At 39.7% G+C, this 210,738-nt stretch overlaps 4 protein-coding genes, 2 long non-coding RNA genes and 4 pseudogenes across 9 annotated transcripts; 6 read left to right on the forward strand and 4 right to left on the reverse strand.

The window, feature by feature from the left end:
- Positions 1 to 14,568: 14,568 nt before the first annotated feature.
- Positions 14,569 to 15,526, forward strand: LOC145545662 (olfactory receptor 5BS1-like; annotated as a pseudogene).
- A 34,607-nt stretch (positions 15,527 to 50,133) lies between these two features.
- Positions 50,134 to 50,937, forward strand: LOC145545186 (olfactory receptor 5BS1-like). Its single transcript, XM_081589092.1, has one exon. It carries the CDS (start codon positions 50,134 to 50,136, stop codon positions 50,935 to 50,937), a length of 804 nt encoding a protein of 267 aa, XP_081445218.1.
- Positions 50,938 to 68,596: 17,659 nt separating this feature from the next.
- Positions 68,597 to 83,985, forward strand: ZNF641 (zinc finger protein 641). Of its 3 annotated transcripts, none has more exons than XM_081589073.1 (6): positions 68,597 to 68,731; positions 74,505 to 74,713; positions 75,335 to 75,426; positions 77,146 to 77,275; positions 77,900 to 78,013; positions 80,258 to 83,985. In XM_081589073.1, exons 1-6 carry the CDS (start codon positions 68,697 to 68,699, stop codon positions 81,010 to 81,012), a joined length of 1,335 nt encoding a protein of 444 aa, XP_081445199.1. In that variant the 5' UTR covers positions 68,597 to 68,696; the 3' UTR covers positions 81,013 to 83,985. The 3 variants fall into 3 exon arrangements, with proteins under 3 accessions (XP_081445199.1, XP_081445201.1, XP_081445200.1); XM_081589075.1 differs by lacking the exon at positions 68,597 to 68,731 and adding an exon at positions 71,736 to 71,865; XM_081589074.1 differs by lacking the exon at positions 68,597 to 68,731 and adding an exon at positions 72,591 to 72,607.
- A 686-nt stretch (positions 83,986 to 84,671) lies between these two features.
- Positions 84,672 to 118,640, reverse strand: LOC145545195 (uncharacterized). Its single transcript, XR_014081939.1, has 3 exons — positions 118,466 to 118,640; positions 117,722 to 117,825; positions 84,672 to 84,829 (listed from the first exon to the last, which is right to left on the reverse strand). It is a non-coding gene; the product is annotated as an uncharacterized LOC145545195 (long non-coding RNA).
- Positions 91,172 to 92,080, reverse strand: H1-7 (H1.7 linker histone). The gene has a single exon (XM_081589094.1). It carries the CDS (start codon positions 92,050 to 92,052, stop codon positions 91,285 to 91,287), a length of 768 nt encoding a protein of 255 aa, XP_081445220.1. The 5' UTR covers positions 92,053 to 92,080; the 3' UTR covers positions 91,172 to 91,284.
- On the forward strand, positions 118,242 to 165,312 carry LOC145545177 (olfactory receptor 10AD1-like; annotated as a pseudogene). The gene is made up of 2 exons (XR_014081929.1): positions 118,242 to 118,538; positions 164,367 to 165,312. The product of XR_014081929.1 is annotated as an olfactory receptor 10AD1-like (transcript).
- LOC145545190 (bifunctional arginine demethylase and lysyl-hydroxylase JMJD6 pseudogene) lies at positions 131,743 to 132,612 on the forward strand (annotated as a pseudogene).
- LOC145544557 (DNA repair endonuclease XPF-like) lies at positions 147,240 to 148,698 on the reverse strand (annotated as a pseudogene).
- Positions 165,313 to 170,020: 4,708 nt separating the features above from the next.
- LOC145545192 (uncharacterized) lies at positions 170,021 to 200,964 on the reverse strand. Its single transcript, XR_014081936.1, has 3 exons — positions 200,776 to 200,964; positions 182,392 to 182,686; positions 170,021 to 170,316 (listed from the first exon to the last, which is right to left on the reverse strand). It is a non-coding gene; the product is annotated as an uncharacterized LOC145545192 (long non-coding RNA).
- OR10AD1 (olfactory receptor family 10 subfamily AD member 1) lies at positions 195,449 to 200,708 on the forward strand. Its single transcript, XM_081589076.1, is given in 1 exon segment — positions 195,449 to 200,708. A coding segment is annotated over 1 exon segment (957 nt). The 5' UTR covers positions 195,449 to 196,959; the 3' UTR covers positions 197,917 to 200,708.
- Positions 200,965 to 210,738: the final 9,774 nt, after the last annotated feature.

Here is a 210,738-nt window from a genome sequence, read left to right on the forward strand (position 1 = left end):
ATATTGGATCATATGGTAATTCTATTTTCAGTTTTTCAAGAAACCTCCATACTGTTCTGCATAGTAGCTATACCAATTTACATTATCACCAACAATGTAGGAGAGTTCATTTTTCTCAACATACTCTCCAGCATTTATTGCTTTTAGATTTTTTGATGATGGACATCCTGACTGATGTTAGGTGGTATCACATTATAGTTTTGATTTGCATCTCTAGTAATTAGCAGTGTTGAGCATCTTTTCATGTACCTGTTGCTTATCTGTATACCTTCTTTGGAGAAATGTCTATTTAGGTCTCCTGCTCATTTTTTGATTAGGTTTTCTATTTTGGGGATATTGAGCTGCATGAGCTGTTTATAAATTTTGGAGACTAATTGCTTGTCAATCACATTATTTGAGAATATTTTCTCCCATACTGTGGGTTGTCTTTTTGTTTTGTTTGCGGTTTCCTTTCTTGCCTACCTTTCTGTGATTGTAGTTTCTGTTTTGCGGGCTACAGGGTTATAGTTCTTCTTGCTTCTGCTCTCTGCCCCTTGGTGGATGATGTCAGTTTATACAGGCTTCCTGGTAGAGGGGACTGGTTCCTGCCCACTGTTGGATGGAGCTGCAACTTATCCCTGTGACAGGGCAGAGCTATGTCAAGGAGTGCATTTAATGTGAAGCTATGGGCTTAGAAGACTTTAGGCAGCCTGTCTGCTGATGGCTGGTGCTAAGTTCTCACCCTGTTAGTTGTTTGACCTGAGGTGTCCCAGAACTAGAGCCTACAGGTTGTTCAATGTAGCCAGAACTTGGTAAGAAAATGGCAGCCTCCAAAAGGGCTGACACCAACGAGTACTCCCTAGAACTACTGCCACCAGTGTGTGTGTCCTTGCAGTGAACCATAACCTCCCCCAACCTCTGCAGGAGACTCTCCAGTACCAGCAGGTAAGTCTGGCCCATGCTCCTATGAGGTCACTGGTTTTTTCCCCTTGGTCCTGCTCTCAGGAGACCTTGCATGCACCCTCCAAGAGTGGAGTTTTGTTTCCCTCATTCCTGTGCAATTTCTGTAATCAAATCCCACTGACCAAATGCTCTGGAGGCTCCTCCTTCCAATGCCAGACCCCCAGGCTGGGAAGCCTGATGTGGGGCTCAAGACTTTCACTCCTACGGGAAAGCATCTGTGATATAATTATTTTCCAGTTTGTGGGTTGCCCACCTAACAGGTATGGGATTTTATATTTTTGCAGTTGTGCCCCTGCTACCATCTCATTGTGGTTTCTTTGTTGTCTTTGGATGCAGAATATCTTTTTTGTTAAGTTCCAGTATCTTTTGTTGATTGTTGTTCAGCAGTTAGTTGTGACTGGTGTTTTCATATGTCCTTCTACTCCACCATCTTATCTCCACCTTACTGTTTCTAAGATCTTTATATATATTAACTAATTTAATGCTCTGAACAACCCTATGAGATAGTTATATTATTATCTTTATTTTATAGATGAAGAAACTGATGCACAGGGAGATAAAGTGCCTTTCCCAAGGTCATTGGAAGAGCTGAGATTTCAACCCAGGCAGTTTGGACCCAGTATACATGCTCTTAAATGCTAGGCTATAATGCTTCTGGGATTTGTTCCAGTGAATATGTATCATTCTCACTGTTGGAGGTCTTCTATTAGGATCATTTCTATTAGAATTCTCCTGTTAGACTCAACTAGCCTAGATGGTCCCTAGGTTCTATCTCCTGGCCCTGCATCCCCCTGTAATGCAATTTCCATAAACCAGAATCTAGCTGGTTTGAGTATTTTCTTAACTTTCAAGATTTCTGCTTTCACTTTATTTATGAGCTCTGAAGAGCTAAAAATATCTTGGCAATCCATTAATTTTTAAAATTCAGCTTGTTAGTTACTGAAACAAAAAACATTGTTTGAGGCAATTAATATACTACATTGTGAGAAGTAGAAGTCATCTCCTCAGTCAAGAATTCTTGATACTTTCTATGCCTACCAACCCAGTTTCTGGCACAGGTGTCTTCTGACTTCCAAACCTGTCACCATCACTTTTAGTATTTTATACTTTATTAAGATGTATCAGAACCTTGTTTTCAATAAATCAATTTAATAAAGCATAGGAGTCAATAACTGCGTTATATTGAGTTATGATACTCATACTACTTTTTTTCAAAAACAGAAAACTATCCTTTGTTGTCAGGTCCTTATTTATTTTGGAGGTAACAAATGGACTTCTTCAGAGATCCAGTGTCTTGGTAAAGAATATAACCCACCTCATATCTCATTTAGAATATCTGATTTCTCTAGAATTTTATTTTTAAGAAGTCAAAATCTGAGAAATATTTAGAAAGTAGAATAAAGACAATTTGGTAACACATTAGATCTAATAAATGAGGGAAGAGCAAGCATCTGGCATGATTTAATTTGATTTAATATGAACTCTTCTGCAATTATGGAACAATTAGACTTCTTGTCAGGTTTTTCTGTTACAGGTAATATTGTTCTTGACATCTTTCTGCCTAAATACTGGTCTGTATTTCAGGTTCTTTAAATTAAAAAGAGTTCCAGAAGTAGAATCACCAGTTCAAATTGTTTAACATGGCATCAATTTGCTCCTGGCCATACCAGGGCATGAAAGATTGAGTCACATAACTATTTGGAAGGATTTGGCAGAATGATGCTTCCCTTCATCGGCTACTATTAGATATGTATTCCCTCCCTTAGGACCTGCCTTCATTTACAAGAAACCTCAGTGGTGTTGGGGCTTCCTAGGTGGTACTAGTGGTAAAGAACCCACCTGCCAGTGAAGGAGAGGACACCCCACTGACCAATTCTCTGACACCAGCTGGCTGGCTGACCTACATACAATTCAGTTCAATTCTGATACTATCTACCTGAGGTTAGCACAGACCCCAAAGTTTAAGAGCTCAGTCCCACAAGACTTCCCTTCACCCCAATTTCAGGTGTCAGTCACAATCCAGGTCCTCACCTGTGCTTGTGATCAACCAGCTATAAATCAGAGATTCCCACGACCCCCCCCCACTTTGGATCTGATAATTTGCACTCAGGAAAACATTTTGTTTACTAGATTATTTATTCATTTTTATAAAAGAATACAACCCAGAAACAAGCAGATGAAATAGGGCATTGGGCATTGGGCAAAGTATGTGGGAAGTGGCACTGAGCTTCCCTGCCGCCCTCCAGGCATCTGCACAAGTTTAGTTAGCTGTAAACTCTCTAAACTCCATACTTTAGGGATTTTTATGGAGGTTGCATCATGTAGGCATGACCAGTTAACTCATTTTCCAGATACTCCACCTTCTCCAGAGGATGGGGTAGGTAAGGCTGAAAGTTAACAGCTTCTAATCATAGTTTGGTCTAATGACCAACCCTCATCCAGGAGCCCACCAAGAGTTGACACTTCTATGAGTCAGGAAATTTTAAAGGATTTAGAAGCTCTGTATCAGAGATTCTTATTGCTCAAGAAATTACAGTAGTCCTCCCTTATCCATGGTTTCACTCTCCATGGTTTCAGTGACCCATGTTAAACTGTGGTCCAAAAATACTGCATGGAAAGTTCTAGAAATAAATGACTCATAAGTTTTTAACTGTACACCTTTCTGAGTAACATCATGAAATCTCATGCCATTCTGCTCTGTCCTGGCCAGGACATGAATCATGCCTTTGTCAAGCTTGTCCATGGTGTATATGCTACCAGTCCATTAGTATAGGAAAAGTCATAGTACAGCTTACCCTTGAACAATCCAGAGGCTCGGGACATGGAGTCCACACAATAAAAAATCTGCAACAACTTTCCATATCTGCAGTACCACATCCATGAATTCAACCAACCAACTGCAGATTTTGTAGTACTATAGTATGTATTTATTGAAAAATAATTCTTGTCTAAGTGGACCAGCACAGTTCAGACCCATATTGTTCAAGAGTCAGCTGTTTAGGATTTGCTACTATCTGGGTTTGCAGACGTCCACTGGAAGTACTGGAATTTATTCCCCATGAATAAAGGTTTAATAGCTTTATGTCAGTAATTGTGTGTCAAAGATAAAACTTTGTAGAAAGGCGGGGTCAGACCAATACATATATATTTGTTATTTCAAAAGTATTTATCACACACACACACACACACAGCCATTTTCAGTGTTGCTTCTCTAATTCAAAATGTACATACCCATTTAAATAAAAAACTTTTAATATTGTCAATATTTTTCTACATTACTTTGACATTTTAAAATATGTTCAAACAACAGAAAATATAACTCCCTTATGTTTGTAACATATAATACACTGTGAAACCAAACTAAACATGCACAATATTATAAAACTCAAACTCCAATTAACTACATTAATGGGATGGATGCTACCATTTGCTGTATTTGCTTGCTTTCTATTTGGCTAGCTTTATTCATTTGGCTCTGAGCATAATGGATTATCATTTGAGTCACTCTAATTATCATTATTTATTTTTCTTTTTAACAAGTGACTTTTTTATCTCCAATATGCTGTTTTGATGAAATAGTCAATTTAATGTTATTTCAGTGAAATATTGAAAAACAACATTGTTTAATTAAAAGACTTTCATTCATATTTAATAATGCATTTACTGCTAATTACCTTTATTTTTCACTGCACTTTAATGTCTTTCACCCCTCACTTCACCCAAGAAATGATTAGTCACCAGTACTTTCTCTCATTCGTCTATAACAATTTAACTATCCCTTCACTGTGGAAAAGTCTTTTAAATGTAAATTATCACTGTAGCAGAGAAACACTTTCTAACTAGTAATCAGGAAAATAATTAATCATGAATAAAACAGTTGGAAGAGGATAATTGTAGGGTTTTCTACATTTTTTTTTCCCCTGCCTATTGGCTGCCAGACTGTTTAACAAATCAAATTAACTTCCATTGTTACTTCATCTCTGATCTGTGGGTCGAATGAAATTATGTTGCTTTTCCCCAAAACATTTAAGAGTTTTCTAGCTATATTTTCGGAGAAGGCAATGGCACCCCACTCCAGTACTCTTGCCTGGAAAATCCCACTGACAGAGGAGCCTGGGAGGCTGCAGTCCATGGGGTCGCCAAGAGTCGGACATGACTGAGTGACTTCACTTTCACTTTTCCCTTTCATGCACTGGAGAAGGAAATGGCAACCCACTCCAGTATTCTTGCCTGGAGAATCCCAGGGACGGCGGAGCCTGGTGGGCTGCCGTCTATGGGGTCGCACAGAGTCGGACACGACTGAAGCGACTTAGCAGCAGCAGCAGCAGCAGAAGCGACTTAGCAGCAGCAGCAGCTATATTTTATTGATTTCTACTTAGAGAACATCAAGCTCTGTATGATTTCAATCCCTTAGAAATGTATTTCAATTTTTAAATTTTATATTGGAGTATAGTTGGTTAACGATGTTCTATCAGTTGCAGGTGTACAGAAGAGTGATTCAGTTATACATTTACATGTGTCGATTCTTTTTCAAATTCTTTTCTCATTTAGGTTATTACAGAGTATTGAGCAGAGTTAACAATGCTATACAGTAGGCTCTTGTTGGTTATCTATTTTAAATATAGCAGTGCCCTGGAATATGATGAACGTTAGAAAATGTTTCCTGTGAAAATGAAAACAGTGAGCATTCTGCAGTTGTGAGCCACAATGATTTATGTATGTCAATGAGATCAGAATGCTACTCTTCTTTTCCAATCTTTCACATACTGGGTTTTGGTCTACTTTTCTATCAGATGGCAATTAAGGGTGGGATTGGCCTATTTCTTCTTTTAGTTACATTTTTTACTTTATAGATATATATTGAAGTTTTGTTATTAGGCGATCTATCAGTCATCTCTTGTTGCACAATAAGCATTCACAGAATTTTAGTGGCACATGGCAATGTCAGTTCTACTAAGTTCTCACTCATGGGTTTGCAGGTCAGCTGAGGTAGCACAGCTGCAGATGGCTGGACTTGGTTCCTAGCCATAATCTATTCTGAATGTCTCATTCTGGGGCTTAGTCTGAAGGGGCAGTGTCTACCTGGGGCTGTTATTTTCATCATGGAGGTTAGAAACTTTCAGAAATACAAATGGAAACACGCATTACCTCTTAAAGCGTGTGCTCAGAGCTGGCAGTCTGGCACTTCTGTTTACATTCTGTTGGCCAAGCAACTCATCCCCATGGACTAGAACATCTTCAATGGGATATAGAAACGTATTTCTCTATGGAGGTGGTTGGGAAGGGTTAAGTAGATATTTGCTGAACAAATAGCTAATCTATATGTGCTTACAATTAAAAAATTTATATAATCTTGTTGGATTGACTCTTCTATCATTTTTAAATGTCTTATTATTGCCAGTAATTTCTTTGATTCAATTCTACTTTGTGGGAGCTGAACCATAAAGAAGGCAAAACGCCAAAGAATTCATGCCTTCAAACTGTGGTGCTGGAGAAGACTCCTGAAAGTCCCTTGGACAGCAAGGAGATCAAACCAGTCAATCTTAAGGGAAATCAACCTTGAATATTCACTGAAAAGGACTGATGCTGAAGCTGAAACTCCAGTGTTTTGGTTATCTGATGCGAACAGGTGACTCATTGGAAAAGTCCCTGATATTAGGAAAGATTGAGGGCAGAAGAAGAGGGTGTCAGAGAATGAGATGGCTGGACATCACTGATGCAATGAACATGAACTTGGGCAAACTCCAGGAGATGGTGCGGGACAGAGAGGCCTGACGTGCTTCAGTCTATGGGGTCACTGTGTTGGACATGACTGGACAAGTGAACAACAACAACTACTTTGATTTTAACATAAATTCACCAAATTCCTTTAGCTAGAATTGCTTGATATATCATTTTCCATACTTTTAATGTCATCCTAAGTGTCTTCATATTTCAAACATGTCCTTTATAAGTATCATATACTGGAGTTTGTTTTTTAATCTGATATGATCATCTTTATCTTTTAATTGGAGTGTTCAGTTGATTTACACTTAATATAATTATTCATACATTCTGGTTTAAATCTATCGGACTGTTTTCTATAAGTCCCACATGTTCTACATTCCTTTTACTGTTATTGCCTTCCTTTCAATTTACTAAGAATTTTTATTAGTCTGTTTTTCCCCTTTACTAACTTGTTATAATTTTTTCACTGTTTTTAGGAGTGGCCCTAGAAATAACATATTCTTGTTTTATAAAAGTCTAATGTAAAGTAGTACTTTTGCTACTTTCTAAATAGCACAAGGACCCTAGAGCCTTTTAACTTCATTTCTTTTTTTTTTTGCCTCCTATTCTATGGCTTTGTTGTCTGCTAAGTCATGTCTAACTCTTTGCAACCACATGGACTGAAGAATGCCAGCCTTCCCCATCCTTCACCATCAACCAGAGTTTGCGTTTTGCTCAAACCCATGTCCATTGAGTCAGTGACACCATCCAACCATCTCATCCTCTGTTGTCCCCTTCTCCTCCTGCCCTCAAATCTTTCCCAGCATCAGAGTCTTTTCCAATGCTGGCTCTTTGCATCAGGTAGCCAAAACATTGGCGCTTCAGCTTCAGCATCAGTCCTTCCAATGAATATTCAGGATTGAGTTCCTTTAGAATTGACTGGTTGATCTCCTTGTTGCCTTTCTTTGGGATTGGGATGAAAACTGACCTTTTCCAGTCCTGTGGCCACTGCTGAGTTTTCCAAATTTGCTGGCATATTGAGTGCAGCAGTTTCACAGCATCATCTTTTAGGATTTGAAATAGCTCAGCTCAAATTCCATCACTTCCACTGGCCTTGTTCATAGTAATGCTTCCTAAGGCCCACTTGATTCACATTCCAGGATGACTGGTCCTAGGTTAGTGACCACACCATCATGGTTATCCAGCTCATTAAGACCTTTTTTGGACAGTTCATCTGTGTGTTCCTTGCACCTCTTCTTAATCTCTTCTGCTTCTGTTAGGTGCTTGCTGTTTCTGTTCTTTATTGTGGCCATCTTTGCATGAAATGTCCCCTTGGTATCCACAATTTTACTGAAGAGATCTCTAGTCTTTCCCATTCTGTTGTTTTCCTTTATTTCTTTGCACTGTTCCCTTAAGAAGTCTTTCTTATATCTCCTGCTATTATCCTTTGGAACTCTACATTCAGTAGGCATATATTTTTCTCCTTTGCCTTTTGCTTCTCTTATTTTCTCAGCTATTTTTAAGCCCTCCTCAGACAACCATTTTGCCTTCTGGCATTTCTTTTTCTTTAGGATGGTTTTGGTCACCACCCCCTGTACAATCTTATGAACCTCCATCCATAGGACTTCAGGCACTCTATCAGATATAATCCCTTGAATCTATCTGTCACTTCCACTGTGTAGTCATAAGGGATTTGATTTAGGTCATGTGTATTTTGATTATATATTTTATTTATTTACAGTTGAACCTTGAACAACAAGGGTTTGAACTGTGTATGTTCACTTACACATGGATTTTTTTCAGTAGGAAATTCTAGAGTCCTAAGTGATCTGTAGTTGGTTGATACAGAGAGGTAGGACAGCAGATATGGAGGAAACCAACTGCATATAAGTAGGGATAACTATAAGTTATACACGGAATTTCCACTCCATAGAAGGCTGGCATCCCAACCCTCCACTCATCCCAACTCATATTTATGTATATTATATATCTCAACTATATATATATATATATATATATATATATAACTTCTGTATGTATATTAGTATATAACTGTGTACATATATTTAACTGTGTACAAGATGTTGTTATTTTATGCAGTCAATATTATTTACCTATATTGGTTATGGAGTCCTTATTGTTTACCTATTTTTTATATAGAAAGTGTATGTCAATCCCAAAGTCCTGATTTATAATTCCCTGCCCCCCATTCCCACTATTACCTTTGGTAACCATTAAGATTGTTTTTTATATCTTTAGATCTGTTTTGTAAATAAGTTCACTTGCTTCATATTTTAATTACACATACAAGTGATATATGATATTTGTCTTTCTCTAACTTACTTCACTCAAAATGATACTCTCTAGGTCCAACCATGTTGCTACAAATGGGCGATATTCCATTCTTTTTTATGGCTGAGTAATATTCCATTGTATATATGTACAACAACTTCATCCATTCATCTGTCAATGGATATTTAGATTCTTTTCATGTCTTGGCTATTGTAGATAGTGCTGCTATGAACATTGAGGTGCATGTATTTTTTTAATGTGCCCAGGAGTAGGATTGCAGGATCAAATGGTAACTCTATTTTCAGTTTTTTTAAGGAACATCCATACTGTTTTCCATGATGGTTGCACCAAATTACATTGCCACCAACAGTGTAGGGGGGTTCCTTATTCTCCACACCCTTTGCAGCATTTATTACTGGTAGAATTTTTAATGATGGCTAATCTGACTGGTATGAGTGACACCTCATTGTAGTTTTGATTTGCATTTCTCTAATAATTAGCAATATTGAGCATATTTTCATGTGCCTATTGGCCATATGTCATCTTTGGAGAAATATCTGTTGTGGTCTTCTGGCAATCTTTAGATTGAGTTGTTTGTTTTCTGATACTTAAGCTGTATGAGCTGTTTGTACATCTTGGAAATTAATCCCTTGTTGGTCACTTCATTTGCAAATGTTTCCTCCCAATCTGTCAGTTGTCTTTTTATTTTGGCTACAGTTTCTTTGCTGTACAAAGGCTTCTAAGTTCATATTTGCTTGTTTTTGTTTTTATATCCATTACTCTAGGAGACAGATCCAAAAAAACATTTCTACAATTTATGTGAAAGTGAAGTCACTCAGTCGTGTCCGACTCTTTGTGACTCCATGGACTGTAGCCTACCAGGCTCCTCTGTCCATAGGATTTTCCAGGCAAGAGTACTGGAGTGGGTTGCCATTTTATGTAAAAGAGTATTATTCCTGTTTTCATCTAGGAGTTTTATAGTGTCTGGTCTTATATTTATATATCTAATTCAGGTTTTTTTGCAGAAAAAAGGTAAATTTTTTATTTTTAATTTACTGAATTATACCATAAAATAACTTACATGCATATATAATTTTTTCAGTAATTACCAGTATTCTTGAACAAACATTGCCTTGACACATTTGAATTTAGGTTTTGTTCCTTTCTATATATTTATGTGAAATAAATTACATTTATAAATTGGACTCATGGAGTTTGAACTGAACATTATTTAATGTGAGATAGTTAATATTATTATAAAATTAATATAAAATGTAAGTTAGCTTTGATATTTACATATTCATATTGAATATAATTATACTAATGAAATATTCTTCCTTCAGCAAAGTAGTTCTCATGAACTTATGTTGAGAGTTAACTGGTTTCATAAAGGTATTAAAAAGTTTCTTAACGAGCCTAGACGCACACCATATGCAAAAATTAACTTGAATGATAGGTCTGATTGTAAACCTACATCTATAAAACAGCTGGAAGAAAGCACAGGAGATAATCTTTGTGACCCTGAGTTAGCCATAATTTCTTACAAAGAAACAAAAAGCACGAAAAATAAAGGAAAAATTCTAAATTGAACATCAAAAATTATTAACTTCTGTCGTTCAACACTTAAGAAAATGAAGATAGACTACAGACCAGTAAATATTACTTACAAATGCATAACTGATAAAGGACTTATGTTCAAAAATCTATAAAGAACTTAATTCAGTAATAATAAGTCAAACAACTCAATGAGGAAATGGACAAAATATTTGAACAGAAATATTATATATAGATGAGAATAAACACATGAAAACACATTCAACATAATTGAGGTAGTAGAGAAATACAAATTAAAACTGCAATGAGATACCACATTGCACCTTCTGTTGTTGCTCAGTCATGTCCAGCTCTTTGCGACCCCATGGACTCAAAACTTCAATACCAACTGTTGGTGAGGATGTGGAGCAATTAGAATTCTCATAGGTTACCAGTGGGACTATAAAATTACACAACCACTTTAGAAAAGAGTTTTGCAATTTCTTTGGGTTCTCTGAGAAGCTGATGCCTAGATAGAATTAGACATTCGAGAGATTTGTAAAGGAAAACACTTGTGAGGGTAGATAGGCAGGGAACTGGGGGAGACTGGGTTAGCTGTTACAGGTCTAACCGCTGTGAAGAAGGGAAGGAAGAAAGATGTGCTGAGCAGGAGAAGCCAGTCTGTGACACATTTATAAGAAAAAAGTCAGCAAAGTTGGGCCGAAGTTGCCCATCAACCAAGTTCTGCAACTCTCAGGAACAAATCTGCCTTAGTATCCCTGCCAAGTTCAGTCAGTGGCTAGGAGCAGCTCCTGGGAATCATGACCTCAGCTTAAACATGGTCATGAAAACAATGAGTCAGTTACATTCCCTGAAGCTGGAGATCTGAAAGATGCCTTTTCATGGCTATGACAGTCCCCTCCTTATGCTACATGTACCTCCTTCTCCATAGGAGTTCCGGCAGCAGGTTCTCTAAGCTTCCTGTGGACATTTCTTCCTCAGGAGAAACCTAGAAGAGGGATTGTTGAAGTGTTCTTCCTCCTAGGGACCTAACTGTGTATTTTCAGCTAGCAGGTTCTAGACCAAAACCTTGGTTCAGGTTAAGAAACCAAGCAAAGAATAATTTTTAACAGGGCCATGTACCCTCAGCCTCCTGTTCCTCCATTCTTATTTCTTTTGTACTACGTGTTAAGCAGCATTGACTGCTCATCTGTTAACTAACTCTACAATTCTCAAAAACACCCCTTTGGCTGCTCTTTGACCTTCCTTGTCATTATGATAATTGTGGCTTCCTGGCTTCTGGCAGTTAAGCACCATCAACTGGCTTCTATAACTTGGTGGGGAAAGGGGGACACCATTGGTTTCCTCCCAATCTGTCAGTTGTCTTTTTATTTTGTCTACAGTTTCATTGCTGTACAAAGGCTTTTAAGTTTACCTTTACTTTTTTTTTGTTTTTATATCCATTACTCTAAGAGACAGCTCCAAAAAAACATTTCTATAATTTATGTAAAAGAGTATTATTACTATGTTTTCATCTAGGAGTTTTATAATATCTGGTCTTATATTTATATGTTTAATTCATTTTGAGTTTATTTTTGTATGGGGTATTAGAGAATATTCTAATTTCATTCTGTTACATGTAGCTGTCCAGTTTTCCCAGCACCAGTTATTGAAGCTGTTTTTACTGTATATTCTTGCCTCCTTTGTTGTAGATTCAGTTCAGTTCAGTTCAGTCGCTCAGTCGTGTCCAACTCTTTGCGACCCCATGAACCACAGCACACCAGGCCTCCCTGTCCATCACCAACTCCCGGAGTCCACCCAAATCCATGTCCATTGAGTCGGTGATGCCATCCAACTATCTCATCCTCTGTTGTCCCCTTCTCTTCCTGACTTCAGTCTTTCCCAGCATCAGGTTCTTTTCAAATGAGTCAGCTCTTCGCATCAGGTGGCCAAAGTATTGGAGTTTCAGCTTCAACATCAGTCCTTCCAATGAACACCCAGGACTGATCGGCTTTAGGATGGACTGGCTGGATCTCCTTGCAGTCCAAGGGACTCTCAAGAGTCTTCTCCACCACCACAGTTCAAAAGCATCAATTCTTCAGCACTCAGCTTTCTTTACCATCCATCTCTCACATCCATACATGACTACTGGAAAAACCATAGCCTGACTAGAGGGACCTTTCTTGGCAAAGTAATGTCTCTGCTTTTTAATATGCTGTCTAGGTTGGTCATAACTTTCCTTCCAAGGAGTAAGTGTGCAGTTTCCATCTGCAGTGATTTTGGAGCCCCAAAAAACGAAGTCAGCCACTGTTTCCCTATCTATTTGCCATGAAGTGATGGGACCGGATGCCATGATCTTAGTTTTCTGAATGTTGAGCTTTAAGCCAACTTTTTCACTTTCCTCTTTCACCTTCATCAAGAGGCTCTTTAGTTCTTCTTCACTTTCTGCCATAAGGGTGGTGTCATCTGCATATCTGAGGTTATTGATATTTCTCCTGGCAATCCTGATTCCAGCTTGTGCTTCCTCCAGCCCAGCATTTCTCATGATGTACTCTGTATATAAGTTAAATAAGCAGGGTGACAATATACAGCCTTGATGTACTCCTTTTCCTATTTGGAACCAGTCTGTTGTTCCATGTCCAGTTCTAACTGTTGCTTTGTGACCTGCACACAGGTTTCTCAAGAGGCAGGTCAGATGGTCTGGTATTCCCATCTCTTTCAGAATTTTCCACAGTTTATTGTGATCCATACAGTCAAAGGTTTTGGCATAGTCAATAAAGCAGAAATAGATGTTTTTCTGGAACTCTCTTGCTTTTTCGATGATCCAGTGTATGTTGGCAATTTGATCTCTGGTTCCTCTGCCTTTTCTAAAACCAGCTTGAACATCTGGAAGTTCATGGTTCACATATTGCTGGAGCCTGGCTTGGAGAATTTTGAGCATTACTTTACTAGCATGTGAGATGAGTGCAATTGTGAGGTAGTTTGAGCATTCTTTGGCATTGCCTTTCTTTGGGATTGGAATGAAAACTGCCCTTTTCCAGTCCTGTGGCCACTGCTGAGTTTTCCAGATTTGCTGGCATATTGAGTGCAGCACTTTCACAGCATCATCTTTTAGGATTTGAAATAGCTCAACTGGAATTCCATCACCTCCACTAGCTTTGTTTGTAGTGATACTTCCTAAGGCCCACTTGACTTCACATTCCAGAATGTCTGGCTTTAGGTGAGTGATCACACCACCGTGATTATCTGGGTCATGAAGATCCTTTCTGTCCAGTTCTTCTGTGTATTCTTGCCACCTCTTCTTAATATCTTCTGCTTCTGTTAGATCCATACCATTTCTGCCCTTTATTACGCCCATCTTTGCATGAAATGGCCCCTTGGTATCTCTGGTTTTCTTGAAGAGATCTCTAGTTTTTCCCATTCTATTGTTTTCCTCTATTTCTTTGCATTGATTGCTGAGGAAGGTTTTCTTATCTCTCCTTGCTATTCTTTGGAACTCTGCATTCAAATGGGTATATCTTTTCTTTTCTCCTTTGCTTTTCACTTCTCTTCTTTTCACAGCTATTTGTAAGGCCTCCTCAGACAGCCATTTTGCTTTTTTGCATTTCTTTTCCATGGGGATGGTCTTGATCCCTGTCTCCTGTACAATGTCACGAACCTCCGTTCATAGTTCATCAGGCCCTTTGTCTATCAGATCTAGTCCCTTAAATCTATTTCTCACTTCCACTGTATAATCATAAGGGATTTGATTTAGGTCATACCTGAATGGTCTAGTGGTTTTCCCCACTTTCTTCAATTTAAGTCTGAATTTGGCAATAAGGAGTTCATGATCTGAGCCACAGTCAGCTCCTGGTCTTGTTTTTGCTGACTGTATAGAGCTTCTCCATCTTTGGCTGCAAAGAATATAATCAATCTGATTTTGGTGTTGACCATCTGGATTGTCAGATATTTATACACAGATTCACTTTCTGACTTAAAGCTAAAAAGCAGATCTTTTAGATTAAAAAATCCTATTCCCAGAGAATGACTCAGATCATTATCCCACCAAATGAGTAAATATTTCTTTCCTTTTAGGGATGGAATATCTAAGAAATCATGAAAAATCTTAGCATTATTGATGAATTTGTGCTGTCGGGGTTGTCTACTGACCTGGATATCCAGACCATCCTGTTTGTTCTCTTCTTGGGGATTTACCTCCTGACCCTGATGGGGAACCTGACGATGATCCTGGTGATCAGGGCTGATCCTCACCTGCACACACCCATGTACTTCTTCCTTGGTCATTTGTCTTTCCTAGACACATGCTACTCTTCAGTCACTGTGCCCAAGATGCTACAGAATTTCATGTCTCAGAAGAAAACCATTTCAGTGTGGGGATGCATTACCCAGAGTTTCTTTTTCATTTTCTCTGGAGGCACTGAGGGCTGCTTGCTCTCTGTATGGCCTATGACCACTATGCTGCCATCTGTCACCCTCTGCTCTACACTGTGATCATGAATGGGCCTCTGTGCACTGCAATGGTCAGTGCAGCATGGGTGATGGGGTTTCTGAACTCACTCGTGAATAATCTTTGTACCCAGAACTTACAGTTGTGTGGTCCCTTATCATCTCCCACTTCAGTTGTGAACTGCCTTCACTCTTCCCTCTCTCCTGCAGTGATGCCATGCCTAACACTATCCTGTTGACTGGATCGTCTGCATTTCTAGGATTTGTGACACTTCCCCTGATCCTCTTCTCTTACTCTAAAATCATTCTTGCCATTCTAAGTATCTCCTCCTCTCAAGGCCAAGGCAAAGCCTTCTCCACCTGCTCCTCCCACCTCACTGTGGTGCTCTTGTTCTATGGGACAGCTCTATTCAGGTACATCAGCCCCTCTTCAGGATCAGTCCTGGAGCGAGTTGTCTCTGTACAGTATGGTGTGATCACATCCTTGATAAACCCTCTCATTTACAGCTTCAAGAACCAGGAGGTGAAGGCAGCTCTGCAGAGGATGCTAAGGCACCAGATATGTGTCTCAGGGTTTAAAAAAATGGCAATAGGGTGCTTGTTCTAATAGAGGACCAATCTACACAGGAAGATAACTTTGTAAGCTTAGAGCCTGTGTGGTTCTTGATTTTTAATTAAATTCAAGTGTATTTATTTCTTATTCAAAATTAAGTGACTTCCAAAAGCTAAGAAATATAGTCAGAGAACTATTTTGTCCATCCTGGGTATGAAGGGAAACATTTAGAGACATCAGCTCCTACCACAGCCTCTGGAAACTAGTCCAGAAGCAGTGACTTCACTACAGTTGAGGAGCCAGAACCAGAATAAAGACCCCGACAAGAACAAAGATCCTGAGCCTAGGACCTTTACCTGTGGAGTTACACAAAGGACTCTATTAGTATAAAGGCAAAGAACAAGTAACTTATACACATTTAATTTTCCAAAATGAGTGAGTTCAGCATCCCCCATTCATCTGACCTGATGGCACCACAGACATGAAATGGCATGTGTGCCTGCAAATAGTCAAAGAATAGTGAAAACAAAGGATGAACACGTTACATATCTATGAGCAGATGAATGGATAAAGAAAATGTGGCATATGCATACAATGGAGTATTATTCAGCTTTAAAACAAGATGGAAAATCTACAATGTGTGACAATATGGACGAACTTGAGGACATTGTGTTAAGGAGATAAGCCAATCAGAGGAGAAAAACCATTTTGTAGTTTTACTTATATGAGATATCTAAAGCAAGATCATAGAAGCAGAATGTGGAATGGTGGTTGCCAGGGGCTGGGGGAAGAGGGAAGTTGCTATTCAGTGGGTACAGAGTTTCAGTCAAACAAGATAAAAAAGTTTTGAAGATCTCTACACATCAATATACATATAGTTAACAATAATATATGCTTAAAATTTGTGAAGAGGGTAAATTTTATGTTACATGTTTTTTACCACAATAAAAATATATAAGAAGACTGAACATACTGTTACACTAAAAACTGATTTTGCATTTTGCTATGCCCTTGGCAAAAGGCATACATTATAAAATGCAGCATTTGTATTTGATGTATATACCCATTGTAAACAAGAAAAAAAACAGAAATAAAAGCAAATTAAAACATCAAGAGAGCATTATTTTTGTCTTTTATCTTAACAAACATAAGGAAATATCAAGGAATACTGTGATAAAATGGGCACACAGATATGTGTATACATTGTTGAGGACATTTTATATTAACTAAACTTTCATAAATCGATCTAGTTATATGCATCAAAATTAAAAGTCATAACATGACCATTTTAAAATGCCATTCTTATTATAAGTGAAAAAGTTCTCACACCTTCTCCTAAATGAAGATGCACACTGCCTTAATACTTAATGTATCCACCCGGGCTAAATTCATCACTACACATATTCCACCACAGTCCCACTGAATAGCCTGTTCTTTAAACTACAAGTGAGATCAGCAAAATGGAGGAATAGTAAGGCTCAATCCTTCTTCCCCCATAGAAACAACAATGTAAAAATGATAATATGAACCAAAATGTCTTTAGAAGAATTACAGATGTTTCAGCATCCCAGGGAAGCACAATAACCAAGAACAGCCACATTGAAATAGGTAAGAAGAGCACTTTCATTTTTCCTGCATTAACCTCCCCGCTAAACTGCACAGCCCAGAGCCAAGGCAGATCTGCTCAGCCAATGACTTCTGCCATGGTGGGGAGAAGAGAATGGAGTGTGCGTGCACTCAGCCTCCCAGCCTTTCGGTGCACCCACTCCCCAAGAAGCCACGTCCTATCTCTCCTCATACCAAGTGTTGAAGAAACAGCATAGTCCAGATGCCTGAAGCAGCTAAGAACCAAGGAAAAGCAGAGGGTGTCTTCCTACAGCTAGCAAGGATCTTCAAGATTGGGAAAACATGCGGAACCGAGGCTTCTCCCTCAGAAGGGAGTAAGAGGAGTGGGGCATGCCTCCAGTGTCCTCGTGCTTTCGGTGCAGTAGCTCAGGGACCAGTTCCTGTGTAGCCTCACATCAAGTGCTAACAGAACCAGCAAAGCTACACACCAGAGCGAATAAGAGATTACAGCCTCCATTAAAAAAAAATAATAAAAGACTGGTCATTTGGATAATTTAGGAACATAGGCCAATAATCTCTGGACAGACATATTGATGAAAGTCTTTTCCTGTCAGTCATCATATACACTGGGAGAGGTATTTGTGACTTGAAAAATGCAGACATCACCACAAAGCTACAAGGGACTTGAATGATCAGGAAAACTATAACATAATCAAAGGAATAAAATAAATCTGTAGTAACTGACCCTAAAGAAGTGGAGATCTATGAATTTGCTGACAAAAGTCAAAACAATCTTCTGAAAGAAGCTCAGTGAATTACAATACAACTCAATTAAATGAATTCAGGAAAATGATACAAAACAAAATGAGAATATCAATAAGAGACAGAAACAATAAAAAAAAAAAATAGAACAAATCAGAAATACTGGCTGCTGCTGCTGCTGCTAAGTCACTTCAGTCGTGTCCGACTCTGTGCGACCCCATAGACGGCAGCCCACTAGGCTCCCCCGTCCCTGGGATTCTCCAGGCAAGAACACTGGAGCGGGTTGCCATGTCCTTCTCCAATGCATGAAAGTGAAAAGTGAAAGTGAAGTTGCTCAGTCATGTCTGACTCTTAGCGACCCCCTGGACTGCAGCCCACCAGGCCCCTCTGTCCATGGGATTTTCCAGGCAAGAGTACTGGAGTGGGAGAGGAGAGGAAACTAGTGGTTGCTATAGGTGGAGGAGTTAGGTAAAATGGGCAGTGGTGGTCAAAAGGTATAAACTTGCAGTTACAAGACAAACAAGTCCATGGGATGTAATGTACAGCATGAAAATATGTTAACAATGCTCTATAGTATATTTCAAATTGCTAAGAGAGTAGACCTTGAAAGTTCTCATCACAAGAAAAAAAAATGTAACTATGTGTGGTGATCATTTTGCAGCATATATTAAAACATATATCAAACACTATGTTGTGCACCTAAAATGAATACAAGGTTATGCATCAATATCTCAAAAAAAAAAAAAAAAACCTCAACCATTTAAAAAATGACCATAAAGATATAGAAAAGGATAAAAGTTGGCAATGACAGTATGGATTTAAAATGAGAGAAGGGACTTCCCTGGTGGTCCAGTGGTTAAGAATCTGCCTGCCAATGCAGAGGACACAGGTTTGATCCCTGGTTGGGGAAGATTCCACATGAGGTGGGGCATCCGTGCATCACAACTACTGAAGCCCATATATACCCTAGAGCCCATGCTCAGCAACAAGAGAAGTCACCACAATAAAAAGCCTGTGCACTGCAACTAGAGAGTAGCCCCCACTCATTTTAACTAGAGAAAGCGTGCACAAGCAGTGAAGACCCAGTGTGGTCAAATAAATAAATAAAAATTTTAAAAAGAAGAAAGACTTTAAAAGATAAATAAAATGAGACAGGAATAGTTGCTAAAGTCCATGTGAAATTTCAACAAACTGCTCTATTGATGATGGACTAAAAAACAGACTTTTAAATTAGTTTCCATGAGCCCCTACCTCAGAAACATGACAGATGTTCTCAAAATCCAGGAAAATTTTGGCATCTCCCACCCATACTATCTGCATTTAACTCCAGTATACAGGTGATTGGCTGAAACCATAAACACCTACTGAGCCAGAGAGAACTAAAGTCCTATCACTTATCTTCTCTTTCCCCTACCTAATCTCATTAGCCTCTATCTCTCCATCCATTCAGAAACAAGTCCCAGAAACAATACAGCAGTAAGAGGGGTTCTGTGGGTCAGAAATTGGAAAGGGCACAGCAAGGATGATTTGTATGTGCTTCACCCCATCTGGGCTTCAGCTAGGAGGAGTCAAAGGCTTAGGGTGACTCAAAGGATAGGGAATGAAGTCATCTAAATGCTCATTCAGTCACAGTATCTGACACATAGGCTGGGAGGGCTTGAAGACAAGAATTTTCCATCAGAGCATCTAAAGAAGGCCTTACCATGTGGTTTGGCTTCAACAATGCATAGTATCCTTAGGATAGTCAGACTGATGCATGGCATCCCAGAGCTCTGAGTATGGGAGGTCAAGAAAATGGTAAAGAGAGAATAGCATTGAAACATGTATATTATCATATATGAAACAGAACACCATTTCAGGTTCGATGCATGAGACAAATGCTCAGGGCTGGGACAATGGGATGACCCAGAGGGATGGGATGGGGAGGGAGGTGGGAGGGGGGTTCAGAATGGGGAACACATGTAAACCCATGTCTGATTCATGTCAATGTATGGCAAAAACCACTACAATATTGTAAAGTAATTAGCCCCAACTAAAATAAATAAATTTATTAAAAAAAAAAAAAAGAAGAAAAAGAAAATGGTAAAAGTATCATAGCCTTTTCTGACCTTACCTTGGAAGTCATCCAGCATCACTTCTACTTAACTCTTATTACAAGAGAGTCTAAGCCCACTCAGATTTGTAGTTAAGAGCATACCCACTAACCAATGAGAATGTCAAAGGAAATATCATCTTTAGAAAATTAAATCTGCCATACCCTGTAAAAGAAATTAATAAAAAATACTGGAGATGAAGAATGCAATGATTGCAATGAAAAATTCACTAGTAGACTTGATAAAACAGAAGAAGGAATCAATGAACTCAGAGATGGAGAATGTAAATTACACAGTCATAGAATCAAAGAAAAAGAATGAAAACAGTGAAGAAAGTCTAAAGGACTCAGGGAACTCTTATCAGTTGAACTAATATACACATCTTAGGAGTCCTAGAAAGAGAAGAGATGGTGAAGGGGGCAGAAAGCTTATTTAAATAAATAATAGCTGAAAAGTTCCCAGATATAAGGAGACTAATTGGCATCCATATTCAGGATGCCAAATGATGTCAGATAGAAGAAACCAAGTCTATACTGATACATTATAATTACATTTTCAAAGATAAAGAATTTTGAAAGCATCAAGAGAAAAGCAACTCATCACATATTAGGGAACCTCATAACGCTATCAGTGAATTTCTCAGCAGAAACCTCTCATGCCAGGAAAGATTGAGATGATATATTCAAAATGCTGAAAAAAAAATTAACAACCAAGAATACTGTAGCCAGCAAAACTCTTCCTTAGAAATAAAGACAAGGGGGGAAGAAAAGTGGGGAGAGATAGGGAGTTTTGGATCAACATATACACTCTGCTATATTTAAATGGATAACCCATAAGGACCTACTGTATAGCACAGAGAACTCTGCTCAATGTTACATGACAGCCTGGATGGCAGGGGATTCTGGGAGAGAATAGATACATATATATGTATGGCTCAGTCCCTTTGCTATTCACCTGAAACTATTACAGCATTGTTAATTGGCTATACTCCAATATAAAATAAAAAGTTAAAAAAAAAAGAAATAAAGGTAAGATTAAATTCTTCCCAGAAAAACAAAAGAAGAAATAGAAAACCTTAACAGACCAATATAAATAAAGAGATTAGCAGAAAGAGCAAATAACCAAATTTAAAAATGTGTGACAGAAGTGAATAGAAATTTCCCATAGAGAACATACAAATGGTCAACAGGCATATGAAAAAGTGCTAAAAATAGGTAATCAGGGAAATGCAAACTAAAAACAATTACATACCACCTCAAACCTATTAAAATGGCTATTATAAAAGCAAACAAAAGATAGAGTGTCATCAAGGATCTGGAGAAATTAGAAGCTTCTACTGTTGGTGGAAATGTAAATTCGTATAGCAGCTATGGGAAACATTCCTCTAAAAACTAGAAATAGAACTGCCATATCATTCAACAATCCCACTTCTGGGTATACACCCAAAAGAACTGAATGCAGGGTCTCAAAGAAATATTTGTACACCCATGTTCACTGCACCATTATTCACAATAGCTAAAATGTGAAAGCAACCAAAGTGCTGACTGATAGATGAAAGGGTAAGCAAAATGTGGTAAGTACATATAATGGAATACTACTGAGTCTTTAAAAAGAAGGAGTTCACGTCATATGCAACAACATGGATAAACCTGGAGGACATTATACAAAGATAAGCTTCACAGCAGAATAAATATTGCATGGTTCCACTTATATGAGCTATCTAAAATAGTCAACCTTATAGAAACAGGTAGAATGATGGTTTCCAGAAGCTGGGAGAAGGAGGATATGGAGGGTGGATATTAAACAGATATACAGTTTCAGTTTTGTAAGATGATGAAGTTCTGGAGATCTTCCATACAAAATTGTGCTGTTACTCAACAACATTGTATTGTACAATTAAAATTTTGTTAAAGTACATATTATTTGTATTCTTAACATAATAAAAAAATAATTTAAAAAACAGAGTTTAATTAATTTAAATTTAAATCTATTAAATTTGAAATTTAATGATTTCAAAAAGATTATAGTAAATTTGGACTCTATCAACTTATATATACAAAATAAAAAGTGGAAGAAGAGATGGATTTCCCTGGCAGTCCAGTGGTCAAGACTCCACACTTCCACTGCTGGCAGCATGGATTCTATCCCCAGGTGGGAAACTAAGATCCCGCATGCCTTTCAATGCAACCAAAAAAAAAAAAAAGGAAAGAGAGATAAAACAGTTGAAAGTTAAAGTATTACTTGCTCAGCCATGTCTGACTCTTTGCAACCCCACAGACCATAGTCTGAGAGGCTCCTGTGTCCATGGAATTCTCCAGGCAAGAATACTGAAGTGGGTTGCCATTTCCTTCTCCAGGGGATCTTCCCAACCCAGGGATTGAACTTGAGTCTCCTGCATTGTGGGCAGATTCTTTACCATCTGAGCCACCAGGAAAGCCTGTTGGCATGTATAAATAATAAATAAATATATACATCTGAAAAAATAAAAGAGAAAATATCCAAACCTATTACAGTCCTTATTTCTCTACTTGATCATATAGACAAAATTTATATCTATGGCTTCCTTCTCCACTGTTTCATTACTCCTCTGTCCTCAGCCAGAACCTAATTAGAGTTCTTAACCTAGTAAAGTTACTATTTATGAAAAGCCCAAGTTCTCAATATTCTGCCACCTTTTTTTTTTTGTTTTTGGTGGTAGTAGTGTGCCATTGTTTTCTATTAACTTAATCTACTATTTGGCATTGCAAGACTAAGAGAATACCCAGAGGCTACTCTGTGTTCCAGATCTAGTCTTCCTTGATCCCATTTGGTAGCAGCCATCCAATTTCCCCTTCATAATCAGGATCAATCACTCCAGCCAGTTAAGTAAGCTCTTTTTTGTCTACTGGCTCAGAGGCAAAAGAAGCCCAAAATGGACAGGTAGCTATCTTATCTTCCCCTTCATAGGAACCATTGTTTTTAACTTGCTTTAAGCATTTCTCCTAAAGAATTAAGATATGAAAACCAGGAGAGTATATACATACAATAACCCATGGGTTATTGTATGTAATAATGAGAGGAACACTCATACTTCCACCCTTTTATTCCCAGTCTTCTTTATGGGGGAGATAGCACCATATTAATGATCTCTGATTCAAGAAAAATATTGCATCTGATAATACAAAATTCCATCCTTTCAGGATGTTACCTCTCAATTGTGCCATAACTGACCCTTCAGTAAGCCTGTTCCATCTTTCAGATAGCCAAGTCACTTCTGGTTGGTGGGGTACATGATAAGCATAATTGAATTCATGGGCATGAGTTTGCTTATTTGTTTGTTTTAGGGAGACCATGTAAGATCTACTCTCTCACTAACTTTTATACAGTATTGCTGACTACTGTTGACATATTCTGTTGACAACATACTGTCAATATGTTGCACATTATATTTCCAGAACTTACTTATCTTACAATGGGAAGTTTGTACCCTTTGATCAATATCTCATTTCTCCTACCACCTGGCACCTGGAAATCACCATTCAACTCTATTTCTATAAATTCAGTTTTTTTATATCTCAAATATAAGTGAATTAATACAGTATTTGTCTTTTCTTGTCTGACTTATTTCACTTAGAGTAATGCTGTCATGGTTCATCCATGTTGTTGCAAAAGGTAGGATTTCCTTTTCCTCTATGGCTGAGTAATAGTCTATTATATATCATATATAACAGACTATTCTATACACACACATACACATATATACCACTGTTTCATAATCTTTTCATCTACCAATGGACACTTAGGTTGCAACCATGTCTTGGTTTTGTAAGTAATGCTGCAAAGAACATTTCTTTGAACTATCTCCTCAATATATCTCTTCTACATAGCAATTTAATTTCCTTTGGGTATTATCCAGATGTGGGATTATCCAGAGGTGGGATTACCCAGAGGAGGGATTATTAGGTTCTAATTTATGGTACTTGTATTTTTAGTTTTTAGAAGCACATATATACTGTTTTCCATAGTGGCTGTACCAATTTACATTCCCAAGAACAGTGCATAAGTATTACCTTTCTCCGCATCCTCACCAGCTCTAATTATTTTTTACTTAAGTATAGTTAATTTACAATGTTTCAGAGGAACAGCAAAGTGATGCATGTATATATACATACACATACATGGGCTGCACCCCTTGTTCTGGGCAGACATAGCCCAGCCTTTAAGTTGGGCTTCCCTGGTGACTCAGATGGTAAAGAACCCACCTGCAATGCAGGAGACGTGGGTTCAACCTCTGGGTCAGGAAGATCCCTGGAGAAGGAAATGGCTACCTATTCCAGTATTCTTGCCTAGAAAATTCTGTAGACAGAAGAGCCTGGCAGGCTATAGTCCATGGGGTCACAAAGAGTAGGACATGACTGAGTGACTGCCACATATATACACACATATGGGCTTTCCTGGTGGTGCAGTGGTAAAGAATCCACCTGCCAATGCAGAAGACACAAGAGATAATGGATCTGATCCTGGGTTGAGAAGATTCCCTGGAGAAGAAAATGGCAATCCACTGTAGTATTCTTGCCTAGAGAAGAGACAGAGGAGGCTGGAGGGCTACAGTCCATAGAGTTGCGAGGGTTGCAAAGAGTCAGACATGACTGAAGTGACTGAGCACGCATGCATCGTACTACTACTTACTATAGCAGTATTGTATCTGTTATATCCCAAATTCTCACTTTAACACTCCCTCTCACTTTTCTCTCTGGCAACCATAAGTTTGTTTTCTACATTTGTGAGTCTATTTCTGTCTTTTTTTTAAATTACTTAATCTATTTATTTTAATTGGAGGCTAATTACTTTACAATATTGTGGTGGTTTTTGCCATACAGTGACATGAATCAGCTACAGGTGCACGTGTGTTCCCCATCCCGAACCCCCCTCCCACCTCCCTCCCCATCCCGTCCCTCAGGGTTGTCCCAGTGCACCGGCTTTGGGTGCCCTGTTTCATGTGTCAAACTTGGACTAGTGATCTGTTTCACATATGGTAATATACACGTTTCAATGCTGTTCTCTCAAATTATCTCACCTCCCACAGAGTCCAAAAGACTGTTCTTTACATCTGTGTCTATTTTGCTGTCTTGTATACGGGTCATCGTTACCATCTTTCTAAATTCCATATATATGCATTAATATACTGTATTGGTATTTTTCTTTCAGACTTACTTCACTCTGTATAATAGGCTCCAGTTTCATCTACCTCATTAGAACTGATTCAAATGTGTTCTTTTTAATAACTGAGTAATATTCCATTGTGTATATGTATCACAGCTTTCTTATCCATTCATCTGCTGATGGACATCTAGGTTGCTTCCATGTCCTAGCTGTTGTAAACAGTGCTGTGATGAACATTGGGGTACATGTGTCTCTTTCAATTCTGGTTTCCTCAGTGTGCATAATTTGTATCACTTTTCTTAGATTCCACATATAAGCGATATCATATGATAGTTGTATGTCGCTGTCTGACTTACTTCACTTATGATAATCTCCAGATCCATCCGTGTGCTGTAATGGCATTGTTTCATTCTTTTTTATGACTAATATTCCACTGTATGTTTGTATGTATGTTATTTACTTACGTAAGTAAGTAAGGAAAGGACTGGGCTCAGTCATGTCCCATTCTTTGCAGCCCCATGGACTGTAGCCCACACAGGCTCCTCTGCCCATGGAATTTTCCAGGGAGGAATACTGGAATGGGTTGCCATTTCCTACTCTAGGGAATCTTCCCAACCTAGCAATCAAACCTGCATCTCTCACTCCTCTTGCAGGTGGATTCTTTACCACTAGCACCACCTGGGAAGCCTATACATACAGATTTAGGTATATATATATACACACAGATATATAGATATATATCAGTTCAGTTCAGTTCAGTCGCTCCGTCATGTCCAACTCTTTGCGACCTCATGAATAGCAGCACGCCAGGCCTCCCTGTCCATCACCAACTCCCGGAGTTTACCCAAACCCATGTCCATCGAGTCGGTGATGCCATCCAACCATCTCATCCTCTGTCGTCCCCTTCTCCTCCTGCCCCCAATCTTTCCCAGCATTAAGGTCTTTTCCAATGTGTCAACTCTTCGCATCAGGTGGCCAAAGTATAGGAGTTTCAGCTTCAACATCAGTCCTTCCAATGAACACCCAGGACTGATCTCCTTTAGGATGGACTTGTTGGATCTCCTTGCAGTCCAAGGGACTCTCAAGAGTCTTCTTCAACACCACAGTTCAAAAGCATCAATTCTTCAGCGCTCAGCTTTATATCACATATTTACCCGTTCATCTGTTGATGGACATCTATGTTGCTTCCATGTCTTGGCTATTATAAATACTGCTGCTGCTGTGAACACTGAGGTGCATCAGTTCAGTTCAGTTCAGTTCAGTTGTGTCCGACTCTTTGTGACCCCATGAATTGCAGCACGCCAGGCCTCTCTGTCCATCACCAACTCCCGGAGTCTACCCAAACCCACGTCCATCGAGTCGGTGATGCCATCCAACCATCTCATCCTCTGTCGTCCCCTTCTCCTCCTGCCCCCAATCCTACCCAGCATTAGGGTCTTTTCCAATGAGTCAACTCTTCGCAGGAGGTGGCCAAAGTATTGGAGTTTCAGCTTCAACATCAGTCCTTCCAATGAACACCCAGGATTGATCTCTTTTAGGATGGATTGATTGGATCTCCTTGCAGTCCAAGGGACTCTCAAGAGTCTTCTCCAACACCACAGTTCAAAAGCATCAATTCTGTGGCGCGCAGCTTTCTTCACTGTCCAACTCTCACATCCATACATGACCACTGGAAAAACCATAGCCTTGACTAGACGGACTTTTGTTGGCAAAGTAATGTCTCTGCTTTTAAATATGCTGTCTAGGTTGGCCATAACCTTCCTTCCAAGGAGTAAGCGTCTTTTAATTTCATGGCTGCAATCACCATCAGCAGTGATTTTGGAGCCCCAAAAAATAAAGTCTGACACTGTTTCCACTGTTTCCCCATCTATTTCCCATGAAGTGATGGGACCAGATGCCATGATCTTAGTTTTCTGAACGTTGAGCTTTAAACTGAGGTGCATATCTTTTCGAATTAGAGTTTTCATATTTTCTGGATGTATGCCTGGGAGTGGGACTGCAGGATCATATGGTAGCTCTATTTTTAATTTTTTAAGGAGACTCCATACTGTTCTGTATAGTGGCTGTACCAATTTACATTCCCATCAACAGTATAGGAGGGTTCCCTTTTCTCCACACCCTCCCCAGAATTTATTATTTGCAGACATTTTAATGATGGCCATTCTGACCAGTGTGGGGTGATATCTCTGCAAGGTCACCTGAGTGATTGCCAGAAGAAGCCATCCAAAGGGTGATGTCAGACCAGTAGCACCCTATTACAGACATGCAAGGGATGCCAAGGAAGCCATTCATGAGACGTGCTGAGCTGAACACTGCTGAAACCAGGCACTACGTAAGCCATTCGAGTTAGTGAAGCAGACCCTGTATAAGTTATATGCACTGAATGAGCCTGGCATTTCAGAAGTCATGAGAGCTGCAGGAGCCCAGTGATGCAGAAGACACGTACTACAGGAGCCTGCCTAGGGGAGTACTCCAGAACCGGAAGAGAACCTCTTTCTTTGCCACTATCCCTCTACTGCCCTCTACTGACAAAGTTAAAATCATGTCAGCTAGCAAGGGAAAAATATTCAGATTCCAGCTCTCTTATCACAGATCAGGCAATGAAAGGTAGATTCGGAGGTAAAAAGCAATAAATTGACAGCTGACACAGTCAGTTTGGGAAAGATTGACATCCTTACATTGTTGTGCTTTCCAACACATGAACATGAATAACATACCCTTCATCTACCTTAATTTCTCTAATAATGTGTTATAGTGTTCTGTGTAGAGATAGTGAAGATCTTTTTATTAGATCCATATTTAGGTATTCAGTGTTTGTTGATGCTATTATAACTGAATTTTTATTTCATTTTCCAATGGTTTCTTATTCATAAAAATACAATTTCAGTTCAGTCAGTTCAGTCACTCAGTCGTGTCCAACTCTTTGTGACCCCATGGACTGCAGCATGCCAGGCTTCCCTGTCCATCACCAACTCCTGGAGTTTGCTCAAACTCATTTCTGTCAAGTTGGTGACGACGTCCAACCATCTCATTCTCTGTCATCCCCTTCTCCTCCTGCCTTCAATCTTTCCCAGCATCAGGGTCTTTCCCAAGGAGTCAGTTCTTTGCATCAGGTGACCAAAATATTGATGTTTCATCTTCAGCATCAGTTTTTCCAACGACTATTCAGGACTGATTTCCCTTAGGATTGACTGGTTTGATCTCCTTGCAGTCCAGGGGACTCTCAAGAGTCTTCTCCAATACCACAGTTTAAAATTATCAAGTCTTTGGTGCTCAGCGTTCTTTATGGTCCAACTCTCACATCCATACATGACTACTAGAAAAACCATAGCTTTAGCTATACAGGCCTTTGTTGGCGAAGTAATGTCTCTGTTTTTTAATATGTTGTCTAGGTTTGCCGTAGTTTTTCTTCCAAGGTTTCTTATTTATAAAAGTACAATTTAATTTTCATATATTGACCCTGTATGTGGTAAATTTCCTAAATTCACTTGTTAATTCTAATAGTTTATCTGTAGATTCTTTTGATTTTTGCATAGAATATCATATAATTTTCAAATAATGGCAGTTTATCTTATTATTTCCAATCCTTACAACTTTTATTCTTTTTCTTGCCTATTGCATTAGCTTGTGTCTCTGGTGTAAAGTTTAAGCTGTGTAGTGGGTGTTCATGTCTCATTTCAAGCCTATGGGGAAAAGTTTTTAATATTTTACCATTAAGTATGTTTGTTGCAAGTTTTGTGAACACTGTATCAGGGTGAAAAAGTTCCCTTCTCCCTTTTATGTTTAGTTTTCTGACAAGTTTTAAACATGAAAGGATGATGAATCTGATCAAACAATTTTTCTATATCTATTGAAATTCATATGATTTGTTTTCATTTATCCTGTTAAGTAGTGAATTTATGTTGATCAATTTTTCAGTTGTTAAAGCAATGATACATACTATAAATAAATTCAAGTTGTTCAGGTTGAATTATAATTTTTCTACATTTACTGAATTATGTTTGTTAATACTTTGTTTAGGAATTTTACATCTAGGATCATGAAAGAGATTGGCCTGTAACATTCCTTTATTGCAATGATTTTGTCAGTTTCAGGGTCAAGGTTATATTAGGCTTGTAAAACAAGTTGGGAAGTGTTTTTTTCAGTCTCTAAAAGAGTTTGTATAACATTGGTGTCACTGTTTCTTTAATGTTTAGAATATATACTGGTAAAGCAATTGGACCTGGAGCTTTCATTATGCAAAGATATTTAACTTTAACAATTTTTGATTAGGTATAAGAAATGATTCTGATACAGAAAGTATAATGAGTTTTAGAAAAATACAAATCTATGCCCTTTTGTATTATAGTGAAATTCAGATCATCAAAAACAAAAAGACTTTAAAATTAGCCTGAAAGAAAAGGTTTATATTCTACAAAGAAGCAACAGTTTGACTCTCATCACAACAGTGAAGCCAAAAAAAGTGGAGTACTACCCTCAAAATGCTGAGAAAAAAATAACTGTGACTTATAATTGCATAATCAGTAAAATCTTAATTCAACAATAAGATTAGCTTTTTCAGACAAATAAATGCTATAAAAGTTCACTCTCACTGTTAAAGGTTGAATTTTGCCTCCAAAATAGGTGTGTTGAAGTTCTAACACCCAGCACCTCAGACCTTCTTTGGAAACAGGATCTTTACAGAGATAATCAAGTTAAAATGAGTTCATTAGGATGGGTTCTAGTCCTATATGACTGATATTTTATAAAAGAGTGCAATTTGGACACAGAAACAGACATATAGAAAGGAAAAATGACAAGACACACAGGGAGTAAATGACCACGTGACTGGATTAATGTACCTACAAGGAACGCCAAGGATTGCCCCCTCCAAAAAAAAAAACAACAACACCTAGAAGCTAGAAGAAGCAAGAAAGAATTCTTGTCTAGAACTGTCAGAGAACACAGCCCACCTGACATCCAGCCTCCAGAACCATGGGACTAAATTTCTGTGTTTTAAGCCGCCTGATTTTCGGTAATTTGTTACAGAAATTCTTGAAAACTAATACACTGAAGTAGCTTCTAAGGGATTTCATCAGTTTTTCATTCATTTACAAAATAGTTATTAAGTTATTAAATCCCAGGCACTGCTGTAAGTGCTACGGATACAGTCATGAATAAAATAGATAAAATCTGTCTTCATAGATTAATACTCAAATGAGAGGAGACAGACAACAAACAAGCAAATAACATCATATAACATGTGACACAATATTGAATGCTATGGAGAAATCTAGAGCAGGACAAATATGACAGCATGCTAAAACTTTGATATTTTTCACAGGTGATCATAGAAATCCTCACCAATAAGGCGACATTTGAGCAGAAGTAAGGGGAAAAAAAAGGAGTTAGTGAACCATATGGCTATCTGGGAAAAGAGCACTATGCACAGAGCAAACACCAAGCACAGTCATAAAATGGAATGTGTTTTGTATATCCAAAGAGCAGCAGTAAGACTAGAGCTACTGGAGAGAAATTAGAATGGGGAGTGTGGGAAAAGATGAGGTCATAGAGATATCTAGGCCACATCACATAGATCTTGAGGCCACACCAGGCATTTGGCTTTTATGCTGAGTGATAAGGAATATCTGCAAAAAAGAAGGAAAATAACTCTAAAAGGAAGATCTAAAGTACAATTAGGAATAATAAGTAAAGAAGTTAATAAAGATGTGGGTAAGGCAAGGTTCTATTTTTTTACCCCAATCCATTTTTCCCTTGTCCCATGGTTCTATAGTTTTAGCTGGACACATGGCTACCCAGCTAGAAACTAAATTCTGTAGTCCTCCTTATAACTAGGTATGTTGGAGGTTCTCAACATCACTCCCAAGGTTTAGTGATTTACTAAGAGGACTCAACAGAACTCAGCACACAGTTGTATTAAGATACAAAATAAAATCATCAGCAAAAGAAAAAGGTACATGGGGAAATGTCCAGAGGAAATGAAATACCAGCTTCCAAAATTCCTCTCCCAGTAGAGGTTCACATGTGTACATGCTAAGCCACTTACAGGACACACTTATTCCCCAAGCAAGGAGTTGTGACTGCATATGTGAAATGTTGCCAACCAGAAGACCTCATTAGAGACTCAGTGCCCTCAGTTTTAAATTGGAAGCTGGTCATGTGGGCACCCCTAGTATAACATACACATAATTCTACACTCCAAAACAGAAAGCAGCTGTTGAACATAAACCACATTATTTGTAGAAACAATTAAGGCACAATGAAACACTCTTATCAGTTGTAGAATGGTAGGAACCATCTTTAAATCATCAGCCAGAGCCAATGTTACAAGTGGGCTTTTCCAAAGATAGCAGTTGTCTTACATCATACACAAAAATTAACTCAAAATGCCTTGAATATATGACCAGAAGCCATACAACTCCTAGAAGGAAGCAGGAAATAAGCTCATTGACATCACTCTTGGCAATGTTTTCTTGGACTTGACTCCAAAGGCAATGGCAACAAAAGCAAAAATAAACCAATGAAACAACATAAAATGAAAACATTTATGCACAGTGAAGAAACAACCAACAAAATACAAAGATGACCTACTCAATGAGGGAGATATTTGCAAACCATATTGCTCATAAGGGGTTAAAATTCAAATATATAAAGAACTTATACAGCTCAATAACAAAAAAACAACTTTTAAAAATATGGACAGAGGATCTGAATAGATATCTTCCCAAAGAAGACATAAAGATGGCCAATAGGCATATGAAAAGATCTCAACATCATTAATCATAAGGGAAATTAAAATCAAAACCAAAGATCTATCACTTCACACCTGTCAGAATGGCTATTTTCAAAAGGACAAGAAATGCCAAGTGCTGGCAAGGATATGGAGAAAAGGGAACCCTCATGCACTATTGAAATGTAAACTGGTACAGCCACTAAAGAAAACACTATGAAGATTCCAAAAAGAATTAAATATAGAACTACCATAAGACCCAGAAATTCTACTTCTGAGTATTTATGTAAAGGAAAAAACCACTAATTCAAAAAGAAATATGCATCTTTATGCTCATTGCAGCATTATTTACAATAGCCAAGATATGGAAGTACCCTAAATGTCCACTGATAGATAGAGAAGATGTGAGATTAGATAGAAAGATAATGGAATATTACTCAGATATTAAAAAATGAAATTTTGCCAGTTGGGACAATTTAGATGGGTGTTGGGGGTATTAAGTGAAGTGAAATGCCCCAATCATCCAACATCACTGTGATACCAAAACCAGACAAAAAAAATCACAAAAAAAGAAAAATATAGGCTAATATAACTAATGAACATAGATATAATAATCATCAACAAGTATAAGCAAACTGAATTCAACATCATTAAAAGGATCATACATCATGATCAACTGAGATTCATTTCAGAGAAAAAGATGGTTCAATATTTGCAATCAGTGTTACATAGCACATCAACAAATTGAAGAATAAAAATCATATGATCATCTCAATTGACACAGAAGAAGCTTTGACAAAATTCAACATCCATTTATGATTAAAAACTTACAACAACTAAGAAAGTTAGACATGCAGTATATCAACATAATAAAGGCCATATATGACAAGCCTACAACTTATATTACAATAAATAGTAAAAAGCTGAAAGCTTCCCTCTACAATCAGGAACAAGACAAGGATACCCACTCTTACTACTTTTATTTAACACAGTACTGGAAATCCTAGCCACAACAGTCAGACAAGAGAAAGAAATAAAAGGAACCCAAATTGGAAAGGAAGAAGTAAAACTGTCACTGTTTGTGGATGGCATGATACAATAATGAGAAAATCCTAAAGATACCACCAAAAAATACTAGAACTCATAAATGGATTCAGTAAAGTTGCAAGATACAAAATTAACATACAGAAATCTATTGCATTTCTGTACACTAACGATCAACTATCAGAAAGAGAAATTAAGAAAACATTTCCATTCATAATCATATCAAAAAGAATAAAATGCCTGAGAATAAATCTATCTAAGCAGGTAAAAGACCTGTAAAGAGAAAATATGACACTGATAAAAGTAACTGAAGATGACACAAACAAATGGAAAGTTATACCATGCTCATGGACTGTAAGAATTAATATTGTTTAGATAGCTGTACTATCCAAGGCAATCTACAAATTCAGTGCAATCCTTATCAAAATACCACTGGCATTTTTCACAGAACTAGCACAAATAATCCTAAAATTTGTATCAAAACACAAGAGAATAGCCAAAATAATGTTATTAACAAAATAAAATGGTAAGTATCATGCTCCTTGATTTCAAACTATACCACAAAGCTACAGTAATCAAAACAGTATGGTACTGGCACAAAAACAGACATATAGTTCAATGAACACAATAGAGGGCCCAGAAATGAACCTTTAGTTATAACGGTAATTAATTTACAACAAAGAAGACAAGAATATACAATGGAGAAAAGGCAGCCTCTTCAATAAATCCTGTTAGGAAACCTGGGCAGCTACATGTAAAAGAATCAAATTGGACTATTTTTATTATAACATATACAAAAATAAATTCAAAATGGATTAAAGACTTCAGAGTAAGACTTGACACCATAAAACTCCTAGAATAAAACATAGGCTGTATGTTCTACGACATAGTTCTTAGCAATGCAATTTTTTAATTTGTCTCCTCAGGCAAGGGAAACAAAAGCTAAAATAAATGGGACACTACATCAAATTAAAAAGCTATTTCACACCAAGGAAACTACCAACAAATGAAAAGGCTGTTTTTGAACAGGAGAAGATATTTGCAAATGATATCTGATGAGGGGTTAATATCCAAAACATGAAAAGAACTCGTACACTGAACATTAAAAAAACTCTGAGTTTTTAAAAGGAGAGAGGGACTGAATATTCATTTTCAAAAAAAAAAAAATACACACGACTAAAAGGCACATAAAAATTCTCAATATCACTAATCATCAGGGAAGTGCAAATCAAAACCAAAATGAGATATCATACCTGTCAGAATGGCTATTTTCAAAAAGACAAGAAATCAGTTCAGTTCAGTCGCTCAGTCGTGTCCGACTCTTTGCGACCCCATGAATTGCAGCACGCCAGGCGTCTCTGTCCATCACCAACTCCCGGAGTCTACCCAAAACCATGTCCATCGAGTTGGTGATGCCATCCAACCATCTCATCCTCTGTCGTCCCCTTCTCCTCCCGCCCCCAATCCTACCCAGCATTAGGGTCTTTTCCAATGAGTCAACTCTTCGCATGAGGTGGCCAAAGTATTGGAGTTTCAGCTTCAACATCAGACCTTCCAATGAACACCCAGGATTGATCTCTTTTAGGATGGATTGATTGGATCTCCTTGCAGTCCAAGGGACTCTCAAGAGTCTTCTCCAACACCACAGTTCAAAAGCATCAATTCTTCGGCGCTCAGCTTTCTTCACTGTCCAACTCTCACATCCATACATGACCACTGGAAAAACCATAGCCTTGACTAGATGGACTTTTGTTGGCAAAGTAATGTCTCTGCTTTTAAATATCTAGGTTGGCTATCTAGGTTGCTATCTAGGTTGGCCATAACCTTCCTTCCAAGGAGTAAGCGTCTTTTAATTTCATGGCTGCAGTCACCATCAGCAGTGATTCTGGAGCCCCAAAAAATAAAGTCTGACACTGTTTCCACTGTTTCCCCATCTATTTCCCATGGAGTGATGGGACCAGATGCCATGATCTTAGTTTTCTGAATGTTGAGCTTTAAGCCAACTTTTTCACTCTCCTCCTTCACCTTCATCAAGAGGCTCTTTAGTTCTTCTTCACTCTCTGCCATAAGGGTAGAAATAAGTGTTGGTAAAGTTGTGGAGAAAAGGAAACTCTTGTGTACTGTTGGTGGGAATGTAAATTGGTATAGCTACTATGAAAACTGTATGGAGATTCCCCCAAAATGAAAAATAGAAATGCCATACAATCTAGCAATTCTACTTCTAGGTATTTATTGGGAGAAAATGAAAATACTAATTCAAAAGTATATGCACCTATATGTTGATTACAACATTATTTACAATAGTCAAAATATGGAAGCGACCTAAGTGCCCATCAATAGATGAATAAAGAAGATATATGTCAAACACAATGGAATATTACTCATCCATAAAATAGAATGAAATCTGTCATATGTAGCAACAGAGATGGACTTAGAAAGTACATGTTTTTTCCAAATGGATACCAATTGTTCCATTTACTTAAAAGCTCCTTCCTTTCCTACTGATTTGACATCTACATCCTGTCAAATATTGTTTTCATCTCATAAACATAATTTTGAGAGAATAAAACATGTCACTGCATAATGCATATTATTATTTCCTTTATGTAGGGTTAAAAAATATACAAAACTAAACATACAGCTTAGGAATACATACATTTGAGGTAAAATCATGAAATCAAAAGGAAAAAACAATAAACTCAAATTTTAGGATAATGGTTATAAGAGGGAGGAGTGTACAGGAATCTTTCAAAGTGTTATCAGGTTCTTACCCTTCAGTTGAGTGTACACAGAGGTCCATTTATTATAATTTTTACCACACATAGACAAAATATTTAGCCTTTTTCATGTCTGATATACTTCATGAGAATTCAGAGTACCAAGCTGGATAGATAATTTTTTAAAAACACAATGTAATCACTTAATATACAGTGAAACTTGAGAACTTCAAAGATGAGTAAGACATTCTTAAAAGTTTCTAAAGTATTTCTAGAGATAAAGAATTCCCTACTAAGCAAAAAGATCAGATTAACACTTAAAAGTAACAAAAGATACAGAGAGAGAGTGAAGTAAGACTTTTAAAGCATTGAAGGAAAGAAATTTTAAGATTAAGAATATCTGTCCAGTGATACTTTCTCTTAGAAGTTAAGGCCCAATAATATTTTACGATAGAAAGCCTTGGAAAATTTACCCAATGTCCACCTTCTTTGAAAACAGTTTTTGATAAAGTATACTAATAAGACAATAAATCAAGCAGGATGCTATATTTCTTGCTGAGGATTGTACCACCCAGAGTATGTCATCCTTCTCAGGGTACCCTGAAGCCTGAGTACTTTCTGCCATGGCCTATGATGGGTAATCTGTCTACTGTCACTCTTGTTCTATTCCTCAATCAAGAACAATAGAGGCAAGAATAAACAATGTGGAGAAGACAGTCTCTTCAATACATAAACAGCTCATACAACTCTATATGAAAAAGAAAAGTTTAAAATATCAGCAGAAGACCTGAATAGATATTTTCCAAAGAAGATGTACAGATGGCCAACAAGCACTTGAAAAAATGCTCAATGTTGCTAATCATCAAAGAAATGCAAATCAAAACTACAAAGAGATATCCCTTTACTTCTGTCAGAAAAACTATCATCAAAAAGGCCACAAATAGGGCTTCCCCAGTGGTCCACTGCTTAAGAATCCACCTTGCAATGCAGGGGACACCAGTTTGACCACTGGTCCAGGAGGATCCCACACACTGGAGAGCAACTAAGCCTGTGAGCCACAACTACTGAGCCCATATGCCTAGAGCCTGTGCTTGACAATGAGAAGCCACCACAATGAACAGCCTATGCACCACAACTAGAGAGGAGCTTCCACTCACAGCAACTAGAGAAAGCCTGTGTGCAGTGACAAAGACCCAGCAAAGCCAAAAATAAAAATAAATAAATCGTTAAAAAAAAACACACAAATAACAAATTTTGGTGAGGAAGTGGAGTAAAGGGAACCCTTTATACTGTTTTTGGGAGTGTAAATTGGTGTAGCCACTGTGGAAAACAGAATAGAGGTTCCTCATAAAACTAAAAATAGACCTACCATATGATCCAGCAATTCCACTCCTGGTTACATATTGAAAGAAGATAAAACACTAATTTCAAAAGATACATGCACCCCAATGTTCACAGCAGCATTATTTACAATAGCAAGATACAGAAGCAACCAACAGAAGAATGGATAAAGATGTGGCATGTATATGTGTGTGTGTGTGTGTACACACACACACACATACATATATATATATATATATATATATATATACACAACGGAGTACTATTCAGCCATAAAAATGAAATTTTGCCATTTGGAACAATTTGGATGGACCTGGAGAGTATTATGTTTGGTGAAATAAATTAAAGACAAATACAGTATGTTAGCACTTATATGTGGAATCTAAAAAAAATAAAACAAATGAATCAGTATAATAAAACAGAAACAGGCTCATGGATACAGAGAAGAAACTAGGGTTACCAGGTTACCTGGAGGGGAGAAGAAAAGAGAGATGGGCAAGATAGGGATAGGAGATTAAGGACTACAAACTACTATGTATAAAATTAATGTTACAAGGATAGACTGTTACAGCAAAGGAATATAGCCAATATTTTACAATAACTAGATGGAGTATAATCTATAAAAATTTGAATCACTGTGTTGTATATCTGAAACTGATAAAATACTATAAATCAACTATGCCTAAATAAAAAAATACAAACAAACTCAACTATTTGCATTTATATAGACTGAGAAGAGAAAGTGGTGAAAGCAGGTTTTGACCTCCTTGCTGACCATTAATTCCTTTCCCAACATGGTTTTGTATCATTGTTCAAATTACTTGCTAACCCCTCCTGGGGAAGAGTCATAATTTCTCCCCAGCCCATGCACCTCAGGTTTTACCTGTGCCTCCTGGTAGGAGGATGATACACCTCTGCCCTACCGAAGTCAAGGGTGGCCATATGACTTGCTTTGGCTAGTGAAGTGTGGTCCAAAGTCCCATATGGCTTCTGAGCAGAAGCTTCAAGAACCAGCTCACCGTTCATCATTGTACTCTTTTCTAACAGCCCAAACAATAGCCATACCCCAGTTTAAAGGCTGCTCCAAAAGTCTAGGTCCTGAAGAAAACTGTGTAATGACAAAGTCACAACTATCCTAACAGACACATAGAATGAGAAGTGAATCTTTACTGTTGTTAAGCTGCTGAAATTTTGAGTCACTTATCACAGGATAACTTGGCCTAAGCTGTCTGATACATTCAACTTACCCTTCTGTAAGTCCAGTAACTCCTCCTCAAACCTGAGCTGCCTCCACTATTCTTTCATCAAACACAGATGTTACTGTCAATGGCAATTTCTGTGAGTTCATTTATATTCCTAGAACTCATGAAGTATCCCGAATCCTTTCTCCCTAGTTCAGAATCATCTTGGGCATCCAGTCTCGTGGGACCAAGGCAAAAGCCTTTTCCACCTGAGTCCACCAATGCTTACCCATCGACAACAGCCTTTATGTCTCTCTTGGGCTTCGCTCCGCCAAAACAAAATTAGCTAGAAAGAGAAGGAAAGACAAGGAAGCAGCTGGCAGATCAAGCAGCCTGGAGTCTGATATGCTTTCTTACATACTTTTTATGGTTAGCTTTTCTCCCTGTTACAGAGGAGTAACTTCTACTAAGTTCTGTCTCTAGTACCTTCTAAAATTTCAGAGACAGACCAAACATTAGGTTTCACACTTTCTTGGGTCTGGGTTCACCATACGTTTCCTTAACATAGGAGGTCCTTCCCTACAATCCCAGGACAACCAAGTCTGGTCCTAGGGAAGCCAACTACCTCTGGAGGAGGAAGGGCTACTAATTCTGCTCACTGAATTTTTTTATTTTTACTTTTAATTAGAGGATAATTATTTTACAATATTGTGATGGTTTCTACCATCCATCAACATGAATCAGCCATAGTATACATATGTCTCCTCCCTTTCATCTCCCCATCCCTCCCCTCTTGGTTGTCACAAAGCACTGACTTTGGGCTCACTGCATCATACAGCAAATTCCCACAAGCTATCTATTTTACATATGGTAATGTATATGTTTCAAGGGTACTCTCTCAAATCATTCCACCTTCTCCTTCACCACTAGGTCCAAAAGTCTATTCTTTACATCTGCGTCTCCTTTGCTGCCCTGCATGTATTATCAGAACTATTTTTCTAGATTCCATATATATGTGTTAATATATAATGTTTGTTTTTCTCTTTCTGACTTACTTCAGTCTCTAGGTTCATCCACCTCATTAGATCTGACTCAAATGTGTTCTTTTTTATTTTTTCTTTTTCTTTTTTTATTGAAGGATAATTGCTTTACAGAATCTTGTTTTCTGTCAAATCTCAACATGAATCAGCCATAGGTATATATATATCCCCTCCATTTTGAACCTCCCTCCCATCTTCCTCCCCATCCCACTCCTCTAGATTGATACACAGTCCGTTTGAGTTTCCTGATCCATACAGCAAATTCCCATTGGCTATGTAATTTACATATGTTAATGTAAGTTTCCATGTTATTCTTTCCATATATCTCACCCTCTCCTCCCCTCTCCCCATGTCCATAAGTCTGTTCTCTATGTCTGTTTCTCCACTGCTGCCCTGTAAATAAGCTCTTCAGTACCATTCTTCTAGATTCTGTATATATGTGTTACAATACAATATTTATCTTTTTCTGACTCACTTCACTCTGTATAATAGGTTCTAGGTTCATCCACCTCATCAGAACTGACTCAAATGCATACCTTTTTATGGCTGAGTAACATTCCATTGTGTATATGTACCATGACTTCTTTATCCATTCATGTGTCGATGGACATCTAGGTTGCTTCCATGTTCTAGCTATTGTAAATAGTGCTGCAATGAACAATGGAATATATGTGTATTTTTCAATTTTAGTTTCCTCAGGGTATATGCCTAGGAGTGGGATTGCTGGGTCACATGGTGGTTTTATTCCTAGTTTTTTAAGGAATCTCCATACCATCTTCCATAGTGGCTGTATCAACTTACATTCCCACCAACAGTGCAAGAGAGTTCCCTTTTCTCCATACCCTCTCCAGCATGTATTGTTTGTAGATTTTTTGATGATGGCCATTCTGACCAGTGTGAGGTGATATCTCATTGTAGTTTTGATTTGCATTTCTCTAATAATGAGCAATGTTGAGTATCTTTTCATGTGTTTGTTAGCCATCTATATGTCTTCTTTAGAGAAATGTCTGTTTAGGTCTTTTTCTCACTTTTTGATTGGGTTGTTTGTTTTTCTGGCATTGAGCTGTATGAGCTGCTTGTATATTTTGGAAACTAATCCTTTGTCAGTTGTTTCATTTGCTATTACCTCTCCCATTCTGAGGGTTGTCTTTTCACCTTGCTTATAGTTTCCTTTGCTGTGCAAAAGCTTTTAAGTTTAATGAGGTCCCACTTGTTTACTTTTGTTTTTATTTCCATTACTCCAGGAAGTGGGTCACAGAGGATCTTGCTTTGATTTATGTCAAATGTCCTGCCTATGTTTTCCTCTAAGAGTTTTATAGTTTCTGATCTTACATTTAGGTCTTTAATCCATTTTGAGTTTATCTTTGTGTATGGTGTTAGGAAGTATTCTAATTTCATTCTTTTACATGTAGCTGTCCACTCTTCCCAGAAACATTTATTGAAAAGGCTGTCTTTGCCCCATTGTATATTCTTGACTCCTTTGTCAAAAATAAGGTACCCATAGGTGCGTGGGTTTATTTCTGGGCTTTCTATATTGTCCCATTGGTCTATATTTCTGCTTTTGTACCAGTACCATACTGTCTTGATGACTGTAGCTTTGTAGTATAATCTGAAGCCAGGAAGGTTGATTCCTCCAGCTTCATTCTTCTTTCTCAAGACTGCTTTGGCTATTCAGGGTCTTTTGTGTTTCCATATGAATTGTGAAATGTTTTGTTCTAGTTCTGTGAAAAATGCCATTGGTAACTTGATAGGGGTCATATTGAATCTGTACATTGCATTTGGTAGTACAGTCATTTTCACAATATTGATTCTTCCAACACAGGAACATGGAATATCTCTCCATCTGTTTATGTCATCTTCGATTTCTTTCCTTAGTGTCTTATAATTTTCTGTGTACAGTTCTTTTGTCTCCTTAGGTTAAGTTTATTCCTAGATATTTAATTCTTTTTGTTGCAATGATGAATGGGATTCATTCCTTAATTTTTCTTTCTGATTTTTCATTGTTAGTATATAGAAATGCAAATGATTTCTGTGTATTGATTTTGTATCCTGCAACTTTGCTAAATTTACTGATTAGCTCTAGTAATTTTTTGATACTATCTTTAGGGTTTTCTATGTACAGTATCATGTCATGTGCAAACAGTGAGAGCTTTACTTCTTTTCTGATCTGGATTCCTTTTATTTCTCTTTCTTCTCTGATTGCTGTAGCTAGGACTCTTCCAAAACTATGTTGAATAATACTAGTAAAAGTGGACACCCTTGTCTTGTTCCTGATCTTAGGGGGAATGTTTTCAGTTTTTCACCATTGAGAATAATGTTTGCTGTAGGCTTATTATATATGGCCTTTAATATGTTGAGGTAAGTTCCTTCTATGCCCATTTTTTGAAGTTTTAATCATAAATGGATGTTGAATTTTGTCAAAGGCTTTTTATGCATCTGTTGAGATGATATAATTTTTATCTTTCAATTTGTTAATATGGTGTATCCCATTTATTGATTTGCATTTATTGAAGAATTCTTGCATTCCTGACATAAACCCAGCTTGATCATGGTGTATGAGCTTTTTAACATGTTGCTGAATTCTGTTTGCTAAAATTTTGTTGAGGATTTTTGCATCTATGTTCATCAGTGATATTGGCCTGTAGTTTTCTTTTTTGTGTTGTCTTTGTCTGGTTTTGGTATCAGGGTGATTAGTGGCCTCATAGAATGAGATTGGAAGTGTTCCTTCCTCTGCAATTTTTTGAAAGAATTTTAGAAGAATGGGTATTAGCTCTTCTCTAAATGTTTGATAGAATTCTCCTGTGAAGCCATCTGGTCCTGGGCTTTTGTTTTTTGGGAGATTTTTTTTTTTTTTATCACAGCTTCAATTTATTTATTTATCTATCTATTTTTTACTTTACAATATTATATTAGTTTTGCCATACATTGACATGAATCCACCATGGGTGTACATGTGTTCCCCTTCCAGAACCCCTCTCCCACCTCCCTCCCCACCCCATCCTTCTGGGTCATCCCAGTGCACCAGCCCCAAGCACCCTGTATCATGCATCGAACCTGGACTGATGATTCGTTTTCCATGCTTGTAATTGGGTTGTTCATAGTTCCTATTTCTTCCTGGTTTAGTCTTGGAAGATTGAACTTTTCTAAGAATCTGTCCATTTCTTCCAGGTTATCCATTTTATTGCCATATAGTTGTTGATAATAGTGTCTTATAATCCTTTGTATTTCTGCATTGTCTGTTGTAACCTCTCCTTTTTCATATCTAATTTTGCTGATTTGATTCTTCTCTCTTTTTTTCTTGATGAGTCTGGCTGAAGGTTTGTCAATTTTGTTCATCTTCTCAAAGAACCAGCTTTTAGTTTTATTAATCTTTACTAGTGATTCTTTATTTCTTTTTCATTTATTTCTGCTCAGATCTTTATGGTTTCTTTCCTTCTCCTAATTTTGGGGTTGTTTTGTTCTTCTTTTTCCAGTTGTTTTAGGTGTAAAGTTAGGTTGTCTATTCAATGTTTTTCTTGTTTCTTGAGGTAGGATTGTATTGCTATAAACTTCCCTCTTAGAATTGCTTTTGCTGCATCCCATAGGTTTTGAGTTGTCATGTTTTTATTGTCATTTGTTTCTAGAAATTTTTTTATTTCCCTTTTGATTTCTTCAGTAACCTGTTGGTTATTTAGAAAGGTGCTGTTTAATCTCCATGTGTTTGTGTTTCTTACAGTTATTTTCTTGTGATTGATATCTAGTCTCATAGCGTTGTGGTCAGGGAAGATGCTTGGTATGATTTCAATTCTCTTAAATTTACTGAGGTTTGATTTGTGACCCAAGATGTGGTCTATCCTGGAGAATGTTCCATGTGCACTTGAGAAGAAGGTGCATTTTTCTGCATTTGGATGGAATGTCCTGAAGATATCAATGAGATCCATCTCATTCAATGTATCATTTAAGACTTATGTTTCCTTATTAATTTGCTGTTTTGATGATCTGTCCATTGATGTGAGTGGGGTGTTAAAGTCTCCTACTATTATTGTGTTAGTGTCCATTCCTCCTTTTATGTCCTTTAGTGTTTGTCTTATGTATTGAGGTCCTCCTATGTTGGGTGCATAGATATTTACAGTTGTTATGTCTTCCTCTTGGATTGATCCCTTGATCATTATGTAGTGTCCTTCCTTATCGCATAATCTTTATTTTAAGGTCTATTTTGTCTGATATAAGGATTGCTACTCCAGCTTTCTTTTGCTTCCCATTTGCGTGGAATACATTTTTCCATACTCTCACTTTCAGTCTATATGTGTCTTTAGATCTGAAGTGGGTTTATTGTAGACAGCATATATATGGGTCTTGTTTTTGCATCCATTCAGCCAGTCTGTGTCTTTGGGTTGGAGCAGTTAGTCCATTTACATTTAAAGTAATTATTGATATATATGTTCCTATTGCCATTTTCTTAATTGTTTGGGTTTGATTTTGTAGATCTTTCTTCTTCTATGTATTTCTTGACTATATAAGTCCCTTAAACATTTGTTGTAAAGCTGGTTTGGTGGTACTGAATTCTCTTAACTTTTGCTTGTCTGAAAAGTTTTTATTTCTCCATCAATTTTGAATTAGATCTTTGCAGGGTACAGTAATCTTGGTTGTAGATTTTCCCTTTTGATACTTTAAATATATCCTGCCATTCCCTCTGGCCTGCAGAATTTCTGCTGAAAGATCAGCTGTTAAATGTATGGGGTTTCCCTTGTATGTTACTTGTTGCTTCTCCCTTGCTACTTTTAATATTCTTTCTTTGTGTTTAGTCTTTGTTAGTTGGATTAGTATGTGTCTTGGTGTGTTTCTCCTTGGGTTTATCCTGTATGGGACTCTTTGTGCCTCTCGGACTTGATTGACTATTTCCTTTTCCATGTTGGGGACATTTTCAACTATAATCTCTTCAAAATTTTTCTCATAGCCTTTCTTTATCTCTTCTTCTTCTGGGACCCCTATAATTTGAATGTTGGTGCATTTGATATTGTCCCAGAGGTCTCTGAGACTATTCTCAGTTCTTTTTATTCTTTTTACTTTATTCTGCTCTTTAGAAGTTATTTCCATCATTTTATCTTCCAACTCACTGATTTGTTCTTCTGCTTCACATATTCTGCTATTGATTCCTTCTAGAGTATTTTTAATTTCAGTAATTGTGCTGTTTGTCTCTGTATGTTTATTTTTTAATTCTTCTAATTCTTTGTTAATTGATTCTTGCATTTTCTCCATTTTGTTTTCAAGGTTTTTTATCTTTACTATCATTATTCTGAATTCTTTTTCAGGTAGTTTGCCTATTTCCTCTTCATTTATTTGGACTTCTGTGTTTCTAGCTTGTTCCTTCATTTGTGTAGTATTTCTCTGCCTTTTCTTTCTTTTTTTTTTTTTTTTAACTTTTTGTATCTTAGGTCTCCTTTTCCCAGGCTTCAGGGCTGAATTCTTTCTTCCTTTTGGTTTCTGCCCTCCTAAGTTTACTCCAGGGGTTTGTGTAAGCTTCCTATGCTGCTGCTAAGTCGCTTCAGTCATGTCTGACTCTGTGCGACCCCACAGACGGCAGCCCACCAGGCTCCCCCGTCCCTGGGATTCTCCAGGCAAGAATACTGGAGTGGGTTGCCATTTCCTTCTCCAATGCATGAAAGTGAAAAGTAAAAGTGAAGTCGCTCAGTCATGCCTGACTCTTAGTGACCCCATGGACTGTAGCCTACCAGGCTCCTCCGTCCATGGGATTTTCCAGGCAAGAGTACTGGAGTGGGTTGCCATTGCCTTCTCCGAAGCTTCCTATAGGGTGAGATTTATGCTGAGTTTATGTTTGTTTGTTTGTTTTTCCTCTGATGGGCAAGGCTGAGTGAGGTGGTAATCTTGTCTGCTGATGATTGGGTTTGTATTTTTTGTTTGTTTGTTGTTTAGATGAGGCATCCTGCACAGGGTGCTACTGGTGGTTGGGTGATGCCAGGTCTTGTATTCAAGTGGTTTCCTTTGTGTGAATTCTCACTATTTGATACTCCCTAGGGTTAGTTCTCTGGTAGTCTAGGGTTTTGGAGTCAGTGTTCCCACTCCAAAGGCTCAGGGCTTGATCTCTGGTCAGGAACAAAGATTCCACAAGTGGTTTGTTAAGGCATTGTGGAGAAGGGAAGGGAAGGGAAGTCGCTCAGTCGTGTCCGGCTCTTTGCGACCCCGTGGACTGTAGCCTACCAGGCTCCTTCGTCCATGGGATTCTCCAGGCAAGAATACTGGAGTGGTTTGCCATTTCCTTCTCCAAGGGATCTTCCCGACCCAGGGATCGAACCCAGGTCTCCCGCATTGGAGGCAGACGCTTTAACCTCTGAGCCACCAGGGAAGTCCGTTAAGGCATTAAGTGAGATTAAAACAAATATCCAAAAACGAGAAATCAAAGATGAGTCCAAGACAAATGGCAGCCACAAAATCAGCAAATAATAATTAAAATAATGGAATATACACATATACATATGTGTATGTGTGAGCAAAGTCAAAAGAGTCCAAAAATTTAAGTACAGTAGATTGACTTGGTGAACAAAGGAAGTCAAAAATTATATTTACCAGTTAAGAACAAAACTAACTGAAGCACAAACTGGAAAACAAAACTAAAGCAAGGTGCCAAGTGGGGAATAAAGCAATGAAAACAAAACTAACAGTTATGTTGAGAGGAAAGAAAATAAAGAAAGAATAGATATGCAAAGTTAAACAGAAATAGATGAAGAAGATTTACATACATTAAAGATTAAGTTCAAGGGGAAAAGAACAGTAGGAAAGGCAAACAAAGGAATAAATGTAGAAAAAAATATAATAGGTTTAAAAATAATAAATTAAAATTATAAAAAAGAAAAAAGGGAAAAAAAAAGGAAAACTCCACAGAACTGCAAAAGCCCAGTGTAGAGGCAGAGGTTTATAACAACAATAAAAAGTGTGACAATATACACATATACATATACACCCATAAGCAAAATCAAAATAGTCCAACAAAAATAAAGTACAATAGATTGACCCAGCAAACAAAGGAAACCAAAAATTATATCTACCAGAACAAAACTAACTAAAGCACAAACTTGAAAACAAAACTAAAGCAAGGTGCCAACCAGGGAATAAAGCAATGGAAATAAAACTAACAAATATGTTAAGAGGAAAGGAAAGAAAGAAAGAATAGACATGCAAAGTTAAATAGAGGTAGATAAAGAAGATTTATATACATTGAAGATTAACTGCAAGGGAAAAGAACAGTAGGAAAAGCAAACAAAGGAATAAATGTAGAAAAATAATAATAGGTTTAAAAATTAAAATTAAAAAAAGAGAAAACAAATAAAAAGGAAAACTCCACAGAACTGCAAAAGCCCAACATAGAGGCAGAGATTTATAACACAATAAAAAATGTGACCAAGAGAAAAAAAAAAGCTCAAAAGCTTAATTGGATTTCATAGTGCCTATAAAATCGACAACTACAACAGAGGGGGAGAAAAAGGGGGGAAAAAAGAAAATAAATTCAAAAGAATCTACAGAACAAGTCAAAACATAAGAATAATAAATGTTTTTCTTGAGTCACTGCTGTCACAGTCCTTTCCCTCGCTGGGAGTCACAGTCCACCTCATCTCCCTAGGATGCCCTCCAACACTGTACTGATATCTCTGGACCTGCTGTGAGGGCAGCTCAGATTCTAATCTGGTCCTTCTCCAGTGTATCCTTGCTTCCAATGTCCACAGCTATCAGAACTAGTCCATTTTCTTTTGTGGGAGGTCTCAATGTCCAAATTTTATATATTCCATAGACACAGAGCCTGCCTAGTTGATCATGTGGATTTAATCTGCAGCTTGTACAGCTGGTGGGAAGGTTTTGGGTCTTCCTCCTTAGCCACACTGCCCCTGGGTTTCAATTGTGGTTTTATTTCCACCTCTGCATGTGGGTTGTCCACTGGCCTTTTCTCCACTGTATATTTTTGCCTCATTTGTCAAAAAGATAAGGTGCCCATAGATGCGTAGATTTATCTCTGGGCTTTCTATCTTGTTCCATTGGTCTATATTTCTGTTTTTGTTCTCACTACATTTTTAAAAATGAAAAACATGAGCAATAACCAGTACTAAAGCCTCACAGAGGAAGAGATACAACAAAATTAAAATAAGCATAGAAACATTTCCTCCATGAAGTAGGAGGCAAGAGCTTAAGCTGATTGCTAGAGAAACAAGGGTTTAGAAAGGAGCAAATGGCTTCATAAGAGTAATACACTTTCAAATTGTATAGACCTTGGTATATGTGTTTGTGTGCATGCACATATTCATGCTCAAAATCCAAGAGAGCTGTCAGAGACAAGAGGAATCCTTTATAGAACTTCTGGATCCTCTGCTTCTTAATTAGTAGAGCAATTTGTGGCCAGGAGCTTTCTAAACTCCTGTGTCCTCACCAGATACTCTTGGAAACAGCCATGTCAGTAACCACTCAGTCCCAGGACCAGTGGCCCCTCTGGCTCTAGCTAATGCTACCTCTCCCATGGGCAGTGGACAATTCCTGACTCTGGAGCGTTTTTTCACCATTCTTCGCCAGGGCCCACCTGGCACAAGATCCCAGGACTCTGATGAAAGAGGAAATACGAGTCACACAAACTATCCAGGAACTCTCCCTGGGACTGAGGGAGTACAAGGAGAAAACAAGAGAAAAATCTAAGTCTTAAGAGAGCCCTCTCCAAAGAGACTCACACCCGAACACTTTGGCTCCTAACCACTGCATGTCTCTGACCATATTATTGGCTGGGAAACAAAGTCTACCTTTCCTGGGACCTGACTGAAGCTTCTCATCTCTAACTGCTAGAGTCAAGTCTCCTTCCAGCAACAGTGTTCTGTGCCAAGCAGCCTGGCTGGAAATTTGAAAGACGCAGCAAACCCTGAGTGCTTAGTAAGGCAGGTGATAGACTTAAAGGTGCATAGTTATATGTAACTAGTGAGAGGTGTACAGGTATCTGGTCCAAGCCCCTCCTGTTTCCACAGAAGGAAATTAGATCCAGATTAGGGAAGTATCTTTCTCAAATCAGACACTGCTACCTCCATTCAGGTAATGGCTGAGCTGGAAGATTGAGCCTTCTGCTCTTTGTCCATTTGGAGTCTTCCTGTTTGTTCCTATATGTATCAAGTTCTGGGACCCCTCCCTCCCCCAGAATTTAGGCTTTTCTTTTAAATGCAAAGCCAGATGAAGAGTAAGGAGGAGATTTCCTGGAGGACTGAAAATGAGAAGGGTGGAGAATATAGTGAGAAAGACAACTTTATTCTGGCCAAGGAATCCCTAGTTTGCAGGGTTTTCGAAAGTTTGTACTAATGCGACACTTTGCTTTGATGAAATCCTACCACCAAAATCCTACCATCAAGTATGATTAAATAGATGAATGGAGAGATGGGGTGATTGAGATGGATGTGAGAACCCCAAACACCCTGTAACTCCTCAGCCTCGTGATACTTAGGGTGTCTCCCTAAAGCACTATGACAAACTGTTTTCACACTTTGAAAATAGTGCCCTGAAGTATTCTGAGATCCTGGGCCTGGAATATTTTTAAATGGCACCAGGTTCAGTCCCACGTACCCAAGTAGGACTTGGGACATGTACTGAGTAGTATCAAACTACTGAGATGCCCAATGGCAATGGGGAAGAAATCACAAAATAATTTGCCCTTTAGAGGTTCAGCTTCCTTTGCCCAGGAGCTTTCTCTCACTGCGATTCAGTATTTCTCTCTGAAGAAAACAGAGCTAAGCTGAGGGTTTCCTGAAAGTCTCCAAATCTTTTCTTTATATATAAAAAAAGAAATGTTCAATGGAAAAATAATTTTACAGCATTAGAGAAACTGTTCAAAAGAAATGAATGCCCATAAGCCTACTAAGCAATAGAGAAATCACTTCTATTTTTCAATATTCTGTGTCAATCTTTGTTCATACACACATTTGATGTTTTTTTAATTAGTTTATTTATCTATTTTTTAACTTTACAATATTGTGTTGGTTTTGCTATACATTGACATGAATCCGCCATGGGTGTACATGTGTTCCCCTTCCAGAACCCCCCTCCCACCTCCCTCCCCACCCCATCCCTCCGGTTTTTGTGCAGTGTGTCATGGGCTAGACAGTTTGCAAAAGCATGTTTCATTTGCCCAGTTTCATAAATGAATAAGGGAAGGTTTCAAGAAACTGAGTAACTTTTCTCAGATGATACCATTAGAATATTTGAGCCAAGACTCAAACTAAGGTTAGTACTCCAAAACTAGCACTCTTTCCACTTTAATAGCTGCTGTCCAGAACTGTAGCGAGCACTATATCAGCCAAGGAATACCTGGACATAATTTAGGTGAACTCCCTACTAATGAAGTTGTTCATGACCCCAAAACCACACAAAACTCATCTTAACAATCAGTTTAAAACCAGTAAGTGTGGTACATGAGGATGCATGCAAGACTAATTGAAACATCGGGGCTAATCCCAACCTTGACTTCACTTTGCTATGAGGCCTTAGGCATTACATTCACCTCATTTATAAAATGAAGGGGTTAAAAGCCATATGACAACATCCTAGCATACTGTGAGTATATGATCTCACTATTCTAAGAAAGAATCACTTTCCCATGGGCCTCTCAGCCCTTAACCAGGGAGGGTTTTCTGGGCTCTGCCCCTTGTTTTGAATCCAGAACCTGATTTTCCTATGCATGATACATTGTTATTATTAAATGCACATGAGTTATTATTATTATTATTATTATTATTATTATTAAGAGTGACAAAGTAGGGTGAAGGATTAAAGATCATGACAAGATAATGCTAGCAATTAGAAAACAAGGTCAAGTGAGAATATAGTATCTGAGAAGACACTCCCTTATCCTGAGTTTCCCATTTTGGTCTATAGGTAAGAAGGTATACGACTAAAGAGGCTTAGCACACAGCACAGAAGGAGGTATACTCTCTTTGAGCAGAAGTCTCTTGTTCATGGAAAATGACTCAGATTAATGCCTCACAAGTGTAGAACCATTCATTTCTTGTGAGGGACAGAATCTCTAAGCAACCATGAAAAATGTCAGTATTATTACTGAGTTTGTCCTTCTGGGATTGTCCAGTGACCCCCAGATCCAGACCGTGCTGTTTGTGCTGTTCCTAGGGATTTACCTGCTGACATTAGTGGGGAACACAGTGATGATCCTGATCATCAAGGCTGATTCTCGGCTCCACACACCCATGTATTTCTTCCTCGGACACCTGTCTTTCCTGGATCTCAGTTTCTCCGCAGTCACTGTGCCCAAAATGCTACAGAACTTCTTGTCTCAGAAGAAAAGCATCTCAGTATGGGGCTGCATCACTCAGAGTTTCTTTTTCACTCTCTCAGGGGGGACAGAAGCCTGTCTCCTCTCTGCCATGGCTTATGACCGCTGTGAGGCTATCTGCCACCCTCTGGTCTACACTGTGGTCATAAACAGACCTCTCTGCACTGGGGTTGTGAGCATAGCTTGGGCAGTGGGATTTTCTATTTCCTTGATGAATAGTCTCTTTGTTCACAAGTTACATTTCTGTGGTTCCAACATCATCCCCCTCTTCAATTGTGAGCTACCTCCACTCTTCCCTCTGTCTTGTGCTGACCCTACTGTCAACGAGATTCTTCTAGCTGTGTCATGTACATCTTTAGGGCTGCTGACACTTCCCCCTATCCTCTTTTCTTACTCAAGAATCATTTCTGCCATACTGAGTATCCACTCCTCTGAGGGCCAAGACAAGGCCTTCTCCACCTGTTCCTCCCACCTCACTGTGGTGCTCCTGTTCTATGGGATGGCTCTGTTCAGGTACATCAGCCCTGACTCAGGCTCAGTGTTGGAGTGAGTGGTCTCCATTCAGTACAGTGTGATCACATGCTTGCTAAACCCCCTTATCTACAGCCTCAAGAACCAGGAGGTAAAAACAGCTCTACAGCAAATGCTGAAGCAACAGAAGTGTGCCAGCAGGTAAGAGAAAGCTATGTGCTTCTGCTCAGGAAAGAGAAAATGTTATCTCTAAAGGAGAAATATGTTTATAGGCACAGAGCATTTGGGGAAATTGAATTTCAATTATATTTAACTATTTTTTTTGGATTTTGAAGTAAATAAACTGCCAAAAAAAAGAGAGGAGGGGGCTGAGGGGAAAAGAGCTTGATGTACAGGTTCCTCTCCAGGAGCCCTTTGCAAAATAATCTGAGAGAGACCTCCATAGCTCTCTCATAGCTTCCCTCATATGAGGGGCTTCCCTCATATGAGGGGCTTCCCTCATAGCTCAATTGGTAAAGAATCCATATGCAATGCAGGAGACCCCAGTTCAATTCCTGGGTCAGGAAGATCTGCTGGAGAAGGGAGGGGCTACCAACTCCAATATTCTTGGGCTTCCCTTGTGGCTCAGCTGGTAAAGAAACTGCCTGCAGTGAGGGAGACCTGGGTTTGATCCTTGGGCTGGGAAGATCCCCTGGAGAAGGGAAAGGCTATACACTCGAGTATCCTGGCCTGGAGAATCCCATGAACTGTATGGTCCATGGGGTCACAAAGAGTCGGACACAACTGAGCAACTTTCACTTCACACACATGTTCACAGAGACCTTGGCTCCGTGTGAAGAAATAGCAGGGATTGCTGACATACATAAAGTATATTGAAGCAGAACAGGGTCTCCGGCCAAAATGTCAACTTTTTCTTGGCATTTTCACAAAGGCACACAATAAATAAAGGAGCCTACAACAAAGAAGAAATCAGGTATAAATAATACTCCAGAATGAAAACAGCCAGAGCCATCCATTCACAAGACCTGGTGGTATTCTCTGACATCAAAAGGCCAGTGAACCTGAATAGGCTGATGTGTTGGTTAATTTTACACATCAACTTGACTGGATTAAGGGATGCCCAGATAGCTGGCAAAACATTATTTCTGGGTGTGTTTCCAGAAGAGATTAGCACTGAATCAATAGACCTAGCAAAGAAGACTGCCTGGGTATCACAATGTGCCTGGGTATCATCCAACTGCTAAGGGCTAAAATGGAACAAAACAGGGTGAGTTTGCTTTCTCTGCCCTTAGATATTGATGCTTCTATTTCTTGGACCTTCAGAAAAAAGGTGGGACTTCTTCACTAGCTCCCCTGGTCCTTAAACCTTCAGTTTAGACTAGAATTACAACATTGTCTTTCCTAGGCCTCTGTCTTGCAGATGGCAAATCTCAGCTTCCATAATTGTGTAAGCCAATGTCTCACAATAAATCTTTTCTATATATCTATATATTTATATATATAGTCTATCAGTTCTGTTTTTAGGAGAATTGTGACCAATAGAGCAGGAAAAAGTGAAAAAAATTAAATTATTCTTATGTTAGAAATCCATATATCATGCCTATCTTATTTTTCCTAATCTCTCTTGCCTAAAATCTTATGTTTAAAAAATACAATATGTGCCTTTGATCCAGGTACATATTGTATAACAGTATATGGAGTAGGGGGTAGGCATGAATAATTATAGAATTAAAATTAAAAGCTCAATAAGGTACCCCTTTGCATCTATGTAATTAATAAACAAATACATAATAGCAGCCTATTGAGAAACATTAATGAAGACCTAAACAGAAAGTAATATATCATGCTTATAAATGGTAGACTATTTTAAAAATGTCAGTTGTTCCCAAATCATTTATATATTTAGTATGTTGCTGTTGTTTTAGTTGCTATGCTGTGTTCAACTCTTTTGTAATCCCAGGGACTGCAGCCTGCCATGCTCCTCTGTCCATAGGATTTTTAAGGCAAGAATACTGGAGTGGGGTTGCCATTTGCTTCTCCAGGGGATCTTCCCGACTCAGGAATCAAACCCACATCTCCTGCACTGGCAGGCGGATTCTTTACCTCTGAGCCACCAGAGAAGCCCATATTTTTAGTATAATTTCAATTAAAATTCCAGAACAATTTTTTATTAATTTGAAAAGTTGATTCCAAAATTTATGCAAAAGTAAACAACTCAACAAAGGCCAAGCTAAGAAGAATAAGACATCAAGATTTATTATAAAACTATGTAATTAAGACTTTTTATTACTAACAAATAGACAGACAAATACACTAATGGAAAAGAGAACTCAGAAATGGACCCCAAACTCAGAAGTAAACACTGAGATGGCAAGGTAGATCAATTCATTGAGGGTGTACTTTTCAATCAATACTGCTGGGATGATTAGCTCTTTATGTAGAAAATTAATAAAATTTTATCCTCACCAAGCATAAGTGAAAAACAGTTCCTAGTTGAAGTATTAAATGTGAAAGGCAAAACTAAAAATCTTTTATAACATAATATAGGACAATATATTCATGGCAGAGAAGGATTTTTAAAAACCAGATATGAAAAGTACTATAACCTCAGATATGCAGATGACACCACCCTTATGGCAGAAAGTGAAGAAGAACTAAAGAGCTTCTTGATGAAAGTGAAAGAGGAGAGTGAAAAAGTTGGCTTAAAACTCAACATTCAGAAAACTAGATCATGGCATCTGGTCCCATCACTTCATGGCAAATACATGGGGAAACAGTGGCTGACTTTGTTTTTTGGGGCTCCAAAATCACTGCAGATGGCAACTGCACGCTTACTCCTTGGAAGGAAAGTTATGACCAACCTACACAGCATATTAAAAAGCAGAGACATTACTTTGTCCACAAAAGTTCGTCTAGTCAAGGCTATGGTTTTTCCAGTAGTCATGTATGGATGTGAGAGTTGGACTATAAAGAAAGCTGAGTGCCGAAGAACTGATGCTTTTGAACTGTGGTGTTGAAGAAGACTCTTGAGAGTCCCTTGGACTGCAAGGAGATCCAACCAGTCCATCCTAAAGGAAATCAGTCCTGAATATTCGTTGGAAGGACTGATGCTGAAGCTGAAACTCTAATACTTTGGTCACCTGATGTGAACAACTGACTTATTTGAAAAGACTTTGATGCTGGGAAAGACTGAAGGCAGGAGGAGAAGGGGATGACAGAGGATGAGATGGTTGGATGGCATCACCAACTCAATGTACATGAGTTTGAGTAAACTCCGGGAGTTGGTGATGGACAAGGAGGCCTGGTGTGCTGCAGTCCATGGGATCACAAAGAGTTGGACACGACTGAGCAACTGAACTGAACTGAACTACCAAAAGTGTTGATAAATGGAATTATATTAAGATTAGGAACTTTGATTTATCAAAAACAACCTCATTAAGAATGAAAAGATAAGCAAAAAATATATGCCATACACATGAGCAGCAGAATCCTAGTATACATTATAAAAGAAGAAATTATTCAGATAGGAAAATCAGCGAAAGTCTGTAACAGGACTTTGACAAAAGAGGAAATCCAAACCTCTTAGAGCCTCATCCTTAATAGGAATCATGCAAATAAAAACCACAGCAAAAAGTACCATTAAGCAGATGACAAAATGCGAAAATTAAGAAGCCCAATAAAACGAGGTATTGGCAATAATGTAGAACAATGAAAACTCTCATTTGGGAAAAAGTTTTTTGTTAACCATTATGTGGTAAAGTTAATTCAGCCCAAAATTCCACAATTATGGATTTATCTAGAGAAACTTATACTCATTGCACAAAAATAAATGTACAAAAATGTTCATGGTAGCAGTGTTTGTAATAACCAAAATCAGGAAATAACCCATACCATAATACCATAATCAAAGTCACTCAGTTGTGTTTGACTCTATGCGACCCCATAGGTCTCCTGCATTGCAGGCAGATTCTTTACCAGCTGAGCCCTCAGGGAAGCCCTCATGGCCATCTACAATAGAAATTAAAAGATAATTTTTGATATATCCATACTGTGAAGTGAATCGACTTCCCAGTTGGTGTAGTGGTAAAGAATCTGTCTGCCAATGCAGGAGATGCCAGAGACGCAGTTTCAACCCCTGGGTTGGGAAGATCCCCTAATCTTCCCAATGGAAATGGGAAATGGCAACCCACTCCAGTATTCCTTTCTGGAAAATTCCATGGACAGAGAAGCCTGGCGGGATTCAGTCCATGAGCTGCAAAAGTCAGACACGAATGAACAGACATGCATATGTATATATACGTGAAGTGAACACAACCAAAGAAAATGAATAAACATTTCCACACCAAGTAGCATGGATCAACCTTAGATATAATATTGTACAAAATGTTACATGAAACTATTTCATTCATATAAAGTTCAAATAAAGGCAAACAGGACTATATTATTTAGGGATGCATGTATAAATGGTAACACTATAAAGAAAGTAAGAAAATCAGTAAGAATGTTAGGGCAACCTGTGTTAGTACTAAGAGGAGAAGGGACAGGGTTCCTGTAGCAGAGTGATGTACATTCCCAGTGCTGGTAATGTACTATTTCTTAACCTTTAAATTTCTTTCTTATATAGTGATCACGTAGATCTTTGCTTTATTAAGTAATTGTTAAGTTATACACAAATGTTACATGGAATTTTCAGTAAACGTGGTAATTTTAATTTCTTGGATAAATTATAAATAGTGAAATACTGAAGTGATTTCTATTAAAACCAGAAACCAAGCAGACATGCCTGTTTTCTCCACTGTTTCCTAACATTGTTTTGAAACTTATAACTATGATAATAAAACATGAAGAGGAAATACTTAAAATAATTATAAAATACTAAATTACTTATTTTGTATGCAGATGATATGATTAATTCTTAGCCTCAATAGGCTAAGGTGAAGGGAAGAATGAGAATTAACAAGAGAGATTAAGCTGACAACACAAAAAATAAACACACAAAACATTTATTACTATCCTATCAAAAACCAATTTGAACTGAAAATGGAAAAAATATCCATTCACATTATCAACAAAATCATAAAATAACTAGTAATAAATTTAACCAAAAAATACAGAATTTATATGACTAAAACTATATTTAGTCATAAAACAAGATCTGAATAAAAGTTTCTTTAAAAAAAGTTTGTAGAATTACTATCCTTTTGTTTAAGTTTAATCAGAATCACCAGTAAAACCATCTGGACCTTAAGTTTCCTTCTGATTATGGTTACAATTCAATAGTTGATAATGCTACTGTGGTTTTTCTATATATTCTTGTAGTTTGCTAATCTGTGTCTTTCAAAGAATTTCTCCATTTAAATTGTCAAATGCATTGGCATAAAATCATTCATAACATCTTCATATTGGCTTTTAAGTCTATGAAGGATCTGTAGTGATACACTCTCTTATTCATGATCCTGATAACTTGTTCATTGGAAAAGACCCTGATGCTGGGAAAGATTGAAGGCAGGAGGAGAAAGGGACAACAGAGGATGAGATGGTTGGATGGCATCACCAACTCGATGGACATGAGTTTGAGCAAGTTTCGGGAGTTGGTGATAGACAGGGAAGCCTGGTGTGCTGCAGTCCATGGGGTCACAAAGAGTCGGACATGACTGAGGGACTGAACTGAACTGATAACTTGTTTTTTCACTTTTTCTCTTAATTTCATGAAGATTTATTGGCTTTATTAATTAAAAAACATTTTTTAAATTTTCTTTATTTTTTGTTTCTTATTTTGTTAATTTCAACTTTTCATTATTGCTTTTTTATATTAATTTCCAGTCTAAGTTGATTTGTTCTCACTTCTTGAGATCTTTATTCTTTTCTAATATAAACATTAAATTTTCCTATAAGTGTTAATTTATCTGTATCCCATAAATGTTGATATTTCATTTTCATTCAGTCAAAAAATAACTCACTGCTCCCTTTGTGGTTTCTTCTTTGACCCCTGGGTTATTTGAAAGTGTATTGTTTGCTACTTAACTATTTGTGGATTTTACAGATACTTTCAATTATTGATTTACAATTTAGTTCCATTGTGATCAATTTAGGGGTCTTCTCAATGGCTCAGCTGGTAAATAATCTGCCTGCAATGTAGGAGATGCAAGAGACATGGGTTCGATTCCTGGGTCAAGAAGATCCCCTGGAGGAGGAAATAGCAACCCATTCCTGTATTCTTGCCTGAAAAATCCCATGGACAGAGGAACCTGGTGGGCTACAGTCCAAAAGGGTTGCAAGGAGTCAGACATGACTGACCATAGACCATATATGCATAGTGATCAATTTGCTTAACGGCTCAGCATACTTTTAGCTTAAGACTGGTTTGTATGTATTATGTTGTTGCTGAATGGAGTCTATAAATGTCTATTAAAGTTTATTGATAGTGTTATTCAAGTCTTCTATATCCTTACTGATTTTCTGCCTACTTTTTCTATCAATTACTGAAAAAGGAGAGTTAAAATAACCAAGTATCATTGCAAATTTTTCCATTTCTCCTTTCAATTCTATCAGTTTTTCTTTCATTATTGTAAAGCTCTGTTGTGTCTTAGAAAATTGATTTTGTTATTATTATGAAGTGTCCTTATTTATCCCCAGTAGTGTGCCTTGTTCTGAAGCCTATTTTTCTGTATTATGGCTTGTTCTGAAGTTTGCATTGCCCTAGATTCTATAACCCCTTCTGCTTTCTTACAATTGAATATAAAGATATGTCCTTTCCCATCCCTTTACTTTTAAACTAAGGCAAAGTCCACCATTGCTAATGAGAGTGTGCCCACATAGAGGGAACAGGGCTGACTTGAACTCCATACCTGCCTCTGGCCAGGGCAGAAGCAACCATTTCCAATGTACATGTCCCTGCCCACATTTGGGAGGAATAAAACTACCTCTAGGGTGGAGACCACCAAAGCCTGTAGGAGCAAAACCAGCTCAATAGTGTGGCACCAGGCATTGTGGCCCCAAACCAGTCTAATACACTGGGGAAAAAGTGAAACCAGCATAGAAATATAGTCCTTCAGGCCACAGCCATGACCCTAACCAAGGCAAAGACTACCATCACACCAAGGAGAAATACAACTCACTCAGAGCTTCTGCTCCAACACCTTGGGCCCCAAACCTGTGTCCAACAGAGTGGTAATAGCCAATCAACACAGGAAAAGTTCTGGTTAAACTTGGCTCTGGCTCTATCCCCTTCAACTCCACCCCTACTTCCCATACCAAGGTGGTGGCTCCCTACAGAACCCAGGGTAAGATGTGGCCCATGTTCACTTCAGAACCAGCTCTCCCACCAAAGCCACTGGACACATGCAGATGACATAGGGATGCTCTCACACAAGGAAATGACTTCACGACTGAGATAGGTAACTGCTTCACCTAATTTCATAATGACAGAGAAAGTAAAAACAAAATGAGAAGACAAAACAATATGTTTCAAACAAAAAAACAAGAAAAACACCCTAATATAACAACCCAGGTCTCTCACATTGCAGGCAGATTCTTTACCAGCTGAGACAACAAGGAAACCCTAACGTAACAAAGATATGTAATTTATCTGATAAAGAATTCAAAGCAAAAATGATAAGAATGCTAACTGAACTTGGGAAAAGAATAAATAAACACAGCAAGAATTTTAATAAAGAACTAGAAAATATTTAAAAAGAGCCAGTCAGAGCTGAAGAATAGCTGAAATCAAAAAATTATGTTAGACGGAATTAACAGTAAATTAAATGAAAGAATACAGAAGTGATCTAGAAGATAGAATATTGGAAACAAAAAAAAATCAGAGCAAGAAGAAAAGCAAATTTTAAAAAATAAGGATAGTTTAAGGGACCTCTATAACAGTATCAAACATACTCCAAGAAGAAGAGAGGAAAGAGGGGTAGAAAACATATTTGATAAAATTATAGTTGAACATTTCATGAACCTAAAGAAAGAAACAGATGTCCAGTACAGGAAGTAAAGAGAGTTCCAAACAAGATGAAACCAAAAAGACTCACACTAAGACATATCATAATTAGAACAGCAAAAGCTAAAGATATAATTTTAAAGGAAGCAAGAAAAACACAAAGGGTCACATACAAAGGAACACCCTTAAGGCTATCAGTTGACTTCTACAGAAACCTTTCAGGCCAAAAGGGAGTGGAATAATATATTTAAAATGCTGAAAGAGAAAAATGTATATATAGATCATCTAGGCAGAAAATCAATATGAAAACAATGGCTTTAAATGACACATTAGACCAGTTGGACTTAATAGACATTTATGGCACATTCCAGGCTTCCCTAGAAGTTTAGCTGGTAAAAAAAAAAAAAACCCACCTGCCAGTGCAGGAGACACAGGAGATTCAGGTTCAATCCTTGGGTTGGGAAGATCCCCTGCAGAAGGATATGGCAACCCATTCCAGTATTCTCACCTGGAAAATCCCTTCGACAGAGGAGCCTGGAGTCACAAGAGTTGGACATGACTGAGCATGGGACATTCCATCCAAAAAACAGAAGAATACATATTGTTTTCAAGTGGACCTTTCTCTGGGATACCTCATATGTTAAATCACAAAACAAGTCTCAACAAATAGGATAGAAATTATATTGAGCACATTTTTCCAACTACAATTGCATGAAACTAGAAATCAACCATAGGAAGAAAAATGGAAAAAATACAAACATGTGAAGACTAAACAATATGCTACTAAAAATGCCTAGGTCAATGAAGATATCAGAGGAAATTAAAAGATACCTTGAGACAAATGAAAATAAAAACACAAATTTCCCAGTCTATAGGATGCAGTAAAAGCAGTTCTAAAAGAGAAATCTATAGTGATATGAACATACCTAAAGAAACAGGAAAATTCTCAAAAAAACAACTTAAACCACCACCTAAATAAATTAGCAAAAGAAGAAAAAACAAAGCCCAAAGTCAGGGGAAGGAAGGAATAAGGATCAGAGTGGAAATAAACAAAATAGACCAAAATAATTTTAAAAGATCGGTGAAACCAAGAATTTGTTCTTTGGAAAGATCAACAACTGATGTTAGGGAAATTAAATGGAAGTAGTCTTGTTCAGGCTTCAGAGACAAAAAAGCAGGGCAGGCCTCTGATCTTGCTTCTGACCTGCCTGGACACTGCCTTGACTACATGCCTGCTCGCAACTGCAAGCTGAGAGGTACTATAAATAAGATAGGGTGCAGGTCTTGGAATTCTGGAGCCCCCCAGAGGAAGTCGGGCCAACCACACCTAGGACTTAACAAATTCCTATGACTCACAAGATAAAACAAATAGCATTGTAAAAAGATGAATGTGAAATCAGAATTGCAGTTTGCTCACAAACTGACGATGATATCAGTTTGTAGCCAGGAATTATAAGCGGTACCCAAAAACTGCAATTTGAAGTCTCACTTTGACGTAGATGTGCTGCCCAGGACATTTTCCCAATTGGGACTCCAGATTGCTGTTATATGGGACTTCCCAGTGCTGTTTGAGTCTAGAGGCTGTTTGAGTCGATGCATTTTCTCTCCTCTATAGTTCCTATTTCTCTTTTCTTTTATTTATTGTATATTGAAAATAAGTTAGGCAATTCTCTATTAAATATTGAAATTTTTTATTTGCATGTATCTTTTGTTAATGAATCCTTCGAATCTGAAGCGAAAGTTAAAACTTTTGGCAAAACTATTGATAAGCCTTTAGCCAGGCTCATCAATAAAAAGAGAGGACCCAAATAAAATAAAAAACAAAAGAGGAGAAATTATAATCAATATCACAGAGATACAGATACTGCAAACAACATAGTATTCATAAGAGCATACAACAAACAGTTACATACCAACAAACTGGACATACTAGAATAAATGGACAGATTCTTAGAAATATACAATCTTTCAAATCTCAACCAAGAACAAATAAATAATCTGAACAGACTGAGTACTAGTACTGAAATTGAATCAGTAATGAAAAACTTCCCAAGAAACAAAAGTCCAGGACCAGACAGCTTCACAGGGCAATTCTACCAAACATGTAAAGAAGAGTTAATACTTATCTTTCTCAACTATTCAAAAGAAATTGGAGCAGACAGAACACTACCAAATTCATTCTATGAAGTCCCCATTACTCTAATACCACAATCAGACAAAGAAAATTATAGGCCAATATCCATGATTAATACATATGCAAAAATCTTCAACAATATATTAGCAAGCTGAATTCAACAATATATAGATCAAGTCGTACACCATGATGAAGTGGGATTTATTCCAAAGATGCAAGGATGGTGTAGTATTCACAAATCGACAGTGTGATACACCCATTAACAAACAAAGCATAAAAATCATATGATCATCACAACTGACACAGTAAAAGCATTTGGCAAAACTCAACATCACTCATGATAAAAAAAAGTCTATACCCTCAACAAAGTTTGTATAGAGGAAACATACCTCAACATGATAAGTCCATCTATGACAAAACCAAGGCTAACATCATACTCAATAGTGAAAAGCTGAAAGTTTTTCCTCTAAAATCAGGAAAAAGACAAGGATGCCCATTCTCACAATTTCTATTTAATGTAGAATTGGAAGCCCTAGCCAGAGCAATCAGACAAGAAAAAGAAATAAATGGCACCCAAATTAGAAGGGAAGAAATAAAACTATAACTATGTACAGATGACATGATGCTAAATATAGAAAACCTTAAAGTCTTTATCAAATTTAGAATAAATGAATTTAGTAAATTTGTAGGATATAAAATTAATATACAGAAATCCATTGCTTCTCTATACACTAATAAAGAACTATCAAAAAGAGAAAGCAAAAAAAACAATCCCATTCAAAATCACATCAAAAAGAAAAAAATATCTAGGGATAAACTTAATCAAGGAGATAAAAGACCTGTACTCTGAAAAATATAAGACATTAATGAAGGAAAGTGAAGATGATACAAATAAATGGAAAGATATCCCATGTTTGTGAATCACAATTAGAAAAAAATGATATTGTTAAAATGGCTATATGACCCCAAACAATCTACCGATTTAATATAATCCCTGCCAAAATACTCATGCCATATTCCACAGAACTATAACAATCCTAAAATTTATAGGGTACTGAAGAAGACCTCAAACAGTCAAAGTAATCTTGAGAAAGAATAACAAAACTATGGTATCACATTCCCTGGCTTTAGATTATACTATAAAGCTACAGTAATCAAAACAGTACAGTACAGGCACATGCACAGACACATAGATCAGTGGAATAGAACAGAAAGCCCAAAAATAAACCTATGCATTTATGATCAGTCAATCTATAACAAAGGTGGAAAAAATAGGGGAAAGACAGTCTCTTCAATAACTAGTGCTGGGAAAACTACACAGCCACATGTAAGAGAATAAAATTAGGACATTTTATCATACTACATACAAAAATAAATACAAAATACATTAAAGACCTAAATGTAAGACCAGAAACCATAAACATCTTAGAGGAAAACATAGGCAATACACTCTTTGACATAAGTCTTAGGAATATTTTTTTGGATCTGTCTCCTTAGGCAAGAAAAGCAAAAGCAAAAATAAATGAAGTCTGATTAAACTTAAATGCTTTTGCACAGCAAAGGAAACCACTGACAAACGAACAACCTACTGAATGAGAGGGCTTCCCCAGTGACTCAGTGGTAAAGAATCTGCCTGCAATACAGGAGACGCAGGAGACACGGGTTTGACCCCTGGGTCAGGAAGATCCCCTGAAGGGCAGCTTGGCAATCCACTCCAGTACTCTTGCCGGGAAAGTCCCATGGACTGAGGAGCCTGGCAGGCTACTGTCCATGGGGTCAGAAAGAGTCAGATACAACTGAAGCAACTGAGCACTGAATGGGAGAAAATATTTACACAGGTATGACTAATAAGGGGTAATATCCAAAACAAATAAAGAGTTCATACAACTCAATATCAAAAAACAACCCAATTAAAAATAGGCAGATTGCCTAAATAGATATTTTTCCAAAGAAGATATACAGATGGCCAATGGGCACGTGAAAAGATGCTCAACATCACTAATAATCAGCGAATGCAAATTAAAAGTACAGTGAGTTACTACCTCACATCTGTCAGAATGACTACCCTGAAAAAGATAACAAATAATAAACGTTGGTGAAAATGTGGAGAAAAGGGAGCCTTAGTACACTGCTGGTCAAAATGTACATTGATACAGTCACTGTGGAAACAGTATTATGTTTTCTCAAAAATTAAAAATAGAATGATCATAGGATCCAGCAATTCCAATCCTGGTTATATATCCAGAGAAAATGAAAAAAACACTAATCTGAAAAGATATTTGCACCCCCAATATTCATAGCAGCATTATTCACAATAGCCAAGATGCAAAAGCAACCTAAGTGTTCATCAAAAGATGAATGGACAAATAAACTGTCCATTCATATGTCCAAACTGTTCATTCAAATTAACTGTTCATCATGAACAGACAAATAAACTCACACACACACACACACACACACACACACACACACACACACGGCATATTATTCAGCCGTAAAAAAGAATTTACCATTTGTAACAACCTGGATGAACTTGAAGAGTATTATGAAAGGTGACATAAGTCAGAGAAAGACAAATACTGTATGTTTTCACTTATATGTGGAATCTTAAAAACAAGACAAATAAATGCATATAACAAAACTGAAACATACTCAGATACAGAGAACAAACTATGTTTACCAGTGGTGAGAACAGTGAGAGGAGAGACATGATGGGGAATGGGATTAAGAGGTATGAACTAGTAGGTATAAAATAAATAAGCACAGGGACACAATGGACACAGTACAGCAAAGGGAATATAACCAATATATTATAATTACTTTAAATGGGGTATAATCTATAAACATATTCAATCATTGTTGTATACCTGAAACTAATATAATATTATAAATCTAGTCTTCAATGAAAAAAGCAACAAATAACTAAATTAAGATACCATACTATGTCAATGAGTAATGTGTTTAGAATTAGGTTTTTGAACTATAAAATAATGACAATTTGAGATTACACCACTTTGAAGTTGTCTGAGTATAACATGATATTTCACAGTGCTGGAATTCCCGGCCAGTCCAGCAGTTAGGACTCCACAAGCATTTCCAGCTTACTGTTAACCTGTCCCTGGGTAAAATTCCTATGTGACCCTGTGTGACAGCTTCTCTGGTTTATAGCTATAAGTAACAAAGAGTTCTGCCTTTTACCTGTCTGTCTCTGAGTTGTGTCCTACCACCAAAAAAAACTTTAAATCTTATAAAAAAAAACATCTAGTCTTACCCTGATTGCAACACCAGCTGTCACTAACTGACAGCTGCTGGCACTTGGTTCACTATTTGCACTGACTACAAATTATTTCTGCCAAGTAACATCAATTGCCAACATCTTGCCTTTGAATAGTGTTTTTAAAGTTTTACACCATGTGCCTATATTATTACTTAATTTAGTCCTCATAACAGCTTTTAAGGAAAAGAAGAATGAATGACATTATACCAAGTTGATTGATCTGTCACCTAGAGGCAAAGCCAGAACTAAAAACAAATCTTTTGGTTCTTAGTTTAGTGCTACTTCTAGCACAATTCTGTGCTCACTATTCAATTTAGCACTGTCTTTCATATTAAAATTTTCCCATTTAAAGAGAACACAAGAGGGACTTAACTGACTGTCCAGTGGTTAAGACTACGTCTTCCAATGCAGGAGCGTGGATTCAATCCCTGGTTGGGAAGCTAAGATTCCACAAGCCTCATGGCCCAAAAAAACAAAACATAAAACAAAAGCACTATTGCAACAAATTCAATAAAGACTTTAAGAAATGACGTTGTTCTGTCGCTAAGTCATGTCTGACTCTGCGACCCCATGGACTGCAGCACATGACTTTTAAAATGGTCCACATCAAAAAACTTAAAAAAAAAATAAAGTCAACAACAACAAAAAAGAGTACACAAGAAACTGTTACCTCCTTATAAGGCTACTCCTTCTCTCCCTTCAATATCAAGGAAAGTAAGATTTAAGGTTAAGCCACAGAACTCCTTAATCCTTCACACCACCACCACTATTGCCAAGCATGATTTAAGGGACCTTGGAGCTCTGGCACTTCTGGAAAGACAGCCCCTCTGGCCTTAACTCTGTTCACAACATGATTGAAAGAGGATGTATAAGTGCAGCACACTTCTAGTGAGACTTTCATTCTATCACAGACACTTCATCTACTCATCCCAAGCCAACCCTTAAACCTCACCTCACCACTGACAAGATGACTATCATAAGAACTGACTATACACCTCCCCCTGAGAATACTAATTCCATCATGTCCTATATCCCTGCTTACAACACTGGCCACAAGAATCCTTGGCCTCCAGATCAACCCTCACCATAGAGATTCTTACCCTATTACTGTCTTCTACACTGCCTAATTTGAATCAGACTCTAAGCCCCAAAACAACTCCTAACTTCTTCCACTGTGATCTCTGGAATTCAGGATCCATCATCAATAAAATCCCATTGCCGTAGACTGAATGCTTGTGCCCTCCCAAAATTCATATATTGGAACCTAATCCCCAATGTGATGGTATCTGGATGTGGGGCCTTCAAGGAAGCGATTAGGTCTTTTGGGCAGACCCCTCATAAATGGGATTAATGCCTTTATAAAAAAGGCCTCAGAGAGCTCCCTTGCCCCTTCTGTCATGTGAAGACAGAGCAAGAAGACACCAGAAGCAGTTTTTTGCCAGAATCTGTCAGTGTCTCAATCTTAGGCTTCTCACCCTCCAGAACTGTGAAAAATAAACGTTCACTGTTTATAGGCCACCCAGTCTATGGTATTTTGTTACCACAGCCTGAACAGACTAAGACACTGCTATATCCTTCAACCTCTTTGACAGATGTTTCTTTCATCTCTTATCTAACTGAAACCTGGCTACCTCTTCAGGAAAAAGCATGCTTCTTTTGCAGTCCTCTCAAGGGGACTTTTCTCCAACAATATACATACCAATGCTTCTCAAATGGTAAATTGCAACCTATTCATGGTTTATGAAATCAATTTAATGGGTAGGAAATAAAAATCTTTAAAAATAAAGAGAAAAATATCAGCATATACTGCATGTAGGTAAGGTATTGTTCCATGAAAGTAGCTATTTTTTCCAGTACATATACGATGACTTTCAAATATATGGTTTTTTTTTTCAAATACAATATATGAAATTTGAAAGCCACTGCTTTACACCTTCTAGGGTTAGAAATAGAATAAATATGCTCTTTGCTCTTCATTACTGCCGCAAGTATCACTTTTCTCCTTTCTCCCTAAGTAATCTCCTGTTCCTTTGAGACATCAGGCCATTCCACACACTACCCTTCCTTGTTATTATCACCAACCATAGTCCTGGTCATTCTCCTTCTTTCATTAAAGACTCCCTCAATTAGCTTGCTATCTCACTCTATATAACCTCATCATCATTCATGGTAGTATCCATATGGATGACCCATCTTATGCCCTGGGTTCAACTGTGTAAGTATGATCATTAAAATACTGAAACATTTTCATTGCCACTAGTGCCTCCAGGACCCTGCACAGAACTATCATTTCAGTTCAGTCGCTCAGTCGTGTCCGACTCTTTGCAACCCCATGAATTGCAGCACACCAGGCCTCCCTGTCCATCACCAACTCTCGGAGTCCACCCAAACCCATGTCCATCGAGTCGGTGATGCCATCCAACCATCTCATCCTCTGTCGCCCCCTTCTCCTCCTGCCCCCAATCCTACCCAGCATTAGGGTCTTTTCCAATGAGTCAACTCTTCGCATGAGGTGCCCAAAGTATTGGAGTTTCAGCTTCAACATCAGACCTTCCAATGAACACCCAGGATTGATCTCTTTTAGGATGGATTGATTGGATCTCCTTGCAGTCCAAGGGACTCTCAAGAGTCTTCTCCAACACCACAGTTCAAAAGCATCAATTCTTCGGCGCTCAGCTTTCTTCACCGTCCAACTCTCACATCCATACATGACCACTGGAAAAACCATAGCCTTGACTAGACGGACTTTTGTTGGCAAAGTAATGTCTCTGCTTTTAAATATGCTATCTAGGTTGGCCATAACCTTCCTTCCAAGGAGTAAGCGCCTTTTAATTTCATGGCTGCAGTCACCATCTGCAGTGATTTTGGAGCCCAAAAAAATAAAGTCTGACACTGTTTCCACTGTTTCCCCATCCATTTCCCATGAAGTGATGGGACCAGATGCCATGATCTTAGTTTTCTGAACGTTGAGCTTTAAGCCAACTTTTTCACTCTCTTCTTTCACCTTCATCAAGAGGCTCTTTAGTTCTTCTTCACTTTCTGCCATAAGGGTGGTGTCATCTGCACAGCCGCACAGAACTATAAGCTACTTCATTTTAATGGACTCATGCCCCACACTAGTGCTGATAGTTAAATATTTTGATTACTATCCCCGCTAATACCCAGCCTCTCCATTCCTTGACTTTCTCTTACCTTAAATAATCTTGTCCAAAACCTCAGTCATTCACTTTTACAGTCATACTCTATATCTAGTTATTACCAGTAACTGCAACCCCTATCCCAAGCTCCAGTTAAAGCTCCCACTCTGCCACCTACACCTTCAGCTCCAATCAATTTGTCTACCTCACTGAGACTCAGGAATAACTTTATCTTTCATCCCATCTTTGCTCTGTCCCACCCTACTAAAGTCTTCTTTTCACCAATTATACAGCTCCATACCTAGGTCTTATCACTTACTGAATTATTCCTACGTGTTAAATTATCTATTTTGTTGACTGAAAAAAACCCACAATGTGAGAGTTGTGTGTTAAGTTTTATTCAGAGCAAAATGAGGACTATAGCCTGGGAGACACCCTCTCAGATAGCTCTGAGGAACTGCTTTAAAGAGGTAGGGGGGAGATGAGTATATACGTGATTTTGCTGAAGGGGGATACATGTAATCCAGCATATGCTTTGGCAGGTTACTGCTAGTCACAGAAGATTGCTGATAGTCACAAGGAGAAAATGTCCTCATTAATGATATTAGTGCTTACCTAGATATGAGAAGATACAAGAAACCAGGCTCATAAAACCTTTTTCTGAAAATATCTAACTATCTGAAAGCCTGTTCTGCCAGTTTTTCCCAGAGCACAGAGTGCCTCATCCTTGATCTCCACCCTGAAGTCTTTTTAAGATGTGTTGAAGGTCAGTGACAACAGCGGCTAGTGACCTAATCCTTGTAGAGGCAAACGGTGAGTGACAATTTTTAGGTGGCAATTTACATTATCTCATTTATTCTTCAGAACAACCCTACAGAGTAGGTATAATGACATTCATTTTATTGATTAGAAAACAGATATATATACATAAATCTGCCCAGAATTATAGAAATAAAAAGTGAGGTTCTACAATTTAAAATATCTGAACTGCTACTTCCTTAAATGTAAACTAGGGATTATTGTTGTTGTTGCTCAGTTGTATCACTTTGTGAAGACTAGGGATAAAAATGATTAGTCTTGTCTATCTCCCTGAGTTATGAAGATCACATGTATATAGAAGCACTTTGTAAATTTTAAAGTACTCTACATGTACCAGTTTTAATTATTAACTACTGGCTAAGGGGCCCTTACCCTTCTTTCCACAGGAGTCCTACTACAGTTTCCTCAACTTTCCTCTTTCTTTTATAGGCACAGACATAGAGGAAGCAAATAATTGCACTGCCCTGTTAGTGAAAACTCATCTCCAACATCAAGCTTCAAAAACTTTGAGTGGAAGAAAAGCAGTGTTATGAATGGTGATTGGGCTCTAATTAGCAATTGGAGGTATGTTTATTACAGTGGAACAGGTTTTTATAAGCCAAGATGATAATTTGTTACAATCAACTAATAAACTCATAACATGATCATAAACTGGTGAACACCTGCATTATACTTTTTTTATTCAAACCATGGAAGAACAAGAGTTCAGAAATGAAGGAGCTAAGGCTGACAGATAAGAGACTGAGCCTCTTAAGGGCTTTTGAAGTCCTCACAGAGAACTTGGAACCTTAAATGACTGTGATTTCTCCCTGAGCCCCAGGAAGAATACTGCTGTGTCCTGAGGAACTCTGTACTATACACACTAGAATCCAGCTTTGGGTCCAACTCATCCCATTCTGTTGTTCTGAACTCTATCAATAGGGCAGTCCTGGATAAAAGAGTCTCCTTAGAATGATATAATTAGACCCATCAGGTATATCTCTTGCCTATAACACTAAATATAGTGACTCTTTATAACTTGACATGGCAAGTTAGAAATCCTTGACCCACTATTCTAATCTTTCTATCATTTTCCCCATTTCATTTCTTCTCTAAATAGGCACAACTGCGTATGTTCTTCACCCCACAGTATGTATGTTTCTGCCTTCTGATTCTACCCAAGATGCTGTTCCTACATCTTGCCTTCAAAGCTGATCTGGTCTTGATATAAGACTTGTGATATGTTCTTCCCCCCACAGTATGTATGTTTCTGCCTTCTGATTCTACCCAAGATGCTGTTCCTACATCTTGCCTTCAAAGCTGATCTGGTCTTGATATAAGACTTAAAAAGTCTTAAAAAGATGGAATCATCTGCCTGTTACTCCCTGCATGTTTAATTATTCCACCTTACATAGGAACTTGGATTCATCCATGTATTACTGTGAAAGGTAAAGTAACACTCTGGTGACAGGTGCACCAGATTATAAGTCAAAGGCCAGAGTTCAATTCCTAATTTTGCCTTTTGGCTCACTGAATGCTCTTAAACCGTTGCTGAGATGATATCTACACCTCAAAGTTTGCTGACTGATATCTAAAGAGATGGCACATTAAAGCTAATAATAAAGACATTTTATATTTTTCCCTGTGATGTTAAAAAACAAATTTCTGGCATAAAGTAGATGTTTATTAAATATTAATGTCCTGTGATTGTGTCATCAGGCCAAAGATGACTATTTTGCCTCCTTTTTCTTTGGTTTTTTTGATATAATCTGCCACCACTCCCCAAATATCTCCTTCAGGTCAAGTCAGGTTTAGGTGCTTGATTAATTATATGTGTGACAGAAGCAATGCTAACCATTCATCAACCCCATTTCCTTCTCTGTTGGGGTACTCACATTTCACAGTCACCCCCTGCAGTTAGGTGCAGCCATGTAATCATGTACCTGAACCCTGGCTAAGGAAATGGGGTACAAATGATGTATAGCACTTCCAGGGCTGGGCCCTGATACCTCTACCAGGTCAGCCCACAGATTGGATTCCAAGGCAAGAGAGGATGGTGGAGCCACAAGATGGAAGAAACATGGTCTTTCCATAATTGCAAGGAGCACGTAACCCATCCACTGGCCCCAACAAGCCTGCTACACACTTACTTCTATGAAACATAAGCTCTTATTATGTTAAATCACTGAGATATTGGTATTGTTAAATACCCAGATTAACATACCTTGTATTTCTCACCTGTGGAAATATAAATGAAAAGGACCTCTGGATTTAGTTCCAGGAACTGAGATACAAATCCTGGCTCTACTACTTCCCCAAAATACCCTATGATCTGCTCTTGAATATGGTCTATACCCTTTTGCAACTGCATGTCTAGCACATTCTTTTTCATTAATGGAGCCCTCCCCACCCTTCTCTCCCTCAAGACTTCTGTCAGGCCTTCTCTGACCTCCCACCCATGCACATTTACTTCTTCGCTCCTAGTGCAAAGTATACTCTTCCACTTTAGCATCTGTTATATTTTTTTTGCAAATATTTGTTAACATGTGCTTCCACAGACTGAGTTTTGGAATCCACGGGCAGACAATTCCTTTGGGATCTTTGACTTCCAGGATTTAGTTACAGTGCCTGGCACATAGCAAAAATAACTAGACATTAAAGGAATGTCTATCCCCTATGATCTTAAGTGAGTCACTTGTTAAGCCTATAAAGTACAATTGTACAGAATTGTTCTGATGAGGAAGAATGCCATTTGTAGATTATAAACAGATTCTAAGAGTAGTGTGTTTATTCTGTTTTGTAGGCCCTTTCTTATCTTTTCCAGTCAAATCTATCTTACTGTTTCGAAGTAGCTTTGTCCAATAGAAATATGTAAGCCGCATATACAAACACCTTAATAGCCATATTTAAAAAGCTAAAAGAAGTAGGTGCAGTGAATTTAACCATTTTAGCTCAACATATTCAAAATATTGCTTATTAGCTATTGTACATTTCGCTAATTTTGTCTTCCAAATTATCTGGTGCATATGTTACAACACACCTCCGTCTGGACTGTGGCTGGTGGCTCTCGCAAACTGTACAATGCAGCCGCAAGGCCTATTTCAGACACACGTCTCGGGTGAAGTCAACCTCGTTCAGAATTAGTGACTCCTCAAGGCTCTCTCAGCCCCTTATCATCACCGTCATTTTCTTGAAACCTAGAAGGTGAGCTCCTTGAAGAACTCAGACCGTTGTCTCTAAAAATCAGCCTCATAGCGATGGCCGGCGTATAACCAGCGGTTGTTAAATGTCAAGGTAATTAACTAGCCCATGTGCAAAGGACCCGGCGGGGGGCCGAGTGGCCGGGAGGGAAGATGTGGCCGGGACTGGTCAGTCAGGGAGAGGGCGGGGCTGAGCGACCACTGTCAGTCGGGAGCTGGGTGCTCCGGCCAGCGGCGCCCCGGGGTGGCGGGCGCTGAAGTGCGGGGCTGGGCCGGCCGGGGGGCGCCAGAGCCGCAGCCCGTCCACCGCACCGGCCCCTCCCCTCTTAGCGCCGCCGCGGCCGCCGAGCCCCGGAAGCGGGCGGGGATTTCCTGTGCCCGCCCCACCCGCGCCCGCCGGGCCGCCGTCTCCGCCTGTCGCTGGCTCCGCGGACGCCGGCTCCGACGAAGCGAGGGCGGAGGGGAGGGGCAGGCGGCGCCCGGGAGGGAGACACCGGGCTGCAGGCCAAGCCAACCCGGGTGAGTTGGGGCCGGGCTGGCCGGAGTCACGGCTGGAGGGAGGGACACCTGGCTTCCCCGGGGGCGAGTGGGGCCGGTCACCCGTGGGGGCGGGGAGGAGGGTCGACGCGGCCTCTGGGTCGCTTGCCATTCCCAGGGTCGGCTGCACTGACATTCTGTGCCCGCCCCTCTCCTGTCTCTTCGTCCTCAGCGTCGTCGCTGTCAGGCCCCGCGGGTTCCCGCCGGTGTCACCGCGCGCAGGTTTCCCCGTGGCTCCTTTTTCTTCACTTGCTCCTGTCCCAGTTCACGGGCAACCTGTTTTCTGACCTCACTTCCCCTGCTCCAGCTCTGCCTCTCTCTCGAGTTCTCTGAAACGTGACCCTCTCCCGGGGCACGGAGACAAGGAGGGACGAAGCAACCCAACTCCGGAGTGGGCACCCGTCCCGCCCACACCCCGCCCGGGACCAGGGCCAGGCTTCTCTGACAGCGACTGTCCCTGTGCCCTTGGGCTACTACTCATTTCGGTAGCGTGGCCCTTCCTCTGTCCAACAGCACTCGCTGTTGCAGAAACCAACTTCTGCAGGTGTCATGCCCCCCTAAGATATGTGAAGCAAAAGGGTAAACGAAACTTCTAGAACCCTGACTCCAGTAGGCCTGAGATACATCCTGGAACCAGGAAAATCCAAGTTAGGGCTGACACCTTAACTGCCCAGGTGCTGGCTCCGAGAGTATGCACATCTTAGCAAATGCAGTTGGAGGACAAGTACCCGCCCTCTCCTTTGCTGAGATTTCTTCCACAGGTTTTCTGTCAGTGGTCTGGAGAGTCTCACATCTGGCCTGCGAAAGAGGCTTCCTATCAAGGGACTCTGCTGCTAGGGAGATGGAGAAATGGACCTCAGACAGGTGTCCAGATATTTACCTAGAGGTAAAGACCTGAGGGAGGACTTTCCAACGAAGCTAGAGGATGAGGAAGACTTTTGGTGAAGAGGAGGAATCCATGCTTTACATATTAGAAGTGAAGAGAACACAGGGGCTTGAATTCAGAGGAGAAATCTAAAATGGAACTCCCCCTTTATTGCTTTATTGGGAATTTTCCTTTCTCATGAGAAGTCTCTGAAAAGGAAACCTCCTAAGCTGGGAATCAGTCCAGAATGTTCCCAAGAGGCCCTGAGACATCTGAGATGAAAGGGGAATTTGTTCCCTTGCTGTTCATTGAGCTTAGGGTTCTCATTTACCTCTCTTGTCAAAGACAGATAGGCAAGAAAATAAACAACTTGACATTTGTCATTATCTGTCCTTGCAAATGTCATTAGATGAATGTGAGTGAGCCAGAACAGTTACCGAGGTTCTGACCTGTTTTTGGAACACTTTCACTGACTCTGATTGCTTGGGCATTGAATAAGAATCACAAAAATATGATGTTGCCAAGCAAAAAGTGACTCTGCACAGTCTTATAGATTATTTCTCTGCTGTAAGGCAGGGAGACTGCTATCACAACACAACCTGTCATGCTCTGAAGAGGTCCAGAGCAAAGAGCCTTCAACTCTGTGCACTGCAGGATTATTAAGAATTTTTAAATCTTACCTAAATCTATTCTCTTGCAATCAAGAGACGAGATCTACATAGAGAAAGAAAACATCTCTCTTTTTATTCATTGGCAGCAACATTCATGAGCCTTCTTCCCAAGGCAAGAGAAGACTAGGTCCATTGTTTGGAACTTTTCCCTAATGGACATATTTCCCATCCGTGTCTTCACTTTTGTTTCTTGTGATGGAATACACTCTGGCTTCACCATACCCTTCTTTAAAATTGAATATGTTTTTATAATGAGATCTGACTCGTTTTATCATGTGTCTCGGGTTCTTTGCTGTATCTTAAATCACAAGGCTATTATTCACCCCAGGGTCATGTTAGCAACACCTGTTTCCCCTTTTTCTACCTGTACGAAATTCTTTCTGTTCTTTTTTTTTTCTCTCTCTCTTTTCTTTAGACATAGCTCCTCACTGCCAACAGTTTCTCTTATCTGGTAGGGTTGCTTTAGAACATCTGCTTTCTAAGTTATTGATCTGTCCACCATATTTACTACCAGTTCTGATTTTCTACAACAGAATGATAGGTTGTAAGTCTCTTTGTTGAGATTTGTTCTAAGTAAGGCACCATTTGGTTCAGCCTTGTGAGAAATACACCCTTTGACGAGGACTTCTACCTATAGTAATCATTTCATTCTAAACTGATGAGAATGGAGTTTGTCCATGGAGAAAATCTTATGTGGGATTACCTCCATTTTTGTTGAATGCAAATCTGTTTGCATTCCCTCCTGCATGTTTCCAGATTGCTTATTTTCAGTGGTTGAGATTCCCAGATTAAGTATTTCATTGGTTGAAATTAATTGATAGCTTTTGACTTTCCAGGATTTTTTTTAATGAAGTTTTGCCAACCATGAGGTTCCAAAAATAACAATTAGTGACTTTCTATATAACACTTGCTTATTTCTGGCTCAGGTTCAGTTGATTGGAACACATCAAACTTTTAAAGTTCATCTTCCATCAAGCTCTTCTTACCCAGTTTCATCTTTTATCCCTGGACTGTTCTCCATAACTCCCTTAGCACTATCACCCCTTTCCACTGTCATGGGCATAACTGATACAAATTTGTTCCAGGTCACAATTTGGGTTTGCAGCAAAAATGCTTTCAGAACAGACAGCAGCCCTGGGGACAGGATGGGAGTCAATGAATGTCCAGCTGGATAGAGCAGAGCCCCAGGTGGAAAGGGGAAGCCAGGAAGAGGGGCCATGGAGAACAGCTCCAGGGCCATTGGAGCACCTGTGCTGTGACCTTGAAGAGGAGCCACAGTCCCTTCAGGAGAAGGGTGAGAGCCCACAGGGTGTGTGTGGGAAGCACAATGCAGAGAATAATCTTCTAATCTCTATTGAAAAAGTAGAATTAAAAATCTCCAAATTGCCATGGACTGACTGAATAGCACAGTTAGTACCAGGACTAGGCCACAGAAATAGAAAGAACTTACAGGCCCTAGTCAGAAAAATATAAGGAGCATCTGGATTCTGCAAACCATGTAACTGGGTTTCTCCCATTTCTTACATAATCACTCCCTCCACCTGTTACATGGTTAGTGGTAACAGATATGGGAGACAAAGGAAGTGACAGAAACACTGACTGCCATTGGAAAACACACCCAGTAAAATGAACTTTACAAGATGAAAATTACATTTGAATAATATAAATTCAAACCACAGCTAGTTTAGTAGAAATGAATGACATACATGCTCTACTAAAAACCACTCAGTACCCTTTCAGAACATTTGAGGGAGGGTCTCCTCTGCTACAATACATTTATGCATTTGAGTCTTAACCAGTGGACATAGATATAGGGAAAAAATATGACGCTTAAGCCCCACTAAAATAGGGCCCAGGCTCTAACTGGAAAAAGATGGATGCTCCATCTCTAATGGTTCCTCTCTCCCCTCACCAGCTCAGTCTACTCCCTGGGTTCCTGCCATTCCCCAGGAAGGGAGCACTGGAGATTGGGAGATGGCAGCTGCACTTCTTGCAGCAGGATCACAGGTGGGTTATGTTGTGGGTTATGTTCTTCTCTTGGCCTCTCTCAAGGTCTCGTCACTGCTGCCTTTCTGTAGCCTTTGTGTCATTCCATTGGGCTTCCCTGGTGGCTCAGATGGTAAAGAATCTGCAATGTGGGAGACCTGAGTTTGATCCCTGGGTTGGGAAGATCCCTTGGAGAAGGGAACAGCTACCCACTCCAGTATTTTGGCCTGGAAAATTCCATGGACAGAGGAGCCTGGCAGGCTACAGTCCATGGGTTGTAAAGAGTAGTCAGACACGACTGAGTGACTTTTACTTCACTTCACTTAATTGATTTGTCATTTCACTTGATCACTATTGATATTTAGTCTGATATCTGCACAGATTCTATCCCTTTCTAAGGGACTCATTCCCTTTGAAAAATGAATGGAGGCATGATGAGAAGAAGAAAATTCCTACAGATTAAGTTTGTTTAGTTTTTAATAGATAGCTGTGCTAGCTACAGGGAGAATTTAAGAAAAATTCGTTAATGTCCATTAAGAAATAAATCGTGGGCTTTCCTGGTTGTCCAGTGCTTAAGGATCTGCCTGCCAATGAAGGGGACACAGATTCGATCCCTGGTCTGGGAAGATTCCACATGCCATGGGCAACAAAGCCCAAGCGCCACAACTACTGAAGCCCATGCACCCTAGAGCCCAAGCTCAACAACAAGAGAAGCCACCGCAATGAGAAGCCTGTTCACCGCAACTGGAGAGTAGCCCCCTGCTCACCACAACTAGAGAAAGCCCATGCACAGTAACAAAGACGCAGCACAGCCAAAAATAAATAAATTATTTTAAATTTTAAAAAGAAAGAAATCTGGAAAGAGTAAGAAAAGAGGACCTGAAGGAAGCTTGGAAGAACATAAAGTAGACTGAATTAGGTGGATGATGGAGCATTTATGGACATAAGTAGAAGATAGAAAGATGTGAAGAGGGGCAGTACCAGAGAGAGAAAACAAGTTTAGATTCAGAAGGCAAGGGGAGAGCCATGGGACGTTAGTAATAATAGTAGTTGTAGTATCCATACTCCCAGAGTGCTTACCATGCTTGCTGTTCTCTGAGTGCTTTATGTACATTAACTCGTTTAACCCTGAGAGAAACGCTGTTATCAAGACAAGAAAATTAGACAGGAAGAGATTAAGGTACTTGTGTAAGGTCATACTGCTAATATAAGTGACAAGAGCTAGGAGTCATTTGGCTCCAGAATCTGGGCTCCTAACTGCCAGACCATGCTGCCTTAAAAGATAAGGATATGGCATAATAGGCAGAGGAGGCCAGAAAGAATATTTTATCCATATTGTGCAGATAGGAAAGGAAAGGTCAAGTAGAGAAAGGAGGAACTTGTACACAATTTCTGCAGTGAAGAAAGGCAGCGAGAATAGGCAGAAGAAAGGCAGATGAGAAGAGACTGGATAGACACTTGTAACTACACAGAGGGACCAATGAGTTTGTGGTGCCTCCAACTTCTCATGGTCCCAACTTGGGAATCTCCTCTACAGACATTATCGCTCACACCCTGACCATTATCTTTACCCCTTTCCTCTTCACCAAAACCATGTTCCCTGCCCAGGGACCTCTTGGCAGTTCTTTTTCTAGACCCTCTCTTGCCACCTCTCCTCTACTACCACCTCAGCCTTTTATACGGAGACCCCACTTTCCTTAAAGAACAGCTGCTGACAGATGATGCTGCATTTTGTTTCAGGGCCTGGTAACCATCAAGGATGTGTCGCTGTGCTTCTCACAGGAGGAGTGGCGGAGCCTGGACCCTTCTCAGACAGACTTCTATGGAGAATATGTCATGCAGGAAAACTGTGGGATAGTGGTCTCTCTGAGTAAGCATGACCTTCCCCAGCCACTCGGTGATTGTACTCTGGGAAAGTGGAGCCATCTGCTCTGGGACTGTTGCAGTGTCCATTTGGGGTTCTTTTCTTGGGCAGGGAATCTGTCTAGGTTTCCACTAGGGAAAGAGCACTAGGGTTAATCCAAAGAGAACAGAAGTGTCACTTTTTAAAAAACAACAACAAAATGCTATGAATTATTAGAGAACTTTAGGCGATTCTTGGTTGGGAATTGGGAGGTTCTTTCAGAGAGAAGGACACCTAAGAAGTGGAACTGAGTCCTTGGAAACTCAGAAACCATCTAGGGAAAGATGAGAGTGGGGGTGGGGGTGAGACAGCTGTTGTAGGGCTAATTAAGTGAAGTTATGACCAGAAAGAACAGTTGAGCTGAAAGTATTTGAAATTTGCACAAAAGATAACACTTGTTGGGAAGAGAATATGATTTTCTGAAAGAAGAGGGGACTTAACAGAAATGGGAGTGGGGAGAGGGAAAGGCTTGTTGTATCTGGCCTTCTTTATCTATAGAGTTCCAAGGAATAATCTAGGAAACAGCTTTTTTCAGAAATGAAAATTACAGTTGAACAAACTGACATCTCTGTTTTCTTTTCCCATGATCAGGATTTCCAATTCCCAAACTGGATATGCTTTCTCAACTAGAAGGAGGAGAAGAACAATGGGTCCCCGACCCCCCAGACTTAGAAGAGAGGGACATTCTGAAGGTCACATACACAGGTAATGATATATGATAGACTCAGCCACGACCTTCGCCCCTTTTGGAGGTTCATCATTACATGTCCCTCCAACCCCTCCTCTGCCTCAGACAGTTATAGCAGAATGGTTTAGAGATCTTTTTCTTCAAAAGCAAGACAGTGTAACATAATAATTTAGAGGGCAGGCTCTAGAGTCAGACTTTGTGGATCTGAATCTAGGACCATACCTGTGGAACCTTGGAAAAGTAATTAACTTCTCTTTGGGTTCCTCATCTATAAATTATTATGAGATTTAAATATGTTACCATAGTCAAACAGTACCAGGCACATAGTAATCACTCAATAAATGTTAGTTGTTGTTGTTCAACCTCCCACCCATTATGGAAATGCCTTCCACAATGTCTCCAGTGTTGCTGACAAGGTGTTACCTGGCCAGTGATTTCAGACCATTCCTCACCTCTCTTCATGGTAATGGTGATTAATAGTTTTTTTAAGTGCTAAATAAATAATAGTAATAAATAGAAACAACAATAGCATAGACTATTTAATAGTGTCTAACATATGCAGGAAAACTCAGCAGTGGCCACAGGACTGGAAAAGGTCAGTTTTCAGAAGGCAAGGGGAGAGCCATGGGAAGTTAGTAATGCAAAGAAAGGCAATGCCAAAGAATGCTCAAACAACCACACAATTGCACTCATCTCACATGCTAGTAAAGTAAATCTCAAAATTCTCCAAGCCAGGCTTCAGAAATACGTGAACCGTGAACTTCCAGATGTTCAAGCTGGTTTTAGAAAAGGCAGAGGAACCAGAGGTCAAATTGCCTACATCCGCTGGATCATCGAAAAAGCAAGAGAGTTCCAGAAAAACATCTATTTCTGCTTTATTGACTAGGCCAAAGCCTTTGACTATGTGGATCACAATAAACTGCGGAAAACTCTGAAATCTGGGAATACAAGACCATCTGACCTGTCTCTTGAGAAACCTGTATGCAGGTCAGGAAGCAACAGTTAGAACTGGCCATGGAACAACAGACTGGTTCCAAATAGGAAAAGGAGTACGTCAAGGCTGTATATTGTCACCCTGCTTATTTCACTTCTATGCAGAGTACATCATGAGAAACGCTGGGCTGGAAGAAACACAAGCTGGAATCAAGATTGCCGGGAGAAATATCAATAACCTCAGATATGCAGATGACACCACCCTTATGGCAGAAAGTGAAGAAGAACTAAAGAGCCTCTTGATGAAGGTGAAAGAGGAGAGTGAAAAAGTTGGCTTAAAGCTCAACGTTCAGAAAAGTAAGATCATGGCATCTGGTCCCATCACTTCATGGCAAATACATGGGGAAACAGTGGCTGACTTTGTTTTTTGGGGCTCCAAAATCACTGCTGATGGTGATTGCAGCCATGAAATTAAAAGATGCTTACTCCTTGGAAGGAAGGTTATGACCAACTTAGATAGCATATTTAAAAAGCAGAGACATTACTTTGCCAACAAAGGTCCGTCTAGTCAAGGCTAGGTCCCTGTATGGGATCAGGGACCACTGATCTCATACAGTGGTCATGTATGGATGTGAGAGTTGGACGGTGAAGAAAGCTGAGCGCCAAAGAATTGATGCTTTTGAACTGTGGTGTTGGAGAAGACTCTTGAGAGTCCCTTGGACTGCAAGAAGATCCAACCAGTCCATCCTAAAGGAGATCAGTCCTGGGTGTTCATTGGAAGGACTGATGTTGAAGCTGAAACTCCAATACTTTGGCCACCTCATGCGAAGAGTTGACTCATTGGAAAAGACCCTAATGCTGAGAAGGACTGGGGGCAGGAGGAGAAGGGGACGACAGAGGATGAGATGGTTGGATGGCATCACAGTTGGTAATGGACAGGGAGGCCTGGTGTGCTGCGATTCATGGGGTCGCAAAGAGTTGGACATGACTGAGCGACTGAACTGAACTGAACTGAACATATGCAGGTACTATCCTATCTGTCTTATAACATCTGCCTTATAATTATTCCCATTTTACAGAAGAAGAAATGAAGGCCCACAGAAGTATAGTGGGAAAACTGAAATTTTGTGGGTATCTGTCTCCTAAGTCTAAGCTTTAACCTCTGTATCTCTTATACTGTCTTGTACAACATTAAAATCTGTTCTCTCAGCCCTTATGGGGTGAGGTTTAGACCCTAATAGGCATCATGCAGCCTCATTTGTGATTAAGTCCTGGGCTACTCCCTTGTGACTCACCTCTTGGGGGTCTGTATTTTCCTTTTTCCACAGGAGATGGAAGTGAGCACGAGGGGGATACCCCTGAACTAGAAGCAGAGCCTCCCAGAATGTTATCTAGTGTGTCTGAAGATACTGTTCTCTGGAACCCAGAGCAGGTTGCGAACTGGGATTCCATGCCCAGAAGCTCCAGAGGCATGCTCCTGGGCCCACCTTTTCTTCAGGAAGATAGCTTCTCAAATCTTCTGTGTAGCACAGAAATGGATTCCCTGTTAAGACCACACACGTGCCCCCAGTGTGGTAAACAGTTTGTGTGGGGCTCCCACCTGGCCAGGCACCAGCAGACACACACAGGGGAGAGGCCCTACAGCTGCCTCAAGTGTGAGAAGAGCTTTGGGAGAAGACATCACCTGATCCGACACCAGAAAACCCACCTACATGACAAGCCCAGCAGGTGCCCTGAGTGTGGAAAGAATTTCCGATGCAACTCCCATCTAGCCAGCCACCAGAGAGTGCACGCAGATGGCAAATCCTGCAAGGGTCAAGAGGTTGGAGACAGCCCTGGGGCTAGGAAGCGGCAGCGCACGCCACCTGTGCCAAAGTGCCACGTGTGCACTGAGTGTGGGAAGAGCTTTGGCCGACGGCACCACCTGGTGAGACACTGGCTGACACACACCGGGGAGAAGCCCTTCCAGTGCCCACGCTGTGAGAAGAGCTTCGGCCGTAAACATCACCTGGACAGGCACCTGCTGACCCACCAGGGACAGAGTCCTCGGAGCAGCTGGGACAGAGGGACATCTGTCTTTTGAAATCTATTTCTGCTGCAGCTGTAGTCACATCTGTCAGCCGGTGCTACCAGGAGTCTCTGCCAGAGCTGCCCCTCTCCTGCACCCCCGTGGTCAGAATCATGAGTCCTGGTCCCATCCCTAGAGAGATGCAGTTCCAGCATTAGCCAGAGCCTTTCTCACCAGTTCTGTTAGATGCCACATAGAGTTCTTTGGGCAAAACTTTTGGGAAACGCTGCTTACTGAGTGGGCTGATATTCAGCCTGATCCCGTTCTCCAGGGTACAGTGGTACCAGCAGTTTGTGGCTAAGGCCCATTCTGATTGGTTGAAGCCTGTGCCATACCAGTTGTTAAATATTGAGTATCACCCTTCTATAACATAACTATTCTCTCTCTCTATATATATATATAGAGAAAACACATACTAGCTTATTAAAGGCTCAAAAATTTATGCATTAGAGCAAATGGTTAAGCCTTTCTTACCGCAGTGTTTCCTAAATTTATTTGACTTCGGTATCCTTTTTGTCTCGCATCTCACAGAACTGGTGACTCCTTGAACCACAATGGTGAACACTGGGTTACAGAGTAATAGGGAAACAGGAGAGAGAGTGATCAGGCACCCAGAGCCCCCTTTTTTATCCAAATGAAAGCTGAGGGGCAGACCTCATTCCTGTGTGGGCCCATCACCCCTACTCCAATCATCTGAATATACATCCACACCTCTTACCCCACCTGCTGAAAAACAAACAGTAACCTTATCACCCCTGTTCCTGCTCCCTTCACCCCACATATACATATATCTAGCTGAGAGATCACGCTACAGTGTTAAGAGATGGACCTTATACCCCCAGGTAACCCAGGCCCACACAGAAGAAAAATACTTTATTCCCTTGAACAGACCCCTCTCCTCTTGACAGTGTCTTTATGTGTCTGTGTATCTGTGCAGGGTCTTTGAAGAGAGCATGCAAAGTGCAAACTGTATAAGCTAGATTTTCTAGGGGCTGTGTTCTGGGGATGAGGGTAGTGGGGATTGTATAGGGGTTTTGGTTTGTTTTGTTTCAAGATAATAAGCAAGCTGAGAGATTAAGGGAGGCTTAAGTTTTGGGGGTTGAGGTATACAGCCTTCCCCAGTATCACTGAGATCAAGACAACTTGGATATGTAAGTCTAGGTCTAAATCTCTGGGCCACAGATTCTTTTTGCTTAAGTGGAGAGAGAGACATCCTCTGTGAGGTGAGCTATGTCTTATTAATTTCAAGTCAGGTGCATATAGCAGCTTTGTGCTGAGTGGGTTTTTGGGTCTTGTTTTAAGTGCTGAGAAGTTACGGCAGGAGTCACAGTGCTTGCAGGTTGTTGTCGTCACTCTTGTTTGACCTTGATTGCCTCATCAAGGGGCAGAGTTATTCTTGTGGATCTCATTCCCCTAAATAGAACTTTAGGGAAATGGCTGTGGCTTAGCCATTCGGCTGATGCAGGGTAATGAGCTTCCTGGTTGTTTCTTCTCCCAGTTCTGGGAAAATGTCTGCACTGACTCTTAACTTGCATAAGTATTCTAGCATCAGTTAATGGATTGGTCATTGTTTCTCTTTACTGATGATGTGTTAATACCAGTCTTATAATTTAAAAATTACCTTGTATGTAAGAGCAGCTTGTGGGTAGGGAGGGAGAAAAGCAAAGAGGATGGAAGTGGGATATTTTCTCTCTAATGCTTAGATTCTGGTTTTTCCTTAACACACTTGTTTCTCAACCACAGTTGGTGGAATTAACCAGACAGACAAGAGGAAGTGAGCTGCAACAGTCTAGTTCAATGGCTTTTCCACTTGCTTAGAAAAAACTGAGTGAATCATAGCTCCTCAGAGTCCTGGGCCCAAATGGAGTTGAAAATAGGGTCATTTTACTGACTGGGCTTCTTACAGTGGATATAACTTGAGAAATCCAGCCCCTACCTCCCTTCTGCTCAGGGCAGCCTTCCCATTTTGCCTAGAATGCACTTCTCTTGCTTACGTTCTTATGAATAGAGCAAAATGGCCAGCCATTTGTAAGGCATCCTTGTCCCAGGTCCTCTGAGACAGGAACATTTTAGGATCAGTATTAGGAGACACCCCAGGGCATAGGAAAATACTGGATTCCATTGGCAAAACTGAATGATGCCATTTCTTTTACCTTCCACTATGCCTCATACATTAACACAATCAGCTCTATGTGAGGATCGTCCAGAATCTGTTTTGGATCACAGACCCTTTTGAGAATCTGATAAAAAACAGAAACTCAACTTTTGAGAAGAAAAGACAGTAGTAGTTCATTCAATTTTGCATACACATTTAGCAGGGTGAGAGCCCATCCATGGAATCACTAAATTGGGGTCAAAGAGAAGGAGTTACCCTGATCCAATATGGTCATTATATATTTGTGTCAAGAATCGCATGGCAAGGATCTCTAAACATTCTAAGGACTAAGATACCAGAGGCAGTAGGATATCAGGAGAGTATTCTGTCTTTAATGATTTGAAGGGTATTGCTTACACTCGGTGCTTTCTTAAAAATTTATATGACATGCTGACAAATCCAGTTTCTCACAAACCTTATTTTAAAGATTTGCATGAGGTGACCCTCCATACGATCGGATCACACCTCTTAAAAACCAGGTGTTTTCCTCCAGCCTTTGATCTCTTGTGATTTTAAGGAGGGAAAATGAAGCCCCCAAAGTGTAGCTGCACTCAGCACCCAACTGAAAGGCATCGTGGAATCTAAGGGCATTTGGCAGAAGGGGCATCCCTTTAGGTCATTTCTACTGTACCACTGCCTTCTCTACCTCCGTCCAACACCATTCCTTTGGACAAAAAATAAAATAAGCAACAGCCATCAGCTGAGTAAAGAGATTTGAGTGATTTTTCCCTCAGGGAAAACTCCCATCTTCCTCCCAACTCCCTCTGCCACGTGTCTACCCTACCCTATGCCCTTTAAATAAAAAAATGTCTCTGTGTTCTCTCTGGACAAAATGTAAAATAGGGAAGTCTGTCTTTAGGAACCTGTCACCTTTTTTCCTCTGTGTGGTGCCTCTACCCTATTCAGAGCCCAAGTATCCCTGCCTTCCCACCCCATTAGGGTATCTCTGCAAAGAATCCCTTACAATGGAGACTATAGCCAAAGGGTTGACTTTCTCAGAGCTATCTACATTTTAAGCTGTAGCTCTGATAGTGGAAGAAGGAAAAGTTTCCTTGTTAAAATGATGTTATGCATTCAGGGAGCAAAGAGGTGATAATTTGGGATAAAATCCTCCCATTTCCAGCATTCCTACAATCAAATCACTATTTCTTGTTTCATCAAGGGCAAAGTGAGCCCTAACTCAGAACCAGAGGTTCCAGAGAACAAGTTCTTTCCAGCTCTGTTCAGTTGAGTGCTCTGGATGGGGGTGAGTGGGGCTGGGCAACAACAGAAAGTGAAATCTATTCCCTGGATCCCTTAGAGATTCTGAGATGGCAAAATTTATGGGTCTCAAATGAATCTTTGTACCAGCAACATCAACATCACCTAGAAGACGTTATCTTAGAAATGCAAATTTTCACCCTGGACAAACTGATTCAGAAACTGTGGGGATGGAATCCAGCAATTGGTCTTTAACCTGCCTTCCAGGGTATTTGATGTGGACCCAAGTGTGGGATGAAACAAATGGAACCAATGGCTAGGAGATCCAGATTCCATTTTAACCAGTGGCTCCTCACACTCTTCAAATAGGGAGAGATGGAATCTTGACACCCGTGTTCTCAGATTTATTTTCTGCAAACTCCTAGGATAGTTGCTCCTCAGTTCAATTCCTCTTGAGTCCCAAGGTATTCCACCATCCTTAAGTCGGGAAAAGAACTGGGTTAGTCACCAATTTCAAAAACTGTGGTGGGGTAACTACTAAGCTTCTATAATTGGTTGAGGCTGGAGCGTCTAAAACGGGTACTGAGGTTTCACCAGTCTAGAAATCTAAAAAGACAAAAAGGAGCAGACATCTCAAAGATGGTAAATCCAACATAAAACTGAAAAATGGACATCCAAAGAAATGATCCTCCTTATCTGGTCCTTTTCAGGCCTAATGAGTTGCCCTGGAGGCAAAGGGGTGGGCATTTACTCAGCACAGAGGCAGAGTAAGGCCATCTGTCCCAAGCCCTTAAGGACCCAAGTATTCTTACCTCACAGTTGCACTGAAGACCAATAAGGTGCCATGCAAAGGATTTCTCACCATGATTTGGCCAGCAAGGGCAGCAGGAGGATCAGAGAGACCCCCAGGACATAAGAGGAAACCAGGCTCATTTAGTAAGATATGACATGAAATCTGAACCTAGACTGTTTACTAGGTAGAGGTTGTAACTAATTAAACCACAGTGCCTATATCAAAAATGCATTCTCCTGCTTTGAAGATTATGTCTTGGCCCTGATACCTCCTTCACCCTCTGTCCTAGACATACCCATTAGGATCCTTGCAAACCTGCTACCTCTTTTGGGCTCTGCAAGGTCAAAAAGTTAGTGTGAACCCAAGTCTCTTTGGAGATGGTCAGCTCCTCTCTCCTAAGGCAGAGAAACTCTAGGCCTCAGGCTCTACCTTCTCTCCTGTCACTGCCTCCATCTGTCCAATAAACAGCTCTTCTACTCTTCACTCCCACTTCTCTTTTTCATTTGGTTTGGTTCTCTCTTTTGTTTTTCCTGGGGAATGCCATACCTTCCCAAGGGCGTTTGTTTTTCCCAATTCCTACCCTTCCATTGTAGTTTCTCTCTTCCAGTTTTTAGCCAGTTCCATCCTATTGTGAGCCTACTTGCTACCTGTACCCCTGCCTATTGTCCAGTTTCTTTTCTGTCATCTTCAGGCCTACTAAGTAGGGTCCTTTCATCACACTTCCCACTTTCTTCCCTCAGATTCTTGGCTTGGCTGTAGCAGCTCAGCTACCATCACCCTATTCTACCCCCCTCTTTCGTACATACCTTCCCACATCTGGACTTGGCCAAGGTTGCCTGTACTGCCAAACCCAGGCCCTTGACACCCTCCCTACAGACTTTTCTTCCCCTGATGCAGTTTCCAAAACTCAGTCCCCATTCTACAAGCCATTTTTGTATGCTTACTATGTGCCAGGTGTGGGCTGTCCCAGGCCTGGAGGATTGAGTACAGCCATAGTCCCTATACTCAGCATCTTCCTCAGCTGTCCCCTCCTTCACCAGCACTTTGCTGCCATCCCTCAGAACACCATGCATCAGGCAGCCTCAGGAGTGTATACCCACTGGCCATCCAGCCTAACTGCCCAGTGCCTTCCAAATTTCTAGCTATTGTCTGACTTAGTTCCCTCTGATGGACAGTGAACTTCCCATGGATCATCCAACCAGGTACCTTCATTCTGTCTATAGAGATCTCTAATCTACTCTTCATGGTCCCTGTCAGTTGAAGAAAGGATGTATTGTCTGTGTCACTGACTTCCTTGCTCCATCCTCTCCTCTCCCCTCCATTCTCAGCTCTTCTTTCCTGATAAAAAGACTACAACAAAGTGGGGAACACTAGACAGCTCTAGGGGGAGTCACAGAACCATGCAGGAGCCCCCTTGCTGCCCTTCCTGAAACAAACACTTTAAGGTACCCATGTTAGGTCTTCCCACCTCTCTCCTAGTGCCTTGGCTCCCAGATGTCACTTCGATCATCTAGGGACGCAACCCATTCTGGAGACTGAGGGAGCAGAGTGCTGGGGAGGCCAGGCCAAGGGTGAGGGAACGAGGGCCTTGCACACAAATATAAGGCCTTCCATCTTGGTCAATTAAGTGCTGACCCACTCTCGGGAGACCCTTAGAGTGCTGAGCATAAGTCTGGAACCTGAGGCGGTGACTGAATTGACCTCCCAGACAAATTCACAATTACTGGAAGTTTCGGGGGACCCAGCAGAAACCTGCACGGTTAAGTCCGCCAGATACATTCACCATTGAGGGTGAAGAGGATGGGCATCTGGTAGAGGGTATCAAGAGGACAGGGTGAGAAACAACGTGAGGAAAAATCATGCAAAGCTGGCCTAGGGGAAACCAACCAGCTTGTGACCCACTGACATGGCCTCTCACCCATGGCGCTTCACTGGGATGGGGACAGGAAACCACTCTGCAGGCACTGGGTATACCCCAAAAGCTTTGCTCTTCTCCATGGGAGTTGCCTTAAAGAGCTTCAGTCCTACTGCGTAGGGGTGATGTGTCTCTGCAGCTTTCTTAACACCAGCCAGGCTGTTTGCCACCTGCCTTGTGCTCCATGTGTTTCCTTATTTTCTTACATTCACTCTTAATTCCCCCCAGTCACTTGGAATAAAGCTTTTGACATGTCTAGCCTTCCCCTAACCAAAATGGGGAAGAGGGAAGGAACTGACAAGAGGAGGAGGCAAAGCACAACTGTGATTGTTCATCGATGGGCCTGTTCTCTCAGCCAATTCCAGTGGACTACTGACATCCTGACTTCCTTCTTCTTACCATATTAATGTCTTTCCTAGCATTGACAGGACTCATGCTAACACCCCCTCACCCAGTCTTCAGTTCCTCTATTCCAAATCCTTTGGCTTTCTTTGAGCCCCTTTCAGCATGGTGTCCCTCTATCAATTCCCCAAATGGCCTATCCTCCTGTCCTTACTAGGCACTTAGGTTTTGGCTGAATCTGCAGTCCAACCAGACAGCCTTGCCATGTTCGAGATCCCCAGAGGAGAAGGAAGAACAGGAGAAATCTATTGTTTTGAGACCACTGACAAATGGAAATAGTTTCATGATCAGAAAACACCCCCCCCACCATGTGTTGAACACCTTTCCCTACAAGAAATCACTACATTATTAAAATACTCAAGTGTATAAATGAATTCTAAACTTCTGATCTTTCCCTACATTAACTCTTGTAGAGGCTGTACTCAACTATAACTGTAGTGAAGAGAGCACTGAATTTGCAGTTAAAAATCAACTTCTAAATTCAGTTCAGTTCCTCAGTCGTGTCCGACTCTTTGCGACGCCATGAACTGCAGCACGCCAGGCCTCTCTGTCCATCACCAACTCCCGGAGTCTACCCAGACCCATGTCCATCGAGTCGGTGATGCCATCCAACCATCTCATCCTCTGTCATCCCCTTCTCCTCCTGCCCCCAATCCTACCCAGCATTAGGGTCTTTTCCAATGAGTCAACTCTTCGCATGAGGTGGCCAAAGTATTGGAGTTTCAGCTTCAACATCAGTCCTTCCAATGAACATTTTCTAACATTAGATTTTTCACTAAAAATCTAAGAGACTGTCATGAAGTAAAACAAAACAATGCATGCAAAAGTATAAACTACCGTATAAGTGAAAAGGCTATAATTGACAATTATGTGGAAATTTCTACCTCATCTTGAACAAGTTACAATTTATATGATTCTGAAAACAAATACAAGGTATGGTAGGGAGTTTTATTCCTATGTGTTTTCTACAGTTCCTATTACTTTCCCCTCACAACAGAGACAGGATTTTGTATATCCTTCCAGAGTTTCTTTATACAGTTGCAAACAGTCACATTTTCCTTCACTTTACACAAAAGGTAGAAGATATACTCAGTGTCCTGAATTTTTTTTACTTCATCTATCTTGGGGAGTTTGTCATAATACATAGAGAATCTTTATAGCTGTGTACTAGTTCACTGTATGGAAGTTTCACAGTTTAATCAATCCCTTAATGCCATTACCTTACGTCTTTTTATTGTTGTTGTTATTGCAATGCTTCAATTAAATACCTTGCACATAAGTCTTTACACAAATGCATTAATATCTAAAAAGTAAATTCCTAAAAGTGGTTCTACTGAATCAAAGTACATTTGCATTTATAATTATCAAAGCCAAGTTTCTTCTTCCACTGGGGTCTTGGAGATTTACACTCTCACTAGCATCGTATATGAGCGCCTGTTTCCCCACAGCCTCAACAACAGAGTAGGTTCTCAAACATTTTGATTAAAAATGTTATCTTATTGTTTTAATGTGCATTTCCTTTATGAGTAAAATTATATTTTTTTCCCATATTTTTAAAGGCCATTTTATTTGTTTTTTCAACAACCTCTGAATATTTGATGTTACAGGGCATTACAACTCCAAAGTCCAAAAATTTTCTGACCATATTTGCACTAGGCAGTTGAGATAAAAGGAAAGCAAAGAATTGAGGGCAGGGATGTTCTTTTTGCCCTGACCAAAGTTAAATACCCAAATATGCCACTAGAATGTGAGCACTAAAAAGTGGAGATTATGTTTTATCCATCTTTATTCTCAGCAAAACATCCAGAATCTTGCAGACATTTAGTCATCAATGAACACTAGGGATGAAGTGAGCTATTCTTGGGAGTTTCTCCACAGAAGTACCCAATTAGAATTATGACCTAAACAATCTGGATGGCCTACCTATGAGTTAAAATCATGCCTTATATTTAATCAGAGTACAGTCACCCTAAAGCTTATCAATGAAAATAATCTGAAATGACCATTGTTAGCTATGTAAATTATATAAATAATTTACTTAATTTGGTAAGTTTACTAAGTGATTAATAACGTTTGCTTAAATGAAGAAAAACATCATAATACAAACAGAAGAATGAAGATTCCTAGGAAATATAGAAAACAAGTTGTTGCCAGTGTCCTTCCCATCCTAATTTAGGGGAAAGGGATTTCTAATTTGAGACCATCTTGTTATTTAAGTAAAAACATCCTGGAACTATAAAGGGGCAGTAACATCTGGCGATCATACAGGCATTTGATTAATTTGTTCTAATTGTGTTCAGTAGACAATGTTTCTCTTTGCCTTTTTTTCAGGTGGCTATTTTCTGATTGTTTGCTTCATTCTGCCACTTACAGACAATTCAAGTGCATGGTAAAACTAATTACAGCAGGGGGAGATTTCAAAGTTCGTATCATCTATAGATGAAATACAGGGCATGCATTTTGCTGTTACATTGTATAGGCTTAAAGGAGTGACCTTCATTTAAAGGTGTAAGTGAATATTAGCATCACTTAAGTTTGTTTTAAATATAAATCCTGCGGCCCCTTATAAAAGATATCAGAATTTGCTGGGAAAAGTTTGGTCAGGTATACCCTAAAAAACTCTGATGTTGACTTCCCAAGGAACCATTTCTGTGTCCTGTCAAGGCCAATGGCATGAGAACTGTTCTCATAGTGTGCTTTATGCCTGCTTTCAGAACCAAAAGAAATCATATATTTGCTCCAATTTGGTATATAGTGCTTAGCACATGTGTTTTGAGAAGAGCAAAGATTTAGCTATTCGTTATTTAGCCTTCCTCATCTTCTTTTATTTCTGATATGCATTCTGTATATCTTAGTAGTTTCCTCACTAGGAGCTAGTACTTTCCCAGCTGATAATTCCCTTAATGAATTTTGTCAATCAAAGCATACACCATTATGTCTAAGTCCCTCTTATCATTTTACGGACACTTAAAATCACCTAAAATAATCCTACTCTAATTCCAGCATTTTTTTAAACAGAGAAGGAAACCAAGACCATGAATGATTAAATAACTTAGTTAAGGTCAGACTTGCAGCACTTGGACTAGGATCCTGGTCTCATTAAGTACTGACCCAGTATAGTTTTCTGTGGTAGCACATTATCGCTCTATCACAAATCATTTACACTCATATAAAATTCTTGTGATAAGCACCTACCATGACTCGAGCCTTGTGCTAGATGTTTTCACACACACTGTCATTCAACTGAGGATTAACATATAAGACATATTTTTCTAAGTTAAAACAATTATCAAATCAGGGCAAAAATTACAAACGCATTACAATCAATTGTGGGAGAGAGGCCTTCTTCTAAAAGGAATTTCCAGTAAGAACACTTTGGATTAGTGGGACCACTTAACCTAAAGTCTTCTATTCTCTTGCCCCAGTGATGCCCCCCACTTCTCTCCTTACTTGCCCTTCTCTCCAAAACTCAATTTACATTTGCTAGGCTGTCTAACATTAATCCAACACATCCTCTAATCCCGTGAAGTTGCTGGCTTTCTTCTACCTGTTTTCTTTCCTTTCGAAAGAAAATTTTCCTGGCTCCTGCACTAGAAACAGAATGTCATTCTCCTTGTTCTGTCTTCACCCGACAGGCTTCTGCTACAGGTCTCAGTTCAACACCTACCCTTTCCCCTTCAGGTGCAGCAAAGAGGAAACAGACACAATGTGGTGGAAAGGTCTTGTATATAGTTTTGTTCATTTCAACGAGTGTGAAGCTGCTCTCACTGGAGCCTACAGGGAAAGGCGTCTGTGCCCAGAGGAAGGGGCGTGGCTCCCACACTATGGACTCCCAGCGGCGCTGCGAGCACCTTCAGCTTTAGTGGAAGTCCTGGTGCGAGTAGCCCTCGAGTCGTTTGTGTTCGCCTGCCCATGCGAAGTCCGGTCGGTTTTAGTGGAAGCTGGCTTCTGGACGGTCCGTTTCACCGGCTTCTCCAGGTCCTGCTTCTTTTCTTCCATGGCCTTGGACCTTGGCGTCTTCTCATTTCGGGATCTGGGCCTGATGTCTTCCTTCTTGGCCGTCCCTTCCTCCTTGGTTCTGGAACTCACCTGGTCCTTGGCCCTTGACCTCACCTTCCTCGAGTCTGCCCTCGAGCGCCCCCTCCATACCTTCCTGGCCACCGTGCGGCGAGCACAGCGCCTGCCTGAGTTAGGCACCCCGAGAGGGGTCCTTGACGAGCGCAAGCTCTCCTCCAGCCTTGGGCGTCCTGGCTTTCTCTTCGGCTTCGGAACCTTCCAGATCCTGAAGTAGCCGGCGGCTTCGCTGCCGCTCACCCGGAGGAGAGTGCCCTTCCCTGCAGACCTGGACCGTTCACCCGAGAAGCGGCCGCACTTCCTGCGCACCTCGTAGCCCGCATTTCCGAGCTCCTTCTTGAGAACCGCCAGGGTCAGCCTTTTGTGCGCGGCGATGGCGCGGAGCAACAGCTGGGATACCTTGAGCACGGAGGGCGAGCCCCGCCTCAGCGGTCCCGCGAGTACTCTTTCCGTGGGCTGCTGGATCTTAACTTCAGTACCTTGGGATGCGTCCATGGGCTGAGCCCCTTCAGCCATGGCCCCGCTTCGCGGGGCCCCTGGCTCTGAACCTCACTTACCCATGTATGAGCTAATAAGACTGCGGCTGCCGGGCCACGTCACAAAGGCAGGTCCTATTACGAGGGCGGCCGACCCCATGGGTAGGGGGTCTTTCTCACTTTGAAAAACCTGTCAGACGCTTGTTTCCTTCTAGGTCTAAACCAATTCGGATTTTCAGAGCCTCTGCACACCTGAAAAATCCCCTTTATAATATCCAGGATTCGGTTTCCTGCTCTTAAAAGTTTACACTTCTCACTGATCTTAATCTCAGCCGCTTTCTGAAGGTTACTATTTTTTTCTGTGGTCCTGCACACCATCTACCCACATTCTCCTAAAAAGGAAAAGAAGTTGTTCCTAACCATCCACAAGTAATACAGTGCCTTTAAAAAGTAGCTGTGGTAGTCTGTTAAACACAACCCGGCCGAGAAACTCCCATTTTTAGGTCCCACCAGGAAAATATATGCAGTCATATCTCCCTGGCTCTCAGCACAGTGGATTTTGTGCAAGAGTTTGAAAAAAAGTAAGAAATCACTGTGGTCCCTCTACCCTAAACATAGTTCCCACACCTGCAAAGTTCAGATGCCTCGTTCAATTGGATTGGAACAATCCAGATTCCAAATAAGAATAGCCTAAGAACACTGGTCTAATCATTATTCTTTAAACAGACTCTGCTTTTCTGCTTCTTGTCCTCCTCTTAGATTGCTCATCCCATCTCTGTCCATATAAATCCTACTTACCTTTCAAAATCCTGCTAAATGCTCCTTCACTGAAGCCTCCTCAGACTCCTTCAGTAAAAGAATTTCTTTCCTCTTAATTACCACGATTACTTCTGTAACCCTATATGGTTTTTTTTCTTTACTGTAAATTAATTTGATATTAGAAGGTACAGTGTGGCACAATATTTTAAAAAAGAAAAAAACTGGAGCTGGAAGATATGAATACATATCCTAGCTCTTTAATAGCCATATGACATTAATAATCCTTAATATTTTTAAACCTGACTTCCTTATCTAAGAAAAAGGTTTGATAATCCCTTCCTACCAACATCACAGAAACATACCATACTGCAAAAATTCAGAAGATGTGATAATAGACAAAGGAGCATAAAAGTTATTTCACTCTGGATCTTTATATCTTTCCAACTAAATAAAAAGGTCCCTCAGAGTCGGACAGTCTTTGAATTTCTATTCCCCGTGCTGTACCTAATACAGCATTACTATATATAGCAAGCATTTGATTTGAGTCTGCTTAAGCTCCTTGCTGGTGAGGAGGCTTTCTCTGGATTCAGAAGGAAAGTCCCAGAAAAACATGAGAAAAGAGCAGGATGAATTTCAAATGGCTGGAAATGAAGGCAACCAAGGAAGCTAGTTGCTCAAGGACCTCTAATTTAAGACACGGTTTAGCTGGGAATAATTCAAAGAATATCTCAAGTTGCAAAGCATATCATACTTTTCCAGAGAACATTCACATATCATCAGTAGTCATAGACTGGAGTGTGGCATTGTTTCTTCCAGGAATCAAAGCTCCAGGAAGTTGCTTAGACCAGAGCGTGTTAAGTTTTAATGTGCACTTACTTCATAAAGTACAGCTTCCAATACATTAGATCTGAGATGGATCCCGAGATTTTACTAACAAGCTGCTAGGTAGTTCCTGGTTAAAACACAAGTGTTAGGTAGGCGTAGAGGAGAATAGTAGACAATGAGAAGGAAAGTGGCAGGGGATAAGACTGGAAATGTAAATGATGGTCAAGTTGTGAAGGACAGATACTATCATAATGACACAGATGTTAGAGGTCACACAGCAGTTAAGTGGTAGGGTTTGGATTTAAACCTGGGTCTAAGCCCAGTCTTAATTCTGGGCTTCCCTGGTGGCTCAGAGGGTAAAGCATCTGCCTGCAATGTGGAAAACCTGGGTTCGATCCCTGGGTCAGGAAGATCCCCTGGAGAAGGAAATGGCAACCCACTCCAGTATTCTTGCCTGGAGAATCCCATGGACGGAGGAGCCTGGTAGGCTACAGTCCCCTGGATTGCAGAGTTGGACACAACTGAGAGACTTCACTTTCACTTTCTACTTAATTCTAAGGCCTGAGTTCTTAAAAGTACTATGCTAGATTTCTTTTTCTAAGGTTGATCCTCCCCACTTCCTTCTATATCTCCATTATAGAGTAGAGGGGCTTCCCAGGTGGTCCTGGTGGTAAAGAATCTGCCTGCTAATGCAGAAGATGCAAGAGACACAGGTTTGATCCCTGGACTGGGAAGATCCCCTGGAGTAGGAAATGGCAGTCCGCTCCAATATTCCTGCCTGGAAAACTCCAGGGACAGAGGAGCCTGGTGGGCTACAGTCCATGGGGCTGCAAAGAGTTGGACATGACTGAGCAGCTGAACACGTATAGAGTAGAGGGAAGTTTATAATCACAGCTCAGAGTCAAAAGAGTATTTATAAGCAATCACTGTACTTTCTCCCAGGCTTTCGATCAGGGCAGAGTTCTGTGACCCTGAGGATCTCTAACACAGCAGCACAGGGACAATGTACCAAGGAAGAGCTGCCAGATGCAGAGGCAGAACTACATGGTGCTAGAATTTCTCCCATTTGTAGAGTCTCTTGGCCTGGCTATTCTTCCTGGTTGCATAGGCCAGTGGTCACAGGATGGGGCAACCACCAGAGAAAAAGAAAAACAGACAAAAGTGTTTGCTTTGAGAATAGGAGGAAAGTAAATGAAGCATGACCTTTGTATCAGCTGATTCCAGGTTAAAAACAGGTTGTTTTTTTATGTATGATACTGCATACAATGGTATCATCATGAAGGAAAGAACCAAATAAAAAACCATGTTTATTGATACCCCTGTGATCACAAAGGAGGCAAATTGGAAACGTTTGAGGCTGAAATCAAAGGAAAAGAAACCTATGAAAAAATATCCAAAATACCAACACCTATGACAAAAAAGAGAAAACATTTTTATATATAACCATTCATTTCACATAGATTTCTGTATAAGTATGCTGTAAATAATAGAGGAATAACTAAAAATGGGAGGTAGAAAACAAATGTCCCCACCATCACTCAGATGACTCACAGGATAAGAAAGCCAGTTGACATTTTTCATAGTAGAATAGGAAAAATAGGTAGAATAAGAAAAAGGAGTCCAAAATGGCGGTGGCTAAAAGACAAAGAAGGGAAAAGCCTGCGAAAATAGAACAAAGGAAGTTCTGAGGACCGGAGTGAGGACCTCAGGTAAAACTCCTGGCTAGCTCAATTTACATAGGGCAGGCTCAGGGAGAGGAGAAAAAAATGTGTACAAAGAGGAGCGAAAATTGAACCAGGGGCTTATCTTTCCTTCGTGTCTTTTGGGTCGGCCCACCCTCATGCCTCGAGGGTGTATTTTCCTTTGCTTGCCAATAAAACTGAGCTATAACACTAGTCCATCCGCCGCTTCAAATTTTTGCTGCGGTAAGACAGAACTGGGGAAATTACACACTCCTCCATGGCATATGGTGCCATGACTCGGGTTTAACCTGGCTGAAACAATCTCAGTTCAGCCCCCACGAGTCAGAGGCCAAGCACAGCAGAAGCCCAACTCAGTGAAAGCTCCCATGGTGGAAGCTGAATGCGAAGAAAACCCAGTGCAGGGGAAGTGACAAGAAGCCCACTGTGCTGGAAACCAGGACAGCAAAAACAAACTCAGCAGAAAGCTCACACGGTTCAGACTTAGATTCCAGGAGACCACCGATTCGGGTAGGAAGTCCTCGCTCCTGTGGCTGGAAGGATATATGGCTAACAAAATCTTAATTCCTTTACAATCTCATTTCTTGTTTCCTTGAACCCCCTGTGAACAGGCAAGCAGCAGAGGGTGCCCCAGGGTGTCCCAAAGGCTCCACTATCTGCAGTGCCCTAGTAGCTGTTGCCCAAGTGGGTGGGGGTTCTTCTGTCCTTAATCTTCTTTGTGCCAAGGATCAGGCCAATGAAAACTGTGAGCACAGGTCAGGTATTTAGCAGATTTTCTGGCAGGTTATGAAGGGGATTCCTTGGCATGTTTTTCTCACTGTTTTATCCTCCCATCCTTCAGCTCCTCTCTCCATGTATGCCAGTGCTTACAAAGTATTGGGCAGGTCATCATCTTTCCATTTCTGAAAGTTGTGTTTGAAACCATTTACCTAAGATTGGGACTCAAACCCACACAGCAAGGACTCTGTACTATGCTTAGTCACTCAGTCATATCTGACTGGGACTTGAAACTGGCCAAAACCCATGGTGCCTGGTTTTAGGACCTAATGAAGCTCAGGCTCTTGAAGCCGCATTGCAAAAAATTCAGTGAGAGACACAGCAATAAGTAAAAGGTGGACTTTTCGGATTTAGAGAGAAGCACACTCCACAGGGTGTAGGCCATTGCAGAGGGCGAGAGTGGTGTGGTTAGTTTTCCCTGAGCTGGGTGATTTCATATGTTAATGAGTAGGAGGATCATTCTGACAATTGGGGAACCACCCACTCCTTGGTCTTTTGACAATGCCTTGGAACTGTCCTGGCACCTCTGGCTGTGTCATTTAGCTTGCATATTGAGGATCAAGGTTTAGTTGAACTTGACTTGTCATCTTGGACCTATTTGATTTTAATTGGTTTATGTTATGCCCTTGGGCTATGTCATTTTTTCTAAAGTTGTGCCCTGCCCCCTTCCCTCCTGTTTCATGCTCTTTTCCTGAGCCCCATCCAGGCCCAAAATGTTGCCTTTACACTCTTCTGGAGGGACAACTAGAAAATAGTTGGCCCTTGGGAGAGACATACTGTATAATATCCAATCTCTCTAGATATTCAGGCTCTCATCTTCCATGTTTTCTACAACATGTGCAACAACAGCATCTCTCAGTGAACCCGCTAGGGCAGGTGACAGGCCCATAATGCCTGCTAGAAGTCCATCTGTTGGTGGCATCCCTTCAAGGGCAATTGGGCTTCCAGGGATAATGTTTACAACTCTGGGAGTTAGCGCTGCAGGCTGTTTGGGCTCAAACCCTTACCATCCTTCTCCTAAAGTTACAAACATACCCCTGGATCAAATCTCCACTCCACTTTTATGGAACATCTGATCTATTGTCTCATCAATGTGTTCTTAAGCCACTTACTAACTCCTACAACCAGGACCCTGCCCCCTTGTAGGCAACATCACTCCACCCCACTTATTATTATTAAAATACTCCTAACACCCCTAACAGAACCAGATAACCCACTCCTTTGTCATTACTTCTGTTATTACCTAAAGTGGGTCTATGACAATGAGATGTTTACCGTTGGAGACATCCTAAGCTGCTCTTATGAAACACTAGGGGAGGGAATCAATGACTTACTTTCCCTCAGAGCAATAAGAGGATAAGGCTTATGGCTGTTTCACCAAGTTCCCAGTCTCAGGGCACAGGCTTGGATTACTTTACATCATGGTATCTATTCTCATCCGCAGTGGACAAACCAGCAATGAGTTAAGATTACAACCCCTTAATCCTACCCAGCATGAAAAGGCAAAAAGATAAGACACTGAAAGATGAACTCCCCAGGTCAGTAGGTGCCCAATATGCTAATGGAGATCAGTGGAGAAATAACTCCAGAAAGAATGATGGGATGGAGCCAAAGCAAAAACGATACCCAGCTGTGGAGGTGACTGGTGACAGAAGCAAAGTCCGATGCTGTAAAGAGCAATATTGCATAGGAACCTGGAATGTTAGGTCCATGAATCAAGGCAAATTGGAAGTGGTCAAACAGGAAATGGCAAGAGTGAACGTCGACATTCTAGGAATCAGCGAACTAAGATGGACTGGAATGGGTGAATTTAACTCAAATGACCATTATATCTACTACTGTGGGCAAGAATCCCTTAGAAGAAATGGAGTAGCCATCATGGTCAACAAGAGTCCGAAAGGCAGTACTTGGATGCAATCTCAAAAACGACAGAATGATCTCTGTTCGTTTCCAAGGCAAACCATTCAATATCACAGTAATCCAAGTCTATGCCCTGACCAGTAATGCCGAAGAAGCTGAAGTTGAACGGTTCTATGAAGACCTACAAGACCTTCTAGAACTAACACCCAAAAAAGATGTCTTTTTCATTATAGGGGACTGGAATGCAAAAGTAGGAAGTCAAGAAACACCTGGCGTAACAGACAAATTTGGCCTTGGAGTACAGAATGAAGCAGGGCAAAGGCTAATAGAGTTTTGCCAAGAGAACACACTGGTAATAGCAAACACCCTATTCCAACAACACAAGAGAAGACTCTACACGTGGACATCACCAGATGGTCAACACCGAAATCAGATTGATTATATTCTTTGCAGCCAAAGATGGAGAAGCTCTATACAGTCAGCAAAAACAAGACCAGGAGCAGACTGTGGCTCAGATCATGAACTGCTTATTGCCAAATTCAGACTTAAATTGAAGAAACTAGGGAAAACCACTAGTCCATTCAGGTATGACCTAGGTCATATCCCTTATGAGTATACAGTAGAAGTGACAAATAGATTTAAGGGACTAGATCTAAAAGACAGAGTGCCTGATGAACTATGGACAGAGGTTCGTAACATTGTACAGGAGACAGGGATCAAGACAATCCCCATGGAAAAGAAATGCAAAAAAGCAAAATGGCTGTCTGAGGAGGCCTTACAGATAGCTGGGAAGAGAAGAGAAGCGAAAAGCAAAGGAGAAAAGGAAAGATATTCCCATCTGAATGCAGAGTTCCAAAGAACAGCAAGGAGAAATAAGAAAGCCTTCCTCAGCGATCAGTGCAAAGAAATAGAGGAAAACAACAGATTGGGGAAGACTAGAGATCTCTTCAAGAAAATTAGAGATACCAAAGGAACATTTCATGCAAAGATAGGCTCGATAAAGGACAGAAATGGTATGGACCTAACAGAAGCAGAAGATATTAAGAAGAGGTGGCAAGAATACATAGAAGAACTGTACCAAAAAGATCTTCACGACCCAGATAATCACAATGGTGTGATCACTCACCTAGAGCCAGACATCCTGGAATGTGAAGTCAAGTGGGCCTTAGAAAGCATCACTACAAACAAAGCTAGTGGAGGTGATGGAATTCCAGTTGAGCTATTTCAAATCCTCAAAGGTGATGCTGTGAAAGTGCTGCACTCGATATGCCAGCAAATTTGGAAAACTCAGCAGTGGCCACAGGACTGGAAAAGGTCAGCTTTCGTTCCAATACCAAAGAAAGGCAATGCCAAAGAATGTTCAAACTACTGCACAATTGCTCTCATCTCACATGCTAGTAAAGTGATGCTCAAAATTCTCCAAGCCAGGCTTCAGCAATACGTGAACCGTGAACTTCCAGATGTTCAAGCTGGTTTTAGAAAAGGCAGAGGAACCAGAGATCAAATTGCCAATATCCGCTGGATCATCGAAAAAGCAAGAGAGTTCCAGAAAAACATCTATTTCTGCTTTATTGACTAGGCCAAAGCCTTTGACTGTGTGGATCACAATAAACTGTGGAAAATTCTGAAAGAGATGGGAATACCAGACCATCTGACCTGTCTCTTGAGAAACCTGTATGCAGGTCAGGAAGCAACAGTTAGAACTGGACATGGAACAACAGACTGGTTCCAAATAGGAAAAGGAGTACGTCAAGGCTGTATATTGTCACCCTGCTTATTTCACTTCTATGCAGAGTACATCATGAGAAACGCTGGGCTGGAAGAAACACAAGCTGAAATCAAGATTGCCGGGAAAAATATCAATAACCTCAGATATGTGGATGACACCACTCTTATGGCAGAAAGTGAAAAAGAACTAAAGAGCCTATTGATGAAAGTGAAAGAGGAGAGTGAAAAAGTTGGCTTAAAGCTCAACGTTCAGAAAACTTAGATCATGGCATCTGGTCCTATCACTTCACAGGAAATAGATGGGGAAACAGTGGAAACAGTGTCAGACTTTATTTTGGGGGGCTCCAAAATCACTGCTGATGGTGATTGCAGCCATGAAATTAAAAGACGCTTACTCCTTGGAAGGAAGGTTATGGCCAACCTAGATAGCATATTTAAAAGCAGAGACATTACTTTGCCAACAAAAGTCCGTCTAGTCAAGGCTATGGTTTTTCCAGTGGTCATGTATGGATGTGAGAGTTGGATGGTGAAGAAAGCTGAGCGCCGAAGAATTGATGCTTTTGAACTGTGGTGTTGGAGAAGACTCTTGAGAGTCCCTTGGACTGCAAGGAGATCCAATCAATCCATCCTAAAAAAGATCAATCCTGGGTGTTCATTGGAAGGACTGATGTTGAAGCTGAAATTCCAATACTTTGGCCACCTCATGCGAAGAGTTGACTCATTGGAAAAGACCCTAATGCTGGGTAGGATTGGGGGCGGGAGGAGAAGGGGACAACAGAAGATGAGATGGTTGGATGGCATCACCAACTCGATGGACATGGGTTTGGGTAGACTCCGGGAGTTGGTGATGGACAGAGAGGCCTGGTGTGCTGCAATTCATGGGGTCGCAAAGAGTCAGACATGACTGAGTGACTGAACTGAACCGAATCCTACCCAGCACTAGTCATGTTGGAGACCTTGGAGACATCCAACTCCAGCCTGGGGTCCCAGGAGGTCAACTTGCCTTGACCTGCCTCGGGATCTGGTTCTCGGAAGGTTGTCACACCTCAACTTGCTTAGGGATCTACCAGTCTAGGGGTCCCAGGAGGTCGACATGCCTAGACCTGCCCGGGGATTCGATCTCCAGGAGGCTGTCACTCCTCAGCCTGCCTGGGGATCTGCGCCCTGTCCCGGGGACACCTGGCTCTCAGGTTGCAACAGTACTGGGTAGGATAAGCTTCAAAAAGACTCACCCCTAAGGAAGCCCACCCATGAAATTAGAAGGAAGTCTATTAGCTTCCTATGCCCAGTCTTAGCAATAACTCAGGAGTCCAACAAGAACCCCACTGCCTTTCTGGAAAGGCTAAAAGGCCCACTAAATGTTTACCAATCTGGACTTTAGACTCTTACGAGGGACAGGTGATTTTAAAAGACAAATTCCTGTACCAGTGTGCATCAGACATCAGGATAAAGTTACAACAGCTACAGCAGCAGGACCCTGCTGCCTCTTTAGATGAGATGGTCCAGACAGCCACCAATTCCTTTTATAACAGAGAACAGGAGAAGGAGGCCAAGGCCCAGGAAAGGGAGAGAAGGAAAGAGACAAGGCATGGCCAGATGCTGGCCGCCCTCCAGAGAAGCCCTATGACAAACCCCAAGTCCTTAAAGGATAAGGCACGAGCCAAATGCCTAATCTGTAGACAGGCGGGACATTGGGCCAAAGAGTGTCCAAACCGTGACAAGTCTCCTAAAACGGCTTGCTACAAATGCCATCAGTTGGGACATTGGGTAGCACTCTTTCCTCAGGACCCAAGAGCTTCTAGGTCAAGTGTCAAGCCTTCCCTCACGATGGTTCAACAGGACTGAAGTGGCCTGCTCCATCCAGCTCGCCTGTCACAGATAACCATCATGGGGCTGAAGCCAAGGGTGCAACTGGATGTGGCAAGTAGGTCCGAGAATTTCTTGGTTGACACAGGGGCTACCTACTCTGTCCTGACCTCCTACTTGGGAACCTTCTCCTCCCAAACCTGTACCATTTTGGGTGCTACAGGAAAAACAATTACAAAAAGATTCATTCACCCAAGCACTTCTCTAGTTGCTGGGATGGACAAATATCTTCCCATCAGTTTCGGGTGGTCCCTGAGGGTCCAACTCCCTTATTGGGAAGAGATCTTTCCCTGCCTTCAAAATCTTGCAGCTATTGCAGACCTGATAGAAGATGCTTTAAAACTCTCTTCTGGGGACAAACTAACACTATTTTTACCATCCACCAAGTGAAACAACTCCTAAATGGGAGAGGCCATTTATGGATGTCTGAACAAAGAATCCTCAGATATCAAGTAGTGCTGATGGAAAATCCAGGCCTGACTATATCCCCTTGTGAGGTTCTTAACCCAGCTACCCTCCTGTCTACCCCCAAGGGCTCTCTCCCCTTTCACTCGTGCCTAGAAACCTTGGACCACTGGACAAAACCCCAAGAGGGACTGTCAGAAGATCCTCTGACCAATCCTGAGGAAATCTGGTACAGTGATGGAAGCAGCTTTGTCTTGGATGGAAAAAGAAGAGCTGGATATGCAGTAGTCTCCAATTTTGAGATCATAGAGGCTAAACCTTTGCCACCAGGTACTTCAGCCCAATTAGCTGAGCTCATAGCCCTGACTTGAGCTTTAGAACTGGGACAAGGAAAAAGAGTAGCCATTTACACTGACCCCAAGTATGCCTTTCTGGTGCTACATGCATATGCTGCTATTTGGAAAGAAAGAGGCCACTTGACCACCCGAGGGTCCCCAATCAAATATGGTGATCAAATCCTTAGGCTCTTAGAGGCAGTTCATCTGCCCACTGAGGTTTTAGTTTCCCATTGTAAAGGACACCAAAAAGGGAGCACAGAAGTGGCATGAGGGAACCAAGCAGCCGATCAGGCAGCTAAGAGAGAAGCATTACAGAATAATGACCTAATAGGGGTTGCCGCCTTAGTTCCACAGACTAATTTACCAGAAACTCCTTCATATACTGAAGATGAGACTCTTAAAGCTAAGAGTGAGGCTTCCAAGAAGATCATACAGAGTGATTCCAAAAGGAGGGACTCCTTTTTCTGCCTGGGAACCTCCAATGGAAGTTGGTTAACTCCTTACATGCCACCACTCATTTAGGGGAAAAGGCCCTCCAAAGATTACTAGAAAGGTCCTTCAGAGGAACAGGCCTCCAAACGACTATAAAGCAAGTGGTCTCCTCTTGTCCCACTTGCCAGTTAAACAACCCCCAAGGAGCTCGAAGACCCCAGCTGACCCAGCCCGTCCAATGACATAGGACCTACCCAGGAAAGGACTGGCAGATGGACTTCACCCAGATGCCAGTTTCTCAAGGGTATAAATACCTACTAGTCATGATAGATACATTCACAGGATGGATTGAAGGCTTTCCCACCCAGACTGAGAAGGCTGAGGAGGTGGTAAAAAAAAAAAAAAAAAAAACTGCTCCATGAAATCATTCTGAGATTTGGTCGGCCCAGGTCATTACAAAGTGACAAAGGGACATTATTTACTTCTAAGGTCACCCAAGGGGTATCTACAGCATTGGGCATTACTTACTATCTCCATTGTGCCTGGAGATCTCAGCCTTCAGGAAAAGTAGAAAGAGCCAACCAATTCTTAAAATCAGTGATAAAAAAGGTAACCCAAGAGACCTCCCTGGGATGGAAGGAGGCTTTACCAATAGCTCTCCTCCACACCTGTATTGCCCCTAAGGAACAGATTGGTCTTAGTCCTTATGAGATGCTATATGGGAGACCTTTTGTTTATGTCAATGACCTCTTCCTAGACCCAGAGGCTCAGTCCCTCCAGTCTTATACCATGGCCACTGGGCAATTGCAACAGGAGGATATGCTCATGGGGTGTTAACCAGGACCCAAAAGATTCTAAAAAGTCACCACTATATGCTCAGGGACTCAAGTCCTAATTAAAGTCTGGAAAGATGGGTCCCCAAAGGCTCAACTCCAGCCCACATGGAAGGGCCCCTACCCTCTAATACTTTCTACCCCCACAGCAGTCAAGGTACCAGGACACGACTCCTGGATTCACTACTCACGAGTCAAGCCATGGAAGAAAACAGAAGAGGAAATTCAGTACACCTATGAGCCCCTGGGAGATCTCAGATACCTATTCAGAACTGCAAATAATTGCCATTCTAATGAAAGTCCCCAAAATTAATTTTCTAGGAATAAGATTTCTCAGGATAGCTCGAAAGAGCCAACACAGCTTGGCAGGGGTTGTACTCCAAAATAGACAGGAGATAGATCTCCTGATCCCTGAATAAGGAAGGACTTGAGCCATCTTGAATGAGACATGTTGTTTCTGGGTAAACACCTCCATCTAAGTTAAAGAAAGTCTTACAGTCCTCAAGAAAAACATTCTAGATTCTACAGGACCTCAAAGAATGAGCTGGAGAGTTCTTGGGGTGGCTACAATCTCTCTGGGGATCCTTCTCCTGATGATAGGGAATTTGGAGTTGGCTAACACTCCTGCTAATCCTTGTTATCACCATATTGATGCTACTTATGATTGCTCCATGTATTATCAATTGTCTAACCCATTTTGTCTCTGCCCTGGTCAACAGGCTACAACGTGCAGTGCCAGTTTAACAAGGATATATAAAACTACACAGCTGACCACAGAAAATATCACTCACCCTTAGATGGACACTGCTATAAGGACTCTGAGGCTTGAGACTAGCAAGAGGGGGAGGCCCAATGCCCCTTGCCATCCCAGTTCAGCAGGAAGTAGCCAGAGAGACTTTGACACTCCTATTCCCAAAGAATTGGGCTTCCCATCTCTTGAGGGGGGGAATGTTAGGTAGTTAGAATAGGAAAAAGGAGTCCAAAATGGCGGTGGCTAAAAGACAAAGAAGGCGAAAGCCCATGAAAATAGAACAAAGGAAGGTCCAGGGACTAGAGTGAGGACCTCAGGTAAAACAAACAGCCCTCCTGGCTAGCCCAATTTACAGAGGTCAGGCTCAGGGGGAGGAGAAAAAACATGTAAAAAGAGAAGCCAAAATTGAGCCAGGGGCTTCTCCACATCTTTTGGGTCGACCCACCCTCATGCCTCGAGGATGTATTTTCCTTTGCTTGCCAATAAAACTGAGCTATAACACTGGTCCATCCATCACTTCAAATTTTTGCTGCAGCAAGACAGAACCGAGGAAATTACACACTCCCCTGACAAAAGCACCAATCTCTTCCTCTTTAGGATAAATCTACTTGCCAGCTCCCATCTTCTGACACCCCAAAAGGAAAAGATACTCCAAGAGAAAATTATTTCTTCAGGAAGAGTCAGTACAAACCAACATCATACCCCTAATCAGGAAATACCAACCCCAGCTCCAGAAAGACTGAACTATCCCTTCCAATAGTCTATGATTATAAACCAAAAGTTATCACCAAAAGAGGACAGAACCACCCAGTTATGAGAAAGAGCAACACTGTTAATTTTTGGAAGTCCTGGGGACTGTGTGTTAGTGGGGGTGGGGGGTGGGGGGCGGAAAGTGGGGGCGGGGAGGAAAAGGACACTTGGAAATGTGTAGTCTAAACCCTTCTGCTTCAAGTTCCAGAACAAGATCATTTTGTCCTTGGAAACAAGACCCTTCCTCTAGGGTAGTCATGACTCTATGAGTTTAGAGGAACTTCACTGAAATATTTAGACAATAAACAACCTTTTATTACTACACTAAATTCTTAAGACCATCAGAGGTTTTATTAATCTCATTCGTTCATACAGTGTTATATAGCTCTAACTTCACCAAGGATAACTCCATGTCAGGTACAGCAAAATTTAGTAGCACATGCTGATCTAACCTCAATCTATAATAATCCATAAATAATCTCACTGCCCCTCAGGCCTGGAGTTCCCAGGGGCTAGGTCTTTCTGACTCAATTATCTTGCATTGATTCAATTTCTCTCTCCCCAAACTGAATGACAGAAACCTGTTCAGCAATCTATTACAACTGACCTTAAACTGCTAGTTTTTTTTTTTTTTTTGCAAAAGTAACTTTCCGTCTCATTTTGTTTTACATTCTAAAACTCTTTTCCTCTCCTGAACTACTATTGTGCCCTTCACTTTAGTGCAAATAACCCCACAACAGTTATTTGAGCAAATAAGCCCACTGGTCCACTCATGGCTTTCGGGAGCACTAAAGTGGTTTCATAAAAAGTAATGCAAAGATATCAAGATTCCTTAAAAGCATGGAGACAGTCTGGCAATTGGACCCTCATTATTTTTAACCCTCAGCACAACTGTTCAGAAGGGAGTACAGAGAATCTAGACCCAGGTTATCTTACTGGAGGACCAGGCAAACCCCTCACCAGTTAGCCTGCAAATATGAAGATCTGGTCTCCCTAAGCCCTTCAAAGAAGCTCTAAGCACTCTGTAAGACATACCCATCCCCACATGCATAAAACCTATATATATGACAGCAGGAGAGAAATATGGGCTTTGGTATTACTAAAATCCTAACCCAAAAAAAGATATGCTATACAAATTAAACCTTTCATCCAGGGCTTATTAATAGTTAAGTCTTTCCATAAATCTAAAATATGGGATGACTAAGAGTCATGCTATTACAGTCAATTAAGTCTCAAGCTAAAACCCCGTTTCTCTGAGGATTTATACTTTTAACACAAGGCTTGGGAAATCCCAAGACACTGTCATGTTGCAGGCCCCCAGTAACACTATATTCTAGGCATCAATTTTTTTCAATTCAATTCAATTCAATCAACATCAGATTTTTCAATTCAATTCTTTTATTGTAATTCCCAGCCATCTACCCCTTTTCAAATTATCAAAGTATTCCCAGAATATGTACAAATGAAGCCAAAGCAGAAATAGAAAATTGGCAAATAACCATCATTTATCATAATATATTGGGTTGGCTAAAAAGTTCATTGAAGTTTTTCCACACAACGCTATGGAAAAGCCCAAATGAACTTTTTGGCCAACCCAATATGTTAACTCCTATAGCCTGAGAATTAAAATATCCCAGACCTAAAAGCCCAATTTGATATATCAATCCCACCATGAAGAACCTTATTTCTATCCTAATCTCTAAACACCTAAAATCCCACAAAATTGAATTCACTTATTAAAAACTGCTTTCCACCAAATTAAGTAACTATGTAAATAAATATCCATGCTAAAGAATACAACCAAAAGCAAGCTTTATTTTCATTCCATTTAACAACGCATGTTCTAGTATTTTACTATATAACTTCCCCCAATTTTTTCTTCAAAGCTCAAGTTTAAAATTTTTCAATTCAAAAAATACTCCATCTCCTGGGAAAATAATATCCATTAAAAAATTTTAACCCAACTATTCTCCCATGGATTTTTGTCAACCTTTGATCCATCTAGGGAAGAAGAGCTACTATTTACTGAAGGCCTATGGGCCAAGCATTAGAATTGGTTATAAATTATCGCTAATTCTTTCAACAACAATGAAAAGTAGGTAATATTATTCACATTTATAGATGAGAAGGTAAATGGTATACAAAAGGAAAAGTTCAGAATGAGAATTCTCCACAGTTCACAAACAAATCCAACAACAAGGATCTCAAATTTTCCTCTTTCATGTAGAGAAGAGAAATTGCAACACTCTCTTTTCTTCTATTATTTCACCAATCAAAGCTTTGAGCAAGCAATTCATATTCTCCTTTTCCTACTATAATTTCTACCATTCTAACTATGCCAGTTACCAGTTTATTGCCTTTCATCACCAAATTCACCCTTTGTTGCCCAATATATGAAAATGGATCAGGGTCTTTTAAATATTTTTTGTTTTCCAGGTGACATGATGTTAAGTCTTGTCAGTAGAGGGCACTGGAGAGACAACGCAGGAGAAAACAGTTGTCCTCTCTAGTTCTGGTTCTCTCTGGCCTCTCCTTCATCAGATTTCTAGAGCAGATATTGGAAAACTGCAGTCTAAGGGCCAAATCCAGCCTGCTGCCTATTTTTAAATGGTTTGTGGGCACCACTCAAGTGGACTAGCACTTTGAGCTTCAAAGAACAAGACAGAATGTTCCCACCGCTATTTCATCCTCCACTGCCTCCCTGGCCTGGGGCCATGCCTCACCACTCCCCAGGACCTGTGCTTGTCACCACTTACACATTCCTCAATACTCCAGCTAGCTGCCCAAACTGACATGACTCAGCTCTCTGAGAGGTGAGAAAGGCATCCTGGGATCTGGGTGTAACTGAGGCAGAGAAAGAAACTGCACCTCACACCACTACCTTCCTGCCAGGTCCCTCTCACTTGGGCTGACTGCTGTTTGTCCCAAGAATGCCTCCGTTGATGGCAAACAGGGCAGGGCAGCATGATCTGAACCCTCATTCCAAGTTTGTCCTTCCTTACTATTCTCCTATAATTGCTTAAAAATTCTTTATGTTAACTTTTCCCTGTTTAAATTACTGTGTGGTTTCTGTCTCCTGACTGGACCAGACTAAAACAGTAGCATCAGAGGAGTTTTGCAACAGTGGGCTATTCATTAAATTCAACCTGAAAAACAAATTTCATCTTTAAAATGAAGCCCATTACTTAAAATCATTTTATATTTTTAACAAAGACCCTGGAGTTTTTAGTCTGTCATTAGATCTAATTTTTAACAAGTTAGAAATAACTTTTCATGAGAAATGTATAAAATGTAACATTTAACAAGTTGATTTTTTTAAATAAAATACTCATGTTTCACCACACACTAGTAAATTTAAAATGGATCAAAGAATTAAACATTGAAAATGAAGGTAGAGAAATGTTTATATGAAAGGATTCCTAAGCATAAAAGTAATGAGAGGGACTTCCCTGGTCGTCCAGTAGCTAAGACTCTGTACTTCCAATGCAAGGGGCCCAAGTTCAATCCCTGGTCAGGGAACTAGATCTCACATGCCACAACTAAGACCCGTCATAGCCAAATAAATAAAAATAAACATTTTTTAAAATACCAAAAGAATTCACGTTGAAAAGAAAAAGTAATGAGAGAATCACAGAGGAAATTTCTTACAAATGATTGCATAAAAATCTTAAAATTTGGTACACTAAAAAATTAAGAGTGAAAAAGCAAACTGAGGTTTTCCTGGCAACAGTCAGGGAAGGTACTGTCCTTGTTTTCTAGCCAGGAATGGGGAAACTTGAGAGCCAGAGAGTAAGCAGATGATGAAGGAAATGAGGGAGCTGGAGAAAGGGAACCTTAAAGTTTGAGTATGGAGTGTTGATCTTACCTCCTAGCTGTACATTTGTGAAACTGACTGAAATTAGCAGACTTAAGACTTTAAATAAACACTGCATTACACTGAATTTTGCTGTGCTTCTTGGATCTACACATTTATACTTTTCACCAAATTTGGGAGGTTTTCTACCATTATTTCTTCAAATACACTTTTTTTTTTTTCTCCTGCTTCAGTCTCTCCCTCCTCTTCCTCTGGAACTTCTATATCATGATTCTGTATCATTGCTGCTAAGTTGCTTCAGTCGTGTCCGACTCTGTGCGACCCCATAGACGGCAGTCCACCAGGCTCCGCCATCCCTGGGATTCTCCAGGCAAGAATACTGGAGTGGGTTGCTATTTCCTTCTCCAGTGCATGAATGGGAAAAGTGAAAGTGAAGTCGCTCAGTCGTGTCCGACTCTTCGCGACCCCATGGACTGTAGCCTACCAGGCTCCTCCGTCCATGGGATTTTTCAGGCAAGAGTACTGGAGTGGGGTGCCATTGCCTTCTCCTCTGTATCATTACATTACATTATATTCTCTCCCCAGGTTTCAGGCTGGTTGTTGAGGTGGATACACAAGAGGAGAAGACCAGAATAGCACTGTAAGGCTTTGAAAACTAAATTAAAATTGGAACCAGAGCCCACAGAAAACAAGCCAAGACATATGATCAAAACATAACCGTGTTAACTGCCTGCTGTAAAAATAAATAAATCGACATTTTCCAGATGATTTAAACAGAACTCAGAGTCTCATAACATAATATTCAATATGTCCAAGAGAGAATCTGAAATTACTCAACATAAGTGGAAAACCTAAACAACTCCCTAAAAAAAAGGCAAACAACAGATGCCAACTGCAAGATGACCTAAGTGTCAGAATTATCAATAACTGAAAAGCAGCTATTACAACCATGATCCAAGAAGTCAGGGTTGTTGAAATGAATGGAAAGACAGAAGTTCTCAGAAAAGAAATAGGAGTTTCTTTTTTAAAGGAACAATTTTAGAATAGAAAAATTCAGTAAGTGAAATTTTAAAATTCACTATAGAGATTCATAGCATTATGGAGGTGACAGAAGGGTGAGTGAAATTGAAGATAAAAATTATAGGTATACTTTGTTTTGTTTTATTACACTTCACAGATACTGTATCTTTTATAAATTGAAGGTTTGTGGAAACGCTATGTCAAGCAACTCATTTTGGTAATTCTTACAATGTTTCAAAGTTTTTCATAATTATTATATAAGCTATGGTGATCTATGATCAATGATCTTTGATGGTACTACAAAAGTATTTTTTAATTAAGGCATGCACAATGTTTTTTAGAAATAATGTTATTGTACACTTAATAGACCACAGTATGGTATAAACATAAATTTTATATGCACTCAGTTCAGTTCAGTTCAGTTGCTCAGTCATGTCCAACTCTTTGCAACCCCATGGACTGCAGCACACCAGGCTTCCCTGTCCATTGCCAACTCCCAGAGTTTACTCAAACTCATGTCCATTGAGTCCGTGATGCCATCCAGCCATCTCATCCTCTGTCGTCCCCTTCTCCTCCTGCCTTCAATCTTTCCCAGCATCAGGGTCTTTTCAAATGAGTCAGTTCTTTGCATCAGGTGGCCAAAGTATTATATGCACTAGGAAATAGAAAATTTCTTTTGGCTGAATTTATTACAATATTTGCTTTATTGTGATGGCTTGGAACTGAACTCACACTATCTCTGTATGATATACATATATATATATCTATACATATATTCAGTTCAGTTCAGTCGCTCAGTCGTGTCTGACTCTTTGCGACCCCATGAATTGCAGCACGCCAGGCCTCTCTGTCCATCACCAACTCCCGGAGTCTACCCAAACCCATGTCCATCGAGTTGGTGATGCCATCCAACCATCTCATCCTCTGTCGTCCCCTTCTCCTCCTGCTCCCAATCCTTCCCAGCATTAGTGTCTTTTCCAATGAGTCAACTCTTCGCATGAGGTGGCCAAAGTATTGGAGTTTCAGCTTCAACATCAGTCTTCCAATGAACACCCAGGACTGATCTCCTTTAGGATGGATTGATTGGATCTCCTTGCAGTCCAAGGGACTCTCAAGAGTCTTCTCCAACACCACAGTTCAAAAGCATCAATTCTGTGGCACTCAGCTTTCTTCACTGTCCAACTTTCACATCCATACATGACCACTGGAAAAACCATAGCCTTGACTAGACGGACTTTTGTTGGCAAAGTAATGTCTCTGCTTTTAAATATGCTATCTAGGTTGGCCATAACCTTCCTTCCAAGGAGTAAGTGTCTTTTAATTTCATGGCTGCAATCACCATCAGCAGTGATTTTAGAGCCCCCAAAAATAAAGTCTGACACTGTTTCCACTGTTTCCCTATTTATTTCCCATGAAGTGATGGGACCAGATGCCATGATCTTAGTTTTCTGAACGTTGAGCTTTAAGCCAACTTTTTCACTCTCCTCTTTCACTTTCATCAAGAGGCTCTTTAGTTCTTCTTCACTTTCTGCCATAAGGGTGGTGTCATCTGCATATATACATATATATATATATATATATATATATATATATTATATACAAGCTAGAGAAGGAAAAAAGAGTGAAAAGAATTGAAATAGTCTTAGAGATCTGTAGAACAATATCAAAGGAACCAATATTCATGATACAGAAGTTCCAGAGGGAGAGGAGACAGAGACTGAAGCAGGAGGGGAAAAAAAGTGTATTTGAAGAAATAATGGTAGAAAACCTCCCAAATTTGGTGAAAAGTATAAATTTGTAGATCCAAGAAGCACAGCAAAATTCAGATGGGTAAACTTAAAGAAAATCATAGGTAGACACATCACAATCAAAGTGCTTAAAGCCAAAAGATAAAGAAACAACTTAAAAGCAGACAAAAAATTACCAAACGAATCATATAGGTGAACAAAAATTCATATGATGGCATTCAGGTCAGAAAATAGTAGAACACTTTATAATAACTAATTATTGGTTCAGATGGCTTCTAAAATATTTTCTGTGAATTGCAAACCAAATATGGTGTTTGGATATAATTGGATTTGCAACTGTACACACACAAAAAAGGAAATACTGAATAATCCACTAAAGCTTACTACCTTCTCTGCCTGAAGATTAGAGAGAAAAAGGAAAGGCCTTGCTATTTATTCTCTAGAGCAATGATTCTCAAAATGTAGTCCAATGCCCCTGGGGGAGCAAAGACTTTCAAGGGAATTTCACAAGGTCAAAACTTTTCACAATAAATTCTAAGACATTATTTACCTAAGTTGACATTTATTTGATAGTGAAAAACCAACAGTGGGTAAAACTGCTGCCCTCTTAACATGAACCAAGGCAGTGGCACCAAACTGTACTAGAAAACACTATATTCTTTCCCACTATACTCAGAGAAAAGAAGGAAAAGAAAGCAAGTTTTATTTTAAACACCTTTGATGAAGTAATAAAAATTATAAATTTTTAAATCCAGCCTCGAAGTTCAGTTCTGCAAGCAAATATGCTGCTCTCGCCATTGATGGTGAAGATGAAAATGAAGGAGATTACACCAAATAGACCTCTGCATTCTGTGCTTTCTCCTAGTCTCTCTCCACCCTGGAACATTCAAGAGCAAATCAAACCTCTATCCAGACAAGACAAAATAAAACTCACCATCTCCTGGAAAAAAAAAATCTCAACCCTTGAGTGAAAATTTTTAATACTGTGTGTGGCAAAATGGAAGGTATACGAAAAGTTCCTCTGCTATGTGCTGAAGTTTAGTGGTTGTCTCAAGGAAAAGCTTTTGTGCAATTGTTTGAGTTGCAAGCTGAACTAGCCACTTTTTCATGGAAACTATTTTTCTTGAAAGAACAACTGACATATAAACAATGATTATTCAAAATGGATATTTGGCAAACATATTCTCAAATATGAACAAAGTAGCTCTATCATTTCAAATAAAACCACTGACAGTATTTACTGCCAATGATAAAATTCAGGCTTTCAAGCAAAAAAGTAAAATGTTGTAAGACCAGCTAAAACAAACTTGACATCTTCCTAACACTTTCTGTTGGGATCAGTGGTGATATTAATAATTGTGATTTGGGAATACTGTATAGTGAAATGCATGTTTGGAAGATCTGCTTAACTCAGTGAGCTAATAATATTAATATTTTCCAAACGTCCAATGCACTTCAAAGTTATATCATAAGGTTACAATATTACATATGGGTGAAAGATTCATTCAAAGTATAAGACAGGTCAATGGTTTTCAATCTAACAGAGCCTGAAGAGTTCATTGATAAAGTTTCTGATTTCACATTGCAACTAATCTTTAAGAAATTACTACTTGTAGAATTTAAGTGTTTTATCAATGAATATCCACCATTATCTGAAAAGGCTACTAAAATACTACTCCCTTTTCCAACTACATTATCTGTGTGAGGCTAAATTTTCTTCATGTACTTTTAAACATGGAAACATACTGAATTAAAAAGTAGATATAAAAATATAGCTACCTCTTTTTAAATAAGACATATAAGTGAGAAATAATGTCACTGTTCTCACCCAATTTGTTTTAAGAAATTATTTTCCATTAAAAGTTATATTAATATACATGTATACAGACATATATATATATATATACACACACACATACATGTCTACACAATTATATATGGGTCCATGCACCACATATCAAAAACTTTTTTAGAAGAGCTCATTATTTTTTAAAATGTAAAGAGGTCATGGGTTCAAAAAGTTTGAGAATTACTGATCTTGGGAAGGTACCTGATGATCAGAATGAAAGAAATGGAGATTTCAATAGAGATAGTATAGGCACTGAGTGAACGAAGCCTCCCACCTTGGAGGATTTTTTTTTTTTTTGGACTTACTCAGATCCCAGTGGAGTAGGAAATGGCAACCCACTCCAGTATTCTTGCCTGGAAAATTCCATGAACAGAGGAGCCTGTCAGGCTACAGTTCATGGACACAAAGAGTCAGACATGACTGAGCATGCATACACATAGGCCCAAGGTCTCAAGGCAGTCCCTGAGGAAAATCCCAGAGAAAGGGAAAGGGCAGGCTCTGGAATGTTCCGGGACAAGCAGCTGGAGGAGATAAAGGGCCCAATAACCTTCCTCTGAAAAGTCACAGTCCAGTGGGAAGATGTCTAAAGTATCCAAGATCCCTGCCTCAAATGGACTGTGAGAACTGAGAGGAGTGTCCTCAAGTCCCTGCTGCTCTGTATTTCAAGAAAATTTACAGTTAGATTCACAGGATGGCAGTTATCTGTCCTTGACTCATTCTTGGCCTGCTCAGGACCCATCTGGCACCAGAGGGGAAATACAGGAAAGGATGGTTGGTTGCTGGGCTGCTAACAAATTGGTCATAGACTTGGATGAGTTTCAAAGAAATGACTGTGGCACTGTTTACAACATGGGGGACAGAGATAGTTAGGGAGTTTGGGATTGACATGTACACACTGCTATATTTAAAACAGATAACCAACAAGGTCCTACTGAATAGCACAGGGAACTCTGCTCAATTTTATGTGGCAGCCCGGATGGTAGGGGAGTTTGGGAGAGAACAGATATGTGTTCATGCATGGCTGAGTCACTCTGCTGTGCACCTGAAAGTATCACAACACTGTTAATCAGCTATGCTCCAATATAAAATGAAAAGTTAAAAAAAAAAAAAAAAGATACAACTGTGGAAGTCACCCAGAAGAAGCAGGCTTTGCTAGACCCTTCTCAGCAAAACACACACAGAATAAGATGCAGGAGAACTACAGAAACAGCATCACTTGGGCATCATTATCAAGAACCCAGTTTTATCTCCTGGTTGGAGAAAAAGGATGAGATGATGATAGAGAAGGGTGAAAATCTCCAAACACCTGTCCAGACTTGTTGCTGTTTAGATGCTAAGTCATGTCTGACTCTTTTGCAACCCTATGGACTGTAGCCCACCAGGCTCCTCTGTCCATGGGATTTTTCGGGCAAGAATCCTAGATTGGATTGCCATTTCCTTCTCCAGGGGATCTTCCCAACCTAGAGGTCAAACCTCATCTGCTGCATTGGCAGGTGGATTCCTTACCACTGAGCCACCTAGGCAGCATGTCCAGATTTGTAGATTTTACTTAAAACTAAAGGGTCAAATCTTAAGCAAGATTTTTTCAGATAAAAGTCATCTACTTGTGTGAAGATGGAAAGAAGTCATCTTAGAGAAAAACTCTGAATGTAATCAGTACAGTCCATAGGATCGCACAGAGTCAGACACAACTGAAGCAACTTAGCACATGCATGCATAATCAGTACAAGATCTAACTTTACTCAACACAAGAAAATTGCTACTGGTGAGAAATGCTGTGAATGTAATTAATGTGGAAAATATTTCAGTACTACTCCAATGCATATAGAAATACATAATGAGGAGAAACCCTAAGAGTGTAAGAACTATAGGAAGGCCTTTGATTATCACTCATCCCTTCAGATACATGTGAGAATTCACACTAGTATAGAACACTATGAACATACGCAGTGTTTTCAAGTCTTTAGCAGTAGGTTTCGGAGAAGGCAATGGCACCCCACTCCAGTACTCTTGCCTGGAAAAATCCCATGGACGGAGGGGCCTGGTGGGCTGCAGTCCATGGGGTCACTAAGAGTCAGACACGACTGAGCAACTTCATTTTCACTTTCATGCATTGGAGAAGGAAATGGCAACCCACTCCAGTGTTCTTGCCTGGAGAATTCCAGGGACGGGGGAGCCTGGTGGGCTGCCGTCTATGGGGTTGCACAGAGTTGGACACGACTGAAGCAACTTAGCAGCAGCAGCAGCAACAGTAGGTGTGTCCCTGGATGGCACAAGAGAATTCATACTGGAGACAATCCCTATAAACATTATTGATATGGAAAGGCTTCAGTGTAAATTCTACCTGCACTGCACACATAAGACTGGTGAGAAACTCTATAAAGGCCAAGATTGTGGAAAAATCTTCAGGAAGCACTTGCATTTAATGTGCACATGAGAACTCACACTGAAGAAAACCCATACTTGCAATCAATATGAAAAATTCTTCATAGTAGCTTTTCCCTTAGTGCGTACAACAGAATACAAAATGGAACTCAGAGACTGTGGGAAGGCTTTCAGTGTTACTTTATCCCTTAGTAAACATGACAAACCACATCAGAGAAAAGCCCTATGAATGTACTCCATACAGAAAGTCCTTCCACTGAAGTTCTTTGCTTACTTACCGTGCATAACAGCAAACTCAGTGGGGAGAATTCCTATGAATGCAACTAGTGTTGAAAAGCACTTATTGATCTTTCATCCCTTAGACAATCTAAGAGAATTCATATTGGACAGAAATCCCATGAATGTTACAAATGAGTAGGGGGCAATTTCTCTGCCCTTAGGTAATGGATGAGCAATCACACCAAGGAGAAATACCTTGAACGTCATCAGTGTGATTGAGCCTTCTATTTTGCACAAGATAAATGACACAACAGGAATACATAAGGAATGTGTATCCCTCATCTGTTACACTGGAGAAAATTTCTTTAATGTAATTAGCAGCTTTCTGGGTATGTGACTAGTGCAGTCACACAGGGCTCTAGGCTTGAAGTTTAATATTAGGTTGCTATCTTAAAATTCTTAACTTTATTTTTGAGCTTATTTCTTGTAAGTGAAATTGTCTGGGACAATGAGGCATGTGCTGGAAGCTTGGAAGCTCATGCAGAGTTCTTCCTCCTGCCACCTCCTGCCTCTTGGGGACAAACTCTATATGTTAATATATATAAGAGCTCTGAGATTATTTTTACAGCTAAATATTATACCAAAAGTCTCCTTTGACACTCATATGCAAAATTATGCCAAAAATGGGTGCAACTTTCTCTACAAGTACTAAAAAAATACTAAAAGAAATAAATACACATATCTGTGGACCTAGGCTAACACCTTTGATTATGTACCAATAGTACAACTACAAGATGGCTGCAGACTTAACAGATTAAAGCACTAACTTCCCAAAGCACTTAAATTGATTCAGAAACTATACTGTTAAAAACATAGCATTCTACTATTCACATTATGTACTAGAGAAGCATTTATCTAGCATAAACAGACACAAAACGACAGCAAGTGCTGGAAACAAAGCCCACATATGTCAACCCCGATCCTCATCACCACTAGAAGTAGTTTTGTCCCTCAACAACTGCTTTTCTAAAACAACAAATGTGATGGACCAACACCTCAAGGGATAACTCCAACTTAAAATCAACCCAGTTTTCACATGCTAAAATATTTGGCAAGTTCTTCCTCCTACACTGGATTCCTGTTGGTCTACCAGATTCCACCTTTCCTAGATTTCAGGAAAACAGACACACTCTTTCTTTGCCACTCACTTCCAGTTTCCCTTATTGGATACTTGGAAAACATTCCCCTTTATAGATCCTGTCCCACTTTGTTATATGCTTCTTCCTTCAACCACCAAAAGAATAAATTAAAGTTATGATTAAACTAATTTTTAACTATTTTTAAAATCAATAGGGAAAAAGCTTCTAGGGCATCTATCAAACTTGAGGAGAGGATGTCTGAACGTTAGCAAAAAAAAAAAAAAATGGCTTCAGGATCAGTATCCAAAAACCTTAATTACCCAGAAAAGGGTTAAATCTCGGTCATCTCATATATCAGAATCCTAAAATACGACTTTCCAGAAAAAAAGGACCAGACTATGGGTAAAATGCCTAGTCTCCTGAGATTATTTCAGTGCTTCACAAACTTTCAGATACAGCTGCTCCTTTTTCCTAATCTACTAGTGGCTTTTATTCTTCATATGTTCCTCACCTGGGTCTTTTTGCCAGGATTCAGTTGCTTTAAGATCCTTAAGATACAGGTACCAAGTCTCTTTGCACCTGCAGTCAGTAAAGTTGATGAAGGTACCCTGAGTCCTGAAAAGTTAAAACAATGTTAGATAAATTAATTCTGCCCTACCTGTAGCCTCTGAACTTCCAACAGTTATTTTTCTTTTCAAACAAATATTTGTATCATATTTTTCTGATTCACTGATATTGGTGCATTGTTAAGAACGTGGAAAATACAAAAAGTGCAATAAAGAAAGAAAGTGTTACATAGAAGCCTTAAAAATGAAAACATCTACTCTGAAGAAATTAGGGCAGGCGTTTTTTAGAAAGAGAAAATTAAGGGTAGGGGAAGAATGCCCGCATAAATTAAGACACCAAGGAGGCTTGCTCTTCCAGTGGTCATAAAAAGTAGGGTCTTTCAATACATAAAAGAAAGGGAAATTTTTCAGAGAAAATGGAGTAGGCAATACTTCTGCTTATTCTACCTTCCTTCTGTTCACGTTACCTGCACTGAATACATAATCGATCTCCACATGCTTCTTCCATTCCTGGAGAAAGTGTGTCTTAGAAAACCTCCATTACTGGGTCTTCTAAAAACTATTTTCAAAAATTCTTAATTTTTCCCACCTCCACAAGTGAGAGGTCATAATGGGAAGACCTGTGAATGAAGTAGGCAGAAAACTCGCCATGGAAGTTGAGCAACCCTCAGGAGTTCAGAGGTGTCCACCTGAAAACGATGGTTCCCAGGAAATGGCCTTCAGAGAGAGGACAGGGCATCCCAGAGTCACCCGGCTCACAGAGTAAGGTAACCCACATGCCTTGAGGAAAGGGGAAACCACGCCCCCAATAGCAGTGAAGCTCAGTTATTAGAAAGGTGCTTCTCCTCCCAGGAGACCCTGCGCGTTGGGGAGTTCAGCAAACGTCGGCCAATGAGAGCAGCTTTCCCCTGGTCCCGCCCCTGCTGTGTTCCAGCCCTTTGCCCCGAGGTGGGAAGGAGGAGGCTCTTCAGAGCTCAGCGCCGGAGTTATAAAGAAATTTGGTAACTGCTAGGAAAGAGCACATGCGGCGAGGGATATCAGGAGCAAAAAACAGACGAATAGTTAAAAGGTGAAAGGCCAAAGAGCGAAAGAAACAAAGAACAAAGGTTGCTTTCTGTGAGGCTAGGGAGAGGAACTAGCTGGCCAAGTGGAGCGCTGAGGAGACTCCTGAGGTGAGAAAGAATTGTTTATCAAAGGACTAGGCAGAGCAGAGAAAAGGAACCAAGGCATAAAGCCAGAATGAATGGCTGGGCAGAGCCAGGAGAAAACCTTTCCGCAACTCTTAGAAATTTCTGAATAACTAACGAAAATAGCCTTTTCTTTCCTGCCTTTTGATGTTCTTTCCGTCTATAGCAGTAGTCCCTGACCTTTTTGGCACCAGGGATTGGTTTTGTGGAAGACACGTTTTCCAAGACTGGCGTTGGGGGAGGGGGTGGTTTGGGATGATTCAAGTGCATTACATTTATTGTGCACTTTATTTCTATTATTATTTCAGCCCTACCTCAGATCATCAGGCATTAGATCCTGAAGGCTGGGGACCACTGCTCTACAGGCTCCCCATTTAGCTTGCTCATAGTGGCCTTGAGCACAAAGGTGTTCTCCTTACTTCATTTTCCTGCTCATCGACAAGTTTTGACTAGCTATGTCATTAAAATTAACTCCCAGTATTACCGCTAATTTACACCTTTGAAAATGTATAAGTGACAAACAAGATACTTGTACATATAAATATTTTCAGGAGAATTTGTTTTTGTTTTTCTCACGCGTGCGTGCTAAGTCGCTTCAGTTGTGTCTGATTCTTTGTGACCCCATGGTCTGTAGCCTGCCAGGCTTTTCTGTCCATGAGATTTTCTAGGCAAGAATACTGGAGTGGGTTGCCATGCCCTCCTCCAGGGGATCTTCCCAACCCAGGAATGGAACCAGGAATTAATGCTCAAACATTGGCTGTGCATACTAAAATCACTTGAAGAGCTTGTTAGAAAAACAGATTTCTGGGTCCTACTCCAAACTTTCTGATTTAGTACGTTTAGGGTGAGGCCCCAAAATTTGTGTTTTGTTTGTTTTTATATAATTAATATATAGCACTATAATAGTTTCAGGTGTACAACATAATGATTTGATACTTGTATATATATTGTGAAATGATCACACAGACTCTGGTTACCATCTATATATAGTTACAAAACTTTTTTCTTATGAGAACTTTTAAGATCTAATCTTAGCATCTTTCAAATAGGCAGTATAGTGTTATTAACTCTATTCAGCATGTTGTACATTACATCCCCAGGACTTAGACATTTTATAATTGGAAATTTGCACCTTTGAGCCCCTTCACTTATTTCACACAGCCCCATTCCCCACTTCTGGCAAGCACAGATCTGTTCTCTGTATCTATGAGCTAGTACTTTTTTTTTAGACTCTACAGATGAGTGAGATCATATGGTGTTTATATTTCTGTCTGACTTACTTCACCTAGCATAAAGTCCTCCACATCTATCCTTGTTGTTGCAAATGGCAATATTTCATTCTTTTTTATGGCTGAGTAATATTCCAGTAGTATTTCAGTGAATGTGTATCTCACATCTTCTTTATCTATTGATAAAGAATGTGTAGCTCACATCTTCTTTTCTTCCATATCTTGGCTATTGTAAATAAAGCTGTGATGAAATTAGGGGTGCATATCTTCTCTAATTAGTGTTTTTGTTTTCTTCAGATAAATACATAGGAGTGGGGTTGCTGGAATGTATGGTAGTTCTATTTTTAATTTTTTTGAGGAACCTTCATAGTATTTCCCACAGTGGCCAAACCAATTTCATTTCCACCATCTGTACCTACAGACTCCCATTTCTCCACATCCTTGCCAATACTTGTTATTTTTTGTGTTTCTGACAGTAGCCATTCTGACAGATGTAATGGCTCATTGTAGTTCTGAGTTGTATTTCCCCGATGATTAGAGATACTGGGCTTCTTTTCTGTACCTGTTAGCTACCTTTACATCTTAATAATATGCATTTTTAATAAATTCCCAGCTGATACTGTTGCTGTTGTTCTGGGGACCACATTTTGAGAACTACTGCTAGCATATTTAATAGGTAGAATTTACTGAATTTCAGGCATTCTACTAAATGCGGGATTTATTCTATGTGCAATTCTTTATCAAAACTATAATAGATGGGGTTAATATTTCTCTAACAGGAGAGGAACCCTGACTTTGAATGATGAATGATATTGTTCATGCTCAGAGAAGGCTACTGAAGTTTACAAAAAACATACCTATCCACCTTCAGACCAGCCACCAGCTTCACATTCTTCTTTGACCTGAACAAGTAGGCACAGGACACTATTGACCTGTGGTTTAAAATACTTGTGCTGATAAAGACAGGCATATAGGCCACTGGAACAGAATAGAGAGCCCAGAAACAAACTCTCCCATATACAGTCAAATTGTGCCAAGATCATTGAATAGAGAAGGGTAGTCTTAATAGGTAGTGCTGGGAACACTGTATATCTACATGCAAAAGAATAAAGGTGGACCCTTACTTAACATTATGCACAAAAATTAATTCAAAATGGATCAAGGCCCTAAATATAAGGCCAAAATAATAAAATTCTTAGAAGAAAACATAAGACAAAAGCTTCATGACATTGGACTTGGTAATGACTCTTTTGGATATGACATCAAAGGCATGGGTAACGAAAAGAATAGACAAACTGGACTTCATGAAAATGTTTAAAATTTGTACATCAGAGAACTATCCACAGAGTAAGAAGGCAACCCACAAAATGGGAGAATAGGAGAAAATATTTTCAAATCATATATTTGATAAAGGACCAATATCCAGAATACACAGAGAACTCCTAAAATTCAACAATAAAAAAGCAAACAGCCTGATTCAAAAATTGGCAAAGGATTTGAATACACATTTCTTCATAGACCATGTACAAATGGCCAATAAGCACGTGAAAAAATGGTGAACATGACTAATCACTGGGGAAATGCATATCAAAACTGTGAGAAACCACCTCACACCTATTAGTATGGCTACTGCTGAAAACAAACAAAAAACAGAAAACAAATGGTGGCAAGAATGTGGAGAAATTGGAGCCCTTCTACTCTGTTAGTGGGAAAATAAGATAATACAGCTGCTGTGGAAAACAGCATGGTGGTTCTTCAAAAGATTAAAAATAAAATTACCATATGATCCAGCAATTCCACTTCTGCACATATATCCAAAAGAATTGAAAGCAGGGTCTCAAAGAGATATTTATATACCCATGATCATAGTAGCATTATTCACAATAGCTTAAGCATGGAAGCAATCCAAATGTCCAACAAAGAAAGTACTATATGATTCCACTTATATGAGGTACTTCAGTTCAGTTCAGTAGCTCAGTCGTGTCCGACTCTTTGCGATCCCATGAATCGCAGCACACCAGGCCTCCCTGTCCATCACCAACTCCCGGAGTTTACCCAAACCCATGTCCATCAAGTCGGTGATGCCATCCAACCATCTCATCCTCTGTCGTCCCCTTCTCCTACCGCCCCCAATCCTTCCCAGCATTTGGGTCTTTTCCAGTGAGTCAACTCTTCACATGAGGTGGCCAAAGTATTGCAGTTTCAGCTTCAACATCAGTCCTTCCAATGAACACCCAGGACTGATCTCCTTTAGGATGGACTGGTTGGATCTGCTTGCAGTCCAAGGGACTCTCAAGAGTCTTCTCCAACACCACAGTTCAAAAGCATCAATTCTTCAGCGCTCAGCTTTCTTCACCATCCAACTCTCACATCCATACATGACCACTGGAAAAACCATAGCCTTGACTAGATGGACCTTTGTTGGCAAAGTAATGTCTCTGCTTTTAAATATGCTATCTAGGTTGGCCATAACCTTCCTTCCAAGGAGTAAGCGTCTTTTAATTTCATGGATGCAATCACCATCAGCAGTGATTTTGGAGCCCAAAAAAAATAAAGTCTGACACTGTTTCCACTGTTTCCCCATCTATTTCCCATGAAGTGATGGGACTTAGAGTAGTCAAAATCATAGAGACAGGAATTAGAATGGTTGTTGCCAGGGGTGAGCAAGAGAAGAGAATAGGGAGTTATTGTTTAATAGGTATAGAGTTTCAGTTTTATAAGATAAAAAAGTTAGGGGCTGGATGGTGCTGATGGCTGAATGAATGTATGTACCACAACTCAACTGTATACTTAAAAATGGTTAAGATGGTAAAATTTATGTTATGTGTATTTTAACATACTAAAAAACATTTGTTTACATACCTTTGCTGAACTGTGTTCCCTAGGGGAATAGCTTTAGGCACATAATTTCACCTCTCCGGGCCTAGGTATCCTCAAAATGGGCAGATTGGACTACAGCAGTGAGACCATCAAGAACCATAACTTCTTGCTGTTTTTCCTTCTTTGAGCTCATGCTTTGAAAGGTTTTTGCCTTGTAAGGTACATACCATATTTATTAAGAAACTGTTTGTTTGTTTTCTATTTCTTACTAATTAAAGAAATTTTTGTTTCTGATTAACTTAAGATATACATGATTGCCACCCTGAGTTGGTATGTCAGCCAAAAGCAAAGAAACAAGATTTTATTTAGCATTCACAGACTTAGGTAGCTATGTGACTTCTTTTAAAACAAAAAAAAAACCTTGAAATATTGAAAATTGTTTATGAATTCCTACAGGTTTGGAGACCACAGGCTTGACATACCATAAATGATTGGCTTTCAAGGTTCTTCCTAATACTATGATTCTTTAAAGGTATGGCTTGCTACAGGCTTAGTGCTGACATAAGGTTATGGAAACTTGTACTAAATCAATTATAATTGGCTTGAGTCTATAGGATAATTCCGTTAATATCTCTGTTTCTTCACTTTAGCCCAGAGTTGAAATAGGAGTGAGAAGTGAAAATAGAGTTCAGAAAAAGTAAATTCAGTTTATATGCTTGGGATCTGGAGCCCTATTCAAGAGTCAGAACACAAACTATGTGATCTTTGAGGCCAGATTCTTGGATCTCTATCATGTGTATTAAATGGTCACTGCACTTGAACCAGATACATTTTTCTAAACATTTTCTAATACATTTTTAAAAATTAATTATAATTAATTGTACAAAGGCTGAGATGGTTGGATGGCATCACTGACTCAATGGACATGAGTTTGAGTAAACTCTGGGAGCTGGTGATGGACAGCAAGGCCTAGCATGCTGCAGTCCATGTCACAAAGAGTCGGACATGACTGAGCAACTGAACTGAACTGAACTGAAGTATAAAGAGTTATCAAATAGTTCTGAAAGAGTTAATATAAAAATAGTGACTCTCTACTCCTCTTTGCTTCCCCAACTCTTCCTCCTCAAAGGCAATAACTTCTGACTCCTTTTCTAGCTGTGTCTTCCAGCTTTTATACATCTACACTTACTTATCTCCAAATTTCCAATCTTGTTAATTCATTTATTTTTGACATTGTCCTTTAAGGTCCTAATATGGTGGACAGAAATGGTAGAAAGGATTTAGCTCTCATGTGCTTCCATCTTCTTTGGCTTTTTTTCCCCTATCCTTCCAGTAGAGCTATGGTATAGTTTACTTATTAAGTCAATATTCAGTATTTACATGATTATTATCTGTCCTGATAGTTCTGTCAGATTATTGTAATGTACTTGGATTATACACTTACATCTTTCCCTAAAGTTAATAATTGCTTTGCTTTTTTTCACAGTTTTTATATAATTTTTCATTTACTAATTGCTATTTCTTCTCATATCTTCTCATATCTTCCAATGATATCTCACTATAATTTCCCATAAGAGCAATTTCATCAGCTAATATATTAATTCCAGTGTGAGTGTGTGTGTGTTTGTGTGTGCGTGCACACATGTGTGGTTATGGAGGACTGAGAAAGAGAGACAGATAAACAGACAGGCTCTTCTAAGAGATTCATTCTGCCCTGATTGCTTTTTGGTCTTGCTCTGCAATGATGATCCCAGGACTTCCTTCACTGCCATCCTAGGAATTCCCTTTGGCTTTCTTCTGATTTGGATTCCCTATTTCCTGGATCTCATGCCTTCATCTTTTTTGGTGGCATACACTTACCAGTAGCTTTGTGAAGATTAAAAATGGAATAATGACAGTGAATAGGCATGACAGCCCTTAATATGCATTTTTTGAGTTGCACTGCTCTAATCTGGTACATAATTCTCATCTTAGAGTATTTCTTCATCATAGGAGATTTCTTTCATCTCTCTGTCTCCAGATGTCTTCTGCATCCCATATCGTCCTCTCAATTTATTCTCTCTCTCTTTTTTTGGAGTAAACTGTCCTCTAGTGTCTTCTGAGGAAAAGTACAAGGAAGATAAATGTAATAACTTGCATGTTAAAAATGTGTTTATTCTACTCTCACATTTAATTGGTAGTTTCAGTGGGTATAGTATTCTAGGTTGGAAATTCTTTTTTCCCTTGGTATTTACCCATTGTTTTCTAGATTCTGGAATTACTCTTGAGAAGTACAAAACCATTTTGACTTATGATCCTTTTTATCTTATTACTTTTATCTATCTTTGTATTCTATGTTTCTATTTGTCTATCTGGAAGCTTAACGGAATTTTCTTTGTCCCAGTGTACTATAATTCTACAGTAGTGTAATTCAGTGTTTTTTTTTAATTTTCTTTATCATATAAGCATTTTGAGCCTTTCAATCTGAAAATTCATGCAGTGTAAGAAATTTTTCAGTTCTAAGAAAAAACCTTTTTAGTTATCATGGTAATGTTTTTTTCCATGATAGCCTTTTTTATTCTTTGCCTTATTTCCTGGGAGATATCTTAAACTTTATTTTCTAATTCTCCTATTGAAATTTTTATATATGTTATATTTAATTCTAACAGTCCTTTCTTTGTTTTCTAAATATTCCTTTTTATACTTTCTTCCCAGATGCATTTTATCTCTTTAGGTGTTGACTTTTGATTTTCTTCTCTCTACATATTGCATGTTTCTCCATGTTGCCCTTTCATTCTATTAGTTTGATTTGGTCTTCCTCTTTTTGAAAGTTTCCCCCATTTGCCTGGTAATACGTTGTTGCCTGTCCATATTTAGAATAGAAGAAGACTAAAATATGGATGAAATTCCAAGTACTTTGGTTGAACTTGTCAACTTTGAGCTTTTTTATTGTTTAATTTGGTTAGGAAGGGCTTCCCTGGTAGCTCATATGGTAGAGTCTGCCTGTAATGCAGGGGACCCAGATTCAATCCCTAGGTCGGAAAGATCCCTTGGAGAAGGGAATGGCAACCCACTCCAGTATTCTTGCCTGGAGAATTCCATAGACAGAGGATCAGTGGGCTACAATCCATGGGGTCACAAAGCTCTGGACACTACTGAGTGACTAACACTTGATTAGAAAGCCCTGATGTCAATATGTTTAGGCCTTTCCTCTTAGGTTAATCTGATTCCTCAGAGAAGACTCTTCCAGTTTTCTACCTGGAGACTTAAGACCTAACTGCCAGCATCTAGGAGTTAAGTGAGGAAAGAGATCTGGGCATCTTATTTAGGAAGCTTATGTTTCCTTAATCCCCCTATTTCGGGTATAATAGTGATGCTTTCAAGTAGACATAGTATGTCTGAGACTAAAGTACTACTTCTCTCCAAGGAATAAACTCCCAGTTTTCTGCCATGGTGTATGAGAGATGGTCTCACACAGTATGCATTGGGAGAAGGAATGAAAGGATTGAAAAGGTTTTAAAGTAGCTTTCAACCAGTTCTACCTTTTGTTCCCAGTTCCAGATGATTTTGCGTTACACATCAGTTTATTCTCAGCCCTGCCTAGCTACTAATTTGGAATTTATATTTCTTAACTCTGCAAAATCAGATACCACACATCTGTATACTGTCAGTTTCCAAAATATATTGTTCCTGATGTTTTATTTTTTATTTATTCTGTAGGTCTGTGTCTTTAAAAAAAAAAAACCTGTGTTATAGTTTTTGCAAGGTTTAGAGGAGAGAGCAAAATTGGATGTTTGTGTTCAAACTACAGTCTTCTGGCTCCCATGAATTTTGACCTTTCTCATTGGCCTCACTAACAATATGTAGAATACCAGTTCAACAAGAGCAAATGGCCGGTTGGCCAAATTATCAATTCACCAAATCATCATTTTGAATAAATTTACCTCTTTAACTATGTAATACTATTTAAAAGCGTTTTGAAAACTATTTCTTGCCTAACAGCATTTTAAATACTGTTTTGTTTTCTTTACCCCATCTCTTTCTACTATGAGGGGCATATAAAGGAAAAGATTAGAGATCATAAAAATAAAAGAGTAAAAAGAATGTATTCTGGAATGTGAGGAATTCTTGTGATTTTGGCATCTTGTTATGTTAATCTTACTTATCCCCAGGGAGCAGTAACTCTCCATCAGCTGTACTTCTTGATAATGTAGAAAAATTTAATGATTTGCTTCTAAATACCAAGAGTTTTTCTAGCTTCTGGTTTTATATATAGGAATAAAAATTGTTTTTGATCCATACCAAAAAAAAAAGAAAATATTTCTCATGAATATATTTTAGTAATTACATAATTAATGATTATAATTATTGCATAATTAATAATATAATAATATAAATATTATAATGAATAATTATATCTCTTTGTTAGGGTAAAAGTATATGTTGAAAATTTTTCATTCATTGAATATTAATGTTTTTATTATTATATAATTAATGTCAAATTCTTTGGGCAGAAATCCTTATTTTTTATGTATTTTTAAGTTCTTGTTTAAGAAGTCTTTCTCAGCAGATTATTTCGTAATTGATACTAGTTACAATAAGCTATCTTTGCTTAGATAGCTAGCTTGCTATCTAAGCAAAAAGAAAAGTTCAACCAGAAAGGAAATAACTTTGCCAGCTGTTGTATTTCTTCTTCATTTGATTTTTTCTGTGATGAAGTTCTGATGAATCCTAGTCTAGAAAATTCTGTTCCCTATATATGCAAAATGAAATTCAAGCTCCTTCTTTGACCTACACTCTCTACATGAACTGTCCTCTGGTGTCCTCTGGATACCTGTACCACTTGTCTCTTCTTTGCTCACCCTACTCCAGTCACACTAGTCTTCTCTTCCTTGAACTTGCCAAACTTATTCCCACATTAACACTTGGCATTTTTTGTTCTTTCTGCTTGTAATCCTCTGTTCCAAAATCTTCATATTTGCTCCTTCACATCATTCTTGTCTCAAGTCATTCCCTGACTACCCAAAATAAAGTAGTATAGCATTTATTGTTATCTGAATAATATCCTACTTGTTTACTTATTGATTTGGTAGTTAACTTCCCCTTCCTCTAGAATCTACAATCCATGAGAGCAAGGGACATGTCTGTTATCTCCATTGCTGCACCTCCTGCATCTAGAATAGTGTCTGGGGAATAGTAGATACCCAATAAATATAAGGCTGAATGTCAAATGTTTAAAGTTCTAGAGAATACAGTGGTCTAGAAGCCCCATGATTGATGGATAAAGGAGGGAACCCATTAAATATGACAGCATGTGAGGACTTTAAGTATAACTTTCTTTCAGAAAGAATGGAGAAGCAAAATTTTCAATCAGAATCAAGAGGGCCTCAAGCAGGAGACCTGTTGAAATATTATTTCACTGGATAATGATCTTTGCTGGCTTTTTTTCATTAAGCAAGAGCTGACTTCAATTTGGTATAAATCAGAGTGACTGACCTGTTGAAAAAGAATTACAAGCATTTACTAGAAATAATTGAGCAGTGATTTATCATTAATGGAAGTCCATGCCAATACAAAGTCTCTGCCCCTTCTGCTCACTCCTGTCTTTCCTTTAAGAAAAACTTTTCACCTTCCATTCGGCTTTCATCTCTTTTGCTTGTTGCCTACTCTTTTCCTTTTAACTAGACCCCTTTCCATCACTTACACAATAACTACTGATACTTGGGTTATAGAGACTTGGTTTCTCTGTCAAACGGCACAGGAGTCAGAAACTATTACCACATTCCTCAAGTATTAAATCTCAGGTTTGTTTACTTATCTTTGTACATTTAAAAATTTCTCTAGATTTTTGCCTTTCTACTATTAATATTTGAAAAAATCTAGCTATGGAAAGAAAATATGAGAAATTTTTAAATAGGATGCAATCCCCAAGATTGTGGGGAGGTCTCATTTGGGGGAATGAGTGGTAAATCTTGTAGGATAGTACTAACCTGGTACTTTAATATGGATCTTCCTTCTGAAATTTCATTGGGTCTGTTCATGACTGACCTTATCCTAGACTCAGAAGTAAGGAAAAGTGACAGAATGAGAATCGTTCATTAGTTGAGTCAGTGTCTAAAAACTCCTAGTATAGGACTTTCCTGTAAATTCTGAGTTACCAGTGTTGCTCAGGCTCAAGCCTTGAATGAAGGCTCCCTCTTTCCCCTGGTCCCCAACTCTAAATTTTGGAACCTATACTCCAAGTTGTGCTTGCAAAGAGAAAAAAAGATAGTGTGGCTCCCCAAGAAGAGCCCTAAGTCCACCTATGCATTTACCTCTATATGGAAGAGAATATTAATAAGGGTAGCTTCCCCCTAGGGACTAAGGTCAGCAGAAGCAAAAAAGCAAGAGGGTGCTGGTGTGTGTGTGTGTGTGTGTGTGTGTGTGTGTGTGTGTGTGTTTAGTCACTAAGTCATGTCTAACTCTTTGCAGCCCATGGACTGTAGCCCACCAGGCTCCTCTTGTCCATGGAATTTTTCAGGTGAGACTACTGGAGTGGGTTGCCATTTTCCTCCTTCAGGGGATCTTCCTGACCCAGGGATCAAACCTGTGTTTCTTATGTCTCCTCCTGTCTTAGCAGGCAGATTCCTTACCACAAGTCCCATCTAGGTCTTTAGAGCTTATATTATTTCCATGGTTTCTAAAGCTTCATGCATAAACATGAAAACAGGCTTTTTTTTCACAGATGATGAATACACAGTCCATTTGACTATCATATGATAAAAACATTGCTGATAAAATCCTTACTATCATTATAAAAGAAACTTTCAATAATAACATCCATGTAATGGAGAAAATATATAATAGAAAGGAAAGGTAATCAAGATCCCTGAAAACTAAATCATGAAGTAGGGCTGGTGAGTTGATATATCTCTATATTAGGACTGTGAAACTGCATTGTTTGCCTTGTCAGCTGAAAGCAAACTACTTCTGGTGGTCTTGACTAACAGTTATCAAAAAAAAAGCATTTGCCAGAGCAATATCTGTATACCAGGTGTCAGAGGATGTGTTATTTTGGTCAAGCATTGAAACCACATTTGGTACAGCAGCTGCAATTGTAGTCACCTCCTGGTTAGGCTTATGATAATCCACTCTTGTTCTCCAAGACCCATCTACATTTCTGCACAGATCACATAGGTGAGTTTAATGGGGATGTAGTGGGACTCACCACTCCTCCATCCTTCAAGCCCTTGATGGTGGCACTAATCTTTGCAATCCCTCCAGAAGTGTGGTATTGCTTTGAGTTTACTATTTTCCTAGAAAGAGGCAGTTCTAGTAGCTTCCGCTTTGCCTTTCCCACCATGATAGCCCTCACTCTGTAAGTCAGGGAACTAATGTGGAGATTCTGCCAACTGCTAAGCATGTGTTCTTGAAATGGAGAAATAACCACAGGGTAGGTTTGGTGACCCACTATGCCCTTTCTGAGATGGATCCGAGTTGAAGCTTAATTGACCACCTAATCTGTATAAGCCCCTATTCTGACTGGTGGACCACAGTGATGTTTTGGGTCTCCTAGAATTTGTGTCAGTTCAGAGTCAGTGTCCAGTAGTGCCTGAAAGTGATTATTTCATTTTCTCCAGTGCACAGTAACTCTAGTTAAAGAGATATATCTCAAGAGGTTTATTACGAAGAATTGGCTAATACAATTATGAAAGTTGTGAAATCCCACAATCTGCCATCTACAAGCTGGAGGCCCAGGAAAGTTGGTGGTATAGTTCTAGTGCAAATCCAAAGCCTGAGAACTGGGACACCAATGATGTAAGTCCCAGGATAAAGGCAGAAGAAAACCAATCCCAAACCTCAAGCAGAGAGCACAAATTCTCCTTTTCTCTACCTTTTTATTCTTTTCAGGCCTTCAACAGACTGAATGATGCCCACCCACATTGGAAAACAGCGTGTTTTACTCAGCATACTTACTCCAATGGTAATCTCTTCTGGAAACACCCTCACGGACACACCTAGAAATAACACTTAACCAAGTATCTGTGTATCTTTGGCCTAGTCAAACTGATACATAAAATTAACTATCACATTTCCATTGCCCCCTATTACCCTGTTAGCTCAGGTTACCATAGCAAGCCTCTCTCAGTCAGACGTTTCAGGGTAAAATGTAGGCACACATTTAGGAACATGTAAATGTAACAACAGCCCCCCCCAAAAAAATTTGCTGGCAGCATCATCAATTCTACTATTCTGTGAGCATCCAGTCAGGTATATACATGCCCGCTTCCCCTTTCTAAATAGAGCCCCCAGAACCAACTGACCTCCCTCCTCACTTGTCTTGGGATAGTGATGGAAGCTGCTGTGTCCTCTGTGAGAAAGAAGCTGCTTAGGGTGAGAAGAGCTGGAGGAGGGACTAGAGAAAGCAACCTCAGGCTTGGGATGTTCTGCCACGTCTCCCTCCAATTTTTTTTTAATACTATTTGTCTAAATTCAAGGTAATAGCAGAAAGCAGAGTATAAATTTTTGAGGCTGGGAGTAGGAGCTGGGAGCACAGATCTGCTCCTAATTTGTATATCCAAGTCCAATTTAGAAGATACACAAGGATCTCTCTGGTTCAGATGCCTTGCTCTAGATCATGTTAAAAAGTTTTCATTGTTGTGGCTGATTCATGTTGATATATGGCAGAAACCAACACAATATTATAAAGCAATTATCCTTCAATTAAAAATAAGGTTTTGGTGCCGCCGCTGGAGCCTAGGAGGTGGTGCATTGGTGGCAGGAAGCGAGCTGCGCTGAGGTCGTAGAGGAACCAGCAGGTGACCTGCAGGATGAATCACAAGAAAAGAAGCGCATCCTGAGGTAAGCGGAATGTCCAGCCTGAGCTGAAGGACTCTCTGGACTGGACCCAGCTCAACTACTGCGAGAGCTTCCCACTCAACCTAGAGGCCGTGGTGGACAATGTGGAAAGAACAGATGCTTTACGGCTGTTGGTGGAAGAATTTGTGGAGCGATGTGAAAGACCATACAAGCCCATGGTTCTGCTGAATGCCCAAGAGGGCCAGTCCATGCAGAAGTGGACTCTGGAGCGCCTCAAAAGGAAATACCGGAACCAGAAGTTCAAGTGTGGCGAGGACAACGACGGGTACTCGGTGAAGATGAAGATGGAATACTACATCGAGTACATGGAGAGCACTCATAATGACAGCCCCCTTTACATCTTTGACAGCAGCTACAGGGAACACCCCCAAAGAAGGAAACTTTTAGAAGACTACAAGGTCCCCAAGTTTTTTACCAATGACCTTTTGCAGTATGCAAGGGAGAAGAGCAGGCCCCCTTACAGGTGGTTTGTGATGGGGCCACCATGCTCTGGAACGGGAATCCACATCGACCCTCTGGGAACCAGTGGCTGGAATGCCTTAGTTCAGGGCCACAAGCGCTGGTGCCTGTTCCCTATCAGCACGCCCAGAGAACTCATCAAGGTGACCCATGAAGAAGGAGGGAACCAGCAAGATGAAGCTATTACCTGGTTTAACATCATCTATCCCCAGATGCAGCTTCCAACCTGGCCACCCGAATTCAAACCCCTGGACATTTTACAAAAACCTTACAAAAACTCTCTTTGTACCAGGAGGCTGGTGACTTAGCAACTGAACAACAACAATGAAGAGGTAGAGGATGGAGGTTAGAATGTTGAAAGAAGGTGAAAGTCGTTCAGTTGTATCTGACTCTCTGCAACCCTATGGACTATACAGTCCATGAAATTCTCCAGGCCAGAATACTGGAGTGGGTAGCCTTTCCCTTCTCCAGCGGACCTTCCCAACCCAGGGATTGAACCCAGATCTCCTTCATTGCAGCCAGATTCCTTACCAGCTGAGCCACAAGGGAAGACCGAGAATACTGGAGTGGGTAGCCTATCCCTTCTCCAGGGGATCTTCCCATCCCAGGAATCGAACCAGGATCTCCTGCATTGCAGGCAGATTTTTTACCAACTGAGCTATCAGGGAAGATTACTTTGATGAAGCAAAGTAAAAGGCCCAGGTGATAAGGAACAGCCTCTCGACAACTTCTAGGGAAGAACTAAGGCCTCAGTCCAAACATTCAAACATTCATGACACTAAATAAATATCCAGTGTTCTAGATAGCTTCCTTTACCCTTATAAATCTATTCCTCACCCTGCTCAGTGCCCAGAGGATGATGTGTATGGTCCCCCATCATAAGCTTTCTTGCCCTCTGGTTTCCATTTGGGTTCTACCATTTGACTAGAGATGAGAGACAGAACAGAGAGTAAAGTCTGGGTGTTTATTCTTCCAGCAACCTCTCTGTGAATGTGACCTTATTTGAAAATAGGGTCTTAGCAGATATAATGAAGTTAAGATGAGGTCATACTGGATAAGGGTGGACCCTTATCTAATGACTAGTGTCCTTATAAGAAGGGGGAGATTCGGACACAGACACAGTGAAAAGCCCATGTGATGACGGAGTAACATGTCTAACAAGCCAAAGAATGCCAGGGATTGCCAGCAGCCACCAGAAGGAGAGCTGTATGGAACAGATTCTCCCTCAGAGCCTCCAGAAAGAACCAAACCTGCCAACACCTTGCTTTTGGACTTCTAGTCTCCAGAACTGTGAGGTAATACGTTTCTGTTGCCTTAAACTACCTAGTCTGTGGTAATTTGTTATGACAGCTCTAAGAAACTGATACATTGATCAGTCATTTTTCTTTGGTGTTATGTTAGACAATCATAACTCTGTGCTCAATGGCTCCATTACCATTTTAATATGTTTTTCCTGATTATGATAGTGATACATACTATTGAAACTATAGAAAAGTTTAAGGAAAAGTGTGTGTGTGTGTGTGTGTGTTAGTCTCTCAGTCTTGTCTGACTTTTTGTGACCCAATGGACTGCAGCCCACCAGACTCCTCTGTCCATAGAATTCTCCAGGCAAGATTACTAGAGTGGGTTGCCATTTCCTTCTCCAGGGGTTCTTCCTGACCCAGGGATCGAACCTGGGTCTCCTGCATTGCAAGTGGATTCTTTACCATCTGAGCCACCAGGGAAGCACTAAAGAAAAATAACAATTAGGAAGTATACATAATACTTCCATGGTTTTCATTTTGGTATATTTCCATTTATTCTTTGCCAAAATGTGATTTCACATAGCTTTTTCATATTATATATAGAATTCTTTATTCTGATTTTTTTCTTAAAATTAGTTACATAGGTATTCATGGAGTAAACAACTCATCATATTTTGATGACTGCATAAAATGTCATTATAAAGGTGGTCCATATTTTATTTACAATTAATCTATTGTTGAATAGCTTTTACTTTTTGTTATTGCAGACAATCCATAATGCAGGGTACAATGAGATGAAAGTCTTATTTCCAGAAGGGATTTAATCTGGCTATTGGTGATTGGGGTAGATGAGAGAAATGCACAGGGATACCCCAAAATCAGAGATAAGCTTCTCCTGACTAATTCAAAAGAGACTGCAAAGGAAAGATTTAGGGTGGGATTAGAGAGAGCCTTTCAGGGACAGTTTTTAAGTTAAAATAGCAGGGAGAGTTGGCCCTGGAGTTGCCAGGCTACTCAGGATGTTTGGAAAAGATCTGCAGGGACCTCTCCTGGACATGTGCCCCTTGATCACTCCTTTAATAAATCCCAGCTGCTCCTGATCCTCTTTAGGCATGTCACTCAGGGAGTTCCTAGAGATATCTTCCTAACTAACCTCCTGAGATTCATTTAGAGTAAAAGCAAAACTCAGTCTGGTCTTAATTGATATGAAGTAAAGCTGCCTGTTGGGATGTCCACACTTGGAACCTCTGGGGCTCTAAGTAAAAAATGCTAATGAGGCCCTGAGGGTCTCAGATTGATTCTACCTTCTCTTCCCCTTAAGCCTATTCCCACATACACTAAGGAAGAGGGGATGAGGGGCTTGGCCAAGGAACAGACTGTCTGGGAACCAAGTGCCTCCTCAGTATGTTCAACACTATTACTGGGTTTCTGCCCCCCAACCCTGCCCCCCAGGAGAAAAGTTTGCAAGTTCCAAGTAATTTCTGTTGGCCTTACTGGGGTGTGCTGGGAAATGCTCTGTATTATGATTCATTGGGGAAATAGCAAACTTTTTACTTGATATTATTAATACTAGAAAAATGTTAATCCATTATTTGTATCTTTCTTTGGTCTACTTCAGAAAGTGAAATGTGGCAAGCTCATGCCCTAGACAAAGAACTTTTGTAATGAGATTGGAAAACCTCCTTCCCAAAGATGATGAGTCACAAGGAAATTATTCAGTTACCTAATCTGGAGAAACTTTCCGCTCATCATTGGAGACTCAAATGTTCAGATGATTCCCTATCCTTTCATTCTAAACATATATTCAGTCTACTGTTCACCAAGCAAGGTGCTAAAATCATGGGAGATAGATGAATAAAATATAGTTTTTGCCTTAAGATAGGTAAAAATCTGACAGGAAAGAGTAGTCATTCAGTCACTTTAAGAGAGCATGTTATGTACCACAAATGAGGCACAAACAAAAATCAGATGTTCATGTCAATGTATGGCAAAAACCACTACAATATTGTAAAGTAATTAGCCCCCAACTAAAATAAATACATTTATTAAAAAAAAAAAATCAGGTGTTCATCCATGGGGCACTAGACTCAATCTCTTACTAGAGAGATAAGGAAAGGCCTCAAAAAAGATTGGGCATTTAACCTGGTCTAAAAAGTTTCAAATGTTCTTTCCTTTCTTTCCCCATGGCCACTGCACCAGATAACATCTTCATTATCTCATTTATTCATTAATACACTCACTTATTCAACATTTTTAAAATATTTAATCATTTATTTGGCTGTATCAGGTCTTAGTTGCAGCACACAGGATCTTTTTTAGTTGTGACATGCAGAATCTTGAGTCACAGCATATGGGATCTAGTTCCCTGACCAGGGATGGAACCCCGACCCCCTGCATTGGGAACACAGAGTCTTAGCCATTGGGCCACTGAGGAAGTCCCTCAACATTTTTTTAAAACCTATAAAGTACCAGGGTCAAGGCCAGGTGTGGGGATACAACAGTGAGCAAAACAGAAATGGTCCTTGTCTTCATTGTGCTTACACTCTAGCTGAGGAGATAAGTAAACCAACAAATAAGATTTATGATAGAATCAAACAAAGAGGTAGGTAGAGAATAGCAGGGGGATAAACTTTAGAGAGGGCTTCGCTGATAGCTCAGTTGGTAAAGAATCTGCCTGCAATGCAGGAGACCCTGGTTCAATTCCTGAGTTGGGAAGATCTTCTGGAGAAGGGATAGACTACCTACTCCGGTATTCTGGCCTGGAGAATCCCATGGACTGTATAGTCCATGGGGTTGCAGAGTCGGACACGACTGAGTGACTTTCACTTTCAAACTTTAGAGAGGAGGATCATAGAAGACCTATCTCAGAAAATGATACATAAACTAAGACTTAAGGGTTAATTATGAGCTAGTCATGGCAAAAATCAAGAAAAGAGCATTCTAGGGAGATTTAATAACATAATCAAAGGCAATGAAATGGGAAAGTGCTTGTAAAGTTGTTTTTTTTTTTTTCTGAAATAAGACTCATGGGGTTGGAACATAGTGAATAAAGAAGAAACTAGAATGAGATAAAATTGGAGAAATAAGCAGGAGAATAATACATGGCTTTCAATGCTATTAGGAGTTTAAATTTTATTCTAAGTGCATTAAAAAGTCATTTTTAAGTGAATGAAGAATACAAACTAATTTACATTTTAAGATCAGTCTTGCTGCAATGCAGTGAGGAAAATTGATAAGTAAAGGGTAAGAGAAAAAGTGAGAAGACCAATTAGAAGACTCTAGGATCCCAGGCAAGAGATGATGGTATCTTGGATATGAGTGGCAGAAGGAAAATGTGTGGATTCTGTGTGTAATTTGACAAAATATTCAACAGGATGTCCTGATGGAGTAGATATGAGGAGTGAGGAAAATGGGGGGAATGAAAGGAATTAGGTTTTTTGAGTAGCAGTTGCATAGATTGGTTTAATAGACTAGTTTCTATCTCCACAATAGGATAATCCCTATCCATTGTCATGTGACTGGACATTCCTAACCATTGAATCTGAACTTGACTATGTGACTTTCTTCAGCCTATAGAATGTAGGCAGAAGTGATAGTATACTATGAAACAACTACTCCACAAGACTCTTAAATTTGAAAAACAAATACAGGCTGAATAATAAAGTCCTTTCACTTCCCAAGGAAAAAAAAAGAAGTGGTAGTATGCTTAGTATCCTCGAGGTCATCTCATAGTTGCAAAGAGCTTTTTTTTGTCAGTTGTTTTAAGAAGAAAATAGAAATAATATCATTAAAATGTCCATACTACCCAAAGAAATCTACAGATTTAATACAATTTCTATCAAAATACCTATGACATTTTTTCATATAAGTAGAACAAAAAAGTCTTAAAATCCACAAGGAAACACAAAGGACCCCAAATTGCCAAAGCAGTCTTGAGGGAAAAAAGGACAAAGCAGATGTATAGCGCTCTCAGATTTCTGACTGTACTACAAAACTATAGTAATCAAAACAGCACTGTACTGGCACCAAAAAGGACACATAGATCAATAGAACAGAATAGAGAGTCCAGAAATAAACCCATGCACCTATGGTTAATTAATCTTTAACAAAGGAGACCAGAATATACAGTGGAGAAAAGATAGTCTCTTCAACAAGTGGTTCTAGAAAAACTGGACAGCAACATGTAAAAGAATAGAGATTAGAACATTTCCTCACACCGTATACAAAAATAAACTCTAAATTGTTTAAAGACCTAAATGTAAGCATGAAACCATAGAATTCCTAGAAGAGAACATATACAGAACACCTTCCAACATAAACCATAGCAATATTTTTGGATACGTCTCCTAAGGCAAAATAACTAAAAGCAAAAATAAACAAATGGACTAACTAAATTTTAAAGCTTTTGCACAGCAAAGCAGAGCATTAATAAAATGAAAAGATAGCCTACTGAATGGTAGAAAATATTTGCAAATGATAAGACCAATAAGGTGTCAATATCCAAACTTTGCATACAGCTGATACAACTCAATATCATAAAAATAATCCAACCAAAAAATGAACAGAAGACCTGAATAGACATTTTTCCATAGAAGACATACAGGTGGCTAACATGCCCATGAAAAGATGTTCAATATCACTAATTATTAGAGAAACGCAAATCAAAACCGCAGTGAGATATCACACCTTTCAGAATGGCTATCATCAAAAAGTCTACAAATAACTGCTGACAAGGATGTGGGGAAGGGGGAAACTTGTACACTGTTGGTGGGAATGTAACTCAATGCAACCACTATGGAAAATAGTATGGAGGTTTCTTAAAATCTAAAAATAGAACTAACATATAATCCAGCCATTCCTCCTGGGAATATATTCAGAAAAAATGAAAACACTAATTTGAAAAGATGCATGCAGCCCAATGTTTGTAGCAGCATTGTTTACAACAGCCACGATATGGAACCAATTTGTGTCTATCTTTCTGTTATTGATTCCTAATATAATTTTTTATGATCAAATAACATAATTTGAATGATTAAATTCTTTAAAATTCCTTATTTATTGCCCAGAATAAGGTGTATCTTGGTGAAATCTGCTTGTGCCTCTGGAAGGGATGTGTATATTGATATTGCTAGGTTTAGTGTTCTATAAATGTCACTTTGGTTAACATGAGTGATAGAGTTGTTGAGGTCTATTATATTTGGGGATTTGATGTACTTGTAGAATTGATTACTGAAACATTTCCAACTGTAATTGTGTATCTGTATTTTTCTCCTAGCTTTATTTACTTTTGCCTCATGTATTTTGGAGTTCTTTAACTAAGTTGTATTTGACATACAATATTTGTTTCAGATGTACAACAAAGTATGCAGATTCAATTTTTTTTAATTTATACATTATGAAATAATCACCACAATAAGTCCAGTTACCATACAACATTGTTACAATATTAATGACTCTGTTTCCTATGTGTACATTACAACCCCATAATTTATTTACTTTATAGCTGGAAGATTGTACCTTTACCTATTTTAGCCATCCCCACACCCACCTTTTTTCAGGTAACCATCAGTTTTTTCTCTTCATCTATGAGCCTGTTTCTGTTTTGTTTTGTTTGCTCATTACTTTTGATTTTTAAGATTCTACATATGAATGAAATTATACAGTACTTGTCTTTGTCTGACTTAATACCCTAAGGGGTTCCCCAGTGGCTCAGTGGGTAAAGAATTCATCTGCAGTGCAGGAGATGCAGGTTCAATCTCTGGATCAGAAAGATCCGCTGGAGAAAGAAATGGCAACCCACTCCAGTATTCTTGCCTGGGAAATACTATGGGCAGAGGAGCCTGGTAGGCTGCAGTCCATGGGGTTGCAAAAGAGTTGGACAGAACTTGCAACTAAAGAACAAATAACCTAAAGGTCCATCCCTGTGGATTTGATTTGTATTTCCCTGGTGATTAGTAATGTTGAGCATCTTTTTGTTTGCCATTTGTATGTCTTCTTTGGGAAAATGTCTATTCAGGTCCTCTGACCAATTTTTAAAAAATTTGTTTGGCTGCACCTGGTCTTAGTTGCAGCACGCAGGATCTTCACTGTGGCATGTGATGCAGGCTCTCAGTTGCAGCATGTGGAATCTAGTTCCCCGACCAGGGATTGAAACCGGGCCCCCTGCACTGGGATCACAGAGTGGACCACTAGGGAAGTCCCTGCCTAATTTTTTTACATTGTATGAATTATTTATGTATTTTGGATATCAACCATTTATCAGATATGTAGTTTACAAATATCTTCTTCCACTTGGTATCTTCTACTTTTTGTTTGTGGTTCTCTTCAGAGTACAAAAACATTTAGTTTGATGTAGCCCATTTGTTTATTTTAGCTTTTGTTTCCCTTGCCTAAAGAGATGTATCAAAAAAAAATATTAAGAACTATGTCAGAGAGTGCCATGCCTATGTTTTCTTCCAGGAGTTTTACAATTTCAGGTCTTACATTTAACTCTTTAATCTATTTTGAGTTTATTTTTATATATAGTATAAGAAAGTGGTCCAGTCTCATTCTTTTGCATGTAGCTGTCCAATTTTTCCAACACCCTTTATTAGAGACTGTCTTTTACTCATTGTATATTTTGGCCTCTTTTGCCAAAAATTAACTGACCATATAAGTGTAAATTTATTTCTGGGCTCTCTGTTCTGTTCCACTGAACTATGTGTTTCTTTCTGTGCCAGTACCATTCTGTTTTGATTATTTTATTTTTGTAGTATAGTTTCAAGTCTGGGAGTGTGGTGCCTCCAACTTGGTTCTTTTTTTTTTTTTATAAATTTATTTATTTTAGTTGGGGGCTAATTACTTTACAATATTGTAATAGTTTTTGCCATACATTGACATGAATCAGCCATGGGTTTACATGTGTTCCCCTTCCTGGACCCCCCACCCACCTCCCTCCCCATCCCATCCCTCTGGGTCATCCCATTGCCCCGGCCCTGAGCCCTTGTCTCATGCATCGAACATGGAATGGTGTTCTGTTTCACATATGATAATCTACATGTTTCAATGCTATTCTCCCAGAATGTCCCACCCTCACCTTCTCCCTCAGAGTCCATAAAATTGTTCTATGCATCTGTGTCTCTTATTCTGTCTCGCATATAGGGTTATTGTTACCATCTTTCAAATTCCATATATATGCATTAGTATACTGTATTGTTGTTTTTCTTTCTGGCTTACTTCACTCTGTATAATGGGCTCCAGTTTCATCCATCTCAGTAGAACCGATTCAAATGTATTTTTTTAATGGCTGAGTAATATTCCATTGTGTATATGTACCACAGCTTCCTTATCCATTCGTCTGCTGATGGACATCTAGGTTGCTTCCATGTCCTGGCTATTGTAAAGAGTGCTGCGATGAACATTGGGGTACATGCGTCTCTTTCAATTCTGGTTTCCTCAGTGTATATGCCCAGCAGTGGGATTGCTGGGTCATATGGCAGTTCTATTCCCAGTTTTTTAAGGAATCTCCACACTGTTCTCCATAGTGGCTGTACTAGTTTGCATTCCCACCAACAGTGTAAGAGGGTTCCCTTTTCTCCACACCCTCTCCAGCATTTATTGCTTGTAGACTTTTGGATAGCAGCCATTCTGACTGGTGTGAAATGATACCTCATTGTGGTTTTGATTTGCATTTCTCTAATAATGAGTGATGTTGAGCATCTTTTCATGTGTTTGTTAGCCATCTGTATGTCTTCTTTGGAGAAATGTCTGTTTAGTTCTTTGGCCCATTTTTTGATTGGGTCGTTTATTTTTCTGGAATTCAGCTGCAGAAGTTGCTTGTATATTTTTGAGATTAATTGTTTGTTTGTCTGTTGCTTCGTTTGCTATTATTTTCTCCCATTCTGAAGGCTGTCTTTTCACCTTGCTTATAGTTTCCTTTGTTGGTTCTTATTTCTCAATATTGCTTTGGCTTTTGTAGTCCCACACAAAATTTAGGATTATTTTTTTTCTAGTTCTGTGAAAATTTCCATTGGTATTTCGATAGGAATTGTATTGAATCTGTAGATTACTCTGAGTAGTGTGGACATTTTAATGATATTGATATTGATTCTTCTAATTCATGAGCACAGTATATCTTTTCACCTGTATGTTTTCAGTTTCTTTCCTCAGTGTCTTATAGTTTTCAGAGTGCAGGTCATTCATATTCCTAAGTAATTTATTCCTTTGATGCAGTTTTAAATGAAACTTCTTTCTTTATTGCTTTTTCTAGTAGTTTATTATTAGTGTACAAAAATGCAGCAGATTTCTGTATATTAACTTTGTATCCTGCAATGATTGGTTCTAATCATTTTTGGTAGAGTCTTTGGGATTTTATATATTTAGTATCATGTAATCTGCAAATTTACATGGGGCTTCCCTGGTGGCTCAGCGGTAAAAGAATCTGCCTGCGATGCAGGAGACCCGGGTTCAATCCCTGGGTCGGGAAGATCCCCTGGAGAAGAAAATGGCAACCCACTCTAGTATTCTTGCCCGGAGAATTCCATGGATGAGGATCCTGGAAGGCTATAGTCCATGGGGTCACAAAGAGTCAGACACGACTGAGTGCCTAACACACACACAGACACACACACACACACAATCAGCAAATAGTGACAGTTTTTACATCTTCCTTTCCAATTTGAATGAATTTTATGAGTTTTCTTGCCTAATTGCTCTGGATAGAATTTCCAATACAATGTTGAATAAAAGTGGTAAAAATAGGCATCCTTGTCTTGTTCCTGATCTTAGAGAACTGAGTATGATATTAACTGTGGGTATTGTATTGAGATATGTTCCCTCGATAGCCACTTTGTTAAGACTTTTTATCATAAATGAATGTGAATTTTGTCAAATGCTTTTTTTGCCACTAATACAGCCACTATGGAGAACAGTGTGGAGATTCCTTAAAAAACTGGAAATAGAACTGCCATACAACCCAGAAATCCCACTGCTGGGCATACATATGGAGGAACCAGAATTGAAGAGACACATGACCCCACTGTTCATTGCAGCACTGTTTACAATGGCTAGGACATGGAAGCAACCTAGATGTCCATCAGCAGATGAATGGATAAGGAAGTTGTGGTACATATACACAATGGAATATTATGAAGTCACTCAGTCATGTCCTACTCTTTGCAACCCCATGGGCTGTGGCCCACCAGGCTCCTCAGTCCATTGGATTCTCCAGGCATGAATACTGGAGTGGGTTGCCATTTCCTTCTCCAGGGGATCTTCCCAACCCAGGGATCGAACCTGGGTCTCCCACATTGTAGGCAGATGCTTTACCGTCTGAGCTACCAGGGAAGCCTAATGGAATATTACTCAGCTATAAGAAAGAACACATTTGAGTCAGTTCTAATGAGGTGGATGAAACTGGAGCCTCTTATACAGAGTGAAGTAAGTCAGAAAGAGAAACACCAATACAGTATATTAATGCATATATATGGAACTTAGAAAGATGATAATGATGACCCTATGTGCAAGACAGCATAAGAGACACAGATGTAAAGAACAGACTTTTGGAGTCTGTGGGAGAAGGTAAGGGTGGGATGATTTGAAGGAATAGCACTGAAGTGTGTATATTGCCATATGTAAAATAGATGACCAGTCCAAGTTCAATGCATGAAGCAGGGCACTCAAAGCTGGTGCTCTGGGACAATCCAGAGGGGTGGGGTGGAGAGGCAGGTGGGAGGGGTGTTCAGGATGAGGGGACACATGTACACCCATGACTGATTCATGTCGATGTATGGCAAAAACCACCACTATATTGTAAAGTAATTAGTCTCCAATTAAAATAAGTAAATTAATTTAAATTTAAAAAGAAGATGATCATATGATTTTTATCCTTCATTTTGTTAATGTATCACATTGGTCAATTTATGGATGTAAAATCATCCTTGCATCCCTGAAATGAATCCCATTTGCTCAAGATTATGATTTATAATGTTAACTTCAGTTTTCTAATATTTTGTTGAGAATTTCCACATCTATGTTCATCAAGGTTTTGGGCTGGTAATGTTATTTTGCATTGTCCTTGTCTGGTTATGTAATCCTTTCCATAAAATGAGTTTGAATATATTCCTTCTTCAATTTTTTGGAATAATTTGAGAATAATAGGTATTAAATCTTCTTTATATGTTTTGTAGAATTCACCTGTAAAGTACTCTGGACCTGGGATTATGAGATGCGAGGTTTTTTTTTATTATTATTACTGATTTAATTTCATTGCCAGTAATTGGTCTATTCAACTTTTCCATTTTTTATGACTCAGCCTGGAGAGATTATATGATTCTAGGAATTTATTCATTTCTTCCAGGCTAATTTATTGACATTTAATTGTTCATAGTATTCTCTGATAATCTGTAGTATTTCTGTAGTACCAGTTGTAATTTCTCCTTTTTGATTTCTGGTTTTATTTATTTGGGCTGTCTTTTTATCTTTGTAAGTCTGGCTAAAGGCTTTGCTTGTTTGTTTATTTATATTTTCAAAGAATCAGCTGTTAGTTTCATTGATTTTTTTTTAAGTTTCTTTTTTATTTATTCCCACTTTGACATTTATTATTTCCTCCTATCAATTTTGGTCTTTGCGTGTTCTTTTTCTAGTTTTTTTAAATGTACACTTAGATTTTTATTTGAGAATTTTTGCTTTCTTGTGGTAGGTCTGTGTAGTCACTATAAACTTCTTAAAACTGCTTTTGCTGTGTCCTGTCAGTTCAGTTCAGTTCAGTTCAGTCGCTCAGTCATATCCGACTCTTTGCTACCCCATGGACCGCAGCACACCAGGCCTCCGTGTCCAACACCAACTCCCGGAGTTTACCCAAACTCATGTCCATTGAGTCGGTGATGCCATCCAACCATCTCATCCTCTGTCGTCCCCTTCTCTGCTTGTCTTCAATCTTTCCCAGCATCAGGGTCTTTTCCAATGAGTCAGTTCTTCTCATCAGGTGGCCAAAATATTGGAGTTTCAGCTTCAACATCAGTCCTTCCAATGAACACTCAGGATTGATCTCCTTTAGGATGGACTGGTTGGATTTCCTTGCAGTCCAAGGGACTCTCAAGAGTCTTCTCCAACACCATAGTTCAAAAGCACCAATTCTTCAACGCTCAGCTTTCTTTATAGTCCAACTCTCACATCCATACATGACCACTGGAAAAACCATAGCCTTGACTAGATGGACCTTTGTTGGCAAAGTAATGTCTCTGCTTTTTAATATGCTATCTAGGTTGGTCATAACTTTCCTTCCAAGGAGTAAGTGTCTTTTAATTTCATGGCTGCTGTCACCATCTGCGGTGATGTTGGAGCCCAAAAAAATAAAGTCTGCCACTGTTTCCACTGTTTCCCCATCTATTTGCCATGAAGTGATGGAACCTGATGCCATGATCTTAGTTTTCTGAATATTGAGCTTTAAGCCAACTTTTTCACTCTCCTCTTTCACTTTCATCAAGAGGCTCTTTAGTTCTTCTTCATTTTTTGCCATAAGGGTGGCGTCATCTGCATATCTGAGGTTATTGATATTTCTCCCGGCAATCTTGATTCCAGCTTGTGCTTCATCCACCCCAGCATTTCTCATGATGTACTCTGCATATAAGTTAAATAAGCAGGGTGACAATATACAGCCTTGATGTACTCCTTAGATTTTAGAAATTTCATTTGTCTTGAGGTATTTTCTCATTTCCTCTTCGATGTCTTCATTTACCCACTGATTGTTTAGTAGTATGTTGTTTTGTCTCCACATGTTCTTTCCCCATTTTTCTTCCTGTAATTGATTCCTAGTTTTATATCATTGTGGTTAGAAATATATGCTTGGTATAATTTCTATCTTTTAAATTTGTTGAGACTTGTTTTGTGGCTGAGCATTTTGATCTATCCTGGAGAATGTGTCTTCTGTTATTTTTAGATGGAATGTTCTGAAAGTATCTATTAAGTGCAACTGGTCTAATATGTCATTTAAGGCCAGTGATTCCTTATTGGTATTCTGTTGGGTTGATCTGTCTGTTGATGTAAGGGGTGTTAAAAGTTCCCTCCTATTATTGTATTATTGTCAATTTCTCCCTTTGCAACTATTAATATTTGCTTTATATATTTAGGTGCCTCTTTATTAGGTACATGTATGTTAGCAAATGTTATATCCTCTTCTTGTATTAATTCCTTTCTCATTATATAATGCCTTTATTTATCTTTTATTGTAGACTTTTAATGTTTGTTTTACACTGGAGCATATTAACAATTTTCTGTTAGCTTCTGGTGTACAGCAAAGTGATTCAGATATACATATACATGTATCTATTCTTTTCAAATTCTTTTTTCATTTAGGTTATTACAGAATATTGAGCAGAGTTTCCTGTGCTATACAGTAGGTCCTTGTTGGTTATTTATTTTAAATATAGTAGTGTGTACATGTCAATCCCAAACTACACTTTGTTTTAAAGTCTATTTTGTCTGATACCAGTAACTACTTCTACCCCAGCTTTCTTGTCATTGCCATTCACATGATTTATCTTTTCCATCCCCTCACTTGCAGCCGGTGTACACCTAGCTCTGAATTGAATTTCTTTTAAGCATCAGATAGAAAGGCCTTGTTTTTGTGTATTACCATATGTGAAACAGATCCCCAGCCCAGGTTCAATGGATGAGACAGGGCACTCAGGGCCGGTGCACTGGGATGACCCTGAGGGATGGGATGGGGAGGGAGGTAGGAGGGGGGTTCAGGATGGGGAACACATGTACACCCATGGCTGATTCATGTCAATGTATGGCAAAACCCACTACAATACTGTAAAGTAATTAGCCTCCAATTAAAATAAATAAAGTAATTAAAAAGAAAAGGCCTTGTTTTCTTTTCCAATCAGCCACCCTATGATCAGAGGATTTAGTCCAGTTGATATTTAATTTTTGATAGTTATGTAGTTATTGCCATTTTGTACTTCTTTTCCAGATATTTTCATAGTTCTTCTCTGTTCTATTCTGTTCTGTTAGTTTCTTCCCTTGTGGTTTGATGATTTTCTTCAGTGGTATGTTTATGTTCTTTTCTCTCTAGTTTTCTGTATATTTATTGTAGATTTATAGTTACAATGGGATTCATATATGTTGACCTATAACTATATCTACTTGTTTTGAACTGGTAGTCATTTAAGTTCAAGCCCATTTGAGAAGACTAACATTTTTTACTTCCCTCACCCACATTGTGTGCTTTTTTGTCATATCTTACATCTTCATGTTTACCCCTTAACTATTTCTTGTAGTTATAGTTGGTTTTATAATTTTTGTCTTTTAATCTTAGTACTACAACTTTTACTATATATTGGCCTTTACTAGTAGGGGTTTTCTTTTCCTATTGTTGTTGTTTAGTGACAAAGTCACATCCAAATCTTTTGCAACCCCATGGGCAGTAGCCCACCAGGCTGCTCTGCCCATGGGATTTCCCAGTCAAGAATACTGGAGTGGGTTGCCATTTCCTTCTTCAGGGGATCTTCCTGGAGATCTTCTGGATCCTTCCTGACCCAAGGATCAAATGTCTCCTGCATTGGTAGGCAAATTCTTTACCACTGAGCTACCTGGGAAGCCCAGAGAATGAGCTACTGGGCTAATAATTAATAAAGACCTGGGACGGCAGGTGAAGAGCAGCTGAGAAGCATAGTCATGGGATAAGAAAAAAGGCAACACTGTTCATTTCTTCATTTTTCCTCTGGACAGGACCTCTACATAGGAGGTATGAATGAAGTTATAGAGCTGCCTGGCACTCACTGCATTACCCAGCATGCTTGCCAGCTTGTTGAGGGGCAGGCTTGCTAATTTGGCAATGTTCTTAATGTGGCTCATCAAGGAGCAACAGTTTTTGGCGTTTACCCCTGGAATTTTTAACAAGAAGTCCTGGGGACCAGAATTATACTTCTCTGTCTCAGAGAAGGTCTCAAAATCAGCAGCCATAATCATGGCCATCACAGCATCTGGTTGGGACTTGTTCTGATTCAGCTCCTCAAACAACTGGTGGGGGCAGGGGAGGTGTGCAGAGGATAGGGAGCGAGGGAAGTGCAGCATGAGGAGGGTGAGCTTGAAGTTGATGTACATTGCCAGAGATCTCCTGATGGAAGACACCTCGGGACATGAGAGAGAAAGGCTTAGTGGGGTCCAACTCGATCAAAAGTACCTGCTGCTTGTAGTAGCAGATGTACTGGCTGTAGAGGCAGCAGTTGTTCAAAAAGCCAATCAGATCACTGATGCTCTTGCACTCCTTGCACATTTCCCGTCTCAGGATGTAGTCTCTGACCTCCAGGTCACTGGCTTGATGTCACTGCCCTGACAGTGGATCAAAGATGGGAGTTCATGTCAAAACTCCTGCATATCCACAACAATACTCTGCTGGGTACCATTCTGCTTCTGGCCACCAGCTTTGCACAGGTCCGGTGGGAGCACCAGCAAACACACAGCCTCTCATGAGGTCGAGATTTGCTTTTGGTTGCAGCCTTTACTTTTCCACTTACAGAAGACCCTTCAACATATCTTGTAAGGTTGGTTCAGTATTGAACTCCTGGTATTTTGTTCTCTGAGAATTTCTTTATCTTGCCTTCAGTTATTAATGATAACATGGGTAGAGTATCTTAAGGTGCAGGTTTTTCTCTCTCAGCACTTTAAATATATAATGCACTGCTTTCAAGCCTGCAAAGATTCTGCAGAAAAATCAGCTAATAGTTTTATGGGGATTCTCTTGAATATGACCCATTGTCTTTATCTTGCTGCCTTTAGAATTCTTTCTTTAACTTTTATAATTTTAATTATGATATGTCTTGGTGTGAGTCTGTTTGAGTTCATTTTCTTTGATACTCTCTGTGCATTCTGCACTTGATATCTGTTTCAGCCATCATTTCACCAAATACATTTTCAACCCTCTTCTCTCTTCTTTTCCTGAGACCTCTATAATGTAAATGTAAGTATGCTTGATGTTGTCCCAGAAGCCTCCATTAAACTGTTCTCTTTTTTGTTCATCAGTTTTCTTTTTGCTGCTCTGAAAAGAGCAGACTGAGAGCAACAAGGGAATCAAAGGAATTGTAGATGATAGTTGTGGGGAAATAGCAATTAGCCAAGATGGTGTCAATCAGGCTCTCTCACCCCACTTCCTCTTGCTCATGCCCCACATCCTATAAACAATGACTTTGCATGGTTATATAACAGCTGAAATAACTTATAGCACTGTACATGCACATCAGGATATACTCACTTGGCCACAGGCCACTTTTGTTCTATAAATCTATGTAATCCCCACCTGAGAACCCCTGTTGCTGCTGCTGCACCAGTCAGGAGAGAATAAACATGTTTGTAGTTCCTACAGCCCCTTGCATTTTCTTCCAGCTTCCCTGCTTTTTTTACTTAAAAAAAAAAAAAAAGGCAATGGGTGGGAGAACTATGCTGTGAAGTATGTGACACCATCACTCTATGGTGGCCTCAAAATTCTCCAAGAAAGTTGCTCCTCCAAAAACAAGAACTAAATTATAAGTCTAATCCATATGGAAGAAGTATAGTGCTTGGAAGTTATCACTCTTAGCCTCATTAATGAAGGGGAAAAAAAGACAGGGTGAACAAACTGAAACCAATAACACTTCTTAAGCTATCAGAAAGTTGAAGTCACAGGGCAAACCACCACCCCAAAACCAGGAGACAGGTGAACACAGAGAATCACAGCTTCCTTAAGAGCAGAAGCTGCAGCTAGAGCCTCGTCGGGACACTTGAAGGAAAATTGACCAGTTACAGGAGACTGAGCATGTGCTAACTTAAGAAATCAAGACTCCTGGAGGCTCACCCCTAGGGGATTCCTCATAGTGTCATGAGGTTTACTTCCAGCATCCCCACCAGATTCTCTTGGTGAACATCAGGAAAAAAACAAAAAAAACAAAAAAACACCCTTATGCTTCAGCAGTGAGAAGGGAAAATAATTATCCTTTGATAACACCAGAGAGCTCTGTTCTCCTTAACAGCCAGCTCTCGAGGAAAACTATCTTTAAGAACCTAACCAACCTGGGGAAGGATCCAAGAAAAAGAAAATCTGAGAAGTACTTGTAAAAGTGTGCAAGGACAAAAGGTCACTAGAAGACTGAGACTTAAACATAGGACGATAGCAAGCTTCCACTCCCTCAACCCTTACCACCACATCAATAGAGCTGGAGGATTTCAAGGATTACTGCTGAAAAACCAGCAGCCCTCAGTCCCTATTTAGGAAGTCAGCTCTAAGAAAACAAAAAGACAATAGAGGAGACAAAAACGGGCACTAAGGTAAATTTTAACCACTGACGCCATAGCGACAGCAAACATTAAACATTGCCTAACACCTAGTAAGATCAACATAAAACCGCCACTAGGCCCTATTTACTTCAGTTCCTTTTATCTGATACCTTGTATCTGGTCTTCAACAATAGAATTGATAATAATAAAAATTCAAAAATTTTACAAAACCAAAAATAGTGACAAAAATACATACAATTTTGTGAGATGCAGCTATTTTCTTTTATTAGGGAAAAAATAAAACTTAAAAAGTAATAAACTACCAATTTAATCACAGAATAATAGACTATGCAAGGAAAGAATAAAGAAAATGCATGTAATAAATTGAATCAACTGCATCCAAAGATTGATTAAATTAATAGAGTTAGAAGAAATTGTTCATTTGACAGGGCTGTGACATGACTGATCAAAAATAAACTTAAACCATACTAAGAATGAAAGGAGCACATGATTACAGATGTTGCAAGCTAAATTACAAAAGGACCCTCTGTTTCTGATATTGATGTACCAGGTATTTAGACCAACAATCTTACTAAGAACAACCAGAAGTTAGACACTTATTTTAAAATAACGTCTACTTGAAGGTATTAATGTCCTAAAATATCTGTGAAGAATTTCTAGGCCAAGATCCAGGAATACTTCATCTGTATTTACAGATTTAAAATGGCGGATAACATTGATAGAGTTAACAACTCTTAGCCCAAATGACTCTTGACGTCATACCACTTTTGGACAGCTCTGTTTTTGGTATCATTAGGGTGGAATTATGTCAATAAAGTGCTGTAGACAGAAGTTATAGAGAAGTAAGGAGACAGGTAATCTTCCTTCTTAGCCTGTCGATTAATAATACAGAAGTAGGTGCTTTTAAAGAGCTTGACAAGTTCGCTTCTTTTTCAGGAGTTTTTGACTGGATATTTGAAGGATCTTCAAAAATCTTTACTGCAGAGGTCACTTTGCTGAAGTTTAGCTGGTGCCTTAAAAACTGTGCTCTCCCCCAAACTCACTGATGTTACAAAAATGCCCCAATTGTATTAGATTTTGTAAGACCCAGACTTGGAGATGGTGGTGGGGTATATGTTATAGGGTGGGGCCAGTGTGGGGGTTGGTGGAGGATATCCCACACATTTAGAATGAGTCAGGACACAAGCAGCATAAACTTCAACTTTCCAAGAATCCAAGCAGTGGAAGAATAGACAGAAGAACTGTGGAGTGAGAGAATTACTAAAGTTTCTTGAATTTTGCAGAATCTAATTAAGTAACAGGAAGCATTTTGGAAGAACAGTGGATGAATCAGGGGAAAGAAGGTTATTACAGATTTGAATAATGGAATTATGATAATGAAGAGGTGAAGAAGGAAACGTCAACCCACTCCAGTATTCTTGCCTGGGAAATCCCATGGACAGAGGAGCCTGGTGGGCTACATGGGGTCACAAAAGATTTGGACACAACTTAGCAACTAAACAGCAACAACAATGAAGAGGTAGAAGATGGAGGTTAGAATGTTGAAAGAAAGTGAAAGTGAAAGTCACTCAGTCATGTCCGACTCTTTGCACCACCATGGACTGTCCATGGAATTCTCCAGGCCAGAACACTGGAGTGGGTAGCCTTTCCCTTCTCCAGGTGATCTTCCCATCCCAGGTCTCCTATATTACAGGTGGATTCTTTACTAGCTGAGCCACAAGGGAAGCCCGGTTAAAATGTTATCAGGTAGTTAAAAGCTCCATCAGGGAGAGCTTTAACTACCTGTTTACCACCCTGTCAGCAGCATTTAATAAAATATTCGCATAGGTAGTCAACCAATAGTTATTGTGTTAAACACAGTATAATGATATGAAAAAATTGAATTGGGAGCACATGAACCTAAGTCATCAGAAATTCTAACTAGAAAATTAATTCAAAATAAAATTGGGAAATAAGTGGTCAAAGTTAAAAGGTTCCCAGATTTGAAGCTGAGGACACAGGGGTAATGAGACTTCCCAGGCCCTCTTAAATATCAACTCATCTAGCAAATGGTACAGAAATTTCCAGGGAAAATCTGAAATTATTCTAGACCTTCCAGGCCACTTCCCATGGACATAGCCTCACAAGGGAGCCTTGGAATGGACTGGTATGGTGGTACCCCCAGGGATCCAGTTAAAATGGTAAGACTTCAAGATAAGATAGTTGGCCTTATTACATTTGGCTCCCAACAGTAACCAGGTTGAAGCTCCTGCCTACCTCTGTGTGTTTGTGTATATGTCTGTAAATGTGTGTGTGTGTGTCCAAGGAGCCCATACTCCCTACCCTATAAATAAGAAGCTGGTTTGCAGCAGAACTCACTAGATCCTCACTCTGTGCCTGTGGATCCCTCCTCTGGGCCTGATCAGCAGAGCCGATGTCATCACCAGGGTGTGCCGAAGTCAAGGGAGAAGGTCAGTGAATCTGCTCACTTCTTCAGTGAAAGCTGACCCTGACTCTGTTTATTCATCAAAGACAAACAGCTCTGACTCCCTCAGTGACCACCTGTGTTAAACCAAAATTCTGCACACAGTGACCATGGGGGAGATGTCACAGATCTTGACTCCATTAACATCCACCCTGATCCATGTCTCTCCTCTTTAGATGTCTTAACTCTGTTTCTACTTTTCCATCACTCTGCAGCTAGACTGTTCTCTGGATCTCTCCTTCAAATTTCTATCAGGCTCTCAGAAACTGCCCACTTGCCCTCCTTGCTCTGCTGAGGGGCAAATGGCTTGGATATGGCAGATGGGGTCAGTCTGATTGGCAAAGGCCTGACTCCATTGTTGCAGAGAGGGTTATAATCCAGAAGGTCAATCTCTCATGCCCTAGAGAGGGCAGACTCCAAGTACCCGGCTATTTAGTTCTGATTCTACATCATCATGTAAACATGTCCAGCCTGCCTAGTTAGCCTCTCACTCTCTTTTCCACATTTGGCTTTTCTTTTTCTCTTCTGTATGTGGGTGTGCAACACACTCCCTGTACAGGGTGGAGTTGGTTCTTAGTGTCTGTGTATGTTAATGTGCTTCTCTGTATTCCTCCCCGAAAAGCCTGGGCATTCATCACATTTGAACATATAAATCATCTTATCACATGTTCACACTCTTTTCCTATCTCCAGTTTAGTCTCTCTAATTCTCTCTTTGGCTTTAACACTTTTCTTTATTATTTGTTTGGTGAGGGTGGGATCTCCTCTGTGTTTAAGATTACTTTTACTCATGCATTTATGCCTCTCAGCCTTACTCTTTATGTTTATGCATGTTAGTATTTTCTGTTTATTTGGCATTTTTCTGTCTTATTCCCTGGAGAGAGAGAGGCTTAGAAGTGACTCAAGGATGATGCTCTTTTAGAGGTTGTAATGCAGAGTCGCAGTCCATATTTTTGCAGTACTTCTGGGAGCCAGATGAAGAGAAGTAGGACTTAAATATATCAGGGAAAAAACTGAGTTAGATGAAAAGGCCCTCCTAACAGGGAAGAACCATTAGGATGGATCATAAAGCGTGGATGAGAGCCTCTCCTCTCTCCAGGTTTCTGCAGGGCCAGTTTGGCTACCTCTTGGGAAGCTAGCTAAGTGTTTACAGTATTCCTTTTATATGTGAAGTGAAATCATAGGGACAGGGAGAGAAAACAGAGCTCACTACTAATGTTTATTTGTTCAATCTATGCTGGCCACTAATTATATATTATTAGTTAATTTTCATTTTGTAAGAGAAAAAAACTTGAGAATCAACTAGCCAACTCCACACAATAGTAAGTGACAGTGCTAAGGTTGAATTTCAGGTATGCCTGCCTTCAAAGTCTCTGTACCTTGCCACCTGACTTACTGTTTCCCTCTACAGTGATGAGACCAGGTTCCAGGCATGGTTTTTTATTCTCGAAATATGTAACTGTTCACCTCTTAAAATCATTTATTTCTTAGTCCAGGAATCGCCCTGGGTTTCAGCCTTTTTCTTTCATCCTATTGGTACACATTTCTGTTCTCTGTCTCTGTTTCTGTCTCTCTGTCTCTCATTCCCCTCACTTTTTCTCTCTCTTTATTCTTTTTTCTAAGATTTTAGTCATTGAAATTTTTTCATGCATTTTAAATTGCAAAATAGCTCAGGTTAACCAATGCCATGGAATAGCTGAAGTTATCCAATCCATTGATGTTCAATAATTCTCCTTGATTACTAAGTTCTTCTCTCAGTTTCATATTCATTCGCCTTTGGACATATACAAAGAACTTGAATATTCAGATCAAGATCATTATGGATACTTTTACATATCATTTCCTGTCTTGTTTCCTTGGTTACCTAGTTGTTTAAGTCTCTATATTGAAAGTAACTGTGAGAAGGGACAGGAGAAAGAAGTCTAGTTCCATTATGGCTCCTAATAGAATAGTAAATTCACTTTAGGACTCAGCTGGAGGATGAATAGGGATGATAGAAGCAGATCAAGTCTCAAGAGATGGAAGGAGGTACAATATGGAGTTAAAACCTCATCTATAAAATGAAATTGAGGTTATTTTCAGCATTTCCATTATTTATGGTGTCTCCCATTAGTGCTGATCAACAGAAAGGGTCTTCTGGGAGAGCTGGTGACTTATGTTTACCTTTTGGATGTTACAGGGATCTAAGTCATCACAGGCATCTGAAATGCCCAGCCATGGCATATTTATAACACCGGTCCAGGCCAGGCCATCATCAAAGGATTCAGGTACTTCAGAGTTCCTGTTTTAGAAAGATATAGATAAATTGAAGTAGATTCAGTAGCAAGGAGGAGGATGAAGCAAAAAGAAAGCAGAAGACTGAGAATGACAAGAGAATTTAGAACATTTCTACAATTTACACAAATGGATGAATCTCTGTTGCAAGCCAATTATTGGCAAGGCCCTATGAAGAGCAAAGTGTCCATCTTGCTAAGAAAAGGGAAATGGGAAGAAACTTAAAATAGAAAAGAGGGGGGAAAACAGGTAGGCCTATAGAACACTTCTGAAGTATTTTCTAATACACTGGCATGACTGCTAAGTTGTAACTGAGATGGCACCAGAGGCCTCCAGGGACTCTCACTAATGATTAATTGTCCTTCTGTAAAAGCCATCTATCTACATGTGTCCTCAAAATACCTTTCCAGCCATGGACCCATATACTTTTGTCTACATGACTTTGTCAGGTAATACATGGCAAAATTTTATTTCCTATGGTCTGCCAATTTTATTCCTAATTTCTTCAAAGTTCACGTAGGTGTGTTAGTGAAAATCATTGAGTTCCAGAATTATATCTCACATGTTAAAATCTTTTAAAATGCCATAGTTCCAAGGCATTCTGAATAATATGTGAAACCAGCAAGAAAACAATTATTCTTTTCTGACCATTTAAGGATTTGATAAAGGCCTGGCCCTTACCAAATCACAGGCTCCATGCAATAGGATGAAGGGTCAGAGAGGCCTGCAGTACAGGAGCTGTACTCTTACAAGGTTTTTCTAGTTTCTCTCCTTTTTTGTGCCCAGGGAACAGACCCACTATAATTTCCTCTCCTTCTGACATCCCTGCTATGAGATACCACCCAACTGGGTACAACTATTTGGTTCTCTCCCTATACAGATGGGCAGTAAAATCTTCCAAACAACCCGACAATTGTGCATTCCTTCTGATCTCTAGTTGTGGATGAAGAGGGGGGTCCTCACTAATATTCGATATAGATTTCAGTTGCCCTTCTTTCTTAAGAGGGCTGATTCAGGGCTCATCCCTCATGGATTTCTGACTTGTCATCATGTCTGTATTTTTTAATGATAAATGGCCCTATTTTTCTTTTTTAAGTCTAATTTCTAATTTATGTTAGTTTTACTATTTAGTAAAAAGGTATATGTTCTCTCATTCTTGTTATCAAAGAGAAATTGATTGGCCACTTTAGGGTGAACTACACATTCTCTGAGCTGGAATCAGGAGGGTAGATGCCTTTGCCTTCTTCCTGAAGGCTGCCTTTCATCTAATCTTATTTGATTAGGAGAATTTTCAGAGATGGAAGAGGGAATACAAGTCTTATAAATCTTAAGGGCTGGCTTTTAGTTCTCAGCCTTGAAATGCAAGGGAAATTTTCACTCAATCCTCAAATAAACCCCAATGAGTTCACATTTTTTATTGTATATAATTGATTTCAAAATTATTATGTATTGGCTATTATGGAATTTGGTACTTCCACCCTATTCATACATTGTCAAATTTGGAGCAGAAATTTTTATCTTCCCTAATAAAGATTGAACAGAAGTGCTTTTCATCTGTCTGTCCTTTATATAACAATAATGACACACCCCCTAATAATTCAGTTTACTATACGGACATCTTTTTATGGCTACTTTCTGCCTTTAAGTCTTCTCAAAGTTTAGGTATAATTTCAACTTTGTACATAATCTGAAATATTTTGGGCTTAACTTAGGTTCTCACTTAGGGACCATTTTTTCTGTTACAAAGATGCCTTTTTCCAAGAACATTTTTTAATATGTCAGTTCAGTTCAGTCGCTCAGTCATGTGCGACTCTCTGCGACCCCATGAATTGCAGCACGCCAGGCCTCTCTGTCCATCACCAACTCCCGGAGTCCACCCAAACCCATGTCCATCGAGTCGGTTATGCCATCCAACCATCTCATCCTCTGTCGTCCCCTTCTCCTTCCGCCCCCAATCCTACTCAGCATCAGGGTCTTTTCCAATGAGTCAACTCTTCGCATGAGGTGGTCAAAGTATTGGAGTTTCAGCTTCAACATCAGACCTTCCAATGAACACCCAGGATTGATCTCTTTTAGGATGGATTGATTGGATCTCCTTGCAGTCCAAGGGACTCTCAAGAGTCTTCTCCAACACCACAGTTCAAAAGCATCAATTCTTCGGCGCTCAGCTTTCTTCACCGCCCAACTCTCACATCCATACATGACCACTGGAAAAACCATAGCCTTGACTAGATGGACTTTTGTTGGCAAAGTAATGTCTCTGCTTTTAAATATGCTATCTAGGTTGGCCATAACCTTCCTTCCAAGGAGTAAGCGTCTTTTAATTTCATGGCTGCAATCACTATCAGCAGTGACTTTGGAGCCCAAAAAAATTAAGTCTGACACTGTTTCTACTGTTTCCCCATCTATTTCCCATGGAGTGATGGGACCAGATGTCATGATCTTAGTTTTCTGAACGTTGAGCTTTAAGCCAACTTTTTCACTCTCCTCTTTCACCTTCATCAAGAAGCTCTTTAGTTCTTCTTCACTTTCTGCCATAAGGGTGGTGTCATCCGCGTATCTGAGGTTATTGATATTTCTCCCGGCAATCTTGATTCCAGCTTGTGTTTCTTCCAGCCCAGCGTTTCTCATGATGTACTCTGCATATAAGTTAAATAAGCAGGGTGACAATATACAGCCTTGACGTACTCCTTTTCCTATTTGGAACCAGTCTGTTGTTCCATGTCCAGTTCTAACTGTTGCTTCCTGACCTGCACACAGGTTTCTCAAGAGACAGGTCAGATGGTCTGGTATTCCCATCTCTTTCAGAATTTTCCGCAGTTTATTGTGATCCACACAGTCAAAGGCTTTGGCATAGTCAATAAAGCAGAAATAGATGTTTTTCTGGAACTCTCTTGCTTTTTTGATGATCCAGCGGATATTGGCAATTTGATCTCTGGTTCCTCTGCCTTTTCTAAAACCAGCTTGAACATCTGGAAGTTCATGGTTCACGTACTGCTGAAGCCTGGCTTGGAGAATTTTGAGCATTACTTTACTAGCATGTGAGATGAGTGCAATTGTGCGGTAGTTTGAGCATTCTTTGGCATTGCCTTTCTTTGGGATTGGAACGAAGACTGACCTTTTCCAGTCCTGTGGCCACTGCTGAGTTTTCCAAATTTGCTGGCATATCGAGTGCAGCACTTTCACAGCATCACCTTTGAGGATTTGAAATAGCTCAACTGGAATTCCATCACCTCCACTAGCTTTGTACATAGTGATGCTTTCTAAGGCCCACTTGACTTCACATTCCAGGATGTCTGGCTCTAGGTGAGTGATCACACCATCATGATTATCTGGGTCGTGAAGATCTTTTTTGTACAGTTCTTCTGTGTATTCTTGCCACCTCTTCTTAATATCTTCTGCTTCTGTTAGGTCCATACCATTTCTGTCCTTTATCAAGCCTATCTTTGCGTGAAATGTTCCTTTGGTATCTCTAATTTTCTTGAAGAGATCTCTAGTCTTTCCCATTTTGTTGTTTTCCTCTATTTCTTTGCACTGATCGCTGAGGAAGGCTTTCTTATCTCTCCTTGCTATTCTTTGGAACTCTGCATTCAGATGGGAATATCTTTCCTTTTCTCCTTTGCTTTTCGCTTCTCTTCTCTTCCCAGCTATGTCAGTCATTAGCAAATATTTTTCTTACATCTGATATTTTTTTCTTGTGCACATTTTTCCCAAGTATTTTATTATTTCATTACTCTTCAGAGCCCCCAGTATTTTACTGACGCCCTATTAGAGCTCTTAATCACCTCATATTATATAATATTTAACTTGTAAAATATTACTGTCATCAACTATACTGTGTACTCTACCAGAATTTAATGAAAGTGAAAAGCGAAAGTGTTAGTCACTCAGTCATGTCCTACTCTTTGTGACTCCATGGACTGTAGCCTGCCAGGCTCCTCTGTCCATGGAATTCTCCAAGCAAGAATACTGGAGTGGGTAGCCATAGAGTACATAGCCATTCCCTTCTCCAGATGATCTTCCTGACCCAGGAATCAAACCTGGGTCTCCTGCATTGTGGGCAGATTCCTTACCATTTGAGCCACCAGGGAAGCCCAAAGTCATATCACTGCTTAAGTGCCCTTGTGGGACAGGAGGTTCCTTTAGCTACCATTTCTGGTTTTCCTAACCTTGAAAGAAATTGAAAACCACTGCTCGCCATAGCAATATTCCCCAGGATGGACCTTCTTAAGTGCCTTGAAACTCCATTTTAGTGTTGCTGTTGTTGTTGTTGTTTTCATTTCACCACCTCCTCCTGATTCCACTCCCAATAAAAAAAAAAAGACACATTAGTTATTTTTCCTAGGTAAGGTCTGGTTACTTATATGGTCAGAGAGACACTGCCTCCCTGGTGATTCAGAATGTCATTTTCTGAACCTATTTCATTAATAAGCTATTTAGTTACTCATTGCTCTCCCCGCCCCATCCCAACTCAGTTGTCTGTGTTCTTAGGTCAGTTTATTCTCTTTTATTTGTGATGGAAATATTGGAATATAGGTCTGGAAAAAATCAACAAGGAGGCTTCTCAGGTCGTATTACTATTTTAGGCCTTAGGCTACTGAGTGACTCAGAAAAACAAATAAAAGCTTAACATGTGGTCCACCTCAAACATGAGAGATAGGATATCTCCCACACAACTGTTGGGAACCAAAGTCCCAGCTATATCTATACATCTCAAAAGTTCATTGGTGCTAGAACTGGGTGTTCAACCATCGCTCAATCATTCTCAATCCATTCTCTCCCAAATTCCCTTCCCATCCAGGCTGTCATGTACCATTGAGCAGAGTCCCATGTGCTATACAGTATACCCTTGTTGGTTATCTATTTTAAATAGAACAGTGTGTACATGTCAATCCCAAACTACCTAATTGTCCTTCCCCCTCATCCTTTCCCCCAGCAACCATAAGTTCATCATAGGAGACACTTTTGAGGAAACAAACAATTCTGTGAGATAAAAGAGTATTTCATGTTCAGTTTAAAGAAGCGAAGCCTATGGGAATTTAATGACTTCAAATCTCTAAATCACAAGTTTTTTCAATTGTTGTGAGTTTCAGCTACCTTTTAGAAGTTGACTGAACTGTGAACTCACCAAGAAAAAAGGCTCTTACACACATAACTTTTCCTACAACATTTCAGACATGCATGGACACTATGAAACATATCTATCTAGTGGTCCATGAACCCTAGGAAAATGTATCTACCATAAAGATTTTTCACCTGTAAAAATGATGCATTTTTGCTTTGAGGTCATGAAATGATATATTTAATCCAAAAAATATTAAATTATAGTATACAAAAGAGGAACCATATTTCAAGCTGTGTAGGATTTAAAATTGCTAGAGGAACATTTTCTTTAAAGGAGCCTCATAGAGTCTGAAGTTCTTTCTAAGAGAAGAGTTTACATGATTTTAAATAAGGCTGGTGAGTCCCTCTTTACAACTTAAGTGAACCAACCTCATCCCTAAAAGAAACATACTCCACAGAAAAAATAAGCAATACAATGCTATATTATATTTTCTCTTCCTAGGTCATAGCATGGTAGGAAGGCAACAGTTACATTGTGGCTAAATGTTGCATTATTCAAAAGTGTCCTAGTCCTCTTCAGGAGATATGACAGGACTCAGAGTCTTATTTTACAATGAGACATTTTCCCATCAGTCTAGTCTACAGTAGCACACTTTGTTCATTGTGCTCCTGTGGTCAAGGAAAATAGACTTAACTCACCAGCACTGTTTTTTGAGAATTCAGTATATGTGTATCAGCAGAATTCTTCTCTCTCAGGATCTGCCAAACACCATTATGGCTCAGTATCTTTTGTTTTGGCCAAAGCTTTATCACACTTCTTTGTTTGTAATTTTATTTCCATATATGTGGTAATATTACAATAATAATCTATTGGGACTTGAGAAGGTCCAGGAAATAACACTACTCTTTCCCATCACTTCTGAATCAACTGAGAAATGAGTCTGCAAATTGAGGGTAAAATCCCAATTTTCTTTATAACAAAATAGAAATTTTAGCAATTGGACTTCCTAATGCAGAAGCACAGAGTTAGACTTTTTCCCCTATAAATGGCAGCACAGTACACAGTCAGAGCCTTCCCAAACAAGGGTAAGCCTTCTCTGAGAAAAGCTACTCCCAAGGGGAGGCTACAGGAAAGAGACAGACACATGTGTTCAGCTTTCCGTCTAAAATCACAAATCAAGTAAGCTACTCAACCTCCTAGGAGATAGTGTGAATGAAGGCGAAGGGAAGGGTCAGGAGTGTGGTGCTACTTCAGTTCCATTCCTGTGGAAGGAAACATCAGGAACATGGAGGCAGTTATTCCCCACCCTACACACCCCTAACAGTATCTAACACTGTGTTCTCTTGCCTCATTAAGTCTTTGGTTAACCAGAGGTGTGGTATATCAAGACAGTTCCTCTTTTACTTCGATGTGGCTGCTCCTCCAATGCAAATCGTTGCTCTGTTGAAAGGCTCTTGGAGCTTTGCTTGCAGACAGTTCTAAAATGGATCAGAACTGTGAGTTAACAAAATCAAATCTGAGGTCAAACTAGACCACAACTGAAAATTCATTTTCTACTCTTTTCTCCTTAACAAACTGTGTTTTAGCTGCAGTGTCCAAAATAACAGATCTCTTCAATGAGATTAAATTGTATTCTTAAAATATAATAATCAATCGGAGAGTCAAATGTTCTGATATATGTGAAGGACTTTATAAAACATTGTTAATTTAAATGAAATTACAGACTCTCAGTTCTTTAAATAAGAAACCCAAGGAGTCATGGGTAGTTATTTATTTTATCTCCAAGCACTTGGCAGAAGAAAATCCCATGACTAACAAATGTCATAAGTATATAGACTTTTCAGAAAACAGAGAGATATCAACTTTAACACCATGGCCATAATTAAGACCACCAATAAAAATTACATTTTAGGGGTTTGAAATTAGCTTTATAGCACATAGCAACAATTTCCAATGCCCAGTCTTAGAAAAATGTTTGTCAGAAATAATATTTGCAAGAATATGTTTTATATTACAGAATAATGTTAGCTTATCTGAAGCTCTATGAGAATGAATGGTTTCTTATTTTCTTGCTGATATTTCTTCAGCTAACAGATAAGAGAGCATTGTGATTTTCAAGTCATGGTGCTAAAATTCAATTAGTTAGCACCGAGACAAAATTTAAAATCCTGAAGAAGGTAAAAATATACTCTATAACAAAGGTGGGGGCAAAATAAGATCATTAACAAAAGGAATATGTGACATGTAAGATTGAATACCTATTCATAAAGTGCAGTACACACAACTTAATATTATTATTTAATATTTAAGTAAACATTCATCACCCATGATATAGATGACAGAGAACTAACAAGGTCATCACACAAAACTTTTCTTCCAGAGTGGCTCACCAGGTCAGACCATCTTCCCTGGACAAGTTTTTCAAACACCATGAGTTTCTCTGTTATTTGCCACAGTGATTCAGAGACAAATATCATTATCAGTCAAGCAACAGAATGAAGTAGGATGTGATTTTCAAGATAGTGTCCCATTTACTTACACAAATGTTAAACTGGTTAACCCCTGATGGTAGTTAACAAGGCACTAGGTATCACAGAATATTCTCTCTAACAAGCCACAAATAAACATTTGTGCTCCTGTAGATCAGAGTAATTCCATAAATTGAACTTTAGTTTCTTCTTAGTCAAGTCCACCTGTCTGAAATGTAGCTCACTTACTTCTCCTGCCCAGACTCTGACCTCAGCTTCAACAAGTCCACGGGGGCCCAGGATTCAAAGCCACTCTTGGATTAAATAGTTCACTCTGCCCCTCCTTGACATTTCTGGGCCCTCAATATGAAAATTTCTAGGTTCAAGTTCTAGGGGATCATTCCAAAGCAGATATGATGGGAATGGCCTACTCCCCAAACACTGCCTATACCTATCAGGAAACACCTACAGGGAATGCAAAGCTAAAAAAAATTAGCAGTAACAGCATATATATCTTCTAAAATTAAGATAGGCAACATGAGAGATTTAGAGACATGGAGAGCAGAGGGGAATTCAACCAGAGGCAGCTCAATAACAGATACCCACCACCAGAGATGAGAAAGGAAGAAGGAAAAGAAAAGAGAGAGAAGTAGAAATAAGTGGAAAAACTGGGTGAAAGAAAAACAGAGGGGGGGAATTGAGAGTGTGTAGACAAGGAAGTGGAAGAAGAGAAAATGAAGAACTAAACGTTAAGAAGGAATACAGTGTCTATAAGCATCTGGAAGTAGAAGGGATCTATCTGATATATCCTAACTCCAAAACATGATTTAGAAGTAGGAGAGATTTAATATGAACATAATGACTTCCTAAACATTACAGTGAGAATAGAGCATGCGCATTCTGAATGCTTGTTCTCTGATGATAGAAAAAGAACAAGATTTACTGCTATTAATTAAGGGACAGATTGAAGTTGTCTGAAGGTCTATTCAGAAATATTGAATTTGTGCTCTACTCAGAACTCCCCTGTTCTCACAGGATGGTTGGATCCTTTCCACCCAATTATGTATAGCGCTAAATTCCTACCTAAGAAGGAAAACTGATAGGTAGCATGCAAGAGCTCACAACCAGGTCCATCTCCAGCATGCACGGCGTGGGTCGTTAATGCAGCAGCAGCAGACACCGGGAGCCTGAGACTGGAAAGAAGTAGGAGGACTGGGACGAGCTGAGCATGATGTTTCAAGTTACGCTAATCAATTTCACCTAAGAGATAATCCTGAGGGTTAGCATGTTTTTATTTTCTCTAAGGGGGCTTCCCTAGTGGCTCAGATGGTAAAGAATCTGCCTGCAATGCAGGAGACCCAAGACCCTGATGATGGGAAAGATTGAGGACAGGAGGTGAAGGGGGCAACAGAGGATGAGATGATTGGATGGCATCACAAACTCAGTGGACATGAGTTTGAGCAAACTCTGGGAGATAGTGAAGGACAGGGAAGCCTGGTGTGCTGCAGTCCATGGGGTTGCAAAGAGTTGGACACAACTTAGTGACTGAACAACAACAATTTTCTCTAAAAATTCAACCCATTCATTGTTTTAAATAGGTAACTCAGTTGGTAAATTATCTGCCTGCAATGCAGGAGACCTGGCTTCGATTCCTGGGTCAGGAAGATCCCCTGGAGAAAGAAATGGCAACCCACTCCGGTATTCTTGCCTGGAGAATCCCATGGACAGAGGAGCCTGACAGGCTACAGTCCACGGGATTGCAGGAGTCGGACACAGCTGAGTGACTAAACTACCACCACCATACTTGAGCTTTTTTATTTTTTAGAAAAATACATCTTCAAGTATCTGTCAAGTGCATCCTTGATATAATCCTCTATGAACTAACATCCCTTCCTCTGAAATACTCCACTCCTCTGTTTGGCATGGGTTCTGGAAATCTATCTTGTTTTTTCACCTCTGAATGCATTTTGACTAAAGGCTAATCTTTCAACACTGAGGATCCTGGAGCAGATACTTTACTTGACTTCAGCCTGATTAAACTAGAATAAAATATAGCCACCACTTCCTTATTTTTAATGTTATGATTCCATGGATGCAGCCTATGGTGACCATGGTACTCTCACTGCCTCAAACAGTGCCAATTACATTATGTTTACTTAAGTTACAAAACATTTATCACCACTCACCCATCTTGTGCTATTATAGCTGTGTTTCTGGGATCAAGTGAGTACCTTGCATTACTCTACAGCTGTCTCTCTTGTGCTTTTCCTGTCCTTTGTCCTCAAGCAGATCCAAGCCACTGGACCTAAGGAATGGCAGCACCGTGACAGAGTTTATCCTCGTGGGCTTTGAGCAGAGCTCCTCTTCCACTCGGGCATTGCTCTTTGCCCTCTTCCTAGCCCTCTACAGCCTTGCCATGGCCATGAATGGCCTCATCATCTTCATCACCTGGACAGACCCCAGGCTCAACAGCCCCATGTACTTCTTCCTTGGCCACCTGTCCTTCCTCGATGTCTGCTTCATCACCACCACCATCCCACAGATGCTGATCTACCTGATAGTGAAGAGCCATAGTGTCTCTTACATGACCCAGATGTACTTGGTCTTCTGTGTGGGTGTGGCTGAGTGCATCCTCTTGGCTTTCATGGCCTATGACCGTTATGTTGCCATCTGCCACCCACTGACCTATGCCCAGATCATGAGCCAGCAGGTTTGTGTGAGCCAGGTAAGTATTGCCTGGTCCTTTGGGCTGATCAATGGCATCCTGCTTGAGTATATGTCATTTCAGAATCCCTTCTGCAGAGACAACCACATAGAAAACTTCTTCTATGAGATCCCCATAGTGATTTCTCTCTCCTGTGCAGACCCCCAATTTAGTCTGAGAGTCATCTTTGCCAATGCCATTGTGGTGCTGCTCAGCCCCCATGGTGCTCATTGTCATCTCCTATGCCCACATCCTGGCCACCATCCTGGGCAGAAATTCCTCCTCTTGTTGGGGCAAGACCTTCTCTACTTGTGCCTTGTGGTCATTTTTCTGTATACTTCCGCCATGTTCTCTTACATGAAGCCCTGCAGCACACACAGTCCTGACAAAGACAAGCCTTTCTCCCTCCTCTACACCATCATCACCCCCATGTGCAACCCCATCATCTACAGTTCCCGAAACAAAGAGATGAAGGGGGCGAAGGTGAGGGCCCTTTGGAGAAGCAGCCTTTCCCAGGCAGAATCAGTCTAGTGGGAAGACACCTGGAAGGGCAGCTTCCTCCTCCAGCCCTGAGAGTTGGGTAACTCGCCAGTACTGAGAGGTTCCAGGAAAGAGCATTCATAGGTTCCTTTGCACCAGCATCAGGCCTGGAAGATCCTACTGATAGCTAATGCTCATCTGTCTGATGTACCTTTAAGCACTGTGTTCTCTTGGACTTTTTTCAGGAGACTTGGAGACCTTCCTGCTGAGTAATTTTCTTCTAAGTTCTCACAACAGGATCTATAAACACGTAAGTACACTTAATTCTATTTCATTTTCTTTGCATGGCACTTTTATATGCTCTTCCCAGCCTGAGTTCTGCCTAGACATTTAGGAGTAAACTTTTTCTTTCAACTTAATCTGTTTTTTTTCTCACACTCCACTCTCTCTTCCTGAATCTGCCCTCATCCACTCTGCCCTATATGAGAAACAGTAGAGGAAGAAGTAAGAAAAAAGGAATTGGAGAGCAGTGTTAGACATTAAGAAAAGTCAGCTACAGAAAAGAAGAAAAAGAAAACTTAGGGATCAGCAGCCTAAACTTCATCTTGTTTGCCTCCACTAGCCCATGAGGGGGAATTAGTGGTGGCATTAAATTATCAACACTGCATTTGGTGTATGTTTGTGCTTCTCCGTGTTGGGAAAGGCCAAGTAGGAGATGCCAGGTGTCACATGCCTTCTTCTAAGTCCTCCAGTTTCCTTAAATGCATGACTATTTGATATCTTCCATTAGATCCAAGTAATGCGTACCTCCATCAAGCTTCTCAGACTACCAGTTTCTTCCCTGTTACCCATGCCCCTAGTTAACTCCCCTCTCCCTACCGCCTTCCTTTTTGGTAGCCATCTATCATTTAATTCTGATTCAGTCCTATTCCATCTTACCTCCTCATCTTCAATGGAAACATTTCACTCCCTGTATTTTAAGGAACATCACTCCAACACTAGTTCTACCATTTCAGACTTTCTATTTGTTATCCCAATCTTTCTAGCCTCATCTAGCTTTTCTCCTTAACTTAATCCAACATACCTTGAAAGGGCATTATATTCTCAGCTGTTCTCTTTCTTTGAAGACTGCATCTTTCTCATGCTCCTTTCATAATAGGTATGAAAGAAAATGATACAGGCCTGTGCTTTGTTTCTGGTGCTACCTCCGTTAAGATGAATGCACCTCACTTGGGATGCTCTCAGATAGATATACAACCCTTTCCACATCCTGCATATCACCTACTACCCTCTACAGTGACCTAAAGTAGTAGCTTCACTCCACAAAGCTCTACTCTTTTGAGTCCAAACTGGTGAGTCTGTAGATATGAGAATATGTAAGAAGCACTTCTTAGATAACAAGGAGGAACTGAGACACTACTGTAATCAAGAAGAAACAATAAGCACAGTACCTAAACATTTACATCATCAAAGAAAAACTACACCAGGGCAAAGTGAAGCAGGCAAGAAAGACTTTAAGACTACTGCAACAGGGAGATCGAATTCAACTCTGCTGAAACAAGCGGCTGGAGAGTTTTTAAGAGCTGCAGTAGGAAGATATTTAGGCAACCTGTGGGTGGTAATAGCTCTTACCCAAAGGAAAAGTAAGCTTGCACGCTGTAGTTTATAATTTGGGGCAAGACACCCATTAAAGTTAGATCCCTACCCTCCCACAGAGACTAGAAAATAGGGGTGCTATCTTCCTTGAGGATTATATTTCAAAGAGATGGCTCCAGGGTCCTTGAGTAAGACATTCCCTTGGTCTAAAAACTGGAAAGTGGTTTTTAGGTAGGTTTCTGTACATTTCAAACGGGCAGGGAAAGAATTTGCAATTCCAAGTTTCTAAAGTGAATGCTCTAAGAAAAGAGATAGGGACAACAGTCAAGAATAAACTTGTCCTAAGTATAGTCCAGGGAAAGGGGAATGTTAAGGTCTTCCTGGTCACCATTATTCTTCCCTCAGGATCTCAGTTCCTTCTCCATGTTAAAAGGGGGGAGTGGGAGGAAAGAGAAAAAAGAAGAAGAAAAAGAAGGGGAAAGGAGAGGAAAGTGTACTTTTCCAAAAGTCTTCTGAGAGATAATTTAATATTTTCCCAGCACTGTTGCAAGCTGACATAAACAAGACACAGTTCCAGCTTTTAAGCTCTAAGTCTATTAGGGCTGGTAAGAACCTACTCAATGGACATGAGTTTGGGTGAACTCTGGGAGCTGGTGATGGACAGGGAGGCCTGGCGTGCTGCGGTTCATGGGGTCACAAAGAGTCGGACACGACTGAGGGACTGAACTGAACTGAACTGAAGAACTAGTAATGGTAATACAAAGGGCAAACTTATATAACAGGCCTATACAAAGTATATATGAGAAGACAGATAACAGCACTCACATTTATTAAGTACTTAGGTTCTAATAGCTTCTTTCAATCTTCACAAAACCCTTTAAGCACTAGTACTGCCTCCATTTTGAGTTGCAAAACTGAGGCTCGAAGAGGTTGATTTGTTCAAAATCCCATCACATTTCAAATGTCATAGATGTAATTCTACCTTGGGCAACAGTTCCAGAGCCTGAACTCCTTAAGAGGTAATCAAATACTTTCCTCAAGAATAGGGCAGGCTTTATACTGAGAAGGTGATATTAGAACTAAGCCTTAATGAATAATCAGTAAATTAAAGGTAGAAAATTGGGCGGGGTTGACAGACGTTGACAGGGACTAGTAATTCCAGACTAGAGGAACTGCCTGATCATAGAAATAGTGTGTTAAACGTGGGTGGTGACGGGCGAATATGGCCAGTAACACTGGGATTTGGCTGAGTCACCTAGAACTGTCTTCTCAAAGCCATTTAAGGTCTTGGGCTCCCAGGAGACCCGGGCGCCGGATAGGATCCAACGCATTGGGGTAGGGGGTTAGCAGAGACTGGCCCAGGGGCAGCAAAATGTGAGGAAGGAAACCCAGGAATTCTACCCAGAGTCCCAGCTCAGCCCGCCCTCAGTTGTAGCCCGGCCCTGGGCTCTTTTCATCTAAAGCTGGCCCCATGTTTCCCAGCCGGGTTAGCCGCCGCCGCACCACTAAACTACCCAGAAGGCCTCGGGGTCCTGACCTGATTGCCTCCGCCAGAAGAGGTGGGCGTGGCCCGAGCTAAGAACCTTCCCCAGCCTCTGGGAGCTCCGCTAAAACAACCAATGAGCGCCTTCTTCTTGGCCGCCCATTCACCGCGGGAGAGCTGGAACCTGATCACTCTGGGTGACACCAGCTATTCTGTGAGACTCCGCAGGCGCCCGCTCCTGGTAGGGCCTGCGGGCCTCCGGCTTAGAATACCTTCCCAGCCCCGGGCAATTGTTGAAATACCGCTCCAGTTTGACGGAGAATGGGATGGGGGCGGACCAAGGCTGAAGGCAGGCGTGAGCGTAGATCTTTGCGTATCACGTGGAATCACCCTAGCTCCCATTCTTGTCAGTGGATCATATAATCTCATTCTTTCCAGGCGATATCCCCCGTTTCAGAGAGTTGCATAATTGTTGGATTCCTCTTCCCTCTTTTGGACAACAGCAGTGTTCTCTGAGTTTCTTTACCTCCTTTTCCAGTTACTGACTCCAGGAAATCTTCCTTGATCCTTTCCCTCTTCTGGGTTCAATCGGGTCGCAGAGTCGGACACAACTGAGCGACTAAGCACAGAACAGCAAGTTCCCTTCATAACTTGTGCGTTTTCCTAACACTGTATACTGTTACTTAGCCTTTCTGTCTTCCTCACTAATCTGAGATTCATTTTTGAGTCCTTAGCACATTGCCTGACTATAGGTGGTGCTATAACTCTGTTTCCTTAATGAAATCTTGTGCAGAATCCTGATGCAATAACCATACTAAAGCAAAGCTGTTCTGATGAGAGTGTGCAGAGCCCTGGCCCTTCAAGGAAGCCCCTGAGGCACAATGATTAATGACTTCGGCTGAAGTAATCAGTTTAATATACATGGCTTACCCAAGACATGAAAACTAAACATATCTAGAACCTCTAGGAACATCCTTAAAAAAATCTCATTTTTGAATTTTGAATCTGATTACACGTGTTTATTTTTATTTTCCAGTCTAAAGACCTAGAGAGTTGTTTCTCTCTTTAGTATAATCCCTCACTCTCTTCACTTAGCTCTCAGCTTCACAGGCTAAGCTGTATGGACCACATCAACAGATTCCCTTACCTCTGATTTTCTAGTGGGTTCAGCCAGTGAGTAGCATAGGCAGAATATCAGAGGGAAGTAGGAGTGTGAGGTTGGGGCATTTAATCCTTCGGGCCTCGGTTTCCCTATGAGGGTTGTGGACTCACTTGAGTCCCCTTGCTAAAATCTCACTCCCACCTTGTGGCTCCCTCTACTTAGTTCTCTGTTTTTGTTTTTTTAATTGATTGATGATTGGTTTACAATATTGGTTTGAACCACCATCTCCCATTACCTCTTAAGGCTGAGCCCCTCTAATGTTAGATTTCAGGAACTGCCCACCTCCCGTGTGATTTCCCTATACCATGCCCACACCTTTGCAAATAAATCTTTATTAAACTTCTTCAAATTATTGTGATTTGAATGTGCCATCTGTTTCCTGGAAATGCTCTTATACAAGACCTTTCTCTTTTACTGAGGTAGTGGAAACAGTTATCTCAGATGCAAACGTTTGAAGGCTGTATGATGTATTAGAAAAATCATGAGCTTTGAAATTGAAGAACACTGAGTCTCATGTCATTCATTCATTTGACAGATGTTGCTCAGTCCTGTTAGTTGTGGTAGAGATTTTAGAAACAACAGCCCATTCCCCAAGAACCCTCTTCTTCTCCCACAGTGGTGGGTGCTGGCAACCACTTTAGTAAGTATCATGGGACACCACCCCTCCCCCATCATCACCACAATCAGTATGATCAAGCTGGATCAACTATGTCGTCCTCTTTCCTGGGACTTTGGTATGCAGTAAGTACAGTCCATTTCTAGCCTGGAACAAGCAGACACTCAAGCTATGGAGTAGTTGTCTTCTGCCATGTACCTGAAGAAACAAAAAAAACCGGCAGGGAGAATAGGTGAAAGTCATCGAACAGAGGAAAGCAGAGGTAAAATAACGTGTCTCCAGACAACGAACCTAAGATAATGACTGCCCAGGATTTAGTCAGCTTTGGAGATCCACCTGCATTCTTGCTCTTGAGTTTGTGATATAACCATGCATCCTTATATAAACTCCATTTTTTCCCTCAAAACTATTACAGATGAGTTTCTATTTCTCACAACAAAAAGTCTTAACTAAGACAGTAACTAGCTCAATGTGGTTATAAAGACTGAATGATAAATGAGATAAAGTATTTCAGATATCTAAATCAGAACCTCCAAAACATTACTTTCTCCCTTCCAACTGTAAATGACATCCATGTGTCTGAGAATCAGACTTACATGTTTTTTAGGCTTCTTATTCAGAATGAAAAGCCCATATCACTGTCAGTATTTTTGCAAGCTGTTCATCATTCCAGCTTTTCCTCTTTCAAGTGCTACTTTGTTCATGTTCTAGGTGCTAATATATTTATGTTTGTGTTTTCATATGTTTTGTTTTAAAAATTTTGTTCCTGGGAGGATTGAGTTAATCACATTCCTCCTTTCCTGACAAGCCATCATTGGTCCCTGCAAGGAAAGGCCCTCTTGTTTTATGTCTTTAATAGTTTTTATTCTGTCTTTATACCCTTTATCTCCACTTCCCCTGCCCCACTGATGCAACAGTAGATGATTTTCTAATGTGCTTAAGATGTATATTTTGGTTTAAATGTGTTCTCAAAAGCTAGTTTTTATTTTGTAGACATGAGAACATAAATTTGAAATGCTAGAGAAAGGGAGAGACCCTCAATCTAACAAAGGGAATCCACAGAAACAAACAAAAAAACCTATAGTTCATATCATACTTAAAACAAAATCTTGAATACTTTTTCCCTCATGTAAAGAATAAAACAACTATTTCCATTCTTAGTATTTTTATCAGTATTAAGGCCTAAAGAGTGAAAAGGAAGAATTAAAACTGTCTTTACTAACAAACAGCATGATGATACACACATAAAATCCATGCAAGATTCATAACAAAGGTGGAACTGCAAAGCAGTATGGAAAAAGGTTTTTAAATTAAGGATGCCCAGACAACTTGGCTTCCCCAATGGCTCAGTGGTAAAGAACCTGCCTGCCAATGCAGGAGATGCAGGTTCAATCCCTGGGTCAGGAAGATCCCCTGGAGTAGGATATGGCAACCTACTCCAGTATTCTTGCTTGCAAAATTCTACGGACAGAGAAGCCTGGTGAGCTACAGTCCCTGGGGTCACAAAGAGTTAGACATGACTGAGCAATTGAGCACACATGCACACAAACAACTACTTTTCCATACAGAAAACAAGTGACACCAACATTTGACTCCTACTTGATGTATGCAGAATACAAAAATAACTTTCATTTAACTTATTAGGTCTAATTGGTAAACAAAACAATAAAGCTTTAGAAGATAAAATAGAAAAATATTTACATGATGCCAGGGTTGGGAAATTTTCCTTAAGACAAAAGTACTAACAAAAAAAGGGGGAATCTTACATATGACTATATTAAAATTAAGAAATTCTGTTTACCATTTCCCAAAGAAAGACACATAATTTTGTGAGTTGTGCATAGTAGCCTGTCAGCTGTTATACTTCTCTACCATTTATTAAATATTAGTAACAGTGCTGATGCCCCAGACCAGAACTTTAGCTAGAAACTTCACAAGGACTTCATGAAATGTGATAAAGACAAGTTTTGTCATCCTTTCTGTACAACAATGCTTGTTCTCAAAAAAATTAATGTCACCCTTTATGGAGTTAATCATCTTAATTCAGGACAGCTATTTCCCTTCTAAAAAATTACACCCAGCTTCAGAATTTGTTATATTGCACAATATAGTATTTTGTATTTTGATCAGTTAAAAATTGGATAAGGATGGGTTTTTTCTTTAACATTAATACCTACAGATGGTGCAATATATTTGATATTACTCTTTCAGACTTAGAGACAACTGAGTGAAACACTTTAGGACTTCATTTGTGGTTAAAGAACAAAGGATCCAGTATTATTCCTGTAGAGAGGTCTATTTATCACCCCAGAAAAAAATTTCCCTCAAGAATGAACCCAAGGGCCTGAGGAAAGGTCAGGATATGTCTCTTCATCTTGATTCAAAGTCAGAGGGAGATAGATTTAAAGCTATTTCTATACTACCTAGATTGGAAGTTGTTCATGTTCTTCATTTCGTGTATCAATTTCAAAATAATAATCCTTCCCTAAAGATACTCCTAGAAGAGGTTGACACTGTTTGTCACCTTGTTCTGTAGATGACAGTTTCCTGATCTCCTGGCAGAGTGGCCTTTGTTTGCTTACCCTCTTCTCTGGTTTCTCCTCATGTTGCACTAATGTCCTGAACACAAGGAGTTCCTAATGAAGGGCTTCTTTCATCACCCCAGTAGACTGTCCCTTGGCACATGATATCAAAGATTGCTTGAAGAGAAAGTGAAAATAGAGGTAGAGGCTTAAACGTGGCACACTATCACATTATCAGCCCTGTAGTCCCTGGCCAAGTTTGATGAAATGCTGCTTCTATAGCTTCAACCCTGTGCAATTGCTAAATCCATCTGAGCAAGGCAGGGGAGGAAATTACAGCCTTCCCACTGCCAGCAGAGGTATACAAAATTAGTCTTATTGACATGGCTCACTCTTTCCTGTGCTGTGCTGCTTATAAGGTCTTTCTTGGATTCTTATACTAACAAACCAACTGTTTAAAAAAAGAGTATACAAGACAAGTAGGACATTTTGAACACGACTAGATAATCAATTTCATTTAGGAACTGTTCTGAATTAAACATTTTTCCAACGAAAACTTCATTTCCTGGCATCTCACATTGGACTGAATCTTCCTTAATCCCTCAGGTTGAGGGTGACAGTGATAGGTTATAGGTAGGTTCTACCTCTGGGGAATGGGGATTCTTGTCTGACATAAGAGGTCAAGAAACAGAAATATCATGACCTCTAGTTCTTACAAACAGCAGTCTTGGGTGGGGAAAAAATGTTCTGCCTGGAAAATCTGAAACTAACCCAGAATTTCCAGGGCACTTGGCCAATGGACACGTTTCCCTGAGGATCCTAAGACCGCTCTGATATGCTTAGACTCCTGAGACCTGATCAGATCAAGACAGACTTAAAAATGGATTCTTCATCTGTTATAGTAAGTTTCCTATAGCAGCCAGAGAGAAGCAGTCTCTACCTCCATGATGTTGTGAGCCTGTTGGATCTCTTGCTATGTTGCTATGTTCGTGTGTGTGTGTGTGTGTGTGTGTGTGTGTGTGTGTGTGTGTGTGTGATGATAGAGTGAGAAAGACAGCATGGAGAGTACAGTAGAGTCAGAGGGAATAGAGACTTGGAAGCTCAAACTATACATGAGCTGGCTTACAGCAGAACTCACAGCACCTTCACTCTGGGCCTGACAGCAGCACAGCCAGTGTCCTCACTTGCATATGCCAAAGCCCATGGAAAAGGTCAGTGAATGTATACTTCCCCTATGCTGAAAGCTGACTCTGCCTCAGTTGGCATCCATCAGAGATGAACACTCACTGTCTCTCTCAGAATCCACTTGTGTTCAGATCACACAAGATTCAGCACAGAGTGGCCATATACAAGATGTCACAGATATTTTTTTTTTATTTTAAAAAGCCAAATGTCACAGATCTTGACTCAGTTAACCCCTTGCTCTGTTTCTTCCTCTCTAAATGACTAGCTATGAGTCTGATTTCCCAACTATCCCCAGTTAGTTGCTGCTTCTTCTGTATCTCCCCTCCATGTTTCTATCAGGCTCTCTGAGTCTGCCCACCTGCCCTTCTTTCTCTGGCTGAGGGGCAGGTGGCTTGGATGAGATGGCTGGTCTTGTTTTGAAGTGACCCAAGGCAGAAAGAACCCAAAACTAGACCAATTCTTCTGAGTCACCTGGTTGAATTGAGAGGGTTCCAGACTCCTAGATTAGCAGGTTGAATCTGTACCATCCAAGGACATGTGCCATTTTGCTTATGTGGGCCTCTCAGTCTGTTTCCTATTTGGCTTTTCCTCTTTCTGGGAGTTTTCCTTTCTCTTTCTCTGGCTCTCTGTCTGCCCTCACCATGTCCTTCATCTCCCTCTCTCTCTAACCCCACCTGTAATAATTTTTCCATTCTCTTTCAGCATGAATAGCAGAAAGGGCACTGTCCCAGGACCAGAAAGTTTCTTTTGGTTTTCATACACTGTTGATAGATGGCCTTGATCCACAGGGGTTTTGAGGCTACTAAATGGCCACAATTAGAGTCTTACCTCTCTACCTTTCTAGATACTTGACAAGTCAGGTCACTTCCTCTTTCCCTAGGTTCCGTTTCCATTTTAAAGTCTTGTTAGTGGCACCTTTTCGCATGAAGTTCCTCACAGATTTTTGTGAGGCATATGTGAGAGAATCTAAACCATGGAGAGTCACAGAAGTGGAAGGGATGGTTCCAGTTATGTTTTCACAATCTAGTCTTACCTTATTTTCTAATTTTCACTTTATTCCCCGATTTGACTTTATCTTCCATTTTCTTCCCATCCACCTTTTTTCCTTTTATCTTCCTCATGATGTATTTCTCTTCCTCTTTTCCCAGTTGTGCTTTTCTCTCACTTCATTTGCCTGTGAATAGTTTTCCTGTTTATCTGTGCATTTTTATTTCCTGTTCCTTTGAGAAAAGATGGCTGAGGAAGTCTCAAAGAGGTTTGTGAATATATTACAAAATAAGCAAATAACATGAAAATTCAGTTTTTCCCATTTTCTCAGAAGTATAATTCTTTCAGGAGTACAAAATAAATAAATTTAAAAGGAGGTAGGGCAAGGAGTTGAGATGAGATAGGAGTGTAATCTGATATACAAAAGAATTTCCTGATCCAGAAGAGTGATTTTATAAAAACCACAATTTCTACCCAGGAATTTTCCATGGCAGTGGAACATTGGATCAAGACTTTAAAAGATCTCTTCCAACATATGGAGTGCAAAGAAGAAAAGAAGGGAGAAAAGAAGTAAAGGAGAAGGTAATGAATGTGTACTAAACAACTACTGTTGGTCAGTCACATTAAATATAGATTTTTCCCTATCAATTAATATTTACACCAGTCAACAAAATGTTATTAGTAAGTTTATCTACTTCCAAACCCTCAGCTTTTTCTGTACATCTGCCATATATATGTGTATTTCACATGTAGATGTTAGTTTTCAAAATAGTATCTCCATCACCTCTAAATATTAATAAAATGTATGTCACTGAACTGATAACGCTTTAGTTCTTTCCAAGACTTTCAAATGGTCTGTCTTCTCTCCCTATCTTTGTATTTCTGATTCTTTTTATAATCAGTACAGTTTTTCAAGACAACATAAATGTCACTGTAGTTCACATTAACTATAGCCCTAAGACTTCTAAAACAAGCCTATCTACTGCTCAATTTTGACCTCATCAATCAAAAAGTACCTGTGTATAATTTCCAACAATCTCATCTTGTACAAATAGCCAGGCCTTTAATATTCAGGGACTAATCATTCTAAAGGGTTTCCCTGATGGCTCAGGCAGTAAAGAATCCACCTGCAGTGCAGGAGACCTGGGTTCTATACCTGGGGTGGGAGGATCCCTTGGAGAAGGGAATGGCAACCCACTCCAGTATTCTTGCCTGGAGAATTCCATGGACAGAGGAGCCTGGTGGGCTACAGTCCATGGAGTCACTAAGAGTTGGACACAAGTGAGTGACTAAGCACACTCATAGATCATTCTAAAAGTGGATTAACTGGCCACCTTTTCACTTTGTTTTCCCTCTGCTTTTTAGAGTATTGGAAGTGAAATGTTTTTTCAGGGGTGAACTTTTCCCTAAATTATTTAAAACCCCTTCTAGGGGTGGTTATTTTCAGAAGGTTTTTATTTGGTTTTTGCTCTATAGCTTAGATTATGTCTATGGGGAGGAGACTATGAACAACTATCAAGTGGAAAGCAAAGTGGATATGAAATCCATCTAAAAGTAAGAAAGTAGATTGAAAGAAAGATCTAAAATCACAGCTCACTTGTGGGTGACGGAGAAGTTTCCTTGTGAATACAGCCTGTCCTTTTGTCTTGTCCATAGCAGTAAAGATCTGTCATGCCACGTGAGGGCCCTCACAATGTCAGACCAACATGAGATATGCAGTATAATTCTTTATGTTTCAGAAATATGGAGACTTTGCAGTATATCTAACTATAAAAGAATAGAATCTAGAAAAGTCAGAGTAAGGGGGAAAGGTCACATTTACCTTGAAAAGTGTCTACTAATGGTAAAGAAAAGATTGAACATAAATCTTATTTTTGGTAAGGCTATGACAACATAAATTGCTCTATAATAGATGAAGGTTAGACTTAGCCAGGTATTTGATAACAATATTTCTTTTAATTCCCGTAAAAATCACAAAAGCTATTTAGATATTAATTCCACCACAGCCTAAAGGGAGTGAACTAAGTATCCTAAAATTAATCCTCCTGTGAGCCTAATGATTAATTTTCACAATGACAGATTCACCTAAAATTCACATTTAACAAATTCATAAAAGCTTATGTGTATCGATATTCGATGATTTCAACTCTTTTAAGAGTTTTCTATTTTTGCATCTGCTTAGGGGTCTGTCTTTATTTCTCTTAATTTTAACATCCAAGGAAATCATCTCAGAATATGATTGTCTGAAATGCGTATGTCTAGGAATTATTAAATTTGATGGACTTTGGTTAATAATACCATGAGTTTAACCCTTCTAAATCTTTTTTAGTCCTTTGAGATGTATATTTTTAGCCACTTCAAGATTCTTTTAGCCAAAGCCATTTCTACTTTATTTTATTAATTCCAATAGAATGGAAGCATCATGAGGACGGTCTTTGTTGTTGTTCAGCAGTTCAATTGTGTCCGACTCTATGACCTCATGGACTGCAGCAAACCAGGCTTCTCTGTCCTTCCCTGTCTCCCAGAGTCTGCTCAAACTCATGTCCACTGAGTCAGTGATGCCACCCAACCATCTCATCCTCTGTCACCCCCTTCTCCTCCTGCCCCCAATCTTCCCCAGCATTAGGGTCTTGATCAATTGCTATTTCCCAAGTGTCTAAAACAGGGCCTGGCTCATAATAAGTTCTTTATAAATATTTGTTGAGTGAATGAATAAATTAGATATTTATTAAGTTGATTTATTTCTTTTTAATATACCTAATATATTTTAATTACATATACATATAGCTTTATTAAACAAACTAATTATATACAATATTTAGTTTAACAAGGGTATATTTTTTTCATAAATTTATTTATTTTAGTTGGGGGCTAATTACTTTACAATATTGTAGTGGTTTTTGCCATACATTGACATTAATCAGCCATAGGTTTACATGTGTTCCCCATCCTGAACCCCCCTCCCACCTCCCTCCCCATCCCATCCCTCTGGGTCATCCCATTGCCCCAGCCCTGAGCATTTGTCTCATGCATCGAACCTGGAATGGTGTTCTGTTTCACATATGATAATATACATGTTTCAATGCTATTCTCCCAGAACGTCCCACCCTCATCTTCTCCCTCAGAGTCCATAAGACTGTTCTATGCATCTGTGTCTCTTATTCTGTCTCACATATAGGGTTATCATTACCATCTTTCAAATTCCATATATATGCATTAGTATACTGTATTGGTGTTTTTCTTTCTGGCTTACTTCACTCTGTATAATGGGCTCCAGTTTCAACCATCTCAATAGAACTGATTCAAATGTATTCTTTTTAATGGCTGAGTAATATTCCATTGTGTATATGTACCACAGCTTCCTTATCCATTCGTCTGCTGATGGACATCTAGGTTGCTTCCATGTCCTGACTATTGTAAACAGTGCTGCGATGAACATTGGGGTACACGCGTCTCTTTCAATTCTGGTTTCCTCGGTGTGTATGCCCAGCAGTGGAATTGCTGGGTCATATGGCAGTTCTATTCCCAGTTTTTTAAGGAATCTCCACACTGTTCTCCATAGTGGCTGTACTAGTTTGCATTCCCACCAACAGTGTAAGAGGGTTCCCAACAAGGGTATTTTAAACACTAAGAGTAAGAAGATGTAATGAGTAAGTGAGAAGTGTGTTTATTTTTGGTGCATTTTACAAATCATACCAAAACAATATTATTACACATAATATCACTTTATACCATAAAAATGTATATATAGCAATATATGAAAGCACAAGGAACCACTTTTAACATTTTGGTGAGCTTCTTCTGATCTTTTATCAATGTAAGGGAAAATGCTGTTTAATTAATGTACTCATGGGTGTACCAAATATGCTGGTTTATATTTTGCTCTTTGTTTCACTTAAAATTACTAAGTATTTCAGCATCATTGTAGAGAGTTCATAAACATAATTTTAATGACTATATATTTCAACACTTTAATCTTCTATAATATAGATAACCATTTCTCTATTATAGCTTGTTATTTTTTGCTGTTATAAATAATGCCATGATTTGCAGTTTTGTTTATAAAGCTTTGATAATTAATTTCTTGGAGTAAATTTTTAAATGGTTGATTCTATTCACATTAGAAAACTTATTTAGCACTGTGTGCCAGGCACTAGTCGAAAAACTTCATGAATATCAATTCATTTAATCCTCATGATGATCTAATAATGTAGTTACTGGGCTTCCCTGGTGGCTCAGATGGTAAAGAATCTGCCTGCAATGCAGGAATCCCTGGGTTTGATCCCTAGGTCAGGAAGAGCCCCTGGAGAAGAGAATGGTAACCCACTCTGGTACTCTTGCCTGGAAAATTCCATGGAAAGAGGAGCCTGGTGGGCTACAGTCCTTGGGGTCACAAAAAGTCGGACACGACTGAGCAACTAATATAACGTAGTTACTCTCATTATTATTCTTATCTTAGAGATGAGGAAGCTGAGGCATGTTAAGTCACCTCAGTTTACACAGCTGATATGTGTTGAAGCCAAAATTTTATTTATTTATTTTGTCAGAAGTCTTTGCTTTATTTGTTTGAGTAGATAGAGCACAACATGGTTGTGTTCAACACAGTGAAGCCAGAATTTTAATCCAGATAGTTGAACTCTGGGGTAAGTATTATTTAAAAGATCCTAAATTAAAAGAAATGAACATTTTTAAAGCTTTTGTTACATGTTTTCAAACTGCTTTCCAGTCAAGAGTGGAGTACCATTTAACCAGCATGTTATAATTTTAAAATGTATATAATTTAATGGAGCAGAAATAGTATCTGTTTTAAAACTATTGTTTGTTATTAATGAGTTTGAACACTTTGGAACGGTTTTTCCATTTTATGAATTATTAGTTCTTGTCCTTTTATCTCTTAAGATCTTGGTGTTTTGATAAGCTCTTTGAAATAAATTTCATATATTGTTGCCTCTTATATTTGCTTTTTTTAGTTCTACCAGTTTTCCATTTGATGTAGTCCAATCTATCTTTCTCTTCATGATTTCTAGTGCGACTCAGGCAAAGCCTGAATTCCTATCAGAACATACTGCAGTGGAGTGACAAGTAAGAGTCTTGAGACTGGGATGGGCTTTTAATAAACTAATTAACTGTATTAGTTATTGATAAGAATAGGCACAGTGCAGGAAGATCTTCCGATTGCTTTCGCCTAAGAAGTTTATATCTTGAGTTTCATGTGAGATGTCCTTTGGAGGAAAGACTGTGGCTTAATAAAACACATCTGTGTGAGCCAGAAGGCTGATGATTTATCACCTTTGGCACAGAAGTTCCCCTTCATTGAAAATTCATTTCTATTTTCTTCCATTCTTTCTGTGGGCTTTTGAAATATATTCAAAATTTTATACAACTGTAGTTAAGTTATGGTGTGAAGCTTCCTTAAAACAAACTAAATAAAAAATTAATTTACATTCCTCAATGCGCTTCCCTTGCCCTCAAGTTTCTCTCTTTCTTTCTTGGAAAGCAGAAGGATCAATGAAATAGTGAAGAAATATTCAGCATTATCATGGTGGTTTCTCTAATTTGTCCTTTTTCTCTGTATTGCATGCTCTCATTTCCTGAGTAATACAAATTTTTGTTTATTTAAAATTAAGGTAGGAGGATACATAGATCAACTGGAATTTAAAACTCCTTGAAATGTTCAAAAGAAAGCTAAAAATGCAAATTTTTCAGACTAAAATAACCAACTTGATTATGTATTAAATATTTCAAATTTGATAAATATGAATTTTCAGGTAAATTTCAGTTAGTGGGTTACATAGATAGAAAGTGATCAACAAAAATCACATTATTTAAATATTCATTTACTTGTTCAAAAACCATTAATCAAAAGTTAACTTTGTGCTGGAGAACCAATAGATATTTTTGTCCCACTATTACAATTCTACAGTTATTTTCCTCTCACTGTTGTGGCCTTCTGATTGACTCTATGTTAGCGAATAGAAGCATTTAAATCAGAATTATACCAGCACCTCTGAATTATTGATATGACTTAATCTTAATAAATTCATTAATCCATATTAATTCCTTGATCAGTTTTCTAGTATAGTACTTAAAATATTTCCAGTTTTGTCATGTGAATAAAAATACTGAAGTTATTTTGATCCAGACTAACTTGTTTATGTTTATGTAATATACTTGTTTATGTAATATACTTCTATCAGTCTTTTGTTCAAATCAATTTTACCATAATAGCTTCTGCTTCTATGAGATTTGTTTTGTGGGCCTTATTTTTATCCAGTCCCATTTTCCCAAGTCAACATTTATAGATTTAAATCTTGCTGCATATAGCTTTACCTATTTTCAGTTTTATTTTGTATTGATTATTTCAATCAGTTATATTTAGTATTTATTTCTTAGCTAATCTATGATAAAGATTGTTAAATATATCAGTATTGATCTATTGCCAGAATTGTCTGTTATAAAGCCAATTTAATTCTTCTGATTATTTGGAGGGCCTGTATTAACTGTCCACAACACTTGTGGCTCAAAGAGCAAATAATGGGATCAAAACAGCTTACTTCTAAAAAGAAATTAACAGTATACTAATGCATATATATGGAATTTGAAAGATTGTAACGATAACCCTATATGCGAGACAGAATAAGAGACACAGATGCATAGAACAATTTTATGGACTCTGAGGGAGAAGGTGAGGGTGGGACGTTCTGGGAGAATAGCATTGAAACATGTATATTATCATATGTGAAACAGAACACCATTCCATGTTCGATGCATGAGACAAGGGCTCAGGGCCGGGGCAATGGGATGACCCAGAGGGATGGGATGGGGAGGGAGGTGGGTGGGGGGTCCAGGAAGGGGAACACATGTAAACCCATGGCTGATTCATGTCAATGTATGGCAAAAACTATTACAATATTGTAAAGTAATTAGCCCCCAACTAAAATAAATAAATTTATTAAAAAATAAATAAATAAAAAATAAAAAAAAAAAAAAGAAATTAAGTGATTTTTCATTAAAAGAAAAGGACAGGAGAGATGATAGGTTATTGGGGAAGGCTTTGCTGAGGAGGCAGTGTATAATTTGCATCACAAAAGATAAGAAAGAATTCACCAGATGCCAATAGGGGCAAAGGACAATAACATAAAAAACGACCAGTATGTGTAAAAGTGTGGAGGCCAGGACTGGAGTGTGTGCATGGTAGGCACCAAACAAAAACTGAATGAACAAATAAATGGATTTGTGTATGGTAAATAGTAAATGGAGTGGAGGGTGCATAAAGCTGGTAGAGGAGGTTGAAAAGAGGGAACAAAAGGCTAATTAGATATGGAAAGGAGTGAGAGTGGCTGTATCTTAATGCTATTAACACACAAGCAAACACAGAAGGAAGCACAGGCTCCAGTCCACTGTGTTTTTGGACCATTTTGACGTGAAATGAGACCTGAGGCACTGAAATTTGTCCTATTTGCAATGAATACAGAAAAGATCTTTCATTACTCTTTGGTCAGTCACTTTATGCTTTCAAACTCCCTTTTAAATACTAAAACATTCCTTTAGTCTAACTTAATACTCTTGTTGTACTTACCTCTATTGTTCTGTCTTACGAGCATTAGAGAAGAGCTCTTTACTATATTTGAATAGGGGTATCTCCAAGAATATTCCTTCTTAACCTCTTTAGTCTTTCTTTTCAGTGTTCTGATTCAGCGCCCTCCACAATATATTCTTTGTTTCAGGGATGATCTCATCAGTCTGTTGGCCAGGGGTATTGTATACAGTGAATTTTTTAAATACAAAGTGTATGTGCTTCTTTAGTTCTTATACTCGTCTCCAAGCCTCCAATCAATGTCTTCTTCAGTTGCTTCTTTTCTTATTTCTGGAAACTTTAAAGATAATGAGGAAATGAGGATAGCAAGGCATCATAAAAGGGCCTGTAAATATTTAACCTAAGGAAAAAGGCTAAAATGGCTAATCAATAAATCCAAATCTTAGGGAGAATTCTTCCTTCATAATATATTGTTTTTATTAGGGATTAATTTCAAAGAAGGAAGCCTATAACTATAATGAAACATGAACTATAACATATGTGTGTGTACATAGATGTGCGTGTGTATTCCTGACCAAAATGTGACATTAAGTAATTGTATAACCTACAGGAGGTAGTGACATCTCTGCCCTAAGCAGCTTGGGAAAAAGTTATTCTAAGGACTTAAAAGGCCTGGTCTGAATCTCATTACTTTTATTTGGTAGACATATGATCTTGGGCAAGTTACTTTAGCTCTCTGAGCCTCAGTTTTCCTCCTCTGGAAAATGGAGATAGTACCTATTTAATGGGCTTTACCTAGAGTTAAATGGGAGAAGGCAATGGCACCCCACTCCAGTACTCTTGCCTGGAAAATCCCATGGACGGAGGAGCCTGGTAGGCTGCACTCCATGGGGTCGCTAAGAGTCGGACAAGACTGAGCGACTTCACTTTCACTTTTCGCTTTCATGCATTGGAGAAGGAAATGGCAACCCACTCCAGTATTCTTGCCTGGAGAATCCCAGGGACGGGGGAGCCTGGTGGGCTGCCGTCTATGGGGTCGCACAGAGTCGGACACGACTGAAGCGACTTAACAGCAGCAGCAGCAGAGTTAAACGGAGTAATATACATGAATATGCTTTGTAAACTAGAAATTACTATTAAGTGAGTAAAGAACCTTCATCTTAGTTGACATTCATTTGGAATGATTTGAGAAATTTCATGTAAGGGATCATATAAGCTAATGGGGTACTGTTTCGTCCAGAGAGGACCCCAAGTTCCAATGTCCTGCCTAGGCTAGCTCATCCACAGCCTCCATGAGACTGTCCTTCTTAGCTGTTGAAATGGTTTGGTGACAAACAGACCATTTCTAGCTATAGCAACAGAATGAGGTAAGACATAACTTCTACAAGATTTTCCCATTTTTTTGTATGTACCATAATATGCGTAACCAGTGCCCAACTGAGGGATATTTAAGTTATTTCTACAGCAAAGATGAACAGTGAGGTCAAAAGTGTTTTCTCTACCCTTATCCTATCCCCCCTAGGTAGAAAATCTGGCCTCCCTATAGGCTGAGACAGAAACATAAAGAGAAAGGAAGAAATGCACCTAATCCTAAAAGTCTTCACCAATCCTAACAATACGCCTGCAAATGATAATTCTGCCCTTCCTTTTCATTCCAGTGGTGTGCTGGACCCAGTGGGTACCAGCTCTGTAGAACCAATTATTAAATTTTGAGGCATTTTAAGAACTGATTGTTAAACATGGCCGTTTTAACATATTATAACAAACCATTAAATATATTATAAGACAAAGGTAATAGATACTAAAAATTCATTACTTCCTAAGTTTTTTCACTACATTTTACTATTATCTATCCTCTCAAGATCATGTATTTACATCTGTTGTATCTATATGGTTGGAAAAGCATACAACAGTAATGTAACGTGCATCCCTTCCTAACTCCATGTTTAGTGGTGTCACATTTCTAGCAAAGTAGGTCGTATGGGAATATTAACACTATGGAAATTGGCAAATGTTACAAATCAGGTGTCCCTAGCAGAGCCATCTGTTAAACATGTACCAACATACTACCTCTTGAATTCATTTTTCAGATACTTTGGCTAGTAATTATAGGGCATCCAAAACCCTGAAGCTGTGGGGGTAGTTGACAGTGTACCTTTTGGAATCAGACTCTCAGATTTTAATTCAAGCGTCTGCATGATATTGAGCAAATTGCTCACCTTTTCTGTGTGTTTGTAAAATAAGGATGAAAGAAAGACTATCTATTCCATGTACTGTTTTGAAGCTTTAAAAACTTACTATATATTACACATCAGAACAAATAGTACATAATGCATAGTGTATATCATAATTATTTTAATTTAGATATATTTTTAAATTATGACATGGAAACCTCTTTCAAGTACTGCTTTACTAAGAAATTTTAACAATCAGGTATCACTATTGAATTTTATCAAACATCTCATTTAGAATTTAGAATATTCTCACCTTTGACATATTACTATGGTAGTTATAGTACTAGAATTCCTAATATAAGCAGAACCTTAAGTCACTGCAATGGATTTCACTTGATCATGATGTATTTTTCTTTGACTGTACTGATGATTTCCATTTGCTAAGATTTTACTTTGCCTGACTCGTCATTATTAATAAACTGTCTTAGTTATAATTTTCTTTTTTTTTTTTTTTTTTTTTTTATAAATTTATTTATTTTACTTGGGGGCTAATTACTTTACAATATTGTAATAGTTTTTGCCATACATTGACAAGAATCAGCCATGGGTTTACATGTGTTCCCCTTCCCGAACCCCCCACCCACCTCCCTCCCCCTCCCATCCCTCTGGATCATCCCACTGCCCCGGCCCCGAGCCCTTGTCACATGCATCGAACATGGAATGGTGCTCTGTTTCACATATGACAATACACATGTCTCAATGCCATTCTCCCAGAACGTCCCACCCTCACCTTCTCCCTCAGAGTCCATAAAATTGTTCCATGCATCTGTGTCTCTCATTCTGTCCCGCATATAGGGTTATCGTTACCATCTTTCAGATTCCATATATATGCATTAGTATACTGTATTGTTGTTTTTCTTTCTGGCTTACTTCACTCTGTATAATGGGCTCCAGTTTCATCCATCTCAGTAGAACCGGTTCAAATGTATTTTTTTTAATGGCTGAGTAATATTCCATTGTGTATATGTACCACAGCTTCCTTATCCATTCATCTGCTGATGGACATCTAGGTTGCTTCCATGTCCTGGCTATTGTAAACAGTGCTGCGATGAACATTGGGGTACACGCGTCTCTTTCAATTCTGGTTTCCTCGGTGTATATGCCCAGCAGTGGGATTGCTGGGTCATATGGCAGTTCTATTCCCAGTTTTTTAAGGAATCTCCACACTGTTCTCCATAGTGGCTGTACTAGTTTGCATTCCCACCAACAGTGTAAGAGGGTTCCCTTTTCTCCACACCCTCTCCAGCATTTATTGCTTGTAGACTTTTGGATAGCAGCCATTCTGACTGGTGTGAAATGATACCTCATTGTGGTTTTGATTTGCATTTCTCTAATAATGAGTGATGTTGAGCATCTTTTCATGTGTTTGTTAGCCATCTGTATGTCTTCTTTGGAGAAATGTCTGTTTAGTTCTTTGGCCCATTTTTTGATTGGGTCATTTATTTTTCGGGAATTCAGCTGCAGAAGTTGCTTGTATATTTTTGAGATTAATTGTTTGTCTGTTGCTTCATTTGCTATTATTTTCTCCCATTCTGAAGGCTGTCTTTTCACCTTGTTTATAGTTTCCTTTGTTGTGCAAAAGCTTTTAATTTTAATTAGGTCCCATTTGTTTATTTTTGCTTTTATTTCCAATATTCTGGGAGGTGGGTCATGGAGGATCCTGCTGTGATTTATGTCGGAGAGTGTTTTGCCTATGTTTTCCTCTAGGAGTTTTATTGTTTCTGGTCTTACGTTTAGATCTTTAATCCATTTTGAGTTTATTTTTGTGTACGGTGTTAGGAAGTGTTCTAGTTTCATTCTTTTACAAGTGGTTGACCAGTTTTCCCAGCACCACTTGTTAAAGAGGTTGTCTTTTCTCCATTGTATATTCTTGCCTCCTTTGTCGAAGATAAGGTGTCCATATGTGCGTGGGTTTATCTCTGGGCTTTCTATTTTGTTCCATTGATCTATATTTCTATCTTTGTGCCAGTACCATACTGTCTTGATGACTGTGGCTTTGTAGTAGAGTCTGAAGTCAGGCAGGTTGATTCCTCCAGTTCCATTCTTCTTCCTCAAGATTGCTTTGGCTATTCGAGGTTTCTTATATTTCCATACAAATTGTGAGATGATTTGTTCTAGTTCTGTGAAAAATACCATTGGTAGCTTGATAGGGATTGCATTGAATCTGTAGATTGCTTTGGGTAGAATACTCATTTTCACTATATTAATTCTTCCAATCCATGAACACGGTATATTTCTCCATCTGTTTGTGTCCTCTTTGATTTCTTTCATCAGTGTTTTATAGTTTTCTATATATAAGTCTTTTGTTTCTTTAGGTAGATATATTCCTAAGTATTTTATTCTTTTTGATGCAATGGTGAATGGTATTGTTTCCTTAATTTCTCTTTCTGTTTTCTCATTATTGGAGTATAGGAATGCAAGGGATTTCTGTGTGTTAATTTTATATCCTGCAACTTTACTATATTCATTGATCAACTCTAGTAATTTTCTAGTAGAGTCTTTAGGGTTTTCTATGTAGAGGATCATGTCATCTGCAAACAGTGAGAGTTTTACTTCTTCTTTTCCTATCTGTATTCCTTTTATTTCTTTTTCAGCTCTGATTGCTGTGGCCAAAACTTCCAAAACTATGTTGAATAGTAGTGGTGAAAGTGGGCATCCTTGCCTTGTTCCTGACTTTAGGGGAAATGCTTTCAATTTTTCACCATTGAGGATAATGTTTGCTGTGGGTTTGTCATATATAGCTTTTATTATGTTGAGATATGTTCCTTCTATTCCTGCTTTCTGGAGGGTTTTAATCATAAATGGATGCTGAATTTTGTCAAAGGCTTTTTCTGCATCTATTGAGATAACCATATGGTTTTTTTCTTTCAATTTGTTAATGTGGTGTATTACATTGATTGATTTGCGGATGTTAAAAAAACCTTGCATTCCTGGGATAAAGCCCACTTGGTCATGATGTATGATCTTTTTAATATGATGTTGGATTCTGTTTGCTAGAATTTTATTAAGGATTTTTGCATCTATGTTCATCAGTGATATTGGCCTGTAGTTTTCCTTTTTTGTGACATCTTTGTCTAGTTTTGGAATTAGGGTGATGGTGGCCTCATAGAATGAGTTTGGAAGTTTACCATCTTCTGCAATTTTCTGGAAGAGTTTGAGCAGGATAGGTGTTAGCTCTTCTCTAAATTTTTGGTAGAATTCCGCTGTGAAGCCGTCTGGTCCTGGGCTTTTGTTTGCTGGAAGATTTCTGATTACACTTTCGATTTCCGTGCTTGTGATGGGTCTGTTAAGATCTTCTATTTCTTCCTGGTTCAGTTTTGGAAAGTTATACTTTTCTAAGAATTTGTCCATTTCTTCCAAGTTGTCCATTTTATTGGCATATAGCTGTTGGTAGTAGTCTCTTATGATCCTTTGTATTTCTGTGGAATCTGTTGTGATCTCTCCATTTTCATTTCTAATTTTGTTGATCTGATTCTTCTCCCTTTGTTTCTTGATGAGTCTGGCTAATGGCTTATCAATTTTGTTTATCTTCTCGAAAAACCAGCTTTTAGTTTTGTTGATTTTTGCTATGGTCTCTTTTGTTTCTTTTGCATTTATTTCTGCCCTAATTTTTAAGATTTCTTTCCTTCTACTGACCCTGGGGTTTTTCATTTCTTCCTTCTCTAGTTGCTTTAGGTGTAGAGTTAGTTGATTTATTTGATTTTTTTCTTGTTTCTTGAGGTACGCCTGTATTGCTATGAACCTTCCCCTTAGTATTGCTTTTACAGTGTCCCATAGGTTTTGGGTTGTTGTGTTTTCATTTTCATTCGTTTCTATGCATAATTTTATTTCTTTTTTGATTTCTTCTGTGATTTGTTGGTTATTCAGAAGCGTGTTGTTTAGCCTCCATATGTTGGAACTTTTAATAGTTTTTTTCCTGTAATTGAGGTCTAATCTTACTGCATTGTGGTCAGAGAAGATGGCTGGGATGATTTCAATTTTTTTGAATTTACCAAGGCTAGATTTATGGCCCAGGATGTGATCTATCCTGGAGAAAGTTCCATGTGCACTTGAGAAAAAGGTAAAATTGATTGTTTTGGGGTGGAAACTCCTGTAAATATCAATTAAATCTAATTTGTCTATTGTATCATTTAAAGTTTGTGTTTCCTTGTTAATTTTCTGTTTAGTTGATCTATCCATATGCGTGAGTGGAGTATTAAAGTCTCCCACTATTATTGTGTTATTGTTAATTTCCCCTTTCATACTTGTTAGTATTTGCCTTATATATTGTGGTGCTCCTATGTTGGGTGCATATATATTTATGATTGTTACGTCTTCTTCTTGAATTGATCCTTTGATCTTTATGTAGTGTCCTTCTTTGTCCCTTTTCACATCCTTTATTTTAAAGTCTATTTTATCTGAAATGAGTATTGCGACTCCTGCTTTCTTTTGGTCTCCGTTTGCATGGAATATGTTTTTCCATCCTTTCACTTTCAGCCTGTGTGTGTCCCTAGTTTTGAGGTGGGTCTCTTGTAGACAGCATATATAGGGGTCTTGTTTTTGTATCCATTCAGCAACCCTTTGCCTTTTGGTTGGGGCATTCAACCCATTTACATTTAAGGTAATTATTGATAAGTATGATCCCGTTGCCATTTACTTTGTTGTTTTGAGTTCGTGTTGAAACATCCTTTCTGTGTTTCCTGTTTAGAGAAGATCCTTTAGCATTTGCTGGAGAGCTGGTTTGGTGGTGCTGAATTCCCTCAGCTCTTGCTTGTCTGTAAAGCTTTTGAATTCTCCTTCATATCTGAATGAGATCCTTGCTGGGTACAGTAATCTGGGTTGTAGATTATTCTCTTTCATTACTTTAAGTATGTCCTGCCATTCCCTTCTAGCCTGAAGGGTTTCTATTGAAAGATCAGCTGTTATCCTTATGGGGATCCCCTTGTGTGTTATTTGTTGTTTTTCCCTTGCTGCTTTTAATATTTGTTCTTTGTGTTTGATCTTTGTTAATTTGATTAATATGTGTCTTGGGGTGTTTCGCCTTGGGTTTATCCTGTTTGGAACTCTCTGGGTTTCTTGGACTTCTGTGACTATTTCTTTCCTCAATTTAGGGAAATTCTCAACTATTATCTCCTCGAGTATTTTTTCATGGCCTTTCCTTTTATCTTCTTCTTCTGGGACTCCTATGATTCGAATGTTGGGGCGTTTCATATTGTCCCAGAGGTCCCGGAGGTTTTCCTCATTTCTTTTGATTCTTTTTTCTTTTTTCCTCTCTGCTTCGTTTATTTCCATCATTCTATCTTCTACCTCACTTATCCTATCTTCTGCCTCCGTTATTCTACTGTTGGTTCCCTCCAGAGTGTCTTTTATCTCCTTTATTTCATTATTCATTCTATATTGATTCCTTTTTATTTCTTCTAAGTCCTTGATAAACATTTCTTGCATCTTCTCAATCTTTGTCTCCAGGCTATTTATCTGTAACTCCATTTTGCTTTCAAGATTTTGGATCATTTTTATTATCCTTATTCTAAATTCTTTTTCAGATAGATTCCCTATCTCCTCCTCTTTTGTTTGGCTTTGTGGGCATTTCTCATTTTCCTTTACTTGCTGAGTATTTCTCTGCCTTTTCATCTTGTTTAGATTGCTGTGTTAGGCGTGGCCCTTCTGTATTCTGGTAGTATGAAGTTCCTCTTTGTTGTGGAGGTTCCTCACTGCGGTTGGGGTTGGACAGGTGGCTTGTCAAGGTTTCCTGGTTGGGGGAGCTTGTGTCGGTGTTCTGGTGGGTGGAGCTGGATTTCTGCTCTCTTGAGTGTAATGGAGTGACCAGTATTAATTTTTGAGATGTCTATGGATTTGGTGTGCCTCTGGGCAGCCTGTATATTGATGCTCAGGTCTATGTTCCTGCGTTGCTGGAGAATTTGCGTGGTATGTCTTGCTCTGGAACTTATTATCTCTTGGGTGGAGCTTGGTTTCAGTGAATTTATGGAGGCTATTGGATGGTCTCTTATTAATTAATGTTTCCCCTGGCTTTCAGTCTTATTCTTGCAGTAGCCTCAAGACTTCTCCTTCCATACAGCCTCAATAGTAAAACTTTTAGGTTAATGGTGAAAAGATTCTCCACAGTGAGGGATACCCAGAAAGGTTCACTGAGTTACATGGAGAGATGAGGTGGGGGGGGTGGGTTGAAGTGACCAGGAGGGGAAGAGGGGAATTCAAATGTGGAGAGAGCAATCTAGCCAGTAAGCACTTCCCTCTGTGCTTTCCACAGTTTGGAACCCTCAGAGTGATTCACAGATACATAGAGAGGGGGGAGGAAGGTAACAGAGGTGAGCATGAGTAGAAAGGGAGGAATTAAGAGGGGAGAGAGAGATCTGGGCAGTATCCTGTTCCTGAAGTGTTCTCCGGTACCCAGAACACCCTCAGAGATTCACAGAATTGGGTTGAGAAGAGAAGGAGGAGGGTGGGAGATAGAGGTTCCCTGGGGGAGAAGAAAGAGCATCAATAGGGGGAGAGAGTGATCAGGCCAGTGATCACACTCCTGAGTAAAAATGGGTCCTAAAGATTGGGTTCTTAAATGTACAAAGTTGATATCAAATATGTAAAACACAGATTAAAAATCTAGAGTAGAGGTTAGACTCTTATAAAACTTACAATCTAAAAAAAAAAAAAAAGAAAGAAAAAAGGGAACAGTGTAAAAAGAAAAAAAAAACAGTAAAACAGTAAAAAAAGAAACAGTAAAAAAATGTAGAACAGGAAAAAAACATTAAAAAAAAAAAAACACAAAAGGTATAAGATATATGTATGTAGTTTGCTTCAAAAATAGGGGTTTTTTTTTTTTTTTTTGCAAGTTAATAGTGGGTTATGAAAATGAAAGTTAAAGGTGTAATAGAGGACTTGAAGAAAAAGGAAAGAAGAGAAAAAAAAATTTTTTTAATTAAAAAAAAAATTAAAAAAAAATTAAAAAAAATAATAATAGTAAAAAATATATATATCCCGGACTTTCTCTGGAGCTGTTGTGAGCAGTGTGGGATCTGCTCAGTTTTAGATAGATCCTTATTCCTGCTTATACTTTTCAAGATCTGTAGGTCCTTTTTAATGCAGTCGGTATTAGCTACAGGGATCTTAATCTGTTGGCCTGTCCCTTCCAAAGCGCTTCCCTCTGTTTATTTGGCTTCTGTTTGGAGATCTCTTCAGTATCTAATTTCCGCCCTGCAACAAAGCGGTGGAGGTGATCTCTTTAGGTTCGCTTGTTCAATCGTGCTGTGGGGAGGAAGGAACACTGCAATTCTGGCGTGTGTGTGGTAAGCTCGCAGTGTCTCGGCCGCACTGGGTTCGCCCCCGCTCACGGCGTGTGTGCTTTCCCCGTCTACCCTGCTCAGGCTTCAGGTTACTCGGCCGGGGAGCGGGCCCTGAGCTGCGTGCACTTCCCAGGACTAAGCCGCTCAGGTTCAGGCTCCCGGTTACTCCACAAAGGCGCAGACTCGATTTTGCCCGCGGCTTGTGCCGTTCCCGGTCGGAGCTGCCCAGGCGGCCAGGAGTTTGGCGAGGGCGCTGTCCCCTGTTGGGGCGGTGCGGCTTATCACCTCCCTGGTCCCCGCCTCTGTTTACGGGCGCGCCCGGCTCCGGTGTGCTTTGTGTCGGTTCTGGGGAGCTGGTCTCTGGCTGCGACCCTCCCGGCTGCTGTCGACCCTCCGGGATCTCAGGCAGTCTTTGCTTAAAAACTAGGAGCCTGTTTGCAGTTTGGTAGGGGGTGCCCTCTCTGGAGCCGAGTTTGCCCCTTTCCGGCTCTGGCGGGCCCCGCCTGCCCGCTGTGTCCGGCGGGGGATGGCGCAGTCCGCAGCCGGCTAGCTCTCCTCTGGTATCGCTCAGTCCTTTGTTCTGTGAGCGGGCCGGCAGTGCCTTAGAGTTGGGCTTTTCGCGGGATAGTTCTCTCTCTCTCTCTCGCTGTCCCACAGTTTAGGTTACTATCTCACGTTAGCTCCCTCAGATTGCCCTCGGGGCACTCGGGCCCGGTCCTTACCCTAGGCAATGCCGCCCGCTCCTCTCCATTCAGCCCCCACTTGCTGGTGGCGGATGATGCGAGCGTCTGGGGTTCTTTGCTGGGAGTTGCTTTAGGCACGTAATCTGTCGATTTTATTTATTTTTTCCTCCCAGTTACGTTGCCCTCCGAGATAAAAAATCCTCCCCCACACCCGCCGGTGAGAGGGTTTCCTGGTGCTTGGAAATTCCTCCTCTTTTACGACTCCCTCCCCGGGACGGGTCTCCGTCCCTAACTCTTTTGTCTCTCTTTTTATCTTTTATAATTTCTCCTACCTCTTTTGAAGATAATGCGCAGTTTTTGTGAAAGCCTGACGTCCTCAGCCAGCCTTCAGAAGTAGTTTTGTGAAGTTTGGTCAGCGTTCAGATGTTCTTTCGATAAATTTGTGGAGGAGAGAGTGGTCTCCCCGTCCTATTCCTCCGCCATCTTCTGCCGATCTCCTATAATTTTCTTTTGTATACTTCTCAGATTTTGGATTCAATGGTTTGATGACTTTGTAAAATTACTCAGGAACCCATTATTTTTTCTATCATAAACTGTCAAAAATATTTGATTGATGCAAAATTAGAAAGAACTCAGGAAACTATCAGGTTCTGGAGCTATTTGGGGCTTAGCTCTTTGTCAATTTTCTCTGTTTTAGTAGTTCTCAAACTTGCTGCAACATTGGAGCCACCTGGGAAGTTTTTAAAAACACTGATGCCTGAATCCCTCTCCTTACGTTGTTTTAAGTATGTCTGGTTTGCAACATAGGCATGGCAACATTTTAAAACTCTTCAAGAGACTCTAATGTGAAGCCAAAGTTCAGAACTGCTTCATTTCATTAAGGATGATAGTTTCTATATTTTCTTTAATGAATTTTAGTGATTTATATTAACATTTACCTGGAAAGTTATCTTTTCATCCAGACCTTCAAACCTGATGGTCATAGGCAAAATACTATGGTATAATTATTTTTGTTTCCTTTGCGGCTGTGATTATTAAAACTTTTTGTTTATAACTTGTATATTGTGCTTTCTTCCTCACATCTCATTTTTGTTGTTTGTATTATATAAATAATAGTTTGTCTATTTTATTGACTTTTTCAGAGGACCAATTTCTTTGAAATTATTTATTATCTTTGAGTTTATTTATTAACTACTTTTTTCTGTTTTTGTATTCAATTATTTCTTCTTTGATCTTTCCATATATTCCCTTTTGGTCTTGCTTATGTTAATTTTATCTGCTTCTAACCTCTTGAGCTATTTCACTTCATTTAATTTATCTTTATTTCTTATTCTTATTGCAAGTATTTCAGGCTATTAACTTTTCCTTTAACAAATACCTGTGTATATATTTATTGATATATGCTTCTTTTATTATCATTATCTTTTTAGATAGTCTGTAATTAATCTTTTGATTCCCTGTTTGATCTATCTAAAAGTTGTTTTCAGAGGGCTTTTTGTTTTTCAATGTTTACTAGATGGAGTGTTTTTCATAATCATGCCTAGTTTTATTGTTATTACAAAATCCCTTCTGATTTAGTCACAAAATTCTTCTAAAACATCCACTCTATCTTAATTGAACATGTGTAACAGCGGGCACTTAAAGAAAATAAATCATATAATAAGTTTAATAAACAGAAAAGCAAGTGGCACCAGCTGCCCTTCCATCCCAGGCAGGTTGATCTCTTAGTTTGAGTCTTCTAATTGGGAGGCAAGTAGTTGAGGCTCAAACCACCAGAATCCCAGGTGTGTGATCAGGACTAAGGCCTTTTTTTCATTGCCTCCCTTACATGCTCCTGTCTACTGGAGGCAAGTCCACTCTACAATCATAAGATTTTGCAAGAGTCAGCAAATCTTTTCTATAAAGGACCAGATAGTAAATATTTTAGCCTCCATGCATTGATTTACTAGTATTGCATGGAACATATTTATAATAAAAATTATTCACTGATTATCTGAAAAATCATATTTAACTGGGCATCTAATATTTTTATTTGCTAAATCTGACAATCATATTTGCAGGCTAAATGGTCTCTGGCAAATATTCAGCTTTGCTTTTGTAGTAGAAAAACAATCACAGACAATACATAAGCAGATTAGTGTGGCTGTGTTCCAATTAAATTTTATTTATAAAAATAAACAATGGACTATATTTGTCTTGAGGGCTACACTTTGTCTTCACCTGCATTAAAATAGTAGTTTTTCAATGTTTAATGTACATCAGAATCACATGGAAGTCTTGTTAAAACACTGATTGCTAGACTCCATCCCCAGGGTTTATGATTCTGTAGATCTGGAGTGAAGCCCAATAATTTCTATGAAGTTCCCAGGTGACGCTTCTGCTGCTGCTAGTCTGTGGACCACACTTTGAGTACTACCACATTAGAAGAAATATCTACTGCCTTTTTATTCATAAAACCTACTCAATAGAACATAGGCTTATTTATTATTATTCATTCAAAGACTTCACCAGTCTTATCAGATGAAAAATAAACAAGTGGTGAAATTTAATTATCCTCATGGCCAGATCTTCCTTACATACATAGTATATTCGGGTTAATTTTAAAAAGTCACTCCCTCTCAGAACAGGATTAGAAGAAAGCTACCACTTTGAATCCACACAGCCCCTCACCGTGTGGCTTGGTGTGGCTTGGTTAAGCTGAGCAAAGGCTGGACTTCAGCATCCACTGTGACCTTTAGGAGCCTTTGGGCAGTGCACAAATGGTACAACACTCCTGGCAGCCCTGCTGATCAGAAGACTGTTATCCACAATTTATTAAAACAATACCCTCTAAATTTATATATTCAGTAAGAGTTTACTTCTTTTCTTGAAGTTAAAAAAAATGAGCAAGCAATATTCCTTTTTTTTTCCCACTTGGATTTGACAGACTTTTTTTCAGCTTTATTGAGGTATAATTGAAAAAAATTTTATGTTATTTAAAGTGTGCAATATGATGATAAACAGTATTCTTAAGGAAAATCCCATACACTAGCTGACACCTGTACTCTTTTTCTCTCATCAAAGGGAGAAAATAAATAAATTTTAAGAAATCTCCTCTGTGTGGAAATTTAAGAAGAATTTTAATGCCTAGTTTTAGTATGGTCAATATGATCTGAACTTTTTTGGACCTTAGGAATTCATTTAAGATTTTTTTATACTCTAATATACCAATAATATGTTGCAAGTGTTTCATGACCCTTCCAAAGGGTACATTCCCTGTATGGAGGCAACAGAGTTTGAAATATATCTGCTTATAAATGTATGCTTTTTATTAATATTGTCCATATGTTATATGGATTCTCTATGAGCTCACTTATCCCCCTGATTTAATGACTTGGGGTGTAGTATAATGCCCATGGGGTCAGGGAGGAAGTTCTCTGCATGATTTTATATCTTTGGCACCCAGCTCAGTATATGGAACACATTAAGCATTTGTTTATTAAATGAATAAACCATTTTTGACTGCAAAGTGGGGTGAAGTGCAGTTGTTCCCAGTTCCCCATTCATATAAGAATGAATTTTTATCCTTTTTACTTCCTCCCTATTGCATTGCATTCCCCAACCTGGAATCAGCTATAATTACTGCATTTCTTCTTGAAAATATACTCTCCCTCACTTAAGTTCCTATGGAAGTTTCCACTCAGCCTTGTTTTGGTCTTCATAGCTTTTAAAATATAAACATAAAAAAAAAAAACCTATTGAAAAGACATGAACTAAAATACAGATTGTGGTTTCCCTCTGGTTGATTCTTTTTATTTATTTATTTAGCTTTTGCTTTTTTGGTATTTTCCAAATGTTCCACAAGGAGCAGGCATTGGTTGTATACTTAAAAGAACAAAGAAAATTTATAATAAGAAATAGCAGTCATTTTTTTCTCTAGTATTTCCACTCTCTGGTTTGAGTTCTACTCATTGAGATTACATAGAAAAAGTAAATTCTCTCTCTTCTAGATGAAAAACCTATTAACATTTAAAAGGACCTCTCAGAGTTTCCCTAAGACTTCCTTTTAAAGTTTCCTTTAAAAGTTTGTCACGTGGTTTCTAGATCATTCACCATCTTTTTTGTCTGAACATAATCCCTTTGGTGGATAATCATTTAAAATAGAGGTCCAGAGCTGGATATGGTATTTCAAATACAGCCTGATTCATAGAAAGGATAATAGAATCTCCCTTGGTTATAATATGGTTCCATTATCACAGCCTGCAATAGAACTGGTATTTTCAGTGCCCATGACAGTGCTGACTCACGTGTAGTTTACTGAAATTCTCTTGTCTTTCACTCATTTTCCCTTAATCTATTTTTATACAAGTGGGAAATACCTATACCCTACTATCTTATCTGTGCTTTATCTATCTTCCCTTCTCAAGCAGGCCCCAAATGGTAGACACAAGGAATGGCAGCACCGTGACAGAGTTTATCCTCGTGGGCTTTGAGCAGAGCACCCCTTCCACTCGGGCATTGCTCTTTGCCCTCTTCCTAGCCCTCTACAGCCTTGCCATGGCCATGAATGGCCTCATCATCTTCATCACCTGCACAGACCCCAGGCTCAACAGCCCCATGTACTTCTTCCTTGGCCACCTGTCCTTCCTCGATGTCTGCTTCATCACCACCACCATCCCACAGATGCTGATCCACTTAGTGATAAAGAATCACACTCTTACCTTTGCCTCCTGCTTAACCCAGATGTATCTGGTTTTTGGTGTGGGTGCGGCTGAGTGCATCCTCTTGGCTTTCACGGCCTATGACTGTTATGTTGCCATCTGCTACCCACTGACCTATGCCTAGATCATGAGCCAGCAGGTCTGTGTGAGCTTGGTGAGTACAGCCTGGTTCTTTGGGCTGATCAATGGCATCCTGCTTGACTACATGACACTTCATGGTCCCTTCTGCAGAGACAACCACATAGAAAACTTCTTCTTTGAGGCCCCCATAGTGATCACCCTCTCTTGTGGGGATCCCCAGTTTAGTCTGAGAGTCATCTTTGCCGATGCCATTGTGGTGCTGCTCAGCCCCATGGTGCTCACTGTCATCTCCTATGCCAGCATCCTGGCCTCCATCCTGGGCAAGGCCTTCTCCTCTGGTCGGGGGAAGACCTTCTCTACTTGTGCCTCCCATCTGACCGTGGTCATCTTTTTCTACACCTCAGCCATGTTCTCTTACATGAACCCCCGCAGCACACACAGTCCTGACAAAGACAAGCCTTTCTCCCTCCTCTACACCATCATCACCCCCATGTGCAACCCCATCATCTACAGGTTCCGAAACAAAGAAATGAAGGGGGTGATGGCGAGGGCCCTTGGAAGGAGCAGCCTTTCCCAGGCAGAGTCTGTCTAGCGGGAAGATGCCTGGAGGGACAGCTTCCTCCTCCAGTCCTGAGAGTTGGATAACTTTGCTGTGCTGAGAGGCTCCAGGAAAGAGCATTCATAGGTTTCTTTGCACCAGCATCAGGCCTGGAAGTTCCTATTAATATCTAATGTTCATCTGTCTGATGTACCTTTAACACTGTGTTCTCTTGGACCTTTTTCAGGAGACTTGGAGACCTTCCTGAGTAATTTTCTTCTAAGTTCTCACAACAGGATCTATAACACATTAAGTACACTTAATTCCATTTCATTTTCTTTGTATAGCACTTTTATATGCTCTTCCCAGCCTGAGTTCTGCCTAGACATTTAGTAAAGAAAAAGTAAACTTTTTCCTTCAACTTAATGTTTTTTTTTCTCACACTTCATTCTCACTTCCTGAATCTGCTCTCATCATTCTTCTATATGAGAAAGAGTAGAGGAAGAAAAAAGAAAAAGGTTATTAGGGAGCAGTTGACATCAAAGAAGTTAGAGAAAAGAAGAAAAAGAAAAACTAGGCATCATCAGCCTGAACTTTGTCTTGTTTGCCTCCACTAGCCTATGAGGGAGAATATGCAGCTGTGTTTGGTGTTATGTTTACCCTTCGGTGTGTTAGGGAAGGGCAAGTAGGAGAGGCCAGGTGTCAAATCTCTTCTTCCTCAATCCTTTAGTTTTCTTAAGTACATGACTAGTTGATATTTCTCTTCAGATTCAAGTATCGGTTTGGCCAAAAAGTTCGTCCAGGTTTAATGGACAGACCTGAATGAACTTTTTGGCCAACCCAATAGTGAGTTCCTCTACCAAGCTTCTCGGACTTCCAGTTTCCTTCCCTTTTACCCATACGCCTAAACAACTCCCCTTTCCCTACTGCCTATTTTTCTCAACCATCTTTCGTTTCATTCCAATTCAGTAATATTCCACCTTACTTCCTTATGGTAAATGGGTCCACTTCATTTCCTATACTTTAAGTCTCCACACTACCTCCACCACTGCAGATGGCTTTCTTAATTTGTAACCCTTCCTCTCTTGGCTTAGCTTCTCTTCTTCATGAAACCCAGTGGCCCTTGAGAGGGCATAATATTCTCAGCTGTTCTCTTTCTTTGCAAACTGCATCCTTCTCATGCTCCTTTCATAACAGATAGGAAAGAAAGGGGCATAGGCCTGTGCTTTGTTATCTGAAGCTACTTCCTTGAGATAAAAGTACCTCACTTGGGATGCCCTTGAATAGATATAGTGATACAACCCTTTTCACATCCTGACAACACATACTAACTACCCTTCACCCCACAAAGCTCTACTCCTTTGTGTCCAATTGGTGAATATCTAGATAACAGAAAACACGTGAGATGCACTACTCAGTCAACAACAAAGGAGACACCACTGTCATCAAGAAGAAACAATAAACACAGAACCTAAACATTTACATTACCAAAGAAAAACTACACCAAGGCAAAGTGAAGCAGGCAAGAAAGACTTTCTTTAAAGCTACTGCAGTAGGAAGGAGACTAATTCAATGCTGGTCAAACAAGTGGCTGGAGAGTTTGTATGAGCTGCAGTAGGGGGATCTTAGGCCTGTGAGTGGCAACTGCTCTTAGGCAGAGTACTTCGGAATGACAGACAGCACTCACAACTATTAAGCACTTAGGTTTTAACAGCTTTAAACTTCACAAAACCCTTTAATAGTACTAGCTCCATTTTGAGAAGCAAAACTGAGAACCACAAAAGTTAATTTGCTCAAATTCACTGCGCATTTCAAAAGGCTTAGCTTTTTCTAACTGGGCAGCACTTCCCGAGCATGCACTCCTTAAGTGGTAATCAAATAACTATCCCCAAGAATGGGGCAATCTTTATATTGAGGAAGTGCTAGAATTATGCCTCAAAAAATAAGCAGGGAATTAAAATCAACCCTGAATATTCATTGGAAGGACTGTTGCTGAAACTGTGGGCCCCCTGTTGCGGAGAGCAGACTCACTGGAAAAGACCCTGATGCTGAGAAACACTAAAAGCAAGAGAAGAGGGCAGCAGAGGATGAGATGGTTATAGCATCACAGACTAAATGGACATGAATTTGAGCAAACTCTGGGAGATACTGGAGGAGAGAGGAGCTTGGCGTTCTACAGTCCATGGGGTAGCAGAGTCCTCACAATTTGGCGACTGAACAACAAAGTGAATTAAAAGACAGAAAATGGGTATGGTATTGGCACAGACTTAGAATTCCAGGCAAAAAGAACTGTCTGATTCGTCGATAAAATGGTGCGTTCAACGTGGATGACAACAGGCCAGTATGGCTAGGAATGCTGAAAAATCAGGCTGCGCGACCTAGAACTGTCTTCTCCAGGCAACGCACTTTCTGGTTCAAGGTCCCGAGCTCCAAAAAGCCCAGCCTCAAACGGGAACCTAGGCATGGTGGGAAGCTGGCCTTTAGCGGAAAAGAAGCCGCCGCCCTGGCCGCGTTTCCCCCGCCACAGTCTCTGCCCTGGTTCCCGCTGGCACAAGAGCCCACAGGGTCCGCGAAAATTCCTGTAAATGCATTAACTAAAAGCCATCCCGAAATGCGCACCCCTACTCATCTCCCAATGCGAAGCCACTAGTCGCCGGACCGCATGACCAAGCTCTAGGGTTACCATACCCGGGCTCAGGGACCGAAACTGTGGGAGGGAAAGCCAGGAATTCTACCTAGAGTCCCGGCTCAGCCCGCCCTCAGCTGCAGCCCGGCCTAGGTTCCTCTCATCTAAAGTCGGCGCCGTGTTTCCGAGCTTGCTTTGGGGCCGCACCACTAAACTACCCAGCAGGCCTTGGGGCCCTGACCTGATTGCAGCCGCCGGAAGGGGTGGGCGTGGCCCGCGCTACGAACCTGCGGCCAATCAACTTTCCCCAGCCTCTTAGATCGCCGCTATAGCAACCAGTGAGCGCCTTCTCCTTAGCAGCCCCGCCGGGGCTGGAGCGCCGGAACCAGACCACTCTGGGAGACACCAGCTTTTCTGGGAGACTCCGCAGCCGCCTGCCCGCGGGCCTCAGGGTTGGGATACCCTCCCAGCTGAGTGCCTTTGTTGAAATGCCACGCCCCTTTGACGACGGATGAGATGGGATGGGGGCGGAGCAAGGCTAGAGGCTGGCTTGAGTAGATCTTTGCCTATCACGTGAAATCACCTTTGCTCCCATCCTTGTCCGCGGATTTGTAACCTCGTTGTTTCCAGGCGACATCGCCCGTTTCAGAGAGTTGCGTAATTGTTGCGTTCCTCTTTCCCCCTTTGGACAACGGCAGTTCTCTGAGCTTCCTTACCTCCCTTTTCAGTTACAGACTCCAGGAAACCTTCCTTGCTCCCTTGACTCTTCTGGGTTCACTAGACTTTCTTTACGGTCCCTTATGGTTTTTTTCCTGACACTGTACTGTAATTTACTTTTCTGTCTCCCCGACTAGTCTGAGATTCATTTTTGAGTTCATAGCACATTGCCTGACTATAGGTGGTGCTATAGCTCTGTTTCTTAAGTGAAATCTTAAGCAGACTCCTGATATATTAACCAAATATAAGCAAAGCTGTTCTGATAGGAGTGGAGTGTCAGTGTCCAAAGCCCTGGACCTTCAAAGAAAATCCTAAGGCACCATAATTAGTGACTTAAAGTAAACAGTTTAATATATATTAGGCTTACCCAGGACATGGAAACTAAACATACCTAATGCCTCCCAGAACATCCTTAAAAATCTCATTTTGGGATTTCAAATCTGATTACACGTGTTTATTTTTATTTTCCAGTCTAAAGACCTAGACAGCTATTTCTGTCTTCAGTTTAATTTCTTACCCTCTTCACCCAGCTCTGAGCTTTGAGGCTAAGCTGTATGGACCACATCAACAGATTCCCTTACCTCTGACTTTCTATTGGATTCAGCCAATGATAGCCATTCCCTTCTTCAGGAGATCTTCCCCACTCACGGATGGAACTGGAGTCTCATGTGTCTCCTGCATCGGCAGACAGGTTCTTTACCAGCTGAGCCACTGAGGAAGACGTGTCTAGTGTTTAGAATTGTGTTTAAATATGCCCTCGGAAAATATTTTGTAGGCATATATTCTTAAACGTACTCCAAAGCTACTGTTGTATGTCTCATTCTGTGCCTTACTTTTTCACTGAGCACCGTTTTTCATCTCCCTCCACGCTACCAGATGCTAGCATTTAATCTGTTGCTTCAGTTTGATGCCTGCTATTCCATGATGTGCCGGATTCACTCACAACGTTGTATCTATCCATGCCTCCACTGATGAACACCCACGTTGCCCCCAACTCCACTCCACTACAAATACCCTGCTAAGAACATTTTCCCATTAGTCCCCTACTGGACTTGTAAGGAATCTGTTTTATATTTCTTAGGAAAGGAATTGCTGGGCCATATCAATCTATTTAATGTATCCAAGTTATACCAGATTGCTTTCCAGAAGTGATGAGATCAGGCTTGCAGCAATGCAAGTTTCTACATTTCTACATTCCTGATAGTAATTATATGGATTTCTGATTTTTGCTCTTTTGATAGATGTGAACTGATATTTCATTGTTGGTTTAATTTGTATTTGATTACTAATGATTTTGATCAAATTTCCATATCCATGTTTTTTCTGTTCTGTAAATTGCCTATTGATATTATTTGAACCTTTTCTTCCTATGGGGTTACTGTCTTTTTCCTGTTCCTTTGCAGAAGTTCCATATATATTCTAGGATGATATGACATCTTTGTTGGTTTTAGACAAAGCACATATTTTCTTCATTTTACCATCTGCCTATTGTCTTTGTCCATAGTGCCCTTTATAGAACATAAATCTTTAATTGTTTTGTAATCAAATTCCTCAGTTTTTGCCTTAGTTCAGTTCAGTCGCTCAGTCGTGTCCGACTCTTTGTGACCCCATGAATCGCAGCACGCCAGGCCTCGCTGTCCATCAACAACTCCCGGAGTTTACCCAAACCCACGTCCATCGAGTTGATGAAAGCATTGACATATGTGAACTACTCTCTTAGTTATGCCTCCTCTGTGCCTGGCATCTCTAAATCTGAGTTTGCTGGAGGCATCTCTGTAATCCTTGCATCAACTCCTCTTCATTGGACTCCAAAATATTTGCACTGACTTTTATTCTTAAGAGAATCACATGTTCCTTTAGCCTTGTCTCCCATACAATCTCAGGTTATGAAAATTGTATCATTTAACTATATGAAGTTAAGCTTCCCATAATCCTGGACACACATCTCACCTTACCTCCTTGGCTACCAGGGAGAACTAAAATGGCCTAGTACTGTCTTTCTGGCAACCCACTCCAGTACTCTTGCCTGGAAAATCCCATGGACAGAGGATCTTGGTAGGCTGCAGTCCATGGGGTCGGTTAGAGTCGGACACGACTGAGCAACTTCACTTTCACCTCTCACTTTCACGCACTGGAGAAGGAAATGGCAACCCACTCCAGTATTCTTGCCTGGAGAATCCCAGGGACGGGGGAGCCTGGTGAGCTGCCATCTATGGGGTCGCACAGAGTCAGGCACGACTGACACGACTTAGCAGCAGCAGCAGCTGTCTTTCAAGATTTCCTTCACTCTCATTCCACTTGATGAAATTCATCTTTTTGGGTCAAAATTAGACCTTGAGTTGCAAACTCTTCTCTGCCATCCTCTTCCTTATGAAAGATGATATTACACTAAATCAACATACCCCTCAGTCCTGGAATTTGGCTTTATGCCAGTTTCATGATTTGTTCCTGGAACCTATAATCCAGTTTTGACAGGCTCTAGCACATTGTTCCAATGATATTACTTATTTTCTTCTCCTTTATCTTCATGTAAATAATTCCTTTCTTCTTTCCACTCTCAAAGACATAAAATCCCATAAAAGACTCTATTTTCTTGATGTAAAGTACTGCCTTGACTTTCTATCATTTCTTTTTGTTTTTATACCTCCTACTTACTCCTTTAGATCTCTTTTTTTCTTTCCTTCCTTCCCTCCCTGCCCGTTTTCCCCCTCCTTTCCATTCTGAATTTTACAAATACTGAGGGTCAGGGCTGGCTTTCTGTAGATCATAGCAAAGAAGCTACTTCTGTCTCAGAAGCAAGTTCCCCACAAATATGTGGTATGTGTCACTTGACTGGCCATTCCTTTCCAGTTGCACATCAGAACCCAGTTCTGTTTCTTCGGAACAATGTACTGCACCTTTTTTTACTGCCACGGTCCAGGCATAGAAAGCTTGGTAGGCCCCATCGTACCAAGTTTGTTTACATACATGACATTTTATTTTCCTCACTGTGTAAAAACTCTAATTATATTTTATATTACTTGTACTTTGAGCACTGGTGTAGAGGCCATACTTTTTTGTCCAACCCTTTTCTACTTACTTTTTCAAGAAAATTATGGGATGCCACCTCAGCTACTGCTTTTCTTCCAGTGTTATATTTGATGTCCTCTGTAGTATAAAATTTTGTGAACATTTTTTTCACTGTTTTCTCCATTTTATCTTGTCATTCCCTCCCAGCCATTGACTCCCAACACACACACACACACACACACACACACACACACACACACACCATTCCCATTTTGAAACTGAAGTGCTCTTAATTCAGTTAACATTGCTTATAGAAAAAATTTTCTGAAACGCACTCTATCCCAATTCAAGAACATATCATTCCCTCATCTTTAGGCTGTGAGCAAGGTAAGGACATGGACCTTGACTTCTTGGAGTCTGCCCCTGTGCCTATCACTTTCCATGAGACAAGGTAGGCAATTGGTAAATACTTGCTGGTAGATTGACTCAGTCATGGTCCCCTTCTTGGATGTGTTTTTCCATCATCTTTCTAAGAATTATTTACCTACTCAAAAATGAATTTTGAATTTCCTTTTTATTCTCAAAGTAGACTCCAAGCCACCATAAGCTTCCCTTAGCATATTGTAACTCCTTATAGCAGAGTAAGATGCAGAACCATTTAATAAGGGAAAAAACCCTGATTTCAGACAAACATGGTTCTGGTTGTAATGCTGTCATTGATTGTGCAAGTTTGCATATGTCATTCCATCTAATACTTTAGTTATAACCAATGATATAACTTTTATTCACTATAAACCCTCTTAAAAGGATACATTTTTATGAAGTAGTTGAGATAGAAATAAGGTTAATTCCCCTGACCAAAGGGTCTAACTGTGAGAGAAACTATTTTATAAGAAAAATAATTTGCTTGTTATTCTGTAAGAATAACAGGCAGGAGTGGGAAGAAAGTAAGGGAAGGATAGGGTGGAGGAGCCTGTGAAAGGCATATACTCCTCAGTGGGAACTTTCCGTGTGATCACTCCATTATTCTTGCATGTGTGTGAGTGTGTGTGTGTGTGTGTGTGTGTGTGTGTATTCAAGTTTACAGTAAAATTTTTGTATGCCTAGTAAGGTCATATTTCTTGTTGAAACTAGTAAAAGTGCTGTTTTATGTGTCCCATAATTGATAAGGAGGCAGCTTGCATGACTTTGGGGGTGTGGATGCAAAGGGAAGGAGAAGCACAATAGACCATAAAACATAGAAACTGTATCGCATGCTGTGGAATTTCCAGATTTTGGAATTGGAATTTGGGCCAGATTTAGTCAGATTACTAAGAGACATGAGTAGTCTCTTCAGACATAGGAGTTATACATAAAGTGGTGATACGATCATCACTAAGATTTCTTTCAGCAATAACATTTTTGAAGGCTCTAAGAAATAGTGACCTTTTTCTCAGCTCTAAAATCCTGTAATTTTCCATTTGTCTATTTAAGACACATTTAGACACTTATGTGATATTAAAAAGTTCATTTTCTAAATAAGCTCTTTAATAAGAATGAAACTTTAAAATATGTGATAAGAAAGCATGGTGATAGTTGAATTGGCGGTATTTTCTCTTTCTTTATGGTACCTAAAATAATGACATGCCACACAATCAGTACTGCCTTAAAGCCAATATAATAAGATTCAGAGACTATAAAAATTAGAAGGCAGTTCCAGCTCTCAAGATATTCATAACTTGGCAGGGGCAATAACAAGCATAAAGAATAGTAGAAGTGAGGGAAAATACAGTAACTGTCCCTCAAAGAGATATAAACAAAAAGATTTGTATGTTTAAGAAAGAAAGAGATCACATTAGGAAAGGCTGCATGGAGGAAGTAGCCTTTGAGAAGGGCTTCAAAAAACCAATAGGATTCCAGCTGGCAGAGATGAGATGGAGTAGGAATAATAGTAAAAAATTCGCTTCAGGAATATGGGCATTTCTAGAGAATGGTGAATAGCACATTTTGATTCAAGGGTTTATTAACCCTTTCTGGCTTTAAGAATTTTGTGAAAGCAATGAACCCAATTCCTAGAAATAAAAGCACAAATTTCATAATCAAAAAGTTTTTTGCATACTCTTTCTGGAGATTTCCCATTACAGGTAGCATAAGGGAGAGGAGAGGAAAGCAATCTTGCAGTACATCCCATGAGAGCTGGTGCAGGTGATCAAGGCTACAGAAGTCCCTTTTCTGAAGGAGAAATTTGGACCTGACTGCATTTGGGAAGAATGGTAAAAGAAATGGAATCAAGATTCAGGGGGACACAGGGACATGTCTAGGTTACTCATCCAAAGATTAAAAGAGCTGTGATACCTTAGGGAATCATTTCTAGCTGACTGGATGATACAGGTTTGCGGCTGATGTTATGGTGTCTAGAAAAGGTACCTGGGAAATTAAATGTTTGGGTTTAAAAGTATGTCAGGACCTGACTGGGGAGTTTGACTACCCCCACTGTATTTTATGCTTAATTCAGGAAATAATGGGACATGATGCAGATTTCTGAGGAGAATAAACATTCACAGCTGTGGTTTAGGAAAATGAATATTCAGAGCTTTGGTTTAGGAAAATCAATCTTAAGGGTTATGGGTGTGTGGGAGGCCAAGGCCATTTAGGAGTTCATTGCAGTTGGCTTTTATATCCTTTAAATACATCCTGTTTATTCAGTTCCCCTTCTGTCCTCACCACCCACTATTTGGCAGAGCCAGGACTTCAGTAAGCATTTGGTGGTGCTTACTGAATTGAACGGAGAAGGCGATGGCACCCTACTCCAGTACTTTTGCCTGGAAAACCCCATGGACGGAGGAACCTGGTAGGCTGCAGTCCATGGGGTCGCGAAGAGTCAGACACGGCTGAGCGACTTCACTTTCACTTTTCACTTTCATGCATTGGAGAAATGGCAACCCACTCCAGTATTCTTGCCTGGAGAATCCCAGGGGCGGCAGAGCCTGGTGGGCTGCCGTCTATGGGGTCGCACAGAGTCGGACACGACTGACGCGACTTAGCAGCAGCAGCAGCAGCAGCAGCTAAATTGAAAATCGTTAATTTACTTTGAGGATCCCCTTGTAATGTCCCTATTACTCACCAGATGGCACCATTACAGCATTACTTATAGAGCAGGCTTCCGTCTAAAGCACAGTGCTTCCAAGCAGAAACTCTGTTTCTTTGAGGGAATTCACCTTGGGACAATCTAGAGGTGAGGGGCAGGGGGGTGGCGGTGGAGTGGATGGTAGCTGGAATGAAAAATTCAAGAATTCTCTTTCTACACTGTAAATCAACTAAACCTCAACTTTTAAAAATATTCCTTTTGTACTTTTACATATCATTTCTTATTGTAACAGAGTATCTTGGCTGAATTTCTATTCCTAGGCATATAGATGGTGAAAGATGCTTAGAAAAACCTGCCTTTTCAAAGATGCAAGCAGTTTTCTGTCTTGTAAGAAGTATTAGACTCAAATATATCTGGGAAACAACTGTCCCTTAGTTCTGGGAATACTTCTAGGTGAGCCATTTTGTTATACATATCAAGCTGAGACCATACTCTGATGAAATTGAGGCCACCTAAAACTGTATATTTATGTTGCAAGCCAGTTTGCATCTTAGAAAAATAATGATTTCTCTAGAACAGATTTTAGTTGCACCATGCTAAACTTGTAGTTTATTTCTATGAAGTTGTATATTTTCATTTTGAGATTCAGAGCTAACCATGAGAAATTTCCTAACGCAAGATAGGAGTGCCAGAAACAGAATTGTGACTACTTACATGCAGCTTTGCGTTGAGCTCAGACATGAAGTGCAGCACAAAGCTATAGGGGCGGATGGACCATCACCTCACTGCCACACATCAGCAGTGCTCTGACAAACTCCCAAGTACTAGAAGACTTGGAGGTAATGATAGACAAGATTCTTAGCACATTCTGATGGGTGTCAATATAATTTGAATTTGTTGAATAAGTGGTGAGTAACCAGATTTATGCAGACTTCAATTCAGTATAGGAAATACTCTAGAGGCCCCAGGAGGCAAAGATATATCAGTTCAGGCAGGGTCATTTCTTCTTTGGTATTTTTCAAATTAAAAAGCCTCATTACCATTTATTAACAGTTAAGTGATTCTTACCTTTTTACTTAACTCTTACCTTTTAGAATTAAATTGAAATAATAGATCTCTCTAGAGACTATACATACATGGTTTTGCACTCAATTTCAAGGGGTTGTGGCCCCCTGAAATTCAACAATGCCCCATGCATGAGTCCCAGGTTAGAAAGCTCACGTGAAACTGATTCATCAGATGCATTATAAAGAAGAAATGCCAGAGGACAGTGGGGGAGTCTGAAGAAGGGAGGAAGGAGGTGGGAGAGAAACCTGTGCTGTGTCCCTCTGCGATGCTGGCGCAGGTCACTGAAGACAGTTGAAGAATTGCTTTTTCTTGGAAGATTTTTACCTATTTGGACTTGAGAGGAATTGCTAGAGACATTCTGGAGGCCCTGGGCTAAGGGACTAATGACACATTTTGGATAGTAGGCATAGGGAGAATTGAATTGGTGTCAAGGGTTAAAGGGCTCAACCAGACCATTCTACAGGTGCTGAAGGGCTAAGCTGCCTTGAGATTCACGTCATACTCTGCAGAATCTGAGCTACAGGCAACAGGGAAAGAGGCGTAAGAATGGGGCTGTGTCAGGCAATATCTGGGAACATCAGCTTCTTCCTCTAAAGAAGCATGTGCAGAAGGCCATCTTCTCTGTGCCATTATTGTATTATCACCCACTAGACTCTGAAAGGTCACTAACCAAAACCAGATCGGGAGTTACTTGTTCCAAATGAGAAGATGAAAACTGAGTAAAACTAACATTACTTCCTTTTCAGGACTCTTAAGACTCTTGACCGAGGACATAAAGGATTCCCTTCTCTGAAGATGAAATAATAGAGCAATTAATTAGTGGAGTGGGTTCCCTTCTAGGGTTAAGTCAGAAGACCTGGGGTTAAGTCCTGGTTATGCAAAGTACTAGCTGTATGACCTTGACTAAGGAGTCTATTTCTGGAACTGTTAAGTGAAAATAATAATAGCGCCTACTTCATATGGTCATTGGCATATAAAATTGGGCACAATGTTTGGCACAGGGTAAGTGTTCAATATATGATGACTATCATTGTTTTTGGTGCTGAATGCTGGAACTGTAACAGAAAACTATCTTCCAGCCCTCAGGGACACTTCCTTGCTAATATACTTTAGCTGCTCTCTCTAAGGCCCCAGCACATATTCCCTAACCACTGCACAACCCAAGCCATCCTCTGGTCATCCTATGTGTACAAAAGTTGGCTTTAAGACCTTTTTGACCCATAATTACATGACATTTATGAAGAAAGCCCATGTCAGCTTGGGAATCGCATCATCCCCCTGACTGCCCTGAATGATAAGAGTTCTTTAGGTAGGGAAGGATTGTTAAACAAGAACTTCTAGAACCTTCCCTAAATAACTGTGTTTTCCCAGAGGAGCCAGTCAACACCATCACCCCCTATCCCAAGAGAGCTGTAAGAAAACTAACATTTGCACAAGATTTCTCAGGTGTCTTATTATTTTTCTCAACAATTTTTGTCCCCATTTTACACAGACAGAAACTGAGTCTCAAGCAAGGAACCAAGTCTCAAGCAGTCATTTACTGTTGGATCTGAGATTCATTGCCAGTGCTCTTTCCACATCTCTGTAGCAACCAGCCGCAGAAACACACATACACACACATACATATATACACATACCTACCTACATACATACACATATATGTAGGTGCAAGCATATACACATACACACACACACAGCACCCCAGCTCATTATTCTCCCAAATATTGTTTGGAGCAGTCTTAGGAAGGCTCCAGTGCCCAAGGGAGCAGACTAGAGCTGATGTCAGGCTACGCTCTGGGGGGAACACCTTACCGGCATTCTCCACTAGAGGCCTGAGGCAGTTTTTGTGGTTTCTTTGTGATGTGTCACTCTGCTGCCAGAGATCCCAGGCAATCCCTCCTAAATAATGCCCCCTCCCTACCCCTCCCATGAAACAGGTGTCATGCCTCTATTCCAGGACTCCAGTTTGGAAATCATCTCCTGGGAACCAGGTGCTCCACTGAAAAGAAGTCTCCTGTACATCTGGAGTTCTGGCTACTAAAAAACCCTTGTTTGGGAATCTCAACATGTACCCTCTCCTTCCTCAGTCCAGCTCGAGGTCAAGGTCCAGGACGGAAGTGACAGCAGGTAAAGATGGCAATGCATATCCCAGTCAGGGCAGGGACAGTCAACTCCTTGGAACCAGAGGCAAGAAGAGAGGAGGGAAGGCATGGTCCCTGCAGTTCCCACTAAGCCGGTGTCCATGCAGTGGGTCCAGAAGCCCCACCCTGCCATTGCCCTAGTACCAGTCAGCAAGGAGGGGAGATGACACCTCTTTATTAAGGTTAACACCAAGAAAAGCATTGAGAAGGAATACACAGAGGAAGAGGAAGGGCACACAAAGTCACCA

Source organism: Giraffa tippelskirchi, chromosome 4 (genome assembly GCF_054371585.1).
Source record: "Giraffa tippelskirchi isolate mGirTip1 chromosome 4, T2T-mGirTip1v1.2.pri, whole genome shotgun sequence".
NCBI lineage: Eukaryota > Metazoa > Chordata > Mammalia > Artiodactyla > Giraffidae > Giraffa > Giraffa tippelskirchi.

Bases quoted from the DNA above. Each gene is read 5' to 3' on its own strand.
- LOC145545186 (XM_081589092.1), top strand. From the start codon at position 50,134: ATGAAAAATGTCAGTATTATTACTGAGTTTGTCCTTCTGGGATTGTCC.
- ZNF641 (XM_081589073.1), top strand. From the start codon at position 68,697: ATGAATGGTGATTGGGCTCTAATTAGCAATTGGAG. The intron at 74,714-75,334 runs GTGAGAGCCCAC...TCCCCTCACCAG, and splicing joins ACAGTCCCTTCAGGAGAAGG to CTCAGTCTACTCCCTGGGTT. The intron at 77,276-77,899 runs GTAAGCATGACC...TCCCATGATCAG, and splicing joins TGGGATAGTGGTCTCTCTGA to GATTTCCAATTCCCAAACTG.
- H1-7 (XM_081589094.1), bottom strand. From the start codon at position 92,052: ATGGCTGAAGGGGCTCAGCCCATGGACGCATCCCAAGGTACTGAAGTT.